Below are 237619 nucleotides of genomic sequence, written 5' to 3'. Positions count from 1 at the left end.
CAGGATGTAGAAGTCTGTGTACACCGCCGTTGCCATAGTTACAGACCGACATTCCAAAGACCTGGAAATCGGGGGGCGGGACTAACGTTTAAGCACGGGTGGGTGCACTTTTGAACAGCAACTAACGGCAAGAAACTTTTTACATTTGTAACTTTGCGAAGTTAACAGAGAAAGCATGCACTTCTGAGTATTAACTGTCAAACACATGTTTTTAATTTCTTTACAAAGCAAGCGTTACAACTTGAGCTAACGTAACTTTACTAGCATGTACCGCTAACCAAGCTAACGGTAACGCGTCAGCTAATCTCAGCTAACGGTAATAGTTTCTTTACAGTTCAATACCGAATGTGTTAGACTATTTGCGGACAAATGGTTTTAAACTCAAACGAAATCCTCAGTCCGTGTTGATAGTAAGCTATAAACAACGTTAAAAGTTACCCCAAAGTTTCACTTGTTGAAGGCTGGGTCTAATTAATTTTACCTGCATGCCTGTCAGGTGTGAAAGGTATCTCCCATTGGACAGAGCTGCTGTGACTCCACCCTGCACAGGTGTGTCTGTGTGTATGGTGCCTTCCTCTTAACACGTGTTATTAACTCTCAATATTGGCATTAATGACAGTATAATGCTTTGATATTGTGCATGATTTTATAACTATAGTTACCTATGTACTATGTGGAGTAGAATTATCCAGTAAACTTTGGTTGAAACAGTAAAGCATGTTAAGGAGAGAAAATGTTCATGAAATGTGGACTTAGCACAAGTTTGATGACTTTAGACTTGACAAAATCAAGAGAGACTTGCAACTTGACTTCAGCTTTAAAAGCAATGATTATTGACTTCACTTAGACTTGAGCCTTGTTACTTAAAAATACTTGATACCTTACCCCAAACCCACAGGCTGAAAAGTATTAAAAAGTGAGCCATAAAAAACTCAGTTCCTTTTTATTTCCTGATTTGACTTAGACTATTAATTCCCAGCAAGCTGACACTTAGTTTCTCTCCATTGTTAAGACATGATACTGAAACTGGGATCCACTTGATCTTCGTCATGACTTTGTTTTCTTAGTACAGCACAAGTCTTCTCTTGTAAATGTGTGAACAGTTTTTCATCAGTTTCACACATTGTTCACACCCTTTTCATAAGAGTTAATACCAGAAAGACCAAAAACTACTGGATAAACTGTGTTGAACAAAAGGCAAACATCTATTCACAGTTGATAAAAATTATTTGCATGATTATGAATTTCCAATGCACCTATTTGAAACTCCTTTGCACAACTCTTCAATCAGCAGTCCATTTATAAAATAAGTTTTGTTACAAGTTTCCAATGCTTTATGAGTGTCAGAGCATTTTGCAAACAAAAATCTTCATTTTGTCCAGCAACCTTTTGTCTGTGAACTGTTTTGAAAATTATTTTCTGACTGGACACGTGTTCAGGCAAATGAAAATTGTAATTCCCCAGATCCACATTGCTTGAGCCAATCTGACAGCATCCAGTCAAGTTGCAGGAGGGAACCATTAAGAACTAATGTTACATTACTGAATGCCAGTTGGAAAAAATGATGCCAAAGATTATGTTGTTTGTGTACAAAAACTACATGGTGGTCATCAAAAAAGAATTGCAGACAGATGCAACAACTTCCAACAAAGTTGTTTGAACAAATAAGCACACATTTTAAAAGAACTCATAGTTATTTAAAAGTTTAACATGTTATTACTCTTTTGAAATTCAAAGTTTAGGACTTGGGACTTGACTCTGGACTTTTCAGTCTTGACTTGGGACATGAGTGTAAAGTGAAACTTACTTGTCTTCTGAAAGGTTCTCATGACTGACTGGCTTCTGTTCTGTTGTGCTGCAGGTAACTGAGCCTCTGAATTGGGAGAGAGTGACACCAGGATGGGAATGCTACAGTAACAAGGCTGTGCCAGTACTGAGGATAAACTTTCACCCCTCTGCTGCATTTAGAACCGCGACTCATTTTTTCGTAGCAGCTTGCCAGCAGAGCGGTGTGACAAGAAGACAGTTGAAGATGCCCTGCGTTCCTGCCTGAGCAGAGCCAAGGGATGTATAATGACTAACTGATACATACTGAATCAATGGACAAGAGGACGTTCCCTGGCACAATGTTCAGGCAAGTGGATGCATCATCCAAAAGACGGCCTTGTGGTGGAAGCGGACTGCCCCAGCCTCCGCCATCCTCCTCCATCCAGCAGGGTCGCATCCGGGCTGTGGAGGTGGCGAGAGGGAGAACAGGCTATGGCTTTACGCTGTCAGGCCAAAGTCCGTGTGTCCTCAGCTGCATCCTGAAAGGGAGCCCTGCAGACTATGTAGGTTTGCGTTCAGGAGACCACATCCTCTCTGTCAATGACATCAATGTCTCCAAGGCATCGCATGAAGATGTGGTCAAACTGATAGGACGCTGCTCTGGTGTCTTGAAACTGGTCATTGCTGAAGGAGAGCGCCACAGGCGGCACCATCACCACCATCAACGCAGTGCTGGAAGTCGTCATCATAGCAGCAACACAATGGCAGCATCTTACATGGACTCATGCTCTAGTGATGATGAGCTGGATGGTTTTTATGACAACGGTGTAAATAACAATAATAACAGCAGGTCAGGCTGCGGGGCTCGTGGGGGGTGGTACAAACCCAAAATGGATTCTAAGCAGCTGGGCATCAACAGGGCAGAGAAGGTTGTGGCAGAGCTGCAGTCCGGAGGAATTTTTAACATGATTTTTGAGAACTCCAGCCAGTCCTCCAGCAGCTCAGACAAGGAGAGACCTGGGGCCAGCTCATCATCAAAGCCACGCCCGCTGTCTGATCCAGAGTTCCCTCCATATCGGAACCCCTCGCGTTCACAGAGCAACCCCAACCTGCTCTCTGAGGAGGAGATGGCCCAAGTTCTAAATGATGACTCAGTCTTCCTGGACGCAGACTTCCGTCATCTCCACCTTCAGCACCACGAAGAGCAAGACTTGGATGTAGGAGATGGCGGTGACTTGGGCCTAGAGCCCAGCGAGGGCATCCTCAATGTGGGCATGATTGTTGGCTATCTGGGCTCCATTGAGCTGGCCTCCATAGGGACGAGCTTAGAGAGTGACAGCCTGCAAGCCATCAGATGCAGCATGAGACGCCTCCGGGCCGAGCAGAAGATCCATTCACTGGTCCTGATGAAGGTGCGATTGAATGTTTTGTCAGCCATCATATGATAATAACTTGTTAGCTATATATTTTGAATGTAGTAAAAAACAACACTAGTGTACCCTTGACTGCAGTAAGCTTAAAAACCTCTAAACTTTGTCTTGTTGAGCACAAGGCCTCAAATAAGCAAGACAAGATTTGATCATCCTGTATTCACACTTCAAGAAAATAATCAACAACATTACTTTGTTTCATTGGTATAAACAGTGGGGCGTCTGTCTGTGATCGTTAAGATGTCTGGTAACTATGATTGTCTCATTATCTTCCCCTGTATCATATTGTAACATGTTAACTATATCTTGCCAGGTGATGCATGACAGTGTGCGTCTGTGCAGTGACAGAGGTCAGGTTCTGGCCACCTATCCTGCAGAAAAACTAGCCTTCAGCGCTTGCTGTCCCGATGATCGTCGATTCTTTGGACTGGTCACGATGCAGGCCACTGACGACCACGACGATTTTCACTTCAACAACGGACGAGATGAAGAGGGCAGTCTGAGGACTTCCTGTCACGTCTTCATTGTGGACCCAGACCTCTGTCACCACCAGGTGTGAATAGAGAGACAGTGATGAGATACAATAAGAGGTTACAGATCACACATAGAAGGAGATAACTGGATTTTATCACAACAAAATCTACTGAATTCTTAAGTTATTATTAAGTTATTCCAATTTAATTGTAAAATTATTAAGTATTGGATGTTTTATTTTCCACTGTTTTGTCAGCAACAGATAGGACTTCCAAACATAAAAAATGCAGCAGCCAAGTACTGAATTAGTGCTCTGCTAGGTGTTCTTTAAAGGAATAGTTTGGATTTTTTTGAAGCAGGTTTTTATGATGTACTTGTCTATGGTCAGTGTGTTAACCACAGTAGATGTCAGGTGGCATACTGCTTTGGAAAGGGGCAACAGCAAAACTTATTTTAGCCTTCTAATAGAAAGGTCTACCCCCCCCCCCAAAAAAAATCAATATCAGTTTAAGTAGATGCTATATTGAGAATATTTTCACTGCTTTATTTCACTGTAAGACAGCTCTTTCCTTTGGGGCTATATTTTCTCAAATGAAGAACTTCGGTATTCCTACACAACACTCTCTTTTGGCCTGTTTAGTAGCCCTCCACAGAAGCTTTACATACTCTGGTTCATAAAGGTATCCTCCTGTCTCCACAGTGGACAGCATTTTGTTGTTGCTTTCATAAGAAGTATTTTTTTCTTGTATTGGTTGTCTCCTCCATACACTGCTGAAAGTCAGCTGATCTGCAGTGTAATACAGTGCGCTGCACAGTTGCGCTTGTGTGTAGGAATTCAGAAGTATGACGTTTGAGAAACTGTAGTGCCAAAGAAAGGGCTGTGTAACAGCAAGGTAAAGTAATGAAATATTCTCAATTTAGCGTACACATACACTGGTAATGATCCTGTTAGGTAGGACTTTATTTGCTGTATTAAAAAAAAATGTTTTGCTGCTGCCCCTTTTCACAGCGGTATCTTGCTTAGCTTCTGTGTTGGCACTCCTGCCTGCTTCTCCAAACTGGGGGCGTGCCTACTGCCATCTACTGTGGGTAATACACTGACTATGGATAAGTGCCTCATGCAATCCCACTTCAATAAATCAGTAATATCTCGATAAGATAAAAAATGATCACAGAAAAAAAAGTGAAGGCAATCACAGTCAGAGCAAGAAAAAAGTTATAATAAAAACCATTATAGAGTATAAGCTTTAAGTTTTGGCCGGTTTTGACCTCACAAAGTCTTCATCGGGGCGAAAATAGTAGGAAAAGGGTGTTTTACTTTAGGAGTTGTGTAATACAGTACCATAGCTTTGGTACACTGAAGCAATACTAACAACAGCTAACAAGGGTTCAAACTTTTTTCTATGCAATTTTGTAATTAAAAAAAAAAAAAAAAGATACTGTAGAGACTGACACTCACTGATGTTTCCTAAGGTCCATTCAGGTGTAGCCAGGAGGTTTGGGTTTGAGTGCACCCCTGACCCGGACACAGGAGGCTGCCTGGAATTCCCGCCCAGTTCTCAGCCTCTCCTCCAGTTTGTCTCCGTCCTCTACCGGGACATGGGGGACAACATTGAGGGGGTCCGGGCTCGGGCTTTCCACGATCCAGACAATGATGCCCAGCAGAACCACAGCACCAGCAGCAACAGTGACAGTGGGATCGGCAACTTTTTACCAGAAGAGAAGAGCAACAGAGTGCTTTTAGTAGACCTCGGAGGTCCTCCTAACCACAACCACATCTCTGGGCCACGCCACTGGGACAGTCCACCCTCATCCCAGCAGGCCTGGAGCCCCACCCTAGGAGCTGCAGCCCCTCACCCGCCTCCTCCTCCTCCACCAGCTCTGCGAAATGGCCACTACCGTCACGATCCACACCTGGCTGACCTCCCTCACCCTCTCCCCTTGGCTCACCCCGATGTCCCTGGCAGACACTCTCGAGGGGTCCACCCACACCACTACTCACCGGGAAAGCGGGGAGGAGCTGTGGGGGGAGGAGAAAAGAGAGGGGGCGGAGGAGTGGGAGCAGGGGTGGAGCCGCAGCGGTGGCTACCAGTCCATGTGCTGAGAGACTGGCGTCAGCAGCACCACCACAGCCACCTCCAGGGCCTGAGCAGCGATCAGGAGTCCTACGCTGAATCCACCGACGGATGGTCATCAGCCAACTGCAGCACCCTGCCCCCACCCATGAATAAGATCCCGGCCGACCGCTACCGGGCCCCACTGGCCCCCGGGGACCACCTGCCACCACCTGGAGGGAGCCAGCCTCCTCCTCCTGCGCATCCCCACACCCACCGGCTGGCTGCTCACAAAGATGAGTGGGCTAAGAAGCTGTTTGGTGGAGACAGGGAGAGAGCTGGGGCAGAGAGAGGTGAAAGAGAGAAGAAACGAGGGAATGCAAAGGAGGGAGAGAAAAAGGTATGTCTTTGATAAAGTTATTAATCTAATTAGTAATAGCCTTAATTATCATGCCAACATGTATTTTATTCATTTTTTTTCAATATTTTCAGCCCAGTAGATGGTCAGTCTTTCTACAATCCTGCATTCAGTCGTGTGTTATGCTGTGCCAGTTTGTGGGCTGTGGGCTTTTGGAAGAGTTGTGTTAAAACTGACCATGAGATGAGAAGCCCGGGCAGCAGGTAGCATCCCCCATCACATGCCCCTGCTGTGGAAATTTACTCTGACTAGAGTGTGTCCAAGACCACAGTTTATTGAGGCTATAAATCCATCTGCGTTCATCCCACTGCTCTCCATCGCATTCTCACCCTCTCTTTTTAAGGGCCCAGCATTTAACTCATTCAGTCCCTGAGTAAAGTCTGTCTCTTTCTCACATGTAAAAATTTTGGTTGTTTTAAAAGTTGGGTTGAACCTTGTTCACCCCACCAAACATCCCTACACTGTGTCGAATAATGCCAGCACCGTGGTTGGCTCTCTCCCCAGACTTAGTACAAGTGGATTGATAAGTTATTTATCCCCACTGCTCCAGTATCAGATCATGTATTATGCACTAGGCCGGCATCTGCCTTCACCTGAAAACCACCTGTTTCCCACCGTAATGAGACTCAACAGCAGACCAGGCTTTACACTGGTGTTAATGAAGTAAATGTATTTGCATAGTGTTTGTTTGATTTAGTTAAAGCATTTATTTGCTTACATATGATTTATTAAAGACATTTCAACCACATTGTTACATTAGTAATATGACAAACAGTAAGTTGAAACTAATTTACATTTGAATACATTGGCTGCATTATTTTGTTAGAAGAAACTTCCTTTTGCATTGAGATAGAGCACATTATTGGCTGTTTATTGTTTCCCAACAATAGAGAGGAACAGACGCAGACAAAGAGTGAAAGATATATCCAGCCTGACTGGATTCCTTCTGCATTAATCTCTCTACAGCCCGTCTGAATCTACAGAAGTATTTAGAGAACAGTTACATCATCAACATGTAAATATCCAAAGAGATACTGGGGACAGAGCCTTTTTCCTTGATAGTGGAGGAGACTGGTGCTTCCCTGAGTAAACTCATGGTGGACAGGGTCCCAGAGACCCCCAGGAGACAATTGGAGGAAGTGTTTACATGCTCAGGGCTACGGTAGCGGCTGAAAGTGAAAGGAAGGTTGAACAATGTCTTCTGACTGGAGACAGCTAACTTCAGAGGCTGTGACTTTCATGGTAAGCCACGTATAGTGGTAGTCAAAATACAATGCTGACTCTGCTGTGACAAATGTAGCTTTGCTGTATTGATATAGCCTTCTGTCTCCTGTAAGTAAAACTGTATTATAGGGCGATTTCATATAGATATTGTGACGTGAGACTAGATATCGTCTTTTTTGGACATCATAATATCATAAGCGTTGTCTTTTACTGGTTTTAAAGGCTGCATTACTGTAAAGTTGTGTAATTTTCTGAGCTTACCAGACTGTTGTAGTTGTTGCCTTAACCCACTTAGTCATTATATCCCCATTACTGATGATTTTTTATTAAAATCTTGTGTAAATATTTTGTCAAAGTACCAATAGTCAACCCTACAATATTTTCTCAATATTGATATTGAAATATTTGGTCAAAAATGATTTTTTCCATATCAGCCGGCCCTATGGTATTATACCGTAAGTATTAGAACTAAATTATTAATTATTGCATACATGTAATACAGTGTCTTATGCATCCTAAATGTATTTTTTTCCAAACATTGAATTTTCTTCATACAGACATGTGTACGTATGTATACAGTAAAAAATCAGTGGGTGCCTTGTCAACCAAAACACACACTGAAGCACAAACACAAAACACAAATAATCATCTTATCAGACACAAAGCCATTTTTTGTACCTAAAAGCACGTTAAACGTAAAATTATTTTATTATCGTCACAAAAATTTAGTTCTGAATAGCCTTATCGCAGGTCTCTGTTACAGAGTACTCAGTCTTTCTCTTCATCATTTGAAAGGTCTGCATATTTTACAAAAGCAGTCTTTTAAACATAACCTGTTTCTCTTTTTGTGTGTACATTATTTCTAAAGGGAAAGCTATTGGCATTTTTCTAACCCAAAGTGTAACACTTTGGGTGTATTATTAGTCTTTTTCTAAAATATTGTGATAAATATTTTGGAGTGCAGAAGACACATATCTATCATTGTTTGTTCACTTTTGGCATACTTATTGTCTTTCAGGTAAAGCCATGAAATAAAAAATCTAGGGTCAATTGGACTCTTGTTTTGAAATAATCTTTTCTGTTGCCTTTGTATCCTCTTCCCAAAGAGACTTTATCTGACTGCTTTTCTAAACATGATTAAATAATGTACATTTTATACATTATATTTTGATCTAATTAAGCTGGATTGATATATGTTCGCATTAGATGTATACACAATTTTCCTTAATGTATTCCTAAGTCTTGGCCACACGGTGGCACTGTTTTACCATCTAAACCTTCATAAGCCCCCTGCACTCTCATCACAGACCATGGGAAACTAATTTAGATTTTTATTTTTAAAAAAGCTATACATCTATTTTGAAAGTCCCTTGGTAGCTGAGGTTCATCTGACCACAGAATGCACGTCTTTGATTTACTTACATGATAGAAATATGAACTTTGAGTGCCTCATTGTGGAATTAAAGTCAGAATACACTAAATACAGACACAAACAGGCAATTGAATCCTGACTCTTAAAATGTGATACTGTGATTGATATGATTTTTTCGTTTATTGTAGAATCAAAGAGATTACTGTTCAGTTATGTCAACTGTGCTTGTAAGGCTTTGGTACAATTAAGCCCCTGTTACACTGGAGCAGTTGTTATTTTTAAGAGGAAGAAATGTTGTGAGTTTGGGTTTTTATGTTGACAGCTGTGTTGTTGTAAACAGGAAAGATGCCTCTTTTATGTGACAGTGATAGTATGTGTGTGTGTGTGTGTGTGTATGTGCGCGCGTGTATGTGTGGGAGGGAGACCAGGGGACATGATCAACAGCACAGATAAAAGCTGTGAGTTTTCCACTAAAACATAGTCTTTCGGATGTTTCTCTGAGCGTGTAAAAGCCCTTGTGCAGCCACACCCAGAGCAGAACAACCCCTGACTCAGATCAACACGGTATAATTTTCTTTTCAATCCAAATATTCACTTATAAAAAAACCTTTTGTTCACTTACTGCTTTGTTTCCATTACATAGAAGACTTATTTTCAACTGACAACGTTAAACTGAGGTCATGTGTGCATGTGTGTATCCACATGTGTAATCGAGTGTTCAGATCTGCGTTATCAGACACTCACACACACACACATACACGTACAAACACAGACGTAGGGTTGCCTCAGTATCCAGGCAACACCACTGGTCATTTCCTAATGAAATGCTTACAAGACCTGCTCCTAATCAGCCAGTCAGATTCAACATGTGTCACAGTTTGGCCTCTGGAGCCTGCCAGCATGGATTAATTACTAATTAGTTAGCTGGGGTTCGTTGATATTCACTCTCAACTGAAATATAAGGAGATTGGCAAAGTGTCGTTGGTGAGAAGAAGAGAGCAAGAAGTGGCATATTTCTGTTGTTCTCCAAAGAAGAACAGTTAAAAGGCTAATTGTAGACTCCTCTCGGGTTTACAGCACTTCTCCGCGTGGTTACATCATAGTCAGATGGCTTTGCACAATAAATCTTGATGACCCAGTGGCTAATTTTCTCATGTGCTCATTTTAGGCAGCCATTTATAGCATCATGTAACAGCTGGCCAGTTTTAACTTTGTTCCAGTTAGTTGGTTTCCACCAAGCAGCAATCTCCAGGGCTGAAAAATGGAAGTGCCAAAAACTGCAGTTCCTCTAATGGCCACTTGAGGCTAGCTCTAAAAGTGAGTTAATCCCTATCGACACCCATGTTAAAATTCCCAAATGTACAGTACTTCTTAGTGTGGTTACATCAAAGTCAGATGGCTTTGCACAGTAAATTTTGATGACCCAATGATTTCTTTCATGAGCTCATGAATTGCAGTTTTCTTTTTAAAAAGCTGCATTTTAGACTGCAACAATCCCAAAAAATACCAGCAAAATCCTGGAGAGACTGGCTTAAAGCATCATGTAACAGCTGGCCAGTTTTAGCGTAGTTGGTTTCCACCACAATTGTTATGTCATCTTGCTTTTGTCTACAATAATTATTAAGTGGAAGTACATTACATGTACACAGTAATTAACCCTACGCAATACAATTCAAGAGCACAACATACCACTTTCTCAGATACAGCTCCACAAGTGCCACCCTGTCCCTCCCATCTGTGTGTGTGTATGTCTGTGCTCTGGCTGTGGTTGAGGGGTGAAATAAAGTACTATCTGGTACTGCAGGCAAAAATCACAGGACTGTACATGCTTGTGCATAACATGTGGTATTTAACATTTAAGTGGAAAAAAGAAGAAACCCATGCATGTGTAAGAGAGGAAGCTTCAGGCAAAGCTGAGCAAATGTCTTCATGTAAGCTTCCATGTAAAGCTGTTCACATGGTATGTCGAGTCTTTATTTAACTGACACTTAGACATTCAATTATCTAAAACACCTGTCGGACCAAAAGCACACACAAACGGGCACCGGTCAGGCTGTTAAATTACCTGTCAAAATCTGTATCGGATAATTGTTTTGATCATTATGGTTTAGAAATTCTAATGTTATTATCCCATTTGTTTTTAATATAACACCCGTATGGGTAAATTGACATTACATGACAGAGATGCACGACAGCATTATTAACACCCACACAAAAACCTTGGCTACTGTCCACAGTCCTCCAACAGTGTAAACACTAAAGTTTAAAAGCACTCATAATGAAAATATAATTGAATATGGATATGTTAGATAAGATGAGTAGATGTTTACTGTGCATGTTTTTTTTATTTCATATTTTAGGATGTTTAAGGTTGATACTTATACCAGTATTGATATTCGATATGATATTTCACTTGTTATTCATTTTCTTTTCTATATGAAAAAACATTTTTGTCGAAGAAAGTATCATATAAATATATTTTTTTAAGAATTGTGACCAGGATATCTACTGAAAGGGACATTTTACAGTGTGAAAATAAAACATGTCAGTACTGTCTGGTGAACAAACTGTCCAGTGGAGACACTTTTAACCCCAAACATATCTCTGCTATGCTGAAATCTGACATTTACATTTACATTTACATATGCTGTACCAGTATATCTGCCATAAGCCAATATCGGACGATTTATTGCTCTAATTCTTATGTAAATTTGTTTATTTTTGTGGGATTTCACCAGTTAAGAGTGACAGAAAGTATGGAGAGAGATAGGGTGAGGGATAGGGCTGGGTATGGGTACTCAATACTGTAAAGGTATCAACCGAAATAACCCAATACCAAGTAATATCAAAACTTCTCCAGTCAAACAATACCAGCATTCTATTGTCTCTGTATGTAGATCTAGGAAAAAATACTATTTGTCTGGTTTTACTCGTAACCAATCACCACAAGCCTTGTACGATTTACTGTGATGTGTGATTGGCCTACTACCGCAGCTACAATACAGAGTGTGTTGTGGTGAACTTGAGTAGTTGGTGTATTTGATGGAGTTGGCAGTTGAGCATAAAATGTTTTGTACAGTGATTTAATAGGTATTTTAATAATTTCACCACTTCTGAAATACATAAGTGTAAAAATTGTTTGGATGGGGAGTGGTGGTGTTGGCATTTCACACAACTGAGTGCTTTTATTCACATGATGGGAAACAGCATTGTCATTTTTTAAATGATACCCAGCCTTAGTGAGGAAATTTGTTCATCTATGTCAAGCTTCTTAGATTATTAAGGAACCCTCTGCATCGAATTAGTGTGAAAGTCAAATGAGCATTGTTTGCTGTTTATTCAGCTTTCCGTAACAACTTCTCCTTTGCTGTTGGCCAATTTCTTTCCCTGACTCTTAGGCTACTGCCCCCCCTCACCTGCATGTACTGAACCTGTGTACATTTCCTCTCCTCAGGGTGGTCGGTTCCGTGGTCTCACCATGGGCTTCCCTCCTCTCCCCCAGCGCTCCTCAGCCAGACGCTCCTTTGGACGCTCCAAACGTCTCAGCCTGGCCCGCTCTCTGGATGACCTGGAGGTAGGAGAATTTGCATGCACACATACTAACACACACACACACACACACACACACACACACACACAGTACTTCCATCGTCCAACAAAGTATTGAGTGTACTGTAGCGCTCAAGCTCAGTCTGACCACTTTGTTGCAGTCACATTTGAGCCACACATGCCCCATCCATCTCTAATAATAGCACCTCATGCACATCATACATCCTCACATATCAAGGAATCTTCTGGCATCACCGTGGCAACATACACACAATCGCAGATAGAGCCAGGATACAGCAAGAGCCAACAGACGTATACAGCCTGGTATTTATGGATTTGGACGGAGGCTGGCGTACAGCTTTGATAGGAAAGAATTTCTCAACATCTCAGTCTCAGTTTGATATCTGGAACCATACATGTAGGTGTGGAAGTATAGCATATTAAGCTGACAGGGTGCAGTATGGCCACGCTGTAGCAAGAATCCTACTTATGCCTTCTTTTTAGCTGCAAGAAATGACCTATTATCCAGTCATTTGAGAAACATGTGTTTTGCAATAACAATATGCCTATTTAGTACTACTGTACAACATATGAAGAGGAAGTATGCAGCTGCGGCTGTAGTAGATTTTAGGAACAATACACTGCTATCGTGGTTACCACTGTCAAAAGCCTTGAGACAAAGCTTAGGTTTGCACAAGGTTATACTCATTTTAATTGTGTGTGTAAGATGAATATGTATGGAATTGCATTTCCAGCAGCTATATTTGTCGTCTTTTTATCATGAAGTGAGATAACAGTTGCCTAACTGGCTACAGAACAATAGTGCACATTCAAGTTCAACTAAAGTGGAACATAGTGTTATTCTCATCATGCTTGTGTCTGTGTGAATGTTGGCAAGACCAAAACAGAGTCCTGCTGTCTGTGAGCACAATTCATAACAGCAGTTTTGGTCTTAAGATAGAGATCAGAAGAAAGCTAAATGTTTCCGGCGTTTAGTGGCTACTGAGGCACCCAGGGGGTGGATAAGCACATCCCACACTGTTGCTTCAGTAGTGATTTTTTTTTTTTTTTTGGGAATATACATTTTTGGCATTTTTCCTTTATTGGACAACACAGTAGAGAGAGACAGGAAGTATGGTGAGAAAGGGAGTGAAGCTGGCAATTACATGCCACAAAAGTCGCTGGCTGGATTCAAACTGGAGATGTTGTGTCTTAAATTAATAGGCCCAAAATAGGGATGTTTATACTTAACTGTTAAGTACCAAGAATTTTGACCAATACTATCAGATAAACAGTTAAAAACAAGAATCAAGCATAGTACACTGGTGCTGCAGGGTGAGATAATGAGACAGCAGCGTCTGCCGCTGCCCAGGCTGGAGTCATTTGACACCACCAGTTCAAAGCCATGGTGTTGCTGTAGGGAGAAGACTGACATTACAGCACCCCTCAACAAGCTAATGACGAAGAGGCAGAGGAGAACACCTATACAAGAGACTATCCTCCTTATTGGATACAAATGTCAATCCTCTTCACTGGTGGGAAAGACCAGCAAACATTCTGTTGCTTCTGCTACACAGAATGGTCAGTACAATGTTGCCCATTTAGCATGAGTTAATACAGCAGCAGCTAACATTCAACACAGAGCAGTTTAACGCCCCTAACAAACTCACACCAACACTGAAATGGCTTGACCTGTTAGATAATGTTAGCTGTGTGATGCTAACACACCTGTTCCCTCACAGCAAGAGGGTTTCTGGTTCGAACCCAGGGTCAATGCCAATCTTAACGGAGCTCACACTCCCGCAGCAGTAGTGTTATAATAATCAGAGAGAGAGCACAGGGGGAATGGAGCACTGAACGAAGCATTACGCTGCCTGCAGCTCTAAAATGAAATAAGATTTTATCAATTTTAATGAGTTAAAAAAAGAGTCATGCTCAGCTCCTCCCCATCAACGGTTAATGATTGGTTCACTAGGGTTGGCTATTGGCTGTCGTTTACAAAACAGAGTTCTAAATTAGCATCCCTAGCCCCAAACTATTTTAATTACATTTAATTTGGCTGTGTATAGTTTTTATGAGAAGTCTTCCAATTGAGTCAATTTCCTCAAAGGCAAAATCAATTTGCAGATTACTTGGTGCCTCAAATTAGCTTTTCTGCCCACAAATTCCCATCATTGCCGACTATAATTAACAAACTATAATTACTTTCTGTTCATGATGTTATGAAGAAGAGGTTGCACTCTGCTAATATCCATGTTTTACTGTCAGTCCAAATGTTAACTAGGCACTTAAGACCCCCCTACAAACACATTTCACAACCTGTCTTTCATACAGTCATATTCATTTTCTATTTATCACGACGATAATTACAAAAATGATTCATCACCAGGTGGTAAAATCGGAAGCACCGGGGCATTTTTCCAGACACTTGAATTGCCCTCCATTGTGTGTGTTTCATACAGGGGTAGATCTTTCTCTGTGTCATTGCCAAACCATCCCATGGCAGGGTTTCTCTCCTCTTTCTCCTCATCATCCCTCCCCCCGATCCTCCACCCCCACTCTATTCTACCTTTTTCTTCCGGTCGTTAGGCCTTTTTCTCTAGCTGCTTATGCGGTAATGTCCACAAACAGAGAGGGCTTTGTGTTGTGAGAGGGGGGAAGAGAGAGAGATTGGTGTGTGTATGTGTGTGTGTGTGTTCGTGTGGTGATGGTGGTGGGGGGTAATGGGGTTCGAAGTGTTAGCCTGCACTTCTAATGAGCTCTGATGAGCAACAAGCTGACATTCCCCTCGTTAGTGAGGCCTCACTACAAAAGCACAGAGTATATAGACGCGCACACATGCTCACACACATATACATGAAGAGCCGTGCACGCACATACACAAACAAATTGCATCCCTAAGTCGGTCCCACACAAACACACCAGTGCACACGAACATGATTGCACTATAATTGCACGGAAACACACATACATACATGTACATGCACAGTTCTCAGCCATCTTGTTAGCTGTGCTATCGAAGCTTCACCAGCAGCTTTCAGACATCATGCTGCAGTTGAAGTGTGAGTGTGCGTGTGTGTGTGTGTGTGTGTGTGCGTGCGTGCTGTACTGCATGTATGTGTGCATGTCTGCCAGAGCTTAAGGCGTGCAGCTTGTCTTGTGATCGGCCTGATTGTAGAGCTTAACCATTTTACACTCAGACACACACAAACATACCCACAAACAAACAAACAAACAAACAAACAAACAAACAGACAATGTCTTATGACAGCAGTAAGGGGAAGGAAGTCAGGCCATACGCTCTCCTCTGGCTGTGTGTGTCTGGATTTCAGTTGTCTGATAAACTTCTCAGCCATATCATTTTCCAGTGGTGTGTATGTGTGCAGGCTAAGGGACACTGTTAAACAAATACCTGGATAACTTTTGAAATTAGGTTTTATATCACACCATCAACAAGATTAAGAAAAAGCCTCACATTCAGCCAACAAAATTCACCATTTCAAAGGACCCACACACACAAAAACGATTCTCAAGTGGTCCTCAAAGGTTGAAATCTGAAGAGCAAGGTGATTGTGTGTGCCACCTGTGGAAGATATTTCCTAAATAGGACTGACAAATGTAAACAGGCAGAGATAATCATTCAAATGCCAAACAATGTACAGGCTGATTGCAAGACTGATTGCTGCTGTTTCATCCAAGAGCTGCAACATAATGATAAGTGGAGGAAGATGAAATTTCTGTTCCAGTGGAGCTCAAGTGCCGGTTGGGACAGACAATGCCAAAGAAGATATTTTACCGGTGCAGGCAGTGTTTTCCATATCATGTGTGTCTGGGCATCCACTTGCTGCTTCGTAACTGAGCGAGACAGGTTGACTGTAGCCACGTATAGGCTGTCCACATATAAAAAGCAGTCTGAGCAGGCACACTGCTGAGGTGGTTAAAGAATTAGTGCTAAACTTCAGCTCAGTGCCTATACCTGATTACACAATTAATATATAAGAAGAGTTGAAGTAGTGCAGGAGAAAAGCCTACACACACTTATTTTAAGATTAGACTAATATGATATCTTGGTTAGTTATAATCTTATTAGATGTCATCGGCAAACAATGATAAGGTCTAATCATTTTTGACTGTTAATGCTGAGCATCACAAGGTAGCGCTGGCTCAAAGTTTGACATTAACAAAAGCTTAAGCAAAAAATGCAGCAATGCAAGGTTTGTAAGTTTAATCCTCAACATGTGAATTGTAACAAACCCCATTTTTGATACTATTTATTGCCAGTATTTTAACCACAAAAGCTATTTGACATTTTTGCAGGCTGTAATTGCCTCTCTAGACAGTAGTTTTTATTGTTGGTGGTGGACACCGCATTCCCCACGTGGGAACTGTGTACCCACATGCCCACATGTGATTGACAGGAAATGACGCATCTACTAGATGTGATGTGGAAGGCAAAAGCCACATTTCAAGTATTATGAAAGACATTCCGTCATAGGTTCATTATTTCTGCTTTGGATGACTAAAACAATGTGATAGGTGGAATCCATTCAGCCTACAGGTTTTTTGATTGCACCGCTAATTGTGGATGTATAAAGAGAACTGGATACAGTGTTGGGGCAGGACCCTTTTCATTCCTATAAAAGTTGCTCAGTGGCGCATGAAGCCATAAAAGTTTGACTTCCCAGGTGTAAAATTACTTGGATCTTCTGCATTGTTGAGCCCATAGAGCAGCTACACTAGAGTCTTCTGCCGAGTAAGCAGCTAGCAGACCTAGCCCTCCACTAACATGAATGTGGATAAAATGATTTAATTGCACAGCTCTTATCGTCCGAATGGATTTAATCCTGATAGTAAGATGATTCTTTCACAAGGGTTGTATCCACCGATTTACAGACATCTCTTTCACGGTCTCACATTAGCGTTCAAGTCAGGTGCACTTCTTGGGGGCTTGCCGTAAACCTTTGTTGCATTTCTGACAGAATATGAAGTCAGGTATGCTGCCCCCTGTGGTCAACATGTGTCATTTTAAACAATGTCTGGCCTGTCCTTTTTAAAAAGTACTTGCAATTATCATCTGTGACCACAGGTGTTGCCAAATCAGTCAAAACTGAAATCTTTTAAATTATAGGTTTTAGTCCTTACTAGTCCATACCCATTGAGTGCACAGTTGCCCACGTACAGTTTCACATGGTGTGTGTTTGGGATGCAGGTGATAGGAAATTGCAGATTCAATAGTCAACTGAAACCATTAAGAGCAATGTATTCAGACAGAGTTTTTGTGAATTTGATAGTGCGATTGTTTTATTTAAAGTACAGTAGTACCATTGTCAATAGTGGGATAGTTGGTGGGCTAAAACTGTACATTAGTAGTTGAGGTAGCACGTTGAAAGGCAGATAGTTAAAGTGTTTATATGTTGTATTGACTTAAAAGTGGGGCACACTGGTAGAATGACTGACAGAATGACACACTGACAGTTTCTGTGATTATGTACAGCATACCATACCATGACTTAGTCAAACCAAAAATTAGAAAAAACAACAACATTGGGCCACAGGGGGAGCCACAGCGATCGGTTGCATTTTAGCCATTTTTAAGCATTTTTTTGTTGTTACAGCGCCACCCAGTTGCCAATTAGAGTTAAATTTCTCCAGTCACCTTGAGGCGTCCTGTTCTACATATCTACCAAGTTTAGTAAAAATCGGTATGGCGGTTAGGCCTAGATAAGAAATTAGGTCTCTAGCGCCCCCATTTTGTTTGATGGGGTCAATAATGGAGGGGTCCCCTCAGATTATGTGTGGTCATATGCCTACAAAGTTGTGTGGTGATCGGTGAAACCCTTGAGATGTTATACACCTTTATGTGATGAGCCACGCCCTCCGCAATATTCATTGCCTCATAGAAGCTCAGTTTTAGTAAGTTTTCCAACTTTTGCCAAGAGGGAACTTTAGATATTGGTCCCTAGATTATGTTCACTGAGTTTCATGCAGATTGGTCAAGGTTGATTTTAAGTGTTTTTCAAAAAATTCAAAATGGCAGCAAATCTATATAACCGGAAGTTATGGGTTCTTGAGACAAATTTGTTCCTCATGAGGAGAGGCATCTTTGTGCAAAGTTTCATGTCTCTACGACATACGGGGCATGAGATATGCCCATTCAAAGTTTGCAATTTCAGTCAGCTGCTCTAGCGTCCCCCTTTGACCAATTGATGTAATATTGCTTCATTTGCATCTTCCCATGACCCTCTACCACCAATTTTGCCAAAATTTGTGCCAAATTTCACATGGATTGACCAAGGCAGTGAGGAGAAAAACGTGGGACAGCCACACCCACAGACAGACGGACAGACAGACAGAGAGAGTTTTTGTCATTATATAGTAAGATTATAATAAGAAAATTATGAAATCCTCTCTACCCAGGACTGACATTAATATTTAACCAAAATGAAAGATTTCACCTCTTCAGCCACCTCTGCACTTTCTCGCTCTGCAAATGTTCTTTTTATTTTTATGTTTTTTTCTGGGTGTAACATTACCCACACATGCTGGGTGTGTGACTTTTCAGAAGCTAATTGACTTGAGCCCTAATGTTGGCTTCTTCTCCGCTGTGACAAATGTCTTTTTCATGGGAGACGGTGGGAACTCGCAACTGAGAAGGTTGGATATTTTTTCCCACAGCTCCCATCATTATTATGTTAGAAGGGGCAAGAAAATATTGTTTTTGCTCAGACAAACAGGGGTTTTTAGGGGTATCTTTCATTTTTCCTATCTTAATACAATACTCACATGCCAGTATGTACATTGAAAGGCTGTAATTGTTCCTCCTGCCTATACTGGCTTTTAACAGATTAATACTAAGTGATGGGGGAGAAATCCACAGTCCTCATTCTGCGCAAAAATGCATTCTAACGTTCAGCTGAAGCAAATATGAGACTTGGGTGTCATCCAAAGTTATGCTCATAGTGCAGATTTCCCTCTTCTACTTCCACTGACAGTGTTTCCTTTTTGAGCTGCGGAGGAGGCAAAGTGTCAAAAGACTGTAACTTTGAAAGATACCCACTTCATTCGACGCACAGTGACTGTGTAGCCCCATGTTAACTTTGGTATACTTGTGAATTTATTTTTGCATAGAACAAGGAATGTGTCCCCCATCACTCTCACTAGAATAACATTAGGGCGGGGATCTTTTCATGGCCAGTATGGACAAGAGGGAATTATTAAAGCAATGACAGTGTTGTTTTAATGTACATAAGGGCATGTTAGTACTGAGCAGGATTGAAAATTGCAAAGCTGTTCTTTATGGTTCATCTATTGGCTCAGTTGCTCAGTAAACTCTCTGATGTGGAAATCTATGAGCTACGATTGAAAGCTCTGATTAAATCTGATAGAATTTTGTGCATTAGAGGTAATGACATTATCAGCGTTATTTTCTCAGACTTAAAGTGGAAATACACAAGTTTTTGTATCCAACTTCAGTGTTACCCACTGACTTAAACTCCATGTGTGGCAGGGGCTGGGGTTCACTAATGAATGATGCAATGAATAACAGAACAGCACAGCGCACCTAGGAATGGTCCAGCTCCAAAATAGAAAATCAAAATGTGGCAGCAGATGTTTTAATTGTGGCAGGCTGCCACAAATAAATGGATGTACTGTATGGGAAACCCTGAACTTATAATTTTTAAGTAAATGCTGATTGCACAGTGTAATGGCTATAGAATAATGACACCAGTGGTGCTTAGATTGGTTCCCTACAAGCCAAAGAAGTTCGTCAACCAATTCACAACCAAAACAAGGAGAGGATAGCACTTTTGTTATCCTTGGTAGCTATTTATAGCTGTCCCCAGTTAGCAAAGAGTATCAGCGCAAGTTTTTTGCAGTTACTGTGCCCAGTAGTGGAAATGGCGGATGGTGGGACAACTGGAGTAAACAAAAATGCAGTGTGTCCTGTGTTGTTGGTAATCCCAAGGCCCTGAGGAAAACTGATCTAGCTGTCTTTGCGACAACGATGCCAAGAATAATACCACTTGAAAATGCAAGGGGGGATAAGTTGTTTTCTGTTTCAACTTCAAGAAAGGTCCCTCTGTAGCCACATAAGGTATTAAACAGCCATTTTACAATCTGAGTTGCACTAACTATGACGAATTAACTGATTTTTATGTGTAAAATTGGTGCCGTTCCCCTTTAAAACAACATAGAAATATGTTCTACCAAACTTTTATATCCTGTCTAATATACTTTTACATACAGCCTATATCAGTGTTGAAAACTAGTGTAATTTAGTGCTGGGATAGACTCGTGGTTCACAATAAGCGTGGAATGGAGTAAGTGAAATAGAGGCATGCATGAACTTTGTCTGTAGTTGTCCAGAACTCCAAGTGACAGTAGATTATAATGTGAAAACAAAACCTGAATATCTTTTGAGAGTACTTCAAAACATTTTCCAAAGCTGTGTCAGAGTGACAGTCAAATGAGCCATATTGTGGAAAACAGGTTGACATTGAATGCGGTCGCCTCCTGTCTGTTAACTGCTCTCTTGGTTATTTATCAGGGCTGAGTGTGAATGAGGTGGTGCTTCACCCGCTGTCCTCACCCCTGAGCACACGAGAGGAGGACAGGCAGGAGGTGTGTGTGTGTGTGTGTGTGTGTGTGTGTGTCTGTGTGGGAGGGGGGAGTATTAGGGTGAGTACCTCCACTGTGTGTCAAGGCATGTTGAGGAATGCAGCCACTTCTTCGTTCACTTGTATACAGCCTAATCATATGTACAGGTATCAATCCTCGCTGTCAACAGGATGATCTCCCTGTTTTCTCAAAGTATCTGTCTGTTCTCACTCCTCCACCATAAATCATTGCTGAACAATCAGTGCACTCATTTCTCTGTGTTTTGCCTCTTTTGCTCCCCCTCTCCACCCATCATGAATGTCAGTTTACTCTGCGTGCTCCAGACATGCACGGGGCATACTAAGCAGATGACAGAAGAGCACTGAGGGTAACACATTCAACTCAGCGCTGATTCTATGTGTGGGTGTGTGTGTTCCTTAATGGCAAGGGGTCTCCCTCTGCAGCCGTGCCTCCGCATTTGTCTGAGTGTGTGTATGCGGGTGTCTCTCAGCCCACAGCAGTGTGGGTGGAATAGAAATTATACGAGGGTGGGTGGAAAAGCAGAGGAAGGGGAGGGGGAGCGCGGAGAGGCAGGGCGAGGGAGATGATAGAGAGGGAGGAGGTGGAGGAGGAGGGGGGATGACAGAGAGAGAGAGAGAGAAAGAGCAAGAGAGGGAAGGGGAATCTGGCGACAGCGACATTCTGTAGCGGTTTGGACATTTGAAAGCCATCAAGCTTTGCCGCTTCGTCTCTCTGCGCGCACACACACACATACACACACACATTCAACAGCTGATAACAATGTGTACTGAAGGAAGCTCTCACATGCAGCGCTGAGGATTACTTGTCTCTTCCTTCATGGAGCAGCAAACTTTGAGCGTTGATTCTGAAACCGCCGCTGATCCAGTGAGTAAACGAGCCGTGTGTGCACGTGTGTGGGAATTTGTGTGTGTGTTAGCTCTCCCTGTGTTTGATGCAGCATCCTATATTTGATCCCAGTGATGACTCCCTTGCTTCTGTCACATATAGCATGCAGGCTGTGTTACACAATCGTGACTGTGCTGGAGGAGATGACATTACTCGAAGAAATATTACAAATGGATTTCTTGTCAGCTTGAATGAACGCAAACTGTAGATATTAACGCTTTACATGTGTACACCTCCTCCAACTGTTTTATGTCACTGTTCTCTATTCCTGTAGTTCTGGTGGAGCTGTCAAGTCATGCTTATCATTTAACACATATTTATGTGGCTTAAGATGAATTTTATGCCCTGAAACTTTAGTTGCTAGGCCCTTTCTCTGGAATGACAGGTCATGTGATCTGTATAGGCCAATCATCAAGGTCTTATTGGCTCTGTTGAGTTAAAGGGAAACCTGTTGATTCTTTGGTGCAGTCCAGTGGATCAGTTTTACTGTAGAAAGTGTATTTGTGTTTTTTCCAAAGGAGAATTATTTTGAAGATTTTTTTCCAATGTGTTGTAACGTGATTTCCTTTTGAAATATGACCATGCCACGTTTGTCCATAAATACTTACATAATTATCTGTTACACTAAATGTATAGATTTGTAACTGCTGGTATATATATTATGCAATGAGGTTGTGGTACCCAAAGTATTGTATTTATGTATTATAATAGGCCAGTAGTTGTGTATGAGCGTGTGTGTGTGTGTGAATGTGTATGTGTATGTGTATGTGTATAGACACACATGTAGTTTTGAGGGAGGGGGTTTTGACACTCTGGTGGAAAGCAGCACAGAACAGTATTTCACTAAACACAGCAGTGAGAAAAGAGCGGCCTGCAAGCCCTCTGACCCACACACACACACACACACACACACACACACACACACACAGGGACATAAAAAAACGCATTCACATACGCAAAAAGAAGTGAAAAATCAGATGCTCAAAGATAAAAACCTGTGCACACATTTCTTTTTCTTTGTGTGTGCTTTCTCACTGTCTGAGGGTGTGTGTGTGTGTGTGGGTGTGTGTGTGCGTGTGTTCCTCGTGATATCCCCTGGGAGCAGTGTGTTGGGGAGGGAAAATCAGATGATGAGACAGAATCAACACTGTTCCTTTACATGAAACACCTCAGGAGGCCAGGAGTCACATCAGTTGTTGCTCCAGTTTCACACAAACACAAGTGTTTCTTTTTATCTTCATCAAGTGCCAGATGGAAGCAGTTTACCACATCAGCACAATCAAGCGGCGTCATGTGATAAGTCATTTGCAGGACTGGGTACTGAATTGACTCGCAGATACAAAGTGTAGACAAAATAAGAGGGAAGGCTTACCAGTTTGAAGCTGTACTTTGTCGTAGCTGTTGATCAAGTTATCCTGTCTTTCAAGCAGTGTGTTGGCGAAGGTCTACTTGTTCCTCTTTCCTGGTGCAGTTACTTGTTTGACATGAGTCATCATAATTTTCAAGATCCTCTTTACTTTTTGCATAATTTTGCAGTGTTTGGGACTCATGCACCAGCAGCTACTGTAAATCACAGTTTTTACAAATCGTGTTAAAGTGGAAGTCCTTTATTTTTTAACCTGCTCCCTATTTTCCGATGTTTTTGTGTCCAAGTGACTAATGGAGGCAACAACTTTAGTAACTGTTCCAGTATTTAGAGAGAGTGCTGCAGCCGGCAGCAGCGAAACAGGCTACAACGTAATCACTCAAGGCACAGGCACCCCTTCAATGTACGTCCACTGAAAGTGCTTGTTTTTGCCACTGTCAGGCTCAGACTTTTATTATGAGTGTCTTACACCATTACGGAGAGGATCCTACAGAGAAATGAAAACTCTCTCCGTATCGTTCGCTTGTGCTGTTGTATTTTGTGTTCAAGTCTCACTAAAGTAGAAATCTTGTTCTGAAGTCTCATGAGACGTGACTTACCTAGTCCTATCTGAAAGATTTTCAGTGTCATGACCAAGTATTTAGCTGATTTTGACATGTGAAAAAGTCTGCGAAATTTCAGACATTTCTTTGAGGACACAAAATAGACCAGAACAAGCGTAAGGCATGGAAAAACATTTAACTTCTTTGTAGGGTCCGTTCCATAATGTTGTAAGATACGTATTTTAACAATCTGAGCCTGTCAGTGGCAAAAACAAGCACTTGAAATGGACGTAAATTGACAGGGCACACCTGCCCTGAGTGGTTACATTGCAGCCTGTTTCTCAGCTGCCGGGTGCAGCGCCCTCTCTCAATACTGGACCGATTTAAAGAATTACTGTTCCCATGAGTCACTTAGACACAAAAACATTTGAAAATAGTGTCCAGGTCGAGGAATGCCAGAGCTCCCTTTTGAGTTTGATATCATGTGGCAGCATGTGACATCTTTAATAGAGGTGTGACAGTCACCAGTGTTTAAGCAAGCTTTCAAGCACACACGAGACAACATACCGCCTGAGTTGATGGTGCACCAATAAATCTGTAGAAAATGTTTCTGTTTGATATAATACAGGTTTGTGTGTGTGCATGTTTGTGTGTGTGTTGTTGCCCACAAGGTCTGCGCTTAGTGGACTGTCCAGCCGCATTAGCTATTGATACTAACACACAGTGTGGTTCATTGATTAGGCTGTTCAGCTAACTCATCATTATTTCACCATCTCACATTGAATAGTGGTTCTGTTGCAGTAAAAAAAGATCTGAAGAAACCAGATGTTTTTTTCCCTGCCCTGCTTTGTCCAGTGATCGACCTGTGTTGTGACAGCAGAGGGCAGTGTTGAGTTTCGTTGGATTTCAGTGTTTGAGTGCACGGCAGAGAAAAAGAGAATCTCTTCTCTGCAGAAATATTATGGCTCTTTTAAAAGTGAGTTATGAAACGCCTTTCATTTTCATGAATTGTTAACCAACTGTTGGTGAAGTAATTAAGTAAAACCACCTGTTGATTCCTCCTGCATTGCTGTACCTTGTCTCATATACTTTATTTAAGACTTTGGCTCCTGTCCCTCTATTTATTACCTCACCACAAAGTTTGAACTTTTGAAATGTGATAATGATCTGCAAAAAGTCTTATACAGAGGTCAGGCAGGATAACTATGATCAGGCTGTGCCAAATGCTGATGCCTTAAATGTGGCGGCTCATGCACACCTTCAATAAGCTGTAGACAGGTGCATAGGAGGAAGATTCTCATAGGTAAGAGAGAGGAGAATACTTACAAACTGTATATACATACAGTACAGGCCAAAAGTTTGGACACACCTTCTCATTCAATGCGTTTTCTTTATTTTCATGACTATTTACATTGTAGATTCTCACTGAAGGCATCAAAACTATGAATGAACACATGTGGAGTTATGTACTTAACAAAAAAGGTGAAATAACTGAAAACATGTTTTATATTCTATTTATATTTATTTTTATGTTTTATGTTCTTCAAAATAGCCACCCTTTGCTCTGATTACTGCTTTGCACACTCTTGGCATTCTCTCGATGAGCTTCAAGAGGTAGTCACCTGAAATGGTTTCCACTTCACAGGTGTGCCTTATCAGGGTTAATTAGTGGAATTTCTTGCTTTATCAATGGGGTTGGGACCATCAGTTGTGTTGTGCAGAGTCAGGTTAATACACAGCTGACAGCCCTATTGGACAACTGTTAAAATTCATATTATGGCAAGAACCAATCAGCTAACTAAAGAAAAACGAGTGGCCATCATTACTTTAAGAAATGAAGGTCAGTCAGTCCGGAAAATTGCAAAAACTTTAAATGTGTCCCCAAGTGGAGTCGCAAAAACCATCAAGCGCTACAACGAAACTTGCACACATGAGGACCGACCCAGGAAAGGAAGACCAAGAGTCACCTCTGTTCCTGAGGATAAGTTCATCCGAGTCACCAGCCTCAGAAATCGCAAGTTAACAGCAGCTCAGATCAGAGACCAGATGAATGCCACACAGAGTTCTAGCAGCAGACCCATCTCTAGAACAACTGTTAAGAGGAGACTGCGCGAATCAGGCCTTCATGGTCAAATAGCTGCTAGGAAACCACTGCTAAGGAGAGGCAACAAGCAGAAGAGATTTGTTTGGGCCAAGAAACACAAGGAATGGACATTAGACCAGTGGAAATCTGTGCTTTGGTCTGATGAGTCCAAATTTGAGATCTTTGGTTCCAACCGCCGTGTCTTTGTGAGACGCAGAAAAGGTGAACGGATGGATTCCACATGCCTGGTTCCCACTGTGAAGCATGGAGGAGGAGGTGTGATGGTGTGGGGGTGTTTTGCTGGTGACACTGTTGGGGATTTATTCAAAATTGAAGGCACACTGAACCAGCATGGCTACCACAGCATCCTGCAGCGACATGCCATCCCATCCGGTTTGCGTTTAGTTGGACGATCATTTATTTTTCAACAGGACAATGACCCCAAACACACCTCCAGGCTGTGTAAGGGCTATTTGACCAAGAAGGAGAGTGATGGAGTACTGCGGCAGATGACCTGGCCTCCACAGTCACCGGACCTGAACCCAATCGAGATGGTTTGGGGTGAGCTGGACCGCAGAGTGAAGGCAAAGGGGCCAACAAGTGCTAAACACCTCTGGGAACTCCTTCAAGACTGTTGGAAAACCATTTCAGGTGACTACCTCTTGAAGCTCATCGAGAGAATGCCAAGAGTGTGCAAAGCAGTAATCAGAGCAAAGGGTGGCTATTTTGAAGAAACTAGAATATAAAACATGTTTTCAGTTATTTCACCTTTTTTTGTTAAGTACATAACTCCACGTGTGTTCATTCATAGTTTTGATGCCTTCAGTGAGAATCTACAATGTAAATAGTCATGAAAATAAAGAAAACGCATTGAATGAGAAGGTGTGTCCAAACTTTTGGCCTGTACTGTATATATATATATATACATATACTTGCAATAAACTTTATTTAAATACACAACATTTTCACCTTCACCAGCTAAAGTATTATGCTGATATACAGTGAGATCATAGAGATATATTAATTGTTGGGAATTTTACTAAATGGTTTATGGCAAAGCAGCAAACCCGTTTATCTCTGGCTGCATTAGTCCATGCTGGGCAGTATTGCAAATCAGTGAGCAGGACTGCTTTATGGCAATATTGGATCAACAGGATTTATGTGCCAATGTAATGAAGCGCCTGCATTTTTTAGGCATTTAATTAACTGAATAATAAACTGAAACTGAGTTATTACTGAATTTCCAGAAAATACACTACATCACATTATACAGAGATGGGCAGTATTTCAACTAACTGTATTTAAAATGCATATTTAATTACTTTAGAGTATAATGTAGTTTGTATTTTGCTGGACAGAAGAAATAAAATACTCTAAGAACTTGTATTTGTGTATTTAAAATAAGAAGCATCTTTATCCCCAGGTTTAAACTGTAGAAGAAAACTGAGCAGCGTTAACCTCATCACAGACTGTGATTAAATGGAAGTGAATGATGTGTCCTGTCTGGTCCAGCAATGCACTCATCGTGAACTACTATAATTCATTTGTGTTCTCCTGGACTGCACTGTCAGGGGTTACACAAAGGAGAATAATACTGTGTAGGTTGTTGTTGATAATGGGGGGAAGAAGTGAGGGATGCTTCTCTTTTTCATCTACTATTTGGTACTGTGTCATACTCAGCTCTACTGGTGCTGCTTTGTGTCTTTTGCACTTGTTCAATTGATTGCCTGTAACGTTAGAGATCTTTGAAATTAACTTAGTCCATGGCACTTATTTTTATCACTCTGGAGAAAGACATCTGCTAAATGTCCAGTCTTACTGTCATCTGAAAGAACAAGTGCATCACTGTGGCAAAAGTGTTCAGTTCTCTTCTCTGCATTTTAATTGGCTGTTCACTCAGTCAGTCAGTGGTCACTTTGACCGACAGAAACCAAGTAACACGCACCCCTGTATTCCCAGCCAGCCACCTCCAAGATATCCTGATATGCCACTTCAAATCTATGATGTGGGAAATTAGTTGTCTGTTGACACGGTATAATTACATACTGTATGTTTAAAAGAATGCTCCAAAGAGAGACACCTGGATCTACAAATACAAAAAGCATAAGTTAGAAATAACAAACAGGGACATGATAGCATAGAGTATGACAAACAATACTAACTGCAGCCTAATATGACCCATTTAAGGCAATAAACCATAATTGAGATCTATACTTGTTGGTCTAATGAACATATCTGGCTGGCTAATATTTCATGCATATTTCAGGTATGTAGATATATATGGTTGCTTTAAACTGACATTTACTGTAGAAGTACAAACTATTTTCAGCATTAACTTCTAACGTGTACTGCATGTGTGTGCCTGCCCTGTGGTGTCACTGTCATCTGATATCTGCATAGAATATTTCCCTTTGATGTTGAACTTGCCACGAAAAGACGGTGATATAATGCTCATGCACGCAAAGAAAAAAGCGACTTGGCTATCGACCACAGGAATCAGGCTTAAGAGAGTGAGATGTGAGTGATATTTTCCTCTCCCCTCTCTTCCTTTTCTCATCAGGATGTGGATTTAGCCAACTTAAACTTTGTCACATCCCTCTTATCCTGTGTAGCACCCGGTGCGTCTCTCTTCCCCTCCACTTACAGATATGATCTGCGCTGAACTTGAGGACAGGTTACACACAGCACTCATAGTTCTTCCTGGTCTGTCAAAGATGTGTGAAAGACCAGTGAGCTGTTCTAAAATTAAGCACTCATGGTTTACTGGCTTTTGAGGTGTTGATTTAAAGGTCCAGTGTGCTTCATTGAGGGGAATATATTGGCAGAATATAATATACTAAGTATACTTAGTGTGTAATCATCTGAAGAGAAGAATTTTTGTTTTTTATTACCTAAGAATGAGCCGTTTATATCTACATACAGAGCGGGTACTCTTCTACAGAGATCGCCACGTTACACACCATGTTTCTATTGTAGCCCAGAACAGACAAATCAGAAACTGACTCTTGATAGGGCAATGATACGGCAATTGTGTTTTTGTGTTGGCCACCATAGCCAAAAGTCCCTCTGTGATGAGAGTGTAGGAAAAACACTGATCTTTTAACATGAAACTGCTTTATTCAGTGTTTTTACCGGTTTAAATCACCAGGTCTGTTTGTTTTAGAGAGGAAGTGAGCTCTGCGGATAATTTGGCTCCTGCTAAAAACCTCCTGAACTTCTTCATCTTAAGTTATCAGAGAAAAAAGGTGAGCACACATTAAAGGGGGGACTGAGCTAGCAGCTTGTCTACGACACACCTACAGCATAGGAGAAACTTGTAACGTAAAACTGCTCTATTCACTGTTTTCACTGGTTTTAATCACCTGGTCCATTTGTTTTGGAGACAAAGAGACCTCTGTGGACAATTCAGCCTCCAGCAAAACCCACCTGAACACTGAACACTGAAGAAATTATACCCTGGAGAAGTTTCAGCTGGTTGCAGTTTGCAGCCCCCCCAGTAGATGCCACTAAAGCCCCCTAAATCTTACACACTACTCCTTTAAGCAGCTGCACCAGGCAAACATGAAAGTTTTAAAAAATTAGCAGTCTATTGGTTGGGTTTTAGTGTTAGAAGCTCTGGTAATTAGAGTTTTGGCAGCGCTTTTAGCCTCAGTATGTGTGTTTGTGTTGTGTGTATGGTGGTAGTGGGGGGCCTTAGTGCTGGAGCCATCCTGATGTTGCTATGATACGGGGACGTGGAAGGTTAACATTAACTTTAACAACAATATGGTGCTGCGTTTTTGGGCTCTATGGCCTCAAATGGCGCTTGTGGAGCTGAAAAGAGGGCAGTGAAAATGTCCTGCTTTGGGCCAGTGGGAGTTAAAGTGGCACTCTTTCATTAGAAATAATGGGAGGGGAACTGTAGTGGACATAGCTCTTCATGTTTACTGGTTTTAATATATTTTTAGACGGTGCAGCTGAGCTCTTTGATGTTTGTGATTCCTTTGGGCAGTGCCACATCCTACAAGGCAAGAATAACTGAAAATAAGCACAGACAAAAGACAGATTTTAATAACTGGACTGTTTTATATCCAATTGAAAAACATATAGATTTGCCACAGCTTTAGAGTCTGGCAGTCATACAAGTCCAATTCAGAGGAGAGATGAGTGGAAACACTCACAGACAGTTTGTTGTGGTTTGTAAAGAAGACATGGGAGGAAAATGTTTAAGTTTATCTACAAAATTGTGTAATGGAACACCCACAAACATCTTAACACACACATACTAGTAGAGTGCAGCTCAGGGTCAGATACTATCTGCGGCACTCGGACCAGGTCCCATAGACACACTCAAACATTTTTACTCATGATGTGGGTTTTTTTCTCACTGTGCAGCACACACCAGTGAGTCATCACAGATGGAGACAGTGTCATTACAAAGACAGAACATGGAGAGAGAAGGTGTAACAGAAACTCTCTTTTGCCAAAACAGGAAATTAGGGGGAGCTAGGTGTAGGCTCAAGGCCATATGCACGGATTCAATTGCAGCCTTTGTGTGTGTGAGAGTGTGTGAGTGTGCTGAAGTGGGCTGCTCTGTCCTGTGAAGTGCCTTTGTTTGCTCCAGTTGACCTTTTAACAAACCTGCAGAAATTTAATTAATCTTTTCAAAGCGGACACCAGAGAATAAACTCTTTGTCTTCTTCCTCTTCATGCTTTTTACCCCTTCTTCTCCTCTCCCTCTGTTTATAATACATCAAGCAAGGAAGAAAAGTAATTTCCTCAATAACTAGAAAACACCAGTTGAATTCAGTCATACCTAAACCTGCCTCACTGTGATTTGAACAGTGAGGCGTAGGAGGAGGGTGGAGAGGTAAGAGCAGTGCTGCTGCTTGATTGGCAGGCTGACCTTTGTTCCCTCCCCTTCTCGGTGACTACTGCCCGATGGGGGCGTGTCACTATGGAAACGGAGCCGAGTATGCGTGTGTGTGTCTGTGAGAGAGAATGGAACTTCCTAGTCAGTCTGTCAGCTAAGTGTGTGTGGAGGAGTGTGTGAGAAAGAGAGGAAAAGTATGTTAACTGTGAGATACAGTATACGTACTTTGGCAGATAGTTGAGGGTAGTTCTTCGGTGTGTGTGTGTGTGTGTGTGTGGGTCACAGACGTGCTGCGGCATGGCTCCATCCAAGTCAGCTGTCTGCATGAATTTCCTGCCCTAGATAGCTCCCAAAGAGGCTCCGTCAGCGTCCGTGCACATGTGTGTGTGTGAGGCTGTTTTCATGTGTGTTTGTGTGCTTCAGATATGTAGATTCAGTGGGTTTCCTCCTGTGTGAGAGGAGAGCAGGATGAGCCTGAGGAAGAGGCTCTCCTTCAAGCGAGTCTGGAACTTCAATACAGTGAGTAGTATGCACGCACACACTTAAAGTACAGCGCTTTACAAGTGGTCTTCATAGAGAGAGTGCACAACTTGCCATACTTATACTTTTTTTATAGCACAAGGAACTGAATTGATTGAGAGACTCTTATTTATGTCCATAGAAGCAAACTTAACTAACACTGGATTCAAAATATTCAAACACTCTCTGATTTATTAGCAAAAGTTGTTGTTAACAACAAACCAAAGTCTAGCTGCGATGCTGCCAAAATGCCACAATTGGATAAACTTCAGCAACACTTTTTCTGACCTCAATTTTGCACGGTTTTGTTTTTCCTTCTGTACTGTTGATGACAAAACTGAAAAAGGATGAGAAGAGAAAGAGAAAAGGGAAGCGAGAATGTCTTTCAGTGCAAGTGACAGTGTTGTTCTGCTAACTAAAAGTGAGAAAGACGGTGACAGATGGAGGAAAGAGAGAACTGTCACCTACAGCAAATTACAGAGAGAGAAAGAGGAATCCATTACCTTCAGACCATATGCGAGGAAAACATGGGGATGGGAGGAAGAGTGTGTAGAAAGACAAATGGAGATGAGGGAAGATGAAATACAGTGAGAGGACAGTGGCTCCTGAGCAAGGAACAGTATAAATAGTTGAAATTAACACCCTGTCTGATAGTAAAGGAAAGAAGGGACTTGGTTGTGGCAGGCTGGGAAAGTGTGTGTAAAGGTAAAGTGAGACAGAAAGCTAACAAGAGACGGCTCCAGGCTGTTTCCCTTCCTCTCAAAGCCAGATGTGTTTCTGGTCAGAGCGGGAGAGGAAGGGGAAGAGAAACAGAGGTAGAGACGGGGCCACAGGTTGAGACAAATGGAGGCAACGAAAGAAAGAGCTTCTTTTTTTCTTGCCTTTGTAAGTCATATGGTTTGTGTATCTTACCCCAGAGGCTTGTCTTGTGTGTGTAGAAGACAGTGAGAAAAAAAACAGCTGTGAGACAATGGAACTAATTTCTTGTGAATTTCACTGACTGTAGTGTGTAGACTGGCAGCTGCGGGTGTGTTCAGACAGGGTGATTTGATCAGATTGTATTGTGTTGCATGTCTTGTACCCTCTTCTGTCTGTGTGTAAAAGGCAAGGAGCCAAGTAAAACAAACATTTATCACAGGGCTCAGCCTCTGAGTCACATCTCCTGTGTGGCTCTATTGTAGGAAAACAAACATTATCCACATTCCTTTCTTTCATAGAGAGTGGATATTGATTCCTAAATACATTGCAGGGATCTCAGGGCTTTATTCCCAGAATTCCAGACGGAGTCTCAGAGGATTTCACTTTGGAATAGAGAATGGAATTTTGAAATGTTTGCAGGGACGCTGAGATGGTGAACACAGGGACCATTGACACAGAGTTTTTGTGTTTGTTTATTCATCAATTTAGTCTGTTATGTTTTTGAATATCTGCCTGAAAATCTTTTTTTCCCAGGAAGGGATAAGATTTATGCAAATCTGTCTTCCTCAAATCAGGGTTGCATTCAAAGCATCCTCACTCATGCTCACACCTGCAGAGCCTCTTTTGACTTTGGGATCATTACAACCTCACCAGCTTGTTCGCTTCATCCCATCCTCTCTGAGGTGAAGCTGGAGTTGATAACTTTTATAAAAATACCCTTTTGTCATATTTGCTGAGACTGACGCTACATTCATTCAGTACCACATAAGAAAATGAATCCGTAGTTGGGTTTCTGTCCAGATGTTCAAATTTTAACAGAATCTTCAGAAAATTGGCAAAAGAAAAAGCAAATTATGTGCTTTTTCATCCACTAATGTTATGCGTATATTCGGAATCGGTTCATCAAGATAAGCAGTTAGGTGGCTCTAATTCTCTAAGCAGGTGTCATTACTGTATACCACTGCAGAAGAAAAATGCTAATACAACCCCAAATGAAGGAAAACAATTGATGTACAATAACAGCATAGAGCATAGTGGATAACAGAAATAGAGTTTTGAACAACTAATATTACAGCTCTGTGCTCTAGGAGGAGTTGTGGGAACAGCCTGGCGTGCAAAAGTGTGTCAAAAGCCATCCAGAGACAAAAAAGAGCTTGCAGTGGCCTATGCAATGACTGTGCACCATCGTTTATTTGCTGAGTCTGTTTCCACAGCAGTAAGTCGCATTTTCTGTTTATCGCTGCACCAACTTTCCACCTTACCCAAGAGTAAAAACTTTTTTTTTTTTTTTTTTTTTTTTTTTTTCCCTTAACAATATTTTGAGATGTGGTTAGAGCATTCTTCTTCCATGCGGAAGGTCAAGGGTTTGAATCCTGCTGGGGTCGACGTCAGCAAAGGCATGTGGTCACAAGAGGTTCCCACCGCCAAATCAAACGGGATCAGATTCCTTAAAGAGGCTTTGGGATAAGGGAGTAACTCGGGAATCTGAGCCAAGTCCTAAACGAGGGCGCATCTCTAGCCTGTTGTAGACAGGAGGTTCTAGACTTAAAAGCGGGTTCATTTCAAGATTTTTTGGTGTTTCCACTCAGGTTTTTGTATGCACAAATTGAAAATGTGCATAAAAAGGTTGATGGAAACACACTTGACAAGAAAAATCTTTGCCTCCTCGTATTGCTTCTAATGGCATTTGCAAGAATCCATTGTAGCTGGATGAAAACAACCTGTTAGTGTGCAATACAGCAGTCAGTCATGTCAGTCATTGCTTGTGAACTGTGGCACAACTGTCAAAATGATCAAATATGAATCAAGATTCTGTTATGGCATTGCTTATCTCTCACCTCAAATATTTTCAGAAACATATTTTAGTGCACTGTTTACTTGTAAAATGGGAAAGTCTGTGACCCAGACGCCAAGTTGAAAACCATCGAGTGAAAACCAAGCACTGCCCGCCAGCTGGGGCAAACTTTATAATTTTACAGCTAAACAGTGCACTAAAATATGTTCCTGAAAATATTTGAGGTGACAAATAGGCAATGCAGTAACAGAATCTTGATTCATATTTGATCAGCGCTGCCCAATTTGACAGTTTGACTGCAATTCACAAGCAGCGATTGACATGATTGACAGCTGCGTTGAGCTTCTTGAGTCTGATTGGTTGTTTTCGTTGAGCAGTGGTGGATTCTAGCAAATAAGATTTGAATTTATTGAAAGGACAGCCTCATGAATACAAATACAGACACAAATATGAAACATAAACATACAGACAAAACTGCATTACATAACAAGCATACACTACAAATACACAAATACCATTAGAAGCAGTCGGAGGAGGGAGAGGAACGTGATTTTTTTCTGTCTCGTGTAATACTGACACTTTCAAAAAATATGACAAATAGTCTCATAAAAAATGACCTACTGTAGCTTTAAACTAAGCTAAAGCTAAGTGGTTTCATGGTTGCCAGCCCTGGCAGGGTGACTCTGGTCTTCTCAATGGCAGCCACTATTCACCTCATATTCAAAAGTAAACACACAGGCACGCACACATTGAGACTGTTGGAGCAACAGCTTCCTCCTCAGCTGGATGCTTGTGTGTCTGTGGATGTTTGCGTGCAGTCGTGAAATCTGTGTTGTGAACTCGCCCTCTAAGGACAGCGTGTGTGCATCAGTTGTTCGGTTATAGGTGTGGTCACCTGTAGTAGTGCCAGTGTTTTACAGGCACATGACTTGATATGTTCAGTGTTCTTCCATATTTCAATCTTTACAGTCATGTTTCACTTACACACATAAAAATCAAATTCCTTACCAAAGGTGGCAGTTGCAGCTCCCAGTGTTGGAGCCAGGAATAGGTTCCTGTGGTACAAACAGTGTTGTCTTTGTGTGTGTGAGTGCATATGTTATCCCTGACAGTTTCTCTCACAGATAGACAGTTTTTATTCACCCTGTTAAGTGTCACTGGCTGCTCTGTGTCTCATCCCATAAAACACGTCTTTTTCCAGGAACCATCGTCCACCTCTATGCACGCATACAGATAGGAATTCCGGAAACTTGAGATTGTTTAAGAACACTTTTATGACTTTATAAAGTATTAATATTATGATAGCAGTGAGAATGAACGGCTGTAAATTGTACCCTCTGTTTCGCCATAGTTTGAACTCGATGTCCAGGCTTCATAACAAATGATGTAAGCCACCCCTCTCCCACTAGTCACAGCTAATAAAGCATTTGGGACCTGTGCGCACAGTGACCAACCACTCCCTGCAAACACGCACAAACACACACACATAAACAAGCCAGGCATGTGGCTACAAGATGGCATTTTCTGTTCAGGGAGCTGAAGGCAGGAGGATCTTGGTGAACAAACATGTTGTGACTTGTAGACAAAATAATCATGTTTTTGAACCGCACATAATCCATCAGGTCATTTTAAAGCTACTGATCAACAAAGTTTTAATGCAAGATAACACTACAAATCCCACTGGCATCCCATTTAGCAGCAGCGATGGACTAGGAAGGAAAAACAAGAGGATGTTTGATATAGATCTGTGTGTGTGTTGCCAGTAGTGAGTGTTGTGAAGACATGTGATGCAGTTATCTTTTGTTGAAGTGGGCCAGAAAGTCATTTTATAACTGTTCAGAGTACAGCACTTCTTAGAACACCCAAAAATATTCTTATGAAGTTCCTTACAGTAATCTCTGATTTTTTTTTCTGAATTCCACCATTTAAAACAAGATGTGCCAGCAGCTGCAGACCGACTCGAGTTCAAATATTAGGTCATAGGGCAGAGATAAGACTTAGATAAGGCATGAGACACAAGTGGTCCCCTTTCATGTGATGTTTAATATCCAGGATTTCCTACACATTTATTTAATCATGTGCTGATGTTGACCTGCATCTGTCCCTCTCTCTCTCTCTTCACTTACATAGAAGTAGAACGCTCTGTTTCTTATAACTACAGTCCCCTCATTTTAGTGTTGTCTATTGTTTTTTCAACCTGCTTTTGATTAAACCAGCCGTATACTCAAGGAAACCACGCACCTAGCTGGGTCTAACCTGTGTAACTGCAGCAAAAGAAAGTTTGTTTTCATTCACCTCTGCATCAGCTGCTCTTCTAATCATCGATTAAATCTGATCAGCAGTGATCAATGTGACCACAGACTGCTTGACAGGAAGTCTTGAGTTTGATGATTAAACAGCTTATTCTTTAATTCTCCTCCCTGTGACTCAGACATAACAAACATTCCACCTGTGCTGCGTTCATGGACCTGCCAAAACCTCAGAATTAAGAGAGGGGACACAGAATGGTCACAAATGGACACACACACGCTCACAAAAAAACCCTGTCAGCTACCACAACACATAGAATCTATTTCTGTGGGAAACACCAGTATCTGATAAGTGCTGAAATGACTGGTGTATTGACACAATAACACCTACAATTGATGATAGACACTGAAGTCATTTGTCAAGGGAAAATGTCTTTTATGTTTCCAGATTTTCTGGCTTTCTAAATGTGAAAAAATGAATATCTTAGAGTTTTGGACTATTATTTGGACAGAACAAAAAATTTGAAAGTGTCATTGTGGGTATTTTTCACTATTTTATAGACTGAACTATTTATTGATGAATATGAAATAATGGAAACAGTAGTAATTTAATATGATTCTCTTTTTTTGTCACTTAGATTTTATTTGGTCCTTTTTTTTAATTTAAGAAAACAGAACATGAACAACATAGCCAGGCGCTGCAAGTCATCAAATCTGGATAACAGACATACCATGTTATGGGTTGTAGGCGGGAGACCCTTCTACAGCAACGCAGAAGTTTTCAATTTGATGAAATGCTCAGTACATATCTTGTTCACAAAAATGTTGGTTTCTTTTATGTGTCAATTTAAAAAATATACACATAAATTGCTGTGTCTGAACACCTAAACCAGAAAAGCTTCCCTGTCTGACATTTTGATTCACATGTCAGTGCGCTAGAAGGTCAAGTATCAAATTGAAGTTATCCTGCATAATTACATCTTAACAGCTGTTACTTATTGTTTTACCAAACTGCTTTTCTACTTTATTGCTGAAAGGATTGTATTTTGAAAGTGCAGGATTTTCTGTCTCTTAGGTCAGTGTCTTTTGTTTTGTGTCTGCCCTAAAAAATCAACAGGAACTTGGCAAGCCTTTACATTGAAATGCAGTTAAAAAGATTCCTAGCACTGGCTGTCATGCCACATTGTAACTGACTCTATCTGAGACTCTTTGAATGGCAACCATTAACTACAGCTCTGTTTGAATTCACAAAATTCACAACCACATGCACATTCTGAGGTTTTGCTTGGAACTGAGTCCTCCACACATGTGGAAACCTTAATCATGGCCATCAGTCATGTGCTGCTGTGTCACTTGGTTTTCTGCTGATCTTATCAGTGCATTTACTGTATGATATATGGGACATAAAAGCCCCATTAATATCTTTGAATCAGCATCAGCAGAAAACAACCGCAGACAATATTGGGGCTTTGACATAGCGGTAAATTGCTACTGCCAGTAACACTCAGTTAATATAGAGCTCACTAAGTTTGAAAGCAACGGAGGCTAAAAGTAGCACACACTTTGTGACATACTGTGGGGGATTTATTTGATATTATGAGTCTCTATTATCAAGACTGTTACATTTTCCAGCTTCTCTGTGGATGGGGGCTTGTGGAGAGAGGCTTGAGGAGGGAAAGTCTGGAAAACCCCAGTCATTCCCTGAGGCTGTCAGGAATGACCGGGATCTGCCAGGAGAGGAGGGGGAACACCACTGGAATGGCTGAGGAAGGGTTGAAGGAGGGAGGGTGTGAAGAAGGGAATGACTTGGGGGAAGAGTGGAAGGAGAGAGGTGGTTGTGGGGGACAAAGGAAGAAAGAGTGGGGTTACTGGGTAGGAGGGAAAGAACAAACAAATGGAGAGAAACTGAAATGGGTTAGAGGTGCAGGGAGGAAAAGAGAGGAGAGGGGACTTGGGGCCTCGACTAGGGGCCAAACCACTCCACCACAGAATACGTCTGGAAGTGATCACACTGGAACTGAATGGGGATGGGGGGTGAACACACATGCACAAATGCAAAAGAATGCACCCTACATACAAAAGACATCTCTAACAGATGTCGACCACATGCATACATGGACTACGCCGATAAAAAAATACGTAGCATGTCTTAACACACACATGAAACACACACACACACATCAGAGGCAGAGTGCACGCTGTTGAAATGTGTGAGATGTTAAATGTGTGGGAGTCTAATCAGCGTTAGGATTGGGTAACCAGTTTCCACTGGTGAGATTTCTGCCTCTGTCCTTTTTTCTTGTCCAGTGGGACGGTTCAACCACAATCAATTGCTATGAAGTCACATCAAATCTGTTTTCACACGCCACTGCCAACCTCTGCTCTTCCAAGAACAGTCTGAAATAGCTAATCCCAGTCATTACACTGGCAGTGCCATCTGGCTAGGACAGCTTGGCTCAAACGAGGAAATGGCCAAGATGCACATGAATCAAACCAGCACATATGCTGCACCAGGGAGTCAACTCAGTTAGATTTGTTAGTAAGTGTACGTTGAATCTTTGTCAGGGTATTGCAGGATTTGTGTGTGCAGTTTTATTATGGTTCTTTTGTATGTGCAAAATATGAAAAATGTGTCTGTCCATTTTAATAACAAGCTCCAGGAAGAAATCTGTCTATGAAGGGCAGGGGTGTAATGCAAGTCAAAAAAAATTAAAGCAGGGGGCATGAGCGTCCTTACCCAGAAAATTCTCTGCAATTTGATATATATATTCAAAGGCTTTAGGGGGGATTATTTAAAACGACACTAAATCAGTTTTAAGTTCTAATCTTCCACTGTATATTAGGGTAAACATTGTTCATTTATTTTGAGATTTTTGATCAGTTATTTGTGCTATTGTGGTTATTTACTCACTTTTACAAAAGCTTCTACACTGCTGCTGCTTTTCTTGAAAAGTAGCTCAATCTTGTCTGCTTCAAATTCAGACAATTAATATAACATTCATTCATTCATCTGTCATTGGGTGAGAGGCAGGGTACACGCTGGACAGGTGGCCAGACTAACACAAGGCTGACACATAGAGGCAGACAGCCATTCACACTTACTTTTACACCTATGGGCAATTCAGAGTCACCGCTTAATCTAACCTGCATGTGTTTGGACTGTTGGAGGAAGCTGGAGAACCTGGGGAAAATCCACATTGACACAGGGAGAACATGCAAACTCAACACAGAAGGGCCCTGGCTGGCTGGTGGATTTGAACCCAGAACCCTCTTGCTATAACCACAAGCAGCTGTTAACTTTTTTAAAGATCATTTTTTTGGGCTTTTTTCTTTTAATGATAGGACAGAAATGTGAAAGGAGAGACGGGGGATGACATGCAGCAAAGGGCCACAGGCAAGAATCTAACCCGCGGCTGCTGCAGCAAGGATATTGCCACTGTGGATGGGAACCCTGCCCTACCCACTGAGCTACTGGGCAGCCCAAATGCTGTTTCCTATGTAGAGGTATAGCAGAGTCATGGTGTCATGAGCAGAGAATGAAGTCACGCTGCCTCTATGTGTGTCATAGTCCAAACTTCTCTTTTCATTGTTACTCTCATTGTTACTCTCTGTGAGTAACAATGATCAGCCCCTTGTTAGCTGATTGCGGTTGCTCTGCACAGCACTCATACATTGGTCACCACTGATATCGGTATGGTGCAATCGTGGAAGTGCAACGCCCAGCCTTTGGTTTCCCCCTGCTGAACACCTGTCGCTTTGTCAGCACTGTTGCCATTGTTAGCACTGTTCATGGAGTTAGTGCCACTAGCTACAAGCCGCTGGCTCAGCCACCCACTTGTTGTGAACCTTATACAGACAATCCTGCCACAGACTCTAAATCGTCAACTCCTTCATGAAGTCATGTAAAAAGACTATATCCACAATGCAAGTTCATTTACAGAACATAGACAAAGCCACAGTTGAAATGAACCTGCAGACATGGTAGTTGCTGTATTTTCAAACACACTGCACAGGAAGCAGCACAAGTTCAGTTGAGACCTTTCTGACATCTCATAGCAGTGTCAGCCCCATTGCAAATTCAATCTCAGACTGAGCAGTCGTAACCTATTTTCTCAAACCCCTCAGCCTCCTTGAAAGAGCCATCATCACCACGAGCCGAAATTCATATAACCTGTAACCACACCTACGCACTCTTGTATCACTAGAGAAAGTAAAAGAGGGGTAAGCAATAATTGCAGTGTAGGATTTTCATGCCTGCCTTACCTCCTGTCTGCAAGACTTTAAAAGGAATACCATACTCTCTCCAAGTTTGTTACAAGTTACAACATAATAGCGTACCTCTTGCACTATTAACCCTAACTGAAGACAGTGCTGGGGCTGTCATTTTTTTTTAAAGAATGATGAGATTTTTACCATGCATCTTGAGTCGCATATATAAAATGGAATTCAGTGTTTTGCAAACTATACCCTATGAAAGGTTTAACACATCTCTCCCTTACCAATATTTAATAGGATGCTATGCTATCACAAATAACAGCTATGCCTACGTTTCCCAAATGTTATTATGTGTGTAAAACTAATTGCATTTCATTTTTACATGTTTGAAAAAGGGACTGATAATCTAATGACCTACGCACATTTAAGCTGTGGCCTATTTTCCTCCAGCAGCGATGCACAACAGAGTGATACGAGTGTGTGTATACCTGCTGTTGCAAACCAATTTCATCCTGCAACTTTTGGAAGAAACCAATACCATGGGGAAAGGGGGGTTGACTTGTAAAGTACGGTCCATGACATAATTAGAAGAATACATTTGAATCATAATGATAAAAGATCAGAACCAAATATTATTTAGAAAATATATAAATAGAATAATTTAAAGTAAATTTAAAAAATCCAGTTTTTAAAAAATCTGGTGAAGCACCTTCACCCCAGCTTGAATAGGCACGACTCATGTGATGATGGGAAATCTGAGAGCATATTTACATACACTGTGGTAACCTGGTTACTGTAAAACCTGCATATTTATAAACCAAGGATGGATAATGCTCGGTGTGTTATTGCTACAAGATGCTGTTCCAGACCAGAGAACACAGTTTTCTGTCAGTGTGAATGTGTCTGAATCTTACGGCCTACTGTTCAGCTGAGAAACTGACTTATTTAGTTTACCAGAGGCTTCTATTTTTTTCAATCATTTCATTGTTTTGAACACAAGTAATGATCTTTTCTTTCAACACTTCCCTGTCTCAACTTTTCATGCATATGTTCAAATGCATTTAAGTACAGTATGAACACATGGCTGAGGAATTAAGGTTTTCCAGCTCCAATGAAACACTGGGTGTAAACTTCTGTCAATTATGTTTAATTAATCAGCTTACTGTAGAAGACTGACGTTAACCAGGTTACTTAGTTTGAATTAATCCTCTGAGTGAAGTAACTGCCACTGGTTTGAGGGATTTACTCAAGGTTGTCTCTGTGACCCTTCGTCATTAGGCTACATCCACACCTATATATTTTTTATTTAAAACACATAACAATTGCTATGTTTATACCTAGTGTTCGCACTACTCCGACATTTTGGAACCACTAAAACAGAGATATTTTAAAAACATGCTGAGCTGATTTTAGTTTAACAATTCCAGGGTTGTGTTTAAGTATGGATGGGCGGAAATGTAGACTTTTGAAAACAGTAATGCAGACACTCATGTTTGCTTCCCGACTGGATTTTATCAGTCACGATGTGTCAAGCCAAAACATTAAGGCTGTCTACCTTTTGTGATTTCATCTGTCTTGTGTGGATACTTCTTTTCCATTGACATGCTTCCTCTGGTGATGGATTAGGCTTCTGGTACCACTCTAATATGTCGCCTATATTGGCTTTGTAACGAATCCCAATCTGTTTTCTGCTGCACTGACCACCTTATATTCACGTGTTACTTTTACTAACAGTTCCACCTCGTCGTCAGTCCAAGCAAAGAAATCTCTACTAATACTTTTTGCCATTTCTGTAGTATTTTCTGTAACTAAGCAACCAACCGTAGAGTAGAAAATCTGCTCCCTGTTTATACGTGTGTCCAGTGTGTATGAATGGTCATGTGATGTGCATTTTCAGGCATGTTCATATCTGAAACCGTGCTTAAACACTTGTGTGTACTCAGATCGTTTTCGTGTTAAAACGCAATTTTAAAGTGAAAAACTATTCGTGTGGATGTGGCCTTACTCTGCTTTCATTCTGTGGGTAAAAACAGGGTGTGGACTCAATATTATGCGCATCTGTGCAGATGCTGCTCAGTTTTCAGTTTAAATATAAATTCATAAAATGTAATTTTCTGTGGAGAAACTTGCAATGAAGTGGAAACATTTCTAAGTGATGACCAGACGATAACCCCACAGAAACCTCAAGTCATCCAAGAGACTCCCATGTGTCTGTACTGCTGAGTAACGATGAGATCATTCAAATTTCCAAATGCAAATGTTCCATAGAAAATACCCTCAGAAGCAGCAAATATGCCCTTGTATCTCCTGCACAGCCTGCCTTCCATCATATGAGTAAACATAAAGCCGGTCATTAGCACCATTAGTGGGCAGATTAACGGCATTAAAAGCTTCTGACAGATCGACAGTGTGGCTTAGTGTGGATTATTTATTCAGAGAGCTGATGTGAGTTGGCATTCTGTGTTTGATAAACACTTCTGTCTTTAATTACTGCTCACCCTTCCTCCTGTTTCTATTTTTCCCTCTTTCCCCCCTTTCTCTCTTTTCCCTTTGCTCCTTCTGAGTCACATAGCGTTCCAGAGTTAGCTACATTACTGATGTCTGCGTTGAATGATCTCATCCCAGCTCAGCACGTCTGGGATAAAAATCACTATTGTGTGCTGTGTGTGTGTTTTTCTGTGTGGTGTTTTGTGTCTATGCCTGGGTAATAGGATATGATCTTCAAGCAAGTTTGGTTTGAATTAGTCTGTGTAGACATCTGTGTCTGAAAATAAGATTAGATACAGATAGAGATACATATGTCGATGCTTGTTAAACTCCAGCTATATTTGGTGACCGTGGGATATGTAAGCAAACATCACACTTGACTGTGAAATTGGGGGCAGGTAGGCCTACAGTTCCCCTCTTCACCTCTTCACACACACACACACACACACACACACACACTAACAGTAAGCCCCACCCCTCTCAGGAGGCTTTCTTGCAGAGCAAGCACAGCCAGTTCACAGATGATTCCTCCCACACACAAGACAAAGAGTGTGGGCGCTAACCTGACTGTGTCATGATGTGAAAGTGTGTGTGATAATGAACCAGGTCCTGTGAGACACCCAGTTTGTCTGCGTCTGCGTCTGCATGTGGCTTAAAGTACATGTCCAGGCAGCTGCCTCCTGGCGCTGGTGTCCTGTGTGAGCTTGTGTGAAGATGTCTCATCTGTGTGATGAGCGAATCTCCTAATCCATGTCTTTCTGTCTTTCTTTACAGTCCGCTGCAGTCTCCGATGGAGGTGAGTACACATGTCTGTACAACATCTGGCACTCGCCATATCATGTTTTGAAATGCCTTTTGTCATCATCTTTAATTGGCTGATCTAATTGGCCTCCTTTGGCCTTCAGTTGTTGAGATCTACATAATATAGCACTTAATGGGATAAAATAAAAAGCTTATAGCAGGGGTCTTTAGTGTTTTTCAGGCCAAGCACCCCTTAGCTTAAAGAGAGACAAAGCGGGAACATAACTACATATATTGTGTAAAATTGAGTTGCATATTAACCTGGGCGTACAATAACATGTAGGGCTGCCTAAAGCGCCATGTATAAGCATAACCCTTTTATTGTGCATACAATACTAAGCTGTTAAAATCATAATTATGGTAGATTCATACAATAATGCATCGTGTTTGTGTCTGAGGTGGACGGTGTGTCAGAGTCTTTTGCTTGAAAAGTTACAAAACACTATTGTGGCTCACAAGAATGTCCATACACTTGAAATAATAACACAGCACATTGGCCAATATGTTTCAAAGGTGAGTAATGTTAGCTAACTAGTTTGCCTGCTGTCATGGACAGGTGCTGTACACAGTGATTCAGAGTTAGCTAGCTAACATGATTGCACAAGGATTTGTGGGTAACAGTCTATCATTAATGTTGTGTATTGTAAATCAAATGTTTTTTTTAGGAATATGCCAATTTATCTATCTTAATATGTTGGATATATGTTAATGTGTATTTTCAGACATATTTTAATATTTATAATTAAAAAAAGAAGCTTAGATTAAAGCTTAAATTACCAAACAATTTAGCAGCCCCCTTGCAGTAACACTTAGGACTCCCTAGACGTGGCGGACCCCTGAAGACCCGAGGCTTATTGTGTAGGGCCAGTGGTGCTGTTCTTAAATGTAGGATTATGGTCAAGGTCATTGTGGACGTTTTGTTAACAGTAGAACTGCCAAGGGTTGCTGTATTCCTAAAACCGCGAGGGAATTTACCCGCTGTTAGAATGCATCGAATCTCAAGGTACATGACATCGTAAAATGTTAAATAAACAAACCTTGGTTCATCTATTTATTATTCTACAACACAGCTTTGTAAAATGGGATGCCATAGTTGTAGTCACAAAATGTCAATGTGGTAGTAAGATAAAATGATAATAAGGTTGCACTGAAAAAGACTGATGTCTGAAATACAACCATCAATCTCTTTCTCTTGCCCATAGTGCAGGACAGCCTAGGACATATGACGCCACTCTATTACACACAGCAGCAGACAAAAGGCATTGCCATAGCAACATAGATTGTTTATCCAAACATGAGCAATAAATAGCACAAAAATAACTGCATTCTCTGTAAAGGTAAATTTTACACCATGGTGCTGTGAGGTTTACATGTCCATCTTTAAAAATCTGGCTTTATCTAGAAAAATTTTAACAATAGGAGGTGCTTATAACAGACTTTTAGGAGAAGTCACAGACTGGGAGACTTGGATGTTTTATTGAAACAAAGTTCCATACAGTTAAAAAACAGCTGCGGGTAAATTTCACCCGTTGGCGGATCTCCTGTTAATATCTGGCTGCTTTCACAAAATTGACAGATAGTCACAGACAGTCTGGTTTGACCTGCTCTACATCTGCCCCACCTCGGCCTGCTGAATTTGGCAACCCAAGGATAGTCCCACATTTGTAAACCTTAGCTGCACAACAATTTCTTGTGGCACACATGGCCTCTGTTGGGTCTGTAGTTTTAACAGCGTGTCAAACTTCTCAGGTATTGTTTTTATTCGTCATGTTGTGCTGTATTGTACTGGACCTCATTTGAGGCAAACTGTTGGTGTCATGCGTAATTAGCATGTGCCAACAATAACAGAAGCTCCCTGATTTGGGAGACTTCTAATGGCGCTTTAACGCCTCACAGATGCACATGAAAGACACCATTTATGGCAGGTGGGAGATAAAAGGAGGAAGAGGAGGTGAGAAACAAGACAGAGTGGTGTAGAATGCACGGCAGACATGTTTACATTCAGCTCCAGTGTGCACAAGTGTTTATGGCCACTTGTTCACACCACGTGTCTGTGGAAAAGTGGATGTGTTGTTGGTGAGTGAAGTGGACTGCTCACTCTCCTTGCACATTTATGTACATGTGATGTATGGAGCATGATGATATACGGACTAGTTTATTACATTTTTTACTTACAGCACAGAACAAAGCAGCTGACATGACATGTCAAACAAAATGAGCAGCTAAAAAAATAAGAATTAAGAAATAGTGGGCATTACATCCATCCACAACCTTCATCACCTCCTGCAGCTACATAAAGGCAGCATCAAACAAACAAATAGGCTTTACAGACAAATAGCAAGGTTACGGGAAGACTGATTTACAGGAAATGTACAGAGACTAGCTAAGCCGATTTAGGAAACCCTTGTGATATGGAAGATGTCAGTGTAGATCCAGTGTACTTAAAGTGAGGATCCCAAACTTTATAAATGCATCTACTGAAGAGTGAAGCATACAAGAGATATATTCACTGGGAACACACTGCATTAAAAGATTGTGCCACGACTTTTTGTTGGAGCAGCATCCTTCATCCAAAAAGCAAAATATTTTTCCTGGCAGCAGAAGTCAAGAGATTGAAGAGTCTCTTGTGTTTGATATTTGAAATATGACCATCCGGGAGACCGAGTAGGAGGCACATAGGGTCTAAATCTATTTGAACACCAAATATAACACACAGCTCATCAAAAATACTAGACCAATGGCTTTGTAGCTTCACACAGAGCCAAAAACAGTGACTGTAGCTGCCAGACTCAGAGAGAGGAGACATATTAGCATCTGTTTTGTTTTTGAGAGCAATATTATATACAGTATGTATGATGTACAACTGTGAACTTAATAGATCTGGTGCTGTTACAGATAGATATTTCCACAGCATGGGTCCACACTTTTAGAGAACATTTTTAATGATTTCTCTCAGTTGTTCAAACTAGTAGTGTAGACCACTATCAAGAGGACTCGCTTGATATGTCAGCCTTTATTAACTCATTGTTTGCATTGGTGTTATTACAGGAAAAAGAAAGCTGTGTATATAAATTGCTAAATTATATTGCTGCTGTGTTATTGCCTCTCCTACGTTAACATCATTCTGAGATAACGTAACAAGGAAACGCTAAGGAAAAGGATGCTTGTTTGACAGTTTATCCATTCTGCATACTTCAAGTTAATGAGTCGAGAAACTCATGAACTCACTGAAGGTTAAATGATGGATGTTATCTTCGTAGGTAAAGGAATCCAGCACAACAAACCTGTGGGAAATTGTGTGGGAAAGTTGCTATAAAGCACTCAACTGTGAGACACACATGTACATTTTGGCCAGTTTAACTCCCGGGTAACAGCAACATAACAGAGAACCCCGTTCCCATCTGTAATGCATTGTGAGCTATAATGAAGTCCATTCCTCCCTTGTCTCAGATTGATGGACTGATAAATTAGCTGTGAAAAAATGTGCAAATCTACGTGTAGACTGCATTTTATTGAGCTATGAGTTAACCCTCTGTGGCAAACTCACAACATCTGTATACGTTACATTCTTCTGCCTGCATTCAGTGGTGGAATTCAGATTATTAATGCAGTATAAACCAATTAATGGATTGCGATATATTATGATGGATTACGCTGCTCAACAGCACATAAAGTATTTGACATTACCCCAATCTTTACCAGCTGCAATTAGAAGTGCTTACACATTCATGCATATCATAATTAATAATATAATCAATACTAGCTTTTTGAAAGCTTGTTTTCTATATGCCAGCTCTGAAACTACAAACTACATTTTCATGTTAATACAACTTAACCTCTTCCACTCTCTCCTCTCTACCATGGACCCATATTTGTCTTGTTTAGGGGTGACAGGGAATCTCGGAGATAGCAGGTCAACAGTATATGCCACATAGAAATGGTATGCATCATCTGAAAGCTAGGAATTTTCTAGATGCAGCTCAGGACTGTGTGTCAGGTTTCTCTAGTCATAAATGTGTAATAAATGCTTTGATCAGGTGCTATTCATACTTTGAAAGTTTAAAGTGTATAGGGTGTTAGAACAATATGATGGAAGTATATGATGGTCATTCCAGTGCTCATTTATGTCTGTAAGTTGCTGCAGCACTTTTTGGGTTGATAGCATTAGATACACAGATTTTGTGCTGATTTTGGTGCATTTTTTTTACCTCTTGAGAATTAATAAAATGGTCAAAAATACCTCCACCACATTAAGACACCAAGACCTTGAAGAAAGCCACAGAAAAATCTATGCAGTGATTTGGTATCTATCACTTATGATATTTGGTGATTTCTGTAAAAATTGCTTTTTCAGCGATTGGATGGCGAGCACTTCTCTTCTGGAAACTGCTGAGCCATCCATCCTTTAAATGTTCCAGTCTCTAGTTTGTGGTTGTAAATTTTCATGAGGCTGTGATTTTCTCAGAGGACGCTATAGCTCATTTTTTACAGTGATGTCTGTTTAAAAAAAGGTCTCACTACAGTGAAATGGCTACTATGGGGACTAACATCATCACACCTTAATACAGTTGGGCAAAGTGAAACCACAAGAGTCTCAGCTTTCCAGTCAAACCCAGTTTATGCCCAGTATGCAGAAATATTCAAATACAATAGGCTAAAATAACACATATGTATTGCATGAGAAAAACTGAAAAGACTGCGTGGAACTAGCATAAAGAGGACATGTCTGTAAAGGGGAGACTTTTGGGCACCTGTAAAATCATTTTCATGTAGATATCTTGAGGTGAGGTTTGTCTTGAGGTTTATCCCCCTTCCCGACAAGATAGTATGACACTGTTGGTACCAGTGGATTCCCCAGATCTTCTAGTTTCACTCTAGGCTGCTACAACCTCCTAAAGACAGTAATGTCATCAAGGACGTCAGCGTCCTAGTGGAGTGGAAGAGGTTTAACTTATTCACATTTATAGACATTTTTATACACTTAAATAAACTAGTGAAATCAGTTATTGTGACATCAGGAAACTGCTCACAATAGCACACCCTAGACAGTGTGTTTTTAGAGCAAAGAAATTAAACAAAATACCCCAAATAACTCATTTATTTTGAATTAAATAAAACTGACTAATCTGAGAACATACATTAAAATGCCTTTTAAGCCTAATTTTATATTTTATATGTATATCCTGTGAACTTGCTCTCCAGTATTATACGTATGTAGTGTAGCATGGATTTAGGTCATGTTTTGTGTGCATATACTAAATGTCACTCTATGACTTTTATATACAGCAATTAAACTGTAGTTGCAGAAGGCCTAAAACAGTATATTACATCTTGTGTTGTGCCTTATTTGGAATCCGTGTCCCACATTTTGATTTATTTTGATCTGTCAGAAAAGTGAAGAGGCGGTTGACAGATATTCTGCCTTGTTCTTTGCATCAGTCAGCTGTGTGTGTCGCTGTATGAGGGCTGCAGGCCTCATTAGTCTCAGTAGTGGCCTTCCTTTAACAAGCTCCTCATCAATACTGCAGTTTTTGTGTGCATGTGTGTGTTTGTGTGTGTGCACACATGTATGCGCTTGTGCTCCGGCGTTTTTAGTTCCGTCCTCCCTCGGCTCTGAATTATTCATTATCTCAAGGCCTGTGTGTGCTTGTATCACTTGCCTACCTGGAAACTCATAGTGGTGTGTATGTGTGTGTGTGTTGTGACCTGACTCTCTCTGTGTTCTCTGCGGTTGTCAGCCAGCTTGCTTGCCACCACCAGCCTCTGTCTCTCCTTCATCTCGTCTCCCTGTTTATCCGCTGTCTCCCTTCTTCCTTGTGATACTGTCAGCTCTCGTGTGTGTGTGCCCTGTCTTGGACTGTGTGCTCAACCTTGTGTGTATGAGTTTGCAAGGGGCCCTGATAGGGTAGAGTATGGATGGAGGGGCTTGGTTACCTCTAAGGATTCGCTACTTGCCCCGCTGGCACCACACAGGCTCCTACCAGCTCTACCCAGGTGAGGATTGGTTCAGATGCTTCTTCTCTGGCTAGAGGAAATGTAGAATTTGGGAGCAATAAATTAAACTAATATTAACCTCAGTTTAGCTTTAGGTTAGTCGTTGAAATTCTTTTAAGGATTGCCCCACGATCACAAGATGCAGATGGTTTGCCAAAGTAACTATCAGCTGCAGGGCAGGAATCAGATGAGCTTAAAGGAGCTACAAGGAGTTTTTATTTTGACGTTATATTTTGTGTGAATGACTGATGCTGAGGCGGGATTTTCTGAGAGAAAACAACAACAAAAAAAAGATAAGGGGCAATGGGAGAGCACAAGAAAAAAACGCAAGTTAACTTTGGGTAGTCATTCAACAGATGTAGAGAACTGTAGATTTGATAGCATTCAAAACTGACCCTGAATTGTCCCTCTTCCTTTTTGGCAGGTGTGTAATATATTTTTTGAAATACAGTGCAAGAAGTGGTTTAATATCAACATATATATTTATGTATGTTAGGGCGATGTTAGGGGCAAAAACAACATTGTCACTGTCGTATTACAGTTGTTAATTTTACACAGTAACAAACAGATACGTTTCCTCATCACTATGCATCCTGCAAACAGCAGTGTTTAAGAAAGACAATAAGAAAAGAAGTTGCATGTGCTAGCCAGATCAAGATCTTGTTCATAGAAACAGTGATAATCATCATAATAAAAATACTACATTTTATTTAAAAGACGCCTTACAAAAATACCCAAGGTCACCTTACAGTGCGTAAAATAACATAAGTACCAATAACTACCAGTTTTGTCCACAGGGGCTGTTTAAATCAGCACAAAATGAAAGTTCCTTGTAGTTGCTTTATCCTGTCTGTTCAAAAATGTTGTTGCTCACCTGAATGGTGTTAAGTGTTGTACTGCTCTGCTGTTTCTTGTCTCCATCTTCATTAAGAGATAAAAGTGGCTTTAGAAGGAATGTTAGGAGTGAGGCAGTGACGCTGTCGGGGGACCAAATTCTAAGACTCTTTAGGTACTTATTATTCTTCTTATTGTATTTTTCTGGTCTGCTATTATAGAAGACTAAACTTTGCTCACTCTGTCACTGAGCTCTGTTGAGCATTTTCACAGTAATGCCTCTCTAAAGGCTGATTTCCTTTTGTATGCACAGCAAAATGTACCCAAAGTTTACACTCTAATCTTGCACAAAGTCCCTGGAGACTTGGTTTTAAATCTTTAAGGGGAACTATGCAAATTTTCAAAATGTATTATTCCTGTGGTCTAAGACAGTCCAAACAGTCTAAATATGAACAACTCTCTTCCAAATCTAAAAACTAGAGTACTAAAACTCAAATTTGTAATGTCCTAGGGTAGGGTATGAAGTCTAGAGCTGCTGTCCATAGACAGTGAATGCTGGAAGATGTTAGAGATGATGTTAGAGATGAGAGCACCCAGGGGAATATTCTGAATATATGTGTATATTTTCTGTTTCAGAACTGAGAACACTAAGACAGAATAAAACTCATTTGGGTTTAAAAAAGAAAACAAACATTCTGTGGGTCCACAAAATCAGTCTCTCACTCATTGTCTCTGGAGCTGTACAGACTTCATACCCTGTGTCATCACAAGTTTGAGACTTACTTCTCTGGTTTCTGAGAGTCGCTCATGTTCATGAATGTTGATTTAACTTTACTAGACCATGGAAATAAAATATTGGAATTCTTAACGTAGGTGTGTTCCCCTTTAGGTATTTCTCTATAACATTAAATATTCATGTTTTCTAGTATCCTGAACCTTTAAAATCATACTCTTCAGTGATGGCTGTGGTAGAAATTGTCATCTCTTACTGTGTATATCAAGCTCTATTCTTTTTTAAATTACACTTTCACTTTCATTTATGCGGTGTATACTGTACATGCATTTAAGCATGTTTGGTTTGTTAGTTGGCTTAGATGACTTGTGCAAGACAGGGGAAATCACTGTAGACCGTTTCATTAGAATTGCTTTGCTAGGCAACGGCTTGAGTCCGTGTCTACTTCCTGTCAGCTGATGTCATTCATTGTCAAGTTTGAAACAGCCTATTTAGTGAATTTTTATTTTGAGGAAAAGAATTTGGGAATATTTCAACTCTTGTGCGGTAATATGAAATGACATCTGAGACTTCTCTCTTGTTGTTCGCAGCCAGATATTACTGCTGTGATGTGCCTTTATAGTGTTGGCCTGTGTCTTTGACAGACAGGGGATCTATTCAGAGTGTGTGCTGTGATAGACTCCAGCCTCTGTGGATCAGAATGAATCACTGAACAGGATAAGTGGTTAGGAGAATGGATGAATTAGTGTTTTCATCTCATTCATGGGGATTAAAATTACCATTAATGACTAAAACAGGAGTCTTAGTCATTGTTTACTATGCAGTTTGAAACTAAATGAGAGTGAATAAGGTTTGAAAAAAACTTAATCCTCAGTGTATAACCTCTCACTGAGAAGAAGAAACTGGTGAAAAATGTGCAGAAGCAGGAATCACACTGGAATGATCTATTAATAGCCAAGTTTCCAAGTTTGAAATTACACATGACTTGCTGGGCAACATTATGGCCTTTCAGTTTATTTACAGGATTTGCGTGGTGTCAGGCACCTGACCGGTGATGCCTTCCCTCTGGCCGTTCTTTTATTTTGTTTTATCTCAACTGAGCGTCCCGCTTTTAGTTCATCAGGCCCGAGGCTCAGTTATTCTGGTTATTATCAGCTTCTCTCTTGTGCCTTTGCTTTGCAAGTTTGTCTTAACATTAGGAACACAGACATACTGAGGGTCTAGTTGTGAGAAAAATAATCGATTCTTAAGTGCGTTGGGAGTCTCCTTAGAGTGATTGATCATTCATGCACAAAACTCCCTAATTGGAATGTTAAAGTAGTGCTTTGTGAGTTGCTACAGTGTTAGATAAATTGTTTTGGGGAGTTGTTGAAGATCATATCAATGAGACTATGAAGCGCAAGTACGACACAAAGATAATGTGTGCAGTGAAGCATGTTGTCAACATACTTTCAACAGTACTGAAATAAACAGCGTGGAGTTGCAGGGATACTTGCAGCTTTTTGGTTACTTGTGTCTCATAAGTACGTTATCTTTTTCCATGTTTTCATTTTTATACTTTATGTGGAATTGCATAGACATTTTCTGTTGTTTTACACAACTCCATTGTCCACAACTACACTAGTTTTTGTTTTTCACACGAGTGTTTTTGCATGTATTTGTTGTATTATGATATGCAGTATATGATGTCACAGTCTGGCACTTGGAACATGACAAGAATAGGAAACACTTTTTGTAATTTAATCTTTATTCAACCAGGAGTAAAAGAGACATTGAGATTAAAAATCTCTGTTTCAAAGGTGTCCTGGCCAAGACGGGCAGCAGCACAGATAACATGGTTGCAGGAAAAAAAGAAATATATAACAGTTCAAATTGTAAACAAAAAACATCTTACAGTAATTAAAAGATATTAAAAACATTCTTCAATCCGTCCAGACATCTACAGGGAGATGTGCCTCCTTCATAGCCCATGTGTCCAATGACACCAGCTCCTAAAGAATAAAGAAAATTTGTAACTGATTTCAAGCCGAGGGAGCAACATACTTTAATGTTCCTTTTCCCAGTTCAGTATTGACTATAGGAACAGTTAGCAAGAATAGGTCCTGGGGGCTAAGACGATAACTTCCTACAGTTTTAGAAAGATGTTGACCTGTAGGTAAACAGGTAAAAGACCAAGAACAGTCTTACAAATAAGAATGTGCCAGTGGTTAAGTCTACGGGTTGGACAAGGCAGACCATCCTACCTGAACAAAAAGAGAGCAATAGGGAGTAAGGGCTTTGAGATTTGTAATAAATCTCAGTGCCCTGTGGCAGACAGTATCCTGTGTGTAAGCATTTTGAAGACACATGAATGTATAAAACATCCCCATAGTCCAGCACAGACATTAAGGTGGCAGCAGCAAGTTTCCTTTTGACCTTGAAGGAAAAACAAGACTTGTTTCTAAAATAAAAACCCAAATGTAACTTCAGTTTTTTTTTTCACCAGTTGCTGAATGTGAGGCTTAAAAGAAAGACAATCATCGGTTATAATTCCAAGATATTTCTAATGAGATACAGACTCAGTCTCAGAGTCCTTTAGCATTTGAAAACATCATGACTTTTGTTTTGTCAGCATTCAAAACGAAGAACACTGATTAGCTAAATCATAAAGGCAGATTATTTATAACTTCAAACAGATGGGTAGATAAAATCTGTAATATCAGTATTGCAGTGTGTGTGTGCGTGCGTGTGTGTGTGAAAGCATGCTGTAGTGGTGTTGTGTTGTGAAATGAAAGGATAAAGCAGCAGCAAACCACAGCAGGACACATGTGGGTCGAGGAGGTTTCATTGGGCTGGCTGCTACTCTGACCTTATCACTGGCACGGGACACATCATGCCACTAATAGTGCTGAAGCCCCTGCAGATGGAGAAAAACAAACCGGCAAGCTTGCAGAGAGAAAAATAACCATTTGATTTTAATGATATCACCCATCCCAGACCAGAATATCCATAAATTATGCTGTTGTGAATGTGCACTGACAGTGGAAAAAAAGGAAATCAAAATTAAGATGCAGGGAAAAAAGTTTTTAATTACTGCCGACTGAAAATCAAATTGCGAGATACCTGGAGATTCTCAGCCCTATTTGAAAAACTACCACTACAAGTATTTGATGTTGTTTTTTTCTGTGTGTGTGAACAGAACTTAACAGCGTGGAGCTGCAGGGCTGCAGCAGCGACAACAGTCTGAACAGTAATGCCAGCCTGCCCAGTGTTCAGAGCCACCGGCGCCACACTGAGAGGAGAGTGGCCAGCTGGGCTGTCTGCTTCGAGAGACTCCTGCAGGACCCCGTGGGAGTCCGCTACTTCTCGGTACTATAAACAACACATGGCTGGTGTTGGCCAGCGCATTCACATAACAGATAAGCTATGCTTCTTTCAATTCAATTCATTTCAATTTTATTTATAAAGCCAAATATCACAAATCACATTTTGCCTCAGAGGGCTTTACAGCATACGACATCCCTGTGTCCTTTGGACCCTCACAGCTGTTAAGGAAAAATCCCCCCCCACCCCCCCACCCCGAAAAAAAACTTTTACGGGAAAAAATCAACTGTCAAAAGGAATTTAAAGCTACAGCTGGTAACTTTATAAAAAAACATTTTTTATTTTTGCTGAAACTGTATTCAGACAGCACTAAATGTGACAGATAACCTGGGGGAAAAATCGTTAAAAACAAAATCATACTCCTCTGCCTACGCCATTGCCTTTCCAACGGACTTACCACACGTGAATGAAAACATCCAGTCAGAGTTGAGAAGGTGTTGCAGCTGTCAATCATGTCACTGAACATGAACTGCAGTCTAACTGTCAAACTAGGCACTGCTGGTCAAATATGAATCAAGATTTTGTCACTGCATTGCCTAGCTCTCACCTCAAATGTTTTCAGTACTTATTTTAGTACACTGTTTAGCTGTAAATTGAGAAAGTTTGTGTCACAGCTGCCATGTTGGATACAGTTAAACGGGAGTACCAAGCACTGCCCCCCAGCAGGATCAGCTTTCCCAGCTTTTATGTCTTCTGACTCCTCATGTATATTACAGTAACTGTATATGAAGATGGACAATGTGTCTCCACTTCCTTCCGCTGCAAAAAAATGAAGCCAAATATCCCTGATACGGTCACTGCCATCTTGTGCTGGTGACATCATTTTGAGGCCAGAGTCTGCACAGTAGCGATCTTCGAAATATCGAGTTCCTGCCGCTATATTGGTCTGACCAATTACGTGAAGCACCATTGATCGCGAACACCCTGATGGGCACAGACAGCTGTCAATCATCTCATCAGATCCCCCTTTTATAGCATTAAATAACTAATTAAAACCAGACTTATCAGAAAAACAAACACTTAAACATACAGCAGTGTGATGAGAAGTACCTTGAATAAAAGAAACCATCTTTGGGATACAATTATTTGAGTGTTCAGTTTGGCACATGTCCCACCTGCTAACATGGAGGGGGCGGCTTTTAGGAGCTTTACTGCAGCAAGCCTTCAGGGGTCGATCCAGATGGTTTGGCTTCACTTTTTGGGAGCTGTTGTGTTGTCCAGTCTGGTATATTGGTTTGCAACATTTTTTCCGATTTTTGATCCACATCTAATTCTTGTGCTGCAGGAGTTCTTGAAGAAAGAGTTCAGTGAGGAGAATATCCTGTTCTGGCAGGCTTGTGAGTTCTTCAGCCACGTACCTGAGAATGACAAGAAGCAGGTAACAGACATGACATTGTTTGATTACACACATGCTTCTGTTTACACTCCTTTTAGCAATAATGATGGAAAATGTTAAGTGTTAATCAGCTTTTTTTATTCCTTGTTTTTCTCTGTCTTTGTCTCTATCTGTACCTTGACCTCTCCTCCACCCTCCATGTTCCTGCCTGCCGCTCACTTTGCCTGACCCTCTCACCTTCTCCAGCTCTCTCAGCGTGCCAGGGAGATCTACAACAGCTTCCTGTCCAGCAAAGCAACAACACCGGTCAACATAGACAGCCAGGCCCAGCTAGCTGACGACATCCTCAACGCTCCCCGACCTGACATGTTCAAGGAGCAGCAGCTGCAGGTAGCATGCACCAAACACAAACTCAAGAACCTATACTTTGAAATCTCAAGGTGATCAGCCGCCATGTCTTTCAAAGAGGAAGCATCTGCTCCAGAATCTTAGATGACACTGACCTCTGCCCTTCCTTGTGAGGGGGAAGTGAAAAGACACATTCCCTGAGGGACAAAGTTATTATTACCCCTAAAACTGAATCAAAACAGACCTCCATTGAAGTTGTATTACAGCACACAGCATAAGGTCTGCCATTCATCTTTGGCTGCTGTAGAGCATCATGGATGTGAATGGCTTTTTAAATGTGCATGTTGTGAAGGGCACACACACACCCTTTCTCGTCAGTAATTTCATTATATTTTCAAGCAGCACACAAAAATATCAAAATCTAACCGATCATCCTCTGGGCATCACAAAAATGCTCCCCAGAGGACAGACACAATTTATTTTTATAACCTCATGGATTTTAGGACTCCAAGAAAATAAAATCATTTGTGTGCTGGTAGTCATCTGTGAACATGAGCAACTTCAAGGGGTTGCCAGTGGGATGTTAGACTTTTACTTTGACCTTTCTCCCATGTGCTTCCAACATGTCTATATCTTCATTTTCTTCGGTCTTTCCCTTTATTACTCTCAAGTTTTCCATCCTTAAAGGGATCATTTGCCGATTTTTAACCAGCTTTGTAAATGAACTGTGTGAAACTCCCCTCCATTATGCCAGCGACCAGATCTCCCTGCTCATTTGCCAGTGAAAATCAGCTACAGATTGTACTTCCTTACTTCCACATTTTTGTATGCCCGCTGCCACCACAGACACAATGAGTATAGAGGAGGATCAAGAAAGAGAGACCCCACCCCCCTCTCTGTTTCTCAAACTCATATGAAACAGTAAAACTAGGCAGTGCTGATTAAATATAAACCAAGGTTAATATATTGCCTGTTGCTCACTTAAAATATCTTCAGAAACATATTTTTAGTGCACCGATTGTCTGTAGTATGAGTTTGTGAACAGGAAGCAGGTACCATACTGTTTCCTGTATTGTGAAACATAAAGGCTGAAAAAAATGAGATCAAATGGTAAAACTAACCAACAAAATTGAACCAAGATGCTGTTATTGCGTTGCCTATTTCTCACCTAAAATGTCTTCAGAAAAATAATTTAGCGTACTGTTTAACTGTAATACGAGATTGTTTACTACCTGCCGACCACCATATTGACCATCTTTCCAGCAGTGAAATATTTTATTTATTTAAAATACATTAATCCTCTCCCCTTTCCTTTCTTGTTTTGCCTTCGTCCTGCCCTCCTTTCTTTGCGTGCTTGTTCATTCCTTGCCCGCTGATTACTCCTTTCCTGCCCTTTCTTCCCTTTAGATCTTCAACCTGATGAAGTTCGACAGCTACACACGGTTCCTCAAGTCTCTGCTGTACCAGGAGTGTATGCTGGCCGAGGTGGAGGGGAGGCCCCTGCCTGACCCTTACCACATCCCCAGCAGCCCCACGTCCAAACATAGCACCACCGGCTCCGACCGCTCCAACCTGTCCACACCCAAGAAGGTAAAACAACGCAAAGCCTCGACAAACACTTCCACTTAGCTTTGCATGTCACGGTTTTCACAGAATTAGTGTTGGTATACACAGAAACATAGGGAAATATATATGGAAAAATCTATAATCTAATGTATATACATTAGAAGTTTCAATAGGAGGAGAAGCACAGAATTGCTTTTAAGATTTTTACAGTTTCTACAGTCGGGAATGATTCTGGGTTTTGCCATCTAGTAGAAAATATCCAATTTGGGGTGTGAAGAAAGGCACAGCACTGGCTTGTCATTATATATTTCTGTGTGTGGCTGCATTCATCCTACAGTGAGGTTCAGTTTGTACCCCTGTGTGTCGATCCCTCTTGTTTATTATCTTTGTGTCTTATAGGAGGACAAGAAGAGCAAGTCAGGCAGATCTTTAAATGAGGACAGTCGGGATGATTCAGGAGACCGGAGGAAAGGCATGTTCTTCTCCTGGTCCCGCAACAGGAGCTTTGGCAAAGGCCCGAAGAAACGAGAGCTGGCCGACTTCAACTACAGTCAGTAGTTTTCAACGTGTTTAAAACTGTATTGATTTCAAAAATGGATCATCACCTTGTCTGTCCTTCCTCTAGACACTACTGATGAGTGCATTGTTTTTCAGATTTTTCTGGCAGCAATGGTCGCCGGGAATCCCAGGGTTCGTTGTCTTCAGGAGCCAGTCTGGAGCTGGGACCATCAGGGTCAGGAAGGAATGAGGTCAGTCTGGAAAGAGACATCAGCAGATAATTAGTTTAGACGTTGCAGTAATGGGCACACAGACATTTATTTCAGCACGGAGCAGCTTTATCTTCACATTCTTCCTCTTGGTGTATCTGCTTTAAAAGGAGCTCAAACAGCAAAACACTGAGAATACAGAAATAATTTAAGACTGTTTGTTGTTTTCCTCCATTTTCATTGTCTCTTTTATTTTTTTAACCCTCCTCTCACTATCTCCTCTAACCCTCCCTGTCTTTGTTTTCCTCTCTCAGGGTGATGTTTCCCGAGGCGCAGTATCAGTGTCAACAGAGCGCGGAGGGGGCAGCGCCCCCTTGAGGCAGTGTAACATAAGCTTGCCGGACGGCTCATGTTGCTCTGTGCCACTGAGGGCTGGAGTGTCCATCAGGGATCTGCTGCTTGGTCTCTGTGAGAAGCTCTGCATCAACCTGGCAGCTATAGACCTCTTCCTGGTTGGAGGGGAGAAGGTACAACACAAGTGGATGTGGCCTTTATTATGGGCTTCAAATCTCTTTATGCAAATGATCAAAAAGGACAACAAATCACACTAAACCAAATTAAGCACACAGAATTTAGTCTGGGTTGGTTGTTATATAAACATATTTTAATGACGCAGTAATCAGTTTTCTTTTTCTATAAACAACAGGTGAAAGGACTGTGTGTATTGTGAAAGATGTCTCATGTAATGATGAACTCAGGAAATTGTAACCTGACCTCTCAGGCCCTGTCTACATGTATACAGATCTTTTTGAGAATGGATATTTTCCCTCTCTGTTTAAAAAAAAATGTGTTCACATGACCTTGGTTTGACAAAATATCTCCAGCCATACTAGAGTGCAAAAACAACTCCAAATCCTTGCCGGTGTTAGCTGTCGTCAGCAGTCTCCCCTCGCTGTGGGGGACCAAATAACGCTGGGAGCAGCGGACGTCTTTGTTCGTCTGTAAAATTGTGCAGCAATACTAAGTTTAAGTCTAAAGTAGCCATTAGACCAAGCAGTGCTAACAAAATATAAATAAACTGTTAGTCTGCCAATGTTGTTACTGTTGGCACAGGCTTATTATACAAAGCAACAATGGACATGTGCAAATTGAGGAGGGTTTTGAAAAATCTGCACTTTTGAAGGCCTTTTTAAAGAAATCTTTGTTTTAGTGGCTTAAAACTTCACTTCAAGAGAGGCCAAAAAAGGAAAATATCTGTTTCAAAAGATGTCTATAATATCTTGTAAACAGGGCCTTAGTTCTACTTTTACATCTTTCAGTTCACTGTTAATGTTTTATAGCCTGCAGCTTTACTGTTTTGGTTCAGTCTCACTGCTCAAACGGTAAATATTTTGATAACATGATGCTATATCAACCCTATAAGGTTAGCCAAAAACTTCTTGATGCAGCTTTAATAAATGATGATTACAATTGCTCATAAAGAAGCATTTCATATCGGTCAGGGGGTCAGAGAGCAGTAATTGCCAGGTTTATCTTTTGTTGTTTCATTTAACAGTCAGTGATCACATTTTAAGGTTGTGTAATTACTTGGACATTTTTCATGATGGCTTCTCTCCTTTTCTCTGTCTCACTCTCTCAGCCACTTGTTTTAGACCAAGACTGTATGACATTGTGCTCTCGAGACCTCCGGCTAGAAAAACGCACTCTCTTCAGGTACAGTAATGAGCAGTAATCACCTGAAGTTTTTAAACACTTCAAACCAACACCAGGAGTAAAACTGAGACTTATTTTCCTTTTCCAGACTTGACTTGGTCCCTATTAACCGTTCAGTGGGCCTTAAAGCAAAGCCCACCAAGCCAGTGACTGAAGTCCTCAGGCCTGTGGTGGCCAAATACGGCCTGCACCTCGCTGACTTGGTGGCACGTATTGTAAGTCCATCCTCATTCTGACTGCCTGTAGATACACAGAAGAAAACACACAGACAGGCAGTGTATTTGATGACATATCACTTGTGTGTGTTTGATGCAGAGTGGGGAAATGGAGCCATTAGATTTAGGTCTTCCTATATCCAACCTGGACGGGCTGCGGGTGGTATTAGATATTGCAGAAAACACTCCTGGAAAAGGTAAGGAGCACACATACACACGTACAGTTGCTGTCGATAATAAATGCAATCTGCTGTTTCTCTTCAGGTGCATTTACGTGGATCCACTATTAACAAAATACTCAAAATACAAAATACTGAACAAAAAACTAGCACATGTATTGCTGTCATTTTTGCATCTGTATTTCCTTTCATCCAGCAGACAAACAGAAAGTAGCTCCCTCTAAGAGCCTCGTCCCGGCCTCAACAAGCAGAAACCAATCGACAACAGTAAGATCTCCTCCAGCTCATATTTTCCCATTTTCCTCTTGCTCTGGAATGTTCCATAACTCACCGAATGTCTCCACTTCCTGGTTGATGATGTCACGCTACTAAGTGTCTCTCGCTGTCTTCAATCACCCATGTCTGTTTGCCATGTGTCAAAAATATGTGCAGGTGTATGATGTTTGTCTCTGGCAGCGATGTGTGCCTGTGTTAATGTGCACTGTTGCTGTTGAGCCTCGTCACACTCTGAAGGTTCCTAATGTTCCATTATTGTGGTCTGCCTGTGGCCGAATGCATCATCAACTTCTCTCTCTGGTTTGCTGGTTCTCTTTCTTCCATAACAAACCCAGTGGCTAGGCAGTAGTAGCCCAGTCTTGCGGGGCATTTGCTGGGTCTCAGAACCTCAAAGACTCCCTCTGTGCACCTGGGAAGGACTTAATTAGTGGTGGCGGTTGCTCTTTAGATTGCTGTGCGGGTTTTCTTTCATATTGGGCCTGATTGATGACCATCTGTAATGGTCACTTACTGCTTTCTTGGCTGGTTCTAGATGAAGTTGTTTTCCACTCAAAGGGCAGTAGTGTGGCTTAAAGTAGTAGACAGTTGGTCCCTCTGGTGTTGTGGTGTCTTTTACTATTAGCTTACATGTTGGTGATGCTTAGTACACACAGTGTTAAGCATTGTGGTTGTCTGAATGGAACATCCCACCTGTCTTTCAATTATAATTTATGTTTTACTAGAATTATTTTTAGTATGTGTCACTGATAATGAATTACACAAAACCAATGAATTCATTTTCATAATTATTTTGATTCCATTTGATTGTCCTTCTTCTCAAAAGCAGTATTATTGAAACTTGTGCCCCCCTTCCCCCCATCAAATTGTTCTCATTATACAATTTGTCACCCTCTTCACCATCAGTAGCACTGGTGCCCACGTGTTGTCATTACTTGTGCCCATACTTGCGCCACCATGACTCACCAGGGCTCTAATGCCCTGCTCCGCTCTCCTTATGGCACCCAGGGGGAGGACAGGCCGTCAGAGAAAACCGGTTCAACCCACCCCCATGGGGAGAACGGCAAAGCTGGGCCCAGCCCTGACACAAGCAGCCAGCCATTACCCAACCACTCTGTCTCTCTCCATAAGGCTCCGGAGAAAAGAAAGCAGAAAAAGATTAATATAGACGAAGCTGAAGGTAAAGACTGAACGACCTCCCTCTCTGTAGCTCTGTAGCTTGGTTGCTGTGATTACAACTAACACTTCCTCCTGTTTGCCTTATTGCAGCAGCAGCACCAAATGCTTTCAAAGCTAGCTAGCTACATGTAGCTTCTGCTCACACTGAATGTAGCTTTGACTTGTCTGATTAATACATACCCTCTGCTGCATGTTTTCTGATTACAATGAATGTGTAATGCTGTTTTTCAAGATGTTATTTTGGTGATTATTCATTTATGTATGTGTGTGTGCACACGTGTCTGTACACTTGTTTCTGTTTGTTGTGTGTGTGTGTGTGTGTGTGCGCCCGCAGAGTTCTTCGACCTCATATCCAAAGCTCAGAGCAACCGAGCAGACGACCAGCGAGGCCTGCTAAACAAAAGCGACCTGCAGCTCCCAGACTTTCTGCGCCTGTCACCAGTGGCAACCAACCAGGCTGCCCCTCCTCCCTACGACCCTGAGCCTAGTTGCTCCACCCCTTATTCTCGTAACCCCAACAACGGCAGCTTCCCTAGCAGCGGTCGCCGGGGCAATAAGACGAACAGCAACGACAGGGGAGGAGGAGGCAGCACCCACTTGCTCAACGCGAGCCATCAGTCCCAGAGCTTGGACTCTGCACTGGGAACTGAGAGTGGAGGGGGGAGGAAAGCCAGGCCACCTCCTCCGTTTCCTGGCACCATCTCCCCCATTCACCCATCCCAGGGTGCCCAGCGTGGTCTCCTCCAGGACTCTGGCAGAGGAGAATCAGTCCAGATGCTGGAGGAGGACACGCTGTCTGATCTGACTCTTGTGGGAGAGGGGGACATTAACAGCCCCAGCCTCAACTACGTCACTCCCTCAGCCCTACAGTGCAAACCCCAACAACAAGCACAGGACGGTCGGCCTAGCTCAGGTACTTCCCCTGTGTGAGCTCTAAAAACTTTTAAACTTTCACCTCTTCCTTCAACTGACTGTGAGAGGGACTGGAGACCCAATATAGTCAGTTTGAAATTCCTTGTTGGTCACTTTTGGCCCAGAATGCATCCAGTTCTCCTCCCTTTATTTTATTAATCACTTTCTACTGTCTCATTAAAATTGTGGAACATTTATTTCCAGATTCAAGTGTAAAACAGTCAGTAATGTAAAAGAACAAGCTTTCATCACATGCAGTAGAAATGAGTGTTAAAGGAGCTGTTTGTGACATTCAGACACCCATCATTCAGAGTCTAGGGCAGAATTGTCTGTCCATGTTCTCAACATAGAGGTGGCTGAGCTGGTGGGTAGCAGCTAATGGGGCTAACCTGCAGGGAAACTAGAGGGTGTGCGCCACTCTTTGACAACAACACTATCCTGATATCAGTGGTAACCACCATATGAGCACAGAGCAGTGGCGATTAGCTCGCCAGTGGGACACACTCACATGGAGGTCCTTTTCATCACGCTGACTTATGCCTGGGCCACACTGCCTGTGCATGTGGATTGTGCATCCTCTTGTGTTTTCTTTTTTTGGCGCCCGTGTTAACAGGTTAGAGCAGCCACATTGCCCAAGTAAGCAGTGCTTCTCAGGCAGGCTCAGCTGCTGCACAGCTGGGGAACATCCAGATGTCTCCACGTCACGCACGGATTCAGCAACAATAGACAGTGATAAGGTTTTCATAAGCAAACTGACATTGTACCACCTTTACAATTTCAATTTCTCTATCTGTCACAGACATGAAAAAATCTTAAGTATTTATTTTTAACTTAACTTTAACTTTTTACCATTTCCATGTAAAAGCCCTCTGACAATGTTTCGACCCTCAAAGAATAGACAGAATCCCTTCATTTGTTAGTACTGGCTTTTAATTGTGTAAATACAGCTCTCACAGCTGCAGCAGCAATGCTGTCTGTGTGAACGCTGCACGTGTGCGACCTGCAGCAGTTCAGCGAGGTAGCTGTCACGCGCTGCTCACACAGGCAGTGTGGTCTGGGCATTATGCCTCCTCACCTCCTCTCTTCTCCTGTGACCCAGAAATCATTCCCCTTCCACAATCATGGAGGATCTTCCAATTCATTACGTGCACCTCGAGTAGACGAGGAAAGAGGAGAAAGGAGAGAGGAGGCCTCTGGAGGAGTTTAGAGTGAGAAAACACTGGTGTGTCATACACAGAAGTCTTTCATCAGTCGACATACACACATTCTTACACAGCTATGAGGTGTATTATTGTGTACATAAGAACGCGAGTAAATAAAAAGCCTAAGTAATAATACTACTAATAAACGGTTATGTTAAACTATTATAGGCCTACAAGAGATGTTCCCATCTATCTGTTTAAGGTTTTGAAATTCTTTTTAAATAAGGGGTTTTGCAGACATTCATTCCTGCCAGTCAGTTTGACAGGTGATACAGCTGTGCAGCACATCATAAGTAACAGACTACTCTTAAGACTGCTGCTCTGTAACCAAGGATTTCTCACTTGGCAGTTTCAACTCCTTGCTTCCTCCGCTTGCTTCTCTCTTGGGCAAAATTAAGACACAAGTAAAGAAAGCAAATGAGGGAAGCGAGGAGACACGTTAGCATGATGAAATGCACCCAGGGACATTCGTTCAGTAAAATGCACGCACAGCCGGACTGTCTCCCACAACATCAAACAGAGAGGTTAGGATTACAGTACACACAGAGGGAGCATGACTTTATTCTCTGCTCAGGACACCATTACTCCACTATAGATACATAGCAAATAGTGGTTTGCTGCTATAGTAATGTTCTGAATGTCACATACAGCTCCTTAAAGTCAGTCAGTGGATATAGTGAGTTGATATAGTGATATATGCACTACCTTGCGGCCAGCATCTACTGTAAGTCAACGACAACCTTTAGATGAACTTGGTGAGACACATAAAGAGAGGAAAAATGGATGCATTAGGCTCGGGCAGAAATTTCCCTGCGTGGTTTGTATCTGTGTGAACTTTTGAGCGGACTTGCTGTGGATTTTCTTTCTGGAGACGTTAGCTCGAGGACGAGCTCAAGAATAACTGGCGATGACCAGTGCCAAACTCCCTCCCGCACCCCCTCCTCAGTGTACAGAATCTAACAATGCACTTTAGCCAATTACAAACAAGACTTCACTCATATTTAAATATTTTTAAAAATAATTTTCTCCCTGCTCTTTTTTTTTTTTTTTAACCTTTCAAAGTGTCCGTTTCGTGCTACAGGTGGTTGAGCTGCCATAGGTTTAGAAAACAGTTGATATACTTGCTAACAATTACTAGCTGTTCCAAACCCACAGCGGTATGGAGGCTACATTGCTGCAATTCTAAGTGACCCGTGTGTTATTTTCTACTTATTACATGCTATTGTGCACACTGCATGCTGACCCCATTAATACAAACATATGCTACAGTGCCATGGACACACACACACACACACACACACACATTTGCTCAGCTGGTCTTTATCGACTCAACACAGTACAGTCTGTGTTTCCACCACTGTCCTCTCACCTCAGGCATTTCTCGTGTCACTCATGAAACAGACTGAGTGCACACACAGTCCAATCTTGCTCTCTGACCAAATGATCCAGAAGCGTCTGCACTGACTGTACATGAGCAGTTTTTCAATATATTTTCTTTGCACTACATCACACGGCAGCATCTGTTTCTGTTTCTTTCCACAGTCTCGCAGGTTAACAGTGTTTTGAACCGTCTTTCCCTGCAGGGTTTTAGCTGGAAAAATTGGACTAACAAGTCAAACCGTTTCACTTTTTAAAGGTTTCACTCATACTTTATCCTGTACTATATTATCAAGACGACATTAATTTATCCCACATCCTTTTTTCATTTTTATGATCTATCAGTTAAAAGTATTAATTTGTATATAGTCAACTTTGTGAAAGCACCGTATCGCTGTAGTCATCGTTGAATTGCAATGCAGCCATGCTGTTTCTTCAGTTGTGTCACAATAGAAATCAATTCTCCTCTGTTCAGTCGACTGTACTGTCTGTAAATAGATCAAATAAATGTTTTAAACGTTGAACTCTCTCTCTTTTGAGCCTCCTGTGAGTGGCTTCTTGTCTTTTCTTAGACTTTCAAATGATATTCTGTTCTTCTCACTTCATCTGTTAGGAGTGTGTGCCTCAAATTTGTCCTCAGCACTTCTGTGTGTGGAGGCGCTGAGCTCTTACCTGTAGAACTATTTATCAGTCTAGATTGTTTTGGTGTGAGTTGCCAAGTGTTGGAGATACCGGCCGTAGAGATGTCTGCCTTCTCTTGAATGTGATGGAATTAGATGGCACTAGGCTTGTGGTGCTCAACACACATCTCTACAGCTGATATTTCCAATACTCGACAACTAACCCCCAAAACAATCTCGACTGCTAAATATATATGTGTTTTGGTTTTTCATCCAAGTATTCTACTTCTCCTCCCCTACATTTCAGAGGGAATCCAGTTTCACTCCACTACATTTATCTGACAGATGTGGTCACTAGTTACTTTGCAGTAGTTTTACATTTCTATAAAATAGTGTGATGTTTTTTTTTACAGATTAAATTGCACGGCACTATGTAAAATAGTTAAATTCAGCCCCACCATTAATGATAAGTAATAGAATATGTCATGAAATAATACTGACAGACATCTTTCTGCTGCATAATAAGTGCTCTTACTTTAGGTACAGTTGGTTGTGAATACATTTGTGCTTTTGAGTAACAGTTTCAAATCTTTGTTACTCAAGTAAGGGATCTGAGTATGTCCTCCACCACTTGGACTAACTAATAATGGTTTATATCTCACGTTGTCAGACTCAAATATCTTATTCTGAAATTGACCAACAGATACCTTTTTATTATAGCTAAAAAGATGTTTCAGTACCAGTTAAGAGCGTCTTCAGTTTATTTTTTCTTCAGTTTGTGACCTCTGACCACCTCACTCTGTCTGCACAACCCCTCTCCTGTAAATCTTACTTGATATTCCTCTCCTCTCTCTGTTGCTTCTTCTTCTGTGTGTGTGTGTGTGTGTGTGTGTGTGTGTATGTGTGTGCGCGCGCACGGGCGGGGGCAGGACAGGGCTTTTGTTTCAGGGTACAAAGGCTTTTGGGGGAACTGGGCTATTAGCTATGCATGGGTTCCCCTCTGCTCAACGCCTTGTTAGGCAATCTTTGTCATGCTGGGCTCTTTGGTAGCTCACAAACAAAACTAGCTTCTGTTTCTTCCTCATCTTCACACACAAGCACACAAACACACTCACAGATACGCATTTCCACGTCACATATACGTACTCATGCTCACCTACAGATACAGAGCATCTGGGTGTGTGCGTATCTTTTGCATCACATGATGATCTTGTTCGGTAGCGGTTTTCCTTAGAATAATTCTTCAGTGTTGTTTGTTGGGTTTGTGTGTCTTATGGGCCTGACATGTGATAACAACAGCAACTTTATTTAATGGTTCATGCAATTAAGCAAAACATGTTTGTACAGAAACAGAGAGGGAGATAAAATACCTTCGCCTGTTCCACTTTCTCCCCTCTCACACACACACACACACACACACACAAAGGAACAGACAGTTCCTGTCTGACTGTGATGTATGGGTCTGCGGGTTTTTTAAGTGTTCACCAGTAGACTATGTCCGGGGCAATGTCGGGAAAATAGATAGGAAAGGACAAAAAAGAAAAGAAAAATGATCTGTATCTGTGAGGACAGTGGATACTGTCTCCTCCATGGAGTTACAAATATGTCAAATGAGAACCACAAAGGAGCTTCATAGAGACCATAAAAATTTATTTGGTCAAATAAAATCATGATGAATATCAAGGAAGTATTGAGACTTCTTCAAAGCAAGCCATTCTCTGAGTGTTATTCTTGTTTTAATGCTGCAGGACCCAGTGAGTCGCCTTACTGTTGCTGTAATTGCATGGGAAAACCCTGTTCACAGAAGCTGTTATACGAATACAGTTTTGGCTTGGTGCTTCGATTCACTGGCTCTTGCCTGGACCGTTGCCCATGTCCACTGGCCAACTAAATAATTGCCTTCCTGAGTGCATCAGTACTACTTAGCTTCTCATCTCAAATGGCTCCATCTGCTGGTGAGACAAGGAATTTAAAATAGGTGGAATGGTAGAGGAGCAGAGGTAGATGAGTTTGAAAGAGGCAGTGGGGAGAAATCACAGAGGAAAAAAAAGAACACACAAGAAATGTCAAGTACAGAGATGATAGTGAAAATGATGACTGGAAGAAAATTGACTGGGAGTCAATGGGAGCTCTGTTGGACAATCAGAGTTGTGAGTTGGATAAAGGACACATCATCATTGGATGTCACAGACACAACTGGAAAAGGGAATAACTGAGTTGATGGTAACCAAGTGTCATATTTCCCACTTAATGGAAGAGTTCCAGTTAATGGTGTTGCCGATACACCAAGTATAGTCGACAAGCAGATTTAAAGGAGCAGGGTGTAAGATTTAGGGTGGCATCCAGCAGCGAGGATTGCACATTGCAGCCAGCTGAGAGTTTTTTCAGGAGGTTTTTACCAGGAGTCGAATTATCAACAGAGGTCTCTTCCTCTCTAAAACAAACAGTACCGGTGATTTAAACCAGTAAAAACACTGAATAAAGCAGTTTCACATTAAAAATCAGTGTATCTCAAACACTGTTTGGTCTGTCTTCATCGAGCACCTGCAGATATGTGTTCACCTTTTTTGGGATCCAGTCATTTAGGAGGTTTTTACCTCGAGCCAAACTATCCACAGAGGTTTCTTCCTCTCCAAAACAAGCAGACCCTGTGATATAAACTGGTAAAACCTCTGAACAAAGCAGTTTCACATTAAAAATCAGTGTTTCTTCAACGCTGCCTATCACGGAGGGGCTGCCGTCTATGGTGGCCGATGCGAACATGTGATTAGCTGTCATGAGCCAGTGTTTGGTTTGTATGTTTTAGATTGCAGAAACATAGCAGATCAATTCCCTATGAAGATCTAAATGGGTCATTGTAATGTAATGAAAACACAACTATTCTTTTTTCAGGTATATTCCATTTCTGCCAATATATTCCCCTAAATCTTACACACTGGACCTTCAAATAATGTTACAGAGTTGTTGGCTGTCATACAATGTTCAGGATGAGCGACAGGGAGAGGTGTGCAACAACATCTGTTATGATACATTTCGACTCAGTAATCCTGCCCGACAGATTATTCTTGGATCATATCAGTTGTTCAGTCAGGGCTTTTGTTCCCAAGCCCATTCAGCGCAGGCATTGTTGTTATTTGGACACAGCTTGTTGGTGTGCAGACATGTTACATGGATGTGTAGTCAATGTCGAGATGAGATGTGCAGCAGCAGAGCCCGAGTATAATCAGTGTGGAGTCATGAAGCACAGCGGGCAGATTGTCCAAAGAGATAGAAAGAGATGGAAGTCACGAGGATCAGGTCCAAGAAAAGGATGTCACGAGGAAGCAGCTACAAACAAAGGATTAAAAAAGTAAGGGAGAACATATCGGGTAGAAAGCAAGATAAGTATTGTATTGTGTCAGTACAAGGTTAAGTTCTTAGCATTTCCGCCTTGGTGATTAACTGTGCTGCTAAGGCAGAAAGGAAATCTGAAAGAAAAGAAATAGTTGATGCTGCAAGAAAGTTCTTAGATATTTTGGGAAATACTGGAGAGGAGGTGCAGGGGCTGTTGAGAGAGGCCTTCAGGCCCTCTCAGATAGATAAGGCTAGTTTCAATGAAGAATGGGATGGGGAGAGACCCAGACCAAGGTGAGTTGAGTCTTATTTTCAATCCAGTAGAAGGCGATAATGCAACATTTTGGATGCCAACCGCCATTAAACAAGAAGAGAGAGGAGAGGGTAACATAGGGAGAAAAAGAAGGAAAGTAAACAAAACCCCAGTCAGAGCAAACTGTATTGTATTAGAACCATTAGAACAAGCAGTTCTACCTTCACTTGAAATACATTGCATGCGAGAAAGAAAGAGTTAGGTTAGTTTACAGTTGCACTTTTATGGTACAATCATCAAAGGTCAAGTGTCAAGTCTGTGGCACCTCGCAACATTTTTGGGGAGGTTACTTTTGAAATGTAATAGGTTACAGAATACTTAATACCCTGCTAAAATAGAATAACTACTTTAACTATTTTAATTACATGCTTTGTAAATAATTACATGTAACTAGTTACTCTTACTGAATGAATATAGTATTCTACGTAAAAATGTTTAACGAAAGGAATACAATCGGATGTAACTCCCTTGTAATCGCCAAAATTTTGATTAGTAACTGAGTTAACTAATTTTTTTCTCTGTAATTAACTGTAAGCAATTACATTTATTTTGTTATTTATTAACGGTATTACTAGTTATATGTAACTAGTTACTTGAAGAATGAATGTTGTATTCTACACAAAAGAGTATATTTGCGTGTAACCCCTGTAAATTACCAACATTTTTATTAGTAACTGTAACTTAATCACATAATTTCTCTGTAACTAACTGATTACAGTTACATTTATTTTGTCATTCAATAAAATGTAACTAGTTACATGTAATTAGTTACATGTTGGGGAGTAACTACTCTCCAGCATGGTCTAGCGTTGAGTGCCAACCATGTAGTATAACTACGGTGGCCGACGCGAAAACGCCAATGGCCTGTTCAGAGCCATGTATGTGTGTATGGTTTGTCCCTTCTGGGCTCCTGTAGAAACGATACGGCGGACTCCGTGGACGAGGACCTGCTCTGCTCCGTGGATAATGTTAACCGCTCATTCTCAGGTAACGAAAACGTAGCCAGTTTTAATTTCTGATACAGTAACGTAATTGTTATGAATATAGATTTCATATTCAATTTCTTCCAAAGTATTTCCCTAAATTCTTAACACCGGACCGTTAAAGGCTCCGGATACCTAAGGTATGGTCACATTCCTGAGGAGGAGAGGTCTAATTAGGGAATAAGTGGAAACACCTGGAGACCAACGGTGTGTCTGTTCATACTTCTCGTCATGTAACGTTAAAGCTTATCTTGAAACACAGATCTCAAATGAGATATTTTGTACTCTTGCAATAAGTCAGCTTACTTGCAGTTGGTAAGTAGGACGACCTTATTGTGCTGTGTCAGCTGTACATTCACCACAGTTACAGCCATGTTAGCTACTCTGTGAGCCTATGCTTCGGTGAGCTAAAGGCTAACATTAGCATGCTAACATGCTCACGTTTAACAGGTGTGATTTTTAAAATGTATCCAAATGTAACTGCTGTTTATATAACAGTGGTCGCGATAATCCAGTCGGACCAAATTATTGGACCAATCAACAGATAAATAAAATGCTGAAATGAGAACAGCAGGGCACAATAGAGGACGAAAAATGACTTCAATAAATGAATGGATAAATAAATGTATAAATGGGTTCAGGAATAAATATCTAAATTAATACTGAAATTAACATGGAAAATTTTCTACATTTTTGTTCACTTACATTTAGTAATATGTATTTTTGTATCTGTTTATTAGGTAAGACGGTTTATGTATTTATTTAAAATTTATTCTTAGCATTTTTTTTTAATTAATTCATTCCTGTATTTACTTTTACATTATATTATTTTTATATTTATTTACAGATTTATTTATTTCCATATTTATTCCTATGGTTTTATACATTTTATTATTTATGTATACATTTACTTATTTCTGTATTGATTTACACCTGCATGCATTTATTTAATCATGTATTTACACTTAAGTCATTTTTCCTCCTCCATGGGGCATAAGGGAGATATGTTGTGTTTTTTTTTATCTTTATCCCCCAACTTGAATTATACGTGTTTGTCATAGCAGGTAAAGCACAGGTGTAACCAATAACATCACCATGGCTGAATTTCCACCATCTTTATTGATTAAACCTGTGTTTTTCCTGCCAGTACATGTCAGATTTCTACTGTATGAAATGCCTGCTTAACCTTGTGTGTTCATGTCTTATGAACACACAACATCAGATGCAGCAACAGATTTAAAAAGGTCAGAGTAACATAAAATTGAGCTGTTGAGAGTAAATCAGCTGTCACCGCATAATGAGAGAATAAATCCCTACTTACCTCAGCCAGTAGATGGCAGCAGGCTGTATTAAGAAGGGGACATCGTCTCCTTTCACTCACATACACACAAATACACACACATTCACACTGAGCACCGTCTAACCCTCTTTCCCATGATGTCATAGCCAAGAACCAGCCCTAGAGCCTGCATCCCAGCTCTCCCTGGGTGTGTGTGCGTTAGAGAGAGAGAGATTGTGTGTGTCTCTTGCTGTATCCATGGTGTTGCAACAGTTGGCTTCATGCTGGTCATGGCTGTCAGAGTGTGATATTTTACTGAATTTGACAGAATGTGAATAAGCGTCTTAATTTCTCGCTCTCCTCTTCACGTACACATAAACTAACCAAGGGATGAAGATATCCTGTAGCTTTAGTTCATAGTCTGTGTGTTCTGTGTTGTTTTTTTTCCATTATAATTGTCACTGCGGCACAGACTTACTCTCACTTTTGTGTGTTCTTCGCATGTGGATGGTTTGCAGTGACGGTGAGTGCTTGCTTTTCATTTCTTTTTTATCCTCCGTCTGTCTCTTTTGTTGTCTCTCTTTTTAAAGCAGCCTCTTCTTCCTCAGGTAAAGACAGAAACAGATGGAGAGACAGGGAAAAAGGAGGAGGAGGGGGTTTCAAAATGCCTAGCAGAAGAACAACATCCTCCAAACCCATCCCTCCCTCCCCTTCTCCTCCTCCTCTTCCTCCACCACGGCCTCCCCTTCGTTCACGTCGCAAATCCAAGTCACCTTCATCCCGCTCCAACCACTCGACCCCAAAACGAGCCCTGGATTTGGACAAAATTGGGGCCACATCTGACACAGAAGACAGCAGGCAAACCTGTAGAGGGTCCCGAGACCTCCGGGGCTCCCAGGGTTCAGAGCTGGACAGGAAATGGGAGGGTGTGGCCTTGGAACTGCGTTACCGTGGCAGCAGGATGAGGTCGGCAGTGTACCAGACTTCAGACTTGCCCTCCATGGTCAAAGCCAAGAGACAGTTGGAGCAGAGTGAGGGCAAAGGGCAGATAGACCGAAGTAAATTGAAAGCAACCTTTGTTTGAGGAGCCTAATGTTTAGCTGACTCATAAACTGTCTGGCCTGATGTCGTGTCTGTGACTCTGACCACGCTGACGCAGTCTGCAGCAGCTGTAACATTGTCGAGGCCTAAAGTTTAGGCAAAGGGCTTAATGTCAACAACTGTGCAGCTGCACCCAGACTCGATACAGAAGGGTGCTATTAGTGGATGACAGGCTGAGATTAATCAAATGCTGTGTCCCAATTCCAGACTGCATACTCATTCCCAGTATGGACTCTGCAGTGGTGGAAAGCAACACTGTACAATTTTTTGAGCATCTCCATTTGATGCTACTTTGTACTCTTACTCCATTACTTTTAAAAGGAAAATATTGTACTTTTTACTCCACTATACTTATCTTCAGAACTTATTATAACAAACAAAACATACTGCCTTATGAAATTTAATGTATGCTTTGGTGAAAATGCCCAACTCCAGGAACACACTTTTTTTTTTTTTTTTAATCTGTAGAAAAATACTATGCTGTCTAATTGAAAGTCAGATTAATTAGCACGTTTTCAATGATAAAATCTATAATGTATGTTAACTGCAAAAACAGCATCTACAACAATTGGTTTATTGTACTGAATATAACAAGTATTTAGTATGTAATTGGGACACAGCACTGCTATCTCTGGGCCTAGCTATTGGCTTTCTCCCTCACGTTGTGCCCATACAGGAGAATACTTGTATTTCTTTGGTTCTGTATTTTGACAGAAATCTGTAAATTAAAGGGGCACTGCAGCGATTCAGTATTGATCTTCCATTAAAGCTATAGTGCGTAACTTCTGTTGCCTCCCAGCGGATAATGCGTTATTACAACTAATAAGCCGGCGGCACTTCCATGTACACAGAGTAACACTCGCCAGTCGCCACACACCGTACACAGAGTAACACTTGCCTTTGCGGTAGGATCCACTTCTGAACCGTGTCTCGGCCGCTTCTTCGCCATGTTGCTTTCTCTTTCTACCTGCACTCTACCTCTCCACTCCTCCTCCCCCTCCCTTCTTGTTGTGAGGAAGCATTTCCTGTGTGCCAGTGCGGAAATGACGCCGGTCTACATGCATACTAAAAATGATATATATTGAAAAATACCACGAGATGTTAGAGGAGCCGATCGGCTTAATCAGCATTGTGTCATCTCCTCTAGTAGTGGCTTGGGTGAAATGGACATTTACGGACCTGTAGAAGTTACGCACTATAGCTTTAAGTCGGAAAACTTGCAAACAGGGAAACTTGAGGCAGCAGAGGCTGAAATATTCTGACTTGCAGTCCTCAGTGTGGGTCAGACACTTAAAGTGATGGCTCCAAGTTTTCCCATAATGCCACTTCACAGCGTCTTTTGTTAGGCCCTCCCTGCCTCATAAACACCAACTCGTTTAAAACTCCACAACCCCAGTTTGCACCCCAGACTCTCTGTTAAAAATGTGCAGCCTTCAACCTTAAAGCTGTAGTTGGTAACTTTTATAAGGATATTTTTTTGTCATAAATGCTGAAACTGTCACTTCATCCACACAGAGGTACACCAATAATCAGGTTCCTCCTCCCAATCCAAGTGCTTATAATAGCATTTGCTAGAACCTACACAGCAGACAGTTTGCTCCACCTGGTGGGCAAAGCTTAGTTTTTGGCTTAACTGTTCCCAACGTGGCAACTGGGTTAGAATTGTTCTCCTTTTACAGCTTAACTTTACACTAAAATGTGTTTGTGAAAACGTTTTTGCCAAAACAGTAGAATCTTGGTCCATATTTGATCAGCGCTGTCTAATTTGACAGTTTGACAGCTGCATAAGAGACTTCTCAGGTCTGATTGGTTGTTTTCGTTCATGTAACACCATTGTAAGCACTACCAGGAGGCAATGCTGGCTCAGGTAGAGCAGGTCGTCCACTAATCAGAAGATTGAAGGTTTGATCCTCGGCTCCTCCAGTCCGCATGTCAAAGTATCCTTGGGCAAGACATTGAACCCCAAATTGCTCCCGATGGCTGTTGCATCGGTGTGTGAGAGGGTGTGAATGGTTACTGAGGAGCAGCTGGCTCCTTGTATGGTAGCCTCGGCCATGTGTGTGAACAGATGAATGTGACATGTGTAGTGTAAAAAGCGCTTTGAGTGGTCGGAAGACTAGAAAGGCGCTATACAAGTGCAGTCTATTCACCATTTACCACAGTTTTTATTCACAGATTATTTGTCTGATGTAATACTGTGTGGATACAGTGACAGTTTCAGCAAACAGGACAGTTATATTTTTTTTTAATAAAAGTTACCAACTACAGCTGTAAGGAAAGAGGACTCTTGTGACAGCACCAAGGTTTTCTTTGACTTGACTGAACTCCTCCAGAGCTGCAGAAGACATACAGCTGTTTTCACAAACAAATCTGAAGAGTGCCTTTTTAAGGGGTAGACAAATAATGAAAACTATAGCAGTATTAAAGTCAGTTAAAGTTCTACTTTCATAAACTGTTTAACATGTCAACCACCTGCATGACAATTAAATATGAGCAGTTTGAAAAATGAACCCTGAGACATTGTAAGCTGTCTGCGTTTTGTAGGATAATATAGTGAAGTGTTCCTGGCACCAACTTGTTCATTAAATTCACCTGTCATTCTAGGAATAAATGGCCCTGAACTTAGAGAGGCCCTGGAAGTAATACCATCCTGAAAACATCCAATCCTGAGTCAAGTGCTTTGGTCAATAGCAATGCAAGATTTATATTACACTGGGCCTTGTAGCTGTGAGACAACAGCAGGACTGCTGTAATCACCCTTTTGCCCTCAGGATGTACTCACTCAGTGGATGTGACATGTTCACATAATAAAATATTTTCTTGACTAGTAATCTTGTATAATCATTTATTTGTTGTTGCGGATTTGAATCTAATTCGCTCATTTTACATCTCTTAATTGGCATTACTCCGGAGTCAACTTTTACAGATTAAACTAGCTTTCCACAGACAGAGCAGAGGCACCGCTGATTAGCATTAAGGCAACATGAATCCCTGTCTAACACCCAGCTCAGGGCCAGCTTTATGAGTTAAGTGAAAGGTGCGCGAGTTATGCACTTTTAATTGAATTTGCTCCACTGTAAACAATATGCACTTGACGCAGGGTGACAACTGTACTAACTTGGCACGACCCTGCGGGGGGAGGCTGGTATCTCTCCCCGCCTCGGTGCTGTGATCGTCGGGGAGAGAGTGCAGTCTGCCGGCGGGGCTTGGGCTGTAAAGGCTATTTTGAAAAGTGACCTCCCCTCTCTATGGACTCGTGCACACACACACCACACACAGCTGCTCGGAACCATGACAGAAGATGACGGATACAGTGGTCGCGGAGGGACAAGTCAAGTTTAGAGATGGAAAAAAGGTTAATTTCTCCAATATTATTCTTATTTTTTAACTTTAAAATGTTTTTCCATACTTCAGAGACAACTACAGGAATATATTTTGTCATTTAATGATTCTTTACAAACTTCTTCACAGTGGAAGACTCGGTGCGTCGTTCTTCGGAAGCCCTCTCCGGTCGCAGGTATAGCACACCGTCTTTATTTTCACACCCATCTCATTATTTCCACTCAAACTGTGAACCCATATATAGCGACAGAAAACCCAGTTAATTCATCCGTGTCATTCAGTACCAATGTTAACTGCTTTTCTGTGGTTAAACTAATCACAACTTGTAAATTGGTGTCTTGGCTGTGCGCCACCGGAGCGCGCGTTGGGTATAAGCTTCAACACGTGGGGATGTCAAGCAGTACGACAGTTGAAATAATCGATTGGATTTCTTTAATTGACCAAATTCACATTTTAAAGGATGCGGGCAAATGCCTGTCTAATTCAAATTAAGACTGGATATGAAATTAAGTCTGATGTGTTTTTAGTGCCAGTTGGATTTTAGGTTAATTATTTGAACGCCTCCCAGCTATAAACGTAACCTGTGACTGCCACAGTGTACCAGAGGTTTCTTTGCAAGCTTGGCAGAAACTGAAAGCAGCATGTCTGAAAACAGTATTGAGTTTCACTTGAGATGCTGTGAGGACAGACGCTGTGCCTCTCTGCATACACAAACATGTGGCTGGAGCTGTAGCCTACTGCTGTGTCCTTGAGGAAAGTGGGTATAATGTACTGCTGTGTGTGTGTGTGTATTTGTGTCTTGACTTTCATCAGCAGCTGTGCCAGTGGATCAGTTCATTGTTTTAGGGTTTGTTTTGACAGCTGTTCTGTAAACACAGGCAGGCATGCAGCGGAGATGACAAAAAAGCGACTCTTTTGTTATTCTGCTATTAATCAGAAAATTGAACTTTAAGCCTGTCTGTCTGTAAAGCTCCTCACTCTGTGCGTCTCTGCATCAGACTGTCTGACTCTGCTGGTGTATAAAGAGAAGAAGAAAGGGAAGGAGAAGGGCACAGGCCACAAGGAGAGGCTCAATGTAACACTGGAGGTATGTTAAACAGCAGCAGACCAAAGGCCCGCTGCTTCTGATCTCAAGTGCAGCTTTGTTACAGCTTTTTATTGTTGTCACAAAATGAACCTCAGCCTTTCTACTGCTGCCACATGTAAAATAATGAGTGCCACATGGATGGATAAGAATATTGAGGATGTAGTGGCATCTAGCAATGAGGCATAGATTAGAATTCCTTCAGCATTCATTGCTCAGGAGGTTTTTACCAGGAGCCAAATTATCTTTAGAGGTCTCTTTCTCCTCCAAAACAGATCGTCCAGGTGATTTAAAACCGTGAAAACACTGAATAACATAGTTACACCTTACAAATCAGTGTTTGTGTGCTCACATTTGGTCAATCATAACTTAAGATAAAGACGATGTTTTTACTGGGAGCCAAATCATCTTCAGAGGTCTCCTCTTCACCAAAACTCCATTTATATATTGGCAGAAACTCCATGTCTGCCAAAATATCCCCCTAAATCCTACACACTGGACTTTAAGCTGGGTCATGAATGGACTTTCAAATGGTTGGAGCATTAATTGAAAAAACTGCAAGACGGCACTCGCCTAAGGTCACCTGGGATAGGCTCCAGCGACCCTGTGTCAGGATAAGCAGTTACAGAAAATGAATGAAAGCAATAGAACAAACAATCAGGGACAATATATCAAACTCAGGAATTCAGCATCAAACAAAGAGGAGAAAAGAAGAGTATCTATGCCTAAAAGAATTCACTTGACCTCAATCAGGAAAGGCACGGCTCTTTTGATTGAGGTTGATCAGACTATTTCCCTTTTTAGATTAAAAAAAAACAAAAACAAAAAAAAAAACAGAATAAAAGAGTAATACAATCTAAATGACTCGTGTGATTTACTCTTTTCCTCAGGGGATCTGTGGCGTGGAGCCAGGGCCCGGTTATGACGGGGTATCCTACACCCTCTCCATCCTCTGCCTGGCTCACACGCTGGTCCTGGGCTTCACCAGCCGAGACACGCTGCTGGCCTGGGATGCCCGCATCTGCTACAGCCTGGGAGAAGGTCAGTGGTTTGGTCTGTCACAGTTCTGAGCACTTGTTCAAGGATGTGATGTGCAGATGGTTCATGCACTGAAGGGGAAAGTCTGTTCACTAAGCTGCAGTTGGGTAACGCACATCAGAAATTCAGCTAGTTGTTTTACATCAGCTTGGTTTTTGTGTTTGCATTATGCACTAGAGGAAGCAAGGAGCCCAGAGAGTTGCATACAGCTGAAGAGGAGGCTGTTTTTTTGTGGATCAGCAGAACAAACAACGCTTGTATAGGGAATTATTTGTTTGGTTGAGTCAGTATTAGTATCTAAAGTATTGCTTAGTCAACCCTTAGGATTACATCAGATTTACCACGACCCAGTTCTTTTTGGTCATAACATGTTTTAAAAGATTAAACCATGAGTGTGGTCATATGTATGTACAAGAAGAATATCCTAGATCCTTTGTAGTTTGGTTGGCTACAAGGTGTACTATTGTTGCAAAGTAACACTTCAGTGGAGGTCACTTGCTAGAGGGGATCAAAGAAATGACAAGTGGAATTACACACTGATAAAATCTGGCCTCTATCGCTCTGGTCCTCATCTATCTGCAAAATCTGCTGTCTCAACTTCACAACTTTCTTTTCAATGGAAAGTGTTTTGAGGGGCTGAAAAGGTCTAGGTGTAAGAAATGCCAAAGGACACTGAATCCCATTTTATATGGGTAAACTGCTAATAGAGTTGCTTTTATACAACTGATGAGATTTACTTAAAGGTTCTAATACAACATTTAGAACATTAATATAGCAGTAAACAACTATTTTCTATGTAAAGATATAGTGGAGTAATGGCGTCCTGAGCTGAGAATTAAATCACGCTACCTCTGTGTATGATAACGCCCTCCCAGCCTACAGTGGCAGGGTGACTGTTGCAAAAGCGTAGCATATTATGATAGACCAATATTCCCTATCCAAAAATACTTACAATGCACAAAAAGACTTTTGCAAGAAGAGTTAAAAAAAAAGTAAACACTTTCACTTGAACTCCTCCATCTTCTTTCTGGATATACACAAGCATTTTATCTGTTGTTAAAAACTCTGTCTTTCAGTTATAAGTTTACTGTGGTTCTCTTAAGAATTCTAATGTGGACCCTTCACAAATAACTTTTCACCTCTGTGCAAACTTTATTGAGAAATGTCCTCTCTTATTATCATGAATTTTAAATGTCTGCAGTCTGATTTTTTTTTTTTTTTTTTTTTAGCTGTGCTTCACAGCCAGGCTGTGACTTGAATTTACATTTTCTGTGTAGCACTAGGGAGCACTGTCAGTGCTTACATTTTTAAACATTTTTCTGAACAGGTAATTCTTCTCCTTCCTCTTTCCAAAATATCACCTGAGGATATTTTCGAGGCTCCATCCTACTCCTTAATCATATTATCCAGCAGCGTTCTGCTCCTCCGTCATTATGTGAATGTCACATAATTTTATCTCGCCTTGAAGCCCACAAACGACAGTTTTGCTGGTATTAAGAGCTCGTGTCGGAGGACATTTTCCAGCTTAATAACAGCAGCTCTGTTCTTTCCTCTCCTTACTGTTAAATTCACAGCACATTAAATATTTTATGTTTCAGTCTAAAACCCAATGCTAAGAATCCTAATGTAAGGACTGACACACAGGGTTTGTAGCTGTGCTTTCTTTAGATGAGAATATTTTAAAATGCATCCACCATTAACTTCATTTCCTCTTAAAGATCACTACAGCTCTCTTCTCACAGCAAAAGTTGATTACCTGCATGCAGATTGTCCACAATGCTGCTGGCCAAATGCTGAAACCACAGTTTATCCTTCATGCAAATTATGAATACTTTACAACTGCAGTTAACATTTTCCAAAGCATACAGATTTCCATGCTTCAAGGTGGTACGTTTTACATAATTTAATTATGCTAGAAAAGCACTGACTGAGCCCTTCAATCTGTTCTGCAGACTGAGGTGAGGAGAAGTGAGCTCACTCTCTGAAGTCTCTGCATAAACTCATTTTAAATAAAAATGCTTTCTGTTTATATTAACTTTGTTAGTATCTCTCAGTTGATGTTTGTCTTGGAACGTCACTTCACTAATGGTGTCAAATGGGCACACACTATGTATACATATATGTACATACTATATGTGACACTGTACAGTATGTGTTTGACTGTGAGAGGCAGAGACAGACCTTGGCACTGAAAAAGGGCCATCTGCACAAACTGAGCAGTGACAAATTGCCGCCAGCAGAGCTTAAAGAACTGCTTAATCATCATTACCACAGCCATCGGTTACACTGTACATGTGTGTTCATGTGCTCGTCTGTGTGTATCCCCTGTGGGTTTGTTTTTATGTTCCACCTCATCTGCCGTGTGATATATGTGCTTTATGATCAATGATACTCAAGTTGTCTTTAAATTGCTATGACAGAGTACATAAAAGCCACACACACTAATCTTTTCAAACCTCCTCTCTCTGCTTCTCTTTGTTTCCTTCAGTCCACAGGTTCAGTGTCAACGTCGAGCCAGGTACCAAACTGGAAAGCGGCCCCGCCTCCCTCCACCTGTGCAACAACCTATTGGTCCTCACCAGAGGCGTCCCTCCTGTCGTCATTGGACACTGGAAGCTGTCAGCGTTGCGTCGATATGGCGCTGTGCCAAATGGCTTTGTGTTCGAGGGCGGGACTCGCTGCGGATATTGTAAGTAACTCCTGGTCTGAGAAGGTTTTACTGCTGTGTGAATTTAGACTCTGTGGCCTGAAGCCAAAAAGGGCAACACTTTAATAACTGAATAACAGCTATGAGCAATGCACAGTCCCTCCATGACTGGCTCTGTTTGTTGTTGTTGGTGTTGTATTTGTCTTATTTGTAGGTAACAGACCAAACCTAGATAACATAAGGTCGGAGTAATTTCTACTAGAGCTGCAGTAGTGCTTAAAGGTCCAGTGTGTAGGATGTAGGGAGCTATATTGGCAGAAATGGAATGTAATAAGTATGTTCTCTTTAGTATCCTGACAATAAAGATCATTGGGTTTTTGTTACCTTAGAATGGAAAATGCCATGTTGCATTGCCGTGTTTCTACAGTAGCCCTGAATGCACAAACCAAATACTGGCTCTAAATGGGGCCGTTTGCGTTTTCGTGTAGACCACTGTGGTTGGAAGCCCCTCTGTGACGAGCTGAACAGCACAGGAAAAACACTCGCTTTTAACGTGAAACTGCTTTATTCAGTGTTTAAATCACCAGGTCCGTTTGTTTTGGAGGGGAACAGGACTCTGTAGATAATTTGGCTCCCGGTAAAAACATCCTGAAGGTCTGGATCTTAAGTTAACTAAAAAAAAATGGTGAGCACACATTAGCAGGTGCTGGGCTAGCGGCCTGTCTCTTATGAGCTGGACAGCATTGGAGAAACACTGATTTGCAATGTGAGACTGCTTTATTCGGTGTTTTTATTGGTTATAATCACCTGGTCTGTTTGTTTTGGAGAGGAAGAGCCCTCTACGGCAACTGCAGTCATCACCGCTAGATGTCACTGAACCCTACGCACTGTTCCTTTAAAGAAATCTATGGTCAGCATCGTATGTTGATGTCAGTCCCCCACAGACAAATAGCCTCTTTCTGTGTTCTCATTTTATACCAGTATTCAATACATTGTTGAAAGCACTAGTAACAAGACATGCTGCATTTTGCATAAGCAGCATGACTCAAACCTCCTAAGCTAATACTGTTGCTGTGACATGTGTATATGTTTTGCAAACAAATGGGAACACATAGATTCCTAAAAGAGGAAAACCAATAGTAAGAAATGTCTTCTTACTCAGTGAGAATTAGGATTTTTGTTGCTTGTTTTCCATATATATTGAAGATTATATCTAAAAACAAAAGATATCCTCAAAGATGGAGAAAGTGCTTCTAAGTTCAGAAAACAGGACCATATATTAGCAGTCCTCCTGCAGGGTCACAAAATCCATGAGTATGCATTCAACCATGAGAGATTCATGTTCAGTGTAAGGACGAGAGTAAGTGAACTTCAAAGTCCAACCAACCAAAACTCCCTGGACTGGTATTGTCCATGTGATGTACAACTACTGCAGCACAGTTATCTAAAATCCACATTTTAAAGTGCCTCCCTTGGATCAATAAATGCTCCATTTCATTTCTCTCCAGTGCTCACAGGTTGATAGATCTGTCATTTAACACTAACAGACCCATATAAAAACCTGTGATTTATGTGTTTCAGGTGTTTATAGAGTAACTTGATCCCCTTAGAAATTACTTTCTATGTATGAACCCACCACACTATACGCCTGCCCACCAAATCATGCTGTGTGTGTGTTTGTATGGTTGCCAGGGTGTAGATATCTCCTGAATGTCCAGTTGATGTGGGCATGAATGTGAAGAATGAGTGGCAGTTTTATGTTTTTGGGTGTGTGTGTGTGTGTGTGTGTGTGTGTGATAGAGAAAGAGACATGGACAGCAAGATAGTGAGTGTTCAATGGGATCATGTGTAAAGTGTTTATTGTAGGGAAACCTAACAGCCAGCAGCTGCTGTGTTCCTGATTTTATTAAGACACATACCTGAAAATATTTTTTGTAGCTCTCCTGTGTTAGTGTTAAGAGACGGTTCCTGTACGTGCTTATGTGACATCTGTCTTACTGTGTGTGTGTGTCTGTGCAAACAGTCTCATGGCTCCTACAGGAATAACCATGAGGGCCACAGGCTCTGGTTTCAGTGTTCAAATGGGCAACATCTATAAATACCAGCCTCCCCCTGTAGTGGCCACTCAACCAATTACGTAGTGGCTGCTGGCTAGACTGCCAATCACAGTATTCTTCTTCACCTCATCTACATAATACCCAGCAGCCACCTGGACAGTAGAAAGAGGCCCTCTTGGCATGGCTGCAGAAACAGAATGACATAAGGAGAAAGATGTGATAGTCATATCGGCAAGTGACATTCCTTGCATGAGTGCAAGGTAGAGCCGAGTGTTAGCTTACATTTTTACATGTTTATTTGTATTTGATGAGTGCATGCGGGACATACCAGAGCTCAGCAGTGAGTTTATGGAGTGTTGGAGGCTCTGACTTGCTTCTACCATGAGTACATTGGGTTGTAAGAAAATTTGGATACATTTAAGTATCACACTACTAAGTTCTGTAATACTGTAGTGATTGTCAAAAACACTATTGAGTTACAATGAATAGTTTACATGCAAAGATTTGTGGCAGTGGTTCACTTTGTGTTGTTTAAAGCCCGATCGCTAGATAGCAGTGTTCAGTTCAGTTATTTCAGAACTTAGAGGGCATTACCTCATACAACATCCCTCACAGAGGATAAGAAAAAACTCCACCCAAAAAATCGTTTAATGAGGAAAAAAACACTATTACCCACCAGTATTGTAATTTATCTTCAGCCATTTGATGCTTCCACCTAATGTAACAATGCATCGCTAGCGTAAACACAAAGAACACAGGTCTATGAGTCAAAAAGGGCGCACAGGCACAAATAACATTTTTCTTAAAAATAGTTTTAAAGATTTAGCCTTGCTTTGAGTATTGCAAATTTCACAATATACTGCATCGTGACCTCAGTATCATGATTCAGATCATATCACCAGATTTTTGCCAAAACACCACCCGTATAGAGTGCTGCAGTAATAACTCCAAAAACCTGTAAATGAGTTTGCACTCCAAGTTCACTCATCTTAAAGTCAGTGGGTTTTTTGAATGGGTTTTGGTGAGATGCCCGCAGTACAGTCTGTGGTTAACACAAGTTAAAGAGACTGTTTTGACTTTTCTGTTTTCTTCTATGACATAAAATTTGTCAGTAAATCCCCCACTCACAAGTGGCTAAAGAGACTGCAGAACATCATAACAACATGGCTTTACAGCCTAGTTGTGCTCCAGGAATAAAGTTTTTGGTAGGCAACACCCTAGTTCCCCACAATAAGCTCTGTGACAAACAAACATTTAATACTTGCCTGTTTGTTCAGCAAGATAATCTTCACAAATGAACACCACTTTGTTTTTTGTTTTTGATGCCTAAATGCAATCGCCAGAAGTAAAAAGCTAACGTAAGGCTATAAATGAATTACTCTATGGACGCATGACTTAACGTTGCCCCCACAGCACAGCTGTAAAGCTGTGGTTGGCATGATGATGTTCTGTAGTCTCATTTAGCTACTTGTTAGCAACTGCCTTTTTTAAGACACATAATAGCTTCAAAGTTCACAAATGGGGTGTTAACTGGTGTATTTTATGTCATAGAACAAAACGTACAGGTCTCCTCAGCTTGTATTGACCACATACCTCATTTCAGGCATCTCAGCAAAAACCCATTTTTTAAAAAAACAAAACAAAACAAAAAAAAACAAAACACTGATTTCGAGATAACCAGGAGTGGAAAAATGCTCACTCATTTCCAAGTTTTAGGACTTGTTCCTGGGGCACTCATAGTAGTGTGTTTATAGCCTAATGTTAGCTTTTTACTTCTGGCGGTTGCTTTTATGCTTGAAAAAATTAAAGGTGTTCATATGTGAAGATTATCTTGCTGAAGAAAACGTGTTGGGTGTCATAAACTTTTGTTTGGCACAAAGTTCATTTTCTGCAGTGATCCAAGATTTAGTGGAAAATTCCCATAGGCTCTCTGACAAAGGAATCAGGGCGACATTAATTTCTGCATTAACCTACAAAAAATCGTCATACCTGCAGCACTCGTACATTCCCCAAACACCATTTCTGTATCTTTTCATACACAGCCCAGTTTTCAGTGCCCTTATCTCTAAGCAAATGCGGTGCACCGTGCCTTATATGCTGTATTAGCATGCTAAAGCGTGTCCCTGAGTTCTTTCAGAGGGTGTGCAAATTTATTGCAAGTTCCATGATAATATATGGGTGCTTATAAATCATGCAAAAACTGTAGAATACATAGGAGCCAACACACTGTGCTGCAAAGAAAATCTTGGAGTTTGAACACGAGGAGTTCTTTAATAACACACAGTGCCGTAGTATGCTTGAAAAGTACAATATAGTGGAACATATTTGCATCAGGCCATGATCAGTGCAATAATGTGCAAATGATGCAGAAAAGGTACTGAATAATTTCAGGGAGACATTGTGAAGTCTTCATTAGGATACACTTTTTGGGCACTGTACTTTGAACCAATGTAAAATAACTCCTTTACCCTCTCCGCTCCATAATTTCCCCAGAGGCTTTTTTGCTCGAGCAAATCAGTAAGCGGGTCCCTCGGTCATCTAATGCTGCTGTATAAAAATATTTTACCCTTGACTGCCACTGTGCTCTCTGCTGCAGCTGCACTTTGGAAGTCAGCTGCGCCACGGATGATATGATTTCTGGCTGCAGAGTTGAAGATGTATACCACAGTGACACGACATGCCTTTTTACTGCCATGGAGACACACACACACACACCCTGACAGCCAACGAGCCAGTCCTGTGGGACAGTGGGCAGTCGTGCGTGTGTAAAGCCTTTTACTAGGCAACAATCACTTGAGCTGGGGTCTTCATTGATGTGTGTTGGATGGATACAAGCCTTTGGTTGCACAGTCACATGCACACACAATCACACACACACACACACTGTAACAGTGTGAATCGGTGCATAGTGATATCAGTGCTTCAGCTTCCATTCGATGTGATAATGAATGGTGTTCTGTAATCGATAATATTTGGAGCAGAGCCGTGTCTTAGCTAGACGGATATTTTCTGGCTTATCAGGTCCACACGTGTTCCTGTTGACCCCGTACCCAGTGCATACACAGACAGGGTTTCAGAGCTCACATGCAGACAGAGTAATAAATGATCCTCTGCAGAGGTTGGATGGCTGTGAAGCCTTGTGATCTAGATAAGGGCGATTTTAAGCTGACATGCTATGTCAGCAATTTTTCCATGTCCCTCAGCGGGCATAAACACACACACACCTCATATTGTGGTACAGTACTATGTTGATGCACGTGTTAGGTTGAGTTTATTAGAGGTTCTGAAGTATTACACAGTACCTTTTGCCTCAGAGTGCCATTACAGTTTATCCATATTCATCCAGATCAGTGACTGTATATGAAGATGGACAGTGCGTCTCCACTTTTTCCCACTGTACAGAATTGAAGCCAAAATATCCCGGATATGCTCGCTGCCATCTTGTGCTGGTGACGTCATTTGGAGACAGAGTCTTTCCAGTAGCGATCTCTGTGGTATCTAGTTTCTGTCTGACTAGTTGCGAGCAGTGCCATTGAACGTGAGCACACATAGCTGTCAATCATGTCATCGATCCCCCTTTGTATACCACCAAATAACTAGTTATAACCAAACTTAACAGTAAAACTCTTTAACATACATCAGTGTGATAAGAACTACCTAAAATGACAGAGACCATTTTTGGGAGAAATGTATTTTATGTGCTCTTTCACTTTTGGTGTTTGGTCCATGTCTCATCCGCTAACATGGATAGGGTGGGGTGTATGACCTGTAATGCAGTCAGCCACCAGGGGACAAATTGAGGTGTTTTGGCTTTACTTCTGGTGAGGTGTCATGTCTTCCATCTTTATTATACAGCCTATGATCCAGATCAGACAGTTTCTAGAAGTACAAAGTGACAGGCAACTTCAACCACTCCAGTGTCATGTGACATTAAGGTGTGATTGATCCACAGAGGTTAAAAAGTCTCTGAATCTCCACCTGTCATTAAAAGCACTGACGGCTCTTTGATGAGTGGTGAAACTTCTCTAAGACCCAACAGCTGTTCACCTGCCTTTGCTCATTACTTCTACATTATATGTCATTATAATCCCTGCAGAAAGTTGTCAGCTAGTGTAGACGATGGAAGGTGCCTGTGTGAGTGATTAAGCTGAACATCAGTCCCAAACTGGCAGAGCTTTGGTTTATCTGTTGTAACCTAACAGAAAAGCTGCCTCTTTCTGTATTCAAAATAATTCAGTTCTGCTACAATAAGAAAATCCAGTCAGCTTCTTTTAAGATGAGCTGCCATGAAACTGAACTCCGCATATTTGTGAGAAATAAATGAGGACCAGGTCCAACACGGCCTCTTTGGTGTTCATAACAGATAAAAAAAAATAAAAATACAACTATGACTGCCAAAAAATGCCCTCAGAGAAAATAACAGATTTGTGAAACACATCTTATTTTATTTGAACAAATCCAAATGAGTTTCTTTCTAGTGCTAGAGTTGCCATGATGACATCGTCCCATAAATGCTGGAAAAACATTCTAAAATTGCTTGCGCAGAGAAAAAGCTTCTCAAGGCCTCTGAATATAATTTTGTTTTTCACACCAGATGAAAAGGACAGACTAAAAATATGTCCCTGGCTTCACTACGCTTTGTACGAACAGAAATGTTGGCATTAGCACACAGTAGGATTAATTAAGCTGAGTCATGACAATGTATGTATAATTACCAACAACTTTGACTGATAGTTCCCAAAATTATACTCACAATCATGCCAAGTTAAGCTGCTGTAATCAATATTTTTAGATTAACAATGGATTAAGTTGATGAATGGAAATGAGCTTTTAGCCATATCTGGTGCAATAAATGTGATGTGCATTGTTCCTGTTCTGTATATAATAAAACAAGCCTATAAAGTGAATTAGTATGTGAAAGGCACTGCTCATAGTGATGAACCCACAGAGAATGAGCTCTTGAGTCTGCAGCTTCTCTCAACTCTGCTGAGCTTTTTGGCATCTTTCAGTTCATTGTTTTGGTTTTCCAGCCTGCAACTTGGCTTTTTGTTGGTTCATTCTTTCGGCTCTTTCGGCTCATTCTTTTGTGCTTGGCACCAAATGGCGGACAAACGAAGGTAGCAATGATCTAGCTTCTGAACATAGTGGAGCATTTATAGCTAAAGAAGTGCCACATATTTTCATCAGGAGTTGGTAGAGACTGTCTTGAGCCTGCAGTTTTTGGTGCTGTAATTTAACTGATGGTGATTAAGATGTTTAGGTGTTGAGTGAACGCCTTAAAGTGAATGCAATCCGAACAACAGCCTAAGAAATGGTCAGTATTTTTTTAAACATGAAAACAACACTCTTGTTGTAGTGATGGGCAAAAATGAACTAACCTTTTTAAATGACTCTTATTAGTGAACCGTACCAGCCTGTCAAACGTCTGAGTGCTTATGAATCCCCAACTTTGCCCACTTGCTGTTATCTGTTCACGCTGCCTGCCATGGTGAGTGAACAAAAAGCAGTTGATTCAGACTTGAGTCAAGACGTTTGCCAGCCAAGGCCAATGGTTCATTCTTGTGCTTCTCTGAGGCTAATTGTTCCGACTTTGGTGTGTTCATGAGCTTACAGTTTTAAAGTGAAAACAACATGAACACTACAAAGCAGATGTGGTGTGTGTTATTGCTCCGAGTGTTGAAACATGTTGATAACAAAGAGCATGACTGGTAATGCGTTAAAGAGAAGTGTTGTGGGGCCGGCAGCACCGCTGTCAAACATACATGTTGTATAAGAGTGTCACAGAGAACTGACAATGTTTGATACTTTTATCTGTATCAACTCAAAGGAATCAATACTGTGAAAAGACCTGGGGTCCGTTTCACAAAGCAGGTTTAGTGAAAACTCAGAGTCTGTTAACCCTGAAATGAGGGAAACTCTGAGTTTTCTGTTTCAAAAAGGGAGGTAACTCAAACCAGAGAAAGAGGAGTAACTCTAGCCTGTTTCAGAGAGAGAGGTAACTTAAGCTCTCGGTCAGTTACCGTAGTAACAGACTCTATGAAACTAACCTGGTCGGGACCAGGTTTTTCTCAATGAACCTCGAGTTTCTCTCTGTCTCCGCCCTCTTTCAGAGCCACACACTCCATTTGATTTCCTCATTCATTCAGTCAGCAGGCGAGTTTTGGCGTAGCCTAGTTCTGCCGTCTGTCATTTTAAAAATCAGAGTCAGTATTAGAAGTCCATTAGGCACAGTAGGCGGCGACTTTTTTCACTAACATGGCATGTCCTTTTGATAACGATCCCGTGGATGAAGACTGCGCAGAGAATTAAATATTCGTCAGGAGATGGTTATCAGACCGCGCATAGATGTTTTAGCATTTCCACACAATTATCTTTTTGAGCGGTACCGTTTCACGTCACAGTCCATCATCTACATACTCAACCTAATCCGTCCTTACATTTGCAACATTACCAATCGTAGTTATGCTCTCACATCCCAGCAGATATTGTGTGTTGCGCTCATACTGTATAAAAATGCGCTGTGTTTCTTTGCAAATGGAAGTTTTTTGTACAATGTCGGAGACGCTGAGCACTTGAGTAAGGCAACTGTATGCAGGGCGGTCAGAAAAGTGTGCTCGTTTTATGGGCATCTGCCTTCTTTCTGTTGGCTGAGTAGAAGTCTGTGTTAGTTTAAATAGGCTTAATTATTTAACAGAAGATGATATAGATGAGAAGACATTTATGTGTGTGAAAACAGCATTATGTTGGGGATACAACAACTACACAGTCAAACAGCCACTTAATATTTACTTTACAATGTAAAACATGATCAAAATGAAGTACCCCCATGAGATTATGCTGAGCCTTACCTGTTTGAACAATGTTTTTATATTTCATCCTAAACTGCTGCCAAGTGAGGGATTGCACTTAAATGAAATAAATTAATAGGCTACCATTCAAGCAGTTTTCCCCTGTAATATTATTGTGATCGCAAAGGACTACATTTAAACTTATGCATTCTCCCACGCCGTCTCCCTCTCTTTTGCAGCTGCAGCGGTGTTGCACTTCTTTTTGAAAACGTGTGCAAACTCACAGTATGAGCGCATTAAGATTTCTAATTCTAGTGGGATGAAAAACACAGCCCTCCCCGTCCCCGTTGCCATGGTGAATCGTCGAATCGGGGCTCCATTGATGCTGGCTTTTTATAGTTGTGGTGCATGCGCTTAACTCCAGGTGAAACTACTCCGAGTTGATTAAACTGATTCAAATCAGCTGTTCTGGAACCGGAAACTCAGAGTTTCCTATCTCAGAGTAGATCAACTCAGAGTTCAGGATTTGACTCAGAGTTTGTTGAACCTGTTTTGTGAAATGGACCCCTGGTCCGCCCACACTATTTTGTCTGATTTTGATGGCTGAAGCAGTACATAAGGCCTTCCACATGGCATGAAACCTTGTAACTTGTGACCTATAGGTAAAGCAACACCTTTCTGACATATTTCACAAAACTGTAGATTCATTAAGGTCAACTTCTCAAAGGTCCTTCAGTTCAGCTTAATCATTTAGATTAAAAAGCAGAACATCTTTTGCTTTTATTGTTTTTCTTTTTAGTGTTTTGTAGCCTCAGAGTAACCATGAGTTTTAGAGGTCACCATGTAAAATACTGGCTTTCATCTCAGCTAATGCCCATACAGTTTTATTGTCCATGATGGTAAAAGTCCATCTTAACTGATGAGTTTCTCAGCAGCTCGAGCATTTCTACCACCTTCAGAAATACCATAAAATACACAACACCTAATGAGGGTAATAGGTTTCCATTGCATTTAATACTCGGTGATGAGTCAAGCAAGAATCTCTGAACCTTAGAGCACCAGACACATACTTAATATTTAATAGAGGAGAAAGACACCTTTACCCAAGTACTAAATGTTTGGTATTGTATTAAACAAATACAAACTATTTCCAGCTTTTCCATAAAATGACAGCAGGTTTTAAAATCTATTGTTCAAAATCACATTTAAAGCAAATAAACTTTGCTGACTGGCGTTATTCGAGATCGACTCAGATCAAAAATTGTTCTCAACAATTTTCTGCTCTACTTTCTCAGCTGTTTTTTGTATTAGCTGCACACTCAGTTCCATAAGAACAAAGATTATTTTTTAACCCAACCCCTGAGTAAGGGCTTACTTTGTGGCTGTTTTTTCAATATCTCGGCGATGTGAGATTTTGATGTTTCATGAATTTTTTTGCTTGCCTTGTGTTTTCACAGACTCCTACCTCTGTGTGGGCTTTATAGGAGGGTGAATTGAGAGATGTTTTATGTAACCTTTAGAAGAAAGGGCTGTTGCTGCCTCAAAGAGCAGCCTTGCCTTTACAACAGTCTTCTGAACTGCTCTGGATTTGGTTTGGCCTTGCTCAAAAATATTATTTTACTCTACATTTCACCATTTACTACAGTATTTTCTTACCTTTTTCCATGTGCCATACTGATTACTACTACTGCTTCATGCTGTTTAATTTGCTGATTAATTTTTTTTTTTTTTGAGTCTTCCATCACGTAAGTCGTTCATTGATAGTGCTGCCTGTCTCCCTCCTCCTCTCTTCTAGGGGCTGGTGTTTTCTTCTTGTCCTGTTCAGAAGGAGAGCAGATCAGTTTCCTGTTTGACTGCATTGTCAGGGGCATCAGCCCCAGCAGGACCCCTCATGACCTGCGACCTGCCCTGCCAGGTGAAAACACGCTTGTTTAAAAAAAAAAAACAGCTCATGTTTTGGGTTAAAATAAGTGTTATGTGACAGTAATGTGACAAATATATCACGTGTAATGTCAGTGCACGACAAGCGTACGTAAATTAAATAGTATTACATAACATTACATTAAAAACAAATATTTAGATTTGGTGTCACCCAGGATGTACATTTGCAAGTTATGTAACGTTGGATGAAAACAAAGACTTTTGGTGTCAAACAGGACATGATCAAACCCCTAGGAAGTGCACTGGACTTTAAAGCCAATTTTTGTAGTGGTCAAACTATGTCCATCATGCGATGACATCAGGCCTAAAAAGTCTTTTTCCATGGACTTAAGGCCCATTTATGCTCAACGTTAAATACAGATCCGGATACGGACAGAGACTTCTGTCTGTGCTCCGAGTTCATTTTGTCCGTAATTCTGCACGTTTCCATAAAGCTTACGGATACGGGCCAAATGGAGCAGTACCACCGGGAACCGTGGGGGCAGTGTTGCTGCCACTACCCCATACGTAGCTCTAGTGAGACACGAAGAAGAAATAACAATTCAGTTTCTCTCATTGGCAGTACTAGAGAAAAGAATTCTCCGTCCTCCAGTCGCGATGTATTTAACGGCCTGACCGACCACCGCCTCCTACAACGCTGCCTCTCTTTTTGTCTTTTATGCAAGAGGTACATTATCAGTATCTCCTCCACAGTCGCCATGTTTGTTTTTGAGTTTGTTGTTGTCATAAACTTTTGACGCTGGGCTGCCTCCTGGTGGATATATTGGTTAACATCCATGCCAACGTAAAGGGCGCATGGAAGTATGTGGGCAGTGACATTTTCATACGTAAAGGGAACATAGATGGGCCTTTACATGGTGAAAGAGACGTCTGTAAATCAGTGGATACATTTTTTGGAGCGATGCGACCCTTATAAAATTACTCATTTTACTATCTGTATTTGATCCATTCCGTCCGATAACATTTGGAAAGTCTAGATGGTCCGCCCGATTAAATAATTTTATCCCCTTTCAAGTTAGTGGAGCTCTCAACTGGAGGCAACCAGCCAGACCAGTGAAAGTCTCTAGTGCGCGTGCTATATGGGCCACACAGTGCAGAAGCAGTGCCAATCATTGGGGTAATTTGATATGTGGCAGGTGTATTTTTATTGCTTCATGCACCGGTGAGCAACTTCCATTGGAATTAACGTGGCCCCACCTCCAATGCTGTATTCAGTTCTTTTTATACATCCACGGACACATACTCCGGTCTCCTGGGTGAAAGTCTTGTTTTGTTTAACCCATCCACCTACACAGACTTTCTTGCTATTTATACCTTGACAGTTGCTCTCACTGCCAAGTATTGTAGTGGATTGGTTTACACCAGAGTTACTTGAAAGCCAGGTTGGTCTCATAAAAACATTAAAGGGTGCCCTTGGCGTCAATATCACATGTTGAGGGACGTGAGAAAATATTGGGGACCCAGGGATGTGAACAGGTAAATTCGTGTAGTCTAAGGATTGAATAGTGATATTTTTAGTAATAACATTAGCAGAAGAGACCCACTGTTCTGAACTGAAACAATTAACCACATTGGTATGTGACTCTGTGACTTTCGTTATAAAGGTTTACTGCCTGTTTAGTGTGCATGTTTAGCATTTGTGCCAGGCGCCATGCTAACGGAAACACGACATGCTTAGAGCCCCGAGGGTCACCGTGGGGCTTAGAGAGGTCATGCCTTTGTGTGTGACTTGTGTGCTATTGTAACGTACTGCTAATTTCATAGGCATTTCTGAGACCACAAATATGTAGACAGACGGTTTAGTGACAGTTGGAAAGAGAAAAGGTTGTACAGGGCACATACCAAGGATCTGACAGCTCAAATACCTCTGAGTAGACACAGAGACAAGGTTACCTCACTGTGGTACATTAGGCTACACACACACACACACACACACAGTTCCCAGGATCTGTCTTTTGATTAGGACAGATGCACTTTTTGTAAAGATGAATGCTTTAGGTCCAATAGGTGGAGAATTGACACCATTATGGAGAAAAGTCCTCAGTAACAGGTTTTGGCCTTTTCTTCTTCATACTGTAGAAAGAGTACAAGAACAGACCTTCAGTTCTTTATTTTCAGACATTAGGTACTGTCATTATTAAACTGCACTTAAATTTTTTGCAGAGTCACTCATTTAAAAGTAAAACCCTGAATATTTTGACCTGGGTTCAGTTTTCCAACCTGTTTCCATCATACTGAGAGATTCTAATTTGCCTGTCCATAGGTGTCAGTAGAATTAATCATTTCTTGCCAGTTAGGGAGTTCTCTATGTGCAGTTTTGTACTGCACAAGGACTCAACACTATAGCATGTGTTTTTCAATGCATCAGTGGCTCACTCTGTAAACAAGAGCCTTATGACCAGTATAAGTTAAGGAACATAAAATATCAACAATAACATAACATGATAATGTTGCACTGACATGGGGCATTCTGCTGCCTAATGAGCATGTTGTACTTGGAGCAATAAGTACAACATGCTCATTATCCACCCTCTTATCCATATTTGGATGAAAGAGTGAAGCTAACCCTCAAGCTAGCTGCTAGCTTGAATAGTAAGGTAGGCTGTGGTTCACTGTGATAATGCTAATTTTCGCTAGTGAAAAACAGGCCTAAAACCAGAAAAGCAAAATGTACTTGTTTCAGTATAACCAAATGCTGAACAAGACCTTTTTAAGTCACCAAAATGTTATAACTAAGTTTAATGAACTGAAAACACACTGAAATAGCGACAGCTACTGCTATGCTCTGTGAATCTGGTGATATGCCATGGTTACTTAACCTAACCAAGATAGATAGATAAACCTTTATTTAAGTGTCAATCCACAACACACAATAAGAATACCAAGTACATAAGGGTACAGAAGAATTGCAAAAATGTACATGAGTTACAGTATTCAATACTCCACATCTGTGTCCAGTGTTGTCGCGGTGGTAGTGACTTGTCAATGGACGGTACCCACCTGCCACTCAAAACAGCTTGAAGCCTTAATAACATCTAATTGGGTGAGTTATATCAAAATTCACCCCGATACTACTGTCACAAGCAGGGAAATTAGCAGTAGAGACCAAAATAGTTTTTGTATCAGGCTGTAAAGGTGTTCATTTCTGCTGTAAAGTTTGGCATTTTAACATGGGGGCCTATGGGGATTGACTTGCTTTTAGAGCTGGACTCCAATGACCATTCGAGGAACTGCAGTTTTTGGCACCTCCATGTTGGCTTCATTTTTCAGCCCTGGAGGTTGCCCCTTGATAGATTCTGAATTTATGACTAACTTATTAAAATGAAGTATTTTTACATTGTGGTATTGCTACTAAGTTAAAGCAAAAAATCAGAATACTAAAAATATAACTTAAGATATACAAATACATGGTATGTTTCGTGTACATGGTGATGAGTCAGCATTAATATACAAGGCTCTAAAGGACTGGATCACACAGACGAGAACATGGCCAAATAAATTATGCGCGTAGCTGTGTAGGTAGGTGGAGAGAGTTGAGTCCAAATTTATCAGGTTGATAGAAAAATAAGAAAAGACAGCATCCAGCTTGAAAATGTCCAGAGTTAAACTTCAGCCCCCATGCAACATTTATTCTAGTGTGAGCCAGCCTGCGTCAGTCTGAGGCCCACTGTAACCCTACGACATTCAGCGCTGTGAAGCAGCTATAATTAGCGTAGACCAGCAACGTTAGCAAATGTTAGCTGACACCTCACATAGCGTAGTGAAGAAACTTGGCAGGTTAGCATTAGCTGCTGCGGTCCAGAGGCAGAGATCCAGGGGTTAGGTTGTTGACACCTATACACACAAACACCCTGACCCAATGCAACGTGCGCACATTGGCAAATGCACATACACACGCACGCACGCACACAGAATGTATATATAGCAGGCATTAAGTGTGTAATTGGTAGGGTTTTACACTAAATTGATGTTCCAACAGATAGTTGAGGCGCCTGTAACCTCCTGGGAGACGTTAAATTTACAAGCACTCATAACAGCTGGAGACTAACTTAAACACACACAGGAGACATCTTAAAGAGGAGGCTGATGCATTCAGTAGCACTCCAACAACTTCTGCCTTTAATATTTCCATTTGTATTGATAGAAGAGTTTTCTGGGCTGGTTATGTGAGATAAATATTTCTAAAGGATATTCTGCCATGCTGAAGTTTGTTTTCACAACTAATGCCATTTAAAAAAAAATAAATGTGAGTGACCTTAAAATATTTTCATTTAGGTCTTTATCTACATACACACCATCAAAACTGCGGTGAATTCATTTGCTCCAAAAACTATTTGGGCTGCAGTCAAATTACCATTTTAATTTAGAGTGCGATAAAGATTATTGATCCTTGAAATGCAGCAAGGACTTCGGTTCTGAGCTTTACTGTTTCTCTTACCTTGACGTGGGGACAGCTTCCCCACAATTGTTGCTTATAGATTTGGAAACATGATGGACAGTGAAAATGTGTTTTAATGTCATCAGGTGTGTGCACACACCTCAGTCTTGTTTTCATTCTCTCTGCTTACACACTCTGAAGGGTCCTTTTTATATTTGTGCATGTCTGTATGTCCTGTAAAAACAGAAGATCCCAGTGCTGACCCAGTGTCAGCAGAGGACCGAATCAACAAGGAGGCATCAGAGCTGGAGAAGAGACTCAGCATGTTGTCTCAGAGCAGCCTCGCGAGCAGCACAGGTACGTTTATACTGTTTACTTCACCTCAAGCTGTACTATATCCAATATATAAAGCATGAGCACTCTGTAATATATCAGATGGATAGTAAGCATGATCCTAGGACCTTCAGATGTAGTTTATTATGACGTTTTGCTCTAAATTATGAATCTCTTACTCACCACTGAACCTTACACTGTATGCTTCATCACTGGTCTATATTTACAAGGCAGTTTTTTTGGAAAGTTTCTGTCATCATTACGTGTGTGTATGAGTCAGAAATGTGAAGTTTGGAGGGTCAGCAGGGCACCTATCCATGATTCATTTTTGATGACTAACTCTAAAGTTGTGGAAAAAAGAAACCCTTCATGTTTTCTGCCTTCACTGCATAGAAAGGCCGGCAAAAGACTTGAACCGTGGCAAGTGAGGACAGCTAATTGAAAACTGATTTCACAGCGTCATGGGATTTTGTACCCAGAGCTTGAGTAAAGACACAATTTATATTTTAATTATTAAATGTTCTGTGTATAGGCATTAAACTTTGTGGTTTGTGTGCAGGCTAATACATTACTTCATCAGGATCTAATAACTTTATCGCCCTCTTTAGCTTCCACTTATAGCTGCAGCACATCTGTTGCCGGGGACGACCAGAGCAGCATCTCCAGCTCCTCCTCCAGCCAGTCAGATGCAAGCTACGGAAGCAGACTTCCATTTTGGGTGGAGCCATTAGGTAGACCTCACCTGTCCAACGAGACGGCGTCAAGCTCGTCCACGCTGAAGGTTTTGACCAGCTCAGATGACAGGCTTTATGCTGCTGTGATGGGAAGCTCTGGGACTCGGCCATCCTCCGACCAGCTCCATTCTCGTGGTCTCCATGACAGCGGGCGACAAAGCTCATTAGACAGTGGGATCGGAATAGCTACAGGCAGTCAGTCATCTTACTCAGGGAGCTGCTCCTCGTATACGGGGAGTCTGGACATGGCCAGCCAGGGAGGGGAGGGGGAGTTTGGCTCTGTGGCCAGCCTACCTGCTCCACCCCCTCCTCCTTCTTCACCTCCTGCTCTTCCTCCCCCAACTTCTCCTCCACCTCCTCCTACTTTTCAGTCTACACCTGTCCCAGACCACAGTTGTGCTACCTCTTCCTCCTGCTCTTGTTCCTCCAGATCCAGCTCTCGTGCGTTCCGGAGGCACAGTGACGAGTATCAAATCCCCAACCTGCTCAGACCGCGGTATGACACCCCCAGGAGTCTGCTCCAGACCCTGTCCCTGAGGGTACAGGAAGGCCCACCAGAGCTGGACAGGGACAGCAGGGGCAGTGGGGATGCAGGGGGCAGTCAGGGACAAAGGTTGAGCAACATCCCCACAGAAGCCAAGGCTCAGCATCATGCTGGGATGCAGCGCTCACAATCCTGGGGCAGTGAGAGGGCGCCCTCTGTAGACAGTGAGGGGAGGTCCACACCTAGAACCCTGCTGGTGCCTGGAGGTCCAGTTTGTGCAGAAACACAGGTACTAACAGTCTCACGCTCAAAACTTTAATAAACCAGTCAACACTCAACCAACTAAGCACACTAAATATCAGAGAGTATCTTAAGATAATGTATGTTGAAATTAAAACTCCTCTTCATATATTGGATCAAAGCGATAAAAGATATTTTACACAGGCTCTATCAGTGGGACCAGAGAAAATATGCCTTTTAAAATATTTCCATAACCCAAGAGTCTAACACTGAGGAGATTTGGTTAATCGCATTATAATATAGTACAACCTAAGAAAACAGATTGCCATCATCTCTGCAGTGCTCAGCACTATATTCTGAGAAATTCTCAGACTTTATGTTCTCTTTGGGAGTTTTGTTTCTGTGCTAACATTTGCATTAAGTGAAATCTTAATGAAATGAAACAAAATGTTTCATGCTAATCACTTACTCCAGGGTTTACTCCCACAGATTGTAATGTCTCCTTAATGTTTCTGTGTGCATTTATTAAGCCCATACTGGTATTTCTTTTATTCTTGTATTAATGGTAAGTGGGGTCTTATGCAACTATCCCTTGTGATAATAAGACAGGATAAGCACCTCAGTGGAAATGGGGTTTGGCTGTAGAAGAAAGAGGCAGCTTGAGTGCAAGTGATATCGCTAAGGTTACCAGTTCAGCACCTGCTGTCACAGATGTGTAGCTGTATTGTAGTTGAAGCACTTCAGTGAAACACTGCTGTTGATTCAAGTATCTGGGAGGAAGTGTCTGTTTATGTTTTTGCAAGGTTCAAGACCCGGCTCATATATTTCTACAGTAATTTGGGGAGTACTCTTAACTCCTGGGAACCTGTGGTACTCTGTCGTCCTAGTATGCTACATCTGTTTGGTCCTGGGTATAATTTTACGTTTAACATATAGACAAAAAAAAAAACACATTTAAATCCAGTCTCAGTATTCAACAGTACAGTGAGGCTGTAGATCTTTAGATCTGGACCATGACCATATTCAATAGGATTCATTCTTCAGTAAACCAATCAAATCTGCACCAAATCTCATGGTGATGAGAGATGTTGAGACAGGCCTAATTCAGTCCAGACCAGGGGTAGGCAACCACATGTGGCTCCTTATCTACTCTACAGTGGGTTTGTCAAAAACAGGATATTTTTTAATTTTTTTTTTTTTTTTTTTTCACATACATCATTGCTCTAGGCCTAAAGTGATTTTACATTCGCCACTTGCAAAAATGTGTAGCCTGTACACTGATTAACAAGGTTTTAACATTTCTTCAACTAAAATGTTAATAGTATGCGGACAGATGTGTTTGCTTCACAGCCAACGCTGCAAAACTGAAGTAGCAAATAATCATGACGCCTAATGCAGAGGAGCCACCTTGTGGTAAAAGATATTAATGAATGCTCGTTTGGAGCCATCAGTAATGTTGATAGGCTAATTTAGATACCTTCTTTAAAGGCTCAAATATGCCTGGTCCCTCCATGCATCCTTTTTTCCTTTTAATAGTAAAGGTTGCCAACCCCTGGTCTAGATCAAAGTGGTGGACAGGTCAACCAGCAGACAAAAACTGACATCCACATAGCTATGCTCCCAGCATGGTTAAAAACTAGAGAACTAATACAGAAAACAAGCTGGAGTTCTTTCAGATTACCTATTAGAAGTAATTAAAGGAAATGAAACACCAGGGATTAAGTGCTGGACACAGTGCTACAACCTTTAAACACATCAGTTAACTCCATCTACAGCACAATGGTCATATCAAAGCTTACATTTAGACTTACAATACTATATCCACACAGTGGTACATGAGACTGTGACTAAATTATGCGTGAAAACATCATGTTCCTCCACCACCTCTGCTTCTAAAGGCACCGTGGCTGATTGAAAACAACCAGTCAGAGCCGAGGAGTCTCTCGTGCAGCTGTCACTTATTTTCATTAGGGCTGTGCGTTCAAATGTTCTAGATATGTGATGGCGATAAAATTTATGTTGATAACGATAAGCTTTGGACTTTTTCTTTTTTTGGACATTCTTGATATGAATAGATCTGACAGCCTATCACACATCGGAAATGAACACAATAGCCAGTCAGTCTGCTGCGTCTCCTCTCTCTGCTCTGTGTTGCTGCCAGTTTGTATCAGCTCCTCACAGACACAGTGACAGCAGCGTCAGTTCAGAGCAGAGCCTAAGCGGAGGCAATGAAACAGACTTCAGGATAGATTTGATTGGAGTCACCGACAGCAATGCTCATTATCCAGAAGTACAACAAAAAGGAGACTGTATGATCAGTTTATCAAACACCTGTTGTCATGTGGCGTCTTCAGGTCATTCTGCCTGCAGTAACTCACTGTCTTCTCTTAATCCATATCCAGTTTGTTCTACACAGCCACGGAGCTCATAATGTTAAAGAGCTGAAAGTAACCTGACGTTATCCTCCACAGCTGAGAAAGTATTGACAAAAAAAGCTGACACCACTTCAGTTATATGCAAGTGATTTGGATATCTTAAAAGCAATGAGTTGCAGATAGAGACGGAAAACAAATCAAGAGTTATGTCATTCAACATATTCTTTTATCATAAAATATATTTTAAACCAAGCCATGTTTGCATGGTCAAATGTTATTTTGTTTTAATAAACTATTGTAAAGTTTAACACATGAACCCTGTGGTTGTTTAGGCCTCAGTCATGAGTATCAAATTATATATCGTGCTAAATATGAATATTGATCAATATGGGAAAAAATTATCATGATAATGTTTTTTGCAATATCATCCAGCACTAATGTCAGTTACTGTTCATCAACAGGCAACCACTAGGCAGCACTGATCAACAGAATTCTGTTACTGCATTGCATATTTCTCACCTCAAATGTTTTCAGAAACATATTTTAGTGTACTGTTTAGTTGTAAAATGAGAAAGTTTGGCTTGACTGTTTTTAATATTGTGGCCAGGCTATAAACGTTTTCATTTTACAGCTAAAGACTACTGTAAAATCTGTCTGAAATCAACTGAGGCAAGAATTGTTTACAAACTTGTCATATAAGTTTCAGCAAATATAACAAAGTTATTTTTTATAAAAGTTACCAACTGCGGTTTGAACCTAACAGAGCCATACGGGTAGTCAGTAAAGTTCTTGGCAATATATAACCTTTAATTTGTTTTTTAGTACTTGTAAGGTTAAGTTGATTTGTTGAGGGTTGCAATGTTCGTTTCCTGGTTCAGACTGAATGAAATGTTGATTCAACCAGATGGTAATCCTTGAGGCGTTAGTTTGGAGAGTTGTTCAGCAAATTGCCCATCAAGCTTCTTTAGTCGGTCAAGTTGAGGGTCTCTCTTTTCTAATGGAGTTTTTCTCTGTTTGGCCTTTTGTAATATTAACTTTTGCCCTTGCCGTGTTACTGAATTTTGCAGTGTTTGTGACTGATGCACCTGCAGTTCAAGCAGCAATTATCTGGCCTCTTCACATATACACACAGCTACTTCCAGTTCAACCTAATGACTCACTTGGGTGGCTGCCTTTGTAATTGCGATTTATAGTCAACGCTTCAAAGGCTCGTGGGGAAGTTGAGAACACTGCAGTGCCTGCCACATGAGCAGAAAAGCAAAAACAATATGTGGGTATGTTTTCTTTATAGAGTCTACTTACTATTCTGTGATTTAGACTGGGGATCAGTAGCATCATAATCCGTTCCCACCACACAAAAACCTTTCTTAACTGTCTAAGTGCTGCATAAAAGAAGTGGACATAGTTTCCGGGTCTGAAAAGTGAAGCCAATGCAGAAGTTCCTTAAACCTACATTCTTTCTAATGGCCAGCAGGGGGTGACTCCACTGGTTGCCAAAAGGGGTTTGATTGTCTAGATGTCTATGAGAAAATGACCCTACTTCTCACTTGAATTACTAACTCGGTAAACATTCTCCTAACTGGTTTTTGGTCTTAATCACTAGTTTCAAGTCTTCTTCAACGCAGCATGAGGTTCATTTTGTAATTTATGATCCTATTAGAGTAAAAATTAGATGCTAAAGCAGGGTATGCTTCAGGGTGTGGCTATTTTGTGATGAACAAGTCACGGTGACCTGCCAATCAGGACAAAGGTGTAGCAATGTGTATCCTCCTCAGCTCCACCCTCTCATCCACATATGGTCACTTCCTTAGACTGTATAAAATAATGGATGTAGCCACCATGATGTCACCCTCTGGCTTGTGGACTCCTGTTTTGAACTCCTTGAGTTTTAAGGCTTTAAATTTGGCTGCCGCCTTGGATTTTTAGAGCCAGAAGGGACAATATTTGTAGAAGAGGGTGACTCTAAACCTAAGGCTAGCTGCTAGCTTGGTCAGCACGGTGCATTTATAGCTATGATTAACTGTGATAATGCTAATGGTGATTTTCGCTAGAAGAACAGGCTCAAAACCATTCAAAAAACATCTGAAACATCCGACTCATGGGAGGGTATTTTAGTCCAACCAAATGCTGAGCAAGACTTGTATAGATGATGTTACATCTAACTTTCATGAGCTGAAAACACACTGAAATAGCAACAGCTATGGCTATGCCTGTACTCTGTGGATCTAGGGCTAAGCAATGGTAACATTACCTAACCAACATTGTTGTCATGGTAGTGACTTGTTAATGAGTGGCACCTGCCTGTCAGTCAAAGCAGCCTTGCCCTTAATTATGCATATCTTTAAGCCCTAATAAAAGGGGAACAGGTGAGTCATATAAAAATTCACCCCTGTACAGCTGTCATGAATGTTGACATTAGCGACAGAGACCAAAACAGTTTTTGTTACAGGCTGTAAACCTGTTTATTTTTGTTTTAAAGATAGACATTTTAGCATGGGTGTCGATATAGATTCACTCGCTTCTGGAGCTTGCCTTAAGTGGGCATGGAGGAACTGCACTTCATTGTTGCCTTCGTTTTTCAGCCCTGATTGTTGCTGCTTGGTGGCAATATGCATCCTCCCCAGCTTCACCTTCTTGTATAAAAATGGTCACTTCTGTCTCCAAAAAACCAAGACTGCCGAAACACCAAACTCGTGGGTGGCATTGTGGCGGCTACATTCACTTTTTTTATATACAGTCTATGCTGCTATTTTGCAATCACAGCATGCCCCCTCAGTTTATTCCATTACAGGCAGTTTAGCCTCTAGTCCAAGTGGCTTTGCATGTCTTTGCTCTCATCACCTCAGGGTGTGGAGACATGGTGTGAGGATTCAAACACCAAAAAGAAGTGACTGAATCAAAGCCAGGTCCTTCTCACTTGGAGATTACTGTGCCACCTGCTGAGCCACTGAACCGCCAAATTAGAAAAACAATAACTGCAAAGAAATTAGGTGGTAGTTTCTATCAAAAACCTGTCTAGAACTGGACTTATTTTCACTTTGATACTTATTGTCTGAAACCTCAAAAGCCCTCAAAAGAGACTTCTCCACATTATGTCTAATTAATTTTCTGATAGATTGTGAAAAGCACTTCCCCCATGTAGCGAGTAAATTATCAGAGCAGGAGAGGAAGCAGCCTGTCTTGTGATTTCTGACAGCTTGTGTAGGAGTGTGTGTGTGTGTGTGTGTGTTCATTATACATCATGTTTATACTGGAGAGAGAGAGCAAAAGGCGACGGAGAGAGTTAATGAGTAGTGATGAAACAGACAGAAACCCTCAGAGAGGAGAGTCCTGTTGTATGAAACAGAAATGAGTTTTCTTTATTCATCAGTCCTCGACTCTGAAGTGTCAGCGGTTCAATATGGCAAAAAGTACACATCCGTCATGTCGGTAATGAGACGATGCCTAAGTCCACAAGTTGTATCATGTGTTGAAACAAACCGTGTGACAGAACATATTCTTGAAGTGCGAGCCTGCTGTGTTATTAGCTGCTGTGGGCAGGAAGAAAACGATAAATTGGGATACGCTGTCAGAGAGTTCTCATGTCTGAGCCAGCCGCCCTTTTTGTTTCTTGTCTACCACCTCGAAAAATGTCAGCTCTGTCCTCTCGACTCTGTATCACACTTTCTTTTTACCACACATCCTCACACTTCCCTCTTTCTCCTGATCAAACTTTGCCTCTCAGTCTGCAGCTGCTTACAAAATCTCCTCTCTCCATACCTCATTTCTCTCCAGTCTGAACAGTTGCTGCTTCCTAGTAACAGTGTTGATTTGTCGCTGTGAAAAAACAATTAACCCTGTCTCAATGATAACCCCTCTTGTCTCTCCAGTGCAGTCATGGGTCAGACAACTACATTACACCGGAGCAGTGGCGGTCAGCGAGAAACAGATGCCTGACTCAGGTAGGATTTTATCTGCCTATTAGCTCCAGCCATAAAGAGATTTTGTATACTTAAGGCAATGTAGCTTTTGAAAGAAGAAACAACACACTCAACAACACACTTATATGAGAAGTTTAATTCATAAGCAAATAAAACACACCTTCGCATATTTCAATACAGTCAGAGGTTTTGCTGTTAGAGCCTTAAAGAAGACTCTACCCACAAAATGACCAACCTAGCATCACACAGTTTTTCTCACATGCCTCCATTGTGACCTGATCTTCATGAATTTAAGTAATCACGGTTTGCATTTTACAACAGCAAAACTATATAAAAACATCTTTTTACAAACTCTCACACAACTTGCACAGTGTAATCCAAGCCTCAATTATCCAGTTGTATGCTCAGTAGGCTATTTCCTAAACACGTGCCTTTTCGAGAAAACGTTACTGTATTAAACACTTTCCCAACAAGTAGCACGCCCAGAGCAAGCCTGGGTATGGGCATGCGTTCTGCTTGGGCTTTGCTTGAGCTGAGTTCAGTTGTGTGACCGGCATGCTACTCGTGCCGTCAGTTATTCGCCTGTGCTGTGTCAGTGTTGGAGTTTGACACACACACAACACAGATTTGTTTTTACACACATCTACACGGTGCTGCAGAACTAACCGTCTCAAGCACCCCTCTTTACCTTTCAGGACATCAGCTGACCCACTAAACTATCACTTGCCGCAGGTCTGCCGGTAGCTAGCATTGGGCGAAGCTGAGGGGTATAAGTTGCAACCATATTTATTAAAATAATAAAATAACACAGAGGCTGCTTAGTCTGAACCAAGGTGGCAAACTCCTTATTACTGTCAGCATCATCAACATCAGGGCATTACAACTTCATACCTACCATTGTTAAATTTCACAATAAAAGCCCTAGACATATTCACTGCTTACAAGAGGGAACTTAGTCACATAATGTTAAATATTTTTCATTCTCGGAACCCATCGGCTGTATTCGGCGTCTGACTTCCGGCAGACGGAAGTCTGCAAATATGCTGAACCATTGCGATGGATTCAGAGTTTGCAGTGACACCAATTATGTTCCGCCTCGTTAGTTCACTGCACGGACCGTTTAACCTGGCAACAAATGCAGCCGGCTCAAACGTGATTGGTCAATATCACGCGGACTACAAACAGCCTACAACCGGAAACCAGGGCTTTTCCGCTCTTCTTCCGGAGGCAAGATCTCCGGGGTTTGCCTACAGACTCTACATTCACTGAATGTAGAGTCTGTATATAGAGACTAAATATTTTTAAATATTTTAACTCTGACCTTTTTTTTTTAAGTTTGCATTCAACATAATACCTTAATATCTCAATGCATGTACATGTAGGCTAACACAAAAGGCAATTTATTATTTTGACCTATTAAAAAAAAAAAATGCTTGGCCGGTGAGTAAAAGTTACATTTGGACACTAGCTTTTGTAAAAATGCATGTGGTTGGGAAGTGCTGAGCATATAATGGGATAAATGAGACTGGATTAAAAAGCACGAGTTGTACAAGAGTTTGTTAAATGTTTTATAGTTCTGCTGTTTCACCCCGATTATTTTAATTCATGAAGAACTTGCACCTTTTTTGAATTCTGCATTTACTGGAGGCATGCGAGAAAAAACAAACTTTTCTTCATGAATTCAACGTAACATGGTGAATAATTGATATACAGTGGTCATTGTGTGGGGGAAGGATCCCTTTAACTAGTCTGGGATGATCAGTAGTAAATTGTGGCTGATGTTAAATGGTAGCTAGATGCTGTGTAACTGACATAAGTACATGACGTGCCAACTTTAAGACTCCTCTACCTGTGTTACCGACTATCTAACATGTCACAGATTAACATTAAGTGTCTTTGCTGAAGAGAATCTCTGGTAATGTAGCCAAATTCACTGTGCTGTTATCCTGTAATCACCACTTGTGGCTACACTATCAAATATGACAAAAGCATCAAACAAGCTCATTTCTTAAAACAAATACAATGGATATAAGCTGCAGAGCCTTTAGTCAATTCTAGAGTGCTTCAAAATAAAATCTGAAATGCTTTTGTGATTTATTTTCTAGGCTGCCAACTCACCATCAGGCCTGTCACCTTCTGCAGATACACAAGGTGTGTTTGAGTCTTGCTCAGCAACATTTACTCAGGTTCTGTACTAAAGTGCAGGTTTGAGGTACTTGTGATTTCCGTGAGTACTGAAGTTTTATGCCCCTTCACTTCTATTCCAACACATTTCAGAGGTAAATACTGAATTTATTTGACAGTTACTTTTACTTTGACAGTTAATTTTACATTTAGGTTTTAAATAGTTTATAAACTATGATGCATTGCATTGATTGAACTACCAAACAGCATATAAAGTTGTTAGAATGAGCTCCACCATGACAAGTTACGACACTGAAAATACTGCTTATATGTTTGTTCATTACATAAGATCATACATTATTACATAGCACTGACTGGGACCTTCCTGTTGAATGAGTACTCTTATTTTTGATACTTAATACTGTGATACTACTTATACTAATTCACACTTTAACAGAGTATTTTCACATTATTATATTATTTTTATTTGAGCGAATGATCTGAATACTTCGTTCACAGATCCTCCTCTCTGTGTGACAGAGGATCAGGATGAAGTTGGGGATGTTGCTGACAAGTTAGCAGGTCTGAAGTGGTCGTTGTCCTCTCTGCCAACCTCTGTCCCTCCACCTCCACCTGTAGCACTGAGCATGCATAGGCCAACATCAGCTTGTGGTAAGAAAGTCCCCATATCTCTAATAAGTGAACTATCATGTTTGATGTTTCCCAGATATATCTCATTTGTAGCTCACTGCTGATGTACTAACACTAAACCCTGCTGGTCAGGGGTAACCAATAAGCAACCAGTTTAACAGCTACACTTTTGGATTCTTCCTTCAGGTATTTTCCAGTCAGCCCACGCAGCTCCTTCATTCCTGGACACTGGGCTCCACAGTGGCAATGCTGCTAATTATGTTAATATCCCCATTAGCCCCCTGCCAGCTAGAACTAACAGAGAGCTCCTCTACACAGAGCTTGACCTGCAGGAGCCCGGCTCAGCTCCAGCCTCTGGTCCTTACAGTCCTCTCAGAGGTAAGACTTTGCAGCTCTGCAGACCCAGTAAGAATACACAGCCTTAAATTTAAATCTATTTTTCTACTGCTGCTTTCTTTTTTAACTGGCTTCTGAGAGGGTGGTTTTATGTCAGCTTTTGCATCATATGTCTTCAATATCCATAGACCTTATCTATCATTAGCATACACAATATTATAGTTTGACACGGTGTACATTGATAAAAGGTAAGAACAAAGGCAGGGGTAAGGACAACAGAACTGCAATATGTTTAATTTGGCTTAAATCGGTCTTACAAAACCTAAATGCACCACCAAAGAAAAAATTGCACTGATATAGAGTGCTGCAGGAATGAGTCCTAAAACCCCGAAATGAGTCGGTATTAACATTTCGGTTCCCTTGTCTCGAAGTCGGTGGGTTTTTTGGTCAGATGTCTGAAATAAGGTCTGTGCTTAATACAAGCTCAAGATTTTGTTCTACAATGTAACATACTGCACTTGTGAATTTGGAAGGTTTTATGTGTCATGAAAAAAGGCGTATAAGAAATGTCTGGCATTACCACGTGCATGCCAAACACGGCACTACAGCCTCACTGTGGCGGCGGCATAGAAGTCACGTGACCATAGCGTAGTTCGTTTAGGTTTAACTTCTTGCAGTTGCATTTACACTTTAAAAATTATAAAAGTGATGTTCATTTGTGATGTATATCTTGTTGAACAAGACGATTTTCTGCAGTCATCCACAACGGAAATGGAAAAATCCCCCCCTTTTTTTCAGGTAACAAGTGCAATGCTAACTTACAAATTGGCCTACCAAAAAAGTCATCCCTGCAGCACTCTATTATGACAGACTTAAAAAAAAACTGTTTGTGTGGTTGAGAGCCCTCTGCTATTGCTGTTTATTTTACTACTTGCCTCGTTGGGGAGGAAAGTTTACTTTGCAATTAGCATAAAGTATGGACAGATCAGTACACCGTATAAATAGGGAGAAACAATTTATTGTGCTGATTTTTGTGGTATAATCACACATTCATGGACTGAAGCAGTTAACAAAAGTGACCTAAAGCAATTTACAACACAGGTAATAATATAAACATCATTCTCAGCTTTTAATTGGCAAATTAAAGAGAACATCCAAAGTAATTTTATGCATTCTTACAACTAGATTAAATTAATGGGTTACAAGAAGACTTCTCCCACATGACAATTTATGGTAACACTTTCATGGACTTGTCAAACATTATGTACATGTCATAAACGTTTGACTGCTGTCATTAAGTGTCTTTCACTTTTTGTAATGACAAGTTGACATTGTTTGGGTTGTCTTGATTATGACAACTTGGCATTAATTAAAGTGACATTAACATAAAGAAATCTTCTGGTAGTGTCATCCTGGTAAATGTCAAGTTGTCATTGTAAGGACATCCCAAACAAATTTAATGTCAAATTGACATGACAAAAACCGAATGACACTTCATGACAGCAGTCAAACGTTTGACATGTACATAATGTTCATGACCATGTTATGTCACTCTTATGTAGATACCTTCAAGTAAAGTGTTACCCAATTTGCAATCACTGCGTGTTACCTTGAATTCTTGAAGTAAATGGCGTCTGCATTTAACAGCATTTACAAACTTTTACACTACTCCTGGAATATAGCCCAAGTCTCATTTATCCAGTCGTATGCTCAGTACTTCCCAAACACATTTTTGCTAAAACATTACAATGTAAAACGCTCCCGCCTACAAGTAGTGCACCCTGAACTCCACTTGATCAGAGTTCAAATGTGTGCACATGCCCAGGCACATCACTCGAATATTATGTTTGAAATCAATAACATTTTAGTGAAAATGCGTGTTTGGCAAGTACTGAGCATATGACTGGATAAAAGAGACTTGGATTGTACTGTATGAGTTGTGTGAGAGTTTGTAAACAGATATTTTGGTATAGCTTTGCTGTTGTTAACATGGTCCCCATAAGTTTTCTTCAATAATTCAAGGTAACATCCTGTAAGTATGATACAAAGTCATTTTTGTATCCCAACAGTACCAAACAAGAAAAGGTCATAGTGTATGCTTCAGTTAATATGTGGTGAAAGTAACTGAACATCTCAAGGACGGACAGGTTGCTGCTTGTTTTTCCTGCATGTGACAAAGTAGAAACAAATGTTTTCTCCTTCTCCGATCAGAGGAAGGTTCCATCAGGTATGCCCATCTTGACATCGCTGCCATGGAAACAGCTCAGAGAGTGGGGGCGGAGCATGTTCAGGGCAGGGAGGACAGACTGACTCAGCTGGAGAGCAGGTGGCGAGGGCCACTGAACTGACTCTGCAACTCGGTGACACTTTAAAATACTTTTCATTGCTGATTCTCTCAAAATAAGCTGAAGTGCTTAACTGTAGTTGATCATTGTTGTACTTAACACACCCACAGTTGTGCCAGTGTACAGAAATTCCCACAAACAATCCATTCCACTAAGAATAAGAAGAAAATAGGAAATGTCTGGGTAATCTCTTATGCAGCTGCCATCTTGGATGCGTTTTGTGTTAAGTTCTCATATTCTTGTACTTAAGTTAGCGCTTTCCTGCATTTCTAGAAGACTTTTTATCCCAGAAATGCTCCTTTTTTTACTGTCTTTTGGGCTGCATGGCACTTATATCTGCCTCTTTTAAGATTCTCTCAGGTGACTGTTAAGCATGGATTACAATAGCCTTAATTATGATGGATTAGGAGGCGAAGTCCCTCCCCTTCCGGTGGACCACAATGGGACCTTATTTTGCAAAAAATGTGTAGGGTAGTTAATCTTGAGACAAATAATTATTTGATCCCATTTAAATTGTGCCACGAATTACACACAGAATGTTTAAAGGGTAATTTTGCAAGTCAAAAAAGTTGCAGTTTGTTGTAAAACTGTTGAACTATAAAACTACAAAAATATGCAAGTAATGTCATAACTACTATTTAAAAAGCAACACTGATGCTTCAACTAAGGCATGAGAGGAATGCTGGCAGAAAACTACTAATTGTGTGAATTTTTAAAGCGTATTCATTTCACACTGTTTCTTACAACATATTCCCTCTGCTGACTGTAGCTACTCAAAGGAGCTGTCAAGGTTGCTTTTTTTTAGCCGGTTTTAAGATGAAACTCGGCACATAAATTAAAAATAACATGAGTAGAACATAGCTACGTTACCAGGCTACTTAGCTTGCTGGTCTTGGTGACATAGCTATGTTGAGCGAGACGAGAGCTGTATTTCGCTGTGGTACTTTCTTGAATTGCAAATTCATCTTTTAAACTGACAAATGTGTAATTCATGGCACAATTCAAACAAGTTAAATTACTTTGTCATACAGAAATAAGGTCCCTTGTGGGACACTGGAAGGGGAGGGACTTCACTTCTCTATGGCACCAAACACTAATGTTTACCACTGATATCATAGCTAGGAGACAAAGAGACAGCTGCTGTGCTTGGCAAATTGTAATTTGTTAATCTGGAGTTTCTTTTAAATTCCAGCTAGATTTACTTTAAGACTGTCTTGGCATGGCACTATTTGTTGTTACACCTCCTATTAAAAGGTGAGAGATCGAGCCCGCCTCATCGCACTGATGCCTCACAATCGACTGTTAGAGTCCCAGCTTGCTTGGCTATCATTCCACATCAGAGCTCAAAAGCATTCGATTGAAATAAGCGTCTTAGAGTTATATCTCAGATGCAAATTAGATTAATCCAGGCCCATGTGGCCCAAGAAGGAGATGACTGAGTAATCAGCCAGCCAGGGACATTATTCATCACAGTAATCAATGTCTCTGCTTCAGGTCAGAATTGATGAATGGGAAAGCACAGTGTGTGTTCCAATTTCTCACCTCCCTCTTGATATCATCAGGACAAATTGTCCAACATTTGGCACTAATTTATTTTTATGGCCGCGGTTCCCTACCGGCATATCTCAGGAGGCGAAACAACATGAGGGCGAGTTATAAAAACTTTCCCAAAAATAGCCTGTTAATGTCACAACAGGGACTGCTTTCCTCTACAGGATTTGTAAATAATAACTGCTTTTATTTATGCCAAGACACTAAGAATGATATTAAACTATATTTTTAAAATATTACTGTTTGTATGTTGTTGGCACCTGTATCTTTTTGATTAAAGACTGCTGTTACATTTTGACGTTTCCGGGTTTCAGTGCTTCTAACCTGAATCTGCAAAGCATGCTTCACATTGATTAGACAGTAACAGTGGCATCACAATATTTCAGCCGACTAATGTCTGAGTTACTACCGTACCAACAGCCACTCTGATGTAGCATTAATTACTTGCACAACTACTGACAGATGGGTGTGGACAAACTGTCTGGCCAGCAATGTGCCGATATTCCTGCAAGATGAAGTACTCATGCAGTCAGTTGGCTGTTCCCCAGGACCTGAACCATCCCTTAAACTACATCAGCTGGTTAAGAGTGACTCAACTGCTGCTGTCTATCCCTCACCAACCACCCCCACAAAAGTTGCAGGCCTGAGGTACTGCAACATTTACAGCCAGACATTTTTTCTACACCTGCCTGCCAACCGTACAAATAAATGCAAAGTACCAGACTTAACATGTAAACTATTCCTTCTTTGTTTTATCTGTGACCTAATAAGTTCAGCTGATTTTTATAAATCTCTCATTATGTACAAATCATCCATTCAGCAACCTCGCATAAGAAATCAACAACTAATAACACTAGAAATGTAGAAAACACTGATTTTTTTTTCTTTACAGTAGTTGAGGTGGAATGGGGGAACATAGCGTACGCTGTGTGTGTGGTTGTAGAGGGAATTATTTCAGTTCGTCCAACCTTCATGATCCCGTGCCTCTCAGAGCTCGTTGTGCTCGAGTCCCTCACCAGAGATCTTGTTGGACAAGTCCTGCATATGTTTCTTCATCTGGATCGAACAGTGAAAGACATGCATGTTAACATTTCACTGCAAGACGAATATCTGTAGATCTATAATTCAGTTTGTGTGGTGGCTGAGTCTCAGTCTTTTGCAATGTTCATGTTTTATAAAGGGAATCTGTAACCTCTCTTAGTTTGATTAGTAATGTTTTTAAACTTTTACGGCATTAAGATAATTTTGGATGCTATACTTTAAGGGAAATTTCGGTTTATTTCAACCTGTCTCCTACAAATTTAGGACGATAGGAAGATGAAAAGTTCATTCATTTATTTTATGAAAGATTTATAGAATGGCTGACTTTTTGCCAGACTTCGACTTTGTGGAGGAGGAATTTGATTTTGCAGAGTTTGATGGCCGCCCTTATTTATTTGAGCCAGAATGCACTGACGAAGAGCTTCGTGAAATTGAAGAACGGAGGAGGAGAGAGAGAGAGAGAGGCGCAACAGGTAACGTTAGAGGACGAGAGAGGAGGAATGGCTGCTGCAAGGCTGCGTAGCTCTGGAGATTGGTGGTGTACCTGTGAATGCTGTGCCCCAGTGCCCACAGAAGAGGAATGCCTCTGTTGCAAAGAATGGGACCGGTTGCAGCCTTATTTTCAAGGTCTGGATGTGACGGAGGACGAGACACCTCCACCTGGAGTAGTATCCAGCTGGGCTTTATCTAGAGCTTGCGAGATATATTTTGGCCGCGCTTTGGAAAGCAGAGCTAAATGGCAAACAAACATGGCAGCACACCGGTAAGGTAAGACAACACATTTACATGACGTTTTCTATATGTTCTCTGACATTTATCCTAACGATATGAGGCGGTCTTTGTGGAAAAAAAAGCTTGTTTAGTGAACTAACTTTGCACTTGAAGGTTGCCCGTTCACTCACGTTTTAACAGGTCTGATGCTACTATGCGCCCCGGCTGTATCTAGGCTAACGGCTAACATGCTAACTATTATTTTTATGTCACTAGTCACTTGAAACAAATTTAGGACGATAGGAGACAGGTTGAAATAAACCGAAATTTCCCTTTAAACATATTCAGTCACATTCCCAAAGTTAATACAACTGTGGCACATTTATCTATCAGAATATACTTTGAAATAGTTGCTGGAATGCCAATGTGGAGCATGGTTGAAATTCAACCTTTGAAAACTAAAGGACTTGTCATTGGATACAACACAAATTATTGTTTTTTGAGAATTTATCTCTAATTAACATGCATACTTTATCCTAATAATCTTTAATACATTGGTTAAAGGCATTTTTCCCCCTGATGACTACAATGATATGTAGAAATATGAAGTCTCTTTTCTGTAACACTTTCTATGGAGACCACATCTATAATGCATTATGAGGGCAATCAGTGAATTATTATTAATGCTTTCTGATGCACTTTATCAACAGTCATAAAACATTATGCCTTATAATCCATCGTACATGTCACGTGTGTTATGGATGCTCATGATGAGGCTAATAATACATTATAACTACTAATGACTGACTTATGACATATTGCCTTTAGACATGAGAGTGTCAGACTTTAATCTTTCAAAAGTATTTAAGTCTTATCAAAGTATTCTATTGTGTGGCAGGCATTTCATAATAATCACTTATGATGCAGCATAGATGCATGATGTGCATTACAATTTACTTAACACCAACAATGACACATTATGATGAAGCAGATATTATTATTATAGCGGCACCAATGTGCTTCACTTTACATAGCGCATAATATGATACTGCATGGACTATTATACAGATGATTGCTGAGGTGTGTATAGGTAATTATGATGCATTATAAGCCATCAGTCAGCCTCTAGTTTATGGCTAGTCAAGAGCACCCATAAGACACTTGACACCTGTGTAATTCATTACAAGTCACATGTACAACGTTTTACGACTGTGGATATAGCGCAGTGTAGTCCAAGAATTATGATTCACTATGAATGCCCTCATAACACATTGTGGATGTGGTATTCATGGAAAATATTGCCGTTGTGGAACATTCGTCAGGCTTTTGTTTATGTCAGTTGTGTTGCAACTCTAGAGGTAAGAGACTCTGCTCCTCTACAACCAAACAGTACAAGGTGTTGTAAACCTTGGTCCTCTGTTTCTTTGTAACTACTTTTTCAACACTACAGCGATGTTTTATTCATTGCCCATTCTGCAACATTACTATTGTCTACAGCAGGTGAGCAGTCTGCTATTGGACAGTAGCTTTGCGGTCTTTGATGGCAGAATGTGGAGTCAAGGCACAGACACACCAAACTGGCATCAAAGAAATGGTGGGGATAAAGGCTGACTGTTGTGTCGTCTGTGTCTCGGCCAAAAAGTTGCACTTGAACACACTGCAAAGACTACAGCTAGCGGCCAACTAGTGTTTACATTCACCTGCAAATAACTGAAAAAAAAAGCAGCAGCAGGTGGCGGTAGTCTGTATGTGTCATTCAAAAAGGGAAACCGGAAGACCGACAGGATGGATTTAAAGCTCGTTAGCACATGAATAACACAACCAGATGTATAAAGAACAAAGAATATTTACCACGTGCTAGTGCTCAGTAACAAACAATTACAAATCGTTTCTGCTAAGAGCTCAATGGCTAAAAACATCTCACCAAATATAAGAGGTTTGTTTCTATCTCACGCCGTCCTGACTTTAGTCTTTTGTTTGCTTTGTTTACTTCTCTTCTCTCACTGGCAAGGGCTGACCAGGGCTGACCAGTGCCAACGGTGCGGGACACACTGCAAAAACTTGGGGCACAAACGCCCACCACCGGCCAACATTGACTGATGGCCTACATTAAGCTGACAGTCGGCCATTGGTCACTGTTGGGCCGTCAGTTAGTGTTTCTTGCCCAAGTTAGTGTGCTGTGTTCCCCATTGTTGCCCCTTGTCAACTTTCTTTTTGGCCAATTCAGCATGTTGAATCGGCGTCAGCAAATGCAAAGCCTGTCGTCGAATGAAATCACTCTTATCTGCAGCTCAGCCCAACACACGGGAGGAGAAACAGAAGTGAGAAAAGTAAACAAAATGCTAAAGTCAAGAGGGAGTGAGACTGAAACAAACTTGTTACATAAGTTAAGATTATTTTTCTTTAGCCATTGAGCTCTTCAGCAGCAATATTTCCTAATGGTTTGTTTAAATGTTTCCTGGTGCACGGTGTTCTTTCAACATTGGATTGTGTTGTTAATGTGCTAACTGGCTAACTAACCAGTGTCCCTTTTTGAATGATGATTACAGACAACCGCCATCTGCTGGTGTAGAGAATTATTTCTTCTCAAACAGGCGCATAATTTTGTGCTGGTTGGCTGTTGGCTGTGGTCTTTGTAGTGTGTGCATGTGCAACTTTCTGGCCGAGACACAGGTGGTGTCAGTCAACGCAGCAGGGGGCCTTCATCGCTGCTAGCTCTCTGAAGTTGATTTGGTGAGTCTGGGCCTCAAGAGCTAGCACACAAACTTTTTATCCCTCCTTACCTTGTAGCCCATCTCTCTGGTCTTCTCAGCTAGGGTGTTGTACTTTTCCTTGTTCCTCTTGATGTGCTCTTTGTCTCCCAAAGACTCCACGTGTAGCAACTTCTGGTGGGAAAGCTCCAGCTGCTCCTGGTAATGACTGTGCTTCTCTACCTTGGTCTCAAAGTGACGCAGCTCCTCCTAAGTGAACAAGAAAAGGAGGGCGGTGAGCACGGGGGGTGCAAGTTCAGTTCACCTTCAATTACATGCACAGCTGCACAAGGGAACTGATATGCATCTCAAGTAGTGACTCGAGAAGAAATGTCACAGAGAAAATTCTAGCTGAATGTTTCTCTGTGACACATTTTGATCTTGAAGCCAGATACATTTTAAAAGAATGGAAATTTAAATTGAGTTGTTCACTGTAATTCTCTTCTCATGGGACAAAGGGTGAAAGGAGCACAATGAGAGAAAGGAGAGTGGAATACTTGGGCATTTCAAATGTGTAATGCATAAATGTGATCAGAATAGTGTGCACTTAAGGTTTATGGCTTACCATACACAAGTACTACTTCGCTACCAAGTACACTACAAAAGTTAAAAAAGCTGTTACAAAAAGAGCACTTGACTAAAAAGTTTCCAAGAGGTTTTCTAAAAGTTAGACTGCAGCACTCTGCTACAACAAAAAGTTTTATCTCGAAACTAATCAGAGGAAGCGTCCAAAAGACTGTCACAAGCAATGTAAGAGCTACCTTGAGAGAGTCCAGCTCGTCTTTGCTCAGGTTGGCTCTCTTGGCAGCCTCCCACAGCTCAATCACACGGGGCTCCCGAAACTCTAAAGAGGAAAATGGACAGAGACAGATGAAGCGATAAACAGTCCAAGGAGACACCAATACTTGCCAACTCAAGAGGGAAGGAGCTTTGAAGAGGAGCAGTCACAGCAGATGTTTTAATCACAACAAGCCTAGATGCTCAGTAGTTTGGTATAAACACAGTAGGGTTGTGTAAATTGGAAAAAGTCAAATCTCACAATGTTTTTGACCAAAGACCTTGATATCAACATTGCAACAATTTTGGGTTGACCACAGGGTATTACCGAATTACCGCCATTTTTGGTTGTTTTTGCAAATAATTTCATTCATCCTGTTTTTAGTGCTTTGTAAATAAGCTTCATTGTTTGACTATCATCAGGTATATTGTCACTTTTTAAAAGACAAAGATGACGAATTTTTAATATAAATTGATATTAAACACAGAAGGACAATTATGTGCAATAAATGGCGCAGCGATTTTCAGATGAAACCTTTTGGTTTCCATGATACAGAACATCTGGACAAATAAACCTGTCAGCACAAGCCTGCTCTGGATGATGGGAAGGCTGAAGCACGTTGGGATTCAGTATTATTTTATCCTCCATTGCTGCTGTTGTTCAGCCTTGTGACAGTTAGGCTGTGTCTAAAATCACTCACTGCATAGTCCACTGTATGGTGAGTAGGGAGTAGTGATAAGTGAATGATTTTGGACACAGCCTTGGTCTCCACAGTATTTGTCCCGCCCCTCCTCCACTATGATTGAATGACTGGGTAAAAAGTGACGGTGATAAAGGGCTGCAGCGTTTTAATCAAAGTAAAACATTTTTCAATTCTTGCAACTGGAAAAAAAGAAGCAAACGCACAGCTTTCGACACAGATTAGACATTCAGCCCCTCCTCCTGCTGCTGGCCTTTGTAACAGAGAGTAAATATGCGGTGCTCCCATGGAAAAAGAAAAACCATGAACACAGAGACTGTAGCAGCTGCTTGCCATCCCGAAAGATTGGCTTGTCATTAGTGCAGTATTGCAGTTATAACGACAACCTTAGTTGACTGTTAGATGTTGTGCTTTCACAAAATATTTACACAGTGAGATTTTTCATGAATAATCATTAGTAATGTGGATATAATGACTACCTGAGTGCAGTCGGGTGAGTTCAGAACGTTACATAACTTTACTGTAATGCAGCCTCTAAAACCAGGAGAAGACAACATCTAGTCTCACATCACAATATTGATATAATATCAATATAATGCCCGGCCCTAATACACAATATGAAAGAGAAGAAAACTGCTGGCATTCACATCTCTGCAGTCACAGATTTCTCTTCCCTCCATAAGCACCAGAAGCTGCACGGATAACAGAACCAGACGGAGAAAACAGCAAGGAGGAGATTAAGACTGTTTTGTGCGAGAGGAGGCAGGAAGTGAAGGGTTGAGTGAGAAACAACCTGGAGGGGAATCAAAGGAGATGAAGTAAAAGGAGTCAGTATGAATCAGCAGGAGGTACATCAACTTCATATAAACTCTTCAACAGACTCCCACTGAAACCTGCACAACTGAGACTGCTCACAATGTCTGCACCACACTCCATCAAAGGCAGCAGACTATGAGAGATAAAAGACTGAACTATAAAAAAATTAAATCATGACAGAGTAATGAACGCTTTCTCCAAGTTAAATAGCACAAGGACAAGCTGGCTGATATCACTGGATGGATGCAGCCATGTGGGCTAAAAACTAAAAGCACAACACACTTAGGTTAAGTCGTTAGCAGAGCATGCTCGCCAACTGTGATACGGCAGAGTGTGTTATTATTATTACAAATCCCAGTGATTAAGCTGATGAGATAAACGCAGAGTGAAACTGCGATGCACAAAGAGACAAGCTGTGTGTGTGTGTTTGTGTGTGTATGTGTGTTTTCTCTCTTACCGCTGTCTTCAGTGAAGCCCTCATGGCTGAGCTTACGGAGGCGCTCAAAGCCCTGGTTGAGGTCTCTCATTTTCTGCTTCAGGTCTGTGTGCTTCTGATGCAGCACATGCTCTTTGGCGTCACCCTCCAGGGGGGAGATCACATTCTTGTGTATTTCTGTTTTGGCGAACAGGCGAAGGGAAAGACAAGGAGGAGAGGAGGTGATGGGGCAGGTTAGGAGTCGAGTTGGGTGGGTGGTTTAAATGAAAGAGAGGGGAGAGGAGTGGAAGAGGAAATGGAGGAGGTATGAAACAAGACACCACGAAGAATAATAATAGCACAGAGGGAAAAGGGGAAGGAGGAGGAAATTAAAACAATAAAAGAGACAAAGAAAAACAGCATTTAATAAGGAGAGTTTAGCAGTAGCTATAAAATAACCCGTAAAAATGTTACGTGTCGCAGGACTGGCTTTTTCTTCATATATCACATTTATTTTTCCATAGGAAACTTGAGAAACCTATGATCCTCATCCTGCCAGTAATACCACCATGTTTTTATTAAATACCTGCCTGTCTCAGCTGAGGAAAAGGTGAGGAATTAAAAAGTGGAGTGAGGCCAGCTGGACAACACTTGACATTTGGATAAAAAAACAAAACAAAACAAAAAAAAAAACGAAATGAAGACTGTGAGACGCAATAAAAGTGTGCATGGATGGAGGTGGGGGAGTTGTGGAGGTACATGGAGACTCCCCTCAAGGCAACATGTGATTGGCTCAATACTTAAACGCATCAGACAAGCAGAAAAACACCCCTGGCTGGTTCGCCAAAAACGTAACGCTGTGGAGTGCTAGCAGCAAAGTTCTGGCACGAAACAGCTGCAAAGTGTCAGTGGCGTCCGAACGAGACATGCCTGTCCTCCTTGTGTCTATCTCAAACACAGTGGGGCCTGTCAGCTCGGCTTAAAACTCACAGCTTGATGTGATGTGACAAGCACTGATAGAGCGCTGAGCGGTGGGTGGCAGCATGTGCAGTCTGATACCTTCCACCTACATACATGACCACAAGACTGAACAAACAGACAGAGAGTACTTCAGACTCAGGACTGGTTTTTGGATGACTGACCTGAACGGCAACAGAAGAACTGCTATCAGCCAAAAGAGGCTGTAAGAGGGCGAGAAGGTGTTTATTTTTGCATTTACTTTGGAAACAGTGTCGACAGCTAGAAAACATAAATCTGGCCTTATTTCTGAGCAAAATTCTCCAGGCTTTATTTAAACATGTAAACTTAGAAGTTATTCTGGTTTAGGAGCAAAGCTGGGATCAGAACCATATGTATGCTTGTATACAAACACAGATAGTGGTGAATAGTAAAGAGGAGGACAGGGCTTAAAGGCTCATAAACTTGGCCTCATAATATACTGATATAACTTAGCGGAGGTGGTATGACACCTCTGCTCAGCTGCAGAGCAAAGGGGGTGATTCACGCAGCTCACCCTCGGTCCTGCTGACAGTATCCATGAGGATGTTGTACTCGTGGATCTTATCCTTGTGATGCTGGAACTCCCTCTTCAGACTCGACAACTCCTCGCTGGAGAACTTCCCCGAGCTCTTGGCCTGGTGGGGGAACAGTCATCGAAGGCAGAAAGGAGTTAGTCTCAAAAGCAGCAGGAGAGGAACGGACATACTTTGATGGCACAAGAATGACAGATACTGGTGTGAAAAATAGGTACGGTACAATTTATTCACACAAGAAGGTTTAGGTGACATGAAATACATCAATGTCTATAATAGACGCATTTGAAAATCCATCAACTCAATGGACTGCCAGAACACAAGAGGGCCATTTTACAAAGAACATACTGAATATATTGCATATGGGAAATCTTCTTAAAATATGTATCATCAGAACTTTAAAGTGGAACAAGTTTCTACTTCAACTTATCATTATGAAGTGAATGTCACTTTCACAGTGTAATGGCTGTAAAATTATGACACCATCTGTGTTGAGATTGCCTCACTTTCACTCTGCAATTTTGTCTGCCACACGGTACAATCTCCCGTGAAATGAAAGATGGATTTATGGCACAAAGAAAGTGTGTCAACCAGTGCACAACCAAAACAGGAAGAGGATAGTATTTTTGTTTCCTTGGTAGCTAAGAGTATCAGAGTAAGTTCTTTGCAGTTACTGTCCTCAATAGCAGAAATGGCATAAAGTGGAACACCTGCAGTAGCTGTGGAAAACACAATGCAGTGTGTCCTGTGTTGTTGGTAGTTTCTTGGCTCTGAGGAAAATGGAAACTCCAGTTATCTTTGCGACAATAGCGGCAACTGTAATATACTATTCAGGACGAGTAGGAGGGCAAAAGTTGAAAAGTTATCTATTTCCACTTTTAAAATTGTACTGTTTGCAGCTGCAAAAAGTGCAGAGATTGAAGCTGAAACTTTTCCCATATGCTAAGCGTGAACTCCCAGTTAGGCAGCTAGCCCAGCGCCTTCTGTGTTTGCTCACCTTTTTTCTCTGACAACTTAAGATCCTGACGTTTAGGAGGTTTTTAACTCGAGCTGAATTATCCGCAAAGGTCTCCTCCTCTCCAAAGCAAATGGACCCGGTGATTTAAACCGGTGAAAACACTGAATAAAGCCGTTTCACCTTGGAAAAAAAAAACAACGTGTTTTTCCATTGCTGCTCGTCAGGAAGGGGCTAATAACTACAGTATCCTTATCTAAAGCCAGTGTTGGTCAGTTCTGGGCTACTGTAGAAACATGGCAGTGTAACAAGGCAATCTCTGTGGAAGAGGATCCACTCCCTATGTAGATATAAATGGCTCTTTCTAAGGTAATGAAAACACAGCGATTCTTATTTTCAGGTGATTATAGACTAAAGAAGACATACTTATTCTATTAAAAACAATTTCTGCCAGTGTATTGAACCAAAATCCTACACACTGGACCTTTAAGCAATTTCAGACTTTAATTGTGTAATTTAGGAAATTTTGATACAACTACAGTAAAACATATCATTATTTACTTTCCCTAACGAGCTGCACACTTCCTGTCACAAGTTGCCAAAGGACAAGCTTTTGAAAATAATGTATATGTGTGTGTGTGTTTTTTTTTAAGGCACAAGAGTGCAGTAATTGTGTCAAATGTGAAAGCTGCATTAAAAACACCACTGGTGCTGCTAAGTGAGAAGACCCTTGTAACCCTAGTCTCACCACCAGACAATCAGAGATCTCTGCCTTCTGATAGTCTGGGGACACTCCTTTCTAAAGTGTGTTTAACACACCGGAGAAAACGGCCGGCAACAAAGCAACGCCTCTTGCATTTTTGAGAAGGACACGCCCTCACAGAAATGTGCGCTCCCCCTTTCTCGTCCACGAGGAAACAAACACACAGAGAGCTTGAAAATGGATGCCGAGAGATTTAACTCCGTTTTATCAAACGTGTGCTCAGTCCACAAGATTGTGGAAATGAAGGACTTAAAGCGACTTTGTTTAAAACTTTTAATGCAGTCGGACTATGTTTATGAGCACAAGAGTTCAGCGAGCCACCGAAGGACCGCTCTGCAGATTTACTATTGGTTCTGCAACTTAGGGAGGTTTTTTTTTAAACTCCGAAATTGTATCTGCCCATCTAAACACAAAATCAGGGAGAAAGACATCAGTCTTTAGTTAAGCAAAGCGTCTAAAGACTGACTTGTGAGTCTATTGTAACCCTGTCACTCAGTTTCCCATTAAAAAGATCAGGAGCACCAGATGCTTTACAGTTCTCTTGTAACTGATTTGAGGGCCATGTGCCTATTCTATTGGTAGATTTCGATCCACCAGCAGAAGCAGGGAGCCATAAAGGTTGTACAATGCCACTACAAAAAACAGGGGGCATAAAATCGAGCCACCATATGCAAAACATATTTTGATATTTCTCTTTCCTTCTCCTTTGCACACATACACACCTTGTTCCATAGTTTGTCCAGCCTGGGATCATCAAACACGTCTTCCTCTTTGGTATCATGGTCCTTCAGGGAGTTGCTCTCCAGTGGTCGAGTGTCTCTTTTCCCATCCATTCCATACTTGGCTAGGATCACTACATAACACAACAGAGTTTTTACTAAAGAGCTAAAAACAGTTGTGATAACTGATCCTGACATGAGCCTGTAAGGAGTAACAACTGAGGCTGTCATGGGAGGAAACTGTTAGACACCCAAGAGAATATAATTTGAGACACTATTCATCATTTAAGAAAGACTAAAACATTTCACATCAAAAATTATCCACGGGCTCACAACCCTTGACAGCAACTCATTAATTCCTAAGTTACCACACAGTTTAAAAAGGAGAAGCATCTCTAATGATTCAGCTGCTGAAAATATGCTGAGCAGGCCAAGAAACAACGTTTTAAAGTCTGGGAAAGTAACGAGAGCTTATCAAAAGAAACTAGCTTCACTTTATTTCTTGACACCGAGTGGGAGATATCCATGTGCTCTATTCCATGCTGCTCTTAACGTGTAAAATCTTTAAAGATGAGAGCGAGTCAAGAGGAAAATGCTCATTTACCCTCCCACTTGCTCACTTAACAGATCGACTTATTCAACCCAAACTCGGCAGGAAGCTGGAACAAACGAGGAGAACAAATGAAGAGATTTTAAATGCATCCAAAAACTGCCAGGACACAAACAGACTTTTCTCCATGACAGATACATTTTGATTTTGCCACGTTTTGAGATTTCTGTAACTAATTTGCTGGATATTTTCAGGTATATGCAAAAGAACCTGAGCAGCACGATATATTAACAGTGTCTTCCTCTCTCAACATTTCAGACAGCTACATAACAACACTAAGTGGACTTTGCTGTGAAGAATCTCTGCCCTCATTATTCTGCTCTAGTAAACTGTTATTACATCCGCTGAATCAGCACCATCTCAACCTGCTGGTAGCCCATCACTGTCACATATTAACAACAGATCCTTCATTAGGAGAGTGTCTGCGTGTAGGGGGGTAGTTTAAAATCCTCATAAACAGGATGGAGAGCTTGTCGACTATCTCTGCAGTACTGTAGGGCTCGTATACTTTATATTTTATGGGCTCAGTTGAGGCTTTTGACCAGAGTGCAATGAGTACAAGCAGTAAAATAAGCTTATGTTCCCTGATCAACCAATTTACAACAAGAAAGGTGTCAGGATATGTCTCTAGCATATCAAACTGAGTACAGAGGATGTGCTATGACAAGAAACATAAGGAGAAAAAGAAATGGTTTCTGAGCCCAATTAGAGGGACTCGAGGAGAAGGACTTGATTCAGTGGGGAGAAAGGGACTTGAGGTCCTCCTTTAAGATTTATATTTAGCTCCAGAGGAACAGAGTGATTCTGCTGCTCTGCCTTAAGCTGGAAGGTCAATGCACCACTGGGGAGTATGGAAGGAGAAGGGAAAATGTCCAGAGCGGATGGAGTGCTCCCCGAGGTGCTAAAGGGCGGAAAGTGTCCACCGGCTGCTCGTGGCAGAATGACAAACAGAGTGGTGTGTATGGCTGGGTCATTGCCAGCAGATAGTGAGGTGAAGATCCCCTCACATACTGATACACCAGCTCCACACTTGTGATTATGTTATCTTATAATTGCTAAAAATGTAAAGACATCTGAAGTGGTGGTGCTTGGTGCTGTTCCTGCTTCATTCCCATCACAGCATTTACAAAATGAGCTTTCAAAAGGATCACTAGGTGCAAAGGATTGTGGGGTGTTTCAGTCTCTAATGAGCTCCATATTCAAATCAATACATACTTTTTTTGCCTGTATTTCACATGTACACTCATGTCTTTCACATTGTTAATTGAGGTGCCAACACTGCATATATTGATTTGTGCATGCTTTTAGTGTGTAGTATGGACACACACCTACAGTCTTAAATTCAAAAGGAGATTTTGTCAAAAGATGCTGGCACCAGTCAAGCCTTGATGGGGATGTTACACAGATTATATTTCTTCTTGGCAGCGCCTGAATTAAACCAAAAAAGGTGCCAGTATCTTAATTCAGCAGTTACATGAAAAGAGCACTGCATGTGTCTTGGGTATATTTACATTTATGTGCATATTGGCGATATATCCCACTTTAAATGTTCAGGCCTACATCACATACATTATATATTTCCACAAGCTGTAAATAAATGTATATCTGGTTAATAAAACCTTTGTCAGTATTGATACAAATCAAACTGTACACAAATATAATATTGCATATATGCTACAACAAAACCAACTGTGTGCTCCCAAAGATTTTACTTCTCTGTGACTCCAGCATCCAGGTTTCTCCTTTCTGTTACACTTGTTTTTCACATTTAGCAAGTCATCTGCCTTGTAGAAATGGTCAATTTGGTCCTTTGTCCAGGAGCAGCCAGGTGCACAACGTTACTGCCGCCACAGTAGTTGGCTGCTGAGGGAGAAGGCTCAGTGTTGGTGCTGCAACTAGTGCTGACAGCCTCTGAATCATTTGCACCGCAACTAGCTACTAACGATGCAGCTACAACAGCAACAGCATTAAGAAAGGAACCGTGGCAGATGCTTAAGTATCTACCTGGTCCTCTGTTTTTTTTTACCCCCCATTCTTTTGGCTTTTTTTTTTTTTAAATCCATTTTAACGACATCCTTAGCACCGTTTTCTCAGCATTAAGCTAGCTATGTGTTTACAAAGGGACACAGTTACATGGGTGTTAAGGAGTGCATTAAGTACCTAGACTCACACACTTGGGAGGCGGTACGCACTTAGAAGCAAGAGTACTCAATGTAGACAAAAATTTGCCAGTACTCCATTTCAGGCACTGCTTCTATGCTGATGCAATGCCAAGTAACACATTACACACTGCTTTGACTATGTATAAACTCTGCCAAAGGGTAGACTTTAATACATTAACTATCACACCCAGAACTTTGTATTCCTTTATATGTGATCCCAAAAAGTTCAGGCATAATTTACCCTTTACTATGAAATGCCCGATGGCAACCATCAACTCTAAAAATATATGTGCTCTATTAGTACCTACAGTACCAGTCAAAAGTTTGGACGCCCTTTGCCATTTACTTGAATGGAAAAATGTGTCCAAACTTTTGACCCAGCTTTGACGAAGATAAAAGTCACCTCAACCTGCTGACTCAGTGGATCGCTGTAAACCTCCAGCTTCAAATGGCAACACCTAAGAGTTTCACATTTGACAGAATCTACGTCTTACCCTTTAATCTGTCAGGAAGGTGCTATTTGCCCACAGACACACTGAAGCCTCTGAATATGAGGTTATTAATGCTGCTTTTATAAGGGAGACATCAGCATCACTGACTATGTTTACATGCACACTAATATTCCACTATTATTCCCAATATGACAATATTCTGAAATTGATACAGGTCATGTGAACGACATATTGCATTTCAATATTCTGAAGTAGGCGTTTTTCCCAAGGTAGCATTTTTCGATTAAGATGTGGGTAGGCTAGTATTATTAGAGTTTTAGGAGCATTCTATGGGCATGTATACAGCTCATTTGGGATATGCTCACAATTGGGATTTTCACCGCAATTTGTGACACATGACCTCTTTCCTGTTTACGTTCAGCTCTGTGTTGTCATGGATACGTTTTACATAAACCATGGCTCGGGCAGAGATGCGTGCCCAAAAGTGAAGCTCACAAGTCTGCCACTGGTAGGAAACTTTAAAAAAAATCATTTTTGAATGCAAAGAAACAAAATGGCACAAGCAGCACCTGCTGTTTCAATTTTCCATATTTTGACATGATAAACATCATGTAAGGGAACGTTAATCGGTGTATGCACAGCTGGAATATTAGTGGGAGATTCAGTTTTTATTGGCCAAGTAAACAGCTTAGTAGAAATATCTTCTTATTTTGGAATAAGGGCAAAACACAAAATTTGTGCATGCAAATGTAGTCACTTCCTCATTTACAACACAGATTCTGATTACTAAAAAGTAGACTTGGCCAATGCTTTTTACTTTATTCAGTCCTGTAGTTATATGTAAAGCTCTGTAAAGTTTTGTTGGTGAAACAGACAAAAACAAGTGTCTAGAAAATCCTTAATGATACAATTTTCACTGTGGGAGCTGCTTAATATTTTATGCCATGTTTCCTATTCGGTACTAAAAGGTTTCTGTAAACATAATTCGAGCCAATGTTCCAATTACAGTTATTTGTCAAAATCATAACATTTCAGTACAGAGCAACATCGCCAAGGTCGGTCACTGAATATTTAGGACAAGCTGACTCTACAGTGAATTCAGAGCAACATGAGGACATATTTAAACCTATCCCTGACTGCACCAGCGGACAAAGCTGTCTCACCATTAAAGTTACGCCGCAGTTGGGCTTCTTTCTCCCCGTTTTCATCCAGTCCCTCCACCTTCATCTTCTTCCACTGCAGCTCATCTTTCTCTTGGATCTTCAGGTCACTGTGCAGTTCAGCCTGTCGCACAGGGGACAGCTGCATCTATCAAAACCAAAATAAGAGACAACAGAGCTTTAGTTAGATAAAAGGAGGGGGAAACTTTGAGGACAGACAAGGGTGAGGAGTGAGGAGTGAGGACAACCAGGCAGCAAAGGGAGACTGAAACTATGACACAGCAAACACACTGTATAGCACCGGCAAATTATGTTTTTGGAAGAACTGTTTCTATAAAGGTGGAGCTGAAAACATGCTATACAACTCAAAGCCCAGCTCTAATCCCCACTTGACCATGATGGCAGATTTCAAGATCAGAGTCTGCAGTGGTCTGAAAATAAGGCAGGTCACCACAGTCAGCTCTGATTGAGCAGTAGCGCTGGGCTTTGGTACTCAATACCTTTAAAGGTATCGACTGCTATAACCTCAAACCAAATATCAAAACTTCTCCAGTTTAACAACACCTGCATTCAATCCTTTTGTACCCAGATCTAAAAAAAGGACTATTTGTATGGTTTTGCTCACAGCCAATCACCACAAGCCTTTTTCAATTTACAGGACATGTGACTGGCCCATTTTCACAACAACTACAACCCATACAATCTGTGATGTGGTGAAGTCAGGCGCAGTGTATTTGATGGATTTGGCAGTTTAGCCTACCAAGATGTCACCAAAACATTTTAAAGTATGGTTATGCTACAGGCCTGTGGCATTTTATGCAATTGAGTGCTTTCATTTCCATGATGGGTATCGAATGAAATAAAACAAAAAGAGGTATCAAATAGGCTGAGCAATATATCAGTATTATATCTATGATAGTAGATATCATCTAAGGATTCAAATGGTATAGGTGTAACTTCATAAGTGTGGTGGTATTGGTACTGGTATCGTATTTTTTTGTATGATTACCAGCCCTGCTGAGCAACAACTTCAAAAACACCATTACAGTATGTCTTCAGGTATCAGACGCCAACTTTAATGTTTTAAAGACCTATATAAAGATGAATTTTTAAACAAATTTAAGACTTTTTTGGACAATATTTAACTCATCAAAGAAATGCAGGTAGGTATAAAAGGTAGTATATATGTGGTCTCATGCAGAGGTAGATTTATGTAGGAATATGGTTATTAAAGTGAAGTAGGTTCTAGGTGCTGGGTGAAATAATGTGAAGAGACGATTTAAAGATTTGTAAGATCAGATTTGTGGACTTTGACACAGAAGAGCCGGTCTCATTTTGACAAAGAGAACATAAAAGATAGATAAATTCAATCAAATCAAATGTTTGGCAACTAAGACCTCACAAATTCAAGTTTAAGACTATTGAATGACTTGTTAGGTCTAACAGTTACACAACTGAATTTAAAGGGAAATTTTGGTTTATTTCAACCTGTCTCCTATCGTCCTAAATTTGTTTCAAGTGACTAGTGACATAAAAATAATAGTTAGCATGTTAGCCGTTAGCCTAGATACAGCCGGGGCGCATAGTAGCGTCAGACCTGTTTAAATGTAAGTGAACGGGCAACCTTCAAGTGCAAAGTTAGTCCACTTAACAAGCTTTTTTTCCACAAAGACCGCCTCATATCGTTAGGATAAATGTCAGAGAACATATAGAAAACGACATGTAAACGTGTTGTCTTACCTTACCGGTGTGGTGCCATGTTTGTTTACCATTTAGCTCTGCTTTCCAAAGCGCGGCCGAAATATATCTCGCGAGCTCTAGATAAAGCCCAGCTGGATACTACTTCAGGTGGAGGTGTCTCGTCCTCGGTCACATCCAGACCTTGAAAATAAGGCTGCAACCGGTCTCATTCCTTGCAACAGAGGCAAGCAGCGATCTCATACCGTGCCTGAAATCTTGTGAGAACAAGCAGCAACTGGAAGGCAGAACCGGACAGTAGCCTGAAAAGTTCATTCATTTATTTTATGAAAGATTTATAGAATAATGGCTGACTTTTTGCCAGACTTCGACTTTGTGGAGGAGGAATTTGATTTTGCAGAGTTTGATGGCCGCCCTTATTTATTTGAGCCAGAATACACTGACGAAGAGCTTCGTGAAATTGAAGAACGGAGGAGGAGAGAGAGAGCCGCAACAGGTAGAGGACGAGAGAGGAGGAATGGCTGCTGCAAGGCTGCGTAGCTCTGGAGATTGGTGGTGTACCTGTGAATACTGTGCCCCAGTGCCCACAGAAGAGGAATGCCTCTGTTGCAAGGAATGGGACCGGTTGCAGCCTTATTTTCAAGGTCTGGATGTGACCGAGGACGAGACACCTCCACCTGGAGTAGTATCCAGCTGGGCTTTATCTAGAGCTCGCGAGATATATTTTGGCCGCGCTTTGGAAAGCAGAGCTAAATGGTAAACAAACATGGCAGCACACCGGTAAGGTAAGACAACACGTTTACATGTCGTTTTCTATATGTTCTCTGACATTTATCCTAACGATATGAGGCGGTCTTTGTGGAAAAAAAGCTTGTTTAGTGAACTAACTTTGCACTTGAAGGTTGCCCGTTCACTTACGTTTTAACAGGTCTGACGCTACTACGCGCTGTATCTAGGCTAACGGCTAACATGCTAACTATTATTTTTATGTCACTAGTCACTTGAAACAAATTTAGGACGATAGGAGACAGGTTGAAATAAACCAAAATTTCCCTTTAAGACTTTAAAAAGATCTGCAAACACCCTGCCACTCTGACAAAGACATCCGAACACATTTGGTGAATGAAGCTGACATACTGGAGAAGAGTTGTACAACTTCATTAAATTAGACGGACTACCATTGATGCTCAACCTGGTCTGCACCTCACTGTGTGTGTGTGTTCTCAAAGGGAGAAACTAGTCTGACCACTCCCTCTCTGATTAAAGCACCTGTGCGGAACTTTTTACCATTTATAAAACTGTCCCTAGCTCGTATCACCCCCCCCCCCCTTGAAGATCCACATATTTATTTGAACCCAACAGCGACAAAAAAGCCTTTCTCTATATGGCTATTTAGCGTAGCCTCGCTCGGGTCGGACACACAGCGGAAATCAGCAAACTAGAATACAGCACCTGAGGCGGAAGTGATTCTGCTCGCCCGCAGCGATTAAACCACAGAAGAAGGAGCCGTGTTTACAGTGTTCTTCGAGTAAGCAGTACGCAACGGGCATTGCTGAACACATAACACCTAACAGTTTTATCAGAGATGTATCTATGAGGACTTGGTTGTACTTTTGATGTCATGGCGGATAACGAAGGAGCATCATCTAAAATTATCTGTGACTGTGACAATGAACACAAATATACAGCAGGCAGTTGTCCTCAGTTTATAAGAAATTCAGAGCTACACCAGAACATTTATGAACGGGCCTTACTTTACTACTAATTTGTGTGTAACGTTAGCATGTTAGCATGTTTCCACTTATTACTTGGACTGACCTAACATTAGTAGCGTTAGCTTTGCAAGTGAAGGCTGCAGGTAACAGCTTTGCTGTGTTAGGATTATGTTATGTCTTCACTGTGTATCTTCACATAAAAGAATACTCCGACGATTTGGGAGTTATGCCCTTTCTCTATCATTTTCATATTGAGACAACATGATCGATATCTTTTTTGTGTCTGTACGTCCAGTGGCTGGGTCTCAGCGGTTAGCATTGCGCTTATAGGGGGTCAGTACGTCCTGCGCTGTGATCCGCGGAGGGATACACCGGTGAGCAGGCACAGACGTAGCTTGTAAACAAAACTCAGCTGTTTATTTAGCCTAGCGATATCTCCGGAATATAGTAGCTGCAATGGACAACTTTGAACGCGATTTTGAAGAGTTTCTTGTAGTGGACACAGATCCAGAGCCATACCTGTTTGAGCCGGAGTACACAGATGAGGAACTCCATGTGTTGGATGCTGAGCGGGCAAGAAGAGAGGCTGAATCCTCCGCTCCCATTTTGCTGCACAGAATGGGATTCGGTGCTACCATTGTTGGGGAGATATATCATCAGGAGGAAAACCGCCGCAGAGAGTACATCACAAGGAGTGAAAACTTTGCAGCAATCACCAATCCTGGCGTGATTGAAATTTTTTTTCATGTTCCTAAGATGAACTGGAAAAAACGTCCAGGCCTGCAGGAGCTGATGGACAGCTTTCAGTCAAGTGAGTAATATCGTCCGTGTTGTGTCTTTGTTTGCTTTTACCGAGTGACCTAGCGTACCTGTCCCAGAGCCAGCTGCAGCAGTTGCTCATCAGTGTAACCCTCCGCGCAAGATGTACTGACCCCCTATAAGCGCCATGCTAACCGCTGAGACCCAGCCACTGTGCATATGAAAATGATAGAGAAAGGGCATAACTCCCAAATCGAGTATTCTTTTCACATAATAATGCAGACTCAGCAGATGACTTGTTAACTGTTTATTTCTCCTTACACCGAACGTACACGGCTGCTTCTCATTGTTTCCAGTAGCACAACAACGGTTACTACATTACCCAGAATAACTTGAGGCTCACACTACTACGGTAGCCTTAGTAGCTCAAAATACACAACAGATTAGATCAGAACAGAAACACGACAGGAGAATTTACTGAATAATTTTGCTGTTTCAACTAATTACTTGGGCTGACCTGACGTTAGTTAATCCTCTGGCTCTCCAAAACAAATGCATGCGGTAATTGCCGGTTGCAGTCGAGATTTTACGACACCAGGCTGTGGGTGTCATACCGCTTCGACCAAAGGTGCGCTATAATCAACGAAAACGAAAAGTTCCGCACAGCTGCTTTAACTTATGTACTGTTTCTTTTTGCATGTGGTTGTAATTATTATAACTTCAGTTAGAATACTACACTGTTGGCCACTGAGAACTGTAGGAGCGACATGGTAAATAACTCACTAGTTCAAGGGCTGTAAATGTGTAAACCGTGGTTACTTAGACAGAAACAAACACACACACACACACACACACACACACACACACACACACAACCAAACACTAGTAACGATTAGTATCAACCACTGATTCATCATTACACATAGCTTCCGAGTATTAACAACAGCTTCAATGCTTAGTGTCCACAGTATTAATACAGTAGTACCAGCCGTGCGTTCTTGCTCTCTCTTATTATTAAAGTTTACTACAGTCATTCTGCTGTTCTCTGCTACTAACAAGAATTGGAAATTAACATTTTTGTCCACATGCCACTGTGACTGTGGATGTCATCATAGACCCTTTTCCACTGCAGATATTTTGACCTGTCAAAGTAATAAAGCACAGGAATGATGGCTGCATTCACCTTAGGAGAGGCCTTAGTATTGTAAACACTGGGTGTTTCTCAAAGTCAAGGAAGGATCTTTGAATGGCTGAACTTGACGGATGCTTCATCATCAAATTCTGCCGAAGGACTTTTCCAATGTCAAGTATGCTTCAAATTCTACCAAGGACAGAGTCCCTCATTCAGAGAATTTTAAAGGATGCATGTGTGTATCCTCAGCAGGTAAAGTAACCACTATTCTTTGTGGTCATTTATTTGGATTGATATCTCCCCCAGTTTATATCATAGAATTATTAAAAAAAAAAATACTGATAGAAACCTAATAATTTACGGTTTCCAATGTGTCCACTGCCAAATAATGAGATTTTAAAAATACTGTGATTAAGATAAAACAAAAGTTTTTAAATTAATCATTTACAAGAGTGACAGAAAAGTTTCATTTGGCCTACCTGTTTGTTTTTTTAAGTACAATCCAGAAATATATTCTCCCCAAAGGTCATGTGACTCTGACAATACTGCTTACATTCGTTCAAATTGTACAACAACATAGAAGAGTGCCAAATCATCACAGTACCCTGAAACCCCCTCAGTCTGCTGAGGATTAATGACGCACACCTGGGGACACTCGTTAGCCTGTTCAAATGTGTGTTCACCAAATGCTGGGAGGGACTCTTGCCTTGCCTCTGTAGGATCCATCCTTGGAAGGATCCTTGACTTTGAGAAACACCAGCTGACTCACTAAATAGCTGACTGGAAGTGAGCCTTCGTTAGTGTCATCAGTTTCACCTGTGCTTTTCACACAATGACCACTCTAAATGTTTGCTGTGAAAAAAGCCTACAACTGTGGTAAAGTCGTGTTATATCGATCTCTTAATAAAAAAATAATTGTATGCCCTCAGTGTCATTTTTTATCCTTTGGAATCAAAAATGGCGTCGAATATTGATATATTTTAAAGGTATTGTATCAAAGTTAGAAAGTCCAGTATCATGACCACACACACACACTTACACTTTCCCAACAGCCCTCCATTAGGCTGCCATGGCTGTAAACCCCTCACGCCCATCACAATGCCCCTTTAACCACTTGCACGGGTGCACAGGTGTGCATCATCTCCTGCTTATCTAATTAAACCGTTACTGAATATTTCAACTGTACTGACAAAACTACAGCAACGTAGCTGCTGTATGGACAATGTAATGTTAACGTTAGCTAACTTTACCTTCTTCATTTTAAAGACCGACAAGCTAACATTAATTGTATTATATGGTCTTGGTGTTAGCTACAGCTTCCCGTTAGCAGTACAGGTAACGGTTTGTCTCACTGTACGTACCCTTTTAGCCTTCTCCCACACCTGGTTCAGCTTAGCTATCCTGAACTCCACCGTCTGCTCATCACCGCCGCTCGGCTTGGGCTCGTTTACTTCACGGGAGTATTTCCCGGCCATTACACCCACAGAGAAACACAGGGCCACGACTAAACACTGCAGCTTCATTTTGAAAATAACTATACACAACCAACGGCAGAACAACTCTAGCTAGGCTAAAAAAACTAGCCGGACAACACTACAAATGCTCCCGTTGTTGTGGCTCGCTGGAGTACCAACGGTCATGTGCTCAAAAGGGGAGGGTACTTCCTCAATAGGTGCATTCTGGGATGTGTAGTTTCGTGTCCAAGCTCTTCGTTATCAGTAGAACGTATACGACGTTTCTTTTAACTACAATTCCTGAAATGCCACTCTGCGTGGTTACCAAGCAACGAAGGAGAACACTGAGCAAATAGAAAGCTTCCACGAGTTTTATGACTGGATGCTGCTCACATTAGTATGTACGTTACAAAAATGAGATGGACTGTTATTCAGCAGGTGTTTCCTGGAGTTTTCAATGGGAAGTCTAGGTTTGTAATAACAGACACATAAAAAAGAGGTAACTCACTTTGAAAATACACCCAGGTAAACTTCTTTTTGATTTCCTTTTTTACCTGAAAGCAGTGGAGGTTATAACAAATACTGTGTTCCTAACAAAGTAAGCCCACATTAAGATATTCTTGAATCTCTCAGTCAGCAAAATTGTAATTAAACTGATGGTAGGCAGTTTTTTCTTTTTAATTTTATTTGTGATGCTTAAAAATCAACTAAATTGTTGGTCTTTTTTCTTATAAAAAAAAAAAGCATGTCTTTTTATAAAGAATATTTAGAGTATTACTTCTATATGTTATTCCTTAAAAAACAACAACAACAACAACAAACAAACAAACAAAAAAAAACCAATAAAAATAAAAATCTCAAAGTAAAATAAAACGTTCTAAATCTGACCAAACAACACTGGAAATTACAAAATTAATTAAAAAAAGGTCTGAATCTGAAAACAAAGTCTGCAACTGAAAATATCATTTAATATATATAACTATATATGTGAAAATTAAAACAAATAATTCATTCAAAGGATTTTCAGAACAGAATCAAAATTATATTTAACCCATTTTCCTTCACTTACTTTTCATTTAAATACATTGTTGTATTTTTCAAAGTTCAAAATCAAAGTTTCAGATTTTTTTTTTAAATTATCAAAACGTTCACTATGCTTTATTTATTTATATGATTAATCTTATGTTTTTGTAAAAAAAAATAAAAAATAAAATACACAGTGATATATACATATTTTAACAAAGGAGACAACTTATGTAATATTGTATTGAAATTATATTTATTCTATGGCAGGCATCATTATTTTGTTTCCTCTGTTGTTGTTTTGTCTGTGTCTAATTAAGATAAGATTGAATGTCCCGTGGACAAGTGTAAACCATTCGTTTTCATTTGTTTATTTTCTATATAAATTTGAATTCACACTTGACTACTTTACTAAACACAATTAAAAACAAAGGTCATTGATCATAGAGCTTTGTTAAACTAATTACTGACTCCATACTATCAGGGTACCATATGTATGGATTTGATATTTTATGTATTCACATTACTAGATCTGTATCAGTTGCACCATCCATATTGTTCTAATAATGTCTACGTCCTCCCTCACTGGACCAGAGTTAAAAGAAGACACACACACACACACACACACACACACACACACACACACACACACACACACACACACTATGATTTAGCGATGTTGATATTGTTCATCTCATATTCATGTCGGTTGAGCTAATTGAATTTAGTGGGAGACAGAATGAGAGCAAGCTTTTTTTTCTATTATTGATCTGCGCTGATCTCCTTGATAGAATTCTTTATGCAGCATTCATGCCAATGCACCGCAATAACCAAACTGAATTCAGTTAAACTATATTAAACTGGGAGGAGGGGAGGCAAAAGTAAGACAGACGGACAATCAGACAGAAAGACGTTATATTGTACTCCCTCGCCTTAATAATATTGTTTGAGAACTTCAACGTCGATAAATCTCATTCAGCTGAAAGCGAATTGAATTGAAGTGAGAGAGAGACGGAGAGGATGAATATTGGGCTGGTGCCATGCAGCAATTCACATCTGCTCAACAAAAGACCAAAACAAATCAGAGCAGTTTCAAAACAGAAAAGAGTCACAAAAAATGTTGCATTATTTACCTGTCAGTAAAAATCCAATTATAACTTCTATTAAAAAAGGATGTGAAAATTACATTGTTTTTAGACCAGCAATCAAAAGTCAATTTGATCAGCAGGAAATGAATGGATTTTTATTCGGATACGATGACATTTAGAGACACAGATATAAATAACCCAGGTGTATTATATTCTATAAATGTAGTGCTGTATTATTTTACCTCATAATTCAAAAACAAACTTTGCTGTGAGACTTAACAAGATGAGTTAGCTGTGTTATCTCTGTCACCTGGTTATTTTTATTGTCTGATACGCTGTAACTCCAATATTACCAGATTAACAAATGTCACAGGGCCTGGCAGGTAGTTATATTTTCCCAAGTCAAAGAACTGTAACACATTTGTACTAAATGTCATTCCTTAGAGACTGAGGGAGCCTTGTATTCTATTACCTGACCAAGACGCATTTGTTCAGTCGTCCAGATTTCCAGGCTTGTGGAGATGTGATAAGAAGTGCTTATCAGCTCGGATTATAAAGGGTCACACTGACAAGATGTAGGTGTCTGGCCACTTCCTGTGTTGTTACTTTCCCTGTCAGGGTTCATTGGTTTTAAACATTTGTATCTTATCATTACACTGACGTTTATGGTACAAACTCTGAAGTCAGAAAACTACTTCAGATGTAAATACTCCCTCATCTAGTGTGACTTCTAATGATTGCTACAGCAGAATAATCTTGCAGTATTTGGATCAACAAAATAAGAGAAATTAAAGCAGGGATTAAGAGACCTCCTTGTGTGCTCACTGAATGGTGACTTTTAAATATTGCTCTGCTTAGATACGTTTGGTTTAATCCAAAACTTTAATGCTGATACTAAAATTTATCTTATGAGATCAAAAGACAGGCAGAAAATTAATGAGTACCAGTGGCTGAAAGTCCATATATTGAAGTACTGAACTTAAAACTAGATTTGGTATCTTTTTTGGAAAATAAATTTGTGCCAGGGGCGTAAATATAGACAGAGCAGGCATTGTGATTGCACTGGGGCCCCTGGGGTGGAGGGGTCCATAGAGAGTGGGCCCTTGCAAGTTATTCAGATTGCCACCTTGAATATAAACCTGTGTCCAAAGATAAATGATAAAAAAAGGATATTGTTAATTTAAAAATGGTGCCATTTGCTGTAGACTGCTCAAAAAGGCAAACCCATCTGAGTCATTGTTTCTGATGCTGATGTTGTCAAATGTCAAGTCTCTGTTGACTATGTCTCTAGTCAAGACAATACATGCACAACAGGGTGCACTGGGGCTCGTCGTAACTTTCTTACGCCACTGCTTTTTGTCATATTTGCTGAAACTGCCACTATAATCTGAAAGAAGTACATGAAACAGATTATATGTGAAAATAATCAATCAATCATGTCCCTCTTTTTCTTCCTATTGCTTTGAATAATATTTCTATAGAATCTACCACAGCGCACCAAAAACAACAAACCAGAGCAGAGGAGTCTCTAACGCAGCTGTCAGTCATGTCAATCACCGCTTGTGTGCGGTTGAACTGTCAAATCAAGCAGCACTGATCAAATTTGAATCCATAGTCACTCATGCTGGTCATGCTATTAGACGTGCTACAAGACAACAGAGTCATCAGAAGAGTATGGTGTTTTTCACGGATTATCTGTCTCATTTAGCACTGTGTGAATATAGTGACAGTTTCAGTAAATATGGCAAAAGTTGTTTTTTTTTTGTCAAAGTTACCACATGTAGCTGTAACCTAAGGTATTTGAGGTATTTGTATTTTTCTTGAGAATTTGCATTTTCTGCTACTTAAAAGATTGAGGTTAATAAGGCAAAATGTAATCAACCAATAAAGGATGATGTATTATTATGCTTACATAAGATAAGACATTATTGATAAAATAAATAAATAAATAAATAAGGTAGTGGAAAAGATTCAAAATGACCACCAGGAGACACACCAGAGAGACTGAAATGATAAAAAAGGACACAGTTATCTCAAAGAAACACATATGATTAAAAAGAGATGCAAAACTACCACAAGGAGACAAAAAAATACCACAAATAAAATTGCCACAGAGACAGAAACCCACATAATGACTACAAAGACATGCAAAAAACAAACTGGCTTTGCACCACAACGTCTGTGTCTTGCCTCTGTGTGGGAGAGGTGGTGGGGCCTTTTGCATATCTGTGCCCACAGGCCCATTCTCTTATTATCCACCCATGAATATAAGTCCCACCCTGACTTCCTAAAGAAGAAGCAGCACTTTGATCAGATATCACAGGTGGTGTTCATTTACATATAAGGAAGCACCACAAATGGGACAACTTAGAGTATGAAACTCCCTTGATCCTTTTCCAGCTCCTACTGTATAACTTCCTTCTTTCTATTTCATCCTTTGTTGTTGTTACATCTCCATTTACTGCACCTCCACATAACACACAGCTTTTTTCTTTAACGAGCAAAACGGTCTGTCAGAGATCCGCGATTGTGAGAGCCACACTTAATGAATGTGTCTGCCTATGACAAGAGCAGGCTGGCTAGAACTGAAAAGGTTAACAGTGACTTCAAAGGCGCCGATATTTTATCAGGAAACAATTGAAACTGTCATGTCTGTCTGAGCGTCTGACACACCTGCAGCATTTCTGTGCACATGCGTGCACACAAACATCAACTCATGCAGAATGAATGAACAATTTCCAAATGGGAGTGAGGGACCTCATAAATATATGGAGAAAGATTAAAAAATACTTGCCTCTGTAATTCTTTTTCTTTCTTGTCATTCAGTTGACATTTTAACTTGCATCACTGATCTGCATCATTACGTGACAAATAAATAATTGGAATTCATTGCATTCAAATGATACCCCCGAAATAAGGATGTGCTATCCTTTGACAGCTACTACAACAAAGACAAAATCCCTTTTAACAAAAGATCTAAGTGATTTGTTTCTGGAGAACATTGCTGCCTCTGTCTCATTCCAGATATCCCTGCACTTCCCTGGATTACTTGACATATTTGTACATGAAATCAATGGGATTCAGTAGTGATGTCATAGATCAAAAAGGGATAAAATAGAGAGCGAGCAGTGGGTGTTGGTCTGGTTGTGATTGGGGGTGAGCCTGCACATATATGTGTCTGTAAGCGAAAGCCTCCAGAGTGGGAAGTCAAGAAGTAGAGAGAGATATTAGGCCAGTGGGAGACTGCAGCACAGCAAACAGCTCACAGTACCATGACTGTTACATAAACTATGTTTGATGACAGCATCATTTTGTCTCCCTTTGGCTTCCATTAGGTGGAAAGAGATAAATCGACTGAGGTGGAGTATGAGAGCAGCAAGACGAAGAACAAAGGCGGAGGTACAGAAAGCGAGAAAGTGCAAAGGGAAGAAAGCAATAAGGAAAAAGAAATGAAGAAACACAGAGACTGAGGTAGCAGGTGTTTTGTCAGCAGGTTGTGTTATCCTGTGGGTGTTAGGGAGAGTCATAATAAAATAAAGGATATATTCAATCACTGACCATGAACAAACACAGTCATTAAGACCAAGTGATTGCAATAAACAGGCTTCGATCATCGTATTACCTGTGCTAATTTAACTGCAGGGAACAACAGGAGCAGACATCACATTAGCTTAAAGTCTAACTCGGCTCAAATAAGCTCCTCGCTAATAAAACTTTCAGCATTTCAAAAATCTTCTAAGAGCTTTTTCATTTTTCTTCCAACAGTGCTGAGGATTGTTTCAGACATGTTACTCCAACAGCAGTTTTCCTACATTTTGCAGCAGCTTGGTGGTGGAGCAAAAGAGCAAGAATGAATATTTAATGACTGTAGATATACCAAAATATTTGCTGATAAAGGAAAAGAAGACACATTCTTTCGCCTTGCCATTTATTTTAAATGATATTTTCATTTTTAATTGTCAGCTTGCACAAACATGATGAGCCCCTTGATGTCTGAGCTACAATTGCAAGAGTTTAATGTTCTTTTCTTAATTTAATATTTTGTAATAAAGACATACATTGGGTTCTTTGGCTTTATTTAGATCCAGGGGGCAGATTGTTGGTGTGTAGAAGGGATGGATATTATGCTTTTAATACAAAACTAGACAAGTGCATCCAACAGAGTGCAGATCTTCACCAGGCAGCCGCCTGGACTGATCATGGCCACTCTAGACAATTTTTGTAATTTCAGCAGACATGCCACAGCAGGTTTGCAGAAATGTTCTAGAAACTAATAAAAATAAACACTTTGTCTTTCTTTGACACAACCATGGCGCATTACACAAAGCAGATCGAGTTTCCTGCAAACAGGTACTGTATATGAAATATAGATACAATATAATTATGAAGATTTAATGTATTTCTAATGACTAAAACACAGCCAGAAATCTTTGATCCATGTATTCATAGCTCAGGGGTGTCCAAACTTTTTTGAATGAGGGCCAATTAAAACAATGTGAAAATACCCGGGGGCCAACTGATTCTCGCATCAAATGGGTTTTAAAAAAAAAGTGAGACAAATGCACCATTTTTATCTTTTAATGAACTATTACTACGTGATGTCTGTCTACAAACTGTATGATAGTCCTGTCATTGTGAGGTGAAGGTGAAGTGATCTTGCTCGATTAACCATTATTGTGTAAAGGTCCACATATGGTGTATTTTGAAAGTCAAGCTGAGGGCCAATTAAAATTGGTCTGTGGGCCACAACTGGCCCCCGGGCCAGACTTTGGACATGCCTGTCATAGCTGGACTTTGAACAGTGTTAACTTTGTCTGCAGGCTGAAGCACAACAAAGTACAAAATAATGACAATAAACAGAATAATTAAAAAAGAAAGAAAGAAAGGAAACAATTTCACTATGTAGCCTGCTTATTCACTGATGGTAGAAGCGCAAATTATCAAGGAAAAATGACCAAATCAACAAAATCTGCAAGTCTATAGAATCAAGCAGGTGAAACACTCCGCGTGCTGCAGATGGACAAAACCATGTTGCAGCTGCAGCCACTCAAATTATCCCTCCTGGCTCCCTTACAGTCAAGATGGCGGTGAAGATAAGAAAAAATGGCCTCTAATTCATCTCATATCGCGCCTAGCTTTAGTGGATCTTAATATATCTGGTATGAAATTAATTTGCAAATGCTCTAGGTCACGAGACCAAACTTCTCAGTGGATGTCAGTTTTTGAGTCACAGTGAAGGCCAAAATGTGGCCTGCAATAGACTAGAAAAGGCTTGCTATTTCTAGAAAAGCCAATTTCCAGACAACTTGCCATCCCTGCTGGCCAGATAAGAGGAGTGAGGAGTTAGCGGTCAATGAAAGTATCTAACAGTCAACAATTGTTCCAACAATTCGGGGCATCAGTGGCTTAGTGGTAGAGCAGGTGCCCCATGTACAAGGCTGTTGCCGCAGCGGCCCGGGTTTGAGTCCAGCCTGTGGCCCTTTGCTGCATGTCATCCCCCCTCTCTCTCCCCCTTTCACACTTAACTGTCCTGTCCATTAAAGGCAAAAAATGCCCAAAAAATATCTTAAAACAAACAATTGTTACAACAATTCAACAATTTTTAACAATTGTGAATCACAGCAACCACGATGAGTCCTTGTGCATACAGTTATACATGTGTACACAAAATATGAGGCTAACTGGTCCAGTAGTTCGCAAGATAACCTCCAGACTTACACCTGGTGGGGATAATAAAAGGAATTTCAATTAATGCAGTGGTGGGACAAGATCATTACTCTGTACACTACAAGTCATTCAAATTACTGCTGAGGTAAATGTGCTATCAGCTAAAACTACCTAAAGTATAAAAAATATTACTTGTTCTGAAAAAAGATGGCTTCTGTTACTGATATATTATTACGTGTGTATATTAAATTATTAGATTGTTGCTGATTTATCAGTGCGTAAGTTGCATTTTGCCGGTTGATGCAGAGTTGTATCCAGTGGTTCTCTAACAATCAGGCCCCTTCAAAGGCTCACAACATAAGTCTGAAGCAACCTGATCTCACAGAAATACGCAGGTGTACAGAATCCCTATGATAGGGATATATTATGACCCCTGGCACTACATCAAATTAGGTGAAGCTGCTTCCCAGAAGGACTCTGGCCCCTGCTGAGCTGTGCTGATGAAGCAGGAACACTCGGTCCAAAAACATGTTGAGCATGAGCCCTGCTCAGAGAGGATGAACCTGGTCGAGTACCTGTACATCTGGCACATTTCGACTGGCTGTGGCTTATAGAATAGAGACTCGCTGCGCTGAAGGTCTGCAGCTGATGTGTTATTTTTTCTCTCTCCCTCTTTTTTATGAGGCTTCTGGGATATCTTCTTCATCTTTTTCAAAGGCCCGGGTTGGGCTGCTACAGAGATACTCAGATGAAAGAGATGGGGAAGAGACAGACGCCGACTTTAAAATTATACAATAAATCTGCATCCGACATGTCACATAAAAAAAAACATCACATACCTGTAAAAACCATGTAAAAAAATGCCCTCTATTTGTAATTAATTGTAACTGACATAAAGTCAATTTAATGTTCATTTAACTCAAACCAAATAAGTGATATGCAAGTGTAATTTGCATCTCATACACATTACATTAGATTCAGTGGGGGGAAGTAACTAAGTACATTTACTCATATACTTAAAGGAGCAGTGTGTAAGATTTAAGGAGATTTAGTAACATCTACAGTAGCAGTGAGGACTTTTACCATCTGAAACTTCTACCAGTTAGAATTCCTTTAGCTTTCAGTGTTCAGGAGGTTTTTACAAGGAGCTGAATTATCCAGAGTATCTCCTCCTCCATAACACCCCCCCGTCCGGGGGTTTTTTATAAACTGATGATAATGTCCGGTTTTCCGTGTGTTTGTGTGTGTGTGTGTGTGTGTGTGTGTGTGTGTGTGTGTGTGTGTGTGTGTTAGAGTGCGGCACGGGCAGCATATTTCTGTCCGAACCCGAACCGAGCGCGACATTATTTAATGACCAAAGCACTGAGTTTGTGTCACACAGTGGTTACAGAATATTTAACAGGCCGGGCGTACGCCGTGGGTGCTCAGCTGCGGAGAGGGAGACCTCCATGTTTGAGACGGGAGCGGGAGGCGGGAGGCTCAACGCTTCGAGGGAGAGGAGAGGGAGAAATAAAACAAAATAAGATAAAATAGGAAAAACCTGTCCTGTCTCTACATTTTCACTGAAAGCTGACCGAATCCGACCCGAGCCCGAATACAATTTATGGCTACATTTTTGACCAAACCCGCCCGACCCGTCGGGTACCGTCGGGCTCGGATTGCCACACTCTAGTGTGTGTATGTGTCCCCTATTGGGGCCTATCTGAATTTCTGTCTTTGAGAGATATTATTTTGTAATATAACTGAATTTTCTCTCCATACATATAAATTTTAAATATATTAAAATTATAAGGCATCTTTGAGTAAACTGCGAGTATCATTTAAGTAGGCTATGTCGCGGCCAAGTGTCCTCTTTTTTGGAAATCAAAATATGGTCACCCTAGTATATCCCCCTAAATCTTACACACTGGACCTTTAATTTCAGGTACTGTACTTTTTACTCTAATATATCCATTACTAGCTTCTTTCTAATTATAACTTAATATAAATATGATTAACGTATGACACATGTAAATATTTCCGAACATTTACCAGTGGCCTCCAACCTTTTTTGTGAGCCCTTACTAAAGACAAGGGGAAAAAAAGTCTACTTGGACTCCTTATAACATTTCAGATGTCTATGAGTTGTTAACAGTTGGACCAAGGAGACATTTACCCTCTAAACTTCACTGATAGTTTCACTTAAATAACTCTTCAAGGCCCACAGAGGTAAAATTAGCCACCATTTCACAAAAAAACAAAGATTAGAGGGGTAAGAAGACAGATTTGTGTAGCAGAACTTTTTTCTTCTGTCCTGCCCCATCAGTTATCTAACAACTCTTTCTTTTTTTTCTTACATATTTATTACTGTTTCATCCATCACCTTCTGCCTCTGACCCTTTTAGCCTGCATATATCAAGTTGCTCTTCGTCAGCTGTGCAGTTGCTGTCCCACTATGTCTCAATACAGCTGACTTTCTTGTAATGCTTTCTGCTTCTGTTGATGTCTATAATCAAAGCAAAATGTGTGAAAGTAATGCACGAGGAGGATCCTGTGATTGAAATGTGCTAATTTTAGAGCTTGGTTAAAAAAATAAAGAGCTTCTATTTTTGCATCCCTGCAGCAAAATCTTTTTCCTGATGACCACAGTGTACAGGTTTGCTTGTCCTCATTTTGAACGTTTCAAAAATGATAACTTCCTCGCATTTTTCAGTCTGTCAGCAGTAGGGACTTTCAACTCCTGTCATCTTTGATGCAGTTTCAAGCCTGAAATGTCAGTGTGAAATTGCCAAAAGGCAAGTTATATGATATTGTCAATTTCTGAAGAGCTTATTCAGTCAAGGAAGTACGTTATATAAAACCTGCATGGCAAATATCAAGACATGAAATAGCAACATACTGTACATAAGATGTTTACGTTTCAGCTTAAGTTTTATGCCTTGGGTGATAATCTAAATGGGACTGAATATCATGTACAGCTGACATCAAAGTGTAGCACTTAACACATTACTTTAATAATATGCAGTCATTCTTTTGCAATGTGCTATTTACATACAGGGTCATAATTATGGGCTGTGATTTCAGTGAGACTGGACTCTTGTGACTCTCTTAACCTGCACTGTAAGTGCTTTTGTTCTTTGAAAGTTGGCCAGATTCCCTGTCAGTCTTTCAGCTATAAGATTTTTATTTTAAAGCTTGCTGGCATGGAAAGGCATTACATTTTTAATGAGAAATGGATATGGTTGATGTGTCCCTAATAGCATGAGTAATATCATGCGCAGTGCTGCCAGTAATGTGTCCTTCTGCTTTACACTCGCTGGAGTTGAAGAGCATCACTCAAACCAATGGAAACATTCACAGTAACTCCACTTCTCCTTTCTGAATGTCTCTCTAGCTATACATTCCCATCTCTTTGCTGATTTTATATTAATCACTGTTAATATGCATCATTATTCACACTTCAAAACCCAGAAGCGCATCACCCCATCATGCTTTGGTCAATGGATTTACTGTTTCTAATTAATTAATAAGAGAGCTGCTCTGTCTAGCTCAGTGCGCTCAGTGTGGCACTGCAGTTAGTCCTGAATTGTGCTTACCAACCAGTGTTCACTGACTAAAAACCATGTTGTGCAAAACAGTTTTAAAGCCACAGGGGAGTGCAGCACATACACACAGACAGACAGGAGACAGATTATCGAATAATACCCCAACGGAAATTTATAAGATTTAAATTAGTACTGAGTTATGTATTCACTGTATTTATCTACTCGTGCATATATATATATATATATATATATATATATATATATATATATATATATATATACTATATGTGTGTGTGTGTATATATATGTATACATATATATATATATATATACACATATATATTCCTGGCATGTTGCTCCTTCAGTACTACATTTAGCATGCATAATACAGTCCCACAGAAATATGTGAAATGGACATGAACAAGGTCTAATTTGAACAGTCCTTGTTTTGATAGGAAATGATTGCACTTTGGTTAGGTTTAGGGAAAGAAAAGACACTTGGTTGGGTTTAGAGAACAAAAACATACTAGGTTAAGTTTGGGAAAAGATTGTGGTTTCGGTCAAAGTAACTAGATATGGGACATAAGTGACGTTGAATTATGTACTTTGCTTGGTTATGTAAAGTCCGTAAAATCATGTAACTATGTTGACTTTTCGTTTCACACGCAACACATTCTCACTCTGACCTCGTCACATATCGATGTTAGGTCGTGGACTTTCCACGTCCAGATATCCCTTGAAAGGTACCTGGGTGTGTTGGTTGTTGTCTCTGGGACGCTGTGTCAGGTTCTGCCTGTAACATGCATCTTCTTCTTTCAAAATACACTTCAGTTTTCACGGGAATTGTACTGTTTACATAGAGTGTCTTTCAAAATAAACGCACTACGTCAGTACAACACCACATATTGATGTTTTTTCCTTCAACAACCAATGCACGTGGTTGGGTTTAGGCAACAAAAGCATGTGGTTGGGTTTAGGTAAAAAGAACAGGGTTTGGCTTTATAATCTTATAGGACGTGAACACCGCTCTCCCAAGTGAAAGTCGATGTTTGTTGGACCCATCCACCAACCCTCTCACCCACCCCACTCAGACATTCATTACTGTGACTTTCGTTCTTGTCCTGCCGTGTTTCCCCTGATGGTGCAGAATGCAGTTAAATTATAACAGCGACTGGCCACTTATCATGCTGACATTAAAGTATGGCTTTAGTCGTCGGTCTCCTGGTCGAAAGTCCATGTTTGTTTGACCCTCCCACTTGCCCTACGCAGACTTTCTTGCTCTTTATACTTCATTTGTGTATACACCAATACAAAAAATCCTCACTGACTTTGCATTACCATTGTTTTTGTGTTGCCAGCACATAATTTTTTTTTTCTTTAACAATTTTTATTGATTTTACATTAAACAGTATACATTTGTTTACAGCATACATACACGTCATTGCATATAGGAAAATAATAGCATAGTAGCTAGTAGCTGAAAAAATTTAAGTGAGAAAAAAGGTTGAGATCATTTGGAAAAGGTTGTGATAAAGTTTTAGTCGAGGTAAATAAGCAAGACATTTGAAGTGAGATGGATGAATCTGGCTTATTGTGCTGTTTAAATGTCAAAGTATGGCCTGTTTATAGTGATGTCTCCTCTTAATGCTTTTGCCTTACTGACTGACTGTCTTACTCACTGTGCACAGAGCGCATCACTGGTATGTTTAGATATTGTGATAGATTTATTGCATGTGGAGCAAAATACACAGCATACAGCATATCTGCAGATACAGAGCAACCTCTCTGTTTGGTCTCACCCAACTCTGCGGGAAATTTCAGACTTTTAATGTTTCAAAATTTTCACCAGCTGTCGCTAATTTTGTCTGTCTGCCGTTTGGTGCTGAGCAGGTAGTGTACAGTGGGTTTTTGGAGCTATTTCACTGAAAACAGCTGCTACCACCTGAAATGAAGTTGATGAGAGCTGTGAGCAACCAAAGAGACAGAAAAAATGTTGGCATTGTTCGTTTCTGTAAACCATGGATATGCGGGCACAAAACCCTTTTGTTTATGGTTAAGAAAGATCATGTTTTGACAGTTTTTCTCGTTTGCTAAGACACATTTAATGAAACTGGCCTAAACTTGATTTTCATCATCACCTTTTTAGCACAGCAGAAGTCTACTCTTGCAAATGTGTTTACACATTTTTGATTTGTTTCACACATTTTCTGAAACAGATAACAGATTTCAGATAGAAGAGACCCAAAACTCTTTTGGAATAACTGTGCTAAACAAAATGAAAACATATATTCACAGTTGATAGAAATTACTTGCATACTTATGAATCACTAATACACCTGTATGAAACTCCTTTGCATGACTATTCAACCAGCAATCAGTCCTTATCCATCTATAAAAGGTGCCACCTCTGTGTTGCTATTTGCAATATAAGAGGAAAAGGCAAGTAAGGAGAAGAAGAGATGAATATTCAGTATTTCTGAATCTGAAAAATATGGAAACAAGACTAGGTCAAAAACTATATGGTTGTAGTGGTCCAGCCAAAAAAGAAAAAAATGCCATGGGAAATCTGATACAGTACAGTAAAAAATAAATAAATCTGATTATATTTGAGTTTGGGTTACATTCTTTTTTGTGAATAAAGAATGCAGCACTTACGCTGTACCATACTGAATGCTAACTGTAGAGCAACACAGGTCATACAGTAGGTGCTTACTGTAGGTCTTACATATAAATGACAGTTGATAAGCACAGAAAAACCTGCACACTGGAATAAAATGAATAAAGGAAATGTTTCAACAGATCATCTTTAAAAGTGTAAAAGGTGGAGGTACAGAGTGCAACAGGTTTGGTATCTCTACTAAAATCATATTTGGAGAAAAGAATACAGTTCATTCTGTGTGTGCTTGTCTTTTGTAGCAGATACTGTAACTATGCAAAGTATCAATAAATGTAAGGCATTTAGCACAATCTACTGCAAGGTCAAACCAGTTCATATTGATAGTTTTGTATTGTATTTTGTTGTCCATTGTGGAATGACTGATTGAAAAAATATTTCAGCTTGACCACAAGTTGTGTTGAGTGATGGAAATATTTGCTTTTGTTGCATGTTTTTAATGTTTTGTGAGTTTTAGAACATTTTTGCAAAATGTGTCAGTTTGTGCCAGAGATTTTCAGTTTATGTCTGTGTGTAAACAGTTTTGAAAATGTAACTTCTCAATGGACAAACGTGTTCAAGCAAATGGGAAAAACTGTGAAATGGTGCACAATCCCAGCTCGGAAAGCAGCGATGTCTGTAAAAAACTACCACTTTTCATGGTACTTTCTCAGTAGGAAAAACAGTGAGAGGCTGCTAAAAAAACACACACACACATTTGGTGCCTAAAAAGCTGACTTGCTAAATCACAACCCTTTTTTTCAGTTTGTTGGTCTCAAACAGTGGTCTGCAGTGCTCTACAGCTTAGCAGGCATCTCACCCAGGTGACACACTGTCCACCATCCCCTCCACCTCCTGATGACAAAGTCATGTCATATACTATGCCACTTTAGAAACGCTGATATGATATGTATGAGCCGTGCAATTGTAACGTATCTGTGGTTTGCATAAATGTACAACGCCAACACTTTCTTCTGGTGACTGTGCAGTGGCGACACTGGACTAAACCAAAAAAGTTGCAGGCTGGCCAACCCAAACACTGAGCTGAAAGATGCTAAAACGGTCAATAGAAATAAAGGATATTGCAGAGTCACGTGACAATTCTCAGTCCAGGTTAGATGAATTGTAGAATAAAACAGTTTCAACACATGTTCATACCTCTCCTTCTCCTGTTTTGTCACAGCCTGGAACACACTAAAGCCTGGTTCACACAGACAGGAGTGTTTTTGACACACAAACAGCTGTTACAAAAAAAATCTCCTTCAAAATGCAAATGCAAAACCCAACTGAAGCCCTGAAAAGCATGCCAAACCCACAGGCAGCAATGCAACCACAGGAAGAAGAAGAAGAAGAAGAAGAAGAAGAAGAAGAAGACGAAGATAAGACGAAAAGGAGAAGAAGACGACGAAGACGAAGAAGAAGAAGATGACAAAGAAGAAGAAGACGAAGAAGAAGACGACGAATACTAAGAAGAATACGAAGAATACGTAGAAGAAGAAGAAGAAGAAGAAGAAGGCCAATCAGAAGCCTTGATTACATCAGTCATTGCATGAAATGTCGCCTCACTTGTGATGCCTTGCAAAGGAGATAACGGCGCACACTCTGACATTACAGTCCAAAAACTGTTTTCCCTTGTCCACATTGTGCCATGCCATTGATCCAACGGCCAGGAATTCCAAAGCCTCAAACATCCAAAAATGTGTCAAAATGGACCGAAAGCCCATTTGTATGAAAGCTTGTTATCCCAAAAAGAGACATCCATCACTCTGAAGGGCCATTTCTGCAAAAATACATTACACACTCTATCAAACAGAAGTACATGGCTGATTATCATTATTGTGAATGACATCATTGTACCTTCTTACCATGGTGACAGCATGACCCACCCCGTTCTCTGATTGTCTTACCCTCACCTTCTCCAATCTCACTCCTCATGCCTAAACCTAGCCAAGCCAACCAACAAAGGCAATGTATACCAGCCTGTCAGAGGTAGAGTAGGGCAAGTCATGCCTTCACTACAGTCCAAAGGCCCAGTGACATCATTCTGTATAATAGTTAGCCATGTGCTTCTGCCTGGGAGAGTGTGTCAGAAAACTGGCCCTTTGGAGCAATGGGTGTTTGTTTTCTCAATACCAGGCTGTCATACAAATGGGCTTTCAGTAAGATCGTTTCAGAAAGGAAGTTCAACAAACTCTGAGCCTAACCCTGAACTCTGAGTTCAGTAACTCTGAGATGGGAAACTCTGGGTTACGGGTTTCAGAACAGGTGATTTCAATCGGTTCAATCAACACAGAGTTTGTTCACTCAGAGTTAAGCGTGTACACCACGACTTTAGAAAGCCATCATCAATGGAGCCCCGATACCACGATTCACCATGGCATCCCAGTCTGAGGTTGCAGCACCATGTCATTAACTGAATATGATTTATAATCATAAATTTTAACTGATTTCTACATCATTCACCTGCAATCCTGTGGATCTCCTCCTTGATGACCCTCACAGGTTTATGTCCAGGGAACACAACAACAAAAGAGTTTAATAGACGTTTCAGAGCTAGGGACACTTTTCTCACGGCTCTGCAGACAGTGGCCTTACTGATATTTTCTGCATCTCCGATATTATACAGAAAACTCCCGTTTGCAAAAAAACGAAGAGCAACACACAGAATCTGGGTAGATGAAAGTGCACCTCCACGGTTGGTGACGTTGGTTATGTCACGATGGATGAGGTTATGGATATAAATGATGGACTGTGATGTGAAACGGTACCGTTCAAAAAGAAAATGTTCCGGAAATGATAACACGTCAATTCTGGGCCTGTGAAGAATCTCCCGACAAATGCGTAACTCCCTCCTCAGTAACACTGCCTCTTTGTCCACAGGGTCCTCCAAGAACGGACATGCCATGGTCGAAAAAAGTAGATTTTGAACTAGAACACACTTTAGGATCCGACTTTACCTTGAGGACAGATGATCAAACTCGCTGAAACCCGCGCAATACTAAACGAATGAATGAATGAATGAATGAATCCCACTGCGTGTGTGGCATAAGAGGAGGAGACAGCTAGAAACTCAAGGTTCATTGAAGAAAACCTGCTCCTGACCAGGTTAGGTTCACAGAGTAAGTTGCCATAGTAACTGACACCGAGCTTCAGTCACCTCTCTTTCTGAAACGGGCTGGAGGTACTCCACTTTCTCTGGTTTAAGTTACCTCCCTTTCTGAAACGGAAACCCCAGAGTTTCCCTCATTTCAGGGTTAACAGACTCAGAGTTTTCACTAAACCTGCTTTGTGAAACGGACCCCTGTTTTCACTGACCTAAAACACAGTTTGTGTTTGGACAAAAGGCCAAAATGCTTAAAAGCTAAGTTTGCATATGGCCTCAGAGATAATAATTTTCTTTCACAGAAAGAGAAAAAAATGGATTTGCATGATGAAATTGTTTGCAGATGCCTTTAGCTAAAACAGATCCTAATCCTGTATAGGAAAAAAAAACACCCAAACAAAAGCAAAACACAAAACAGCAACTACTCTTTTTATGGTCTCAAAAGAAATTAATAATTCCAATCCTCCTGCACTACAACAAGAGTTGTAATTATTCTACTTCTTAGCCCTTTTACCTGTTCAATTCCAGCGGTAAAATCCTGCAAGTATGTTTCTTCATTGATATTATTGTGCTTTTAAGTATGTATCTTTAGAGATGTATGCATACTCTTTATTGACTGTCTTGCCTCTGTATGTGTGTGTGTGTGTGTGTGTGTGAAAAAGAGAGAGGGGTGGTAGTGGATTCAATATTCATTAAATGTTCTCAGTCTGCTGACCTTTTCCTTGCCAACCCCCCCCCCCCACCCCTCCCCGAGTCCATGCTTCATTTGATTCAATAAGAGACGTTAATTTTCAAAGCAAACCTTACAGAACTATCCCCTGGAGGTATTGCTGTGTGTATAGAGAAGAGAGAGCAGGCATGGCATAGATCAGCTGAGAGGAGACGGATGACGGTGGAATGGGGAAAGAAAGAAAAAAGGGGCGGCTAAACAACCTGTTCTTTGCCGCAGAACCATCTTCAACCTGTCATTTTGAGGGTGGGAGAAAGAATAATACCAGTAATTTGTGCTCTGATGACATCCTTGACTCTACACAGGTGTAGCGACTTATTGTGTCAACTCCTCTGAAAAAGGTATTTATAGTTGAGCTGGGAAGTAGGAAAAGTTTACAGAAGATCCTTGAACAACAAAAACACAGACAAGGGTTATGATGAGGTTGTTTGACTGAGACAACTGAAATGGAACGGCAGTGCATGAGTGCACACTGTGCAGTCGTCAAAATTCACCTTTTGACTTACCTGAGATGGCAAAATAAAACAGCAACAGCAGCTGTCAGGCTGGTGTTTACTGGCACGGATGATTTGTATACTATGTTGACAGGTGTTTCAGTCCTTTTCCATACATTAACACCAGATGCATTCACTCATGCATCAAGCAATTTGTCATGAAATGCATGACTCACTGAGGCATTCAGATGTTGTAATGGTGGGAGACCTTTATGGATGAACTGACAAAGACTATGTTCATAGCATTTAGCAGATGTTAATTTTTGGTCCAAGAGCGTATTGTGAGTTTTCGAGGGAGAAAATTGGGTTTGTGTGTGTACTTTGTTCATATCGAAAGGCAGAGATGCCCACTGACTTGAGCTAAATGTCTTGAATGCTGTGGGTAGAGGGCTGTTTTCAGAGCTGCCACAACAAAGGAAGCACAAACAGACAAACTCAGTGTGACCGTTTCCCCAAAAGAGCATCTTTGTCCACAAAAATCTATTTCTCAAAGGCCAGCAGAGGCCCGGGGCTGACTCCATGAACCCAACAGTGAAAATCTGGTTTCTCTTGTTACCTTGCAGACCCTGCTGCTTGTGTTGACCTGAAACCTGCAAGAATGCAGGCAGGCAGCCTCGACTTATTTCTGTTGATCAGAGTGTTCCTGTTGCAGACAGACTGTAGACACAGACTCTACAGTCACATTTACTGCAACACAAAGTATTACTTTTTCAATATTTACTTTTTCATACGGATATACATGGGTTGGTTACCATGAACACTTACATACACAAGTACAATGCCAACGATAAACATGTGATGAATTATATATTTGTGTCAGCCAACATGGACGAGAAGTCATTAAACTTATAATCTTTTTCCAGTCTGGACTGATTTAACACCCGTGGTTGCCATGGTGACAGCAAGTACAGTTTAATACTAAAGCAAACACTTGTTGAGTAACTCAGAAATACAACAAAAGAGTAGCTGGTGTGTCTTTTTACAGTGTAGCCAAACAGGCTCATTTAATGCTGGGGTTGGCAGAAATTTGGAAAACGCAAAAAAACAAAGGAAAATAAAAACAGCAGGATTTGAAAAGACATCCTCCTCCTGCAGCTCTTCCCTATGCCCCTCTCACCAGATGACCACGGGCATATGTATGCACTTACAGTAACCAAGTGTTTCCCCAAACACTGATTTATCCAATCTTATTTCATTATAGAGTCGCCTGCAGCACATTTGCTCAGCCCCTACTTGTCCTGCACTATCTCTCTCCATTTATGAGACCACAAATGAGACAAGAATTAGCAGCTTGCCACCCCTACGGCCTCTCTCCTGCTGCTGTGAACTGCTTCAATGGGAGGAGAATGGGAAGCAGCTCTGGAGATGGACCTTCAGTTGCCAGGTGTAGTGGCTCATATTTGACCAGTGCAAACCCCTGTGGTGGCCTACGGCAGCACCAGGTCTAACCTGTGTAAAGGCAGCAACAGAAAGTTGGACAAAATAGTCCAGGCTAGCTTGATTCAGGTAACCGCAGGCAATGACTAGGGGTCAGTCTCTGGAGCTGCTGCCTGCTCTCCTCTTGACAAGGTGGCATGTAGCAGCAAGGAGTGAAGCAGAGGACACTGTGATTCGAGGTAGGCTTGTGCAGGTTTGAAAATTTTCCAACCGGTTTGATTTAAAAGCAAATATCTAACCAAACCGATATATCAAATTATATACCTAATTTTACCACTGGGGGTCGCATTTGAGCTATTTTCCCAATAAAAGCCCATTAAATGTGTAATGCACTTCCAATCCACTAGGTGGCGGTAATGCTGTGTTAACCGTCAATACAAACAAGGTTACACAAGAAGAAGAAGACGCAGAAGGACACCAAGGAACCTTCCTCCGACTCCGCTTTCTCAGTGGAAACACGGCGGTTGAGAGGGCCGAGCGAGAGGACGTTCCTGTAGTAGTTCCAGCCCCCCAAATAGTACCAGGAACTTCTTCAGTGGAAATGGGTTACTAGGGCAACAAACTGAATGACTGCTGACTCCCTCGCACTTTTCCCCGCCCCCAATGAAATTTGATCTCTCGCAGCAGCAGCAGACAGCTGAGCTGAGTGGAGCCGCAGAGTCCCTCTGAAGCCTCTGAGACAAACTAAACAAAACATTTGTAGGCTCCTCCACTTCATTTATAAACAAACTTAAACCTTATTAAGTTTCATAATGCATGTTACAATGCAAGACAAGTTGAATATAGTCCCTTGACACGCTGCCGATGTGAAAAGCTTTTTTTTTTTTCTCTTCCGGTTTATCCGGTTGACGTGAATTAAACCAGGTGGGGCTCTTACACCGGACCAAACCAGTTAAACTGGAAATCGGCACAAGCCTAATTTCGAGGCTTTAGTATCAGCTACATAAATGTGAACTTGAAGCCGCAGCTGTGAGCCTTTGGAGTCAATTAGCAGAAGGCTAACTATTACTAACATGAAGTGCTTTGTTGGCATTGACATGTTTTATTTCATTTACTGTCAGACTCTCTTTTAGACTCTCTTTTTGATAAGTCTGTCCTCCTTGTTTTGAGTGTTTTGCAGTGTAGGAAGTTGTTGCCAATACTGAAATAACAACTTTCTTTGCAGGAACTTCACCACTGAATCAAGCTTTCACTGAATGGATGTGCATGCGCATCTGCAATTGCAGAACAGCCAATACAAACGCCCTCTCTCTGAAATGACCTGTGATTGGTCAAAGTCTCCTGCGACAGGCTAGATTTTCAAGCAGAGCCAAGAGGAGGTGCAGAAGTCTTTTCTCAGCCCACTTGAATCACATTATGCTCAAAGTTTATTATGGGATTTTTGTCCGACGACTCCAAAATTAAACTGCCTACCCCAGCTTTAAAAAAGATGTCAGTCAATAGCCTATGGGCTGAAGATCACATGATACGAACGAAAGCTCCAAACGAGCTAGGCTACTACTAGAGCTTGTTGTGAGATTGTTTATCTCAGCCACCTCTTTGTAGCTTATAGATTTTTTGAGAAAGTGTCAGAGAAGTGTTTAACAACATCTAAGATTATTTTTGAGGCTGTAGTTTGTGGTGTTGCTGTTGGGTTATGCTGTGTGGGAAGCTGACTGCAGTTCAATGATGAGACAAAACGCTGAAACATCTCACAGTATAAAGGACTGTATCAGACTTTCAGATTTCTGTGCTACACCGCTCTAAGCAGGAGCTGTTGTAATGTTCACTGGTAAATTCAGAGATAATTGCAATTTTTGCCAAACTGAACTCTTGAGGATCGATATGCCAGCACACGGTAATAAAAAGCTGATTTTTGCAACATGATTTTCAATTAAAGGTTGGCCTTCTGAGATTTACCTGGGTCTTTTTAGCATGTTTGAATAATTCATAGTTACTTGTAGCCTGGAGGCAACAAGCTGCATAATTGTCCTGCAGTATCTTTTGCTGTAGTTGGCTAAATGTTTGCTTTCATAAACTACTGACAGAGTGCCACTGGAAAATTACATAAATTAGATAAAAAAAAGTCAAGCCAATTCTGAATATAATAATGCTGGATGAATGATCTTCTTAGGTCTGCTTCCAAGCGCTCGCAGCACATGTGAGATGTTTTTCTAACGACATAATCAGCAAACAGGAGCCTTGCAGAATATCAAAATAGGGATTTGAAACAAAATGTTGTGACAGAAATGTTATCAGCCTTATCTCTGGAATTCTAATAAGTATTTTTTTGTCAGATAAATGACGAGACGAGAAAAATCCACATGCAGCAGTGCTCTCTGAATCACTGTTGTGATCTGTTCCCAGCATGATGCCACCTGCTCATACGGACCCTCTTGCATTATTCTGACAGTAAAAGCCTCAGGTATCATGATAAACCATGGATCTCATGTGCAGAGGCGTACAACTCTCTTTACCTGAGTAACACATGCGAATGAATGCAGTCCCACCATGCACCTGCCCTTGGCATTCAAAAAGAGAATAAAAAATGAAAGCCCCTGGGTCCTGGTGAGCAGCCTGGTGCCAGATAAACAAAGGAAAGAAGTGTTTCTTTGGGGAATCTGTCACTGGGAAGCAAAGACTGTAGGATCCAAAATTTGAAAAGAGCAAGCTTTGTATCACCAAAAAACACACTTCATATGTCACAGAGCTGTAGAACATGGCATTTTCAGGTATTAAGAGGAAATGGTATTTCATTTTAAATCAATTTCTTGATAGATGAAGAGGGGGAAGAGATTGTACAGAGGACGTTGTTTCTTTCTATGGTAAAGTTGAAATCTCAACATGAATACAATAAATGTCTCTGGGTAACACAGGCAGGGAAAGAGCAAAGGCAAAGTTGAAAGAGATGGAAACAGCAAGACAAAGAGAAAGAGAGACAGAGAGCAAGAGTGTTGTGTGTTTGGAAAGAATCCACTCCATTCACAGGCTTCAGCACAGATCTTTTTAAAAAACTTATCATCATGCCATTCAATTTTTAAGTCAAGCTCAAAGTATTTATATACATGATTCATCTGCTCTCCTGAGCTCGTGTGCACGCTGCTATGAAAAAAAAAAACAGCTCTTACAAAAGCTCAAAAAGCAAATTAACATTTAGATGCTGAGATGTAGAGAGAATTGCATTTTACTTGAATGTGTGCAAATGCGTGAGAGTTCTAGTAAAAAGTTTGTGGGAGATGTCAAAGAGTGAGTGGACTACAGTTGGAGTAAGGAGACACTGTTATCTTTAATTCATAAGGAGCAGGACCACCACTGACATAGTGTTTCAAAGAGACAGAGACTGAGAGAGACAAACAACAAGGGCAAAGGGAAATAAAGGAAGAGAAAATGAAAACTTCTCAGCAGTGGGTGACCTTGCTCAAAGAGAGGACAGGGAGAGCTGTCATTTGTTGGATTAGGGACTTCCTCCAGGGTGCGGCCGTTTCTGGGCAGAAAACCCATTTTTTTTCTATTACATTAGAATTTTTATGGTTTAAAACAGCACTCCACTGAATTTATATATAAAGATGGGTTTACTCGAGTACTGCTCAGCCTGTGAAAACAGTTGTATAATGTTTATGGCTTTGGAGGAATTTTGTCAGTTTTGAGGAAATGACCCTATTCATGTCATAATTATGTCATCAGGGTTATTTCTACTTGTTCTTAAACCCAGTTCAGACCAAAGATTCACGACGAGACAAAACTGTTTTAGTTGCAGTGCTTGTGAACTGTCTGGTCTGAGTTTGACTCAAGCCGCCTGATGTTGGCCTCTGCAACTCAGCTGGTCAAATCACCAGCGGCTGGTTTAAGAACATAAAGCACGTCACCTGTTTCAACAGCCAGACGGCTTATAGAGATGTTCCCCGGTCACGTCAAAATGACCGCAGATGGCATGTTCGCTTGCTGCGACAGGTGTCCCATCCTCGCCAACCCTTCAATTTCTGTCATCATAGTATGCTGGTGTTGGACAGTGGGTCGCTGCTGCTGCTCGCTGTATGTCCACACACACATTCTCACTGACTGATTAATTGGCACCAGTTATTTATATTATTGTGGCGTATTTGTTATGAATACAGTCCATCTGATGCTCGTTTTGTTTCTGTTTCATCACTCCTACAAATGCAGCTGTAGCCGGTATCTCACTATCACTATCCACATTCATATTTTAAGAAGCTACAATTTATGTTCAGCCACAAAATAAGCCTGAAAAGCTTCAAATTAGAACTGAAGTACAGAAAGTTGTTGCATAGAGATGATACACCATCTCATCAAGTTGCACAAACCGTGAACCGGCAGGTTTTTACAATGTTGCAGAATGGAGCATTGCAAATAGTTGCCCGTTTCAACTCGTCTCGTCGCAAATCTTTGGTCTGAACTGGGCTTTAGAGACTGCAAATTTATGACAAAAATCCTGCATTACAAACTGGAGTTTGAAGAACGTGGGCATTTGCCAGGTGGAAAAATTTTAACAAAAAATGTTATCAAGTTGCATTTTGGGAAGTGTAGTATCTTTGAAACTTGACTCAACCTAGGGAATAAAAGTCAGAATATCTCGGCCTCTGCTGCATCAGTTTTGACCATTATTTTCAAAATGTGTCTTTTGCCACTTAATCGCAAAAAAACATCAGTATTGTACATTTCTGTGTACCATGGGTATGCAATGCTGTAGTTACTGTATGTGGTTAGGTTTAGGCACAAAAAACACTTGGTTATTGTAAGGAAAAGATCATGTTTGGGCTTGAAAAACCTGGTTTTGGTGGCACAATCATGGCTGGAGAAGCCATCTATGTCTTGGTAAAAAAAATAACCACTTTCATTGCACTATCCTTGCTGGAAACACAGTGATGAGCCACTACAAAACACCCAATGTTGGTGGCTAAAAAGCTGTTGGATAGACTTTGACAATTACCTGCCAAAAAGATAGTCATTTTTGTTTTTTATTGGTTGGCAGGTGTCTCATTGAGGGTTCACATCATCCACCATCCCCTCCACCTCCCGATGACAAATCCAGTTCATATACATGTAATCAGCAGTACTTCCCTTTAGTGCATTAACAGAAAAGTCGATTTGTCGACATGTCGACGTCAGTGGCACAAGTCGACACCCCCTGGGAGGAGTCGACGAGTCGTGTGTTTTTTCCCCCTCTCTCTCTGTGTACGGAATGCAATCGCTGCCTCTGATTACGCTGATACGGCGTACTCCATGAGGAATGTCCGCAGTCATTTGGGCTTTCATAGTTGAGCGCACTTCCGCATTGTAGTTTCCTGTAAAAATGTCGGTGAAAAATCCCCGCGATGTCTGCAGAAACCTTTTGTGAGCCCTCCAACAATTTTGTATTGCACTTCCGTGAAGTTAAAGTACCTTTTAAGTAACTTACATGACAAAATCATACAATCCTTTAAATGTATTTGTTATCTTGATCACTGACTGGATTCATCGTCATTCTTTTGTGACAGTAAAAATGTTCAGCTTGAAATGTGCATCCGCATTTGCATATTGACTGTGGTGTTATAATGGACAATGAGACAATATTCCACCCACAGCCTGTGTCTGTATCCGTATGTGTTCCTTCTCATTAAATCTCGGTGAGTGTACATGCTGAGTATAACTAATGTGGCACTGTGACTCTGTCACTGATTCTCTGTAATGTAGCCATGTGTTGGCCTTAGAGCTATGAACTGCCTTCTGCGATTTACATAAAAGCACACAGTTGGGTTCTGCCTCATCACATGGGCAAACTGATATGTTCAACAATAAAAGCAGACCAAACAGATGCACTTGTTCCCTTTCAGTCTCCCCTATAATGTCTCTGGAGGTGACTGAATTCACAGTACATTCCCTCAATATTAAAATCTTAAAAGAAAAAACCCCACATCATTAAAGATATATATGATATCATACCCACAATGTGTGCGAGATGACGGAATCACCCTGGAGGTTCTGTGTCCTTGGTTTTTCTGATTAACGTGACTTTTTCTGCAAACATCTACCATGGAGCAAAACATTAACAAGACATCAAGTCACAAATGGACATTTATATTTACATCTATGTTTATAACAGTTGGCAGACACTCAACTTTCAATGCTGATCAGCGTTTATGAGTTGGACAACATCAAATCAGCTGAGAACAAATGTCTGGCAGCACTCAATTTATTCCAGTGTATGACAGTGATTGCTAGAGGTATACAACCAGGACATCCAAACACACACACACACACACACACACACACACACACACACAACACACTAAAAATGCACTCTTTCACTCTCTCTCTGTTTCTGTTCAAATTTTGTTTGCATTCATTGTCATACACAACATATTTCTTGCTAGATTATTGTGATAAAAAGGGAAATTTTATATAGCCTGTCTTTGGATCGCTTGTTATTTTATTAGCACCAACCAGGGTCGTGTTCATCTGACATGGTTTTTAAACTGATAATATTATCCAATACTGAGAAGAGACACAACAAATCAGAGTTAAAATAACCCTCTTATCCTTGAAAAGTATTCATGCAAGGCTTGGTTTAATAATGAACTACAGATAATCTCAAAAATATGAATTTGACTGACAAAATTTATATAACGTAGTCTCTGCATTGATATAACAGGATTTTACAACAGAAGCTGTTATTAATGCTCCTGATTATCTGCATACTCTGTTCCTGTCTTGTGCCTTCATCCACCCGTATAATAAAACCATATGTGCTTTTTGGCATTGGCTCCAGGCATGGCAATGGCAGTCTGTCTTTTGGTTGTTCAGTTGGTCCACCACTTTAGTCCAAGCAGAAATATCTCGACAGTACCGGATGGATCACCATGAAATCAACCTGACCTTGGTAATCCCTTTACTTTTCCTCATGCACTTTTGCCTCTCAGCGAAATATCTTAATAACTACATGAAATTTGGTGCAGACATTTATTTCCACATAAAGATCAATTGATGGCTTTGGTGATCATTAACTTCACATCTAGCACCATCATCAGGTCGAAATGTAATTTATGACCAAATACCTGCAAAACTGTTGACATTCCTATAAGCCTCTGCTGCTCTTTGTGCACTAATAAGCAAATGTTACCATGCTAATATGCTAAATTAAGAGGGTGAACAATGTTAAGCAAATTTTAGCTGCTGAAGATACGCATGTTAGCACTAGGGTTGGGAATCTCTCTGTGATAGACGATTCGATACGTATCTAGATACACGGGTTACAATACGATTCAAAAACGATATATTTTTAATACCGGACGATTCGATATAGTGTAGGAACGATACGATTCGATACAATTCTATGGTTAACATTTGTTGATGTAGACATTAATCATACATTATAAAATAAAGAAGCCAATTCTATAAAAGTGACATTCTTACAGTATTTTCAAATTTGTAAAAGACCACATCCCCAAGCATTGTTGCTGTATGGCACTGGCAAAAATAAAATAAAAAGACAAACAACAACAAAATCACATGTCAAATGTATTTATTTTTAGACATGGACCAAAAAAAGTCTTGCTGAATGAACATCATTTTGTTGGATGGGATCAATATAAAAATGAGAAGAAGTTTTAAACTTTAAGTGAAGTGAACTTTAAGTAAAATTTAAGTGTTTTAAACCTACTTGTGTTGTTTTATGGTGTTGTCCGTGTTTTTGTATGTATCTTATATGGACTTGAGTCTGGAATAAAGTTTATTATAACGCTGTACAATATAAACATAAAGCAGAATAAAATAATAACATGCAATGTAGGGGCAGAATCTGACATCTCCTGTTATTAGTTGATATCATGGACTGTGATGACTAGCAGCTTATCACTGACAGCGTGTCAGACTATTTCTCTGTGTTTGCTACACTCTGTTTGTCATTTATAAAAAGATAAATCACTTTTCTATAATACATCAATGATATTTCAAAGGAATAAATTACTTATTGACTTATTCATACTTCAAAAACAGCATCAATAAGTGATTAACATAGGGGGGATCAAAATAAAATAAATAAATAAAATAAAAATCAACGAGCCACCCTCCTCCCCTGACAAGTAAAGAACAGTCCCTAAAGTGCGCTGAGGTTTGTGGAAATGTGAACTGCTCGTTTCTCCTCTGACACGTCACATACCTGAGTGCTGCCAGGGCTTGGCTGGTATTTCTGGGCAGTCATGACACTGACGAAGACTTCTTGGACCTGAAGCCGGGCTTGTCGGTCGCCGGCCGGTAAGCCGTTATCATGCGCTGCCATATTTGACAGGAATACGTATTTCTGTCTGTGTCTGTGACCCCGCGTTCAACCCACAACCGACAGGATTCGCCTTTAGTTTCTGCTGCGGCTTGGCTGCTCCCTGGTTTATCCAACCAGCATTAGCTTCTGTTCCTCATCTCCACCGGTCAAGCTGGCACTGATGTTTACATCCATTATCATTGTCAGTAATGCCTGCTACAGAGCATGCCGCCGGGCCGGCTCTCGCGATGTTTTCGAAATGCAAACTGTTAAAGCCAGTCAACCGATTGCTAGTCTCGCGATACCCGAATCTATGACTCTACAATCGATTCATCTAAGGATTCACGGCTGATTTGTATCAATTGAGGAGGCTGCTACCGACGTAGCCGTATCTCTCACTTGTCAAACCGGATATCCGGTCGTATCGGTTAATTGTTCCCAACCCTAGTTAGCACTGCCGTGAGCAGTGTTAGGGAGTAGTGAACAACGTGCTTTAATTATACCACAGTAGTAGTTTAACTACATTTTGCAGTAGCTTGCTGGTAGTTTAACTACATTCATATCTGTATGATTTAAGTAGTTTTATTACTTTGCCATTTGTTGTGTTGTTAAAGGGTAACTTTGGTATTTTTCAACCTGGACTCTGTTTTCTCACATGTTTATGACAAGATGACTGATGGGAACAAACATATTTTAAACTGCTCCAGTACTGAGTATGAGGGCTGTAGTTGGCAGCAGTGAAACAGGCTGAAATGTAATCACCTGGGGCAATTGCGCACCCTCAATGTATGTCCACTAAAAGTGCTTGATTTTTGCCATGGACGGACTCAGACTATTATTGGTCTATTATAATATCTAACAACATTATGGAAAGGATTGTTACAGAGATAGACCTTTGTGAAATAGAGTAAGATCTCCCAAAATTGCTACTGTCAAACCCACCAGACTCCATTTAAATAAACAGTAAATTTAGCATTTATAGAGCCAGCATATTTTCACATCTAACTAGGTGAATAAGGGTTTAACTCAACCAAACTGGAGTTAGTGATTGTTGGAACAGTAGCGAGACAAACCAAGATGACTTTTGTGAGTTTTTGGTTTGTTTTTGTGGATTTTGAATGAAGTGTGTTCGATGATAATAAAATAACTGTTCATTTAAATGGAGTCTGGTGGCTTTCGGGGAGGCAATTTTGAGACTGGTTCTGGTTCAAGACAAAGGACCTCACTCCTAAACAAAATATCTATCTCTCTTGGGATTTTTTTTCATGATGTTGTCAGACACTCAGAATAACAATCTGAGCCTGTCAGTGGCAAAAAAAAGCACATTTAGTGGATGTAAACTACCAATGCACAATACCGGATACAATACCGGAACAATTTCAAAAACTACCATTGTAATTAGTTACTTGGACACAAAAACATGAGAAAATGGGGGCCAGGTTGAAAAATACTGAAGTTGCCCTTTAACTACTGAAAATATAGAAAATGTTTAGCCCTCCAGGCACAGTAACGCAGAACGTTTCCCTGTTATGCAGATCTAATTGTGTAAGTGTGTGTGGGAGTGTGTGTAGGTGTAGTTTTGCATTTGCTGCAAATATGATGTTATGTGTATCTGAGTGTGTTTGTGTGTGTCCTTGTGAAATAATAGATGTTTTGTGTATAGATTCTTTGAATATGCAGCAAAAGTATGTTTACCTTAATAATAATCAGTGATGTATACCAGATCATACAGGTTTATTTACAATATATTTGCCATTTTTCTTTATTACTTATGTTAACATTCCTTCCTCAGAAAACACATAGGTTTTTAAGTGTATTTTCATGATGCATTGCTTCAAGAGGTTTATGGATTAAGCCTCTCCAGGAGAAGCAAAGATACCTTTGGCTCAAAATCAAGACGACCAATAAGTGGGCATATAAAGTTTTCATATGCAGTATGATGATTATGTTGTGTTTTTTAAATTGTGGTCATTACCAATTGTAATGTCGTCATCCATATCACATTGTCTGTCTTGGTTACTACACATTAAATACATAGGAGAGGGCTAAGCATTTAGTTCTCTTGACTTTAACCAGGTGCAAATACTCTGATAAACTAATACTGGCTTAATGACACTTTGTGGCACACACCAATATCTTTTACTGTTTTAAGACAGGCTTGGATATTTGATACCAGTGGAGGAGGCCTTTAGTGGAGGTTTACTGGTCCCTTAAGCAATAAAAAACAAGTACCCATTTCCTACATGTTATTATCGTACCATAAAATGGTTTGTGACTGACCAAGAGATGCATTTTATCCCAAACTGTCACACACAAACTGACAATATTACAGATGGACATGGTGACAGAGAAGGGCAGAGAGAAAAGTGAAGGACAGAATATAAAGGAGAGGACGTGCACATGCCTGCACTGATGTGAGATGGGGTGTGACATATGAGGTTATTTCATACTTAGATGAATTGAATTTTTCACCGAGACTAGGGCACCTTTAGAAGTGCTATTTAATGTTCTGCTCATAAATATGAGAACGACTGTTACACTGTTAAGAGGAGAGGATACTTTGTCAAAGGTCAGAGTACAAAACTGGCTGCATAACCAACTGAGGAACCAAGTGAGCGTTTAAGTGACTGAATATTGTAATCAGATTTCTGTATTGTATATGTTGCTCATGCATTGGTTCATTTTAATCTCCTCCTGTCCTCTACCTTAATAGATACGTGTCTACTGTAAATAAATGTCCATTATACAGATTGATGTATTTTTACCTTACAGGTGTAGACCTGGTATTAACTTGCTGTGATCTGAACATAAATGGACAGCCCAGACACATCACTGTGTCTATTACGCGTCCCCAGCTGACCACTTGTACTCAGATTACATTACTGCCTACATCACTTATGCTAGGAGGTCAAAGGGTCCCGCTAACAGTAATTACGTCCACACTCTCGCTGTGCCAGCACAGCTTGAGATATCGCTGCCGGTAGATGAAGATGAAACGCAGAGCACGGACAGAAGGCTCCGTCCGTATTCGGATCCGTATTTAACGTTGAGCATAAATGGGCCTTAAGATGGACCCGCCCAGGCAAAAGACAACCTGGAAGGCCCAAAACCAAAAAGATGGAAAAGATGAACCTGTCATAGGGAGAGGTGCAACAAGCAGCCAAGGATCGAATGCAAAGGAAAGAGCTCATCGAAGCCTTGTCCCAATGGGGAGGAAGAAGAGTAACTAAGTCAGTAAGTGTGGAGCGTAAGCCATGCTATTACCAAAACAACCACCACAAGTCTTACACAGATGACATAGTCCTTGTTTGGGATGCACCAGGACACATTAGTGTTAACATGACAAAAGATACGTGGTCCAACGCGTCCCGGACAAACTCGGAAAGTGGCTTGTGTGATCAGATCACAATGCTTCTTGGTAGTTGTTCACACTTGTGTTAAGTGCTGTCCACTTGTGATTGGATTACCCAAAATGCATGTTAAAGATCTAGAGAGGAGAATTTAGGGACATCTAGTGGTCAAGTTGCAGATTGCAGTCTACTGAAATTTCTCCCATGTGCAAAGCATGTAGAAGAACTACAGTGGCCAACGCGAAAAATGTCAATAGATAGTGTTTGGTTTGTCTGTTCTAGGTTACTGTACAAACAACATGGTGGACTCCATGAAAGAGGACCCAGTCCATTTGTACATATAAGTAGCTCATTCTAAGGTAACATCAGCAAAACAATTCTTAGTTTTAGGTTATTATAAACTACTGAAAACATAGTTATTAGTATCACATTCCATTTCTGCTGGTACATCAGCCTAAATCCTTCACACTGCACCTTTAACCCTTAGATGCATAAGTGGGGTCAAAAATGACCCCAGGGGTTGTTTTTCTTCAATATCTATGGAATTAAAAGTTTTTATCATTTCATATTCCAGGTATTCCTCATAAAACATGTTTTTGACATGAGGCCATTTGCATTAAAAAAAATTTTTATATACATTTTAAGAAATTGTTGTTTTTGTATCACTACCCCACTCTTCCATAAGTGGGGTCAAAAATGACCCCAAGTATTTCCTATGGAATATCAAGGGTTAGACATAGGAATCTTTGATTCTTATTGACTGTGACTATCAGGTATACATTTACCGTCGCACTTACACATCTAATGCCAGCAGTCTCACCACCCAGGAGGATTTTTATACAGCAACATACATCTAAGTATTATATTCCTTTTATATCTCGGAATACATATGACGTTATAAAATATGAACTTATTGTCCACATCCATGACTTTTGTGTAATAAAGTATAGTATTATTGTCATCAAATCAGCCTACTTTGTACTTAGCTAACACTAGCTAACTAAGCTAGCTAGTGTTAGCTAACTACAGTGTAGGTACTAGTTAGCTAACTACTATGTAATGTTAGTACTGTAATGTTAGCCAGCTAACATTACTGCATTTGTTGTGTAGAGATAAGCAGCCTTACTATGATATTTATAGCTTCCTTGTAATAAAATCTAACCATTATTGTGTGTGTGTGTGTGTGTGTGTGTGTGTGTGTATGTGTATGTGTGCGTGCGTGCACGCATGTTAGGTAGCCTATTGTGCTATTGATTATTCAATGATGTTGTTAGTAAGTGTGTGTGTGTGTGTGTGTGCGTGTGTGTGTGAGTGTGTGTGTGTGTGTGTGTGTGTGTGTTAACATTACTGCATTTGTTGTGTAGAGATAAGCAGACTTACTATGATATTAAAAGCTTCCTTGTAATAAAATCTAAGCCGTTAGGTAGCCTATTACACTATTATTGATTATTCAATGATGTCATTAGTTGTTAAAATGTTAATAAAAAGTGATAAATGAACATGTCAAACATTAAATCATTCTTTTGTTGACCAAAATATAATACAAATCATCATCTTTAACCAAAATGAAAGAAATTGCTTAAGTTTATCACATAAAACGCATTGATTCTAATTGGGGTAATTTTTGACCCCACTTATGGAAGAGTGTAGGTATTGGTAGGTCATGCATCTAAGGGTTAATACCAGGCATCAACAAACTCATAATGACTGAGGCTTGCTGCCGTAAGTGATTCACATTCTCAGAGATCAAACTAAAGCAGATTAAAGCTGCCTGATCTTGAGATCAGACAACAGGAGACGTCATTAACATGTTATCAGGGCTAAATAATCCAACAGAATCAAATGGCAGCTCACACTGCAAAACAACCATGTCAAATTAGTCCAAATGTAACCCCAGAGCAATTCATTCAGTGAATGTACCAGGGCCACGCTTTGATGAGGCAGTTTAACGGTCACAGGGGGCAATAATTGGATATTATTAATAATTATGGTAATTAAGGATGGGAGTCCTTTCAATACATGGTTCAGCTTGGCCTACTACATGAATGTACTGAGGCTGTTCAGAGTTTTTGGCTCTGTTTAGCTGAACAATTTGTTAACCAAATAACCAAAGGTGCAGGTTTGGTCTCAGAGGTGTGAGGACATAAAAAGTAGATTAACCATAAATAAATAAATAAATAAACAATGAACACAATTCCCTGCATTTATACACATCTTTATCTATTTAGCATATCACACAATTGGTTGCTTTCCATAATAATAGTAGTAATTAGAAATGCTCGGAGAGTACAGCCTACGCATTAAATGTCCTTATCCTGTGAGGCAAAACCTTGGAGAAAAAAAGCCCACAAAAGCCCTCACTGCTATTTATAAAGCGTATTGCTATGAGTGCACTGTATCAACTGAAAGCAATTTTTCTCATCTGGATTACGATATCTAGGCAGTAAAAGGACACTGTTTGGAGAGACTTCACTAAGCGAATCCAGCTGAATGTGTAAAGGTGTTACATTTTCCCAGTTAAATTTTACCCTCAAAGGGAAACTATACTCTAAACATTGATGTTCTTAAAAAGAATGCTTCACCAAGTTACAGCTTTGATTCTCTGGATGAATTGGACCCGATCCGACTAATCAGGTTCGGGCCAGGCCAGGCTGTATTTCTCAAAATACCTTCTGGCTTGAACCCGGTTGGGTTTGTGCCAATTTCACTTTATTATGCCGACCTTATAGTCTATAGTAAAGCCAAGAATAATGTGTTGCCATCAACTTAATACAATAATGTAAATGTTGAGATTTAGAATTTGGTGTTAACTGACAAAACATTTGAATTAGGGGCTCATTTGCTCACACACCGTACACAAACTCCAGTGTGCTGCACAGGAAGAAGCATGTACCTGGTTGTGTGCAATCTGGAAATCCATCGGTTAGGAAAAAAAAAAAAAAAAAAAATTTCCTTTACCTCTGGAGGCACAGCCCAGAGTTTTTCGACTAACGGAAGTGCAGGGGCCTCAGCGATCGCTCACGCCCTTCACTTCTGGCGGTGCCCCCAGGGAATCGCCGTGTTGTTTACAAATACTTCGGGGAGAAAACCAGCAGAGTTTAGCTATATATCACAATTTTCATGTCACTATATCACTGTGTAGACTAATCTGATGTTTGTTAAGTCTATAAACACAATGATTGAACAAACGTTACTATTTCTGTGTGCACGTTTTGTAAATAACATGGTTATCGTGCACGTTTTGTAAATAACATGGTTATCGTAGATTAGCTGGGCTAACCGTTAGCTGTTAACGTTAGCTGTTAGCGGTGTCTGTAATAACCATAGACTGTATAAAAATAAGGTAATAACTCAATAAACAGTCCGTGAATAAAATATTTTTTTCCAGCGGATATCTTAGTTACAACATGATTGAGCTAGCAAAGCAGTTTTGTGTTGTTACAGTATGTGTGGTATTTATTCAGTTTTGGGAAATCACGATATCTAGAAAGCATCAGTGGCTGCAGCTGACAGGGACAGTTAGCAAAACTAACATCAGGACGTCATCTGTTAAAAGCTTCCTGTTGTCAGATACGGCATGAAACTACTCCAGTTAACTCAATCATGTTGTAACTAAGACATCCGCTGGAAAAAATATTTTTTTCACGTTGACGAGACGGCGTTTTGGGTGGAGTGGTCGCTATGGACGCGGAGCTTGCTGTTTCTGTAGGTACACATTTCCTGGGGACACCTGCACGTCTTGGTCACGCCCCCTCCATTGTGATTGGCTAAAGTGCAACATTGTTCAAACTCAAAGCCCCGCCCCCACCTCCCCTCTCTAGTCGTCTTTCACACAGGGCTGCTGACAGATTCTACAATGTAAATTGCAGAATCTGTCTTGAGAGATTAGGTTGTGTGTAATGACTAGAGTTGTATCAGACTGGAGGGAAAATGAGAGAGAGAAAAAGGAGCCGCAAGGCGACTTGATTGGCATTGTTTGCCTCTGGTTCCCTCGCAGTGGGAGACATGTGCGAAACATGCAACAGAGAGTGGTTACCATCATCTCCATTGCCATGGACTGCTGTGCTCAATTGAAAGAGAGTTGCACTGAGGGGTGCAGCCCACTTTGCCGAACCTTTCATGCACAAGACATGGAGTCAACAACAGACTCTTCAAATAACAAGGAAGGAACAAGAAAGAAAAGTCAGAGAGATGGTGTGAAGAAATATCAGCCCTTAGACTGTAATAGATGTATTGACCTTTTTCACAGTGGAAATTCAGGTTTTAATCTGGGCTTGAGTTGGCTAGGACAGAAACCATGCAGGTTCATGTAGGGTGTAACATTGTTGACACTGATTAACAGACGCAGAGGTATCCACGTATTCTTCTTCCTTGTCAAAACCTGGCACCTCCATTATCCACAATGACCACTTGAGTGGCAACAGTTAGGTTGGAGATTTGGGTGTACTACTTAGCCTCAAGCCTCTAGCTTCAAGCAGAGATGAGAAGGAGGCTATAGAGGTCATGGAAGGATCTTTTCATCAATTTTCACACCATCGATGCAAGAGAAGCTAGATGCAATTCCCCAAATTTATTCCTTGGCACAGAGTGTGTGGCCTGATAGCACCATCCCCTTTGATGATTCCTTAAAAATTCATTTAACTTGAGTGAGATGAAGAAGAAGACTGTGGGTGGGCGGCCTGCGTGTAAAAGCTCAGTACAGAGCACTAAGATCATGAGGAATCTCTTTTAACATTCATTCAATGTTAATGACACCCGTTACATTATAATTTTTGTGACTCAGCAGTCCATATCTTTCTGGGTGTCTATGCCACTTATTAGTATACGTATTTCTTGTTTTACATATGGAAATTGGGGCATGTAAAGAAATGAGAACATATATTTGCTTCAGTCACAATCTAAGCGTTATATTCAAATGGTGGATACAACATGATTTACATGTTTATTACCTCTAGCTCTATGTGCCCCTGTGCATAATAAAATTACCATATACAGTAAAGCTGGGGTTTGAAGATTAATCGGAACAAATGATTGTGTGGAACTTAGCGTCTGAATCCTGCCCTATGGTTTGTGTGCATGATTACATGTGTGCCTCAGAGGCTGAAAAATGAAAAACTGCAGTTCCTTAAATGGTCACTTGAGGCTAGTTCCAAAGGCAAGTCAGTCCTCACAGACCCGCACGTTAAAATACCCAACCTTACAGCAGAAATAAACGTGTTAAAGCCTGGTACAAATAAACGGTTTTAGTCTCTATGCTGAAAGTAGGAGCAAGTCACACGTCTCAAGCAAGTCTTATGTTAATGTGGTGAGAATCAAGCAAGTCAAGTCATTGCCTAGGTCAAGCAAGTCATAAGTCTACTCACAAACTCATACAGATGAAATCAAATTTTTTATTTATTTTGTGGACTCTAAAGTAATCGAGTCTGACTCGATCCCAAGTCATGAGACTTGAGTCCATGCTTGAGTGCAATACTTCTATATTTAATACTTAGGTACATTTTCCTGATTATACTTGCATACTTAACATTTCGGTGCAGGACTTGTGCTTGTAACACACTATTTTCATAGTGTGGTTTCAGTATTCTTAATAGAGTAAAGGATATAAACATTTAATCCATCACCGTCTGGGCCATGGCCCTGTCCTGCTCCAACCCCTGTCTGAATGGTCACGGTGAAAAACACTGCACTAATGTAACATACCTGCTGCTGTGAGAGAGCAGGGACGATAATTCTACACTGTAAATGTCTCAAAACGCTAGTAGAGCAGGAACAGGAGGGCAAAATAACTCAGTGAGCCACGGGGGTGTGAGAGGAAGATATCACATGGCGCATGGGTGCACACAGCAACCACACACACACATACACACACACACACACACACACACACACACACACACACACACACACACAGAGTAAACTTACTGTATGTTGTGGGAGCAGGCAAGGACAGTCTATGGTGTTTATCTACAGCATGTTGTACTCCCACAGGCCATCTGTACCTGCTGTTCTCCTTCTCTGCTCCATACAGGTAGAACATGGCAACCCACTGTATGCGTGCCAACCCAACATGGTTACCTGGCTGAGTTGTGAAACACACATGCTGCACAAACATGTTTTTGGACAGCATTTAAATTTCATCCACAACAACTTGCGTTTTCGGATGGTGCTTTTAGTGGCCTGACTATATTTCAGTTTTCTCTCAAAGCCTACAATTTTCACTTTGCTCCTTCTGGTCTGTTAAAACTCAGCTGGTGTTTGCTTGAGGCGGGTGTCATGTCAGGTAGGTTGTACAGTAGATGACACCTGCTGTCCTTCAGTGAGACATTTTGATGAACCTGTCCGCTGCCAGACAGGACAAATGCATCAGTCACTGGGCTGTCACTGGCCTTTTGGTCTGATTTCCTAACATGATGATGAATTGGGAAATGTGTGCTTTAATGCACCAAAAACAATCCCTGCTAAATCTAAGGTGAGACAGCTAATGGAACTGCATCACTTGTCATTTTGCATCTTTGCCAAGTTTTGAAGTGACACTCTGTGAACACACCAATGACAATAATCATTTAAGATGATTTGTCAAGTAGAGTCAAGTCAATTTTCTTTATATATACCAATATCACAAATCACACCACATCAAAATTTGCCTCAGGAGGCTTTTAAATATGTTTAGCATACAATAGGCTTGGGTGGTATGAAGGTATTATGGTATTTTAAAATCCTGAAGGTGTGATTTGTAATTCCGTCAAAAACACAGATGCTCCTCTCTGTTAATGTGATTCAGAGATGCTGAGATGTGAGGCGATGTATTGTAGTACACAGCAAGCGCCACCAGAGGTCTGTCTCTGCTGGTGGAACTGGCAGCTGAGCTGAAAAGATAGTGACGGTGAGTGGTGGGGATAACGTTACAGGACCAGTAAAAAAGAGAAATGCCTCTGCTCCGACATATAACTCTATCTTGGGATGACTTCTTCCGACCACAAAAGCATGTTATAAGCTACATGATTTTAGTCAATGCAGCATTTCCGTCCAGCACACTGATGTGTCGATATTCGCAACAAGGGAACCAGTGTTACCAGGTCCTCCAGCAAGAGGGGTTCTTGTTTCCTATCAGTTCATTGCTCTATGGTCATTAAGTACCTTAAGTAACCTTGCATATTACAAACAACAGCATTATATGCTAGACAAAGACATGCATGCTACATTTTTTCAGATAAATAGTCATATACTGTATACCCCGGTTGTGTTCAGCAGTTATCTGATGCTGATAAATGTAACAACCTTGACATGATGGGAAATTCACTGTGTAGCATCTTTCTAGTCTTTCAACCACTCAAAGCGCTTTTACACTATACGTCACATTCACCTATTCACACACACATTCATACATACAGTGGTGGCCAAGGCTAACATAAAAGGTGCCACCTACTATTCAGTTGACAATTCACACACACACCATTGGTTCAGTATCTTGCCCAAGGATACTTTGACATGCCAACAGGAGGAGCCGAGAATCAAATAGCTGATCTTCCTATAAGTAGACAACCAACTCTAACACCTGAGCCACAGTTGCCCCAAAATGGAAAATGATAGCTCTACAATATACATGTATCTTGGACTTGAGACACCTACGCATGTCTCTGTGCATTTCAAAATCAATCGAAGTGTGTTTCAGCATGCCTGTCTCTTTCTCAGCTCTGAGGTATGTTCCTCCACTCCCTCTGGTCTCCACTGAACTTTATTCATGCTGAGTGCACAGAAAGTATATGCTGAGCCACTACGGTGATGTGGTTTGTGTCTGTAATTGTGCATGCCTGAGTGATGGATGAATACATCTCTGACAGTGAGATCAAGAAGTGTGAAAATAGAAGTAACTACAAAATTAGATTAAGTTTTGAGATTGCTAGAGAGATGGAGGAATGGAATTAGAATGAAAGAAGCCGATAAGAGGCAAGAGAGAGAGAGAGCAGCAGAAAGGCGCAGCTCTCCTCTTTCAACCAAATTTCTCTGCCGTTACATACTTTCTCATTCAATTCCCCCGGCTGTACATGACGCAAAATTAAATTAACGCTTTTCATTCCCAGCTCATTTTCAGCAATCAACCCTGCCTTGTTGTGTCAACACCCAACTGAATTCAACAGTAATTCATTATGTCTGCACATTGGTGTGTTTGCGTGTGTGTGTGTGTGTGTGTGTGTGTGTGTGTGTATTCCCCTGTGAGACACTCCTGCAATGAAATCACACTCTTTTATTGCCTTTTGTCCTTTGTCATTTCATGTAATGCCTGTAAAATCCTCTGTGGGTATGTGTGTGTGTGTGTGTGTGTGTGTGTGTGTGTGTGTGAGAATCTGGAATTACATGTGCGAGTGCAGCATATCAAACAGCTCCACTGTGTATTGCACATTCCCATCCTCACTATTCCCTGACCAAATTATGTGATCATATGCATCAGAGACTTGCAATGAAAGCAACAGGATCACATCACAGGACTGAATACTGGACTTCAAATAAAGACATTACTAGAAAAAGGATCCATCAACCCAAACCCAATTTTAGAATGCACGGCGTTCTTCTTGAAACTGATTTTTTTTAGACAGCTGAATGGTCAAATAATACCAGAAAATAGGGATTTATGAGAGAAAATGCTTGGTCAGAGTAATGCAATGCACAAGCGTGGCTTCTTCGCAGAAAATGCCTGTATCTTTATTTCCTTTAATTACCTCATGATCCAATTTTCTCAGCAGCCGTGCACTCCATGAGCTTTATATAGTGAGAAAAAAAGAGAGATGGTTTGCAGACTTTGCTTTTCAAAAAAAAAAAAAAAAGAAACCTCCATGCTGTTAAATATTCATCCTCAAACACAGGGTTATTCTGGTAGTTTCTGGAGTGCCACTCTAGCTTTGCCTGAAAAAGGAAGAGGAAGAGGAAGCCAAGAGGGGAATGGAGAAGGGAAAGCTTTGATTGAGTGAAAAGGTCAATGTGTGTGACTGTGCTCAGAAATAGAGGGTCACTGGTGGGTTAGTGAGTATCTGCCATACACCGAGGCTCACTGAAAAACTCTGACGCACATACTGTAAAAAGGACCATTTACATTACAGTACAGGCAGCAGAGATGCATTTCTCTACTGTGCTTACAAAATCTGTTAAGATGGAGCTACATTTTGGGCACAGCTGCATATGCAGCCAAACTCACCACAAAGCAGACAGTAACTGTTTGCAACTACAAGATACAGTTACTGCTGGCGGTCTACAAAAAAAGATTAAACCTAACTCGTACATGTTTAACGTCAGCAATATGGCAAGCCCTTTTAACATTTAATCAGGGCTGACAAGTAGCGATTTAGTTTTCACTGGTGGAGATGTCATTTTGACATGTTGAAAAGTTAATTCAAGATGTCTTTGAAACAGTTTTGACATGTTTTTCACATATAGAAATTTTCAACTGGTCCAAACTGATTTATTAATTCCATTTTCACTAGTAAGACTGATGATTACAGATATCTACAATGCAATTCCCACATGTTGAAAAAGAATTGTGACAAGTGGAAATGTCATTTCCCATTTCAGATAACAACAGTTGCAATCCCACTGTGTTTGACATATCAACAAACCATTGTGTGCCATGTGAGCGTCATATAATAAAAGTACCACAAAGCCACTGGCTGGCTTTTAAATTAACATATTCATTTCGGATATGTAGCTCATTTTGCGTATGTACGTATGTCATCATCATCTACAATGACATGTTTGACAAGTAGAAATTCCTTCTCTGATATGTAAAAGTCAATTCTGACTAGTTATAAAAGTTAGTGTAGAAATCTTAAATATAATTGCTAGTACGAATATAATTTCCACTGCTACAACTGTATTTCAGATATCTGAAATTACATTCTTACTTGTTAGAACTCAAAGCTGACATATCAATAATGCAATTTTGACTATAAGAAATTCTAATTATAGATAACTACAATTCATTTCTCACTGGTCAAAATGTTAATTCTTGATATCAACACTTCATTTTTTACAAGTGGAAATGTTCACTGTAGACGTCTGTAACTTTATTACAACTAGCTGACCTTTACCATGGCTTATTTTTAAGCGCAGCTTTAGATATCTACAGTCCAATTCTGACGTGTTATATTCCAAGCTGATACTTGCCATAATGTAATTTTTGAATGGTTGCAGTTGTAATTAATGATATTTACATGTTAATTCTCACATTAAAATGTTAATTAAATGTTAATTCTTGATATCAACAATTCAACTGTCACCAGTGGAAATGTACATTGTGGATATCTACAATTGTTTTTACATTACAGATACCATAAACTGAATTCTTGATATGTAAACTCAAGTGTCACTGGTCAAAATTACATTATGAATAAATGTTGGCTTCAAATTCTAGCAGCAGTTGTTGATATCTACAATTGCTATGACTATGGTGTTAATTACAAAATGCAACCTTGATCTACCTGTCAGATAGTTTGGTGTCATGATTATCCACTTAGCATGGTTTGCTTGTTTTCCCCATTTGAACAACAGCAGCCTAGTTGTATTGATTGGGGAACAGGGCATGCACAGTGTCATGAAGGCAGGTACAAGGCAAGGACAAAGCACAGCCTTTGAATATTTAATTCAAACAGGTCGCTACAAATTAAATAATGATTTTTTTTTTTTTTTTTCGCACATTAGATTGGTACTTTGAATTTCAGATGAAAGATGACAGCCCTGATAACAGCAGAGGGACAAATGCAGGAGAGGAAATCTGAATAGTAAAATGATTGTTATTCTAATGGTCTCTGGCACCATACAGTGCCTTTTCTATGGTAAAAGGAAAAGTTTCCTCTTTTTAGGAAATACTTGCTTTTTTGCTGTGAGTTACATAAGAAGGTTGATACCACCCTTACATCTGTATGGTAAATAACGTAGGAAGCTACAGCCAGAGAATGGTCAGTTAAGCTAAGCTCAGTGAAATGACTGGATATCATAGACTATCCTACTATATAATGACGAAAACTCTGTCTGTCTGCGTGTCTGTTCCACGTTTTTCTCCTCACTGACTTGGTCAATCCATGTGAAATTTGGCACAGTGGTAGAGGGTCATGGGAGGATGCGAATGAAGCAATATTACATCAATTGGTCAAAGGGGGGCGCTATAGCAACCGATTGAAATTGCAAACTTTGAATGGGCATATCTCATGCCCCGTATGTCGTAGAGACATGAAACCTTGCACAGAGATGCTTCTCCTCATGAGGAACACATTTGCCTCAAGAACCCATAACTTCCGGTTATATAGATTTTCTGCCATTTTGAAATTTTTGAAAAACACTTAAAATCGATCTCTTCCTAGGAAGTTTGACCGATCTGCATGAAACTCGGTGAACATAATCTAGGGACCAATATCTAAAGTTCCCTCTTGGCAAAAGTTGGAAAACTTACTAAAACTGAGCTTCTATGAGGCAATGAATATTGCGGAGGGCGTGGCTCATCACATAAAGGTGTATAACATGTCAAGGGTTTCACCGATCACCACACAACTTTGTAGGCATATGACCACACATAATCTGAGGGGACCCTTCCATTATTGACCCCATCAAACAAAATGGGGGCGCTACAGAGCTAATTTCTTATCTAGGCCTAATCGCCATATTGATTTTTACTAAACTTGGTAGATATGTAGAACAGGACGCCTCAAGGTGACTGGAGAAATTTAACTCTAATTGGCAACTGGGTGGCGCTATAACAACAGAAAAATGCTTAAAAATGGCTGAAATGCGACCAATAGCTGTGGCTCCCCCGTGGACCAATGCTGTTGTTTTTTTCTAATTTTTGGTATGACTAGGTCATGGTATGGTATGCTGTACATAATCACGGAAACTGTCAGTGCGTCATTTTGTCAGTCAGTCATTCTGTCTGTCCCACGTTTTTCTACTCACTGACGTGGTCAATCTATGTGAAACTGCACATAGGCATTGAGGATTTGCATAGGTATAAGGTGACAAAGCTACCAATGGGTATGGACTAGTAAGAATAATGGATGGAGCTACCATGACGTCACCCATTGGTTTGTGGACTCCTGTTCTGAAGCCTCGAGTTTAGCAAACGGCCATTACCATAAGTGACCATATTTTGACAAGAGGCCGGAGCTGTGGAGGAGTGAGGGGTGGATCTGAATGAGAAGCTCAGGACACTATTGGCAGACAGCCTGTCACTCAAATTGGCCTGCCCTTAATTACGCATAACTTAGCCTTAATAAAATGTAAACAGGTGCAAACCCCCTCACTCCCACCCCACCCCATGGACAGTCATCATAAAGGAGCAAATTAGCCATTGAGACCAAAACGTTTTTTGGAAACAAGGGAAAACCCCCGGCTGGACCCTGTCCAAAGGTAACAAATTCAGCCACTCAGCACCTCTGCTGGACTATTTCTTGGCTGGGTCAAGTAACTTCCTGTAGACTTGTCATCACAGTTGCCAGGCAGTAACATCACCTAGGATGTACTGTCATATAATTGCGAGTTGACAATAATAGAACATTTAATCTTACGCCCACATATCAGCACAAAACAAGGCTCAAGACAGCACTGGCACTGCCTCATGAGGAAGAGATTCTCAAATCTACAGACAACCTGTTCCTCCTCAGAGTCAGCACAAGACTGCTCAGGCAGAGCGGTTTCTCCACAGACACACTGGAGGGCATCACTGTAGTCGAGCTGTTTGGAGCTGGATGGATGTCAGTGAAAATTCTCAGTCATCCAGGTCATAGTAATCACTTTCATACTCAATCAACAGATTATGGTATTTATATTCTCATCTAAGTCTCTGCAAGACCGCAAATATTTCCAAGTATATTTCTCTGAATGTCAAACTATTCTTTATACGACATGCTGTATAAAACCTCTCTAAACCTCAGGAAGAGTAACCTGTATTTGTGATACTTGCTACCTACACTTATATGATTTTGGTGCATTAATGGCATTTGCTCACAATTGTTAACATCTCAGATTTAATCTGTTAATAATGCCCACAAATCATTTGAGGATATTATGGTAAGTTTATACAAAAGGATGGCAGCAAAAAGTGTGGGGACACTTGAGGCTGCGCTGCACCTATAGTCCTGCCCCAAATGTGGCCGTGCACAAGCTTCCAGCCTGTAACACGACCTGTCTGATTCAGGATCACTGTTGTCAGCCCTCACAGATTCTGCTGCCAGCAACAAAATTAGACGCTGCCATTTTTTTCAAGCTCTGCTGCCATTCAAGACACATGTATGGAGTGAGGATAGAGGAGGGGATACAGCTTGACTGAGTGACTAGAGGGATTTGTTATGCAATAGGGAGGTCATATGTTACATTTCTGCAGCAGTCGGTTGCTCTTGTGTATAAAATATTGGAAGAGGTAGCAGAATCTACCACAGGAATTATCTGTAAACACTGATTAAACTTTTTCACACCACCAAAATGAGACCGAATAAATTTTACATTAATAAATCTGAGGACAATATGTAATGAGAACTGTGTGGAATCAACAGATCCATTTGACACATGCAAATTATGCTCAGTCCACATACAGTGACAGTCCTCAACAAAAATCTAAGAAACAGGTAGCTGATGGTGTTGTAACTCCTACATCTCCAGCGTTTCTAGTCACTGCCTTATTCAGATGACAGATGATTTAGTGCACCCATGCAAATGAAATTCATCAGTTTGACATGGGTAAAGAAACTTAAGTTGTCCCAGATTATTTCTTATTAAATTTACTCCTTGAAGAAGTAAGTGGATAATAAGTGCTGTGTTTTTCTTGCTGTCTGTCACATAAAGCTGGGGTAAGCAGAACAAAAACAAAACTAGCCTTTAAATTCTGTGACTTTGTAACTTTGTGCCGAGAATGTGAACACAGCTCTCACTTTGGTTTTACACCCAGAGAGTTGAAAAAATAAATGGGCGCCTCCCATTAGAGGTTTTCCTCTAAAGGGAGTCTCCTAACAGGGAGGATACCCCAGGGTGGACCCAGAACACGCCGGAGGGATTATATATCTCATCTGGTGTGGGAACGCCTCGGGGTCCCTCAGGAGGAGGTGGAAAGCATTGCTGGGGAAAGGGATGTCTGGAGTACTTCGCTCAGCCTGCTGCTCCTGCCACCTGGCCCCAGATAAGCGGATGAAAATGGATGGATGGACTCTCCACATTGAATCAGGCTTTCATTGAGGGGATGTGCATGTGCATTTCGATTTTAAAAAACAGCCAATTGGAACGCACTCTCTCTGAAATGACCTGGGATTGGCTAAAGTCTCCCACCATGGCCCAGATCTTCTGAAGCATAAACACAGAGTCAATTAAAAGATGCAGAAGACTAGTTTTCTCCCAGTCCACTTGACTTACAATTTGCTTAACGTTAATTTGGGGATTTTTGCCCAATGAAGCCAAAATTAAACTGCCTACCCCTGCTTAAATGACCTATTGGCTTTCTGTGTCTTCTCTTTTTCTTGTTCTTTAAGAAGTTTAAGAAGCTACAAACTCCCCACTAATAATAAAGAAGTCCTTCTTTTGCTTATGTGAGAGGACATTATTCGAGGTTCCTTGTTTGGAAAACACAGGTATTTGCAAGTGTGACACATGACACATGACACATGACTTATGCTTTAATTTTGACAGTGTTGAGGACAGTGTCCCAATAGTTTTCTTGGTGGCATCAACGCTTTTGGAGTCGGACTCGTTGCCAAAATCAGAATGAGGTTCCTTGAATAAGGAGTTCTTGAGAAAGTTAATCAGTTCCTAGATTAAGTACTTGCAGTCAAAAAAGAAGTATTATTGGTCACTCTGGATAAGCATTATTTAAATGCGTGACATGTAAATGTGAGTGGATTATTAAAAAGAGCTTGGTGGAGATCAGCTAGTGAGATTTTTAACGTGCATTGACGGGGATTTGAATCATTTCCTCACTTACTGAACTGCAGATTAAATATTTTAGAATATTCACAAATTGGGATGCATGAAAAAGATGTAAAATATAATTAAACACACATGTACTGTATCTCCTCAGTGGCAGCTCTCTTCACCAGTGCTGTCAATTCAAGTTTGATCCTCAGAGAAGCATAACATCTGTGTAACATCTGCTCTCTCATTATGCAAACTATTAGGAGAGACAGTCGTCATTTTTCAAGGAGTCATATTGATAATATCATGTGATGGCCACTGTCATCTGTATGAATTCTTTATTTCCCCCAAAACATCTTGCTCAAGTGAAAACTGTACAACTACCCACAAATATGCACACACACACACACACACACACACACTAAGTATTATCATATCAGCGCAACCTTGTCTGTTTCAGTGAAAGGATGCTCTCACAAGCCTATGTGTGCGTGTGTGTGTGTTTTTTTTTGTATTCCTCCTGTCTAATCTCTGGCCGCAGGACATACAGCGCAGTGCCGGGTGTAAGCTTTAAATAAGCTGACAGAGGTGGGAGAGGGAGATACATGTCTTGGTTGGATTCTCACCTCAGTAGGAGTTAACATTTACAGTGCAGCTCCTTCAACACACACATCCAATTAGCACTCAAGGCAAGTGTCAACTGCTCACATCTTCATGATTCTTTGAGCGTGCGCGCTATCAGGGATTCAGAATGTCAAGTGAAGGCCGACTGTTTTCTTTACAATCCAAGGATCTCATAAAAGAGAAAAATAAAGATGGAGAGAAGTATGAGAGCTGTCTTGCCTGATCAGATATAACTGTCAACTGGTTAACATTCCCATTGCATCTTCAGTCTGACTTTGCACTCACTGTAATTGATTTCTTTGGGGGAGGGGATTCAATTTTCCCTAACCGATCACTAAAGGCCAATGTCTTCACCTGAATCTAACATCATTTTAAGTCCACACTGATGCAAGGTCATGCCAGCATCCTGGTTTTGCTGGGGTTTTAGCTTTACTGTCATATTTATTTATTCATTTAATAACATGAAGACATGTCAGTTTCGAACAGCCTCGACAGCAGCGTCCATCTCTTTTATAGTGGTCACCACTGTTGTTATTACTCCTCATTGCTTTTGGTGCAAGTCTGGCGACCTGTCATGGGGGTACCTTGCATCTAGTCCAATGTCAGCTGGGTTTGGCTCCAGACCCTGAAGAGAAATGGATGGATGGGTTCTGGCGCACTGCCTGACAATGCTTTACAGCAGCTTGACAAAGGTGTTAATCCCCCCCATGGCCCTGACTGGCCAATTGTTATCCCCCCCACAGCACTCATTGGTTGTGTTTCATTTAAACAAAGAAACCGCTGTTTCATGTCATGGTCTCAGACCAATCAGTCAACTGGATCTCGATGGACTGGGCAGATTTTAAGGTCTGGACCCAGGAAATGAGCTTTAAAAAAATCACCACTGTCATCAACTGCCTGGAGAGCAGACAACACTCTTCTTTGGTGAAAACTTAGTCATTTAATTTTGTAGACATTATTCATAATTTCCAATTATGTGACCAACAGTTTAATGAAAGCATGGTCCTGTAAATTCACTGACTTAATTACTCTAGGGTCACATTTGGTTGTTTTAAAATGTGAGCTGCCATCTGATAATTGTTGGATTATTTACCCCTGATAAGATGTTAATGATGTCTACTGTTGTTTGATCTCAAGAACAAGCGGCTTTAATCTGCTTTAGGTTGATCCCTGACAGAGAATCTGCATCACTTCAGGCACCAAGTCCAATACAGTCATTATACAGGGATTTGTCTCATGGACACTGATGCAGATTACAGTTTGTTATATAAGTCCGAGACAGAAGGATCTTACATATAGAGCAAGACAATGCAAATGATTTAGACAAAAGGGTTAGGGTTATTGTAAGAATGTAACCGGCACAAAAAGTGAAACACAAAAGGGTCGAAGGCTGGACAGGAGATGAACAGTGCAGGAAGAGGTGAAAAGAAAAAAAAGCAAAGAGATAAGCCATGACAATTTCATGAGACTGAGAGGAGCTGGAGGTTTTTCACTTTTAAGTGCTCTTTACCTTTCGTCCCTGGAGGTTTGAGTCAGTGTACTGTAGGTTAAAATACCAGAGCAAATCAGTTGTGACTGAAAAGGTCATAGGTTCAATTCCCTGGAGGAATTAAACCTTAATGCTCCATTAGTGAATGTTAACAGGGTGGCTGAGAGCACTGTTTTGTAATTTCAAGTGGAAAAACAATTTTCTGCCTTAACATTTTATATGTTATATTCTCACTCACTGTGTTTTGACTGTTTTGACTGTACAACAAGACTGATGGTCTACAGCCATACTAGCAGCTATGTGAGACTCTTCTTTGAGCTACAGGCTAATGTTGACATGCTATCAAGTTAACAATGACCAAATTTATTGACCAACTACACAAAAAATAACGGCAGGAATAGAAAACATTCAGGTGCAAACTTTTTTTTTTTTTTTGAAGCAGTAGGAAAGATGCAAATGGACTGCACAGCACTGTCACAGCAAGAGAAGTGCAGGTGTAATTGATAACATTAACGATGCTGCAATTAGTTTCAGTGTTAAAGCTCGCTCCACAACCTGGCACTGCATATGTTGGCTGACTGATACGGATTACTTGGACACTTAAATGGAACGGAGACAATGCTAATGTAATTAGTAACACCTGTGCTTTGCCTGCTATGACAAGCCAAATGTTTGCTGTGAAAAAGGCCTCTGTGAATGTTCTCTGTGTACTTTACCAGAGTCAAAATAATTATAATACATACGTGAGGAAACTCCCATTTCTGGCTGCATTTAATCATTCCCTGAAAACCACTGACAGTTTTCTTTCTACTATCACAGCTCTCCCTGTCACTGCAGCCTTACTAGGTTTGTTTCGTCACTCTAGAAGATGGGTGGGCTGTATCATGTTGACAGTGTGACATCAATATGTCATGCAGACAAAGGACAGTCAGTACATTGCTGCATAACCTGTAGATAGACATGCAGAGATGAATCTGTAGTATCTATACAGTTTAATTGACATTTAATTTAATAAACATTAGGGTTGGGAATGATTAACCGATACGACTGGATATCTGGTTTGACAAATGAGAGATACGGCTACGTCGGTAGCAGCCTCCTCAATCGATACAAATCAGCCATGAATCCTTAGATGAATCGATTGTAGAGTCATGGATCGGGTATCACGAAACTAGCAATCGGTTGACTGACTTTAACAGTTTGCATCTCGAAAACAACGCGAGAGCCGGCGGCATGCTCCGTAGCAGGCATTACTGACAATGATAATGGATGTAAACATCAGCGCCAGCTTGACCGGTGGAGATGAGGAACAGAAGCTAATGCTGGTTGGATAAACCAGGGAGCAGCCAAGCCGCAGCAGAAACTAAAGGCGAATCCTGCCGGTTGTGGGTTGAACGCGGGGTCACAGACACAGACAGAAATACGTATTCCTGTCAAATACGGCGGCGCATGATAACGGCTTACCGGCCGGCGACCGACAAGCCCGGCTCCAGGTCCAAGAAGTCTTCGTTGGTGTCATGACTGTCCAGAAATACCAGGCGAGCCCTGGCAGCACACAGGTATGTGACGTGTCAGAGGAGAAACGAGCGGTTCACATTTCCACAAACCTCAGCGCACTTTAGGGACTGTTCTTTACTTGTCAGGAGAGGAGGGTGGCTCGTTGATTTTTATTTTATTTATTTATTTTATTTTGATCCCCCCTATGTTAATCACTTATTGATGCTGTTTTTGAAGTATGAATAAGTCAATAAGTAATTTATTCCTTTGAAATATCATTGATGTATTATAGAAAAGTGATTTATCTTTTTATAAATGACAAACAGAGTGTAGCAAACACAAAGAAATAGTCTGACATGCTGTCAGTGATAAGCTGCTAGTCATCACAGTCCATGATATCAACTAATAACAGGAGATGTCAGATTCTGCCCCTACATTGCATGTTATTATTTTATTCTGCTTTATGTTTATATTGTACAGCGTTATAATAAACTTTATTCCAGACTCAAGTTCATATAAGATACATACAAAAACACAGACAATACCATAAAAACAACACAACAAGTAGGTTTCAAACACTTAAATTTTACTTAAAGTTCACTTCACTTAAAGTTTAAAACTTCTTCTCATTTTTATATTGATCCCATCCAACAAAATGATGTTCATTCAGCAAGACTTTTTTTGGTCCATGTCTAAAAATAAATACATTTGACATGTGATTTTGTTGTTGTTGTTTGACTTTTTATTTTATTTTTGCCAGTGCCATACAGCAACAATGCTTGGGGATGTGGTCTTTTACAAATTTGAAAATACTGTAAGAATGTCACTTTTATAGAATTGGCTTCTTTATTTTATAATGTATGATTAATGTCTACATCAACAAATGTTAACCGTAGAATCGTATCGAATCGTATCGTCCCTATCGTTCCACATCGAATCGTATTGAATCTGTCTGTATTAAAAATATATGGTTTTGGAATGGTATCGTAACCTGTGTATCTAGATACGTATCGAATCGTCTATCACAGAGAGATTCCCAACCCTAATAAACATGCTTGTTGTAACCAGATAGCTGTCGTTATAAGACTTGATTTTTGACTGAATTCATAGGCTTTCATTTTTCAATTTGATAATTAGAGGAACAACATTTTCTCAGGTAAAACATGTGTTTCTTATCATGGGTCAGGCTCGGACTGACCTTCGGGCATTTCTGGCAAATGCCAGATGGGCTGACCCACCTTGTGGGCTGCAAGGACACCAACAGCAATGTTGGAATAAAATTGTAAGGAAAAAAGACCTGACAGCTGTGCCTCACTTGATTTACAAACAGCCTATCTGATTAGGGTTATACTGTCCCAAAATTGTCAACAGCCTACATATACTATCAGGACAGTGCAGTGGTATTGGCCATCGTCACCTCTCACCACCACTTCTTGTGAATCAGTCCATCATGTAATGTCAGAGATCAAGCAGGAGAAGTTAAGTGGGAAATGAATAATATCAAGACAGAATGAGTGGAATAAGTAGAGTGACCAAAAAAAAATGGGTGGTCCAGAGGAAAATTGCCAGGGTTAGATTTTGTTCCCAGTCCGACCCTGTCATGAGTGATGTGATACACAATGCTACCAGTGGTTTTTTGCACTATTCCATGTGGTGAGAAATGCACCAGAAAAAAAGCAGTGAAGAGGAAGACAGCTAACAAGAAGACATTGATTCAATTTCGACACAAAAACAAAATTAAATCACCTTGGCCAAACTGGAAAAAATGATCAAGCTATGTTTTTTTTTTCTTTTCAAAACTCTGCTTTGTAATTTGTAACTTTGCGGCTGTTTCCAATAACCCCTCAGTAAAAAGCCGTGAAGATTTAATTCTGGGAAGTCAGAAAATGAAAACTTTACTGAAACTCTTAAAGAGTTGAAGAGTTCAGGACATTTGCAAGACTGAATGAGCTCAAGGCCGCTTACAATTCTCATGTAAATATGACAATCTGTAACAGGGAACAAATGGCTCTGCAGCAGTCACAGGTATTTATTGGCTCCAGCACCTCTCAGCAGTGATGGAAATATGACTTCCAGATGGACATGCTAATTTTCTGGCTCAATGCATCAATGCTCTGCCGTCTCTGTTCAAGCAGCACTCAAACATTGTTAAAAATGTAGAAGCACCGAGTTTGAGAGAGCTTCAATGAGTAAGAAATGTGAGAAGAAGTAACCACAGTTGGGTTTTACGGGCTTCCATCCTACTATCACTGTTTACTAAGGAGACAACTGCCTAATTTTAGAGGGCTTCTCAAAACTAAAAAACCCTGCATATATGCGCAAATTTTGTTGGAAAAGGGGTAAAACAGTGACTCCCCACCTCGAAAAGCACTTAAACTGAATCAGCCTCTGAGTGAATGAGTGAGCGTGAGAGGCAGAGAGAGGGAGACAGATTATACTGCTGAGGGAGGCCACAGGAGAGAGAATATGAGAGGCTGACAAACAGAAAAAAAGATGAGGTTTCTAAAGACAAATATCAAACAACTTATGGAGTGAGTGATTGCCAGCCTCCTTAAATAAGTACTGCTCATTCTGTTCTCATCATACAACACATTTTCCTTATCTCTCACCTGAAATGTCCCCACATCATCATTTACCTATGACAGTTTAAATGCTCACAATTAAAATAATAATCTGTATAGTAATTTGTTTCTTAATGAGATGCTTCTTTTCTTCAAGGTTTCAGAAATTTCCATTTACAGCCTTGTTTGTATTTATTAAGCACCGTAATGCTGATTTGCATATTAATACCCAACTGTGAGCGGAAGCTTTGCTTACATTTGTGGGCAAATGTACTCGGCTACATCATTGTTTAATCTAATTTCAAGAAAATGAATGCAGTAGACACATGGCTTTGCATACATGAACAATAAACACACATAAACACATCCAGTCATCCCGTCTTGTCTCAGTGGTAGCCATTTTCTTATGTTTCGACATCCCTCTTGTTTATGTTCATTACAGTTCCCCAGTGGGCAACTTTCTCTCGTCTCAACTGCTGTTTTGTTATTATTTACACTGATGCTCGTTACTGCTGTTTCTGTCAAACAGACACGGAGAACGCTGCCACATCTGCCTCCCTGTTGTTGACTCGGTGGTTTGCAGTGCTGATTTCTGATTCTGTTAAGCTGCTGTGTTCGAGTCAAGAGCGCTCTCTGAGAAATGAACCACTGAACCGAGACTCAAACTAAACAGATTGTTTGTTTTTTTCCTTGTTTGGATTGTTGAGTACTGACATCCTCTCAGTAATGATGATAACACAGTTCTTCAGATATGTTTTCCTGTGTTTATACACTTTGTCATTAAAAAAACATTAGGACTGCAATAGACTGGGATATTTCTTTGTGTGCTGAAAGGATGGTTTGATACAGCGGGGTAAGACCCTTGAAAACTCTACTAAATCAGATCCTGACATAACAAATCCTAGTTTTATCAGTTTTTATGAGAAAGGAAAAACTGTTGTGTTACGTCTAAGAGTATATTCAATTATAGAGCATATTCAAATTAATTAATCAGAACACACATGCTTTATTCAGAAATCATGAGATGTGAAAGCTTTGAAAGCTCAAGAACATAACAACAGACTGACATTCTACATGCAGGCTGTGACATTAATTTAGTGGTTAGAGTTTGAGTGAGAAAACAAAATGTCTTTGCAGTGCATTTTATAGTAACAGTGATAAAAAGTAAGTAGCCAAAGAAAAGTAGCAACTTTTCTGAAGGAAAGAAAATAATAAAATGAATTCATCTCCACTCATAGCAGAAAATATTTCATATATATGAGCTTAAAAGTCAAGTGTGTGGGATGTAGGGGGATATATTGGCAGAAATGGAATATTATATAATAAGTATTTTTTTTTTTTGTGTATACTCACCTGAAAATAAAAATTGCAGAGTGTTCGTTACCTTAGAGTGAGCAGTTTATATCTACATAGGGAGCGGGTCCTTGTTCAAAGATTCCGCTACGTTGTTTCGACAGTAACCAAGAACTGACAAACTGGCTCAAGAGAGTGCCATTCGCATTCCCACATTTGCCAACGTATTAAGTAGCCCCTCTGTGATAAGCAGTGTTATAAAAACACTGCTTTTAAATGTAAAACTGCTTTATTCAGTGTTTTTAGCACTTTAAATCACAGGGTCCATTTGTTTTGGAGAGTTGTGGATAATCTGGCTTCAGGTAAAAACCTCCTGAACTATGAACACTGAAGGAGCTCTAATCGGGAGAAGTTGCAGCTGGTTGCAATCTGCAAATCTTACTACTAGATGCCACTTAATCCCCCTAAATCTTACACACTGTTCCTTTAAATCCCTGGGATATGAGCAGCATTTATGGCTTTATAATGACATTGTGAAGATATAAACTTTGGATCATATTCTTACATGTACATTATTTTGGACTCAGCCAGCCTACTTTGCAACATTACTTTTATTTTCGTGCATGCACGGGGCAGTGTAATATGTGGGCTCTGCTGCATAAATCTAAGTGCAACTTTCCTTTAGTGTGGTCCAAGTCCATGAGTCACACACACACACACACACACGCACACGCACACGCACACACACACACACTCACTCCTAGAATATGTAAATTTGCTAAATTGCCAGTTTGTCACTACACAGCATGACCAACTGTGATCTGACAGACTTTAGAGGCACAGCAGAAATATGTATGGGACTCTCATTAAATGTTGAGACTGTTGCATCGTTGCTCTCTCTATATTCGTCTTGTGTGTTTTATTATTATGAATTTATGATTATTTGCGGTGCTTCTCTAGAATACTCATGTTAGCAATTAACTTTGAGGTTAATATAATTAAGACTTAGTGGGTGATTGTTCTGTTTAGGAAGTCACAATATAGTGTATTTAGATTTTTTTTTTTTTTTTTTACAAAGTTAGTGGTAAGATTTTAAACCTTTCTATCAAACTACTCTCATCTCATCATTAAAGGGACAGTTACATATTTTTCTCTTACCTGTAGTGCTACTTATCCATCTGGATTGTTTAGGAATGAGTTGCAGCTTGTTGGAGATATTAGCCGTAGAGATGTCTGCCTTCTCTCCAGTGTAACACCTGTTGATTGTATCACCGCACAGAAGGAAGCACGCGTCTAGCTCACGTAGTACCACTGAGCTAGCTAACATTACAGCTCAGCCGAGGAGGACACCGTTAATGTTTACATCTTGCTGTCACAAGCCTGTCGTCCGTGAGTCGATGCACGCTACCTTCTGCGTGGTGATATGGTTAATAGTGTATAGTTCTGTAGAGAGAAAATAGTTCCCACGTGAAACTGTTCACAACAAGGTCTGTAGATTATCCTGAGTAACGAGGTCATGATTTCTGAAAAGAGACATGGAGTTTTTTTAAATGTATTTTTTCGGCGCTCGGAAGACATCGCCATGGCTGATACCTCACACACTCTGCAACTCACACCAAAACAATTGAGATTAATAAAAAGCACTACAAGGGAAGAGGAAAAACAGGGGGTTTCTTATTCTGGGGTGATCTGTCCCTTTAAGGAAGTATGTCCATCTTTTTCTCCATCAGAATCATCCCCTTTGTTTATGCATTAAAATTAATCACTTTTAAAAGTCAAACTGTACTGGAGAGGAAATACACCAGCAGCTACAAAATGTGCTGACATTTACTGGGAGTTGAGTCAACTCTGTAGGAGGAGAAAAAGCTGTAAGGTTGCCCTCTGAAGCATGACCAAATACTGTGTGATGTGCTTCACTGGCCCTCCCAGCCAGTAGATTTGATCAATTCTGCGAGGAAAGTAATAAAGGGATTGCATGAAATTCAAAATGGCTACAGAACAGTGAATAACAAAACAACATTTTAATTCAGTGCCACATGGGTCAAGAGTTATTACAGAAAACATACAGTTGTAGTTGTGTTTGTGGTGGAAATGTGAAACTTATCAACTGCATTTGGTGGCTCAGGGTCTCTGATGGCACCAGATGGCTTTAAAGACAGAAGAAAAAAACTTTAAAAACAAGATTAACAAAAACAATACCAGGAGTATTTGGGATCCTAATGAACATCTGTGTTGTCTTTAAAAGAAACAGTGAGATTGCCTGCATGGTAACAGCAGGCATACATTCGTAGCTTGAGGCTCTGGTGCTTAGATCTGTGTTTATTCCTCCCAGCAGCGTGGGTGCATGTTGGGGCCATGATCATGGAGGTGTGAGGAGAACACACACATTGCACCCCCTTCACGGTAAACACCTAATAACCAGCAGACAGCTCGCTAGCTATATAGTTTAGAGAATATTATAGATCCAAGATAAAACTGACACAAAGGCAGGGAGTGGGGTGATCGCATTAGAATGGATGAAATTCGGGAAGCTTAGGGTGGGTGTGGTCACGGAGCCTTCAGTAAATCAGTGTCAACAAACAGTCAAACAGATGACCATCAAACCTCAATGCTGAAATGTATTATTTTTGTTTATAAAAATCAACTGTTTATCATTAGAAAAAAATAATCAGTGGCTGTGCGGGCTCTGTGCGGAGTTTGCATGTTCTCCCCGTGTCAGCGTGGGTTCTCTCCGGGTACTCCGGCTTCCTCCCACAGTCCAAAGACATGCAGGTTGGGGATAGGTTAATTGGTGACTCTAAATTGTCCGTAGGTGTGAATGTGAGTGTGAATGGTTGTCTGTCTCTATAGCCCCTTTTACACTGCCAGATTTTCCGTGAATGTTGGGCCATTTGCCCGCAAGCTGCAAGTGTTTATACACACAGAGACGGAATGGCGAGTTGATCCGAGGCGCCCAATTTTCCGCCTCATAGGGTAGTCATATTGGCGGAACCCTTTTAGTTTAAACAGACTGAGGCAGCCTTCTGCAACGGGAGGGGCTGTTGAAGACTTGTGGGAGGAGCTGTTGATGACGCCGCACGTGCGAGCCACTGGCAGTGGATAAACAGGAAACAGCTGATAGCAGAAAATAGGGAGCAGCTAGTAGCACAAACCTGACAGACACTGTAAAGATGAGCAACTGGGGAGACAAGGAATTGCGTGCCCTCCTTGCCCTCACAAACGAAGAGGCCATTATCCGTCAGATGACGGGGACGGTGAAGAATGGGCCAATTTACGAGAGAATCGCCGCCAGACTATTCCCGCCTGACCAGCCGCGGCTTCCCTCCCACGTCACTGTTTACATCACACGCTGAGCTACACATTTTGTTACTTGCTCACGCCCCCCATTGCCCCGAAAAAGGTGCATTCTGTATAAACAAAAGTAGGTAGGTGGCAATTTGCCAATGCTGAAAAAAGACTGATTGGGCTTTCCTGCAAAATTTGCACAGTTCCTATCTAAAAAGTGCTTATGTGTCAGCCCTGTGATAGTCTGGCGACCTGTCCAAGGTGCACCCTACTTCTCGCCCAATGTCAGCTGGGATAGGCTCCAGCCCCCCTGCAACCCTCAAGAGGATACGCGGTTACGAAAATGGATGGATGGATGGATGTATTGTTTGTAACAGGGTGAAAATTATTATTGTTAAGTAAAATTCAGGATGATATGAAGCACAGTGTCCTGACTGTGTTCAGAACATGTGCGAACTGTCACACACAGGTGGCAGGTAAGTTACGGTCAACTTAAATGTCTGTTCAGCAGCTAAGAATGTCATTAAGCTGTGTGAGTTTACACACATATTTTATCACAAAATCCTCCTGCAGTGCATTCTCTTTCATCTGGTTTAAAACAGGTCAAATGACATTAACAATCTATTATTTATGATGACCTAATTAGTCCAATAGACGAGTGAAAACATATCATTAATAATCTTAAATATTTCACAAAAACAACCAGGACATTTTTTAATAAATCAGGACAGGAACTGTGGCTTATATAAGTAATCAGAATATTTTTGCAGGTTGAGAGAGTAAAAAAAAAATGTATTGATTTACTAATAATGTGGATGTACTGATAATTTAATGAAAGGGTTCTCATTTAAATTTTGAATTTTCCTCAGCTCTGTAATAGCCTGCCAGAGGCCATTAGACAGTCTGTTGATATGTTTAAGATGTAACTAAAGAGCCATATTCTTTGGCTTTTGATTGTGTTTAACCCCCCCCCCCCCCCCATTTTTATCTGATTCGCTGTGTTTAAACTTCTGTTTCAATCTTGTTTTATTTATCTGTGCACTTTTATGTCTCTCTGCTTGTTTGTGTTTACATATGTCTGTCTTTGTGAAATGCTTTGATGCAAAACCTGCACAAGTGTAGTCATCTTGTCTGTGTATACATACTCTACAGTACATCTGTCTTTGTGAAACACTTTGATGCATCTGTTTTCTGCACTGTATAAATAAAATAAACTTGAAATTTGAAAATAGACTCGTCTTTATTCTGGTGACAGGAGCAGCTTGTTGCACAGTGTCTCTGTTATGTTATCAATTATTCATGACAATTTGGCAGCACTCTAAAATACACAATACATTCAGTGCAGCATTCTTCAATTCGACTGTATCACCAAGTCAGTTCTCTTTAGCATTTTGTCTTGAAGTCTCAAGTCAAGTCAGGTCTCAGAGCATATGAACAGCTCTCGTTTTGGCTTGCTCATATTATCTATAACTATAATGGATCATTTTTGGGACAAACAGGACAGCACTTAGGATTCAGAACAACCGCTAATTATCAGACTTTACTGAACTTTTCGGGGTGTCTGGTCATAATGGTTTTGTGGGAAGAATGAACATTTAAGAATCTTTCCGTCCTTGATTAAAAGCTGTTTTAATAGTCTATTTTTCACTCTTTGGAACATGCCATGTGAAATTACTTTTCTCAGACGCTCTTCTTTGTGTGATTGTTGTCTCTTGTCTCATCTGTTCCTTATGAATGTGTGTGTTTCTCACTCACTGACACAACTCGCAATACAGTACTTATCGGAATGCACAGTTTTAATTGGCTGCAAAGCATCATGTGAGATGATTTTCAATGCATACAACTGGTCTGTATGATTCCAGGGCCACTAAACCAGTGCTACAAATGCTGTGCTGGTTAAAATAGAAATTCATTCATTTTCCATAAATGCTTATCCTGTTGGGGGTCGCAGGAGGCCTGGAGCCTATCCCAGCTAACACTGGGCATGAGGTGGGGTACACCTTGGACAGGTTGCCAGACTATCACAGGGCTGACACATAAGCCTTTTTTAAACAGGAATTGTGCAAATTTGCAGGAAAGCCCAATCAGGCTTTTTTCAGCATTGGCAGTATAAAAACAAAATCGGGGAGTGCGGCAAAGTGCTGCCTGCCTACTTTTGTTTATACAGAATGTGCCTTTTTTGGGCAATGGGGGCCATGAGCAAGTAACAAAACGTGTAGCTCAGAGTGTGACACAAACAGTGATGTCGGAGGAAAGCCGTGGCTGGTCAGTCCTTCGGCGATTCTCTCGTAAGTCGGCCCATTCTTCACCGTCCCTGTCATCTGACGGTTAATGGCCTCTTCGTTTGTGAGGGCAAGGAGGATGCACAATTCCTTGCTCTTCCAGTTGCTCATCTTTACAGTGTCTGTCAGGTTTGTGCTACTAGCTGCTCCCTAATTCCTGCTATCAGCTGTTTCCTGTTTATCCACCGCCAGTGGGTCGCACATGCGGTGTCATCAACAGCTCCTCCCACAAGTCTTCGTCCCGTTGCGTAAGGTCGCCTTGGTCTGCATGTCTTTGGACTGTGGAAGGAAGCCAGAGAGCCTGGAGAAGACCCATACTGACATGGAGAGAAGATAAGGACTCTGCTCAGGGGGCTCCCTCACCCCGGGGTTTAGAACCCCCCACCCCAGGAACCCTCTGCAATGTCCCTGTCAAATAAAAAATAAACTAAACTAAACTAAACTATGGAGAGGGTGGTGTGTGGGCCCGATCTACTGTCCATCTATTAGTGACCTTAGGGGAGATGGAGAAGGATGGCAGGTTGAGGGGAACAAAGGGGATGGTGCCTTCCCATCGCCCCACGCTTACTGCTAATAAATCTTAATCAGCAGCTCCATATTTTACCTTTATTAAAATATCATCTCACTTTGGTCAAAGTTAACTTTGTGGTGTGTGATCTGGATTCAACACAAGCTCCTCAAAATCTTGTAAAGCAGCCAACTCTGACTTCTCTCTTTTCTCTTACTGTCTCCCTGAACTAACCACAGCCACCCTGTCCATTTGGGTGTTTTAAAGTCTGATTATTGCTTTGCAGCATAGTGCGTAAAAACTGCATATTTTTTATGCTTTTCTGTAGCAACTAGTTACATAAGCCATACACAAGAGACAGTAATGCACAATAACACTACAGGCAGAGTGCTTTGTTGACATTTATAGCTGCTGAGTTTGCATGTTACACTCTTGAAGATAATCATTAGGATGCTATCATAGTGTTTCTCTGAGTCTCCACAAGTCATTTTGCCATTTTTGTAACATTTAGATGTGAAGCACAAATGATTACAATGGCAAACCTCCTGTGCCAGTCTATCCTCAGAGTGCTCTACTACTGGCTCCGTACTTACAATGCTTTTCCAAAAGCTAGGAAGAAAACAATCAATCTGTCAAAACCTTTCTGATCACAGTCAATCAATCACTGTGTTGGCTGACAGTCACACAAAACCTGCATGTCTACACAGAGACATTTTGATGCTCAAAGTGGTTAACATTTAATGTAAATCAGCAGCCTGTGATGTTAATTGCATGTATGGTATAGAATGCTTAAAGTCAGAAAGAGTCAGCCATCAGCTGCTGTCCCTGTGATCTCAGGTGACCTCTTGTACACAGCAAGTCTAGCTTAAACAGCCCATAGTGATTATAGTAATTACTAGGCAGTTGAGGGAGGCCAGGGGCTAAGAGCTGGGTCAAAAGAGCCCTGGCATGATTGGCAGGTGAAGCCATAAGGTCAAATAAACACTACTAAACTTTATCAAACTCTCAACGCGTTTTCTCCTGTCAACACACAGCAATAAATGAAATATCAGGGTGTTTGATAGTGTGCTGCCTCACCCTTAGTGCTTGTATCATAAATTGGTATCAGACGCAAGTATTATCATAAACCCAGGATATTATTTTTAATCACAATCAATAATGAGCAGAAGTATGAGTTCTTTGCCTTTATCTGATACCATTCCTTCCCCTCTGCTCCTCTCCATCTACAGCCATCAATCTTGCCAGGACAAATATGCCATTTTAACTTCCTCTCCTTGCCTGAGCGTAATGATTCATTTCTTCATCGGATCATTTTAGCATTACAAATTTGGGCAGCTGTCGATGGTTGTGAAGTGCTCTTATGGTCCTATCTTACATGCCTGTGGCACAGCACAACTGTCTTTGCTAGTTTCAGACATTTTTATGTCTCCAAAAATATTTGCTACATTAACTGCTCTTAACGTAGAAGAAAATCAGTCTGTTCTCAAGTTTGCCGCATCCACCTTGTAAATAGCAGTTCATGAGGTGCAGAGAGTTGAATTCGTGTTATGCCCAAAACAAGGGATTCAATACAATCTTTTTGCTCCGCTGGACCTTAAATGCACTTGCACAATGCAATGTAGACCATGAGCTATGTAAAAATAGGGCCGATAATGTTTTTGTGTGTACTACATTTCATGACATGCCATCCAAATAGTTCTTGAGATATTTCATTCGGGATCAAAGTGGTGGAGTGACTGACCATCATCTTGTGGCATGGCCAACACACACCCAACACATGCCCAAACCCATGTGTTGTACCCATAACAAAGCTCAACCGAAAACATGCACCCAGTAAATTGCAGATCTCCACCATGCAAAGACATTGTCACATGACTCATAGTTGGAGCTTTGCTACGGCTTGAACCGGCATAAAATGATCGCAGCAGACTCATGAGTACAAGATTAACAACTGCGTTAGAAAAATAATCAATTATGTAATAAAAACTTGGAGATGCAAGCTAGTGAAGGTAAAAACCTATAGGGGGTAACTATGAGTCCCAAAGTGCACTTCAAGAAACACCTAATCACAGAGCTTAATTCATGCCCTGCAAACGGAAGGTAAAGTAAGAGATTACAGTGTTAAGAAAACTGATGATGCAATCTGTAGTTTGTAGTAAATGACTTTACTGTTGCATTTTGGGTCAATTTGAGATTAATTTGCCAACTATGGCGCAGTGATTTGTTCACAAATTCAACAACAAAGCATTTTTAATTTGTTACTTCTGACTGTTTTTTCTCAATAGCAATGGCAGCTGTGACTGATGGGTATTGTAGTATTTAGAGCCATCCAACCAAACTGACAGAAATCAATCTGATGGTCATAACATAAACATTTGTGATTGTTTCATTCTCTGGTAGAGTCTCATGTTTTATTTTAAGCATCACTGGTGATATTGTTGAAAGAAAAAAAACATCTCACAATTTGTACTGGTAGTCTTCGTTGCATCAAGCACATTTTATAACGGATTAGTAACACAAAAGCCATCGAAGTACTTGGATGCATTCTTAGACATCTGATTTAGCATGTTTAGAAAATTTAAATGTTAGATGTGAGATGATATTTTCCAAAAGAACTGCATCAGGTGCTTTTTGCTTACTTTGGCTTTTTACTTAGTGCAAAACTAACCCCAACATCTCCACTGCAGTTGCCCAGTTGTCACAATAAAGACCTATGATATACTGGGTATGTATGATCCCGAGAATACTTTGTGACAGCCTAGCTTTCAATCTTGATACAAAGTGTACACACTGCTGTGCCTTTTTAACAAAGAAAACTATGTTTGTACAGTCGTCCCTCAAGGCATTAAGTGATTTATGTGCCCTGTACTGAAAATTGTAAATCTTTCAGCAGCTGCTGTTTTCTGTCTCCTGAAGTAAGAGACAAGCTCTGTTGTTTTGCTGACACTTGAGGGCAGGTGGTTGTCAGAACACCTTGTTAGAAGTTGTTCTACAATACCTCCTCTCAGAAACATGACTCATCTCTAACAGATATCAGTCTTACTTCTGCAGCAGGGGGTGCAATGTTGGTGGGGAGGTACTGTGAGTTGACCCTCTTGGTCCTGACAGTTTATGATTGATTGATGAGTCAGACAGTCAGTTATAGAGTGAAGTGTTATGAAGTTTATAGCAGACTCTGTGGTCAAGCTCAAACCAATGAGAGCTCTGACATACTGAAGGTGTATTTGTCTTGTAAGTGTGGAGCACAAGGCATCTTTAGATGATTTATTAGAATGGACAAACTGCAAGAATGCCTGAATATCAGAATTCATTTTAAGTTTTTACAAGCCTCTCAGAACATTCTCAAAAGATGGAGATAACAGAGACATGTTAAAGATGTCAGAAAATCAATTTGCTGAGATTCTCACCTTGCTGCAATGAAGTTACAACAGAGTGTCGTCAGCAGTGCAGAAATCCAGAGAAGATTAGAGAAACTGTGCTTTCAGCTTTTCCTAAAGTTACTCTTCTACCTGACCTGCATGCTACATGGACATACCTTGTAAATCTCCCCTCTTGGCAGTTCTTTGCAGCTGTGGACACAAAGACCTTGTTCCCCCAGTGCTATCTCTCTGTTCATTAGTGTTTATACTATTGCAAGCCAGTTATTTTACAAAGGTTATTCCCATCAGGAAAAAAAGATGCCTGAGCACAGGGCTTCAGACTGCAACCAGTCTGGTGAGTGAGCAAGTTAATATTTCATGTGAGTGCATAATGACCATTATCATCGGTAGCCCCACCAGCAGTTGGTGCCCCATGCACAGCATGTAAGGTCTGTAGGCCTATTTAGTGTCATAGAACTTTCTAAAAAACAATCCATTCAGCTGTTACTGTGTTTCAAAAATGCAGCAGTTTGTGTAGCTGATTATTTCAAAAAGCAAAATGAGGAGAGAGAAAGAGTAGAAGGCCGGTTGGGAGAGACAACAGAGGGTTCCAACTCCACTGATGATGATGTATGATCAAATTTTGTGCTGGCAGGACAAACTGAGAAAGTGGGAAAAGTTGGTCTGAAGCCTTGGATTACCCCCTGCATTCACTTCAATACGTGCCATGTAGTAGAACGCTTGTGGCAAAGTTTGGCATTTGTCGGTTTACATCAGTTTGCAGACTGTCCACATGAAAAAGGTGAGAATCAATCATTTCAGCACATGCCCCAAAACGACATACGCTCCATTGTTTGTCAGTTGGGAGAAAAGTAGGGACTATTGTTGATGCCAATGTTACTATAGGGCAACAATGTTCATAGAATGAGGAGGTCAGGGGGAGGGGCCAACAAAATGTTCGTCTTTAAGATGGGAGTTTGTTTCCGGACAGTCAGTGCTTGTTTCTTTTTACCATGACGATTTTAACCTGGACAACAAAAGTCCCCTTACCTTACCAAAGTAGTAATTTTAACTCAAACCATAATCTCTTTCAGTCTAACCAAGTTGTTTTTGTGCCTATACCTAACAAAACTTAATCATAGTGGCGTCAGATCACAAAATAAAAAAACTGTCAGAGAGCATGGACCAACAATATATCTTGTCACATTGGCCCCAATCACACAGAGAGTGCAGCTTTTTGTAATTGTTTTTACTGAGAATGAAGCTTTTTAGTCATGTTTTTTGCGTTGCGATGCACCTCGCATTTCTGTGCTCTATCTGGCATTTTTTGCCGGAGTGCTCTGAACTCAAGTTGAAAAAAAACTTCAACTCTGACATAAAAGCACGCCATGTCATTTCTTTTTTAGTCATCTTTTTTCCAATTGTCCACTCAAATAATTTGTGAGGCAGGCGTTCTGTGGTGGTCACGACAACAGGTTTACAGTTGGTAAACAATGAAGGGGTAACTGGTGGTAGTGGTTGCTGGATACCTAGAGCAATACGGCACAGCGACAGACAGCAGGTTGTCAAACTGCCACAGAGTCATCCTAAAATACGCTTGGAAATGGCCATTATCAAGGGAAAGCTCCAGGACCAACTGGTGGTACTCCCCGTGATCTACCCTCTTTTATAGGTACCCACACAGATCTCTGTTTCTCTGTGCCCAACAAACTATTTGCTGGCAGCCTGTCACCCTCAACCAGAGCGACAGCAAGTACCCTCTGCCTCAAACATTTTAGAAACTAGCTACTAATTACTGTGAAAAAACAACAACAGTAGATTGATTAGATTGATTACACAGGAAGGTTAGTGAAAGGATGCGATGGGGTGGTTGCCTGGCAACAATAAATAGGTGCAGCAAGTGTTTTTTCACTAGTGGCATTCAATTTAAAAAAACAAAAGGCAGTGTGGTGTGCCTTACATTTTGCACCTTGCAAAATGCTTTCTGTGTGATCGTGGCCTTAATTTGGAGGACTTGTCAGTTTGACATGTATGGCTTTCATCAAGATCATCATTGTTTTTCAAGCACCGTCTAACATTTTTGACATCAGGTGATGCAGAAATGAAACACATGGGCTCCTAAAATTTCATGTTTGTTCACTGTACAGTGAATTTGCCATCTACTACTGCAGTACGATTTTGAAGAAATTGGTAGTTTGATTGATTGGGTCAATAATAGGTGGAGGTGTCTCTGCAGACCAGAGAGAGCTACAAATGGCGAAGATGTAAGAGCTGTTTTTCTTGAATGAACAGGGGTGAGGGGTGCCTGCTTTCTGAATCGTGAGGTCCTGCAGGCTCACCAAACCCTCAAGGATTTTATTATAATACACTTTCATCCTGTTTGAAACAAAGACCTTGCTGTCTGCCAATTGAGGTTTACTACCCAGCCAGTCTGCCGAGATTCTTTTCTGAAAAGTTTCAGGTTTTCCTCTATATATTCCAAGTGACAGGCACACAAAGTTTGATGTTTATGTGGATTTGATTTAAAGTTTTATGACTTTTTGTGGAAAGTCATGGCCACATTCCCCTTTGGCCAGTTGGTGTGAAAACTGTATGAGCTCCCGATTCCCCATAACAAGTTTTGTGCAAATGAATTCAACTTTTTAGGATTTCCTATTAAACGTCAAACTAAACAGAGGGAGAGGCAGGGGGAAAAAACAGGCACAAAACCATGGCCAACTCTGCTGGCGGAAGTAATAGTGACATTTTAACCTGGCTATGCACTAACAACAAAAACAGGTAGAAAAGTGGAATTCAGTTGAATGACCTGTTTACACTCAACAAAATTACAAAAAAAAGTTGTGGATATTGTTATGCAGGACCAATAACAACACACCCCAGATGATATACTGTGGGTTTGTCAAGAGAAAATAATTCTTTTGCTTTTCCATTCTTTTTTCTTTTCCACATTGGCTCTTGACACTGCAGCATTTTCTACTTGTGCTGTTTTGAAACAGTTGAGAAAAATACCACCACATTTCCCCAGAGCCAAAGGTGACATCTTCAAATAGTTTGTTTGGTTTGACAACATTTAAACCCTCCAAAATATTAAATTTAAAATATGAAACTGAGAAAAGTGGCAAATCATTTGAGAAGCTGAATTTACAGCCCAGTTGCCTGAAGAAAAATGATGGCATTGTATGTTTCTGCAAACCACGAATAAGCTACATTTGCATTATTACATGTATCCTATCAATGTTTCTAAAGTGATGCAGTATATGAACTGACTTTGCAATCTGGAGCTTGAGGAGATAGTGGAGGGTGTGTCATCCCTACGCCAAAAAAATAATCTTTTCCTCACCATAACCAAGTGGTTTTGGTGCCTAAACCTAAGCACACATTAACCATAGCACTATTGAAATGTAAAGTTTCAACTAGGATTGAGTGTAAATTTTCAAACCAGTTTAATATTAAGTGAATTTTACCAGGTGTCCCACTTGGCTCAGCAGCCATTCCTGGGTAGAACACAATGACACTGTGTCCCATTGTGTAGCATCATGTAACATCTGAGTTCTTTGTCCATATTAAATCCATTAAATATGCACATCCGTTACATCATGTAGACAAACCACATACACTGAACAAAAATATAAACACAACACTTTTGTTTTTGCTCCCATTTTTCGTGAGCTGGACTCAAAGATCTAAAACTTTTTCTACATACACAAAAGACCATTTCCCTCAAATATTGTTCACGAATCTGTCTAAATCTGTGTTAGTAAGCACTTCTCCTTTGCCAAGATAATCCATCCCATCTCACAGGTGTGGCATATCAAGATGCTGATTAGACAGCATGATTATTGCACAGGTGTGCCTTAGGCTGGCCACGATAAAAGGCCACTCTAAAATGTTCAGTTTTGTCACACAGCACAATGCCACAGATGTCGCAAGTTTTGAGGGAGCGTGCAATTGGCATGCTGACTGCAGGAATGTCCACCAGAGCTGTTGCCCATGAATTGAATGTTCATTTCTCTACCATAAGCCGTCTCCAAAGGCGTTTCAGAAAATTTGGCAGTACATCCAACTGGCCTCACAACCGCAGACCATATGTAACCACACCAGCCCAGGACCTCCACATCCAGCATGTTCACCTCCAAGATCGTCTGAGACCAGCCACCCGGACAGCTGCTGCAACAATCAGTTTGCATAACCAAAGAATTTCTGCACAAACTGTCAGAAACCGTCTCAGGGAAGCTCATCTGCATGCTCGTTGTCCTCATCGGGGTCTCGACCTGACTGCAGTTCGTCGTCGTGACCGACTTGAGTGGGCAAATGCTCACATTCGATGGCGTCTGGCACATTGGAGAGGTGTTCTCTTCACGGATGAATCCCGGTTTTCACTGTTCAGGGCAGATGGCAGACAGCGTGTGTGGCGTCGTGTGGGTGAGCCGTTTGCTGATGTCAACGTTGTGGATCGAGTGGCCCATGGTGGCGGTGGGGTTATGGTATGGGCAGGCGTATGTTATGGACAACGAACACAGGTGCATTTTATTGATGGCATTTTGAATGCACAGAGATACCGTGACGAGATCCTGAGGCCCATTGTTGTGCCATTCATCCACGACCATCACCTCATGTTGCAACATGATAATCCACGGCCCCATGTTGCAAGGATCTGTACACAATTCCTGGAAGCTGAAAACATCCTAGTTCTTGCATGGCCAGCATACTCACCGGACATGTCACCCAATGAGCATGTTTGGGATGCTCTGGATCGGCATATACGACAGTGTGTTCCAGTTCCTGCCAATATCCAGCAACTTCGCACAGCCATTGAAGAGGAGTGGACCAACATTCCACAGGCCACAATCAACAACCTGATCAGCTCTATGCGAAGGAGATGTGTTGCACTGCGTGAGGCAAATGGTGGTCACACCAGATACTGGTTTTCTGACCCCCCCAGACCCCCCCCAGTAAAGCAAAACTGCACATTTCAGAGTGGCCTTTTATTGTGGCCAGCCTAAGGCACACCTGTGCAATATTCATGCTTTCTAATCAGCATCTTGATATGCCACACCTGTGAGGTGGGATGGATTATCTCGGCAAAGGAAAAGTGCTCACTAACACAGATTTAGACAGATTCGTGAACAATATTTGAGGGAAATGGTCTTTTGTGTATGTAGAAAAAGTTTTAGATCTTTGAGTTCAGCACATGAAAAATGGGAGCAAAAACAAAAGTGTTGCGTTTATATTTTTGTTCAGTGTAAATATCAACTCTGCGCTCCAGATCAAACTGGACACGTAACCACTTAAAATGTGGGAGAGTAGGCTGCTTGCAATCTTCTGCTTGTAACATTACTTTTTAAAACAGAAAACACATATTTTATATTGTAATTTTTATTGAAGTTGAGTTAAAATATAGCCCACAGCCAGTAGCCGAGCCTGTTATTAGCAAACATCATGTAACAACAACGTTCAGCTTCCTGGTGATCTCCCTCCAGTCAGCTGACATATGTATTTTGATTTTTGTAGTGACATAAGGAGTGTTGAACAGATAACACTTCATTTCATTTTCATGAATCTGCCATTTCTTGTCCATTGTGATGTTTTCAAAGCGAGTGACAGGAATAAACACAACTACAGTGTCCAACAAAAGTTCAGCTCAAACTGGTGCCTGCACCTCTATTGTCAGCTTCATATCCAAAATGTTGTCATATTGATGCAGTTTTTTGAGAGACTAACCCTGCCATGTCTTCTCTCGTCACCCCAAAGAACACAGTAACTTTCAAATAAACAAACCTAACATGTGCAGCTCTTCCCTCTCCCACTTCTACTGAAATTTGACCTCCTTCATGTTGTTGACATCAGCCTGGGCTCTGCAGTAAATTACACATGACCTGTCAGACACTAGTGGCTCCGTTAGTCCATTTATAAATTACATATGGCCTGTCAGACACTAGTGGCTCCATTAGTCCATTTACACACGACCTGTCAGGCACTAGTGGCCCCATTAGTCCTTTTATAAACATAATATTATATTAACTGTGTTGTTATATTGCTTATTCCTGATGCAATATCAATTGGATTTAATGCAAAGATGCTGTCAGCACTGGTTGCTGATGTAGGCTAACTTTTAATTTGCTAAAACATGTAATAATGACAATACCAGTTCAGTTGGTTTGCATAAAATAAAACCAGTTTAAGCTTGTACACCAGACTGGACCAGGCCAGAAATTGACCCAGTTCTATGGTTTCAACTATACTGCTGCTACATGATAACATGCAAATTCAACATACCATTTGTTTGCAGAGACTTTTTCTGGCAATCAGTTGGAAATGACCAAATATTTGGTGTTTATACTTAAAAAGTGACTTAAACTTTTAACTGATTATCAAAATTGTTGCTAATTAATTTTCTGTCAATCAAGTAATTCATTATTCAGATAATTGTTTCAGCACTACTTGACGCATTCTCCCTCAAAATTAGGTCATATACCACATCACTCACATGTGGTGCCCACACCCCTACAGACACACAGTTCCTGTTGTTTAAGCTTTCACTCCCTCTCTTTGTGTCTCCTCGCCCCTCTGCATTTATCTGTCCTCCCTGACCAGCGTCAACCCTGTGAGCTGCGCTTACTGTGGTAAAATTCTGCTGCGTTAGCGAGGAACACAGGTTCAACAAAATGCTTCTTCTGAATCCCCTCCAATCTCATTTGTGCTGAGTACACTGGCAGCAGGCACGCATAGACACAAGCAATGAGAAACCCTGTTGAGAGGTGATACCTCACATTGGAGAAAAGGGTGTTTTTTCTGAATGGACAGATCTATCACAGACTGGAAACTCAAGAAACTGTCAGAGAGAGGGAGGGCTGAGAATAGATCAAGTTTGGGAAGTTGGCGTAAAGGTAATCAGGGGAGCTTAGCCGGGGTAGTGAGGCTGTTAGAGTTCAGAGCCCACAATTATTATGCCTCACAACATTAAACAGTGGTCTTTCCAGAGCCTGCGATTTGGTGATTCAGTGTAATTACTCTGCATATCTTTAGTTTTGTGTCTGCTTCCACAGTGTCAGCACAATCTTAAATCACCCACAAGTCTTTTCTGTAAAGTTATTGGCCCATCGCTTATCTGGGTTCACAAAGGCACCACTCCAGCCGCAATACTATCAGCAGAGTGAACTAATTAAGGGTGAAATCAAAGCTTTTTCACTCAATGTGTGTGTGTGTGTGTGTGTGTGTGTGGTCAGTGAGTCATGACAAATTGGTACTGCCCCTAGTGAGGTGATTCCTTTTTTTCTCTTTTCCAAACACCAGCTACAGTATTTATATGGATTCAGTACATTTCTTTAGGGAATAAACATCTTACTGTATCAAATGCATTACCAATACAGATACACTCGGGGGAGAATATATTCTCTAAGCATGCATGGTTAAAAAGGAGAGTGTGTTTGAATTAGCTCGATCAATATTGCAGCCATCGTCATGCTGGCAGACTTCCAGGCTCATTGTTTGAGGAACACTGACATGGGATGCGTTTCTGCCTGAAACCAAGAATCAATGAGCTCTGTTACACAGGGGTATTACACAGCCAATTACACATACACATAATCTACAGTATACTGTTGCTCTTTTGTGTGCACAGGCTGATGCAGAGAGATGGTATTCAATTGAAGCCCTTGTGTCAGCAAACAGCCTAATTGCTAGAATACACGTTGGCATTGTACATTTCTGCAAGCCAGGGATATGTTATATTTGCACATTAATATGTAGCAGGTAATTAAACTTTACGTTTCTTTATGTGACAATAATGCTGTGGTTATTGCGTGGTTAGGCTGATGGTTAGGAAGGGATAATGATTGACATGCTTTTGGTGTCACAATCCTAGCAGTGTCTCTGTAAAAAACAACCTCTTTATGTGGCATTATCCCCACTGGAAAAACAGCCACGGGTCACAATAAAAACACCTAAAACGCTGCTGGAAACACAGAAATGTCTCACTACATCCCAACACTTCTGGTTATTTGTTGGTCTCAAACAGCAGTCTGCAGTGGTCTGTAGCTTGGGAGGCGTCTCACCTAGGTTACACACCATCCACTATCCCCTCCACTCCCTGATGACAAAGTCAGGTCATATACTACATTACTTATGACACGTACAAATTTAACGTATCCAGGGTTTACAGGAAGGAACAATGCCAACAATTTCCTCTGGTGACTGGGCTGCTCGGGCACAGTTTACACTGGTCAACATCACTGTAGATGTAGTGTGTGGCAGCGGGGTTCTGGCTTCCTCCTACAGTCCAAAGACATGCAGGTTAGGTTAATTGGTGACTCTAAATTGCCAATAGGTGTGAATGTGAGCATGAATAGTTGTCTGTCTCTATGAATGAATGAATGAATGAATTAAATTTTTATTTTCGTGTCCTGCCACCTTGTGGCCCATCCCATATGGGATTATAAGACACATCTCCTAGAAGACAAAAAAAAGGAAATTGACAGTCCTTCCTGTCTCTAATACAACGTAACTTATACTACATACCACACATAGATACACACACTGAATGTACATACAGGAACAAATAAGGTCTTTCCCTATTACATATACAGGGCCCTCCTCCTCAATGACCAGGCCTTTTCAAGAAATGAAGCAAATGAAAAAATATCATAATAAAAAAGATGTTTCAATTTCTCAGAGTTATCCAACCACACAAACTTGTTTTTTGGATCTACCTTATTAAAAAGTCTCTGCCTAATAAAATTATAGAATGGACAATAAAAGACAAAGTGCATTTCATTTGCAATTTCATTGAGATCACACAGACTACATATTCTATCCTTCAGCAGTGCCTATATATCTACCTGTCTCAATATGAAGACCAAGTATCCCAGCTCTAATTTGAGCACACAGTGACCGTTTCTTTCTTGACAGATTATACAGTACATAATTTTCTGGACCATAAACATGCTTTATCTCACAGTAAGTACGAAGCTTCGGTTTACACCATATATCTAGTGCCCATATGTCCTTTACTTGCTGAAAAGTAATATCTTTAACAAAACTGATATCTACTTTTTCTTTGTCATAGTAATGGTCTTCATACCCAGCTCTAACAAGGATGTCGTACATATCACTCGCCCATGCGCCCTTAATCATGATATCCCACTCAAAAATCTTTCTTATAATTCTGTTGGAATTCATCCCTAATATTCTATTCCAAAGACGTGCCATATGCACACTCCACCGTACTTCACTGGGTTCCCACCCCATATCTCCCATAATAGCCAGGGTTGGTGAAAACTTATGTACACCCAAAAAGTACCGCATGGCTGTATTATGCACAGCCTCACTTTTGGGGTATTGCAAGTTAGAACCCCACACTCCTGCCACATAATCTAAAACCGGACATACACCTTTGGTTTAATTTGGAGTAAGTGGAGAAACCAATATCCCTCAGGGTCTTTGTTTTCCCTATAACTCCCCCTAGTGCCCGGTTTGCTGACTCAGCCAATAGACATGTTCCTTTTGAAAAACACATATATTCATCCAAGTAAAAGCCCAAATACTTATAATATTTTGTGTAATTCAATTTTACTTGCCCAAATTGTAATTGAAAGTCACTAATGTGTGGGGCTGGGGTTCTAAAGTGCATAATTTCAGTTTTCTTATCATTTATTGAAAGTCTCCATTTTTTTACACCAATTATTTGCACATGTCAGCATTCTTTGTAAATCCACTTCTGTTTCTGCCATCAAAACAATATCATCAGTGTACAACAGTATGCTGACATGTTCATTTCCACATTTGACTCCACAATTTAACTGTTTAATTTGTTTGGCTAAATCATTGATATATACGGCAAACAAAGTGGGGGACAACGCGTCTCCCTGCTTAACCCCTGATGGTGTGGGAAACCAGTCAGTACGGTTATCATTTACTTTCACACAGGCTTGGGGTGCACTATAAAGAGAGCGAATTGCCTGATAGGATTTTCCATCTGCACCGGTTTTGATCAGTCTGTATGCTAGAAGGTCTCTATTGACAAAATCAAAAGCTTTCTGAAATTCTATGTAACATGTTGATTTATTTTCCTTCAGTCTGTTTCTTACTATAGCACATACTGTGTAAATATGGTCAATACACGCCCTGGCCTTACGAAAGCCATTCTGCTCCTCTACTAGTAATTGCTCAGATTCCAAAAATTCCATCAATCTCTCATTAAGTAACGATGAATACAGTTTATAAACTGTGCTCATCAAACTAATTCCCCTATAATTTAGGGGATCATTTTTCTGTGATTCTTTGATTTTTTTCTATGTGTCAGCCCTGCCATAGTCTGGCGACCTGTCCAGGGTGTACCCCGCCTCTCGCCCAATGTCAGCTGGGATATTTTCCTTTATAAACAACATTACCTGGTGTCTTCAGACAGCCACACACACTTTAGTCCTGACGTTTCGTAACAGTGGCTCCACTGGCTTCTGTAACTCAATGGATTCTCCCATTGAGGTTTTCTTATAAGTGCTACTTCTACATTACCCTCTGTGATTTAAACAAAAATACATGTTTCCTCTGTTAGCATTACAAAAACAAAACTGTTTCCATTAAGTTTTGTCGGTGCAGCAGTGCGCTCATTAAATACACATTTATAACTGCTTTCCTATATTCATGTTATCCACCCATGCTTGTCTCTGGTGATATTATTCCTAGTTTTTTGCTGTATTCTCTGCAGTCAAACAATGCAGAAGCTGAAGGTTTTTACCTCCCAACAGTCTTTGTTAAAAGTTGCTTTTTAATATATTTTTTAAAGCACCACCCCTGCCTGGACAAATGACGTGAACTGCATGGAACAATATTAAGCAAGGTCATGTTGTGGTGACCGGTTTCAAAAATTTCACAATTATAAATGTTGATGTGATTTTGGGCAAGGTTTTCTTTCTTCTGTAAAAGAAAATTAAAGTTATTGTTTCACTTCAGCTACAACAGAGAGTTAAACAACTGAGAGGAAAGGCCTTCAAACTTGCAAACAATTGTGGATGACAGATGCTGGTCAGAATCAAATGAAGCTGTGCTCTTGCTGTTTATTTTGAGTATTCATGTTTGCCTCCAAAGTGTCTGCTTTGAATTATTTATGACACAAAGGATTTTTTTTTCTTTTGTTTGTTTTGAAAAGTAGTGTAAAAGTTTCTTTTGTTTCTTAAGGGAAAGAAAATGTCAAATCCTATTAGGACTCATTAGGATCAAAGTCGGAAATCACAATTCAGCTTATATGTACTGCAGCTATAAAAATGGTCTGCATGAGTTTGGCTCAAGGCAAACAAACCCTAAAACAAATTTAATACAAAACATAACCTGTTCACCTAACAGCTCTGTTTAGTCCCACTTCCGAGGGTGAATGTGAATGAGAGGACGTCTACAGAAAGACCAGACATGAATATTGATATTTGTCTTAAAGCTCTCTATTCACGTTCAATATTATTGAACAGATAGCACAAAAAAAAGATTTTACTGTCAGTTCTTATCTGAGTTGTAACCTCCTCAAGACAGTGTCTTTAAAATGTCAAGAAAATCAATACTGACTGGCTTATTACAATGAGCTGTCATGAACAAGGGAAATGATTCATATGAAAAGAACTGATAGAATTTGCAGTATTGCAACTCTACACCCCCCATTAGCCCAATTAATACACAAAGTTAAATTACTATGTATATCACATTTTCAAGATAGGACATATTAAAGGATGCTTACTTTTAAAAATGTAAAATTTTGATTGAGTTTTTCTTCAAAAATTCTGTCTGTTTACAGTAATCACCAATCGAACGTCAGACAAAGAGGTGAAAATAAAAAAAAGTCCTTTCCAAAGCATTTCAGTCTGAGGCATTACTTTCACCCAATCATTTCTGAAGCCTGTAAAACTTCTCAAATTTATCATTCTTATTTTTTGGGGGGAGAAAGAGTAGATTTTACTTCTTAATGATGAGAGTGCAGCTGACACCTCCCTGCACTGACACAGACACATTACCTCTATAGCTCTGTCTGTCTGTCTCTAGCTCTCTCACACACACACACACACACACACACACACACACACCTTTCACAGGAGGGTGACACACCAGCTTCTGTCTTGAGGAGGAGACAGTATGCTTCAGAAAGGTCAGAGGTCAGTGTGGAGGAAGAAGAGGAATGATTTAATGAAGCTCACTCTCTGAATGATAAACAGAGCCCATGACTTGACAGAGTGGGAAGTCGAAAGCAAAAAACATCTGACAATTCATAGGTTTATGAGTAGTAGGATGTTCTGCAGACTCAGGGCCAGATTTATTAAGCCCCTTGTACGTGTGCTCTCTGCCTACAGACAGGCACATTATCTACTTTTCTTTGTCATCTGAGGCTCAGTTTAGGAGTACTCAATGAAAAATATATAATATCAAATAATCCCGGCATGTTTACGCATCTCTATGTTTTGATTTTGTTTTCAAGCTTTCTGAGAGGCAAACCATTACACTGAACGAGTTCAAGCCCCCATTTACTTGCAGCAAGTCCTGAGGACAGTCTCAGGCTGGAGAATTACAGCAGCTGCTGCTTCAACAACTCACACACGACTTTCAGGCAGAACCTAAGACTGTGTGCACAAAGAGAATAAGAGCTTTGGCACAAATGTTCTTTCATGTACTGAATATAAATCCGAATTTAAGTTTGAAATAATTTACATTTACATTTCTGTAAACCACAGATAATGCTACATTTGTGCGTTATTGTGTAGCTGGTACACGTGGTTAGGGTTAGGCACAAAAACCACTTAGTTCTGGTTTGGAAAAGATCAGATTTTGGCTTAAAATACCCACTTTTGGTGACACAAATCCCACTGAGTTGCAGCCATGTCTTGGTAAGAAACAGCCCATTTTCATGGCATTGTCCCTGGTGGAAACACAGAAGTCTATCGATTAAAAAATAACTGTTTTTCCTGGCACTATCCTGGCAGGAAACATATGATATCGTGGTCAAAAACAAACGTTTGTCATTGCGCTATCCTCGGTGGAAACAAAGAACTGTCTCATGAAAAAACAATTGCTTTTCCTGGCACTATCCCCGGTGGAAACGCAGTGATGAGTCAGTGAAAAACAAATGGTTTTGTTGTCTGTTGGTCTTGAACAGTGGACTGCAGCTTAGCCGGCCACTTGCCTAGGGGGCATGCCATCCACCATCCCCTCCACCTCCTGATGACAGCTCGTATACTATGTCACTTTATAAACATTGATATGATGTGTATGAAAAGTACAAATATAACGAAGCTTTAGGGGCTGTACATATGCCGTGTTTTTTGTGCCCTCAAGTTCATTGATTTCAATGTAGATGTGTTGCAGGTGAGCTCAAACGCCAAAATGATGCCTTTGCAGCACACGCGTTCCCGAGTACCTATTTTTCAGGGCATGACGGCTGCACTCTGACATAAACTCAGCTTTTGGAATGCAGCAGCATGCACTGCATGCCATGTGACGAGGACTAACCAATCACAGCCAACAGATATCTTTCCGTTCTTCTGTAAATATCAATCTGTGGTAATTATTGAAAAGCTGATCATTTTAGTGCAGGACTGCCAGAGCTTTATTATCTGTGCCATGGACAATAGGCCTACACATAAACAGCACTTGGAAGAAGATCAGCTCTGCACTCAGGATTTCAGGTAAATAGGCTATGATATGGGGCTTGTTGAGGCTGCTTAGCAACCTCAGATGCAACCTGCCGCCGCGTCCTTGAAAGCTGGCACACAGTAGGCACAACAGTAGCACCCAGCGCCTGAACTCGCGCATTCTAGACAGTTAAAGACGCGGCATGTGTACGGCCCCTAACCCTACAATAACTATCCTTATTAAAGTTATATTATTACTATTAAACTACAGTAACTGCACATCTATACTTGAAAGTTTCACTCCAACAACAGCTTATTAAAAGTGGAGCCTTCCATTACAAATGGAATATTGCATGGAAATAAATGAAGGCAGTTATTGCACAGGACCGAGGCTAAGTGCTAGGTTGATAAGCCGATACTTTTACACTTGTAGACCTATTCATTATCACACACAGGGGTACACACACATATGCTTACACACAGACTTAGAGAGAAGCTGTTTGTAGCAGTCATGTCGGCTACAGTAATCAATTGTCTGTAATTGAAGGAGTGTAGGCTGGATTGATGCGATTTGGTAGAGAGGACAGCGGAAAGCACTAATGAGTCAGAGAACAACATCGATCCTCCGCTTAAGCCTCATGCACATGGCATTGTAAAGCTGTGGACATATACCTGTACATCCTCATTACACAACTCTCTGTTGTTCCAAAAAAAACCTTGAAATCACATATTCTTTATTTGCTTTGCTCTATCAAATTCCACTGTTGGTATCACATTAGCAAGTGTAACTACAGCCTGCTGACAACCTCTGGTTTGTCAAGATGGATGTCCTACAGTAAAGACACCCAAGAGGCATCTCATAATGTCATTATTGCAGGAAGGTGAAGTGCTGTACTCACAAATACAGTTAAGAAATCCCTGAGTCCAGCAGTGTGATGAGGCGCTGAGTGTATATTCTGCACTCAGCACTGCCTGTTTGCTTTTTTTTTCCTCAGTGCTGACAGTTAAAAAATGCTCAACTTTGGGTAAAAGGCTGTGCTCGCCACTGTCACTTTTTACTCAGCCATTCAATCACAGTGGAGGAGGGGCAGGACAAATACAATGAAGACCAGCTGTCCCATGCACAAGTGCTGAACAACAACGACAGTGGAGGAGTATGTTAATATACTGTGTATATATTAATGTATGTTTCCTCTCATGAACCAACATAGACCAGCAGCTCCGTCCTCTCTCCCTACGTGCTTCAGCCCTCCCTTTTTCAAGAGCAACGACTCTACCTTGTGCAGACATTTTTACTTCATCAGCTATTCTGTATCATAGCAACCAGACACAACCAGACACAACCAAACCAACCGCTGTGCCTCCAGAGTGCTGAAGTGCTCCCAGCTGGGTGTTTCCTGAGGAGCACCTGGTGTTTTCAGCATGGTGGAAACAGGGCCTTAGATTGCTTAGGTAAAATTGCCAATCACTGGGTCTAGGGGTAATAACTTTCTACAAAAAATCCAATACAGCATACCAATATTTCTTCCTGAGGTACAGACACAATACTCTCTGCTAATACAAACAAACATGAATAATCCTCTGGCCCTATCACAGGGCTGCTTTATAGCTGCTTATTAAGTTAACAAGATGTAACATAACATCAAAGAACACCCGTTATATCAGGGCTTGGCAATTAGTTTTAGCTACAGGCTCGTTTTTTCAGCACTGTTAATTGGGAGGCCAACACTCGTTTCCAGGTTCAGCAGAGGCATATGGCTATGACTTTCTGTTCCTTCCTCGATTTTTTTCTTTATTAGTGATCCGGAAATAAAACCTTACTAAAACCCTGTGGCCTGAAAATGGGATGCTGTGTGTGTTGAACAAAGTTGGGGTTGAATTTTATTCGAAGACTAGAACTTTATATTTTGACACCCAGATGTGTCATTTTTTAATGGAGCATGTAAAGGCTCTAATGTTAGACTTTATTCACATGACAGACATTGGCTACGGTTACATGATAGCTTCTCATTCGGAATGAAATAAATCTGAATGAAATCATTCGAAATCAAAGTCTTTCCAGGTAGTTTACATGGGAAATATTCATTCCGAATGAGGGTTTACACGGGAGATCAGTTCAATCGCCTTTATTCAGGTCTGCGCAAGGTTTGGGGCAGGGAAGGTTTCTGATTGGATAGGGGGCAGGGCGGATGTTACGTGTTTACGTTTACCGGAAGAAAACACTGTATAGTCCTCGCTCCAGATAACAAGATGCTTGACGATGGCGTTCTTAGTGCCTTTTTCGGGCGTGTTTTGCTTATATTCTTGAAGCAGCAGTACGACAACAACCTTGTTCAGCTAATGCTTCGTCTGTTGAGGAGGAGAAGGGAGGTAGAAGACCGTGCTGTGGCGAATGGAAACTGGTGAGTGCAACAAGTCTGACTGCTCTATCTCAGCCTGTTGCTATGCAGCCCGTTGCTATGCGCGCTATATACGTCATCGCGCCAGAAGGGCAAGGAAACGAGCATGCGCAGAAAGACCGGAATGAATTTAAAGAGGAATGAGTGTATACATGCACACAAAATTCTTTCATTCAGAATGACAAACGGAATAAACCACCCCCTTTAATTGGATTTAATTTCAATCGGAATGACCGTTTACATGACCACTTTTAATCGGAATGGCCTTTCATTCCGATTAAAAGTGGAATTAAACTGTGCATGTAAACGTACTGATTGAGGTTTGTTGGTAATGTCATTGCAAAGCTAGCGCATTTGTACCTGTACTTGTTAGTTTCACCTACTGCTGCCACAAAGACAATACATGCATATGAATGAAGAGGAGTGGAAAGTGTCCTCTAATTTCAAAAGCTGGTGATACACTGTTGATTTGAGCCCACCTTTGACCTGAATATTTAGTTACATAACTCATTTCAGTCAAACTGAATTTCAGATTCATTGGACATGGTTTTCCATGCAGTATACAGGTGGGAGCGAGGAACGATCATGGCCCTGATCAACAACTCCCAACTGACTATTGGACATTCGGATGAGTTTCTGACATGCCATTAATTTTGGTCGGCTGTTGTCAGGCTCTTGCACAACTAAAGCACAGCCTCATGCACATTCCCAAGGTCGGCGCCTTTTTCTCACTCAATCAATTAAACAATGTATACCCAGCTATTATGTTGGTGCTGCTAACTTGTTATCTTGTGCTTCTGTGTGTGTGTGTGTGTGTGTGTGTGTGTGTGTGAAAGAGAAAGAGAGGGAGACCAGATAAACAAGAGGGGAAAATCAAAAATTGGACTGTTCTGCTTTTGCAAAATTGACTTTTAAGCTCTTTCTGGGACCTCTGTCTCTACATTATTATGAACAGCAGTGCTGTAACATTACAAACATACACTAGCAAACAAAGTCGTCCCTGGCCTGCACCAAAAAGGGTCCGCAGGGGACGATGGGCCATTTCAGTATCAATTTTTACACGTACAGTGCGAGTACTCAGGTTGTGGCTTGGCGATCGCACCGAACAGTGAGCACACAAATTGGGAGCATTGCCTTCTCATTGTGGATAATTTACTCACACAGTGGGAGATGGACTTGAAAAATAGCATTTCTAAAATGTCCTCAAAACGTAAAGTGTGGACGCAGCTTCAGACACAGTCCAGGGACGGAGTTATCCGCAAAGCAGCCAGAGATTAAAAATCTTAACAATCACAGATCTTTCCAACTGTTATCTAGAGATTGACAGAGGAGTGTCTGAGTATGTGAGTGAAAAACAGAATGAAGGAATGCCTATCACTAGCTGCACTGACTAACATACTTAAACACACAAAGGTCAGATATATGTTTTATTCATTATGTTTTCATTACTGGAGAAAAAGTTTTAAGTAGGAGGACTAATAAATGAGCTTTAAGCTGTGGGAGACCTAGTCTAACCTCTGGGAACCTCACCTCTATAGCCTATTTTGAGTGCTATAATGTATCTGAAACCTTCATAAAATACCAAACAGCTGGATCCACATTTTGCATAAAGCAGTGAAAGCAATGTTCTATCATAACCAGACGGTCACACTGATGAACAAACAAATAATACCCTGCTACACAAGAGCCACAGACTTTAAACATCAACTCACATTAGCCTTTTTGCATTAGTCTCCTTCTTATCACACTCATAAACATGAACACATTTTAACCTGCACCTTAGCTTGTTAAGTGACCAAACAACCATTCACTGGGGAAAAAAAGAAACTGCTAATGTCATTTTGCAGGCTAGATAGCTAATTAGATGCTCAACTGCAGCACATTAAACAGCAAGTATTCATGCAGATGCTGGGGTGGTCTTTACTCTTCAATACCACTGCTAACAACAAACGGTCTGCCCATGGCTAGTAAGCTGTTGCACTTACAAGTTAGTTTATTTTATCTCTTCTCCCACTGTCAGTGCTCAGCCTGCCAGCTGCTGTCCATCAAACACTGTCAAGCTTCTCTAGAAATTGAGAAGAATAGAGATATTTCTCCAAATAACTTTTTCATTCCTTTAAGTGAAAAGGAAAAAATACATCTACTGACAATGCATATAAAAACATTATTCTTGATCGCAAAAAAGGATGGTACAATGTGATTTCAGATGTTGTTTCAGTAGTAGTATTGAAGAGTACAGAGCACCAGTAGACAGCCACAAAAGAAAAGAAAACATAACAGCACACAAAAACCATACTAGCAAGAACATTCAGTCTTTATGCAGCAGAAAGCAAAGGCTTCTGTCTTTTGTATCATCATGTTGTATGCTTGTATTGATGTCATTACATCACGGTACGTGTGGCACAAAACTGCATGGTGGCACCAGAGAAATGAGTATAGTACAGTCTAACACCAGGGCAGTTAAACTTCAAGGATATCAATCTGTCCGTTTAGTGAATCAGTTTCAGCTGCTTTGGTGCAAATGAAAGTAACATCAGGTGCAATGGAGAGGCAAAAGCAAGACACCCCCAAAAAGGGAATGGTTTTACATGTGGTGTCCACAGACAGTTGCTTTCTCCTTATCCTTCCTGACTGATTCTTCTCTAGTTTTGTGTCTGCTAGTGTCCTTGTCACTACTGGCAGCATGAGGTGGTATCTGCACCCCAGCTGGTTGCGCAGGTAGTCCAGCTCCTCAAGGATGGCACATCCATATGTGCAGTCACAAGGTTTGCTGTGTCTCCCAGCACAGTCTCAAGAGCATGGAGGAGATACCAGGAGACTGGCTGTTACACGAGGAGAGCTGGACAGGGCCGTAGAAGGGATCGACCCAGCAGCAGGACCGGTATCTGCTCCTTTGTGTGAGGAGGAACCGGAGAAGCACTGCCAGAGCCCTGCAAAATGAACTTCAGCAGGCTCCTGGTGTTTCTGACCAAACTGTCAGAAACAGACTCCATGAGGGCCCGACGTCCTCTAGTGGGACCTGTGCTCACAGCCAAGCACTGTGCAGCTCGACAGGCATTCGCCAGAGAACACCAGAATTGGCAGGGATGCCACTGGCACCCCCTTCTCTTCACAGTTGAGAGCAGGAACACACTGAGCACATGTAACAGGCGTGAAAAAGTCTAAAGACGCCATGGTGAATGTCATGCTGCCTGTAACATCACCCAGCATGACCAGTTTGGCGGTGGGTCATTAATGGTCTGGTAAGGCATATCCTTGGAGGGTCACACAGACCTCTATGTCATAGCCAATGGCACCCTGGCTGCTGTTACGTACCGGGATAAAATCCTCAGAGCCATTGTCAGACCTTGTGCTGGTGCAGTGGGCCCTGGGTTCCTCCAGGTGCAGGACAATGCTGGACCTCATGCGGCCAGAGTGTATAGGCAGTTCCTGGATGATGAAGGCATTGATGCTATTGACTGGCCCTCTGGTTCCTCTAACTTGAATCCAATTGAGCACCTATGGGACATTATGTATTGGTGCATCAGACGCCGCCAAGTACCACCACAGACTGTTCAGGAGCTCGCTGATGCCCTGATTTTAGGTCTGGGAGGAGATCCCCCAGGACACCATCCGCCCACTCAGGAGCATGCCCAGACGTTGCTGGGAGTGCATACAGGCATGCGGGGGCCATACATGCTACTGAGTCACATTATGAGTTGCCGTGATAAAATTCACGCAAGTTGGATCAGCCCTTTTTCAGTGTAATTTTGAATTCAGCCTTCAGTGGGCTGACGATTTTGGTTTCCATTTATTGTGCCCAACAAATTATACAATGTGCATCAGTAATGATTTTCAACTTGAATAATTTGTTCATCAGAATCTGATGTGTGACTTAAGTAGTCCCTTATTTTTTGAAGCAGTTTATTAAAATGCCTTTGCACTCTGCTCACAAATAAAAGCATATCTCTAAAATTAAACAGTGTACACAGTTCAAATAACTTGTTGAGTGTTTAGAAATATTTTGTTCATGTTTCATCATTTAAAAATGTTTTGGATTAATATGTTTTTGTGTTTTCATTTTGTAAAATGTAATGAAAAACAGCATTTTTGAAGAGAAGACGTTTTTTCATTTATATTGCATTTCAATACCTTTTTCAATTATAATGGTTTATTGACTTACATAACCTTTTGACTTAGGTTATACAGATTTTAGGGATATGAAGCATTTGAAGAAACCAATGCAGGCACTGGCAGATCATTTATATCGCAGAGTTCAAATCTCAGCTATTACTTTCTTTGCCTGTAGGAGATGACATCAATATGTGTGCATCTAAACTGTTGCTTCTATTAATTTTCTTACCTTTAGGTGGCACAACATGTGTAGATCTCATCTGATGATGACAGAACAACTCTCGCCTGCGGAAAAGAGATACAAGTCAGTAAGTGAGATACACGCCAGTGCCAAGATGTGTTTTGCATTAACCAAGAAAATAAAAAACAAAACATGTTGACATAGATTCTAAAATAAGCATGTTCAAAGTTACCCCCTGCTGCGTGAATGTATTGAGCTACACCAGCTTGTGAATGTGAGGCTTATATATGAGCACAAAGTATTTTCCACTCAAAGGGTTCTGCGGAGCATTGAAATGATGTAACATCATTTCCCTAAGCCCTGCACATTGCAAAAAGTGCTAAGCATGCACACACAAGCCAGCCACTGAACTAATCACACATTATCACACCATCAAATGTGCAACTCATCAGAGCTGGATGTTGCAGTGTGAGTGTTGCAGTGGTGCTGTCCATGGTACTGAGGAACAGTGCAGCTTATGACTATTTCATGCTTCATTCAGAAATGAACGGAGCAGACTGGGTGCCACACGGCACATGAAATTTGAAACTCAGTTTAGAAATTGCTGAACAAACTACTCACTGGATAAAGTGTTGTTTTGTGTGTGTGTGTGTGTGTGTGTGTGTGTGTGTTGGATATACCCTGGGCTTTTAAAGCACATCCACCGAATAAATTGATTAACGCCTTATCTTATAGCCTTGCAAGTTGGAATTCAGATTAAGGTGGTATTAAAGAGACTATGTTGAGAGCATGGTGTTTCTGCCTAACTGAATGTATGTGTAGGTGTGCACAGCATGTGTGTATGAATAAGAATAGCGCGTATATCTGTATGTAAAAGTGTCTGCAGGGTTTGGCCATTAAGAGGCTGAGCGAGACAGAAAGCGGACTCCAGTCTATCTGCTCTGATGAAACAGTAACCAGAGGCTCTTGCTCTTTATCTCTCAATCGCTCTCTTCATGGAAACAAATCTATTATATTACATTTTCTCTCTCTCTCTCTCTCTCTCTCTCTATCTCTCTCTCTCTCTCACACACACACACACACATGGTGTAATATAATTTCTGACTGCCTTATTTCCCCTCTACACGCAGACTGCCATTAACCCAGGAGAAATGGAGGTTCCCTTGCGTGTGTGCCAGCATGTTGTTTGCATGTGTGTGTGAGTGTGTGTGTGTGTGTGTGTGTGTGTGTGTGTGTGTGTGTGTGTGTGTAAATCCCTGACATTTTCTCTCTCAGACAGCTCCTCGGCATGCTATCAATATATATCAATAGCACTCTTATGTTGATAAAATAAGTGTGTGAGATTATGCATGTATAATTGTTGCTATCTTCCACAGCTGTGTCCAAAATCTCACCCTTTATATCATATAAAGTGACCTACATTAACCCTTCACTCAGCCTGCAAGCTGTCAATCAAACACAGAAACTAAAGCACCCCTTCAGAGAGTGAGATAAAAAAGGAAAACTTTTTGAAATACTTGTGTCCTCCTTCAAAACTCTGTGTTTAATAAACTGGCTTTTGAATAGAGTTTGTGTGTGTGTGTGTGTGTGTGTGTGTGTGTGTCTTTGGTTGTTTGTTTACTCTATGCTTTCATTAATTAACTTATTCTCAAATTTTTATTCGTCTCTTTTATTTGTTTCCGTTTTAAGCCTCTTTGAATTACTCCAGTCTTGCAATTGCACTTTGTATTTTGTTTTTTGTGTCTGTAAAGCACTTTGTAAACTTGTTTTTGAAAAGTTCTATACAAGTAAAAGTTTATTATAAATTATTTATTATTTTAAAGTTATGTTTTTTTAGGGCAAAAACCTAGAGATGTTAAGATATGGATATCAGTATCAGAAATGCTTCCAACACTGCTGGAAATGCTGGATCAGGTTTCATTGAGTATGTGAGTCTATGCGCTGATCCAATACCATTTCATTTGTTAATAAACTTTAAAGTAGTTTCACACCAAGAAAAAACAAAAGTTTTTTTTTTTTTTTTTTAAAAAAACAGTAGCCTATACAACAAGGTGTGTTGTGCAGGCACTAACCATTACTGTTACAGCAGTGAAGAATGGATGTCTGGTAAATAATCTAACATTAGCTGTTAACAAAATGTCAGCAATTTGGCAGTACTTTACACCAGAAAAAAGCCCCACCAGGAAAAAGACAACATGTACCACTATGCACTATTGTCTGCCATCGTGTAAGATCTCCTGGGAAACTGATGGCTCGATTTACAGCACAAAAGAAGTGCATCAAAAATGCACATCCAAGAAAGAAAGAGGATAATGCTTTTGTTTTCCCCGGTAGCTACCCAGTTACCAGAGAGTATTAATGTATGTTCTTCTTGTTACTATGCTTGGTTGCAGAAATGGTGGACAATGACACAACCAAAGTAATGGTGAAAACTCTACCCAGATGGTAGTTTCAGCATCTGGTTGTCTTTACAACAGCAGTCCCAACAGTAACACAACTTGGAAATGCAAGAGGGGCGGAAGTTGTCTGTTTTCTCTTTAAGGTTAAAAAAAGAAGAAGGTGTCTCAGTCTTTCATTGTCAATCCCTGTGGGTTTCAGTTGCCTATCCAATCTCACATCCCACAGATCTCTTCCCATTTGCCCAAAATGGAACTTTCTGCCTCCAGTAACCAGCAAAAATGGCAACAACATGCAAATCTCAGCTTCAAAACACCGTTAGGAAGCTGTGTGTTATGTTTTTCAGTCATTCCTTTCAACCATAGTTAGCAGATAATACATTATTGTGTGCATAAGAAACCTCAAATTCTTGTATAACTATGGATAAGTGGCTTTTTAGCATGCATATCATCTGTCTGTTAAAATACGCCGAGCTGTCATTCTGTCCTGTGCTGTCAGCAGATAAAAGACAAGTCTGACAAGTGCTGCTTTTCTCTCCCTTGTTCTTGTCTCATGTCAACTCAATATCTTTATGTTCAAAAGCAGGGGCTGCACATTCAGTTGCCAAAGTCTGGATTTACAGTGTATTTAAATGGAAGTTTCCATCTGGTGTACAATATGACAGATACTAAGAAAGACATCAGCAGCGTGTAGACTCTCTCCCATACATATAATTAGTGTATACGTACTGTAAACGCAGAACAAAGAACTTAAAATGAGACAGGTGATCCACTGCACATACACACTCACACGAGTGGGAGGTTTCCTTTCTGCCTGTGTGGTCTGGCAGAGTTTGCCCTGACAGCCACTGCCAGTCAGTCTCTCTCAGCTCTTTATTGGGTTAGAGCTATCACAGAGGACCAGGTGGCCAACGAGCTGCAGGCAGTCCATTTCTGGGAAGGACACACACACACACACACACACACGAGCAAATCCAAATGCATGCCCACATCCACACAAAGGGATAAAAACTGTTTGCATACATTCACGCACACAAACTCAGTCACTGACTCTAGTGCACTTTTGAATAGTCGGCAATTTGCGGTCAGATCTTGCTCCAGTCGCCTTCTGTGCACATCACAATTTATCAGAGACACAGAGAGGGATAAAAACGAGGAAGGACCCGCATCAATTTAGCTGAATGACGACAGCCCTGTCGAATGATTTGATTCTCCCTTCTCCCATACAGCTTCGCTTGATTAAACTAATATGTCACCAAGGCAATCTTTCTTCCCTTGTAATCAGAAGCACACTCTCTCATGTGTCTCACTCTCTGGTGTTATTTTGGCTATTTTTCTCCATCTGTCTCGATGTCTTCTTCCAATTTTTATGTCCTGCTCCCTTATGCCTTTCTTCACCTCTTTATCATGGTGGCTTGTGCTTGTCTCTTCTCTTCTGCTCTCCCTGTGTGCTTCTCTCTCTTAGTGTATTTAACAACCAACAGTTCTAACCAATGTAATTGAGTTCGTTTACTGTGTTATTCTAGGACACACACTCCATAATTCTATCTCTATATTTTCCTGCTATTTTAAAAAGATTCATCTTTCATCTGGGAGACACCTTTTAAACAGTGACTAGGTTTACACACACACACTAAAGCCCCTTTCCCACAGGACAAAAACCCTGTTAACATCTGGCTTTTGTATTTAATGGGAAAGGTTACAACTGGCAGTCACTGCTGGGACAAATTAATCTGCAGTTGTCATAGGTGTTTATCGGCTCCAGCTCCAAGTGGCTCTGATCAACAGATATGGAAATATGACATCCAGGTGAACATGTTAGCGTTAGCTCTTTTTTTTAACGGGTATTCCCATGTTTGAAAAACCTGCATATATTAGAATTTTGGTGGAAAAATGGTATAATTCTCCACTGTTATATGACAATACTCTTAATTTAATATGGGTCATGCAAACAACATATTATGTTTGGATTTTCCAAATTGGGCCTTTTTCGAATGAAGCATTTTCCGATTAAGACATGTGGGATGTGGTGGTATTATCCTGGTTTTAGAAGCATCTTTTGGACATGAATACAGCATATTAGGAATATGCCTCTCCATTGGGGTTTTTACACAGCCTCATGCCTGCTTACAGTCAGCTCTGTGCGTTGTACACACACCAACTAGCCAAGGCTGTAGGGTAGACATGCATGCCCAAAAGAAAAGCACAACTGTAAAGAAGCAAAATAGCACAGCTCCAGCTGTTCAACTTCTCCATATTTTGACGTGATAAACAACATGTTACAGCATGTTAAAGGGCCAGTGTGTAAAATGGGTTGAAAACAGTGATATCAGTGGTCAAATTCTAGATTGCAGGGCTCACTCGCTCACCCCTCCCGTCGGGTAAATGACGGTGGCCTTGTAGGGACAAAAAGCCTTGCGCACAAGTTTTTCAGGAGTAGGTCTATCTAGCGATGAGGTGAATGTTTATTTAGAAATCTAAACCATGTTACGATATTGTAATGAATCCCTCACGAGCAGGAGACCAGAGGAGCGTTCGGGAAAAAGGCCAGTTTATTTGAGCACTCCAAAAACTCCGGTAACACTCCAGGGGCTAAAAGACTCCGTCCCAAACTCTGACTCTTCTAGCGTAACACACACACTCCATACACACATACTCGTTTACCATACTGAGTGGGGACCCCTTCCCCTCTCTGCTCCACCAATCTCCAGCCCGCACACTGACTGACAGTGTAGCCTGTAAACAGAGCTCAGCTGTTTATTTAGCCTAGCAATATCTCCGGACTATAGTAGCTGCAATGGACGACTTTGAACGCGATTTTGAAGAGTTTCTTGTAGCGGACACAGACCCAGAGCCATACCTGTTTGAGCCGGAGCATACAGATGAGGAACTCCATGTGTTTGATGCTGAGCGGACGAGAAGAGAGGCTGAATGCACAGAATGGGATTCGGTGCTACTGCTACCATCGTTGGGGAGATATATCATCAGGAGGAAAAGCGCCGCAGAGAGTGCATCACAAGGAGTGAAGTTGTGTCTTCTTTTCCTCGCAGATGACGGTTCGGGTTCATTCTCTCCTGTTGCGTGGTAAGTGTGGTCCATTCGCAAACTTTATAACTAAAAACTTTTCACTACTCTCTATCGACGAACTACTAACACTCTCTGCTGTTTCCTCCTCCTTCTTCCTTCCTTCCGCTGTCTTCGTTGGTTTATTTATACACACGAAACGTATTCTCTGGCTGGCTGGATTGTCCGCTAGGTCTGCCGTACATACATGGTGGCGCAAGATGGCGACCTCTCTAAAGCAAGGCCCTTGTTATATATCTATATATATATATATATATATATATATATGTATATATATATATATATAAAAGCATAATTATAAGGCTATGAAAACCAAACAAATTTTATTTTATAGCGATTATACACTTGTATAAACATATTAATGGGTAGAATATTCAGATTCAGATTCAGATTGACAATAAACCATGCCAAATATTACACACTGGCCCTTTAATCGGAGTATGCGCAGCTGCATGTTGACAGGAATATTCGTGGTATATTCATTTTCATTAACCACCTAAACAGCTCAGACATGAATATGTTGTGCATGTAAATGCAGTCATTGAGATGGAGTGGAGTGGAGCATACATATACATACTGACATGCATGTTTACAGTGCATACATGTGTATGGTTACACTCACACCCATTGTGTGCCTACAGCGTGCTCAGGAATGAAAGCATCCAAGGTCACATCATAATCCATCTTTGAGTCTTTGGTAATTAATTTAGAGGAACTGTGTACGAGTAAAACAATGACTGGAGCATTATAAATTATTCAAAACAAAACAAGGTAGACATGACTGAGGTGTCTTAATGTTTGATGAGTTCTGAATGCACCAGAGACATGTTGTACAATGGAGTGGGGGTATCTTGTTTGTGGTTTAACCTTGCTCATCTCAATTCTGTGCTTCTACTGCTCTTTTATTTCCTTCTAGACTATTATTCTGTTCCTCAGGGGGAGAACACAAGAGCAAAGGAGTGAGACTGAAAGGTGAAATAAAAATGGAGAAGGAAAAATAAAGGGAAATGGCAGGAGGTATAGAATATATGGGGGGGGGGTTCTATGTTCATGTGTTGATACGGATTTATTGTTGAAACATTATTTGCTTCTGGACACACCAGGTGACCCAGCCAAGGCTGATCAAATCCCTCTTCAACCATTTCACCCCCTTTTCCCCTTAATGCCCAACAAGATGAAAGCTTGTCAGACAGCCATCGGGCAGCAAAGCCCCAGAATCCAACCTCTACTGGAAAGCTCCTTGCTCTCAAGCCAATCATTCCCACATTCAATAACCAGCTCCTTGTATTTGGCAAGTTACCTTTCAAAGGCTTCATCCACGTGATCCTCCCGAGGGACTGTCAGCATCAGAAGGACAGCTTTGCTCAGTGGATTAAGACAAGAGAACAATTCCTGATCTCAGCATGTTGGAGGAATTTCCACTGTTTCTTCGCAGCAGGTCTTTGATACTCCCTGACTCTCGTAAAGGTGGAAGTATTTTTTAAGGGCACGATCCCATCAAAATCAGAGCAGATGGCTTTTAACAATGACCTTCAAGATTTGATCATGCCTCCATCTGTATCATCTCTCCCCAGTGCTGTGGAGCAGCTGCAGAGGATGTGCTCCAGGGCTACACTTTTAGTGGACTCTCAGGCCCTACAAATGAAGGTTTAACAAGCAGGAACATACACTGTGTCATTAAAGTGTGGGCTTCTTTTCAGCCCTGTGCATCTTCTACAAACACTATAGGGTGCCCCTGGTGTCATTATGATGTGAGGGACACTACAAAAGCAGCATATTTCAGTGCTCTGGGATTGAGACCAGGCTGCACCAGGTTAATATCCATTCTCATTATCTTGGCTCCAATATCTGATCTGACATCTTGACTGTGATTGGATGTCAATATGCAGATTAAGTCAGTGAAGCCGGTGAGAAACAAACAAAATGTTGGTCAAGAGAGGCAATGCTGTTGTATATGGGCTCTCAAACATTGTGTTTCCTCCTTACTTCATGGATGGGTTTCATACTTTCAGAGTGATAGCAGAAAGAAACGACAGGACAAGAGGAAAGAGATTCCAATCCGGATTTCAACTGTGCTTGCTACGATTCAGGGTTGGAGTTTTAACCCCTAAGCCATGGGGTCACCCTAGTATCATACATTGATAAATAACTTTTTAGCTGCACTGTGGCTTTATATCTAAAGGTGGTCTGGCAGTCTGATTGCAATGCACTGTGTGTACCTTCACACAATTTTCTTATCTCCTGCAATTTTTCTTATTCAGATAAGATATCCAAAACATAACATGTTATAACAAGGTGTAAATTGGTCTCCGTGAGACAATTTATGCATCTTGGGAGGATTTGTTAGCAATCTGATTTCAAACAAAGTGCTAATGCATCTAAGAAGCATTGAACACAGATTAAAATCTGACCGCTCTAACCACACCATGAAGTGGTTTTAGACACATTATAAGCAGATATTAAAAATGTGAAAATTCATCTATCTCTCCAAGACAAGTTTGCAAAAGTTACTACTTCAACAGGCAGTCGTTACAGCAAGCCACTTACAGCATCTGTCCCCATGATAATGGAGCTGTGTTTAGGATTCAGGGGGATATCAGCAAAAATGAGATAGAATATTCATAACTATGTTTTATTTAGTGGATAATCACCTGAAAATAAAAATTGTTCTGTTGTCGTTAATTAAGAATGAACTGTTATATCTACCTACAGAGTGGGTCCTCTTTCAGAGTGCACCGAGTTGTTCCTACAGTAGCCCCAGCCCATTCTCATTCCAAAGTTGTCAAATACCACCATTTTATGAGTGATTTCCACGTCAGACAACTGACGCCAAAAGCCACTTTTCACGGCAGTATGGTGCACGGTCGGGAGGCGTCAGTATGAAACACAGCCGGACATAACCTCTCATGTTGTTATGATATGCCACCAATTGGCCGGACAGCACGTGTCAAGGTGGCATGATATGCAGCCAGGTGGCGTCAGGATGCAATGTGGCTGGACGTAACCTTTTGCGTTATTATGATATGCTGCTGGTCGGCCGGACGGCACAGTTGCTGTGCTATGATACACCAATGGACAGTGTCAGGTCTAAATGCTGCCTGTAACAATGTAATGTTAGGAGCTGCAAAGTCCCTATAGGGCAGGTGGGAGTTGTGGTGCATGGGTCCAACAAACCCCAGTGTTGACATTCCAGTGTTGGTAGCACATCCTGGAAGGTCAACAGCAGACGCAGAAGGATACCTAGCACATAGTCTCGCCACCAGACAATCAGAGATCTCCGCCTTCTGATAGTCTGGGGACACTCCTTTCAAAAGTGTGTTTAACACACCGGCGAAAACGGCCGGCAACAAAGCAACGCCTCTTGCATTTTTGAAAAGGACACGCCTTCTTGGAAACATGCGCTCCCCCTTTTCTCGTCCGCAAGGAAACAAACACACAGAGAGCTTGAAAATGGATGCCGAGAGATTTAACTCCATTTTATCAAACGTGTGCTCATCTGTGAAGAAAATATTTTTTCCAGCAGATGTCTTAGTTACAACATGATTGAGCTAACTGGAGTAGTTTCATGTCGTATCCGACAACGGGAGGCTTTTAACAGATGACGTCCTGATGTTAGCTTTGCTGCTAACTTGGTGTTAGCTGTCCCTGTCAGCTGCAGTCACTGATGCTTTCTAGACATCGTGATTTCCCAAAACTGAATAAATACCACACATAGCGTTTAATGAGTTATTACCTATTATAGACACTGCTAACGGCTAACAGGGCTAACAGCTAACGGTTAGCCCAGCTAAACGTGCACACAGAAATAGTAATGTTTGTTCAATCATTGTGTTTATAGACTTTACAAACATCGGATTAGTCCAAACGGTGATACAGTGATGTGAAAAATGTGATATATAGGCTATATATATAGCTAAAAGCTCTGCTGGTTTTCTGCCCGGAAGTATTTGTAAACAACAAGGCGAATCCCTCTAGATTATGTTTCTTTCTTTTAGTTGGTGAGAATGTGTCGTCGCAAACGCGACAAACATCCACTAACTTTGACGGCGTTTTCTGCGAGCACGGCTGAGCCATTTTGTACCGCTACACGTGTTTCTAGTGGGACTATGTTTACAAGCACAAGAGTTCAGCGAGCCACCGAAGGACCGCCCTGCAGATTTACTATTGGTTCTGCAACGTAGGGAGTTTTTTAAACTCTGAAATTGTATCCGCCCATCTAAACACAAAATCAGGGAGAAAGTCATCAGTCTTTAGTTAAGCAAATCGTCTAAAGACTGACTTGTGAGTCTACCTAGCACATAATATTTAGGCAAAAGGCTGCTGACAAAGTAGAGGACAATGCGTTGGCCCAGAAAGGGCAAACCAAACATTGGTTCAAGATAAGGCCATTGGTGTTATCACATCTGCTGCCATAGTTCTCCTACAATGCTCAGCACACTGGAGAAGTTTCTGTTGGCTGCAATCTGCAACCTCACCACTAGATGCCACTAAATCTGACAAACCTGACCTTCAAAGCAACATGAACAAAGTCTCCAGCAATGTCAAAAATAAGATCAGACAGAAAAGGTATCAAGTAGTTGTAGCATTTACATCAGCCCTGATCAGTTTAACCACTGATTGATTTGTGTGTGCGAAAGAGCATTGATCTGTACGGGTGAGGAAGAAGGGCAAGTGAGAGCACATGATGATAACACTTTTATATCGACACCCTCTAGACGGGAGTACAAACGACACTAATAACTACATAATGCTAACTACATATAGCCCAGGAAAAACATGAAGGATTGTAATCAGATTGGTTATCTGGCCATCAGAGATGCACTGATGTCCAACATTGTGGTCCAACATTGCAGAAATGTTTGATTTTATATTCACATCATTTTTTGATCATCATTACCATTTAAATAGACTTTGACCCTGTGCAGCTGCAGTGTCAATTATATGATGTATAAGCACAGCAATCTAAGAGGTTCTTGAACCAAGAGTGGTATTTAATCAGAAACTAGAGAAGTAGAGACATGCAGGTTGGATGGAAGTGGCCGCTTGCCAGCTGACTGGCACTCTCCATTTGTCTGTGCCTACATAAAAGTGTGCCGTTTTCTTAACTCGCCTTTTTTTCCTCTTCATCCATGCTCCCCACCTTCCCACAGGACGTGGGACATGAGGTCGGTCGACCAGATAGCGTATTGATTTATTGTCAGAATAGCAGAACACCCACACGCCAACCAGCAGCTGGAGAGTGTACACAGCTCTCCATTCTTCCCTGGCTGGCACAGCTACTGCCAATCTGATTTAAAAGACTGGTCAGAGCTCACAGTAAATGTGTGGTTAAGCTTTTATTTCTGCAACAACAGAATAGACAGGGATGGTCAATGCTGTAATTTAGGCATGTGACAAAGGAAAGAATGGGAAGAGAAGCAGAGGAGGAGGAGATGAGCATGTTTGTCTGCTCCTCTGTTCCAGTATGTCACAGCATAAATCACCAAGACATAAAATCAGTAATGTAACAATCTGTTGTTATAAAAATGTTGACTTTTGTATGTGAGGGAGTGCATCACCCGATAAAGGGCTGTGATAAAGGGAGAGTGGTGCAGGAGCTGCTGCGGACAAACACCCTTGAAATGACTTAAGATCGTTGTAACACTGACATGACTCACACTGCAAGCTTAGGAAAAATACAGAAACTGCACACATATGCATCGTCTGTAGTGGACTGTAGTCTTGCCAAAATTTGTAATTACCTCAGGAGGATCAGTCTCTGTGTATTGGAATTTCCAGCAGGGGACACAGTAAGGAGGGAGGGGAGGATGGAAAAAGAAAGAAGGGGAAATAGTTGGATAAATGCCAAGAGGAAAGAAAAGAGGAGGGATACAGAAGTGTTAAGAGGACAAGGAAGCTGTAAACAGAGGGATAAAGACATGGATAAGAGCGCGCCAATAAAGGATTTGACAGAACAGACGTCCTGTAAGCTCAGTGAGAGCTTGTCTATTTAATGGACGCTCAACACACAGAACAAAAAGAAAACTTGTAGATGGGTCTTTCTGAGTGATATGACAAGAAGCGCATATAATAAATGATACACCCAGCAGTATTTCACTGGCTCTATTCATTAATGCGGATATACTGATATCAGATGTCAATGCAAAAGTCTATAGAAAAGCCATCCCGCAGTTCTCTTTACCCACTGTGGTCTGACATGGCGATTTGTTAATTTAATTTAATTTAATTTAATTTAATTTAATTTAAAGTTAAATTGAAATTTAGCTTCAATTTAAAATGCGATCCATCAACTTAAAACTTACATTTGAGGAGGTTAAACTTCAAGTTTCTTGAGGAAAGTTAAGGGACAGCTGCTGAATGTCTCTCAAGAATGTCTCTGATGTATGTTTTTGTTTCTTCTATTATTTAGCCATATTGTGCAATTAATTCGGCCTGAGCATACGACTGGATAAATGAGACAAAATGGATTAAACTCCACGAGTTGACTGAGAATTTGTAAACAGATGTTTTGATAAAGTTTTGCTGTTGTTAAACTTGGTCCCTAATCAATCAATAAATCAGTATGTTTGCTGTTATCAGTGAAGGCACGGGAGAGAAAAAAATCAAGGTAACACGGCATGACTAAGCGATACGCAGATGGTCATTTTGTGGGTGAAGTATTCCTCTCAAGTCAGGGCTGTACAAACTATTTTAAATGGGGGCAAGATTACATAATGTAGAAATACCGTGGGCCAGCTGCTTCTTTCATCATATTGGTTATCAAAAAAAATCACATACAAATGAAACAAACACAACGGTCCATCTTCATCTTTTAGTGAAAAGTATTGAACCTTCCACTGCTCCCCAAAGCAGCCCTCTCTGTCAACTTACACTTCTTTGCTGTGGCCATGTCTGCTACCTAGCAGGAAATGTCTGCTATTAGAAATCCATTCGTTGCTTGTTTACAGTCTGTTTATGAAAACACATTCTGCCTGTGTGGTTCCTTCTAGGTGCATGTCTACAAAGTGTATGATAGTCCTGACATTGGGAAGGTTACGCAAAAAAATGCAAAAGTAAAATTGCTTGATTAACCAATATTGTGTGGCCGCCACATATAGTATATTTTCAAAGACAAGCTGCATGCTGTTTAAAATTGGTCCACAGGCCACAATTGCCCCTGATCCAGTCTTTGGAAATGTCTGCTTTAAAGCCACGCTTACCTTTCTGGAAATTTTACACTTTCCTTTGTTTAGGTTAAAATGTTATTAATAAGCTGATGGCACACTAAAATGTAAGTGAATTCCACCAGAAATAAAAACTCATAATTATACCATTCTCATATGGTTCTAAGAAAACTCAGACCAATCATTACATTCGGACCGAATGCAATGATTGGCCAAGTGTCCTGTCTGTCTGTAACATAGGCTATAACATTATACATGACTCCTCTTCTCTTCTACTCCTCTCTTGGCGTGTTACACTGGCTCTCCTCTTCTGTGTATCAAATGTTACCATGCCAATGCCTACATCTATCATAGATGTAATGAAGACGTAATGGAGAAGGGGGGAGTAGGCCTTTGGAGGGAGGTGGAGTTGTGGATGCTCAAATTTTTTTCTAAGTGCTGTGTGAAATGCAAGAAAGGTAAGAGTAGTTTTAAGTGAAGCTTTACAGATCAGTTTTAAGTCATAAATAACAACAAATTTTGGGTTAGGCTGGGATGTGAAAAAAAAATCCTTTGGATGGACTGTTTGTCTACTGGGACCATTATCCATTAATTTACAATGTATTAACATTTACAACTGCAGATGTTGTAGATTAAATAGATTATTAGGATTTATCGACTACATTATAACTAAATAGAGAGGATAAACACTGGCCAAACCAAGCAACATAATGACAACTAATAGCTCATGACTGATTACTGAAAGCATTTTAAATTACATTTAACATGTGCTAACACAGAGTATTATTGTTTTATTGTAATACAAAAATAGAAATATTAGTTTTGTAATATGTTAGGAATAAAATAGTTACCTATTACATAATAAGATATCTGTATTTGCTACCAATAAAAATGAAGTCTCTCCCACTACTGTAGAAACATATTAAATAAAGAAGTGGTGCCTAGTTCTTTGCGCTGTACTTATAACGGTGTGGTAATATTAGCACAGGTGGGAAGCCAATGAGGGAGCATGCTGCTGTGGTAATTTCTCATTGGTTTTGGTCAGTGTCATTCTATTTGTTTTTTTTTACACACTTTAAAACAACATTCTGTATTTTAAATACATTCTACAAATACACGTATGTAAAAGTATTTACAGAATGGTCTAAGTGATTCTATCAAGATCAAACACAGCAGTGAAATATATGCAAGGGCTGGGACTACAATGAGAAGCCATACAGCTGACAATGCAGTGACTAATTCCCTTGTGCACTGTGACATTGTGTTTGTGTAGGGATATTTTATTTACATCAAAGTGACAACAGAACGCTCAGCCAACGGATTAAATGGCCACCACAGTCACACAGTCTCATGACTCTGATGCCTGCCAGCGTTAAAGATGGGCTCACAGAATCAAAAGCATGTTCTGAAAATAGGCAAAGTGAGGCATCTTTGCTGGGGGAAACACTTATCCAGCTTCATTATACTTGTGCAGCCGTATCTCCCCTAAGGACTTACATCACACTGTAGATGCTGTTAGTTAGGAGCAGTATCCAGCTGATTCCCCTCTGTGAGTGGTAACCTTGAGGCAGTCCCCGTGACAGCTGGATCTACATTCATTGCACATAGTCCCCTCTACTGCATGCCATCTCATGCCAAAAACTGTGCCCATGTGTGTTTTCACCAGTCAGCATTTCGTCTTTCTAGTGACAGAAAGCTTTCACACAATCGGTTATTAAATGGCGTGTGTGTGTGTGTGTGTGTGTGTGTGCGTGCGTGTGTGTGTGTGTGGCAATGACAGTGATGACTGGTGAGTAAGAGAAAGGTCATTAAAATGCCCTGGATTCACAATTACATGCCTTTTTGTCTCTTTCTCTCCCTAAATATGCTAACACGTGCACACACACGAACGCTCACACAGATACAGACAAATACACACTTTATGATTTTGTCTTTCAGTCCTATATGGAGGAATGAAAACCTGTAAAGAGGATAACCAAATTTAATGGTATTAGACCGTGAAGGATAAAGTCTATGTGGACGTACTGAAGCTTCAACAATAAAGCTTCCAACAATGTGTTCTTAAGGCTTTCATTACGTAACTGCGTCACAGGGCTGTCTCACACTCACTGAGGCAAAGAAATTGATCTTTGCGGTGTTTGCATAGGGTCCTTTTAATGTAGGGGTAATTCAGATATACAAAAGAGTCAAGGTTGCAGTCCTTGAAAAATAAGATAGAAAATAAGTTAAGTATATATATACACATTTATGTATGTATGTATATATATATATATATGTGTGTATATATATATATATATATATATATACAGTACAGGCCAAAAGTTTGGACACACCTTCTCATTCAATGCGTTTTCTTTATTTTCATGACTATTTACATTGTAGATTCTCACTGAAGGCATCAAAACTATGAATGAACACATGTGGAGTTATGTACTTAACAAAAAAAGGTGAAATAACTGAAAACATGTTTTATATTCTAGTTTCTTCAAAATAGCCACCCTTTGCTCTGATTACTGCTTTGCACACTCTTGGCATTCTCTCGATGAGCCTCAAGAGGTAGTCACCTGAAATGGTTTCCACTTCACAGGTGTGCCTTATCAGGGTTAATTAGTGGAATTTCTTGCTTTATCAATGGGGTTGGGACCATCAGTTGTGTTGTGCAGAAGTCAGGTTAATACACAGCCGACAGCCCTATTGGACAACTGTTAAAATTCATATTATGGCAAGAACCAATCAGCTAACTAAAGAAAAACGAGTGGCCATCATTACTTTAAGAAATGAAGGTCAGTCAGTCCGGAAAATTGCAAAAACTTTAAATGTGTCCCCAAGTGGAGTCACAAAAACCATCAAGCGCTACAACGAAACTTGCACACATGAGGACCGACCCAGGAAAGGAAGACCAAGAGTCACCTCTGCTTCTGAGGATAAGTTCATCCGAGTCACCAGCCTCAGAAATCGCAAGTTAACAGCAGCTCAGATCAGAGACCAGATGAATGCCACACAGAGTTCTAGCAGCAGACCCATCTCTAGAACAACTTTTAAGAGGAGACTGCGCGAATCAGGCCTTCATGGTCAAATAGCTGCTAGGAAACCACTGCTAAGGAGAGGCAACAAGCAGAAGAGATTTGTTTGGGCCAAGAAACACAAGGAATGGACATTAGACCAGTGGAAATCTGTGCTTTGGTCTGATGAGTCCAAATTTGAGATCATTGGTTCCAACCGCTGTGTCTTTGTGAGGCGCAGAAAAGGTGAACGGATGGATTCCACATGCCTGGTTCCCACTGTGAAGCATGGAGGAGGAGGTGTGATGGTGTGGGGGTGTTTTGCTGGTGACACTGTTGGGGATTTATTCAAAATTGAAGGCACACTGAACCAGCATGGCTACCACAGCATCCTGCAGCGACATACCATCCCATCCGGTTTGCGTTTAGTTGGACGATCATTTATTTTTCAACAGGACAATGACCCCAAACACACCTCCAGGCTGTGTAAGGGCTATTTGACCAAGAAGGAGAGTGATGGAGTGCTGCGGCAGATGACCTGGCCTCCACAGTCACCAGACCTAAACCCAATCGAGATGGTTTTGGGGTGAGCTGGACCGCAGAGTGAAGGCAAAGGGGCCAACAAGTGCTAAACACCTCTGGGAACTCCTTCAAGACTGTTGGAAAACCATTTCAGGTGACTACCTCTTGAAGCTCATGGAGAGAATGCCAAGAGTGTGCAAAGCAGTAATCAGAGCAAAGGGTGGCTATTTTGAAGAAACTAGAATATAAAACATGTTTTCAGTTATTTCACCTTTTTTTGTTAAGTACATAACTCCACATGTGTTCATTCATAGTTTTGATGCCTTCAGTGAGAATCTACAATGTAAATAGTCATGAAAATAAAGAAAACGCATTGAATGAGAAGGTGTGTCCAAACTTTTGGCCTGTACTGTATATATATACACTATTTAAATATACACACACCTGAGGAATAATATACACAAGGACACGCATGCCTACACGCACACACACACAGTCGGTGCAGAAATGAAGGCTATATTTCAGGAGTCTAAATGCAATTACTCATTGAAGGTGTGGACAGAAACTATTCAACTTGGCCTTTCAATTCAGTTTAGATTGAATGCATTCATTGTTTGCAGCTCAGAAATAGCTCAGGCTGACAGTCCACGCTGACTCACTCCCACTAATAAAGTAAGTGAAATATATCAGGTACCTAAACAAAGATTGCTTTCTGATTTATTGGAAAGAAGCATCACAAGGAAAAGCAAAACTAATTTTAAAAAGTGATACAGCGATTCCTTTATTAAGTTAGTGACAGTTTTTGGACAACTCTGTTCAGGGAGTTTTGATTCTTGAGTCTGGAGCTTTTGCTGTGTCCTCATTTGTCACAAATCCTACTGTTGTGGCATGCTGTAGTAGGAGTAGGCTCTTTGTTGAGGTCTATTGCTGAGAGGATGTTCCTTTGGTAAGGAAAACAGACTCAGTAAGTCATTATGAGGAGAATCCCTCAAAATAATGAGAAACTTTCTCAAAATAATGATTTGCTTATTTAGAAATAACGATTTAAAATGATGACTTACTTATCTCTAAAATGATGATAAACTCTCAAAATAATGACTTACTCAACTTAAAATAATAAACTTTCTTAAAATGATGAGTTAGTATCTCAAAATAACAAGAAACTCTCGAAAGCCATCTTAGACTTAGTATCATCAGTATTATCATCATTATCTGAGATATTAAGTCAATATTTTTGGAAAGCTTCTCGATATTTAAAATAGGCTTCCATAATGAGGTGATTTAAAGTTGCTCTCGTCAAAAAATGTTCTATTAAAAATGGATCATATGACTATGTGTAATATGGATGGGGATGCACATGATGAACACACAGAGTTATTGTTATGTTTCAGTTCAAAAGAGGACCCAAATGCAGAGCAGGAGGCAGGTGGTTTAATAAAGGGGGGGTTTAATGCAGAACACCTCCAAACAAATGGTAAAGGGTAAATGGACCTGCACTTATATAGTGCCTTTCTAGTCTTCTGACCACTCAAAGTGCTTTAAACACTACTGAGTCACATTCACACACATGAGGCTACCATACAGGGTGCCACCTGCTACTCAGTAACCATTCACGCGCTCTCACACACCAATGGAAGAACCGTCAGGAGCAATTTGGGGTTCAGTGTCTTGCCCAAGGACACTTCGCCATGCGGACTGGTGGAGCCGGGGATCAAACCACTGATCTTCTGATTGGTGGAGGACCCGCTGTGCCCCTAAGCCACAGTTGGCAACAAAACTGGAGATACAGGCAGACGTAACCCAATATACAAAAGAAAAAAGATTAAAACCTAAATGGAAAACAAACCAGGATGGCACACAGTGATGAACACAGGGAAGCAACCCAATGGAGAATGCGAGAGAGAAACACAGACCAGGAAAAGACACCATGAATACAGCAAAACTGAAAAAGGACAAAAGGGAACGTATATACAGTACACACAGAAAACTAATCACAAGAACAAGACACAGCTATAGTAAGCACACATGGGCAAAAGGAGGGAAACACAGGGACTGGCTGACAACGAGGGCATGGTAGGGAACACAAGGGTGAAACAGATGAGACTGATACAAGACAGGTGTGCAGTGAAAACTGGAAACAAGGAGGGACGAACACGACTGATAGATGGCAGGCATGTTGGAAAACAAGTAGGAAACAAAGTAACACAAGACACATGACGAGACTGACTGTGTGTTCCAATCCCCATACTACCATACTATATAGCTGTGTAGAAAAAGATTCTGTATGTCTCAATACATAGTATGTCAAATGCAGTATGCCAAAAAATACCAGGATATCCTACTACATCTGGTTCGATTTTGCAGTACGCAGGCCAGCATGCTCTTCTGGCTATTGTGACCCATAATCCTCTGCGCAGCGGACGAAATGTCCCATCAACTGACCCACAAATGGATGACAGCTGATTGACAGATGACTGACAGCTGTCAGAAGTGTTTTAACCTACAATGTACTGTTTTGATTTTACAGCCCATAAGCACTGTCACTGCTTTCATCAACATCAGGAAGCTGTTTTCAGCTAAAACAAAACACAACACTAAAACATAGCTACTGGATCACCACCAAATGGCAGACAGACAAAGCCATCACCTAGCTAGTGTTGCTGAAACACATTTAGCAAGGTAACAGCCAGATTATTTTCTCAGGAGTTGGCAGAGAGCACAGCAGAGGTACAAAGAGAGTAAACATTGGAGCTAGATTCATCAGGCCAAAACAAAAATGACTCCAAATGAATGCTCATGTTGCTTGATGTCTAAACAAGACATCAAATAGGAGCTGTTATCATGAGTTAAAGAGCATTCCCATGATTGAAATGGACGGACGTGCTGGATGTACAAACGACTGACTTTTAAGTCTAATGGCTCAAAAGTATTTGCATAAAACAGTTCTGGGCACACAATAACTGGAGATAATAACAGGAAAAGAACCTTGAAGATTTGTGCAATAGGAAACAAAAGAAAGTTTTAAGTTTTAGTTGAAAGGTTTCTGCATTTAACCTTTTTTTTTTAATCTATTTAACCATGAGCAAAACTCTTTGTCACCTTGATTAACTGCTAAGAAATAGAGTTTCTCTTTCAAAATCTGCCTTTTATTTGCAGAGTTCTGGGCATTGTGGGCAGTAGTCATTAACTTAAGACTATTCAGACCTGCACAGTTTTTTGCTGTGCATTCATACCATCCTTAAACAGAGGAGGTGGCCTATGACACCATTTATCACCCACTTACAATGCAGTCTTGGGATCCATCCAAGACGACTTAACACCCATTCTCACCTTGACCCATCTAACCCTGACAACACACAAGATGGTCGGCTTAAGTCTAGTTCACATTACACGATTTTCACCGCAATTTTGACGTCGCAGAGGATCTTGAGAGCCACCTTGGGTCGGAGGTGAGTCGGCAGATAGTCTGCCACGACAAGTCCTCATGTGTGAATAAGCCTAAGAGCAAGTCGCCCCCTCGTCTGCGACTGGGACTGGATATCTGGCATGCTAGAAAACTAAAGAAGTCTGACACGACTGACAAAGAGCATCAGCCAATGAGAGGCGGGATACGTCCCACGTCAGCACGCAGGAGGACGGTAGAAATGTGAGGAGGACAAGCCAAGCCAGCAAGCAACAACAACAATGGTGGCGTCCACAGGATCACGGGGAGCGCATTGTGTTTTGACCCAGGCCCTGGAGGCAGATCTGATTCAACACTGGGAAGAATATCCATGCCTTTAGGATGTGTTGTCTCCAATTTAAAAACATAGTTTGGTGACGTCACGGCGTTATCTGGGGCTCTACCGGCGAGGGCTTGGTGGAGAAATCTTGTGGTGTGCACACACAGGTCGTAACGCAGTTGGCGAGACTCCCGCTGACAGAAACACACATCACCAGGTATGAACACTCAAAAGATTACGATAGTTTCTGCAACGCAAAATCAGGGTGAAAATCGTGTAATGTGAACTAGCCTTAAGTCAAAGACTCACATGTGACCTCAACCTCTCTGTAAGGGTTCAACCCACACAGAGTTTAAAGCCTGTGACTCCACACCAGTCCATTAGAACTGAAGAAGCCTCTTGGATGAGAGGCGAATGTCTTCAAGAAATTCAAGCAAGTCCAGTTGCCTACAACATCACACTTATGATT

General features: G+C 40.8%; 4 protein-coding genes and 1 long non-coding RNA gene across 11 annotated transcripts; 3 read left to right on the top strand and 2 right to left on the bottom strand.

Moving 5' to 3' along the window:
- The first annotated feature begins 2099 nt into the window (after window positions 1-2099).
- On the top strand, window positions 2100-66095 carry rgs12b (regulator of G protein signaling 12b). 4 transcript variants are annotated; one of them, XM_033624146.2, is made up of 18 exons: window positions 2100-3179; window positions 3511-3750; window positions 5145-6125; window positions 12194-12313; window positions 43614-43635; window positions 54380-54549; window positions 55850-55942; window positions 56147-56290; window positions 57656-57838; window positions 58214-58364; window positions 58469-58563; window positions 58836-59048; window positions 60161-60234; window positions 60323-60449; window positions 60550-60646; window positions 60828-60895; window positions 61910-62081; window positions 62415-66095. In XM_033624146.2, exons 1-18 carry the CDS (start codon window positions 2100-2102, stop codon window positions 63008-63010), a joined length of 4626 nt encoding a protein of 1541 aa, XP_033480037.1. In that variant the 3' UTR covers window positions 63011-66095. The 4 variants fall into 4 exon arrangements, with proteins under 4 accessions (XP_033480037.1, XP_033480036.1, XP_033480039.1 ...); XM_033624145.2 differs by having other exon boundaries at window positions 60825-60895; XM_033624148.2 differs by lacking the exon at window positions 61910-62081 and having other exon boundaries at window positions 62415-62628.
- On the bottom strand, window positions 3598-23248 carry LOC144462487 (uncharacterized). The gene is made up of 5 exons (XR_013490775.1): window positions 23186-23248; window positions 21712-22695; window positions 12156-12338; window positions 5131-6063; window positions 3598-3737 (listed from the first exon to the last, which is right to left on the bottom strand). It is a non-coding gene; the product is annotated as an uncharacterized LOC144462487 (long non-coding RNA).
- Window positions 66096-70718: 4623 nt separating the features above from the next.
- LOC144462486 (uncharacterized) lies at window positions 70719-76022 on the top strand. Its single transcript, XM_078166345.1, has 2 exons — window positions 70719-70824; window positions 72708-76022. Exon 2 carries the CDS (start codon window positions 72764-72766, stop codon window positions 73181-73183), a length of 420 nt encoding a protein of 139 aa, XP_078022471.1. The 5' UTR covers window positions 70719-70824; window positions 72708-72763; the 3' UTR covers window positions 73184-76022.
- A 389-nt stretch (window positions 76023-76411) lies between these two features.
- On the top strand, window positions 76412-111863 carry dok7b (docking protein 7b). Of its 3 annotated transcripts, XM_078166342.1 has the most exons (13): window positions 76502-76555; window positions 76672-76717; window positions 77541-77629; window positions 78517-78667; window positions 81153-81353; window positions 91952-92071; window positions 96722-96832; window positions 97417-98315; window positions 104511-104582; window positions 106667-106712; window positions 107205-107357; window positions 107523-107741; window positions 109884-111863. In XM_078166342.1, the coding sequence occupies exons 1-13, from the start codon at window positions 76502-76504 to the stop codon at window positions 110018-110020; spliced, it is 2298 nt and encodes a 765-aa protein (XP_078022468.1). In that variant the 3' UTR covers window positions 110021-111863. The 3 variants fall into 3 exon arrangements, with proteins under 3 accessions (XP_033479867.2, XP_033479868.2, XP_078022468.1); XM_033623976.2 differs by lacking the exon at window positions 109884-111863 and having other exon boundaries at window positions 76412-76555; window positions 96725-96832; window positions 107523-107835; XM_033623977.2 differs by lacking the exon at window positions 109884-111863 and having other exon boundaries at window positions 76412-76555; window positions 107226-107357; window positions 107523-107835.
- lrpap1 (low density lipoprotein receptor-related protein associated protein 1) lies at window positions 108671-217344 on the bottom strand. Of its 2 annotated transcripts, none has more exons than XM_078166344.1 (8): window positions 217310-217344; window positions 127136-127280; window positions 122752-122882; window positions 120293-120413; window positions 118822-118977; window positions 116832-116914; window positions 116104-116280; window positions 108671-112624 (listed from the first exon to the last, which is right to left on the bottom strand). In XM_078166344.1, exons 1-8 carry the CDS (start codon window positions 217325-217327, stop codon window positions 112556-112558), a joined length of 900 nt encoding a protein of 299 aa, XP_078022470.1. In that variant the 5' UTR covers window positions 217328-217344; the 3' UTR covers window positions 108671-112555. The 2 variants fall into 2 exon arrangements, with proteins under 2 accessions (XP_078022470.1, XP_033479869.1); XM_033623978.2 differs by lacking the exon at window positions 217310-217344 and adding an exon at window positions 133798-134087.
- Between the last annotated feature and the right edge of the window lie 20275 nt (window positions 217345-237619).

This window comes from Epinephelus lanceolatus, chromosome 3, assembly GCF_041903045.1.
Source record: "Epinephelus lanceolatus isolate andai-2023 chromosome 3, ASM4190304v1, whole genome shotgun sequence".
Lineage (NCBI taxonomy): Eukaryota > Metazoa > Chordata > Actinopteri > Perciformes > Serranidae > Epinephelus > Epinephelus lanceolatus.
Note: the sequence above shows the minus strand (reverse complement) of the source record. Positions and strands in the feature narration are given on the sequence as shown.

Excerpts from the sequence above, each read along its gene's own strand:
- rgs12b (XM_033624145.2), top strand. The coding sequence starts at position 2,100 with ATGGACAAGAGGACGTTCCCTGGCACAATGTTCAGGCAAGTGGATGCA. Across the intron at positions 43,636-54,379 it reads CGCTGCAGTCTCCGATGGAG|AACTTAACAGCGTGGAGCTG; the intron begins GTGAGTACACAT and ends GTGTGTGAACAG. Across the intron at positions 60,647-60,824 it reads AGAAAACACTCCTGGAAAAG|CAGACAAACAGAAAGTAGCT; the intron begins GTAAGGAGCACA and ends CCTTTCATCCAG.
- LOC144462486 (XM_078166345.1), top strand. The coding sequence starts at position 72,764 with ATGCCTAGCAGAAGAACAACATCCTCCAAACCCATCCCTCCCTCCCCT.
- lrpap1 (XM_033623978.2), bottom strand. The coding sequence starts at position 133,959 with ATGAAGCTGCAGTGTTTAGTCGTGGCCCTGTGTTTCTCTGTGGGTGTA. Across the intron at positions 116,915-118,821 it reads GGGCTTCACTGAAGACAGCG|AGTTTCGGGAGCCCCGTGTG; the intron begins GTAAGAGAGAAA and ends TTTCCTCTTTAG. Across the intron at positions 112,625-116,103 it reads CCAGAGAGATGGGCTACAAG|ATGAAGAAACATATGCAGGA; the intron begins GTAAGGAGGGAT and ends TGTTCGATCCAG.
- dok7b (XM_078166342.1), top strand. The coding sequence starts at position 76,502 with ATGACGGATACAGTGGTCGCGGAGGGACAAGTCAAGTTTAGAGATGGA. Across the intron at positions 76,718-77,540 it reads GAAGCCCTCTCCGGTCGCAG|ACTGTCTGACTCTGCTGGTG; the intron begins GTATAGCACACC and ends TCTCTGCATCAG. Across the intron at positions 106,713-107,204 it reads ACCTTCTGCAGATACACAAG|ATCCTCCTCTCTGTGTGACA; the intron begins GTGTGTTTGAGT and ends CTTCGTTCACAG.